Source organism: Oryctolagus cuniculus, chromosome 11 (genome assembly GCF_964237555.1).
Source record: "Oryctolagus cuniculus chromosome 11, mOryCun1.1, whole genome shotgun sequence".
NCBI lineage: Eukaryota > Metazoa > Chordata > Mammalia > Lagomorpha > Leporidae > Oryctolagus > Oryctolagus cuniculus.
In genome coordinates, this window is record NC_091442.1 from 90,651,760 (window position 1) to 90,940,117 (window position 288,358).

At 37.1% G+C, this 288,358-nt stretch overlaps 4 protein-coding genes, 1 long non-coding RNA gene and 1 pseudogene across 19 annotated transcripts; 4 read left to right on the forward strand and 2 right to left on the reverse strand.

Annotated features, from left to right (window-relative positions):
- Window positions 1-7,405: 7,405 nt before the first annotated feature.
- Window positions 7,406-47,251, reverse strand: C11H12orf50 (chromosome 11 C12orf50 homolog). 8 transcript variants are annotated; one of them, XM_070052683.1, is made up of 14 exons: window positions 46,769-47,251; window positions 45,445-46,383; window positions 41,853-41,972; window positions 41,385-41,505; window positions 27,264-27,422; window positions 25,818-25,895; window positions 25,623-25,736; window positions 22,940-23,050; window positions 16,155-16,262; window positions 14,766-14,882; window positions 12,962-13,066; window positions 12,535-12,735; window positions 10,811-10,903; window positions 7,406-7,646 (listed from the first exon to the last, which is right to left on the reverse strand). In XM_070052683.1, the coding sequence occupies exons 3-14, from the start codon at window positions 41,862-41,864 to the stop codon at window positions 7,621-7,623; spliced, it is 1,245 nt and encodes a 414-aa protein (XP_069908784.1). In that variant the 5' UTR covers window positions 41,865-41,972; window positions 45,445-46,383; window positions 46,769-47,251; the 3' UTR covers window positions 7,406-7,620. The 8 variants fall into 8 exon arrangements, with proteins under 8 accessions (XP_069908784.1, XP_069908783.1, XP_051702485.2 ...); XM_070052682.1 differs by having other exon boundaries at window positions 12,535-12,738; XM_051846525.2 differs by lacking the exon at window positions 46,769-47,251 and having other exon boundaries at window positions 12,535-12,738; window positions 25,818-25,943; window positions 45,445-45,583.
- Window positions 47,252-47,280: 29 nt separating this feature from the next.
- On the forward strand, window positions 47,281-65,639 carry RLIG1 (RNA 5'-phosphate and 3'-OH ligase 1). Of its 2 annotated transcripts, none has more exons than XM_002711377.5 (7): window positions 47,281-47,552; window positions 52,985-53,102; window positions 56,107-56,202; window positions 57,203-57,319; window positions 59,650-59,847; window positions 62,303-62,472; window positions 63,852-65,639. In XM_002711377.5, the coding sequence occupies exons 1-7, from the start codon at window positions 47,463-47,465 to the stop codon at window positions 64,038-64,040; spliced, it is 978 nt and encodes a 325-aa protein (XP_002711423.2). In that variant the 5' UTR covers window positions 47,281-47,462; the 3' UTR covers window positions 64,041-65,639. The 2 variants fall into 2 exon arrangements, with proteins under 2 accessions (XP_002711423.2, XP_051702489.2); XM_051846529.2 differs by lacking the exon at window positions 47,281-47,552 and adding an exon at window positions 47,975-48,087.
- On the reverse strand, window positions 64,179-155,286 carry CEP290 (centrosomal protein 290). Of its 6 annotated transcripts, XM_070052675.1 has the most exons (56): window positions 154,913-155,249; window positions 154,497-154,626; window positions 154,272-154,349; window positions 153,210-153,279; window positions 152,886-152,932; window positions 150,943-151,086; window positions 146,320-146,373; window positions 145,725-145,745; window positions 145,447-145,599; window positions 144,867-145,049; window positions 144,188-144,277; window positions 142,838-142,960; window positions 141,797-141,920; window positions 137,235-137,407; window positions 136,435-136,597; window positions 134,885-134,985; window positions 134,729-134,816; window positions 132,943-133,055; window positions 131,983-132,750; window positions 131,707-131,799; window positions 131,328-131,412; window positions 130,676-130,818; window positions 127,069-127,233; window positions 126,553-126,702; window positions 124,760-124,875; window positions 121,801-121,903; window positions 121,476-121,706; window positions 119,585-119,758; window positions 117,938-118,049; window positions 115,026-115,231; window positions 113,879-114,030; window positions 109,188-109,299; window positions 108,146-108,601; window positions 106,875-107,039; window positions 105,717-105,824; window positions 105,379-105,513; window positions 103,638-103,904; window positions 101,636-101,743; window positions 100,793-100,992; window positions 99,126-99,339; window positions 97,991-98,128; window positions 95,718-95,939; window positions 95,279-95,401; window positions 93,738-93,883; window positions 92,882-93,037; window positions 87,786-87,909; window positions 79,756-79,884; window positions 76,797-76,883; window positions 75,004-75,168; window positions 74,321-74,443; window positions 73,125-73,297; window positions 69,659-69,800; window positions 68,463-68,536; window positions 67,776-67,870; window positions 65,861-65,940; window positions 64,179-64,914 (listed from the first exon to the last, which is right to left on the reverse strand). In XM_070052675.1, exons 2-56 carry the CDS (start codon window positions 154,596-154,598, stop codon window positions 64,684-64,686), a joined length of 8,298 nt encoding a protein of 2,765 aa, XP_069908776.1. In that variant the 5' UTR covers window positions 154,599-154,626; window positions 154,913-155,249; the 3' UTR covers window positions 64,179-64,683. The 6 variants fall into 6 exon arrangements, with proteins under 6 accessions (XP_069908776.1, XP_069908777.1, XP_069908779.1 ...); XM_070052676.1 differs by lacking the exon at window positions 145,725-145,745 and having other exon boundaries at window positions 155,018-155,286; XM_070052678.1 differs by lacking the exon at window positions 131,983-132,750 and having other exon boundaries at window positions 155,018-155,286.
- Window positions 129,860-129,942, forward strand: LOC127491266 (U2 spliceosomal RNA; annotated as a pseudogene).
- A 147-nt stretch (window positions 155,287-155,433) lies between the features above and the next one.
- TMTC3 (transmembrane O-mannosyltransferase targeting cadherins 3) lies at window positions 155,434-205,364 on the forward strand. Of its 2 annotated transcripts, none has more exons than XM_008256872.4 (14): window positions 155,434-155,651; window positions 165,877-166,093; window positions 169,633-169,851; window positions 171,424-171,523; window positions 173,473-173,588; window positions 174,007-174,179; window positions 179,011-179,263; window positions 180,589-180,737; window positions 183,406-183,526; window positions 186,032-186,143; window positions 195,168-195,271; window positions 196,245-196,414; window positions 198,653-198,879; window positions 201,590-205,364. In XM_008256872.4, exons 2-14 carry the CDS (start codon window positions 165,896-165,898, stop codon window positions 202,405-202,407), a joined length of 2,760 nt encoding a protein of 919 aa, XP_008255094.1. In that variant the 5' UTR covers window positions 155,434-155,651; window positions 165,877-165,895; the 3' UTR covers window positions 202,408-205,364. The 2 variants fall into 2 exon arrangements, with proteins under 2 accessions (XP_008255094.1, XP_002711424.2); XM_002711378.5 differs by having other exon boundaries at window positions 155,441-155,559.
- Window positions 205,365-206,282: 918 nt separating this feature from the next.
- Window positions 206,283-231,800, forward strand: LOC138844405 (uncharacterized). Its single transcript, XR_011380186.1, has 3 exons — window positions 206,283-206,419; window positions 228,069-228,154; window positions 231,674-231,800. It is a non-coding gene; the product is annotated as an uncharacterized lncRNA (long non-coding RNA).
- Window positions 231,801-288,358: the final 56,558 nt, after the last annotated feature.

Genomic DNA, 288,358 nt, shown 5'->3' on the forward strand with positions numbered 1-288,358 from the left:
TCAGAACAATCGAAAAGAGGGAATCCTCCCAAATTCTTTCTATGAAGTCAGCATCACCTTAATTACTAAGCCGGAAAAAGATGCAGCACTGAAAGAGAATTACAGACCAATATCCCTGATGAACATAGATGCAAAAATCCTCAATAAAATTCTCGCCAATAGAATGCAACAACACATCAGAAATTCATCCACCCAGACCAAGTGGGATTTATCCCTGGTATGCAGGGATGGTTTAATGTGCGCAAAACAATCAATGTGATACACCACATTAACAGACTGCAGAAGAAAAACCATATGATTATCTCAATAGACACAGAGAAAGCATTTGATAAAATACAATACCCTTTCATGATGAAAACTCTAAGCAAACTGGGTATGGAAGGAACATTCCTCAATACAATCAAAGCAATTTATGAAAAATCCACAGCCAACATCGTATTGAGTGGGGAAAAGTTGGAAGCATTTCCACTGAGATCTGGTACCAGACAGGGATGCCCACTCTCACCACTGCTATTCAATATAGTTCTGGAAGTTCTAGCCAGAGCTATTAGGCAAGAAAAAGAAATTAAAGGGATACAAATTGGGAAGGAAGAACTCAAACTATCCCTCTTTGCAGATGATATGATTCTTTATTTAGGGGACCCAAAGAATTCTACTAAGAGACTATTGGAACTCATAGAAGAGTTTGGCAAAGTGGCAGGATATAAAATCAATGCACAAAAATCAACAGCCTTTGTATACACAGGCAATGCCATGGCTGAGGAAGAACTTCTAAGATCAATCCCATTCACAATAGCTACAAAAACAATCAAATACCTTGGAATAAACTTATCCAGGGACGTTAAAGATCTCTACGATGAAAATTACAAAACCTTAAAGAAAGAAATAGAAGAGGATACCAAAAAATGGAAAAATCTTCCATGCTCATGGATTGGAAGAATCAATATCATCAAAATGTCCATTCTCCCAAAAGCAATTTATAGATACAATGTGATACCAATCAAAATACCCAAGACCTTCTTTTCAGATCTGGAAAAAATGATGCTGAAATTCATATGGAGACACAGGAGACCTCGAATAGCTAAAGCAATCTTGTACAACAAAAACAAAGCTGGAGGCATCACAATACCAAATTTCAGGACATACTACACGGCAGTCGTTATCAAAACAGCATGGTTCTGGTACAGAAACAGATGGATAGACCAATGGAACAGAATTGAAACACCAGAAATCAATCCAAACATCTACAGCCAACTCATATTTGATCAAGGATCCAAAGCCAATCCCTGCAGTAAGGACAGTCTATTCAATAAATGGTGCTGGGAAAATTGGATTTCCACGTGCAGAAGCATGAAGCAAGACCCCTACCTTCACCTTACACAAAAATTCACTCAACATGGATTAAAGACCTAAATCTATGACCTGACACCATCAAGTTATTAGAGAACTTTGGAGAAACCCTGCAAGATATAGGTACTGGCAAAGACTTCTTGGAAAACACCCCATAAGCACAGGCAATCAAAGCCAAAATTAACATTTGGGATTGCATCAAATTGAGAAGTTTCTGTACTTCAAAAGAAACAGTCAGGAAGGTGAAGAGGCAACCAACAGAATGGGAAAAATATTTGCAAACTATGCAACAGACAAAAGGTTGATAACCAGAATCTACAAAGAAATCAAGAAACTCCATAACATCAAAACAAACAACCCACCTAAGAGATGGGCCAAGGACCTCAATAGACATTTTTCAAAAGAGGAAATCCAAATGGCCAACAGGCACATGAAAAAATGTTCAAGATCACTAGCAATCAGGGAAATGCAAATCAAAACCACAATGAGGTTCCACCTCACCCCGGTTAGAATGGCTCACATTCAGAAATCTACAAACAATAGATGCTGGAGAAGATGTGGGGGAAAAGGGACACTAACCCACTGTTGGTGGGAATGCAAACTGGTTAAGCCACTATGGAAGTCAGTCTGGAGATTCCTCAGAAAACTGAAGATAACCCTACCATTCAACCCAGCCATCCCACTCCTTGTAATTCATCCAAAGGAAATCAAATTGGCAAACAAAAAAGCTGTCTGCACCTTAATGTTTGTTGCAGCTCCATTCACAATAGCTAAGACCTGGAATCAATCCAAATGCCCATCAACAGTAGAATGGATAAAGAAATTATGGGACATGTACTCTATAGAATACTACACAGCAGTGAAAAACAATGAAATCCGGTTACTTGCAACAAAATGGAGGAATCTGGAAAACATTATGCTGAGTGAATTAAGCCAGTCCCAAAGGGACAAATATCATATGTTCTCCCTGATCGGCAACAACTAACTGAGAACCAAAGGGGAAATCTGTTGAAGTGAAATGGACACTATGAGAAACAGTGACTTGATCAGCTCTTGTCCTGACTGTTGATGTACAACTTAATACTTTATCCCTTTTAGTATTTTTTGTTCTAGTACTATTGGTTGAACTCTGTAATTAACACACAATAATTCTTAGGTGTTTAAATTTTAACTGAAAAGTGATCCCTGTTAAATATAAGAGTGGGAATAAGAGAGGGAGGAGATGTACAATTTGGGACATGCTCAATCGGACTTGCCCCAAATGGTGGAGTTAGAAACGTGCCAGGGGATTCCAATTCAATCCCATCAAGGTGGCATGTACCAATGCCATCTCACTACTCCAAGTGATCAATTTCAGTTCGCAATTGATCACACTGATAGCTCTAAGAGGCAAAGGGATCACACAAATAAGACTAGTGTCTGCTAATACTAACTGAAAGAAAAAAAAAGGGAGAGAACGATCCAACCTGGGATGCGGGATACACAGCAGACTCAAAGAATGGCAGATGTCCTAAATAGCACTCTGGCCTCAGAATCAGCCCTTAAGTCATTCAGATCTGGCTGAAGAGCCCATGAGAGTATTTTAGGCATGGAAAGCCAAGACACTCTGGAAAGAAAAAAAAGAAGACCACCTAAATGAAAGATCTTTGCGAGTGAGATCCCAGTGGAAAGAACAGGGCCATCAAAGAAGGAGGTACTTTTCTCTGAAGGGTGGAGAGAACTTCCACTTTGGCTATGACCCTGTCTGAATAAGATCGAAGTCGGCGAACTCAAAAGGCTTCCATAGCCTTGGCAACTCATGACTAGAGCCTAGGGAGATTACTGTTGCCATAAACAAGAGTGTCAAATTGTTAAGTCAATAACAGGAGTCACTGTGCACTTACTCCTCATGTGGGATCTATCCTTAATGTGTTGTCCAATGTGAAGTAATGCTATAACTAGTACTGAAACAGTATTTTACACTTTGTGTTTCTGTGTGGGTGCAAACTGATGAAATCTTTACTTAATATATACTAAATCGATCTTCTGTATATAAAGAGAATTGAAAATGAATCTTGATGTGAATGGAATGGGAGAGGGAGCGGGACATGGGAGGGGTGCAAGTGGGAGGGAAGTCAAGGGGTGGGGAGCCATTGTAATCCATAAACTGTACTTTGAAAATTTATATTTACTAAATAAAAGTTAAAAAAAAAAAACAGAAAGAAAAGAAATTCTAAAAAAAAAACCCCATATTTTAGTAACACAGTTTTTGTTTACATCTGTTATGTTTATAAAAAAAATGGCTATATCCTCATGTTCGTGAATGTGAGTACACAGAGTACCATTAAAACCAAACTTTAGGCCAGCGCCACAGCTCACTAGGCTACTCCTCTGCCTGTGGCACCGGCACACCAGTTTCTAGTCCTGGTCAGGGTGCCGGATTCTGTCCTGGTTGCTCCTCTTCCAGGCCAGCACTCTGCTGTGACCCGGGAGTGCAGTGGAGGATGGCCCACGTGCTTGGGCCATGCACCCCATGGGAGACCAGGAGAAGCACCTGGCTCCTGCCTTCGGATCAGCGTGGTGCGCCGGCTGCAGCACACTGGCCGCGGCGTCATTGGAGGGTGAACCAATGGCAAAGGAAGACCTTTCTCTCCGTCTCTCTCTCTCACTGTCCACTCTGCCTGTCAAAAAAAAAAAAACAAAACAAACAAACAAACAAAAAACGAATTCCAATTCTTCTCAAGCTATTCAAAACAATTGAAAGGTGGGGGTATTCTCCCAAACTCCTTCTATGAAGCCAGAATCACCTTAACTCCTAAACCAAAAAAAGATAAAACAAAGAAAAAGAACAATAGACCAATATCCCTGGTGAATACAGACACAGAAATATTCAACAAAATACTAACCAATTGAATCCAACAACACATCAGAAAGATCATTCACCCAGACCAAGTGGGATTTATGTTTGGTATACAATGATGGTTCAACATTCACAAATCAATAAATGTGAAACATCACATTAAGAAACTGAAGAACAAAAGCCATATGATTATCTCAATAGATGCAGTGATAAAATAAGGATAAAATAAAGCATCCTTTCATGATGAAAATCAAGCAAATTGGGTATAGAAGGAACATTCCTCAACACAATGAAGGAAATTTATGACAAACCCATGGCCAACATCTTACTGAATGGGGAAAAGCTGGAAGCATTCTCATTATGATCATACAAGGATACTCACTCTCACCATTACTATTCAATATGCTCCTGGAGATTTTAACTAGAGCCATTAGGAAAGGAAAAGAAATCAAAGGGATACAAATTGGGAAGAAAGAAGTCAAACTATCCCTATTTTCAGATGACATGATTCTACACATAGGGGATCCAAAAGACTCCACTGAGAGAATATTGGAACTCAGAGAAGAGTTTGGTAAAGTTGCAGAATATAAAATTAACATACACAAAAATAATCAATAGCCTTTGTATACACAGCTAATGCCATGCTGAGAAAGAATTTCTAATATCAATCCCATTCATAATAGCTACAAAAAAATCAAATACCTTGGAATAAATTTAACCAAGGATGTCAAAGATCTCATGATGAAAATTATAAAACATTAAAGAAAGAAATATAAAAGGACACAAAAAAAGGGAAATATCCCATATTCATAGATTGGAAGAAACAACATCATCAAAATGTCCATAGTCCATACTAACAAAAGCAAATATACAGATACAACATGATTCCAATCAAAATACCAAAGAAACTCTTCTCATATCTAGAAAAAACAATGCTGAAATTCATATGGATATTCAAGAGACCCCAAATAGCTAAAGCAACCTTATACAGCAAAAACAATGCTGGATGCATCATAATATCAGGTTTCAAGACATACTACAGGCAATTATAATTAAAACAAGCCTGGTACTCACACAAAAACAGATGGGTAGACCAATGGAACCGAATAGAAACTCCAGAAATCAATCTATGCATCTATAACCAACTTATCTTTGACAAAGGAGCGCAAATCAATCCCTGGAACAAGGACAGTCCCTTCAACAAATTCTGCTGGGAAAACTGGATCTTCACATGCAGAATTATGAATGAAGACACCTACCTTACACCTTACATAAAAATCCACTCAAAACTGATCAAAGACCTAAATCTATGATCCAATGCCATCAAATTATTAGAGAACATTGAGGAAATGCTGTAAGACACTGGCATAGGCAAAGACTTCTTGCAAAAGACCCCAGAAGCACAGGCAATCAAAGCCAAAATTGACAAATGGGATCACATCAAATTGAGAAGTTTCTACACTCAAAAGAAACATTCAGCAAAGTGAAGAGGCAACCAATAAAATGGTAGAAAATACTTTTAAACTATGCAACTGTTAAAGGATTAATATCCAGAATCTGTAAAGAGCTCAAGAAAGTCAACAATAACAAAACAATCAAGTTAAGGACTTGAACTGACATTTTTCAAAAGAGGAAATTCAAATGGCCAACAGACACATGAAAAATGCTCAGGATCAGGAGTAATCAAGGAAATGCAAATCAAAACCACAATGAGATTTCACTTCACCCCAGTCAGAATGGCTTTCATACAGAAACCACAAAGAACAAATGCTAGTGAGGATGGGGGGGTGGGGTGGGGGGTGGAATGTACCCTAATCCACTGTTGGTAGGAATGTAAACTGGCCCAGCCACTGTGGAAGAGAGTACCTCAGAAATCTGAATATAGACCTACCATATAAGCCGGCTATTTCACTATTGGGAATTTACCAAAAGGAAATGAAAGCAGTTTACGAAGGAGTTTTCTGCACACCCATGATTGTTGCAGCTCAAATTACAATAGCTAAGATATGAAATCAACCTAGATATCCATCAACTAAAGACTAGATAAATAAATAATGGAATACTACACAGAGCTAAAAAAAAAAAAGAAATCTTGTTGCTTGCAACAAAACGGATGCAACTGGAAGCCATTATACTTAGAGAAATAAGCTAGTCCCCAAAAGACAAATACCACATGTTTTCCTAAAAGGTGATCTATAGAAGTGAAACTGACACTTTAAATAAGTCCCCAAAAGACAAATACCATATGTTTTCCTAAAAGGTGATCTATAGAAGTGAAATTGACACTTTAAATATTGAACAGCTCTTGTCTCAACTGCTGAGGAACAGTTTTTATTTTTTATTTTTTTGCATACTATTTGTTGAACTCTTTCCTTACTGTAGGAAATCTATATATTAATCATATGTGTATAAAGTTAATTGAAAAAGATCTTTGTAAAACACAAATAATAATGAGAATAGGAGAGAGAGGAGAAAGAAGGGTCAGAGTGCGGGCAGAAGGAGGGTAGGATGGGAAGAATCATTATTTTCCTAAATTAGTTTATATTAAATGCATCAAGTTTGTATACCTTAAATAAACGGTTTCTAGTTTAAAAAAAAAAAAAAAAGAAAGAAGCTTTCAGTTGATCTCTCTTTTGTTAGCATTTATACTGCTGGAGTTACTAAAGTCTTAAAACTTCATCAAGACCTTTTGGGTTACCATGTTATTAATTCACTCTTTTTTGGTTAAACATGTCATTTTCTCCAATATGATCCTATAACTTCATTTTTCATGGCAAGCAAATGTTTATTTTTTATTTGAATATAGCATATCTCAGCAGATCTTGTACTTGCCAATTAAAAAGACACTGCCTTGCATAATGAACCAACCTCTGTCTCTTTCTGCCACACATCAAAGTCTATTTCTGTGCAAATATCTCTAACATACTCATCATCAAACTGTAACCCTGGGACTGCACTGAATTTGTTTACACTTGTTATGTCTTATATTGCTGAAGGCCCAACTTAAAAGCTAAGTAAAGAAAGAAAAACATGAGGTTTCTTCCATAAAGAATATTGTAAAACAGAGATTAAGGGCACAATTTTATGACTCAATCTGTGCAATCTAACTTGGTTCACAATTAAAGAATGATTTTAATTGTCAAACTTTTAAATTTTATTAAATGTTTGAAGCAATGCATTGAATGAATTCCAGACCTACATAAATACACAGGCAGCTGTTTGTAATTTGCATATTTATCAGTTTTGAAAGAGCACAATGTACTTCCTGCATCTTATTTTCAGAATTTGCATTTTATCATCTTTGGCTATCCCGTATATGGTATGGAGTACTTGAATATCTCATTCTTTGAATTTTCATTTTCGATTGTAAATCAGATGATGTCTGACACTTTTCTCTTTTCTCATTTTTCCTCTTCTCTCAACCTCCAAGTTTACTTACTCCCATTTCTTCGTGGCTCTAATAATAAAATATACAAAATGTTGATTATTTTCTATTTCAATTTTCAGGGCACTGATAGTTCATATTTCTTTTGCTAACTGCCATGAAATTCAAAGACAAAACAAAAACTAAGCTTATTACTTTCATTCATAAATATTCAAAATCAATTCAGGTCTTTTTGCTGCTTAATATGTAGTGCACTTGGATGGAGGAGTGGAAAGTAATGGAAATGATACTATCTATAAGGCTGTGCAATGGGACACTTAGAATGAACTCAGTCAGTCACCTCCATTGCATCAACTACATTCCTATCAGAAAGGACACATGGCCTCTAGGGAAAGCCAACAATGAGAATGACATCTTCAGGTCTCTGCAGCTCCTGCCCCTGCCTCTCACAAGGCACTCACATTTTCCTTTCCTATTGCATTATCATCACAGTATCCAACACCATTTTCCCAAAAGGCTCCTCTCACTCATTTACACTTCTATGGCCTTGGCTGTCAGAGCCTTAGAGAAACAGACTAGAGGCAGCTTGTGTTTTCTGCCTCCTTCCTTCCAGCAGTCCATCTGTCCACTGGGAAATGTTGAAACTGCTGCCCTGTACCCTAGCAGAAATATGTGGAGAAAGAAACATAGCTCATCTTTCTCTTCCTGCTCTGCTGATGACAACAACAATCCAAAAGGGTAAGAGTTTTGGAGTCAGAAATTTATGAGTGAAAAGCAAATAAGAAAATACATTATATACGATAAAATTTTATAAAAGGTATTTAATTTCTTGACTTCAGGTCCCTAGTCTTCCTGATGTAAAAAACTGACCTAGATCTAGATCTTTCACATCTAGTTCTCAGTCCAACACAGTGATTTCTTAGTCACTTCACTTTTGCATTTCAATCAAATTCAGACTTAATTTTTTCCTCAGGGTTTTATTCCTAAAAAGTATACTAACGTAGATCCTAATTTCTGGGTAGGGAGAGGGGAGAAAGGTTACTTCTCTGTGGCAGCTAGGAAGAGAATATCATTTCAGATCTTGTCAAGTATGGTTCTGTGCTATACTCTTATTTCCCTTGAAGGTGGTCCAGATAATGTAGTCAAGGGTTTATCAAACTTTAATGTGTATGCTAAACATGGAGGCATGCTTTCAAATTTAGATTCTGATTTAGTGAGTCTGGGATGGGGACTCTGCTTTTTTTCACAAATTCTTAGATGGTATCATTGCAGCTGGTCTTCAGATCATACTTTAAACAATATTTGGTCAGTGGATGCTGCTTTGGTTTCTATTTGGCTCTTTATTAGAGGCAACCCATTGACACTGCTAAGTACCCCTCACACACCTCAAGAGGGCTGAACAACAAACATTTTTCCAATGCTTCAGTTCCAGCCAGTAGACCTTGTATAAATCAATTAATCCGTTCTCAGGACCTCTCTCCTGCTTGAGGTCCCCAGGAACATCGGATGGCCTGGCACCTGCAAATCTCGAGAAGCTATATTTAGCCCTGATGTGTCAGACATGGTCTGACTTCCCCCCAACTCAGATGACACTGAAAAGCTCTCCCCAAAGCTTTTCACCCCCTGTAACATCTAGGAAAGGCAACACAGTCACAGATGGATGCATAGATCCTGTGCTACAAGTGGAAGGTACACTTCCCATACACACGTAGATGCACAGACTCTGCAATGCACATAGATGGTGTTTCCTGTTCATACCTGGATGTGCAGATCCTATCTATACATAAATGACACACACGGATATGTAGATTGTGTACTACACAGGGATGGTACATGTTTCCTGTTCACACACAGATGCAGATTCTGTGTTACACATACATGCTACATTTTTCTTGTTCACACAGACGTGTAGATTCTGCACTACACTTGGAAGGTACATGTTTCCTCTTCACACATGGACACACAGATTCTGCACTACACACAGATGGAAGATGTTTCCTGTTTGGAAGTGATCCTTCTTTCCCCAATCCTTCTTGGGAAAACAGGGAGAAGACTATTGGAACACAAGAGCAGTCAAAGGGATCAATGGGATAAGGAGAGAGGGAGGAGCACATCCTTCATTACTCCAAATATCATCCTGTCCTTAAGGAAACCATAGAAGAAATGGCTGTAGCTCAATGATTTCTAATTTCATCCATAAATCTGATCAACTTTTCTCCTCTGTATCCGCTAAAATTAAGTGCAATTACATGTGATAGACCAACCAAAATTAAGTGAAAATATAGGCAATTAAGTAACACTGCATTAGAGTTATCTCACAGTACAACGCGATTTGAGAAAAGACAGGAGAAAAAGCTGTCGTTTTTGTGTAAATATATACACAAGCTACTTCTGCACTGAGTCACAGTGCAGTTAGAACTATTTCAAGAAGCGTCATGCCAACTCTTCATTTTGGCAAGGGGAAGGTTTCTAGTCTGGACATATTCTGGTTCGTTCTGGGAGGCTCTGGAATAAGAATTTATGGATTTTAGGTTATTTAGAAAGTTTTAGGCTATGTCTGTAGGTAAGATAGCCCTTTCTGGAGCTTTTTCTGACAGGTTCAGTTATATGAGAAGTAACTGAATCCACTGTATCCTGTGTGGTTTTCCAAACTTACATAGTCAGCCCAGGGTAGGTTGGGAGGAGACACTAACCTGTTTAGCAGGACAGTCTGAGGTCAGGGCTATTACGAACTTCAAACCCAAGAGATTCCCAGGATCCCTTCACCCTCCGAGAGCACAAGGTACAACAAACATGGGAGCATGGACACTTAGAACCTCCTGGACAAGAAAACTCATCTTGTGTTCTCTGTTAGCCTTTACCAGCCAGTGTTTGTCTATTGTAAATATAGCAAGGCTTTAATATGTTACTTGTGTCAAAATACATTTTATATATTTACTTTGTAGTAAAATGTGTCTTAACATATTACATAATCACTGCAATTACTATGCTTATTGTCAAGGAAAGAACTGTATCAGAATGTTTTCTAGTAACAGAAAAATAGGCAAAGCGGAAAACAGTAAAACAAAATTAAGTTGGTAGTACATACCATACTACCAACTCCATGAATAAAATGTGCATCTATGCCATGGAAATTTTATTCATTTTAATGTTTTCTGAAATACATTCCTTGAACTTAACAACTTGTTCATTTTCAGAATTGCACAATATCATGAAAATCACCAGTAAATGTTTACCTGGATAAATCTTTTCAGTTTTTGAATATGTTTTTGGAAAAGGAATTCTTTTTCTCCAGGCTGAACTATTATATGATGTTGACATATATTTGTCTGAGAAAAAAAGACCAGAATTAAATATAAATTTTATAATTTGAAAATCACATTCCAAGGGTGTTTCAAAGTTATAAACAACTCAGGGGTGAAGGTACTCTCTAAGTATTTCATTTTACCATTTAAAAGCTAAGATATCAGGGATATAAGTGAATTTATTAAGACTATTTAAGTTATCAGCAAACATAGTTGCAGATCTCTTAATTGGCTGTCCAATTCCTCAACTAAAGCTCTCTCCCATGAGGATAAGCTAGAGCGTCTAATGTTGAGATGTAATAAAAATATTCACTGCCTCGCTTAACCATGATTTTGCATATAATTTTATAATTTTGTAGACCTTTAAAAAACATCTATGAGATACAGCGCAAGTTCTATTTCCATCTCCAGTCACAGTGACCAGTCTACAATACAGCACTCCTTGCCCCAGTAAGTCAGAACATTTATATATTGGCCTGCTCCTTAAATACACACTTTTCTCTGACATCGCTACATTTCAACTATTGTCTAACAAGGTTATAAGTGTGTTTTCAAGAATTACTTTGCAGCTGAGAATCTCAAAACCTGGTGCATAACAATACCAAGGATTTGTTACTTTTCTTGTGCTGACATGTTCGCTAACAGTACAAAACAATACAGAGTGCTACTGATGGCATATTCACCCAATCTAGATACTGGCAACAAACTATTCTAGTACTTATTGTATTTTTCAAAGCCATATACTTGCAGTAAAATAATAGTAATAAATATAATAATAGTAATAGTAATGAATAAAATTGAAAGCTAATTTCATCTAAGAATATCCTTCTTTACAAATCTATCTATAAATTATTATTTAAAAGAGACAAATAATTTCAGTAAAACATATTTAAATAAAGAAATAACCTAAGAAATACACAGTGTCTTTACTTATGTTTCCCAAAATATATATCCTTCAGACTCCACTAACCAGGACTGTGAACACGGAAAACTAGAAACATGAAATTTAGAGAAACAAGTAGCATTTTGTTAAGTTGAGGGAACTGAAACTCAACTTCAAAGGAGCAAAATTTATCTGAGACACACCAAGAAAAAGATATTTGGCTCTGTTCTCCCCTGTGGCTTTGTACTTCCTGACATATAGTATGCCTTTGACTATTACATGATGAAATGATTTAGAAGCAATCTGTGCATGGTGTGAGAGATGAGAGGTTGTCAAAAATATTACAGTTAACCTCCAAACTAACCCTTTCAGAAAGTAATCATGAAGGGCCTAAAGAAAAACCAAGGCACTAGTCTGACAGTGATAATTGAACAATGCAGTTAGTGGAACAAGAAAATGTCAACCATTTAAAAACAATCCTCCAGAGTGAAAGAAAGCTGTGCAGGGAGAACAAAGCGCAGTGCTCTGACCCAAAACTCTAGGGAAGAACAGTATCAAATCATCTGCACCCAACATCAGTTTTCTTTGATATCTTTTAAATCAGATACACTCCAGTCGAGGAAAAAAAATCCTCTCACTAGGTGTTAAGGTGATGATGGCCTAGGAAAAGAAGAGGGGAGAGAGTAGCAGCAACCATCAGCCAAGTCACCAGGCAGTTCCATGGGAAGGCAAACCACAGACAAGAGTAAACCACAGTGGTAAAGAGCCTCACCTGGATAGAGGTTGAGTTTGGGTTCCTTGTTAACATCAACTTTATTGTAGGACCCATTTGTGGGCCGGCTGCGGGGCTGTGCATTCAATGAGACATTTCTGACGGCATCTCTTTGAACATGGATATAGGACGCATTCTCGGCATTTCGGCTTTTATTGTTGCGATGGTAATTCATTTTATTTTTGGGATTTGGGGCCTGTACTGCTGTTACAGAAAAAGGACAGTGAGTGAGGGTGAAAACAAACTTCTTTTGCATTCATATGCACACTATTACAATATAAGGATTGGACAGCACAATGAAAGCTGACAGGAACTGGGCTGATAATCCCAACAGTGATTTGATTTTCAGGTGGAAAATATTTTGATCAATGTTATTGATCTCTTTTAAAATTTTAATATGGAAATTTCAAACATATGGACACTTTACCTCGCCGCATTCCAGGACCAGGAAAGTTCTTTGGTTCATCATAAATCCATTTTCTTTTTTTCACACCTTTCAAATGAGGCTTCCTCACTGGCTGGACATCATTCACTTAGAAAAGATATAAATTTTTACAGTTTTTTAAGATATGCTATCAACTAAAAATTACTGTAGGTAATAATTACATAGCTGTGCATTCACATGTCAAGCAAGAGAAAAAAATAACTGTACCATTCTTATGTTTTACTTTCTAGAACAAAGGGTGATTTATTTTTAAATGCCAAAAATATCTATCTTGGAAATAGATTGATGAGAAAATCTTTTTTTTTTTTTTTTTTTTTTTTTTTTGACAGGCAGAGTGGACAGTGAGAGAGAGACAGAGAGAGAAAGGTCTTCCTTTGCCGCTGGTTCACCCTCCAATGGCCGCCGCTGCAGCCGGCGCACCGCGCTGATCCTGGCAGGAGCCAGGAGCCAGGTGCTTTTTCCTGGTCTCCCATGGGGTGCAGGGCCCAAGCACCTGGGCCATCCTCCACTGCACTCCCTGGCCATAGCAGAGAGCTGGCCTGGAAGAGGGGCAACCGGGACAGAATCCGGCACCCCAACCGGGACTAGAACCCGGTGTGCCGGCGCCGCAAGGTGGAGGATTAGCCTATTGAGCCACGGCGCCGGCTGAGAAAATCTTTAATAAGTATCTTTCCTCTTATAAAAATCCTTATCTCCAAGCAAATGTTTGGATGCTTTTAAAAGAACATAAAATTGCATTTCAAATTCAATTATATGAGTCATTATGATGTTATTATTAAGTAGTTTTAGAATTATTATTTTCAACACAAATCATTTTGTACTTTAGCCAAAACTACTATATTTCAATGTTAAATTAATATAAAATACTTTCAGTGAATTTTCCTTTAAAGGTCTTGAGAAGTTGGATGTATAGTTAATATACTCAAAAAAAGACTGATCAGAATTTGTAAGTGCTAAAATCATTACAATTTTCACTTTTTATCTGCATATTTTTACATCAAAAAATATTCATTCTCAATTTTCCAGGAATTCTCAAGGTACATTTCTCCATAAAATAGTTTCTTTAAAAAACTGATACTCACAAGTGTTATTCAACGAATTCTTATTCACAAGTGACTGGTACACAGAGAAAATGAACATCAAGTGCCCTGCGTAGACTACACTAGCTTTCTACAGCCAATTGCTAAATCTGCCTTTGTCCTAGATTTCATCCTCAGTTTAAGCTTAAGTCCTCAGTGCAACTCTAATTTACTGTCTCCTCCACAAACATCATGCCCAACCTCCATTCCTAAATGCCCAATCCTCTGACTGGGGAAAGCCATCTTGTTCTCCTTGCTGAGATCTAAGAATGCTATAGGGATCCACCAAATGAAATAAATACAGAAGGATGGACGGAAGGAATCAGGAAGATTCAGAAGTCTCAATGTGTCAAGAGAAGTAGTTCAGCATACTGAAGGCCAAGGAAAAGACAACTCAAGAAAAATAATCCAAAACATAATAAAAACCTGTCAACATATGGCACTGTGGATGAAATTCAAAATCTGAGGAGACAGTATGCTAGTAACTTTAATACCTAAATCTAACAAGTAGGAAAGCATGTCATTTACTAGAACCTGCATCAAAATTCATGGTCAGAATTAGGGAAAAATTTTTTCTTTAATTCTTACTACTGAAAAATTTTCAAACTATCCTTTTTCTCTTTTCAAAAATTATATTTCAAATAAGCAAAACAAATCCATGATAAGAAATACAGTAATCCCAAAAAGTGATGGAGCCAAGGTCTCACTTAAAGAGGGGTCCTCTCTGCACTTCACACTGATGTTTTCAGTAGCATTTAACACGTGCGTTGTAGGTGCTGGCCGGGTAGTTAGGGAACGCTTTGGATGAGGATTGTCCTTGTTATCTTTTAAACGATAATAAGACAATAAAATGTCAGTATTAGCAAATGAAGCATTTCAGTTGCCATTTCACTTTTCAAACATGACACAATAGACACATCTGTTTAAAATATAAACGTATATGAATTTTTAGAAAGAATTATTAAAATTCTTCAGTTGCTACATTGACCCCCAAAACTCAAAAATCCAAATCTGCAGCCTAATCTTCAAAATGTAAATAACATAATCATGGCAATACAAAAGAATTAAAAAGTGATCAATTTTACATCATGTGGCTCCACTTAAACCAAGGGTTCTGAAAATATTTTATATATAACAGCTTTACTTGTTCCATGCTCTGGGGCAAGAATTATCCAATAGGCTTTCCACAACAATAGAAATGTTATTAATCTGTGCTGTAGTACTTGGGAGCCACTAGACATATGTGGTTATTGAACACTTGGAACATGGTTAGGGCAGCTAAAAGACTTCAAAAATTTTATTGAACTTGAATTGAATTTAAATAGCCACACATGGCTGCTGGCTACCGCAATTAGTATTGCTTTAAGAAGTTTTTTGATGGGTTGAGCAAAATAGTTCCATATCTAAGATTCACTTATAATTTTCCATTAAAATGGTTTAGTTTGTTGACATGCACCTTTCTCTATACTTGAGATTATTTAATGATGGAGGAAACAGTACATGAGATGGGTTACATTTTGCTGGAAACAATGTGAAGTCCTCTAATTACAGAACTGCTGCACTTTTTGTCTGGGATTGAAAGAGGCACACAGCCAAGGGGCAGCAGCTAGGGGATTCTAAGCACAGTAAAGGCAGTGGAGGACTGTAGAGGATATATTCGATCACATTTCTTGATACTTATAAAATGGGGAATTCATCACAAGATTGTTGCTCTTCATAGCATTCACAAAGAATATTTTCTAACATAATCCTGTCTTTTGACACTATAAATTGAAAAAAGAAAGATGAAAAGGTCTTGTGGTGCTGCTATATAAGACAGCCAATAACTTTAGAGCTAGCAAGATTCTTAGCAAATATGCAGTCCCACAGGCTAACTTTTCAGACAAGGAAACCAAGGCTAAAAAAAGATGAAGTCCCATAGCCAAATAATTAGGGACAGTACCAGGCCTGGAACCCTAGGACTCTTTACTCCTGTTCAGTGTATACCTTGATTTATTACTTTCCCTTTCACATAGCATTTTACAACAAAGCTTTGTTGTTTAACTTACTGATAAAAATAATCACAAACTGATCAGAATTACAGAATGATTCATTACCTTTAGTATTTGAACATTTTGACATGGTGATTTCCTTTTCTTCAGGTAAAGCTTCACTTTCATCTACTCCAAGAAATATGATCCTCTGTGGAACATAACAGTCCCCTCCTACAATAAAACCTTACTGTCAGTGGCAATGCAGGAGGTTCTACAAAACTAACTTTTAAGACAGCAATATCTTCTACAAATCCCCTTTTTACCACTTGTGTTTAAACATTTACCAGAGATACTGTCTTCATCTTTATATATATCATAAATGCTTAGATAAATGCATGTACATTAATATATGAACACTAAATATGTAAACATAGATAATCATAAGAAAATTTACATATTCAACAAAATCAATTTTAACTTATAACAATCTTTAGTTGTACTTTTTATAAGGCAGAATAAATAAACATTTTCTTTATATTGTATCTTCAGATACATGAAAATAGTTTTCAGTGATCTTTGAGGGTCTTGTATTTTCCAGGACAAATTTCCATAACTATTTTAAATACCACTTATATACAATATCTCCAGATCATTCACTGTACTAGTTACCGAGTCCTAACATGAAATACTTTTTTTTTTCAAAAAATGACATGTCAATATGGACTAAACTATAGAGAAATCAGTGGAACTAATATAATAGCAGCTGATATTTATAGAGCATTTTGCTATGGGCTGAACACACCTCTGAAAAATTACAATGACTTATTACATTTAATTTTGTGTCCTATATTACTCTTAATAATTTGATATAAGTTTTCCTTAGCTATTTTTTAATGGAAACACATTTGGCCAACAAAAAGCACTATTTTTAATCTTCCAAACTATGTCATGTCAGATTTTTCCCAATTTGAAGAAAAGCCATTAATGTCCTGAACCTAAACAGAAGACTTCATGTTTATCACTGTTTGCATTTACCTTGTTATCTTATTAACTTTCATTTATTTGTACATTTTCGAAACATATATCCAGTCCCACAATCATTCAGCACAAACATATAATCCTTTATTCTACAAGTATTTGTTTAGTGCACATGATGTGCCAAAGTTCTACCACAGAGTTTATCTACAGTAATTACTTACATAAAATGGCTGGCCTGAGGGCACTTACATAAAACCAGTGATAAAAGCATCAAAAAGAATTTTGGTGTCAGTCATGATGAAATAGCTTGTATCAGAAGAACTATCCTGCAAAAAACTAACACAAAATATCCAAAACAAACCAATTGGAAAACAACCCAATGTACAGAAAAGTAGATGTCTGACAGTGGAGGCTCACAAAGCAAATTTCCTGGATTTTCTCTTTGAATGAATTAAACTCTTTATTTACTGCACATTTTTCCTTGAGAGCATGTCTTATTCACCATGAAGAGAGAATGTAACCACTCAGCTAAGCCAGAAAGAGAGAGCCCAAAGTTTGGAACAGCCTAGGTGGCTTGAACTTGGGAGGAAAATCTGAGAGTGGAATAAACATCAAAGAAGTTCCCCTGAAATTAAATCTCTGTTAAGTTGTTGCTTGACTTCCATACCTTCCATGTGCAAAGTGGGAGTCAAGAAACCAGAATAAACAGTATCGGAGATTTTAATAGTGGCATACTGCTTGTGAGGCAAAATTTGGAATTCAAGCCCAACCAAGTTGGAGAGATCCTGGCAAACATTCCAAGCTCTCAACTGATAAATATAAAGGCAATGTTTTAGGTGCAAGGTCCTTACACGAGGAAAAAGAACCATATCTCCAAAGGAAGAGCAAATAATACATCAGCTACTACATCATTACTAATAAAGCTTAAGGCCAATCCACGACAGAATCAGGGTGACCTGTTAATAGTCCAGCTAGTGACAAAAGGAAATTTTCCCTGTGGTAAAACAACATCATTAATATACCAAGGCCAGCGCCATGGCTCACTTGGCTAATCCTCCCCCATGCAGCACCGGCACCCTGGGTTCTAGTCCTGGTTGCTCCTCTTCCAGTCTAGCTCTCTGCTGTGGCCCGGGAGGGCAGAGGAGGATGGCCCAAGTGCTTGGGCCCTGCACCCGCATGGGAGACCGGGAGGAAGTACCCAGCTCCAGGATCAGCGGTAGCACCGGCTGTGGCGGCCATTAGGGGAATGAACCAACAGAAGGAAGACCTTTCTCTCTGTCTCTCTCTCTCACTGTCTGTAACTCTCTCTGTCTCTCTTTCTCTCACTGTCTAACTCTGCCTGGCAAAAAATAAAAAATTAAAATTAAATAAAAAATATACCACATGATTTTTTAATCCATAATGTTTGCCTCTAATAAAAAATTAAAAAGGCTACAAAGAAACAAAACAGTTGATAAAAAAACAGGAAAATGATAAAGATTCAAGCATTATCAAATATGAAAACTAAAAAAATTAACATGACTCACAAACTGGAGGACTGATGGAGAATTTTAGTAGAAGATCCATAAAGAAGTCAAACAGAAGCTTATGATTATAAAATAAACTGAAAGTACATCATCGTAAAAATTAAGAGAAAGAATAAGGAAGGGAGGAGGAGGGAGGGCAGGATAGGAAGTATCACTATGCTCTTAAATCTGTATATATGAAATACATAAAATTTGTTCAGCTTCTATAAATAAAAAATTATAAAAAATAAATTAAAAATTTTTTAAATAGAAATTAGGGACTTCACACATGATTCTAAGATCTGAGAAGATGGGGATCAGTGAACAGGACAGAAGCTTGGCAGAAAGTATCCAGATACATTCTAAGTAATCAGCACGGAAAAGATCATTTTAAATGGGCTAGAACCTCTAAAGTATACTTGACAAAAGAGGATGGCAGAATCCATGTGCAAAAATGGCTAAAATTTAAAGGACTTAAGGCTACAGAGCAAGTTTACCCTGAAGAAAATGAGAGTGTATGTCCCTTAGAAGAATGTTCAAGAATGTTCATAATAGCCCTGCTATGGTCTGAATGTGTCCCATGAAAGTTCATGTATTGGAAACTTAATCCCCCAAATCATATGTTAAGTATCTTTGGGAGGTAATTATGATTAGATGGCTCATGAGGTGAGGCCTCCAAGATGGCATTAAAGGCTTTACTAGAAAAGGAAGAGACTTGAGCTGGCACAATTGCTCTGTACGATGCCCTCTGTCATATTATGCTGTACAAGGAAGATCCCACCAGGTGCCATGCCCTTGGAACTCCCAGCCTGCAGAACTCTGAGCCAAACAAACTTTATTCTTTATAAATTACCCAGTCTGTTTTATTTAGTTGTAGCAACAACAATAAAAGTGAATTAAAACAAACACCAAACTGGAAACAATGTCTGTCAAAGATATTATCAATACTCATGATGCTTTTGTAGTTTTCACAAACAAATGAAGAGCGGTGGAAAACTTGAGTTGCTCAGCACATTCCTAGCTGAGTTCAAAAAAGGCAATGCTCTGCATTTTGTTTCAGTGTTTACTCAGAGAGGGCCTCAGGACAGAGACAGTAGTGGGTAATGCAGCCAGAAACTCTCTCGGGGCCAGGTTGGGTTTGAATCCCAGCTCTGACACTTGTTGGATGGGCAATCTCAGAAGGGTCACTTAACACTTCTGAACCTTGTTTCTCTTTTGTAAAATAAAGAAAATAGAATCTACCAGGATGACTAATTTTCTTGGACTTAAGGCTATAATATATGTGATATATGCATATGTATATAAATGTATTTATGTACATATTCCCCTAGGAACAACAGCTCAGTTATTGCTAACTCATTGATCATATCAACTTCATAAAACATAACTACTAGGAATAATGAAAATCAATTGTGTGTTCATACACGTGTGTGGGTATATATATATAGATATTCATAGATACATATATATAGCTATAGCCATACATATATAGACAGAGTTAGAAAGAGAGAAATACACAGCAATGTAAAAGGGCCCTTGTTACAATCAACAACATGGATCATATAAAATGTGTTAAGGAAAAAAATGCAAAGTAGAAGAGTGCAAACTGTATTTTCATTTACATAAAGGTCAATATAACAGAGATCAGAGTCATAGTTAGCATTGGGAGGGGACTACTGACTTGGACAGAGTCTTTGGTAGTACAATAATTATGGTTATACTGATGCATATGCATGTAAATTTTATTCAGCCATTTATTTTATCCTCATATTTTATTAAAGGCAAAGTTCAGTAAAGTATTACAAGTATTAAAACTAAAGACAATGCTTCAAGTGTTCTCTTTCAAATTGAATATTGACTCCTTCATAAGATTTCTAATATCTGATCATCTTCCTTTCAAAGATGTCTTATAGCACAGGGGTCAAAGGGACAGCATTGTGGTGCAGAGGGTTAAGCTGATAACCTGCAATACCAGCATCCCATATGAGCAACAGTTTGAGTTCTGGCTGATCCACTTCTGATTAAGCAACCTGCTAATGTGCATGGGAAGGCAGCAGAATATAGTTCAAGTAATTGGGAACTTGCCACCCACATGGAAGACCTGGATGGGGATCCAGGCTCCTGGTTCCTGCCTGGCCCAGCCCTGGCTGTTGTAGCCATTGGGGAGTGAACCAGTAGACTGAAAGGCCTAACTCTCACTCTCTCCCTCTCTCTCTCTCCCACTCTCTATCTTTCTGTAACTCTTTCAAGTAAATTTTAAAATAAATCTCAAAAAAATACAGGGGTATAAATATATTTATGTTATTCTATATACATCCCCCAAGAGATTCTTCAATTTAGAGACAGAGAACATTATGATATCTGGAAAACTGAAAAACTTGACTAGGCAGAAGTCCAGTAACCCAGAAGATGGAAAATTTTAACATTCTCTTGATATGGCTTCTCAGCCAGTTTATTCCTCTAATAGTATCAGTACATATACTAATGAAAGTGACAGGACATTCTTGCATTTTATAAGCCCCCCAAAATTAGAGGACAGATTACTGATGTTATAACATTAAGGAAAGTTTTTTATATGAAAATGTAAGTTTATCAGTGATTGAAAATGACCTTTTATTCATCAATAAGGTGATATGATTTAACAATATTTCACCAAAATGCACGGTTAGAACTGGTCAGGTTAAGTAGATCCCAGTTTTGTTCTCTGCTAGATTGTGTAGATGGTGTAAGCTCCATTGGAGAAACCGTCAATGTTTCTGACTTACAGCTAAAAGTTATTGCTTGTGGAAAGCTAAGACATAGTGGCAAAAACTGTTCTGCATGAAGGATCTCTGGGAGTGAGACCCCAGTGGAAAGAAAGGGCCAACAAAGAAGGATGTACTTTTCTCTGAAGGGAGGAGAGATTTTCCACTTTGCATACGGCCCTGTCTAAATACCAACGAAGTTTGTGGACTCAAAAGGCTTCTATAGCCTTGGAAGCTCAAGTCAAGAGCCTCAGGTGGTCACTGATGTCAAAAATAAGAGTGCTAATTGTTAAATCAACAACAGGAGTCACTGTGCACTTGCTCCTCATGTAGTCCTTAATGAGTTGTACTATGAGAATTTACAGTAAAGCTTATCTTCAAATAGTACTTTATACTTTGTGTGGTTGCAAACTGTTGAAATCTCTTAGTATAGAGTTGGTCTTCTGTATATAAAGTCAATTAAAAACAAATCTTAATGAGGAATGGAATGGGAGAGGGAGTAGGGGTAAAATGGGAGTGGTGTGGGAGGGCAGGAATTAGGGGAAGAACCACTATATTCCTAAAAGCTGTACATGTGAAATTTGTATTCATTAAATAAAAGCCTTCTAAGGAAGTTATTGCTTGAAAGCAGCAAAACGATGACAGCTAGTCTAAAACCACTTCAGACATAAGAAAGGAGAGAAAAGGATCTAATTAGTACTAGGCAATAATAGAAGAAAAATGGATGGAAACAGGCACTGTGAAAGCATGACCGAGCCTCAAACCTACTGGCAAAATGGCAACTGCTCTCAACTTTCTTCTCTCTCCTCACAAGCATTCTTCCCATCAGCACACTTTCTCCTTCTCCAAACTGTCCCTATGTTAGGTTTCGGAGTGGGTGCTTAGCTTAGTGCTTCACACATAGGATAAGATACCAGTGTCCCACATCTGATTGCCTGGGTTCAATAATGGACTCCAGCTCCTAATTCCAGCCTTCATGCTAATGCAAACCCTGGAAGGCAACAAGGGCTCAAGTTCCTGCCACCCACTAGAGAGATGTGAATTGAATTTCCATCTCTTGGTTTCAGCCCTGATCCATCCTTGCCTGTCACTGGTATTCAGGCAGTAGACCAGCAGATGACAGTTCTGTCTCTGCTTGACAATTAGGCTTGAATATTCTATCAAAGGATGGATTTTCCTAAAATGTTTATGTTCAAAATCAGTTCTGAATATTTTAAGGCAGAACACACAATTGGGATGTGATGGCTTGGCAAAAATTATATATATATATGTGCATATATATATACATATATATATATATTTGAATACAGCAGCCTCAAGGTAGACTTATTATATACCTTCTCTGTTCACAGCTCTAGGATAGTAAACTACAAACATGCTTGACAGATGAATTCATTATATCCTGGAGTTCAGCCTACACACACACACACACACACACACACACATGATCTCTCACAAAAATATGTAAAATAGATTATCTTATGCATTCACAAATTCTCACAAGAAATTTGGTAGGGATATTAGCCCCTGAAAGCATTTGATTTTGTGTTGCACTACCACCCCTTTGTATAATACGTGAAATAGAAAAGAAATGATAAAATATAACCAGTTATAGAGGAGAAAATTCAGATTCAGTTATGTGGCAATATATTCAGAGTTGATCAGGAATACATTAGCTCACCTCCATTTTCAAAAGCGGCAATGTCAGTCCTTGGTTTCCTATCCAACGATGTTTTTATCTCACCTTGCCTTTCAATTATACTAAATTTTGTTGGAACTGTAAGTCCATCCCCTAGAAATGAAGAAGAAAAAAAGTAAGCACAAGAACCATTAAACAGAAGTTTGTGACAGAATTGATGATGAAAGTAAAAAATTCTAAATTTTATAAAGGGTGGGCATTTGGGCTAGTGGTGACCATGGCGATTAAGATACTCATGTCCCACAACTGAATTCTGGGTTTAATATCTGGCTCTGCTCCTGACTCCAACTTCCTGCTTCCTGCAAACTGGGCCTCTATGAGGCAGCAGAGATGGTCTATGTGATTGGGTTCCTGCCTCCACTGTGGAAAACTTGGATTGAAGTCTACTGATTTCAGTCCTAGCCAGGGACACTGCTGGCATTTGGGGAGTGAACAAACAGATAGGAGCTCTTTCTCTCTCTCTCTACCTCTCAAATAAATTTTAAAAAGTTTTTTTAGTTCAAACTCTCTAATAAATAAATAAATGAATAAGGTTTTAGAAAGCTATGTCAGGCTTGTTTGCAAAATAATCTGGTGAACAATATATAAATAAATGAGTTTTAAGCGAATTTTAAAATTAAAAACAAAAGAGCAAGGATTTTATCAAGAGACAATTTAATAAATTAAACTATGGGCTAGGGCTGTGACATAGCAGGTAAATCTGCCGCCTGCAGTGCCAGCATCCTATATAGGTGCTGGTTCGAGTCCTGGCTGCTCCACGTTCAACCCAGCTCTCTGCTATGGCTTGGGAAAGCAGTGGAAGATGGCCCAAGTCCTTGGGCTTCTGCACCCACGTGGGAGACCTAGAAGAATCTCCTAGCTCCTGGCTTTGGATTGGTGCAACTCAGCCATTTGCAGCCAATTGGGGAGTGAACCAGCAGATGGAAGACCTCTCTCTCTCTCTCTGCCTCTTTTTCTCTCTCTGTGTAACTCTGATTTTCAAATAAATAAATCTTTTTTTAAAAAATAATTAGACCAATCTAACAGTATTGTGTGTATATAATATATTTAGTTTGTTTGATGTGTTTTACATAGAACAAATTTTATAATCCTTCTTTTGCTTTTATATATTCACCATGAACAATCAAATTCTAAGTATTAGAACCACTTTTGACTAAAAAATGCTAATTATACTGTGATAAATTATTCTGTTTCCCTTATACATCTGTGAATAATTTCTTCTAAATTAAGCTGTTAAAAGCAAAATGAAAGAGACCTGACAAACCAATGAATAAAATGTGTGATTCTGGAATGGATCTTAGCTCAGTCAAAAAAAAACAAATTTTCTGAAAAGAACATTGATGGCATAAGTGGTGAAATATGAGGTGGGGGTGAAGCTGTAAATAGCACTGTTCTATCAGTGGTAATATCTTGATTGTAATGTTTATACTTCAGAACAGAAGAGCAAAGGGAAATCATGTCTGCAACTTACACTCTAATAGTTCAGAAAATAATAACAATGTGTATATTTAGAGACAGAATGGAAGTTCAAATCTGGTAAAATGCTATCATTTGAGAGAAATCTGGATGAAGGGTGTCCAATAATTAACTGAAACAATTTAAAATAAGTTTTTAAAGGCATAATACAAAGCAAAATTGCATATAATTGTCTTTATAATCTTCTATTTTTAATATTTGTTGCTAACTTGGTTTCCATTTGTGTGTACTTTGTTTTTTGATTTTTTTGTGTGTGAGTAGCACAAAATTGGAATCTGTTCTTCCCTAGATGGGTCCCAATAAATCTGTCCAGACTGTTCTACCATCTGAAGTGTGTTGCTGCCACCTATAGTCATATGTTGAAATAGCTTGTTACACAGGGATTTGCAACAAGATTTTAGATGTTCTCTCTGTTCTGTACTTTACCCTGTACTGGTCTTGATCCTGAGAGACTTTCTTTCTCTCCCCCTCCCTCGTCCCCTTCCTCTCTCTCTTTATCCCCCCTGGAGGAGAAGGGAGGGATTTAAATCTCTTCTACTGCTGCAAAATACAAGTTCATCCTAAGGACAAGAAAACAAGGTCAACTTTGGCATTCCTGGAGTTTTTCTTAGCTCCTGGTTTAATATCCATAATAAACACTCTTAACTTGCTTTCATGGACAAAACATCTGACCAACAGCAAAATCAGATTCACCAAAGGAAAATGTCCCATAAAAGAGAAGACACTTATACACTCATATAATCAACAAATATACTCTTGTTCTGCCTTTAATGTGACTTAGATTCTGTGACCTCCCTTTTGTCCTTCTTGAGATAGGTTATCTTTTCTAATCAGAAACAAAAAATTGGACCTATTTCACAAGAGGGATTTATTTTATATAGAAAACAAAAACAGCAAGTTATTTTAGGGATTCCTGTTTCAGGTAGGTGGTATCACCAAGTGTTTATGAAATCTACTTATTTTCTGGCTCCTCTAAGAAAGTAAAATTACATTAACAACAGCAGCTTTCCTTAGAAAATTTGGGTCATCCAAAAAAAAAAAAAAAACACTTCCTTCTTACTCTCAACTCTCAATTCTGATGTATTTATCATTTAATCCTATTCTAGTGTCTATCACACTAAAGAATTCACATTTCATCACATCAAACATCTTAAAATATAAGTAATAAGTCAGCCTTTTCATTTCTCACCTTCTTGCAATTCACTGCCATTTTCCAAAGGCTTTTCTAACTCCTTTTCTACTGTAGAAGTTATGCTTTTTGATGATGAAACATCTGGAGGAGTATGAAATCTGTAGTATTCACCTAATCTCCCATAAGAAAAGTAATGGTTAGTATATTTATCACATCAAGTACTTGAAAATCTACAAATGTTTGATGTCTTACCAGATTTATTACACATCTCCTTTATTGCTCTTTTTTCTTCAATTTCTTCAGCAGTCTTTGTCCATAAACAAGAAGCATCTATGAGATATATTTGTTTTAAATTAAATTTTCCCAAATCCAAATAATCTGAAAATTTATAAACCAGAAAGAAAAATCCCAAATACTGGTTTTTGGTGTTTTTGTTTTTGTTTTTGTTTTGTTTTGTTTTGTTTTGTTGACAGGCAGAGTGGACAGTGAGAAATAGAGACAGAGAGAAAGGTCTTCCTTTGCCGTTGGTTCACCCTCCAATGGCCACTGCGGCCGGTGCGCTGTGACCGGCACACCGCGCTGATCTGATCAGATCAGTTGCCTCTCCTGGTCTCCCATGTGGGTGCAGGGCCCAAGCACTTGGGCCATCCTCCACTGAACTCCCGGGCCACAGCAGAAAGCTGGCCTGGAAGAGGGGCAACCGGGACAGAATCCAGCGCCCCGACCGGTACTAGAACCCGGTGTGCTGGCGCCGCAGACAGAGGATTAGCCTATTGAGCTGCAGCGCCAGCCCAGATACTATTCTCATATATCAGGTTGGTCTTTTTTATTTAATTCTTAAATTCAAGAATTTTGCATATTGGCAAATGTTTCCAATTGCTGCTACATTTTAAATATTAGTCAAGAGAAAAGAAATGACAAAGTATACATTTGGTTATCTTGAAATGAGAAGTTGGAGGCACAGACTTATGAATTAGGGTGGTGTTTGGAGGAGGATGTAGGCATGAGACATCTAGCCACAGAAGACAAAAAAGAAAACTAAATGTCCTGTGTATTCCTAACTACAGAAATTATGGTGGCCTGTAGCCCACAGAAGGACACACTCAGGGCAAAGCAGAGTGAATATTTTTTTTTGCATGCTTATCTTGTATGTACAGACTGACTAGAACCACTGTGCTGTGATATACAGGAGAAAAATTATGGAGTAAGAGACAAGACTTAGATTCTAGCTCTGTTCATCCTCTAACTGGGGACTACCCAGGTAACCCACATTACAGGGCTTTATAAATCATCAATTTCAGTTGAAATCTCTTTAACTTCAAGGATTAATGTGAGGCAGATAGATGATTAATGGATAGGTAGATAAATAAGATGGACACATGTACACTTATGTATTTGATAGTTGTTATAAATAAGGGTGATTATTATTAGCTTCTCTACAAGCACTTGTACATATTTAACAAAAGATTTGTCTCCCAGCCATCAAACAACAAAAACCTTCCATTCCAAATGATAAGCATATTTAGACAAAAACAAATGAATACATAATGAATTAAACTTATTTAATAAAGTTAGAGTTACCTTCTGATAAATCTCTGCCTTATATAGTACATTATAAATCCCTAATAGTTAAAAAATTTTGTGAAATACTGTGGGTGCTTGAAAGCAAACTGTAAATCTGAGAAAAGTTTCACTAACCATTTTGCTCCTCTCCTTCCTCCTCTTCTTCCTCAAAGTTAGTTTTTAAAACTAAAGGATGGTGAATTGGTCGAGATATATTCTCTTGAGGTTTCAGAGGTTCCTGACTCTGAGTCGGGGTTGGAATTCCTTCCTGACTTTCTTTCTGTAGTGTGACATCTACAGAGAAAATGCATCTTGAATATATATATACACACACACACACACATATATATATATATATATGATGAGTATATTCAATAACCAACCGTTGATTTTCTAACTAATGGTATATTTTGTTAAAAGGCATCTCTTATTTTTGGAAACACAGTTAAAGTTTAAGCACAGTTAAAGCAACTTACAGTACCTGCAAATCATGGAAAAATATGTTAGTTCACAGACTGTGGATAGCAATTATAATCATGACTTGGGATTTCACAACTTTTGGTATATAGGCAGTCTCTGATTTAATGATCATTTGAATTTATGATGGGACATAAGCAATACCCATTCAATGGAAAGCATTTGTTGAATTTTAATCTCTTCCCATGCTAGTGACAAGCAGTAGATACTCTTGTAATGCTGGACTGCAGCAATGAGGCAGCTCCAAGTCAGCCACATGATTACCAGGGTAAACAGCCAAGACTCTACCATTTTCAGGGTTGCTAAGCTATGATGCTGAGGTGTTTAGCATAGTAAATGCATTTTTTTGACAGGCAGAGTGGACAGTGAGAGAGAGAGAGACAGAGAGAAAGGTCTTCCTTTTGCCGTTGGTTCACCCTCCAATGGCCACCATGGCCAGTGCGCTGTGGCTGGCGCATCGTGCTGATCCGAAGCCAGGAGCCAGGTACTTATCCTGGTCTCCCACAAAGGTACAGGGCCCAAGCACTTAGGCCATCCTCCACTGCACTCCCTGGCCACAGCAGAGAGCTGGCTTGGAAGAGGGGCAACCGGGACAGAATCTGGCACCCCGAATGGGACTAGAACCCGGTGTGCCGGCACCACAGGCAGAGGATTAGCCTATTGAGCCATGGCGCCGGCCAGTAAATGCATTTTCAGCTTACAATATTTTCAACTTAAAATGGATTTATTGGTATGTAACCCATGATAAGTCAAGGAGCATCTGTATATGCAGGCACAACTATTCTTATATTGGATCTGTGAGTTAAGAATGATGGTACTGGGGCTGAAACCGTGGGATATCAGGATAAGCCACCACTTGTGATCACAGCATCCCATACTGCAGTACCAGTTCAAGGCTCAGCTGCTCCATATCCTATCCAGCTCCCTGCCGATGTGCCTAGGAAGGCAGTGGTAGATGGCCCAAATACTTGGGCCCCCACCACCTATGTTGGAGACCAGGATGGAGTTCATGACTCCTGGCTTCAGCTTACTCCAGACTTCACTGTTGTGGACACTGGGGGAGTGAGCTAGTGGATGGAAGATCTCTCCCCACCTCCATCCTTACACCTTTAAAACAAATAGATAAATCTTAAACAAACAATCAAAAAAACCAGTAATTGTAGTAATCACATCACAATGATGAACAGGTAAAATCACATAAGGCAAGCCTTATAATGACAAAGTATGTATGTTCAAAGGAAGAAAAGAGCCAATGACTTCAATTATCTGTAGCCAAGGGGGATTCCTTAGAAGTCAGAAGCATGGTGCTCTCATATTTGTCTACTGGCCATGCACTGGTCAGACTGGCTAAAACTCTTAAGACATATTTAAATGCCCTTTATCCTGAAAAACTAGCAAATAATCTTTATTGGCTTCTATTATTGTTTTAATCTTCTATCATTACTAAAGGGGAGAGTGATCCAACATGGGAAGTGAGATACTCAGCAGACTCATAGAATGGCAGATGTCCTAAATAGCACTCTGGCCTCAGAATCAGCCCTAAAGCCATTCGGATCTGGCTGAAAAGCCCATGAGAGTATTTCAGGCATGGAAAGCCAAGACACTCTGGCAAAAAGATCTCTGTGAGTGAGATCCCAGTGGAAAGAACAGGTCTTCAAAGAAGGAGGTACCTTTCTCTGAAGGGAGGAGAGAACCTCCACTTTGACTATGACCTTGTCTAAACAAAATAAGAGTCGGAGAACTCAGAGGGCTTCCATAGCCTTGGAAACTCATGACTGGAGCATAGGGAGATTACTGATGCCATAGACAGGAGTGTCAATTGGTAAAGTCAACAACAGGAGTCACTGTGCACTTACTCCTCATGTAGGATCTCTGTCCTTAATGTGCTGTGTATTGAGATTTAATGCTATAACGAGTACTCAAACAGTATATTTCACTTTGTGTTTCTATGGGGGTGCAAACTGTTGAAATCTTTACTTAATGCATACTAAACTGATCTTCTGTAAAAAAAAAAAAAAAAAGAAAAAGAAATTATCAACTCCCAACTTGACTCTCACTGGGAATAAACATGACAATAGGTCTGATCTGATTTCATCATCATTTAAAAAATCATCTATTATTTTTCACTTTATGTTTCTGTGTGGGAGCAAACTGTTGAAATCCTTACTTAATGTAGACTAAGCTGATCTTCTGTATATTAAGATAATCGAAAATGAATCTTGATGTGAATGGAAGGGGAGAGGGAGTGGGAAAGGGGAGGGTTGCGGGTGGGAGGGACGGTATGGGGGGGAAGCCATTGTAATCCATAAGCTGTACTTTGGAAATTTATATTCATTAAATAAAAATTAAAAAAAATGTCAAAAAAAATCTTCTATCATTACTAATCTAACTCCTTTTGTTCTCTAAGCCCATGATTATCACATCTGGCTAATTATCAGAATTTCTTAGCTTCTGATTCACCAAGTAGAGATTAAAGGCTAGAAATCTGATACTTTTTAAAAAATATTTTTCTTTTAATACATTTTATTTATGTATTTATATTCATTTTGTTTGTTTTTATTTATTATTTTTATTTTTAATTATTTTATTTATTTGAAAGAGGTACAGAGAGAGGTAGAGCCAGAGAGAGAGGTCTTCCATTCTACTGGTTCACTCCCCAAATGACCGCAACGACCAGAGCTAGTTGATCCAAAGCCAGGAGCCAGGAGTTTCCTCCAGGTCTCCCACGTGGGTGCAGGGGCCCAAGGACTTGGGCCATCTTATACTGCTTTCCCAGGTCAGGTCATAGCAGAGAGTTGGATCAGAAGAGGAGCAGCCAGGACTTGAACCGGCACCCATTTGGGATGCTGGTGCTAGAGGCTGGGGCCACCCCGATACTATTTTTGAAATGTCTTGGTAATTATGCAATCAGCCAAGTTTAGAAACCAATGACTTGGGGCTGGCACTGTGGCACAGTGGGTGGTGCTGGCATTCCATGTGGGCACTGGTTCTAGTCCCAGCTATTCTTCTTCTGACCTACTCTCTGATATGTCCTGAGAAAGCAGTAGAGGATGGCCTAAGTATTTGGGCCCCTGCAACCATGTGGGAGACCCAGAGGAAGCTCCTGGCTCCTGGTTTTATATCAACACAGCTCCAGCCATTGCAGCCATTTGGGGAATGAACCAGCAGATAGAAGGCCTTTCTCTCTGTCTCTCCTTCTTATTCTATTTAGCTTTACCTCTCAGATAAATAAATAAAGCCTTTAAACAAAAAAGAAACCAATGACTTAATTCAAGGATCATCTAAGTGGGATACTGGGTTATGGGAAGCTTTTTGGTGGGTACAACATTCCACTATTTTGAAAGCATTCAATCCATTCTAGATCCTCAACATCCATATGTATTCCAACCCCTGCCCCTTCACCTACGCCTCAAAATTGGCTTACCTGAGAACAGAACCAAGTCCATGACAGCCTTGTCTATTGTTTACAAAACAAAGCCCAATCCTTAACAATGCCAAAATTTACCACATACCATATTCCCCCCAAATAAATTCTCCCTTACTGATCAATCAAATTATCAGGAACCCTTTCCCCATTACCTTAATTTACACACATTTCTGCCAGGAGAAAATCAGGTATGGTAGAATAAGGCTTCTCCATCCCAGGAGGACATTCCCTAATCCCCACAGACTGTGGACATGCTGTGTTTCCCATATAACATGTGAGAAAGGGAAGTGAAGGCTTCAAATGGAATTAAATTTTCTAATCAGCTCAGTTTAAAATTGCAGATCATCCTAGATTTTCCATGTAGACTGAAGATAACCAAAGGTTTTTTTTTTTTTTTTTTTTTTTAAAGTGGGGGAGAAACACAAATGAGTCCGTTGAAAGAGATGTGAGAATGAAGAGAATGAAATTGATGTCACAAGAATTCAACTGGCTGTTACTGACTTTGAAAATGGAGGAAAGGAGACATGAACTAAGCAAGACAGATGGCTTCATAGAACTGGAAAAGGCAAGAAAATAGATTCTCTCCCAGAGGCTCCAGAAAGAAATAGCCCTAACAATCCTTTAACTTTAATCCAGAGAGATCTGTGTCAAATTTGTAACCTACAGAACTACAAGCTAATGAACTTTAATTGTTGCTTTGTGGTAATTTGTTCTGGCAGTAACAGAAAATGAATACATAGAGCATTAGAAAAAGTGTCACTAGGGTCGGTCCATGTTGGATCGTTCTGAATTCAAATGTGTAGTAGTGCATAGCAGTAATTAATATTTAATAAGCTTTCCTTTATTCCACTTATGGATTATTGTTAAAGTATCCACCACTTTTGAGGGAAAATCTTTTGGCATCAATGAAAAAAGAACCCTAGTATGAAACTGAAGGAAAAACATAGCTTTAAGCACAAAGCTTTTTAGTTATTCTGTGTACAAATATATTCCCAAGACTTGTTATTATCTGGAAAGAAAATCTTCACTAAACATTCAAAACACTACATGTTTTAAAAACTTTATTCCTAAGACTTGTTTTAAAAACATATATTCCTAAGACTTGTTATTATCTGGAAAGAAAATCTTCACTAAACATTCAAAAAACTAAATGTTTTAAAAACTTTAATGAAAATGACTCACGTACTATACAATTCGCCCATTTAAGTTTGCAATTTGATGGTCTTTAATATATTCAAGAGTTGTGCAATCATCACTATGATTAATTTTAGAACATTTAATCGATTTGAAAAAGGAACCCCGCAACCCCACATTCATTAGCATTTACTCCTCAATTCTTCTCAACTCCCTTATCCTATAGAAAAATTCATGCTTTTTTCCAGACTGACCTATTTTGAATATTTCATATAAATGGAGTCATACATTATGTAATCTTTTGTAAGTGACTTCTTCCTCTTATCATATTTTCTTTTTTTAAAAAAGATGTATTTATTTATTTGAAAGAGTTACACAGAGAGAGGCGAGGCAGAGAGAGAGGTTTTCCATCCAATGGTTCACTCCCTAGTTGGCCACAACTGCACCAATCCGAAGCTAGGAGCCAGGGCCCAAGGACTTGGGCCATCTTCCACTGCTTTCCCAGGCAATAGCAGAGAACTTAATCGAAAGAGGAGCAGCCGGGACTAGAACCGGCTCCCATATGGGATGCCGGCGCTTCAGGCCAGGGCGTTAACCCACTGAGCCACAGCGCTGGGCCCCATACTTACCATATTTTCAAGGTTCACCCCCACTGTTGCATGTAACAGTGCTATATTCTTTTTTATAGCTAAACAGAATTCCATTGTATTAAATACCACATTTTATGTACCCATTTATTGGAGGATAGACAGTTTTTTCCACATTCTGCTTACAATGTTGAAGTAAACATTTACCTACAAATGATGTAAACATTTGTGTATATATTTTTACATCTCTCGGATTTATATCTAAAATGGAATTACTGGGATCTATAAAGACTCCATGTGTAACCTTTTAAGGAATAGCCAAAACATTTTTCAAAGTGGCTGCACCATTTTACACTGCCAACTATTGTGTGTGAAAATTCTAAGTTTCCTATATCTTTGACAAAATTTATCCTTTAACTTTAAAAAAAAGTAATCAAATAATTTTGCTGGATGTGAAACAGTATCTCTCTTAGTTTTAATTTACATTTCTCTAATACCTAATGAATGATAATTGGCTTTTCACATGCTTATTGGCTATTTTATATCTTCTTTAATAAATATTCAGGTACCTTGATCACATTGTAATGGGGTTGTCTTTACATTAAGTTGTAAGAGTTCTTAAAATATTTTTGATACAGGTCATTTGTCAGATATATGATTTGCAAATATTTTCTCCCATTCTGTGGGTGGATTTTATCTTTCTTGATGGGAATTCTTTGAAACACACGTTTCTAATTTTGAAGTCCAAGCCATTTTTTCTTTTGCTGTTTATCATTTAGGTGTCATTTCTAAGAAAGTTTTGTATAAACTAAGGTTTCTTTTAAGTGTATTATAATTTGGGTTTTTATTTCATTATTTGATACATTTTGAGTTAATTTTTGTACATGACATTAGGAAGAAGTTTATCTTAATTACTTTGTTCTGTCAATCTGGTTTTTACATAATTATTTGTTGAAAATACTATTATTTCCCTTATTGAATGGTCTATGCAATTTTATTGAAAACTAATGGAGCAAAAATTAATTATACCAAGGTTTATATCTGAGCTCTCAACTCTATAAAAATGATCTATATATTTATTATTATTCTAGTATCAGGTAGTTTTGTTTCCTATAGATTTATAATAATTGATAGATTTTCTCATCAATAAGCATGAGTCACTACTATGATTCTTCTGAATTTACATATAAATTTTAGAATCTGTCAATTTCTTCAAATCTCAGTTGAGATTTTGCTGTGGATAGCACTGAAGAGTCTGTCATATGAAAAATTTTAACGTCAATTCAAAAACAAGGATATATTTCTATAATTTCTTTGGACATTCACTCATAGCTTTCAGTGTGTAAGTTCTGCACTTTTTTTAATTATTTTTTTTTTATTTTTGACAAGCAGAGTGGACAGTGAGAGAGAGACAGAAAGGTCTTCCTTTGCCGTTGGTTCACCCTCCAATGGCCGCCATGGCCGGTGCACTGTGATGATCTGATTGCAGGAGCCAGGTACTTATCCTGGTCTCCCATGGGGTGCAGGGCTCAAGCACTTGGGCCATCCTCCACTGCACTCCTGGGCCACAGCAGAGAGCTGGCCTGGAAGAGGGGCAACTGGGACAGAATCTGGCTCCCCGACTGGGACTAGAACCCGGTGTGCCGGCGCTGCAAGGCGGAGGATTAGCCTAGTGAGCCACGGCGCTGGCCGTCTGCACTTATTTTGTTAAATAAATTTCTAAGTATTTCATCCTTTTGTATGCTATTATGTTAAATTTTTAAAATTTAATTTTCAAATTGTTCATTGTTTGTGTACAGAAATACAATCAATCATTGTACATTGATCTTGCACCTTGCAACTTTGCAGCACTTAGTTGTTATAAATAGATTTTAGTGGAGACTGACCATAAAGGGAATATTTGCTTCATGGCAAATGCAAATGCTACAAACCAGGGCTGGCTAATTGTTCCCCTGTTTGCTTTCTGGAGGTCTGTGTGAGAGATATAAAGGGCAGCCAGTTTTTAACAGTACAACACAGCTTACGACCAAATGAGTCTCTAGATATATCATTTAGCTGTTTTTTAAATTTTGAGAGGCAGACACACATATATACACGCACACACAGAAAAAGAGAGAGGGAGAGAGGAAGAGAAGATAGAAACACTGAGTGACCTCCCATCTACTGTTTCACACCCAAATGTTAAACAAACATTAAACCTAGAGAATTAGTATTTGAGCACTTGCCTTCTTTGTTTTGCTTTGTTTTGTTTTGTACTTTTGTGTGCACTATGAACCTTGGTTGAGAATAGACACAGTGTCCATACGGAGAAAGTCTCCTAACCAAACATAAATTTTTCCAAGGGTCACTATTCATTGATTATAGCATTTACTCAACCCCTCTCTTCCTTCCTCAAAGGGAAAAGAACTGAGATACTTTCCCTCTTAGAACCATTGCTAATTGTCCTACTGTGTGTCTTTACCCTTTACACAAAAAATTGGTCTGTGTTGCAGAGACTCAAATATGTAAGTCTAAGTGTTTAACGACTGAAAAATCATTTACTAAAAACTGAAATTCTAGAAATTTACTAGAAAATGGCTTTTTAAGATCTAGAATTAAAAGCAGGTAAAGCACACATACTCTTTTAGGCTAGATATTCTAAAGAGAGAGCTGATCAAAGATTGACATAGAGTGGCTATATAATCGATGGTTCAAGGTATTACTAAAACAATGATTCAGCATGAATAAAAATCAAAGCATCTCATATACAGAATAATATGGCAACTACTCAAGAAGAGAAGAGTGGTTGATTCAACTACTGAACTACTGTTTTTTGGAACAATGTTTCCCATAGCAAAATTCAAGTAGTTTAAAAAAAAAAAAAAAAACTACCAGAGTACACTAACCTTTAATATATACTATGGGAGGAAGAATAAATATTTACTACACATGCTTACAAAGAAAATACAAAATGTACTCAGAAATGCCTAGGGAGTCTTTAATTTATAGTAAATATCAACTGAATTATGTTTTTCATCATTCTCAATTGGTTTGCCAGGTATTTGCTTTTAAACTTACAGATGATAACCACAGGAATTAGTCTGCCTTAGAAATCTATGATGTAGCAACCTTTAAATCTCTTTCAAGAGTCCAAAGCCTTTTTTGAAATTCATAGCAGGTTAAAGTTTAAATTGCAAAAGTCTAACTGGCAGTTCCATACTCCCAGACAAAAAATGCAGGACTACTGATAATTGCACTTACTGCTTAAAAATAACATACAATGACAAGTGAAAGTTTGCTTTTGGCAAGCACCTCATACAGGAAGAACACAGCTGATGATTTAGAGAGTGTTGCTGTGGCTCCAATTCACAAAATTAATGTGGAATATGGACTATGTGGAAGGGTCTTATTTAGTCAAGCAGGACTCTACTTTTACAGGTTGTACATTTAAATATCTAAATTTTATCTTATTTTAGCCCAAGAGACAACATTACACACATATTGCTCAAAGTTCTGGATGAACTGACACTTAGCTAGCTATAGCAAAATAACTGCAATAATCCTATATGGAATTTATCAGTGAATCATGTGTACTTGAACATAAAAAAGTGGTTTTACACTAAGGTACAACTCTACAACTTAATCTTTGCCTAAAAAGTGAAAAACTTTGGGGTTCCCGTCTTGATTATTATTATTATGATTATTATTCTTGTTGAATAGATGTTTCTGGTAGTATTGTAAGAAATATTAGGGTTTACTAAGGATCAAACTATTCTGAGGTACTGAAATATACATTCAAACTGAGTTTAGTAGCTGCTATCATTTGTCTTCCTCCAAAAGATTCATATATTAAATGCTTGGTCCTCAGTGCAACAATATTGAGGTGGTGGCACTTTTAAGAGATGGGGTCTATTGGAAGGTAATTAGGTCATGGGGCTTCACTGTCATGAATGGATTATTGCTGTCTCATGAGAGTAGATAATGTCTTTTGGATTGGGAATGGATTAGTGACCATGTTAGATGCTTAGGGATTCTTGTTTACAGAATAAATCACTTTTGCTTTTAAGGGGTTTTCATTCAATACAGAAGAGTCAGGCAACACACAAAGGATATACAAAAGAAATAAATAGTGCTAGATTTCAGAAAATGACAGATGATATAGAAAAAAATGTAGAGCAAAGCAAGCATGATTCTAAGAGGAAAAGTGAGGAGGTAAGAAGGCTGACTACATTTCAAACACAGTGCTCAGGATTGACTTTATTAAAAGGTGATATTTCAATAAGGTTTTGAAGAGGTAAAGGAGTCAGCCATACAAGAGAAAATTTTGTGCAAAGCTTCAAAAGCTAACATTCTAACCTACTATAGGAAAAGCAAGGAGACTTATTGGTTGGAATAGAGCAAATGTCAGAAATTCAAGGAGTTTCCAGAGCCTCAGATTCAGTAGAGTCTCGTTTTTCATTCCTTTTTAGGACTCTGACTTCTCTAAATGAAATGAAAAGTTACTGAAGGATTTCGAGTGGCAAGATGACATTTATGTATAAAGAGTATCACTCTGTTTACTGTGATTTGAATAGACATAGAAGGACAATAAATGAAGTAGGGTAATCAGTTAGAAGGTTACTGTACTAATCCTGTGGTGAGTTGACAATGGTGGCTTGGCCCATGTAGTTATAGAAATGATGAGAAAAGTCAGATTCTAGATATATTAGGATTGTAGAGTTAACAAGACTCCTGCAGTACTTGAGAGAAATAGAGAATCTGAAGAGAATTCAGATGACCTGAGCAGCTGGAATTACCATCAAAATAAGAAAGGAGGAGTAGCAGCTGGCTTCAGTTAAGCTGCTAGTTGGGAAACCCATGTCCTGTGTTGGTGTATCTGGGTTCACTTTCTGCTCCAGCTTCTGATTCCAGCTTCCTGCTAATACAAGCTTAGGAAACAGAAGTAACAGCTAAAATGGTTGAGTTCCTGCTACTCATGTGGGAGACCTGGACTGAGTTCCAGTCTCCTAGCTTCAGGACCCTAGTCATTGCTGGCATTTGGGCTGTATACCAGTGGATGTGGATGCTCTTTCTCTCAAATAAATAAAATACTTTTTAAAAAATGAAACAGAAAGTGCTATGATGCAGGAAGTTTAAGAATATGGGGGTAAAATCATGAGTTCCATTTTAACCATGTTAGATGTGAAACATCTATTAGTCAAATTAAGAGTTCAATTCAGAAGTTAAATGTAGGGGTCTGAAGTTTAAGAGAGATAAGTCTGGAATGGATATATAAATTTGAGTGTCAATGACATATGATAATATTCAAAACCACAGGGTGTTTGAGATTACCAAGGAAGCAGACAGAGAAAAAGAGAATCAAATCCAACTCTTAGAAGAACATTATGTATCTAAGAGGTCGGTAGAAACAGAAAAACTCAGCAAGAGAGAGTGGTAGGAAGGCAGGAGGAAAATGAAGAGTATGTTGACCTGGAAGCTAGGTAAGTAAATTACATCAAGAAGGGAGGGATGATCAATGTGTCAAGTCCTATCAATAGCTGAAGTCATTATCAAGACTGAGAATTGATCATTGGATTTTACAATTTTCATATTATTGGTGGAAGGGTCTAAAAAGCCAGATATTCATGGAATTCAGAAAGACTAGGCAGGGTTGGCACCGTGGTGAAGCCAACTAAGCTGCCGCCTGTAGGGCCAGCATACCATATAGGCATTGGTTCATGTCCCAGCTGCTCCATTTCCAAACCAGCTCCCTGCTAATGTGTCTGGGAAAGCAGCAGCAGATGACCCATGTACCCCTGTAACCATGTGAGAAACCCAGAAGCAGCTCCCAGCTTCTGGCTTTGGCCTGGACCAGCTCCAGCCATTAGGGCCATTTGGGGAGTGAACTAGTAGATGGAAGATCTCTCTTTGCCTCTCCTCTCTCTCTTTCTAACTCTGCCTTTCACATAAATAAATAAATCTTAAAAAAAACTAAATCAAAGACTGAGAAAGGAGCATTTGGTGACAGCAAGAAAAAATAACCATTTTGAGGATTGTTACTGCCCATGGGGAAAAAAATAGAGTGGTAGCTCATGAGAGAATAAATCAAGAGAAGAAGGTAAGAATGTTTTTTAGCAATTTGACAGGTAAATGCATGTTTATATGCTGAAACAGATGATTTGAGTGAAACATGTAGGAGAAAAAGCAAAAAAAGTATTGAATCAATATCCTTGAATACACAATAAAGGATAATATCTGGTTACCAAGTGGAAGAGTTAAGCTTTAGATAGGAGTATACTTTCAACTTCAAGAAGAGTGGAGAAGATACTAATATAGTTAACTGCTAGTAGGTTGGTAGGTGAAATGATAGAATTATGCAAGTTTTCATTAAATGTGCCTCAGTAAAATACATGGTCATCATTCTCAGTGGAGCAAAGGAGATGTTACAAGTTTAAAGAGAGGAAGAAGATATAATATTCTAGGAGAACAGGGATGAACTGGTGGAGTTTCATGTAGTATCATTGGCAGTCAATATTAAAGGCCCATTTGAGGTTTGTCAGTCATGAATTTTATCCATTCAGCATAGTTGTGTATCTTTCTGCAGTTATGTTCAACTGTAATGAACATGTAAGCACAAAGTAAAGAGTTGTGCTTGAGGCCGGTGCTGTGGTATAGTGGGTAAAGCCACCACTTGCAATACTGGCATCCCATATGGGTGCCAGTTCGAGTCCTGGCTGCTTCATTTCCAATCCAGCTCTGCTATGGCCTGGGAAAGTAATAGAAAATGATCCAAGTCCTTGGGCCCCTGCACTTGCATGGGGGACCCAGAAAAAGCTCCTGGTTCTTGGCTTCAGATGGGTGCAGTTCCAGTTGTTGCGACCATCTAGGGAGTGACCCAGAGAATGGAAGATCTCTCTTTCTCTCTCTCTGCCTCTGCCTCTCTGTAATTCTGCCTTTCAAATAAATAAATCTTAAAAAAAAGAGTTGTGCCTAACCACTATGATGGTTACATAAATACATTGAAGCCAGAGTGGAGAGAAAGTAAAGTGTGTGTGTGTGTGTGTGTGTGTGAAAGAGAAAGAGAGAGAGAGAGAGAGAGAGAAAGTAAGTGACAGATCAACTAATAAAGGTGGAAACAAGACATCAAAGGGGTGAGGGATTGTGGAAATATTGTAGAACCAATGGATTGGAGGGTTCAATGGGTTTGAAGCATTAGGTGAGGATTATAGATTCAATGAAATAGGAAAATAGGCCATAAAATGAAATAAAATGAAACTGAAGTAATGCATAAGGGATGATAACTACCATTCAGAGCATGACTACAAGTGAATGATAGAAATGGGGGAAGTGTAAAATCAATGGAAGAATTGAGTTCAGGAAAATGAAAAGCTGGGGTCGGCACTGTGACACAGTGGGTTAATGCCCTGGCCTGAAGTGCCAGCATCTCATATGGGCACTGGTTGGAGAACTGGCTGCTCCACTTCTGATCCAGCTCTTTGCTATGGCCTGGGAAGTAGAAGAAGATGGCCCAAGTCCTCGGGCCTCTGCACCTGAGTGGGAGACCTGGAAGAAGCTCCTGGTTCCTGGCTCCTGGCTTTGGATCAGCACAACTCCAGCTGTTGTAGCCAACTGGGGAGTGAATCATTGGATAGAAGACTTCTCTCTCTCTCTCTCTCTCTCTCTGCCTCTCCTCTCTCTGTGTAACTCTGACTTTCAAATAAATAAATAAATCTCAAAAAAAAGAAAATTAGAAACTAAGATAAAAAGCTAGCTTTATATTTATATATTGAAATTACCAAGAATTGTCACAGGAGTACTGCTATAGGGATGATGAGCCAGGAGATTACAGTATTAAAAAACAAGGAGAAAGGACCTAAAGATGGATATAGACAAAAGCAAATAAAAAAGAAGAAAAAAAAACACAGATTAAAAAAAAAAAGCTAAAAAACTAAGAGGTGAAAATGATGCAATATGTTGATATTACAGTTAAGCTGGATGACTTTACTAGAAGTACCAAAGAACAGTCTGAAATTGGCAGTGAGGATCAAGGAAATCCCTCATCTCACCTGCAGACCGAAGACGGGAGAAAAACAGCCATCACATGAGAGACCTGCAGAAAGTATGGCGTCTTTCACACATTAGAGTCTCGGTATCATTGGATTGAATTATGCCAAAGCTTCTGTAGCAAAGACACTGCATTTTCTCCACATTTGGAGTCAAACACAACAAATTCCCTCTCTATCAGAAGCAGAAGTATGTAATCCAGAGTATGACCTAGCTTTCTCCAACCATGAGACAGGTGTTGGAATAGTCAGACAGCAGCAGTGAAGCTGCGACCTCTGAGCTTGACCACAGTTGTGTAATGCTTTGTTGAGAGAGTCTCCCACTTAATGAAGTCAGTAGTCATCTCACTTTTCAGATGAATAAAATACATTTTAGACACACACAGTCACAGCAATTTAACTTGTTCCTGTTCATTTAATCTTGTTAGCTACTTAACAATTAATTCTGAGCTTCATTTGTATTCTTGATAAAAATTACCCCAAATCATCCACTGTCTATCAAACTGTAATAGTCCTCTTGTCATACTTTACTTACTATGTGATTCTATGCTGCTATTCCAAAATCAGTTGCTGATATGATGTATTCATGTTATTTTAAAAATATACTTACTGCTACTTGGTGGTAAAAACAATCCATTGATATTTCGAGGTTTGCTGTGATAAAAGATGCAACTGATCTTCACACAACCAAGAGGCTGAGTTTCCCAGAAGCATGAAATGCTACAGTTTTGCTAGACAAAGAAGGTGGAGAAAAACATCATGATTAGATGGCATATTCACAATAAATACAATGTGTACAACATGTACAATAAAACACAATGTGACAAAAGCAATTGCAATTACAGATTTAGGATCATGTGTGTCCTCTGGTTTTCAATTTTCTAAGCTACACTATTTAAAAGATGTAACAGATATTTATAAATTATATTCCTTCATTTAAAAAAATAAAAACTAGAATAAAGTGAAGAATGTCTAAAATTAAATAATGGGAGAAAGAATAATTTCCTATGGTTTTGTGAAAGAAATTCAATACTATTGAAGAGGGATGCTTTTAAATAATGATGCTGAATAATTCTACCTGCATCTCCATGTGTCTAAATCTGCAAAGCGGATCTAAACATTTTTTCTCTCTCCATAATGAGCACACAGTATCACTGCCAAGAGCCTTTTCACAGTGTCGGAATCGGCACTGGGAGCCCTAAAAGAAAAGAGTAAAAAGTGTACAAAACTCAATATATTACATTAGTGTTCAATAACAATAAACTGATAATTAGAGAAAATATTAGCAGATAAAATTATAATCACAAAATATACCCTACTAATCTAAGATTATAAGTCTATACTTTGGCAATTAGTCTAATTTTGGTGAGAAAGTGGCAACATAATGTAATGATTAAATAGTATTACATACCACAAGTTACTGATAAAATGATACTTTTTGTTATCAGTTAACCCATGTGCTTCTTTAAGAAAATACAAGAAATCAATAATGTCCTTGATCACAATCCAATGTCAGAATAATCTAATTTCTCCTTCTTAAGAAAGTCAGACAAACTTGTTATGACTCACTAACCATATTCTAACTATGGAGATGATCTTTATTAATCATTTTTGATTTTAATTTAATTTTATTATTATTTTTTTGACAGGCAGAGTTAGACAGTGAGAGAGAGAGACAGAGAGAAAGGTCTTCCTTCCATTGGTTCACCCCTCAAATGGCTGCTATGGCCTGCGCGCTGCGGCCGGCGCGCCATGCCATGCCAATCCAAAGCCAGGAGCCAGGTGCTTCTCCTGGTCTCCCATGAGGGTGCAGGGCCCAAGCACTTGGGTCATCCTCCACTGCCCTCCCAGGCCACAGCAGAGAGCTGGACTGGAAGAGGAGCAACTGGGACAGAATCCGGCACCCTACCGGGACTAGAACCCACTGTGCCGGCACTGCAGGCAGAGGATTAGCCAAGTGAGCTGCGGCACCGGCCATCTATTAATCATTTTTTAAAAGATAATTTGCTTTCTTAGTCTATGGAGATACTCAGTATTTTTATATTATGAAAGTGATTAGAGTTTAATTTTATGTTATTGTAAAATATTAAGTAATTATCACATTATACTACATTAAAAATATGTCATGCCCTTGGCCTACAAAGATAAACATCTGTACAAAAAACACATGGGCATCTTTAAATACTAACAAAAACAGATGCAGATTATTTCAACTGGCTCCTAATGCTTTTGGTTAACTCCATGTTCTTTCACTTACAGATTCCTAGATAAAAAATCTACAGGCTACCTTTAACTATGCAATGAAAATGCCATTAAATTCTTCCCTCTTTTGAAACATGTTCCATGTTCCTTCATCTCCTGCCTAATTCCGTCATTACTCTCTCCCCCTTTTAAAGGTGCATCTCTGTATTCTCACACTACACAGGAGTAGGAAGAGCCTTGAAGTCAGGTAAATCAGTATTTGAATCCTAGTTCCACTACTAGTTCATAGCAACAAAGTTAGTGATCAGTTCATCCTCCTCTTTGCTTCATTTTCCTTATTTGTGAAAAAGGAATAAAACACAGTATTCACATTCAGTATGTGAATCCTGGGTCTACTACCTGTCCATAGTAACAAGGTTAATAATTAGCTCATCTTCTCTGTGCCAGTTTCTTTATCTGTAAAAGGGAGTAAAACAACACCCTTCTCATAGAATAGTTGCAAAAACTACATGAAATAAAGTACTATGATAGCTATTATTTTTATTCACTTAATTGCTTATTGAGAAATTTCTTCCCAATAGTCACTGCCCTAAGTAGTTGATGATACAACGGTGAAACAGACAAAACTGTTCGCCTGGAACATAAATTATACTATTATTTTTCATTCCTGAGTTTAATCAAAAGGTTAAAAAAAAAAAAAGGAAGTGGATATAATTGTGTGTTCAAAGAGGTTGAGTCCATTCAAGATTCCTGGCAGAGAATTGACCCAGACACATAATATCCTTCACTGAGTTCTTCTGGCATGGCCATGAAGCTCCAAACATCTAGTTTCTACACTTATTTGGCTTATTGAAACCCATGAGTCCTAATCCTTGGATTAAACGTTTTCCCATTTAACTTTACCAAATTTAATTCATTTTTGGCTGATTTGGATTTATTTTTTGCTTTCTTTTTTCCATGATATTAAATATTTTCTGTTACTTAGATTTTTGATGGGAAAAAATCAGTAATTCAGTTCATCAATATCTAATACAGAAACAATTACATTACACTGTTTACTAATGAGTTGAATTCAATTATTTAAATTTATGTCTGGAATCACATTAACCAAGAATATGATATATCATATAATTATTCAATGTTAGAAATTTGATGCTCAAGGAGCCATAATACAGGCAAAAGTACTACTTAAAGATTAAACAAGCAAAGGCTTGTTATAATATATAAGGGTGTTTCAAACAAAACATAAATTTAAATAGTCTCAGAGAAGTTCAATATATCAAAAATATATGATAAGCCTTTACCTCAGAGTTTAAGAATGTAAAAAATCTTGTAGGAAAATAGTAAATTTTGATTCAGCAATACAAATTACTGCCATATCTTTCTTCATTCTACTAAAAACTTAAGCATGTGAAGTACTGTAAATTGTACAATATTTACCTTTATGCATGTGGAATTAAAAAAGTAATAGCAGTCATTCCCAACTTCTGCCATTTTCAACTCTCTTGTTGCTAATCCAATGATTTTTTTAAGTATAAGAATTGCAGGAATGCAAATATAAGAACTATCAGTGAGTAAAGGGGAAAAGGATTTCTTTTCCACAGTCTTTCAGGCTATCCGTAGTATTCCTTTAAAACTGACCTCTTGTTGACAGTATATTATAAAATAGATAATCTTAAATAAAGTTAAATTAGAAGATACCTTCTCTAGCTTTGCAGAAATGTTGAAAGTGGTTGCTAGTAAGCACACAAACTCAAACTTCCAGAATTTTCCTCACTCTTACCTAATCCATTGTTAGCTCATCATAAATGACCTCACATCTAACTGTAGGTTAGTTTACCTCAGTGATTACTGCATTTTCCTGCTTAATTCTAATATATTAACAAAAGACTGATAAAAATAATATATTTTATCGTATTATGCATCAAAATATATATATTTTAAACTGTTCTTTTAATTGAAAATTTTTTTAAAAATCAAAACAAATATGGATCTCCACTTTAAGTAGAACAGGCTGTTGGTATAATTTTTTAATACCATGTTTCAGGATAAAAATCCACAATATAGAATAGAAACAAATTCAGAAAATGTTTACCGATAACTGTACATAAGAAGAAAAATAACTAGGTAGTACCAACAGCAAATAAAGAAGCAGAGGATAAGGGTTTGACTAGACTCTTGAAAATATCCGCAAGGATATATAGAAAAATATCTTTGTTTTTCTCTACTTCATAACTGCAGAACAGTAAAGTACCCATCTTAGGTACACAGGCTACTGAAACATTTCTAAGATATATCTTTGTTTTTTCCTCTAAAGATAAATGCCTGCTACACCTGTGAACGTGTAGCTTCACTGAGACTGACCACAACCCAACACCATTACTGCATGATTACACGTACCATCATGATTAAAATCACTGTAAGAATCCATGTTTTACTAATAGGAAAGATTGAACAAATATTTTTACCTTTTGCAGATAAGGTGTAAACAGCTATATTCCACTAGACATAGTAAAGACAGGTCATATCCATGAGAGGTTTTGCTGTTATTTCAGAATCTGTACATTTTGGTAGTCTTTAGAATGCTGGGAGCTCTACTTTCTTCTGCTTTTAAAATTATTTTCTATTATTTTTTCTTGTTCTTCTCACTGCTATTTCTTCCTGTTGTGAATGTCATGTTAGTATTTTTCCAGAAAAGCATGATCCTACCCATGATGATTCTTCCTCTTTAACAAAAGAGTGATGAGAAATTCCTCTCTATAACCAGGATAAGCCTGAAAATTTTGTAAATATTTTGTGTCAGCCAAAGCAGAATTGCACTGAGTGTCTCTGGTGCATGCTACAAACTAACACATCAGTCAGAGAATCAAGTTTTTTCTTCCAGTTTGTATCCTGTGACATGATTTTAAATACATTAGCGTAGTAGCAGCTTTAGGATCAGGACAATCAGGCAAAGTGCTGCTGGCTCCCATCAGAGTAAGAGACCCGTTTATTATGAATTGATCCTGTGGCTCTCCCCTTAGACTCTTGTGTTTTTGCTGGAGGTTTTCTCCTCCGGGGACCTATGACACCAGTTTTGGAAAACAGTGCTTCCCAAGAGCTGAGGAGCCTTGAGGCTACTATTCAGAGAGCAGGTGGAATGTTTTGGAAGATGATCCTTCTAAGAAATGACAGAATGCTGGACCTAGAAAATTCTGTGGCAGTTTGGGAAATGACAGTTGATAGTGGTGAAGGTTAGTTGTCCGTGAGACTTATGAGAGAAGCTGCCTTTTTAGGATTCCTCTAGAAAACTAGGAAGTCGCTTGTGCTTGCCCATAAAATGTTAAGAAGTTTCTGGTTCCATCACACAGCCGGTTCCAGGTTTTTTCCCTTTCTTGTAAATTGGAAGAGGTTGGTTTTGTATTTACCTGCAAGAAAATTGGCAGAAAAAGTAAACACTTTGAAATAGCAAATCTTTCTCTCCCTCTCAACCCCTCCAAATCTGGCAAACAGTGGACTTTTTTTAAAGGGATATTTTATTCCTTGGAACGCCTTTACCTCTTCCCCCAATAATATCCAAGTGAAATATAGTTAAGTATTTCTAAGGGCTAAATCACTAAAATTGTACAGCTGGATACGTGAAGATAAGGCAGTTATACAAAGGAGAACTAGGCCTTGTCCAAGCACATAAAAGATGAAAGTAAACCCAAACTTTCTGTCCGGCTTCAGGCTGGGGCTCGGAGCTGAAATGAAATAAAGGCTACTGCTGGCTGCTAAATATTGAACATTTACTCAATCATTGTCACTACTTACCAGCTGTTATTCTTTTGATCAATAAGCTAAATAAAGCTGTTATAGCTCTGCTGTTGACTACAAATACTCAAACTAGTCAGACTCCGTTGGAGTCTACCTTTAATTAAAATAACATTCCTATGAAAAACCTGAGAACGAACCCTGGTTTTTGGCATTCGTGTGGTTTTGGATAAGTCTAAGGTGGTATTTCGTACTCATTACGGGAAGAGTATCAAAATAAATTTCGACACTTCGCAGCATAATGAAGCTCATAAACTTATTAAACAGAACAGACAAAACAGGCTTCATAGAACAACGGTAAAAGGCCACCTGAAATGATTCCTTACAACTAGTATCCTTTAATTTTCCAAAACATCACCGAGGGTGTGGAAAGCACACACACACATTCGGAAAACGGATATTTGTTTTTTCCCTCTCTTCAAAACTCTGCGGAGCCCCGCGGAGGACGTAGGCGCGCATGTCTGGGCGCCTCAGTTCCGCACTACAACTCCCAGAAGACGGCGCGGCCAGGCGGCTGCTTCCGGGCGTGCGTCCCCCCCCCCCCTTGCCTTGGGCTGGACGTCGGGGGCAGCTCACTGGGCGCTGAGCCTGAGTAGGCTGAAGCTGGTGGCTGACGGCTGCGGGGCATCTGCCCGCCGGAACCCGGAGCTGTTGGAAAGCGCGCTCTCCGCTTGCATCGCCTCCTCGGCCCACCATGAGGCGCCTGGGCTCCGTGCAGCGGAAAATGCCCTGTGTGTTTGTGACGGAGGTGAAAGAGGAGCCCTCCACCAAAAGGGAGCATCAGGTACCGAGGAGCGCTGGCGAGGGCGGCGGGGCGCGGAGCAAGTGCCCGACAGGCCGGCAGATTCCTGTGGGCTTCCTTAGGGAGGTCTGGGGTGCGAGTCCTGTACGCCTTGAGCTTCTCCAGGTTCTTGTACCTTAGATGCAGGGGAGGGAACCTGCGAGAGAAGGTTGGTGATGAGGGGGTTCAAACTTACCTTGGCAGGGAAATCGAAACCTCACATCCTAAAAAAATGTTCCTTTCTTTCAGAGGAATCCCCTAAGTATTCAGATAATCACCGCAGCCCAGGGTTTACTACTTTCCAAGAGGGGTGAGAAAGTGGAGATGCTAGAAGACTCCCTTTACCTGTGGTAACCTGGGAGCCCATGGCAGTTCTGACAGCTAGCCCAATTAGGTCACCGAAGATCAGATCGCATTTATTGTTAGCAGCAATTACCTACGTGATTCTAACTGTTGTATTACTTTCGGAAGGTTTTCTATTTGCCTAGCAACGTGTTTCACACATAGTGGGTCTTTAGTGTATGCTAGTGAATGAATGGTAAGTAACCGGTATTCGGATGATTCTTTAATATGGGGCCAGGTCGTTGTCAGTATCATAGCCAGTTATCAGCTGGGTGCTTCTAACTCACAGAAAATCAACATGCCCATTTAACATTGCCTCCTTGCCCCATTTCATCATTGTTACCAGGCCTGCTAGGGTTACAGACTAAGAGGCCTTGAAGGCAGAGACAGTCACCCCACCGCACTATCTTTTTTCACAGCTTCTAAGAACTGCTCCTGGGAACACATGATGGGCACTAGGTGAATATTTGTTGAATTAAAAACTGAACCCTGGAGTCATTTCATGCTTGTTGCTTTTTACCTCATTACTTCTCATCTTTCCATATTCTTTTCTACTAATGTCACTTAGATAGTTCTTAATATTTTGTGGCCTGCTTTGTGCACTGCCTCTTTCATCATGGCATCCAGAATGATCATCACCATGTTCTTTCCTAGTCAAAACCCTGCACTTAACATTAACTGTAGCAGTAGTTGTCAGCCTTTTATTTTTTTATTTTTATTTTTTTAATTTTTTTGACAGGCAGAGTGGACAGAGAGAGAGAGACAGAGAGAAAGGTCTTCCTTTGCCGTTGGTTCACCCTCCAATGGCCACCGCAGCCGGCGCGCTGCCGCCGGCGCAAAGTGCTGATCCGATGGCAGGAGCCAGGTGCCTCTCCTGGTCTCCCATGGGGTGCAGGGCCCAAGCACTTGGGCCATCCTCCACTGCACTTCCGGGCCATAGCAGAGAGCTGGCCTGGAAGAGGGGCAACCGGGACAGAATCCGGTGCCCCGACCGAGACTAGAACCTGGTGTGCCAGCACCACAAGGCGGAGGATTAGCCTATTGAGCCACGGCACTGGCTAGCCTTTTATTTTTAATCCTTGACAAACCAAATTCATATGAAACCTTGTCATCTGGGGAGTGGTTCAGTCTAGCTGTGACTGCCGATTATGTGTGTTAGGAGATAGTAGTTTGTGAAAGTATCATCTCTCTGCAGTTGAGAATAGGTCACAGTGATGTTTATAGCATAATGTCTAGCTTTTTAATTAGAATTCAGGGCCTCCCATGCATCAGGCCCAATCTCTCTAACCTTTTTCAAATGGGGCCTCTGTGTTATCAAAGTCTGTTTGATTCTATGTATATACCAAGCATAATGCTGTCTACACATTGCTGCACAGGCTTTTTATTCTGCCTGGATCACCTCCACAGTGTTTTTAATTTTTCAAGTAGGACCTTCTTCATAAAAAATATTTGATCAATTTAATCATCCCAGTGATTTCTCTTATCCAGAAATTATAATGGATGGCCCAGTTGATACTCACTTATTTATTTTTTATTGACACATGCCTTTTTTTTCTAGTAATCTAAAGTCTTTGATGACAGATGGAGAAGATCCTTGTGTACCTCTTAAAGTCTTGTGCTGTACTTTGTACATGTCAATACTGAGGAGCAGTAGATAATTGATTCTTATGGAAGAAGCATTTACATAGAGCTCCATGATCATGGAAATCTGCTCTGCAGTGAAAGAGAGAGAGAGAGTTATAGACAGTGAGAGAGAGAAAGGTCTTCCTTCCGTTGGTTCACTCCCCTAATGGCCGCTAAGGCCAGCGCTGCGCCGATCTGAAGCCAGGAGCAGGGTACTTTCCTCCCGGTCTCCCATGTGGGTGCAGGGACCCAAGCATTTGGGCCATCCTCCGCTGCCTTCTAGGGCCACAGCAGAGAGCTGGACTGGAAGAGGAGCAACTGGGACTAGTACCCAGTGCCCCAACTGGGACTAGAACCCGGGGTGCCGGTGCCGCAGGTGGACAATTAGCCAAGTGAGCCATGGCGCCGGCCTTCCATAGGATCTTGAGTTTTTTTTGTTTTTTTTTTTGTTTTTTTGTTTTTTTGTTTTTTTTTTTTGACAGGCAGAGTGGACAGTGAGAGAGAGAGACAGAGAGAGAAAGGTCTTCCTTTGCCGTTGGTTCACCCTCCAATGGCCGCCGCTGCAGCCGGCGCACCGCGCTGATCCGATGGGAGGAGCCAGGAGCCAGGTGCTTTTCCTGGTCTCCCATGGGGTGCAGGGCCCAAGCACCTGGGCCATCCTCCACTGCACTCCCTGGCCATAGCAGAGAGCTGGCCTGGAAGAGGGGCAACCGGGACAGAATCCGGCGCCCCGACCGGGACTAGAACCCGGTGTGCCGGCGCCGCAAGGTGGAGGATTAGCCTATTGAGCCACGGCGCCGGCCCTTCCATAGGATCTTTGATAAAGGTAATATGCACATACAAGCATACACACACAAAACTCAAACACTGCTATTGGGTCAGACTTTCTGTAGGTTAAATTGATATTCTCTGATACCAATGTCATAAGTTAATGACAAATTTTCATTCAGTGTCTCTTAAAAAGCCCTGAATCAGTACCTGAATGGGGCTATTTTGTAGTTTACCTGACTCTATTTGAAATAGTGCTTCCACATTATTATTCTTGAGTTCATATACACCAGTATATTTATATTTTGCAGTGGTTTTTCACATGGTAAGATTAAAAGTTAAGATTTAGACTATAAAGCAATGTATATGTCTCTCTCATAAATGAAACTGCAGATCAAAAAGTTGGTAGGAAACATAGAAACTGCCTTTCCTCCATCTTTGATGCTCTCTTGATGTGCCTTTTTGACAATAGAAAAACTGTAAATATCAACCATTAACCTCTGGTAAAATTGAAAGGAATAAGAAGTGAGTACTCTCAAAACAAAATCTAAGGAAAAATAAAAGGCAACTGATTCATAGTAGTTTTAACAGTGAAAGCTTAAGGGAAAAACAAGAATGAATCAAAACCAGCCTCAAATGTTGAATACTCATTTTGCAAAGAATTGGAACTGAAATAGTACTTAGGTGTGCAATATAACATGTATGAGATGACATAGTGAATCAGCTTCAGTCATCAAGGCGCTGTATTGACTGGAGTACTCATTTGAGGTCTCAACAAGAAATTGTGCTAGTGAATCTTATTATTTATACACAGTCTGCATGGTCTAGGGCAATTCCTTTCATACTCAAACTTTGTTGGATGAGTACCCACAGAAACTTCTGTATTTATATTATAATGAGACTTGTAAATACAACATTCAAAGCAAAAGATTCATGAACCTACCTGGGGAAATCAGGTAACTAAAGAAAACTGTTGTCAATCTGAAGCCTAATTCAGAATCAAGAAAAAGATTTCTTTTATGGAGGCAGTTTCTGTTCTGCCTTCTTGAACATTTTATAAGTAAAGAAGTTAATGCAAAAGGCTATAATTGATATAGCTTAAAAATTTAAGTTTATTCGAACATAATGTCTAGTTAATATGAGAAGTCTCTGTAAGAAGCCATCGGGGTTGTTTCCTTTCAAGTGGATCATGTATTTTCTAAATGAATATTTGTTGAATTTTATAACATATCTTAATTTCTGTAGGTATAAAGCTGAATAAAGGAAAAAATTGTTCTGGAAATTAAGATGCTTTTAGTCGATGATCTGAAATTTTTCAGATAGAGATGCAGTAGCCATCACATTGGAGATACACTAATAAAAATCACTTTAGGAAAAGATGCATATAATTAATTTAGGCAACCTAACTTATGATGGCAGTGGACAGTTTTCAGAGATGAAATATTAAGGAAAGAAAAAGGCATTGTTTTATGTTATCATGCAGTTGATAAGGAAAAGCATGTAAAACAAATAAATCCAGAACATACATCTTTAGCTTTTTTTAGAAACTGTGCTGTACAAAATAGAAATTGATGTCAGTTATATTAAGAAGAAAAATGCACTGAAAAAGAGCTGGAATTATACTGGAAGTTTATTGGTGATTACATCTGGTTGGGGAGATTGTATATGATTTCTGGTTTATGCCTTTGTGTATTTTTACAGATTTTCTGTAATGCGCATGTGAGCATTAACTTTGCTAAAAAAGGCAAAGAAGAACCAAAACCAAAGTATGAACCATCTTCTGTACATCTCTTGCTGCTCTCTGAGCATGTGGCTCGAAGCAAGAGGACATCTCCAGATCCTTGCTAAGATTTACGAAGAACCGCATCTTAATTGAAAAATAAATTCTGTTTATAAAAGAGGGGGGAATTCTCAGTTGTTGAGAAGTAGGTTTATTCTTGGAAAACTGAAAATTATGATTGGCAAGTATTTGTACTGAGCCACCAGGTACACCCAGTGGAATTATTTAAGTTATTTAAACAGGTGACTTGGTTTTAGCTGCACTCAGCTTCAGACATAATGGTTTGTCCTCTGTTGTTCAAACGTGTCAGGAAATTTCCTGACTTGGTGCCCTTCTTTCTCTACATTTACATGGACATTCCTTCCCTTCAGATCTGCTCATTTGTTGCTTCCTCAGAGACCTCCTGTCTACCACATGTAACCTAGCACCTCAAACCTCTTTTTGTCTATTTGTTTTTCTCTTTAGCATGTAACAGACCTAACATTGTTTTATACATTTTGTTTCTCTTCCTCCTTTAAACTCAAGTTTCATCAAAGATGGCAGGTACCTTTTTGTTTACTTCTGTATTTTCAGTGCAAATTTTGCATTTTTGCACATAATTCTCAAGTATATGACTGAACATACTAAACACCAGTGTTAGGGATGCAGTGCTGTCTAGGATGTGGTTCCTGGCTTGGGTCATTGTGGTAGGTGAAGAAACATGTAAAGAACACAAATCGGTGTGGATAATCAGGTATTGCTCTGGTAGCATATAATGAAAGAGTTAATTCAGGAAAACTTCACAGAAATATTGGTAAATTGATTTGAAGGATACTTAGGAGATCATCTCTTGGAACTAAAAAAATTAAGAGCATTTCAGGTAAAAGTGTATGGAGACATAGAGGCTTTTTATCTTAAACCAGTTTTCTCTTTCTCTTTTAAGCCATTTAAAGTTTTGGCAACTGAAACTGTAAGTCACAAGGCATTAGATGCAGATATATACAGTGCAATTCCAACAGAAAAAGTGGATGGAACATGTTGTTATGTTACTACTTACAAAGGTAAAATATAATGTTCATTACAAGTTTTTCTTATTTTTCTTAATCACTTTACAGACTAAAATCTGAAATAAGGCATTTGATCTTCATAAACCTTTAGCAAAAGAAGAGTAGCAAAATAAAAAGGTCACAGTTGTAAAATTATTCGAAATGTTTTATATCACTGTATTTTTCTCTAGGGGGAGGGAAGGAGAGTAATGTTTACTTAATACCTAGTAAGGACCAGGCAATATGATACCTGCTTCATAGGTGTCATCTCTAATTTGCACAAAAAGCCTTTCACTTCTTTCAGATAAGGAATCTGAGACTCAGCCAACTCAATGATTTCTTTTAAGACCATATAGTTAATGAGTGGTTTAACTGGTGATGGAACCTAGGTTTGTCTGACCCTAAAGCTCATTATCTTTGCACTGATCCCAGTGTTGTTTCCCTTGGTTTTAGTAGTATTGACATTATCTCCAAATTCACTTAAATGTACTTTAAAAGAGGTAGACATTCAGATGGAAATTATCAGCTGTGTTAATAAAGATGCATTGAAAAGAAAAAATATTAATTGTGATTATTTCTGGGTAATAAGATTACTTCTCAATTCCAGCAAAGAAATAGAACACTTGGATTGCTCCCACTTTTTGGCTGTTGTGAATAATGTTGCTATGGGTGCACTATTCAGTGGTGTTAAGTATATTCATATTGTGTGACTATCACCAGCATCCATCTTCAGAAGTCTATAAACAGTTCCTTTCCCCATGGCCCCCAAAACTAGCAATCCTGTCCTTGTCTCCATAAATTTGACTATTATAGAGACTTCATATATGTGGAATCTTTATATTATTTGTCTTTTTGTGACTGACTTGTTTCACTTAGCATAATGTCCTCAAGGTTTGTCTATGATGTTAGCATGTATCAGGCTGAATAGACTCAATTGTATGTATCTAGTACATTTCCTTTATCCATTCAGCCTTCAATATACACTCTGGTTGCTCCCACCTTTAGGCTGTTGTGAATAATGGCACTGTCAACAGGGGTAGGTAAATATTTATTTGAGGCCCTACTTCTGATTCATGTAGATATGTATCCAGAAGTAGAACTGCTACATCAAATGCTAATTATAATTTTAATCTTTTTAAATTATTTGTTTATTAGACAGAGAGTGACAGAAGGAGAGACAGAGTGAGGGTTTTGTTTTTTTTTAATATTTACTTAATTTATTTGAAAGGCAGAGTTAACATAGAGGAAAGAGAGGCCTTCTATCTGCTGGTCAATCCCCAAATGGCCATAACAACTGGGGCTGGATTAGGCTTGAGCCAGGAGCTTCTTCCAGGTCTCCCCTGTGGGTGCAGGGACCTAAGCATTTGGGCCATCCTCCATTGCTTTCCCAAGCACAGTAGTAGGGAGCTGGATCAGAAGTGGAGCAGCCAGGACTTGAACCAGAGCCCAAATGGGATGCTGGTGCTGCAGGCAGTGGCTTAACCAGCTACACCATAGTGCCAACCCCATGAGAGAGATTTTTCCATCCAATGGTTCACTCTCCAACTAGCTGTAATGGTCATGGCTGGGCCAGGCCAAAGCCAGGAGCTCTGCATTCCATCTGTTTCTCTCACATGGTGGCAGGAAAACAAGCACTTGGGCCATCATTTGCTGCCTTCCCAGGTGCAGTAGCAGGAAGCTGGATAGTAAGCAAAGCAGCTGGGACTTGAATGGCTACTCTGATGTCTTACGCATGCTGAAGTCACAAGCAATGGCTTAACTCACTCTACCACAATGCTGGCTACCTAATTTCAATTTTTTGAGGTGTGACTGTACTGTTCTTCATAGTGGTTGCATATACTGCATTCCCCTCAGTAGTGCACAAAGGCTCCGATTTTTCCATATGCTCGTTAGCACTTTTGGTTTATTTATTTTACTTATTTATCTTTGTGATAGTGGGCATGGATGTGAGTGAAGTGCATTTTTTGAATTTATTGGTAAAAAGAACAAATGACTCATTGAACCCAAAATGACATAATTTTAATCTGGTTCTTTATATTATTTATCTGGAACTAATAAGTAATATATCTGAAACAAGGTCTAAGAATGTTTTATAAACCTGATTATATATTTGAAGGAACTATAAATGATTTTGGGTATTATATATAGTAAGAAATGTTAATGTGCATCATTACGTGTGATTTTGTATGATGGTAACAGTTAAGGTTGGAATTTAACTGTAAAAGAAGACTCAAAGAACCTAAAGTCACATTGCCTGCAAATCTGCATTACTGGTAAAATAAACATAATATAGCAAATATATTAACAAGTAAGCATGTATATCACAGGCAACAACTGTCCAGGTTAAGGGATCTGGAGAGATGAGGCAAAAGCTATATTGTTCCCTGCTTCACGGTCCTAGCAGGACACACTTCCTCAGGTCGGGAACCATTGATGTGTGCGGGCAGCACCCAAGAACCAGGGAATCCAGCTGGGGGATTTTTGGTGATCATAAAGGCACCTCCCTGCTAGGTAACTAGCCCCAATGGCACAGCCCTTTTGGCGTCTCACTGCAATCAGGTGCAACTCATCAGTCTCACCTGTAGCAGCAGGGAATGCTGGCCCAGTGCCCTGGAACTCCTCAGAGCCTTGATTAGGAAGCAGCCCTATTGAGCCAGGAACTTCTTCCAGGTCTCCCCTGTGGGCCTTTCCATTTTGTATAAAGGTAACCCTTAGTTTCTCACAATGCTAGTTACTAATAAAATAACTGTGGAATGTCTTTATAATAAATGGATCATATATTTTTTTTCATCATGTTTTAAATTTCATTTCACATCAATCTTTAGCCAGATAAGTGTTCTCATAACATAAATTGCTAGGTGGAAAGTGTCTTAGACTACGTTTCTCTTAGTTTTGTAGGCTTGCTTTTTCTATTAGAGTGATGACCCTACCATTTATTGAAAAAATTCTAATCTGAAATGCTTTCAAGGTAAGTTTGTTTGCCACTTGTATGTCTCATTTTTTATTACATTTTTTTTAGGTCAGCCATACCTTTGGGCTCGACTTGATAGAAAACCCAACAAGCAAGCTGACAAAAGATTTAAAAATTTTCTACATTCAAAAGACAATTCAAAAGGTTAGTGTTTTAGCATTTCATGACTTAAATAACTGAAATTTATTGCTTCTTTATTTCTTTGGTATTTCTATACTTCTATATAATTTAAACAGTTAGCAAAAAATTATAATTGAATATTTTATATATAGAATATTTTCAAACAATATTTTAAAATATTTTCCTGTTGTTTCCATGACTGTTCAGTACAGTGTGAGTCTGTTTTATTAAAGCATACAAATTTTACATTATAGTGACACATTTTGATTTTGTCTGCATAGGGGAAATATGTAATTTTATAAATCAGATACAAATCTCAACTACTATTTTTAGCTACATTGAAGTGCCTTTTTTTTTTAAAACAAGTTGGACTTCTTTTATGTATTTATTTATTTATTTGGAAGGCAGAGTTACAGAGAGTCAGAGAGAGAAAGAGATCTTCCATCTGCTGGTTCACTCCCCAAATGGTCGCAACAGCTGAAGCTGAGCGGATCTGAAGCCAGGAGCCAGGAGCTTCCTCTGGGTCTCCCATGTTGGTGCAGGGGTCCAAGGACTTGGGCCATCCTTCACTGCTTTCTCAGGCCATAGCAGAGAGCTGGATACAATGTGACACAGCCAGGTCTTGAACCAGCGCCCACATGGGATGAGCAGTGGCTTTACCTGCTATGCCTCAGTGCCAGCCTCTCTAAATATTATATGTAGTAGATACACATATCCCTGTATATCTGTATGTATTCATGAGTGTAATTTGTTTATATTAATAGTACATTACAATTCATCATAAATGTACATATAATAGAATACTGGCTAGTTTAGTTAGACTCTTAAGCTCTATATAAAAATGGCAGTATATTCAAAATTGAAGATTTAAAGTGCTAGAACTCTAATGGTAAGAGGTATACTGTTGTGAAAATAAAGAGTTTTTTCATATCTGGTATTACAAGCTTTTATTAGCTATTCTCATTTTGAATCTGTTCTGTATATTTTTTAAATTGTCACCACATAGAAGATTATCTTTTTTTAGAATTTTTTTGGAATATTGAAGAGGACTTCAAACCTGTTCCAGAGTGCTGGATACCAGCGAAGGAAATAGAACAGTTAAATGGGAACCCAGTGCCTGATGAAAATGGACACATTCCTGGTATCATGAAATCTCTTCCTAAATGCAATGTGGTTGTTGTGTGTGTGTGTGTGTGTGTGTGTATGTTTTAAGATTGATTTATTTGAAACAGTTACTAAGGGAGAGAGAGAGAGACCTTCCATCTGCTGGTTTATTCCTCAAATGGCCACAACAGCTTGGGCCACATTGAAGCCAGGAGTCTGGAATTTCATTGGGTCTCCGACATGGGTACAGGGATTGGGCCATCTTCCACTGCATTCCCTGTCATTAACAGGGAGATAGATTGGAAGTGGAGCAGCCAGAGTCTGAACTGATACCCGTATGGGATACTGGCATTGCAGGCAGAGGCTTAATCCCCTGCACCACAATGCCAGCTGTCACCCAATTTTGTGTTTATTAATGTAAAGAACAAAAGGTCTATGCAATCTGAAATTACAGAATTTAATTTTAATCAGGCCCTTTTTTTATACTTTAGAGCAAAATCTGAATTTTTATCTAAAGTCTAAAAATTTATATCAAAGGTATTTTATATCAGTGTCCTCACAGCTTTAGAATAATTTCTTTTTATTTTATTTTATTTTTATTTTTTGACAGGCAGAGTGGACAGTGAGAGAGAGAGACAGAGAGAAAGGTCTTCCTTTGCCGTGGTTCACCCTCCAATGGCCGCCGCAGCCGGCGCGCTGCGGCCGGCGCACTGCGCTGATCCGATGGCAGGAGCCAGGTACTTCTCCTGGTCTCCCATGGGGTGCAGGGCCCAAGCACTTGGGCCATCCTCCACTGCACTCCCTGGCCACAGCAGAGGGCTGGTCTGGAAGAGGGGCAACCGGGACAGAATCCGGCGCCCTGACCGGGACTAGAACCCGGTGTGCCGGCGCCGCAAGGTGGAGGATTAGCCTAGTGAGCTGCGGCGCCGGCCTAGAATGATTTCTAAGATGGACCCATTGCTAGCTGTATTCTATGAAAATTAATTAAGCTTTCAATGAGAATAGCTCTGAAGTTCTTATTAGGAGAGATAACATGATTGATCTAGTCTGAAATGCTATTTCAGTAAGACTTTACCTTTAGATTAAGGATAACCTAGGGTAGATGTGTATATTTTTTGTGAGGACCCAAGAGTGTTTCAATGAAAGTGGTTTTAAACAAGTATCTCACAAGTAGTTTTCCTGGAGATGAGTAAATTTTTCAGAGGTATGCTACATTGTTATGGGCCCTATAGGCATGTCCTGAGTGCCTATTTTATGTGCTATTTTATACTCTTAGCTTCTAGCAATATTAAAATGAAGGTCTGAAAATCTGTCCTCAGTGATCCTTTACTAGGTGTTGGGAGAAATCAACTATGACTTAAAGACCAACATGAGTGAATACACAGGGTGCAAGTGAAGATGAGAGGAGGAATTCCTATAGCAACTTGGGATTAAAAGAGGCTTTTAAGAGGAGTTGACATCTGTTCTGCATAGGAACCTGGAAATTAGCTGGGAGGGGAAAGGTCAGTTTAGGAAAATTCCCTGAAAATGGGAGAGCATGGACTATTTTGGACATTTTATGTAACACTTCATTGCAACTGGAATGTTTAGAGTATATGACATCTTGAGGAGCTTATGAAGTTGAGGCTGGAGGTGTGTGTGGAATGGACCCAGATCTGAAAGGCCTTGTATTTCATCTAAGGAGTTAGAAATTTATCCTGTAATGATTTCGCAGGGTACAGCAGAACTAAATTTAAATTTTAGAAATATAACTGTGGTCAAAGTGAGGTGGGTTTCACTGTAAGCCAACAGACCAGCAAAGATGTTATTATAGTATTCTGTGGTAAATGACAGCCAAAAATATAGTTGGTCACAGCGGCATATACTTATATGTCGTCGTTTCTCTTTCTAATGAATTTTCTATAGTGAGGAGGTTTATTCTGGTAAAAGTGAGAAGGGGAATAGCATTAACAGTCAATAAAAATGGAATCAATAAACTCAGCATATAGTGTGGAGCAATTTAATACATTGAAGAACACTTACTGCAAATACTCTGTCCCTGAAATTGGAAAGAAGGTAGAAAGAAAATGTTTAAAAAGTTTCAAGGCTGTATCTTACAACAGATGTCAGTCCTTGCAGAAGTAGGGTGAACTTCAAAGGAGGAGAATGCTGGGTGCTCTATAGTGGAATAGTCAAATGGGTTAGTACTTCAATAGAATTAAAAAATCAGCTCTTATGATTTAAAAAGGGAATTAAGACTTAACTTTCCCACTGATTTCCATAGTGGGTATGATAGAACACCTAGAAAATTTTCAATGAAAATAAAAATTATCAGTATCAAACTAAGAAAACCAATATAACAAAACTATTTTTTTCTTTAAATGATAGGCTGGGTACCAGTAGAAAAAAACAACAAACAGTATTGCTGGCATTCCTCTGTGGTTAATTATGAATTTGAAATTGCCTTGGTATTAAAGCATCACCCTGATGATCCTGGACTCTTGGAAATTAGTGCGGTGCCACTAGCAGATCTCTTAGAACAAACATTGGAGCTTATAGGAACAAATATCAATGGAAATCCATATGGTGAGTGAAGCCTCTAGTTGAGTTTTAATAATTTGTTACTGTAATAACCACTTATCAAGAGAACTGTGGTCAACTTGAAAAATAAACACTGTAGAAGTTTCCCTTTCAACATTTGTTATTTTGTCTTATTTTAAATTTATATAAATAAAAATTTTATGTATTTCATATATACAGTTTTAAGAGCATAATGATACTTCCCACCCAACACTCCCTCCATTCTAACTAGGATGAGAAACTTCATTGTGGTTTTTATTTGCATTTGATTGGCAACCATTTGCATCACCAATGTCTAGTGCAGTTTTCCATATGATTGTTGCCTATTTGTATGTCTTTGAGAAATGTCTATTCACATCATTTGCCCATTTTTAAATTGGATTATTAGGGGTTTTTGGCTCTTGAATTGAGATCCTGACTTATTCTGCATATTAATCCCTGTCCAGTGGGTCCTATGTAAATATTTTCCTCTGCCCTACTGGTTGTCTCTTCACTGTTTGTTTTGATATGCAGAAGCTTCTTTGTATGACATAATCTCACTTGTCTAACTTTTGTTGCCTGTGCTTTTGGGATCTTCTCCAGAAAAAAAATTTGTGTATAATAATGTCTTGAAGTGTTTCCTTATATTTTTAACAATAACCTATGAGAAGATCTTGAAGGTTCCAAAACATGATGACAAAGAGTGGGAAATGTTAATAACCCTGATTTGATCAGCATGTTTTGTACACTTATTGAAATATCACACTGTACATTATTTATATTACATATAATATCCATTATATAATAGATATTAATATAATTATTATATATTCTATATTACTATAATTATTAGTATATCTATTATATTATTATATATGTTAATCAAAAGATTAAAAAATTTAAGGAGATTGAAAGCTAACTGACTTGTATTTCACATATCAAATGTACTTATCGAATTATACTGTATCCCTAAATATTTACAATTCTTTTAAAAACCACACACTAAAGAAAAGATTAGTTAAAAATAGTTTCTTAACATTATATCCATTTGTTAATGTTATGTTCATAAAGAAATTTACACAAATAACCATTTTCATTTATTGATCCAAAAGGTTGATTTTTTTCCCCCTCATTCTCTTCTGTAAGAACCTTATACAACTATGTATGAAAAGTAATTTCTCAGGTATAATTTTTCATTGCTTTTTAAAAGTAAGGTGAGATGCTTGAAAATGCACTTACCATGGCTACCTAATCATTTTAGTATTAATTAAAATAGTCAAGAATAAAGAATTTTGGTAATGCAGTGTTGACAATAGCTAAGATAGAGTCAACCTAGATGTCCAATGACTGATGAATGGATAAAGAAAATGGTACATGTATATGCAATGGAATATTTAGCCATGAAACAGTGAAAGCCTGACAATTGCAGCAAAGTGTATGGAACAAGAAGTCATGGTAAATCAAATAAGCCAGACATAGACAAATACTGCATGTTCTTTCTCATATATTGAAATTAAAAAAAAAAAAAAAGGTTGATCTAAACTTATAGTAGTTCTAGAGGCTAGGAAGTTTAGAGGGAGGGAAGAAAAAGAGGGGCTGGACAATCAGTACTAAAACACAGAAGTGGTAGTTTCAAGTGTTCCACAGCACAGGGGGAAACTGCAATTCAAAATAATATATGCTGTATGAAGAACTAGAAGATAGGAGCTGCTAACAGCAAACATAAAAAGAAACAGAAATGCTAACTGCATGACTTCATCAGTTTAAGCATCTATATGTGTTAAAATATTATGTGGTATGCCATAAAAATTGTACAAGTATTATTTGTTAATAAAATTTAAAAGTAAAAAATGTAAGAAAGGAATTGACAGTGAATACCATATCAAGAATCAGAATATATATGATGATGAATTGAATACTCTGAGAACATTATGGAGTATTGATAGGGGAATGAAAGATGGACATAAGGTCATTAAAGCTATAACAGCTAAATCCTATATAAAGATGAAAGGAGATTGATTAGCAGATGTACAGAAGCTAAGATAGTAATTATACAAGGTATCAGATAGAACATGGCTGTTTGGCAAACACTGAGTGATAGTTGATTGTGACTAATGGGGCAGAATGGGGATTGGCAGACTTTCTCTGTAGAATGTTAAATAATAGTTATTTAAGCTATGTGGGCAGTACTTAAATGAATGGGTGTGGCAGAGTTCCTTTGAAACTATTTTCAAAACTTGTCCTGCAGGTTTGCTACCACAGCACAGAGTACCCAGAGGTGGAATTTAGATGTTTTGGAGTACAGGTCTACATTTGAACGAGAACAGTACCTAACACACTTGGATTATACTCTCTTCAAGGAAACCAAATGAACTTTTTTATTCCTAAATGTTTAAAAGACACTGGATTTGAAAGAGTAAAACTTTTCATTCTTTCTGAGATCCTTTGAATGAAATGGCTAATGGCAAATTTTACCATTTAGGGTTAGGAAGCAAGAAGCATCCATTACATCTTCTTATACCACATGGAGCATTTCAAATAAGAAATCTTCCTACATTGAAACACAATGATCTGTTGTCCTGGTTTGAAGGATGCAGAGAGGGTAAAATTGAAGGAATAGTATGGCATTGCAGTGATGGCTGTTTAATTAAGGTAATAGCAAAAAGTAAACTGTGTATGGGGGTGTTAATGTCATCTTACACCAAAGAAGAGATGACACTAAAATTCTCTACAAATTGCAGCAATTCTGATTTGCAATAAAGAAACTAAATGTCCTCATCTCACATGCCACCATGTTTATATGCTAAAACGGTGTTTCCCAATGTATGTAATATCAGCTGTGCTTCAAAATAAAAGTGCTATTACATGTCCCTTCATGGAAATTCATGCTATACAGTAGTGCTCTTTGAAATATCCTGTACTTAGTTTTAACTCAGCATCTGCCACACTTATTTGGTAGAATATGTTGAATAAAAAGAGTGCCAATGTGAAATGGCATATACAAGCCAATTATCCCTGACCCAGAATGTTTTAGAAGCACAGATATTTCTGATTTTGGAATGTTTTGGGTTTTAGAATTTTATAAAGAGTTTACCAGTTGAGTATTCCTAATAAAAAAATTTGAAATCTAAAAAGTTTTAAAATCTAAAACTCTTTGAGACCAGATGCTCAACTTTTAAATTTCTGATGTTAGAGCATTTCAGATTTTGGATTTCTAGATTCGGGATGCTCAACCTAATCTGTCCCTGGGGCTTGTCTCTTTAGTTTCTCACACATACCCGAAATTCATCATGTTCAAAACTGAACCCAGTCTTAATGACCTGACTCCACAAAATTTAATGAAGTAAAAAAGCTGAGTAGTATTTTAAATCCCTCCTTCTATTACTTTATATATATGTATCAGTTCTTAAAGATTCTAGTCTGTTCAATCTGTGAACTTCTCCTGTACCACTTGGCTGTTTAGTCCAAGATTCATGCTTGAATTATTTGATCACCCTCCTTCATAATATCTTTCTGTCTTATTCTCTATTCTTCACAAATAATGAGAATATCTTCCCTGTATAAAACTGTCGAGTGTACTTTTACAACAGAACTGCTGTATACTCCTATGTCCCAAACACACTCATATTTTGTTATTTATAACCATATTTAACTACTTACAGTTAAAGCAAAACCCACCATTCTATCACATAATATTCCATTTGATTAGAGTGCTTCTCTTTCTGCTAGCTTCTATACTCAGTAACAGACTCCTCACTAAATTTTTATGGAGCCCCTGATTATTTTCCTGGTAGGTTTCCAGGTACTGGAAATATTGTGCCAAAAAAACAATGTCTCTGCTTTCATGAAGCTCACATTCTAATGGGGGAGATAGATAATAAACAAGTAAATATGTAACATGTCAGAAGAACAACTATGAAAAATAAAACAGGATAAGATAAAGTGGAGCAGACAGTAGGCACTCCAAATATTTTAAGTCAATGAAGACAATATCTACAGGCTAAAGCTAATATCCTTTTTTCTCTTTACAGGTCCATCGCCATCATCTTGGTTTATGCTGGCCAATTCCAGATCCATATATGAATTCAAAACCAGTTATTATTAACATGAACTTGAACAAATATGACTGTGCCTTTGATGCTAAATGTTTGTTTAATCACTTTTCAAAAATAGATAATCAAAAATTTGGTAGGCTTAAAGATATAATACTTGATGTATAAATTGAAATGCAATTAAAATTAGCTTTATTATTATTGTATTTGAATCCTAAATATTCTGTAGTATTCAAGAAGGTAAAAATATCATGAAACATCAGTGTGTCTCCTAATATTTGAAGAAAAGAATTTTCCAGATGGAAATACTTATTCAAAATTTTATTTGGCATCAATAAATTTTAACCCTGGACATAAAAATATAAATAACAGTAAACTCCTAAGCTTGTACAAAGAATAAATTCTGTCCACTGTAGCTGGGTGATAATTTAAGGACAAAACTAACAGGATTTGAGAATCTTTACATATATATATATATTATATATATTTATATTTAAGTATATACAAAACCCCAGTTTTAAATGTTAAAATTATTCATCTTCATACTCTTTAAAAAACTTAATCGAAACAATATGAACATAGAGAAACTATTTTACCATAGCTTATTTTCTACTTGAAATAACCTAAAAGTGTTCAAAATATACTTTTATAATAAGTTAAAGATTCCATAGAATTTTATTTACTAAAAATTCTATTTTACCTTTGTAAAGGTACAGTGTAGAGAGGAGGAAATATTTCAGTTGAGATTTGCTTAATTTCCAGAATTTTAACTTGTAAAGTTAATAAATAAAACTATAGTTACTGATGGTCCTTAATAAATAGGGAAATTATCAGGACTTCCATCTTCACTTTCAAACTGTTCAGAACAAGTAACAGGGCTAGTTAATTCAACGCCAAATTGCTCAGAAAGTTTTTTTAACTTTTCTTCTAAGAGAATATTTTTTTTCACTTCTTCCTTGTAATTATACTTTAGATCTTCAATTTCTTCAAAAAATGAAGGATCAAAATTTTCCAGTTCTTTCTTCAGTTTTTTTATTTCCTCCTAATAGAAACATATTATCTTTAAAAGTCATATACATGAATACAGTTTTTGGTTTGAACTAAATACATTTAATTATAAACCTGAAAGCCAATGTAACCTGAATAGTCAATTATAGTTATATAGGCAGAGGTATTTTCTTAAGATTGTTAATAAGGTTTCACTGTATAATACAAATAAAATAACTTATTAACTGTCAAATGATCTATAAGTTATGCTAGTCTTTGACTAACAATTTTTCAGCTTTTAGATTATGGTGGTATTTAATCTTTCACATTACTTTCAGATACTCAATGAGGAGATGAAAAAACTAAACATTCACAACATGGATATTGTTCTGGTTGAGAGTTTTTAGTTTAGGTTTCATGTGTATTTCCTTTAAAGTATCTAATTTTTAATGAGTATTGATCAACTGTTTGTAAATATATTTATGATCAGGGAAATCCTGGGACTTATGACTGGCCAAGTTAGGCATCTGCTGAAGACAGATAATTTGAGCTTTAATCATTATTTAGAATACCCAGTCATTACTTGCTATTCTATTACCATATCCATATTGTTTTGTTCACTTACATTGCCCTAAAAGATATAAAACATAGTAAAAATTTTCAAGGAAACTATGACCTTAAGAGAAGATACCTAAGAAGGAAGTTGAAGACACTGTTCCCAAAACTTAAATTAAGAAAGTACAAGGTATATTTGCTACAATTAAAAAATATACTCTTCAATCCTTTGTTATGTGTGTTTTTTAGCTCTTGTTTAATATTTTGAACACAGATGAACATAATGAACTTTGCAGTAGCAAAGTCAGATACTGTAAGTATAAAATATAGTTCCAGTTTTTAGGATGCATCCTTAAAAAAGCTCAAAGATGATAATCATGAAAAATAGTTTCCTACAGCTATTTTCATAAAACATTACAAAAAATTAGATATAACTGAACAATTACCTTTAAATGCTGCTTTTCTAGATTTGCTGTTTTAAGCTGTACCTCTAGGTCTTTTACTGTTTCCTTTAGTTGATCAGGATCTGCCAAAAAATTATGAAAATTAACCCCAGCTTTTTCCCACATGGAGTAAGTTCATGATAAAGGATTTGTTGCAGACAATAAGCAGAAAACTTATAGAACCTAGAAAAATATGACATCTTATGGTTGAAATCCTTTTCAGGCTGTAAATACCATATGCTATAAAGTATTTAATTCCATAAGAAGTTCCTGGCTTTGGCCCTGGCCCTGTCCTTGACATTGTGGGCACCTGGCGGATGAACCAGTGAATAAGAACTCTGTCTACCTCATTCTCTGCTTTTCAAATTAAGCAAAAAAAGTTTACTCATAAAATTAAAGGAAGCTATAAGAGGAAATGTTTGGCACAAATAATAACCAAAGGATTAATGCTGTTATTATATTAATAAATTATGCATATTGATGAGAACATAAATTTGACAACTGAATGAATGTTAAATCAATCAAGAAATGTGGATATTCAGCAGCCAGTGTTACAGTGGGACAAGCCACAGCCTATGACACCAGTATCCTATACGAGCACCAGTTTGAGTCCCAGCTGCTCCACTTTGGATCCAACTCCCTGCTAGTATGCGTGGGAAAGCAGTGGAAGACAACCCAAGGAGCTGAGCCCTTGCCACCATGTGGGAGACCTGTTGTAGCCATTTGGGGAATGTACCAGCAAAGAGAAGATTCCCTCTGTAACTCTGCCTTTCAAATAAATTTTTTTTCTATATAAACATCTTTTCTGTTTCAACAGCAAGGTCTTTAAAAATTATTTATTTGAAAGAGATTTACAGAGAGAGGCAGAGGCAAAGAGAGAGAGAGAGAGAGGGGTCTTCCATCTGCTGGTTCACTTCCCCCAAATAGATGGAACAGCTGGAGCTGCACTGATCCGAAGCCAGGAGCCAGGAGCTTCTTCCTGGTCTCCCATGTGGGTGCAGGGGCCCACACACTTGGGCCATCTTGTACTGCTTTCCCAGGCTATAGCATAGAGCTGGATTGGAAGTGGAGCAGCTGAGACTCAAACCACTGCCATATGAGATGCGGCACCGCAAGCGGCAGCTTTACTTACTATGCCACAGCAGTAACCAGTGTCTGGTGGGATGTGCCAGGACAAGACCCCTGAGAGCCCCAACTGTCCTTACTTCTGAAAGGAAAAGGAGTAGGAAGTCCTATTTGGCCACAAAGCTAAGCCTGTTCCTCCAATACAGCTTTTACTTTAAATTCTGTGTTAGGGACAGTTCCTGAGAATTTGCCAAGAACAATAAAGTTGGTGCTTTGCTTCTCAAAAAAAGGTACTGATTCTGGGGTTATACATACATTTTTAGTGAGTATAGGAATCTATGAATAATGAAGATCAATTATACATTGAACCTACTTACACACATTTTATATGCATGTATGTGTTAATGTGCACACATGCACATAGGAATGTGGAAATGATTATAATCACTTGTGAATGAATGGAAGAGGATAGACTACTTTGTTAAAGGGAAAAAGAATCTAAGTAGTATTTATTTGTTAAGAAAAAAGTTTTAAATGTAACAATTAGTAAAGAGGAATTAAAAGGAACAATATTTAGCAACTGGAAGCAACCGTCCTAATCATTGCTTAGCATTATATTGGGATTAATCTATAATACAAGGAGAAAAACCCTTGAGTACTTGCTACTCTTATAGTCTAAATAATTCAAAGGGCTTAATGGGGATATTTTTATAGCATGGTTATAATGGCTCTCAAACTTCCTACCAGGGATCTAATTTCATAGGGAAACATAATTCATAATTCTGAATAAACAAATAAAGGCAAACCCTAATTCAAAAACTTGGGGTAGCTAATGTTTTGGAAGACATGTTACCAGATACAGCACTTTCTGCTCCACTTTGGTCCTTGTTAGCTTCTATCTGTTGGATTAATTCTGCTTTTTCTTTATCCAGTTGGCTATTAGCTAATCTGCAATATAATGATAAATAATATGATGAACAAAAACACATTGCTCCACAAAATACATGGGCATTTCTTATGATTTAATATTATACAGTACTCAGAATGTGTTAGCATTTATCCAAATAAACGTTCATTTACTCTGAATGCTGCATTCTCAAACAGCATGTAATCAAAAGTCTTCATGTTTACTCAGTTACTGATGCTATTTCATTTTCAAGAGTAGTGTTCTTGTAAGAGAAGCAGAATGAAGTAGGCTGCAGAGACTCCTGGCAGTAAAGAATTACTCGCTCTGTCTTTCATTAGTATTTGCCTTTTGGAAGCTAAGGTTTAATTCACGCTATACGGTTAGAAAAGTTTCAACTAAATTACAAACTAGAAACTCAGATTGGATTTACCCTTTTTCCCTAGTACCTATTAATGTAAAAGACAGACTGTTAGATTGACAATAGAAGGACAGAATAAGGACCTGGTGAACTTATTAAGCAACAAAAGTGAAAAAGTCTAGTCTCTCATTAGCAGCAAATCTGGTTATACAAAAATGGTTTTAAAAGAAGAAGAAAAAAATAAACCAAAGTAACCATATGAGCTTATAATGTACCTAAGAACTTGAAGCTCCCGTTTAAGGTCTTGCTCTGTCATGACACCATCAGGAACTTGTTTGAGAATCTCAATCTTTGGACACAATGAAAAAATAGAATATACAGTTTTGACAGGGAAATAAGAGGTTTTATAAAAATATACATTTTTAATATAGTATTAAAAGTTAAAAGTTGGGTTTTCAAAAGCATACATAAATCTATTTCTATGTTCACTTCAGATGAGCCTTCATTTAGGAAGAGACATGAAGTGTGGGAGTGCCTATCAGATTTTGGGGTGAAAAGTGTTGTAAACAATAGAAATAAGCAAGCACTTGAAATCTGAACTGTTTTGTTCAAAGGACTGAAGGAAGGTTAATGTGGCTAAATAATATGAATGAGGGTAAAAGCAGAAGATGAGACTAGAGAGAAAACTAGGTACCAGATTATAGATGTCCATATAGGTTATGAAAAGAACTTTAAGTTTTACTAAGGTAATGGAGAACCACTAGAAGATTCTGAGGATGAGACTGATAGGATTTGGCATGAAATCGTATCAGGGCATTATTGTAATTGTTCAGGTATGAGACAATAGCCTGCACAAGGCTGTTAGTGATGGGGGCCAGTGTTGTGGTTTCAGCACCCATACGGGTGCCAGTTAGAGTCCCAGCTGCTCTACTTCCAACCCAACTCCCTGCTAATGGCTTGGGAAAATCAGCAGAAGATGGCTCAAGTGCCTGGGCCCCTGCTACCCACATGAAAGACCCACGTGGGAGAATTCCTGGCTTTGGACTGGCCCAACTCTAGCCATTGAGGCCATCTGGGGAGTGAACAAGAAGATGGAAGATCTCTCATTTCTGTCTCTCCCTCTCTCTCTGTAACTCGGACTTTCAAATAAATAAAAAAATCTTAATAAGAAAGATTATTAGTGATTAGACATGCTGAAAAGTGGTCAGATTTGGGATATATTTTGAAAATAGCACTAACACGAGTTGATGAAAAATGTGAAGAATGAGAGAAACAGTGAAGTCAAGGATGATCCAAAGTTTCTGGCTAAAACAAATAGGAGTGGTATCACTGAGTTAAATTGTGCCATCCAGTTAGATGGCTTCTATGGGAATGATTAATCAGGAATTCATTTTTATCTGCAGAAGACAATGCAAGAAAATTCTTGAGATATGAATTATTTTATCATGTAAAGAAAAATCACATTACTTGCCTGTCGTTCGAGATCTTCAGTGTATCTCTTAACTTTCTGTTCTCTCTCTGTTGCTTCTTTTACAAGTTGCTTAAGATCACTAATACTTTGATTTTTTTTGGCAATATCAGTTTCCAATTCTTTCAACTTAGTTTCATACATCCTAAAAGTATAAAGAAATATAAATAGCACAGACATGACAAATGATTTTTTTCACTGATTTAAAGGTCAGTTCAAATTACTGCACTAAAGAATCCTAATTATAGTGTTTCTTCTAGTCAAATCTTTAGCTGGATATTTATGTATCATTAAAAGGAGATAGCAAGTGATAAATATCCCTAGTTAATAAATTATACAATTAAAATAAAGGCTTTAGGTGTTTTCTGTGATTCTAAACAAGGATAGAGACAATCTGGTCATTGTAAGTTTAAATCTAAGACCTTGTTTTCAGTCATAAAAATAAGAAAATACATAGTAAAATTCACTAGAACATCAAATTTATATTAGTAGATAAAAAGGATACAACAGAATGGGAGAAAAAGTTTTGCAAAAGCACAATTGAGAGAGGCAGTATATGAATGAAGCTTATAAACATCTAAATAGATTTATACTCACTTAAGAAATGATTAAAAGTTTAAAAAAATCCAGATTCCAAAATAAATTTTTTAAAAACTGATTCAAACAATTTTACAAGCACATCATACCTATAGCAGGACAATGCATACAATATTCAAATTTTTCCAGAGAAAGAAAAAGAAGGAACATCTTCTGGCTACGTTAAAAAGGCTAGTACAACTTTGGGAACAAAATCTGGGATAGACAAGACACAAAAAGAAAATTAGATTGTCTAAATACGCTCAAACAGATTTTGCTACATCTTAGAAAGTTAGATTAGAAGACGTTTTTAAACTAACAAAGATTATCTACCAGAGCTTAGTGGTGAAATATCAGAAGCTCGCTCCTTCCCTTCATCCAGTTCTGTGTTCAAAAGTGACTCAAGCAGAAGGTTTCTCTGATTGTCTTATCTAAAACAGCCCCAGATCATCCTGGCTGCCCTAGCAGTCAGCTTAAGACCTGACACAAAATATGTATCAATAAGTTTCTTGAGTAAAGAATAGAGCAATTATAAAGAATTTAGCATGAACAAGACCTGTTTCATGGGTCCCCAAATAGATAACTGAACTGCTTTTCTGAATGAGTTACACAAATCTAAGCTCTAGACCTTAGCAAGAAAAAAAAAAAAAAAATGGTGGACTTAGGGAACCTGGAGGTCCAGATCAGAAAGAGCCTTCTCTCAGTCAAGAGGGTTCTACATGGACTTCTGTCTTCTTCAAAATGGTTTAAAGTCCTATTCTATGTTCAGTAAACCTGAATAGTTCTCAGATTAAAAGCACACAAACTAAAATACATTCATCTTCAATTATGATTACCACCATCATTTCAGCCAACTGCTCATAAACCTTATAAATGCTTTTCATACTAACAATCTCTCCTACAGCCTCACAGAGCCCTTTTAGAAGAGGAAGGACATCGATCCCACAGAAGGGATATAATTTACTTGAAGTCCTAGTCAGAATTCTGTCTTTCTAAACCAAGGCAGCTACCTGGCTCTCTGCAGGAACTTCGGCAGGATAGGCCTTTTAGAGATAACATCCAACGTGAAGCTTATAGCCTAGCAGTAGCATGTACTTTGTAAATATCTGTTGAATAAATAAAACTCATAGTGATTCTAAATTTTTTATGGATTCATATGTGATTGAAGAAGAAAATAAATGAATAACCAACAAATCAACTGATAGGTCTGCTGGCTGACAGCCACTTCCAGGGTCCAACAAGAACAAAGAAACCCCTTTCTCCCTCAGTCTATCACACTTCATTCATTTAACCCTGTTGCCAGTTCTAACAGAGAAACTGACTGTTCCTAGTTTGCAGATAGGAAAAGTGAGGGTTAGGAGGTAGCAGAGTAGATTCTGGTCTTAGGACAGGAGCTATGGACTTCTCCAGGACTGCACATCTACTATCTGGCTAACCCCTAAGATACCTGTTTCACCTGTTTTTTTCCTCCTTAGACTTGGCTGACAAGGGCAAGTGGAATGTAGCAGCCCCACTTTGGGACTTGCTTCAGGCTGTCTGTGCTAAGATACTCATCTTAGTTACATTGATGGTAGTTGCTATCTCACCTCTGATCAAGACCATTCCAAATAGTAGGTAGTGTGCATGTAGTTCTCAAAGACACACATGGAGATAGTAGATAAGGATGAGGGAAGCAGCAGGTACCCTAGACAGACAGTAAAGAATACAATTTCATAGAGGACAACTTTATATAAAAAAGGACATGGGCAGGATCCCACTAATCACTATCAGGCTCCTGGACATAACCGTTTAAAATTAGAAATAGGGGCTGGAGCTGTTGTGTAGCAGGTAAAGCCACAGCCTACAGTGCCATCATACCATATGGGTGCCGGTTCGAGTCCTGGCTGCTCCACTTCCAATCCAGCTTTCTGCTATGGCCTAGGAAAGCAGGGGAAAATGGTCCAAGCCCTTGGATCGCTATACCCACTTGGGAGACCTGGAAGAAGCTCCAGGCTCCTGACTTTGAAAGGGCCCAGTTCTAGCCGTTGCAGCCATTTGGGGAGTGAACCAGAGGATGGAAGATCAATCTTTCTCTCTCTCAATCTCTCTCTCTCTGCCTCTACCTTTCAAATAAATTAATAAATCTTTACAAAATAAAATAAAATTAGAAATAGGAATGACATCAGAGCCTTCTACTGACTCAACAGTCATGACAAACCTCCTGTGGTTACAGTGGCAATGGGCATCCCAATATTTATTAGTGAACTCCCATCACCTCTATAGCTGCAAAGATTAGTCTCACACAGAATAACCCCATATACTTGTAGATAGAGGTAAGCAGAGTTGGAGAAAATCAAGTACCAGAAAGCAGAGGACAATAAGACACCAAAGTTGCTGCTGAATTCATCTACTGGGGCTATCTGAAGAGAAAGTTGCTCGGGGCTATAACTCCAAAACCACTGGTGAGATCCTGCATGCCACACATTATGACAAGAGTTCAACTGTTCCTGGCTCATATGAACTTGAAGTAGAAAGTGAACATAGCCAAGAAGAGGAGGCTGAAGGTGGAAGAAAACAGCAAGAGAAGCTGGACAACGTCAGCTCAGGCCCATGGTTGACAGCAGCTTCATTATGCAAACCCAGCCCTAAGACCTTGGCCCAGCCTCAGTTCTGCTCTGTTCCATGGCTTGCCCCATGGTCAGTGCTACTAGTCAAGCATTTTAAGGAAGAAAAACAAACTCTCCGGCAATTCAAGGACAGGAGAAAAAGTGAATCCTATGTTAAGTAACAGAACTGTTTATGAAAAAAAAAAAAAAAAAAACTAGATTATTCTGAATAATGTCATCTTTGAAAGCATGATGTCAAAATTAAAACTAATAAAACTTCATATAAATTTTAAACTATTTGTCCCTACCTTGTAATGACAATTGATTTCCAGCTCTTCCTGTCAGCACCTTCAAGCTGTGGCCCTCTACTTTCTGCAAACTGTAATTTCTTTGCAGTCTCTTCTAGTTGAGCTGTCATCTTCTCATTTAAAATCTCTAAATTATTCTTCGCTATCCGTAATTTCTCTGCAGCTTCAGTTTCCTATCATTACAAGCTAATTAGTGTGTTATGGCACAATGTAATACTACTCTTATAGATGCAATATATTAAAAAATTACCATTACAAACCAGAAAAGAAAAAATAACATGGAGTTCCAAATAAATGCTGGTTCAAACTTGAATAAAAATACAATCTTCCCTTTCCTCTAAAATAGCAAACCAATATGATTATAATTAGGACAAACTGATCATGTAAATGAGGTTGCAAAATACATTCATAAGTATTGTACTCTAGTGGTTCGTTTAAATTAGTCATTTTAAAATATTGGGATATTGGATACTTCATGTCTTTACACATTTAAAAGATGCCTTATTTTGACTTTATAATACTTAAAAACCTACGTAGGTATAAATGATGCATAAGCAACATAGATAAATTCTACCATTAGACATCCACATTCAAGACCCAGTATCATTCTGGCCTCACAAAGCATTCAGATACCATACTAACTAATTTAAAATATTAGCTTCAATGTATTCACCAGATCATCCACATAACTAATATCTATTTGTCTGCAGTAAGGAATATATTTTGCTTTTTAAATAGTAAGGAATACTACTGTTTAACAAAAATTGTTTCATATGCTCTATTTTGTAATATCAGGCATTGTTTTAAGTCATGTACATAAACATTAACTCATCTAATGAACTAATGGCATGTCTTTAAGATAGGTGTACTTATTTATTCCCAATTTTACAGATCGGAAAATGGAGAAATAGAAACTGTTAGTAGCTTGCTCTGATTCCTGTGGATAAAAAGTAACAGATCTAGGAACTGAATCCAGGACAAGTAGCTTCCACATTATACTACCTCTAAACTTATTTATTTTTATTATCAATGTCCATTATGATGAAAGGATATAATGATGGTAGGTATAAAAACACAACTCCTAAATTTATTAGTGTGTAGTAAGAATAGACATTCTCATCAAGGATCTACTTTGCTTTTCCAAGATTTACTACATGATAAAAATAAAAATTAACTCTCAGTCATACAAGTCATACCTTTTTAAGTTCTTTACGAAGCCTTTCATTTTCAGCAACAATTTTCTCTGTGCCTTTTGTCTTGGATTCATAGTGCAAACTCAACTGACGCCCAAGATGAGCTTTAAGTTTTTCTAATTCAGTCTAGCAAAAATAATAATTAAAAAACTAATAAGAAAAAAAACACATTATCAAAACAAGGAAGTAAAATATCATCTTTTAAACTCATAAAACAATTCAATGTAGTTTTAGAGCCCATATATGATAGAATCAAAGTTTTTCCTTGGATATCCATTGATAATCTATGACAAAATTTTCCAACTTTGATTGAATATCAGAAAAAACTGATGATTTCAAAAGCAAACAACTCCTCCACATAACATCTGTGTTAGGACTCACCCTGAAACAACGAAATCAGTCTCAGGGAGAGGGTTTCTGTATCTCACTTTAAAAAATAGCCTCATGTAATTCAATCAGAGTTAAAAACACTGGTCCTGAAATAATTAGGAAAATCAAATGGAGCTAACCTGTGACCATCATTAGCCAGTATTACAGTAAGGATTTTTGTTTTTCCTTTTGTATGTATAAAACATATGCTACTTTCATTAAAGCCATTTGTAGCACAGTATTTGGAATTTTCCTTAAAGAGTAATAAAATTTAAATAGTAAAACATTTTTACAAAAATGAACACATTAAAAATTACCTTCAATTTTTCATTTTCCATTTCAATATTTGCCATTTTTTCATTGGTGAGTATTCCTGATGCCTTTTTCAACTGTTCATTCTCTCTTTGGACTTTTTCAACTACTTTTTTCATTAAACCAATGGTTTTCTCTAGTTCTGGGATTGTCTTTCCACTTCTTCCAGACTACAAAAGAATAATTATTAATTTAATCAAGTAGTTTTACAGTGTATGGTACAAGGTACCAACAACATAAAAGGCTTATTGTTACTTATTAATAATGCTGATATTTGATGCCATCCTTAAAATAACTGCATGTAATGAGATAGAAGTTCTTACTTTACATATCAGAAAACCAAGACATAAAGAATCTGATATTCTTAAAATCATACAGTTAATAAGTAACTAAAATAGTCTACCTTTGATGTCTGATACAGGAGAAAAAATTTAAATATTCTGTTTGTTTAGTGTTCTCTCCAATATATTCAAATTTTCCTTATATGGAATAAAACCACAAAAGAGAAATTATATCTTTAAGAAGCTCATGAGTAGTCAAATTTTAACTGTGGTATATTATAAGCAATTTTTTGTAAGAATAGCCATTGCCTAGAAATTTAGTTTTTACCCAACGTAAGAGACATCTGAAATAAAAAACCTTGTATAAAGATATTTAAAAAGACAGATCATCAAGTAGTAAGTTTAACTGTTCATAGTTTAAGACAAAATGTTCTAATAGCCTGATAAAATAGTGTGATTTTTTTGTAATTTAGTACTCTTCATACTATGCAATGAATATCACTGAAATATAAGCTTATACTATGCAATGAATACCCCTAAATTATAACTTATATATAATCTCAATATAAAAATAGTGTGCTTTTTTTGCAGTTTACTCTTCATACTACGCAATGAATACCTCTGAAATATAAACATATAATCTCAATATATACTTTCATAATTACATTAGTTAGAAAAGATCAAATTAATACATGTATTTTCTTTTTAAAAAATTATTTTTTAGTTAGATAAAATAGTATTACAGGAGATTTCAAAGAAATTTAATAGAAAATGAAATTAAAATGTTTATATTAGTGTAAAATTTTTCATAGATATTTTCCATGAACTTTTTGAAGATCTCTTGTGTTTATCATGTGCATATATATTTTCACTTGAGAAACAAATGTTGCTGTTAGCAAGACATGTTCTCAACAGCTTCCAGACAATACTCAATATTTTCAAAGATTTTATCACATGTTAATATTAGTACCTGAGTGAGTTTTCACACGATTGCTTTCATTTATTACACTCACCAGCATGAAATCAACAGTGGCTTAAATCTTTGTTTTGCCCTACTAAGCAAAATTTATTCATTATATAAAGTGAATACAAAATTGAATGGGAGGTAAAATATAATACAAAAAATGGGAAACACATTTATAGAACATTATAACAAGAAGTTGCTGTAGATAAAAGTTTTAAAATATTAGAAGCAGACCAAAAAGCATGTGGTTAACGAGAAGAAAATTCCTGAAACTTACATGCTATCAAGGTATGGAGGACGTGATCAAGGACAGGAGAGATGATTTGGAATGTAAGTGAAATAAAAAGCATGTAGGATGTAATAGATGATAAACACATCAACTTGAAACACAGAAGAAAGCTTAATGATGCTTTACATTTTAGATATAATAGAAGAAAAACTAAAACTACAGGCACTAGAAAAGATGCCAATACTACCGCGATACCTAAACTTTTCACTTCTGGAAATCACTTCTGAAATGTAAACAAATTATCACATATTCTCATATACTCACCCCTCTAACATGGCCAAGTTTCCGTTCAACTTCCATTTTTCCTTTTTTAAGAAATTCACACATTTCTTTCAAATCTCTTACTTGATTCTAAAAGATAAAACAATTAACATAGCTATAACTTTTAAAAATAAATGGCTAACAATTTATCTAAACAACTGATTGCAGCCGGCGCCACGGCTCACTAGGCTAATCCTCCGCCTTGCGGTGCTGGCACACCGGGTTCTAGTCCTGGTCGGGGTGCCGGATTCTGTCCCAGTTGCCCCTCTTCCAGGCCAGCTCTCTGCTGTGGCCAGGGAGTGCAGTGGAGGATGGCCCAAGTGCTTGGGCCCTGCACCCCATGGGAGACCAGGATAAGTACCTGGCTCCTGCCTTCGGATAGGCGCAGTGCGCCGGCCAGGGTGCGCAGCGCGCCGGCCGCGGCGGCCATTGGAGGGTGAACCAACGGCAAAGGAAGACCTTTCTCTCTGTCTCTCTCTCTCTCTCACTGTCCACTCTGCCTGTCAAAAAAAAAACAAAAAACAAAAAACAAAAACAAAAACAAAAAACCTGATCGCTTCAAGCAGCCAAACTAAACACATAGGTCTCTACTCCAACAAGGAAAATTTTTAATGAAGACGTATGTTGAATGATACCAGAGTCTTTTGTATATGAATGCCAAGAAATATTTTCCATATTACTATCTTAGTGTACAATATAAATCTGAGTGCAGAAGTATAATATTAATTGTCCCATAAGTTAAACAGGTAGATTCTTATTCATGTGTTACACAGAAAGAGAATGGAACTTGTAACATGGGTTCCAACTGTGTAAAAATTAGAATGAAAAACAGGACGTAACTTCATTATATCATCACACTGCTACTATTCTAGATTAGAAAACAGAACTGAAACAATTGGCTAGCCAAGAGAAAAGATTCCTATAAATTAAGTAATATCTGGAAAACCAAAAATAAAGAAAGTTAATAATATCAGAATAAATAATATAAAATGTCTAAAAAAACTATCGTTAAAGTGTGGCAATTGATAAAATATATCAAGCAGGGCAGTTATTTGATGCAGTGGTAATGATGCCACCTAGGACACCAGCCTCCCATATCAGAATGCCTGGGATCAAGTCTTGGCTCCACTTAGGTCCTTGCTACCGTGTGGGAGACTTGGATAGTTCTAGGCTCCTAGCTTTTGCCTGTCCCAGACCTGACTCTTGCATGCATTTGGGGAGTGAATGAGCAGATGGAAGATTTCATCTCTGTCTCTCTCTGCTGTACAAATAAAGTGAAAGTAAATGAAAAATTTGAAAAATGTTATCACGAATCCTCCTACCCCAGAACATTTAAACTTGCTGATTCTGTTGTCTGGAACCCTGCAGCACCTGCACACCTTACTCTTTACCTTCCCCCTAGCTGTCTATAATTATTTTATTAAGGAAGCCTTCCTTTACTACCCTATTTTAAATTGGACCCCTCGCTTCCATTCACTCTTCAACCCGGTCATGTTTTATTCTTTCTTAGCACTTAACATCAGCTGACATACCAAATTGTTTGTTTACTGCCAATGTGCCCCAAGAGAAAGTAAGTTCTGTCCTTGCATGGATTTGTTTTATTATCATTATTTGTTAGCAAAACTTATACATGAAAGCACAGTTCATTTACTTGCTCTCATTTACAATAATGGGAAACTTGAAATGTAGGTTGTATAAGAGAGAAAAGAATTTCTGAAGAACAGGTAACCAGTCTTGGTCACAAAGTATTCTTCTATCGTGTGAAGTGCCTAATACTTGCTGAGGTGTGATTCCACCAAAGAATTCTTCCAGACACATTACATTTTCAGAGATTTTTCTCTGTAATTTTGCTAAGGTTTGTGGAAGTTTGCCTTACAGTAAAGGTTTATCCAATTTTTTTAACATTTACTTATTTTCATCTACTTGAAAGGCAGAGTTAACAGAGGGAGGAGAGGGAGAAGGAGGCGGGGAGCATAGAAAGAGAGGTAGTGAGGCAGAGGTGGTTAGGGAGAGGGAGAGGTGGTGAGGGAGATAGGAGAAGAGATGTGGAAGGGACGAGATAGAAGCAGGAGAGAGGCAGAGACTTGGAGCTGGAGAAAGAGAGAGAGAATGAGATCAAGATCTTTCATTAGCTGGTTCACACCCCAAATGCCTGCAACAGCTAGGGCTGGGTCAGGCCAAAACCAAGAGACTAAAACTCCATCCAGGTCTCTCATCTTTATGGCAGTGGTCCAGACACTTGAGCCATCTCCTGCTGACTCCCAGAATGCATTAGCAGGAAGCTGGATTTGAAGCAGAGAAGCCCGAACTAGAACCAGAACTCAGATATGGGATGCACACATTCCAAGCACTGCCTTAACCCACTGTGCCACCATGCCTGCTCCTGTTTTTTATTTTGTTCTTGTTTTTTACTGCCAGTTCCCAGCTCCTAGAAGAGTATGTGATACAAAGTAGGCCATCTCAATAGGCAATTAGCATTGTGGCACAGCAGGTAAAGCAGCTGCCTATAACACTGCCATCCCATATGGTGCTGCTTTGTGTCCTGGCTGCTCCCATTCCAATCCAGCTCCCGGCTCGTAGCCTGGGAAAGCAGTGGGAGAGGCCCAAGTGCTTGGGCCCCTGCTCCTATGAGGGAGACCTGGAAGGAGCTCTGGCTTCTGGCTTCGGCCTGGCCCAGCCCTGGACGTTTGCGACCTTCGGGGGGAGTGAAGTAGTGTAAAGATACCTCTCTCTGTCTCTCCCTCTCTGTCTGTAACTCCTTCAAATAAATAAAGCTTTAGAAAATTAAAGAACTGGGAAATCCACAAATTACTGCAAATGTATAAAGTATGCTACTGATATGACACTTAATCAATATAGTTTTTCACTTTTCTTCATAAGCTACTATAAGTGAACATAATAGCTATGGGGGTGGATTTCAGGCATTAGATTTCCTAGTTATAATAAGTAATATTAAAATTACCTTTAATCTTGGCAAATCTTTATTTGCTTGTTCAAGCTGAAATCTCAGTTCAATATTTTCGGTTGACAACTTCAAGTTTTCCTTCTGAAGCTCCTGTTCTCTCTCAGAGTGCTCAGACTCTACTGAAGTCTTCAAGAAAATGATATTAGGAATATGTTAAAACTTCAGTAAATAAAAGTGGCACAAGATATACTGAATAGATAACATTATGCCAAAGGGAACTTCCTTCCTCAAAGGAATATAAGAAAATTGGAGAGTTCTAAAAAAATTAAATAATAATTAAGTTGGAATATGAAACTTGCAGGAGAAAAGGTAATATCACTTGCTCTAATGAAAACAGAAAGCAAAATCAAACATTTCTTAATAACATCTATATACATAATGCCTTAGTATATACTCTCACAGTGGTTTAACTAATTTATGGAGGTTTTGTTAGCCCATAATAAAGTATGATTATTATCATTATGAATGGTTCACCCCCTCCTCCCAAATCCATATATCCAAACCATAATTCCTCAGAATAAATGTGACTTTATTTGAAGTACAGTCTTCACAGAGGTAAGAAATTTAAAATAAAGTTGATAGGGTGGACCCTAATCCAATATGGCTGGTATCCTGACCAAAAAGGGAAACTTTGTATTTGGGTACTAAGACATCCATGAGGAGAGACAATATGATGAGACGGGAGAAGATGGCCATCTATAAGCTACAAGAGAGGCTCCAGATAGATCATTCCCTCACTGCTTTCAGAAGGACAAATTCTGCCAACTCCTTGACTTTGTAACTTCTAGCCTCCAGAAGTGTGGGATCATAAGTGTTTGTTACTTAAGCCATCACATCTTTCACTCTCTTACAGCAGCTACTAAACTAATAAACTAGGCTACATAAAGAACTGCCTCAATTCCTTCCTCCTTCACAAAGTTCTTCCCACCTCTGAAATCCATCAACATGATTTTGTATTTTTCTTGGCATGAATCTACCTAGGGTTCATATATTATGTTTATTTTTACTTTTCATTCCAAATCATAAAATTATTTGAAACATAAAATATGCTTTATTATATGTTTTTATAAATTAGGTATAATACCACCTGCTTCACAGGATTATGGTAAGCATTAGATGATATAATTATGTGAAAGTACTAAGCACAGTTTTAGTTTTTTCTCCATCTTCCTCTTCTCTACTGACTTGATGGGCTATAAAGTCAATACTCCACGGATATTATAATTCTCAAAATACATAAATATGTTATGCCTGGCTTGATTACATCTTTTTACTAAACAGTAGGTCAAATACTTTACATTATTGTTCTGATGTATTCATGCTCAAGTTTTTTTTTTAAAGATTTATTTATTTATTAATTTGAAAGTCAGAGTTACATACAGAGAGACGGAGAGGTAGAAAGAGAGAGAGAGAGAGAGAGAGATCTTCCATCCACTGTTTCACCCCCTAGATGGCTGCAACGGCTGGATCTGAGCCAATCCGAGCCAGGACCCAGGAGCTTCTTCCGGGTCTCCCACATGGGTGCAGGGGCCCAAACTCTTGGGCCATCTTCTACTGCTTTCCCAGGCTATAGCAGAGAGCTGGATCAGAAGTGGAGCATCCGGTACGCGAACTGGCGCCCATATGGGATGCCAGCACTGCAGGCGGTGGCATTACCTGCTATGCCATAGCGCGGGCCCCTCAAGTTTTAAAAAAATAAAGAAATACACACTACACACATACACACACACTTTTCTTAGTAAAACATAGTAAAAGTGAAGAAATAGTCAAAAGGTTATAGATGAGTACAAATACTCCAGGCAGATGTCTGATTCTGATTAAGGCATATCACAAAAGCACTGGCAGAATGACAGTACGTGTCCACCCGATTTCTGTTGGAGGGAATGTTGTGCACATGCACTTACATAGTAGAAAGAAAACAAGTTGAAGTCTGTTAATCACAGGAATACATTCTGACTTATAAAGTTCAAATATACATTCTGATTCTGCTACTTGGGAGTTTGAGATGACTATTTACAGTCCTTGTCCCGATTGTTGAGGAACAGTGTCTTTTTGTTCATACTATTTGTTGGACTCTTTATTTAGTGTGGGGTTCATCTTGTGAGTATAAAGTAAACTGAAAAGTCAATCTTTGAAAAATTAAGAATGGGCATAGGAGGGGGAGGAGGAAGAAGGACGGGAGCTTGGGTGGGAGGGAGGGTGAGGTGGAAGTATCACTTCGTTACTGAATCTGTATATAGGAAATTCATGAAATTTGTATACCCTAAACAAAATTTAAAAATAAATTTTAAAAAAGTTAACACTAAGGCCAATCCTGTCACTTGACTGTCCGTTCCTGCACTTGTGAATGAAAGCACTAGACAAGCTGACATTTAAAACCTCTGTCATCATGGAAATCTGGATTCCTTGATACCTGAGTTCTTCCACTCCCTTTCTTCTGGTAGCTACTTGATTCAACAAGTGCTAGTCCCCTATGGGGACCATGGATTAACAGATATAAAATATACTGACTATCACTTAAGAGGAGGATATATATACTGCTTATTACTTAAGAAGAGGACAATTATTTATAATAAATATCTCACATGGGAAGAATTTTAATATACTTCTTACTAAAATGTGAGTGTGATTATTATGTAAATGAAGGTGGATCATTTTTTCTCCTCTGTTTTCAGGTAATAAAACTATACATATTAGTTGAAAATGTCTAAATTTCTGAGAAATATCTAATGAAACACTATTCTATGATAATATAAACAGAATTACTTTATAACAAACTTCATGGGACTTCCAAATTCTCTTTACAGGAGAGGATCTTGTTAAAAAGCATTAACTGGGACAGCATTGTGCTGCAACAGATTAGGCCCTGCTTGGGATGCCTGCATCCCGCATCAGAGTGAGTGGGATACAGTCCTCTCTACTTCCCATCTAGCTTCCTGCTAATGTTCTTGGGAGGCAGCAGATGACAGCTCAAGCACTTGAGTCGCTGTCAGCCACATGAAAGACCCAAATGGAGTTCCTGGCTCCTCTCTTCAACTTGAGCCAGCCCTGGCTACTGAAGGCATTTGGGAAATAACCCAGCAAATGGAAGATCTCTCTCTCTCTCTCTCTGCCTTTCAAATAAAAAAAATGAATAAATAAACATATAAAAATGTATAAATGAAAACAAATTTTTAGTGAATGGGAGTCAGAGATAACACACAGCGGAAATCCCAAATTCTCATTTATTTATTTTCAAGAAAAAAAAAAAGCATTGTAAACCCGGTTTAAGAAATGAAATTAAGAATTAAATTACTGGGACTTCCATTGTGGTATAGGGCAAAGTCACTTCCTGTGATGTCAGCATCCCATATGGCACTGGTGTGTGTCCCAGCTGCTCCACTTCCCATCCAGCTCCTGGCTAATGGCCTGGGAAAGCAGCAGAAATGGCTCAAGTGCTTTGGCCTCTGCCATCCACAGGGAAGACCAGATGAAGCTCCTAGCTCCTGGCCTTGGCCTGATTCAGCTCTGGCCATTGTGGCTACTTGGAGAGTAAACCAGTAGATGGAAACTATTTCTCCCTGCTCTGTGTCTCTCTGCTTCTCCCTCTCTGTCTAAACTCTGACTTTCAAATAAATAAATAAATTTTAAAAACAAAAGAATTAGGGGCCAGTGTTGCAGCCTAATGGGTTAAGGTGCTGTTTGCAACGCCAGCATCCGATACGGGTGCTGATTTGTATCCCAGCAGCTCCACTTCTGATCCAACTCCCTACTAATACACCTGGGAAAACAGCAGAAGATGGTCCAGGTCCTTGGGCCCCCACACCCAGGATGAAGCTCCTGGTTCCTGGCTTTGGCCTGACCCAGCTCTCGCCATGTGGCCTCTGGGGAGTGATCCAGCAGATAGAAGATCTCTCTCTCTCCTTCTTTCTCTCTGTAACTCTGCCTTTCAAATAATAAATAAATCTTTTTTTTTTTTTATTTTTTTATTTTTTGACAGGCAGAGTGGACAGTGAGAGAGACAGAGAGAAAGGTCTTCCTTTGCCGTTGGTTCACCCTCCAATGGCCGCCGCGGACAGAGCACTGCGGCCGGCGCACCGCGCTGATCCGATGGCAGGAGCCAGGAGCCAGGTGCTTTTCCTGGTCTCCCATGGGGTGCAGGGCCCAAGCACCTGGGCCATCCTCCACTGCACTCCCTGGCCACAGCAGAGAGCTGGCCTGGAAGAGGGACAACCGGGACAGAATCCGGCGCCCCGACCGGGACTAGAACCCGGTGTGCCGGCGCCGCTAGGCGGAGGATTAGCCTAGTGAGCCGCAGCGCCGGCCATAAATAAATCTTTTTTAAAAATAATTAAATTACTTTCATGCACTTAACTTTTGACATTTAGATATCTGATTGTAGGTGATATTTTGAGGACTTACTTACATGACTAAAATATACGAGGTGGAAGAGTTAAACAAAACAAAAATAAATGTTGTCTAATATCAATTGGGAACAGGCTGCTCTTATTCTGTTCCTCAGGGTAAAGTGACAAAAATAGTACAGACACAAGAATGTTCTAACTTGTATTGTTGCACCTTGACGTATATCCAGGTTCGGCATCTTCATGATCACTAGAGATGTACTTATTCTACTACATAAAATATCAATCCTATTCTGAAAAGTACAGTGATCAACACACACTAACACAACACAGATATCAATACATGTAAGCTCCCTTTTCTCATTATACAAAAAAGAAAAAAAATCTGTTAAAATACCTGGCCAAAAAGACCGCTAAAGGAACTCACTATGTATCTCAGGTTGCTGCAATGCATCACAAAAATCGTTTACTGATATTACTCACCATAGTGAGGTCTTGCAAATAGCAGAATTAAAAATTTCTAAGGCGGGGCTGGCGCTGTGGCACAGCGGGTAAAGCTGCTGCCTGCAGTGCCAGCATCCCATATGGGTACCGGTTCAAGTCCTGGCTTCTCCACTTCTAATCCAGTTCTCTGCTATGGCCTGGGGAAGCAGTACAAGATGGCCAAGTCCTTGGGCCCCTGCACCCACATGGGAGACCAAGAAGAAGATTCTGGCTCCTGGCTTCGGATCAGCACAGCTCCAACTGCTGTGGCCATTTGGGGAATGAACCAGCAGATGGAAGACCTCTCTCTCTCTCTCTCTCTCTGCCTCTCCTTCTCTCTCTGTATAACTGTCTTTCTAATAAATAAATAAATCTTTAAAAAAATTTCTAAGGCAAAACCAAAACCTCTTAAGTGCTCTATTTTTGTTATTCATCTAATATAGTGCTTTTTAGGTATATACCAATGGTTTTAAAAAAGTACTAAACTAGTAAAAGGATAATCACTAATTTTTGTATGAACTAGTTAAAAATAGGGCTAGCATAGTTTATTAATAGTTAATATTTCTTACAAATTCTACATTCTATTTTCGTATTTGCAACATATCTGCATACTGCTTTCTAAAAGAAAACTCAATAAAGAAACAAAAGATTGCTGTGTATCCAAATCAGAGACATTTTATTTCTTGGCTGGACTCATACATCAGTTTTGTAATTTGTGTATTATTTTCAGCACACTGATTCCCAGCATCTGCAATTGTGGCATAACCACGGCCCTCCACAGCAGAATCTTTGGGATTGAGTAGTTATGAATCACATCCTCAGCTCTGTGATCCTCTCTTTTTCAATCTTTTTTTTTTTCAAGATTTACTTATTTATTTGAAAGGCAGAGTTACAGATTACACAGAGAGATGGGGAGACCAAGAGTGAGAGAGTGAGAGCGAGAGAGAGAGAGATATCTTCCATCCTCCAATTCACTCCTAAAATGGCTGCAAGGGTTGGGGAAGGTCTGGTTCAGGCCAAAGCCAGGAGCCTAGAGCTTGATCCAGGTCTCCAGTGTGGTGGGAAGGACCCAAGTACCTGGGCCATCTTCTGCTGCCTTTCCAGGAACATTAGCAGGGAGCACTATGGCGTAGCGGGTAAAGCCCTGGCCTGCAGTGCCAGCATCCCATATGAACTCCAGTTTGAGACCCCGCTGCTCCACTTCCAATCCAATTCTCTGTTATGGCCTGGGAAAGCAGTAGAAGATGTCCTAAGTCCTTGGGCCCCTGCACCCACGTGGGAGACCCAGAAGAAGCTCCTGGCTTCAGATTGGTGCAGCTCCGGCCATTGCGGCCAATAGGGAAGTGAACCAGCGAATGGAAGAGCTCTCTCTCTCTCTTTCTGCCTCTCCTATGTGTAACTCTGACTTTCAAATAAATAAATAAATATTTTTTTAAAAAAGTAAAGTAGCTAGGACTCAAACCATCGCTAATATGAGATGCCAGTGTCACAGGCAATGGCTTAACCAGCTGCACCACAACGCCAACACCTCCTTTATGATTCTGATTTACCTTATTCTCCTCCTCATTTTCTTTTTCTTTTTTTTTTTTTTTTTTTTTGACAAGCAGAGTGGACAGAGAGAGAGACAGAGAGAAAGATCTTCCTTTTTCTGTTGGTTCACTCCCAATGGCCGCTGCAGCCGGGGTGCTGTGGCCGGCGCACCGCGCTGATCCAATGGCAGGTTCCAGGTGCTTCTCCTGGTCTCCCATGGGGTGCAGGGCCCAAGGACTTGGGCCATCCTCCACTGCCCTCCCAGGCCACAGCAGAAAGCTGGACTGGAAGAGGAGCAACCGGGACAGAATCCAGCGCCCCAACCGGGATTAGAACCTGGTGTGCCGGTGCCGCAGGCGGAGGATTAGCCTATTGAGCTGCAGCGCCGGCCCCTCCTCATTTTCATGTCCCCATTTATCATTTTCACAGCACTCTTGATTAATTTTCTCAATATTAGGACATGGCTCATATTCAAAACTTGGAGATAAATTCTGCCAAGTTATCACTAGCTAAGCTAAATTAACTTATTGTTTATCCTTTTTGCTTTTTTGTTTGTTTGCTTGAGATTTAAAAGTATTTATTAGAATCAAGGACCTCCAGCCAGAGTGGTGTGGAGAGGGGCTTCCAAGAGAGGAAAACCCAAAAAGGACTGGTGGTAGTTGGCTTTAAGTTCAATATCAAAGGAAAAAAAAAAATTAACAATCAGACTGGCAATGGATTACCAGGCAGGGACAAAAAAACATCAAAAGACCCCATTCACAGTTCTCCATCCTATCTGGCAGCTTGTTTTCACAATAAGCTGTGAGCTCTGGAGGAGCTCCCTTGCTATTCTCAAGGTAAATTTGTGAAGGAAGGAGAGTGGCCCCTTAGCTCCAGTTAAGGATGACATGTTGGAGAAGGAAGTAAATATTTTACACCCGAAGTTCCACTAGCATCCCCTGTTATTTATTCTTGACGCAGATTGATTGAACTCAGTAGGATCTCCGATATCTGCTTGGTTTCTCTCTATTACAGTAATAACCATATTACTAGGTACTCAGTGATAAAAGCTTTTACCAATATTTATTCTGTTCCCATTCTAAATTGTGTACATAATATGGATTTGTTTGTTCCCAATAAAGTGTCATTTTGTGAAAAATACTAAGTGTGTATTTATTAACACTGCTAACAGGGTAGAAAGCACAGTTGTGTCACATACCAGATTTGCCTGAATTAGAAGACGAGGCAGACAACCAAGAATAAGAAAGAGGGAAAATAAAGACATAGATACACTATTTAAAATAGGATCCAAAAAATAATTGTATATTATCATCAGTGAATCTTTAGAAACTTGAAACATATACATACATCTGAATGGAAATAGTACTGCCACATATTTTCCTATTTTATTTAACTATATGCTCCTGGCACCAGAAAATTCATAACATTAACTACATTTAAAGCTTGTAGAAAACATTTGTTTTCTATAAAGCTTAAGAAACTTGAGTTTATTGTTATTAAACTAGAAAGGATTACATAAGTTATTATACGTCATTGTATAGGAAAAATAAAAGATGAATTTACTCTATTAATATTAATGAGAGCAGTCGAATGCTTTTGGCCAGATAAGGGGAAGTTGGTTTCACTTTTATGTGTTTAAAAACAGAAGAAAAAACCAAGATGTACACTTACTGAAGGCCCAGAATACGCATCCTTTGAAAGCTGCTTTTCTAGAGCGTGAAGTTTTTCCTGGAGGTATCTGTTTTGTAAACGCAGATCTTCTATAACAGCATCTCGAGGAAGAGCTTGCTGTGTCCTGCGGACAACAACCACACATTCTTACTATTCAGGCCTCAAGTTAACCCTGTTTTACTATAATGAAATATAGGAAAGAAGGAAGGAAGACAGGCAGGCAGGTAGAGACAGTGAGCAAGGTAAAGGGAGGAAGAAAGAAGAGAGAAAGGAAGGAAGGAAGAAAAACACATGTTTACTAACACTATACTAAATTTCTCAAAACTTCCAAACATTGTACAAAATAAAGTAGGATATCAAATTGATCTTATAAAACAATCCTCTTCAGAGAATTCACTGAAGGCTCCTTTAAACTATGAGTTAAAGGTGTGTTTTGATTTATACAAATAACATTAACATTTTAAGAGAACATGCACTTATTTATATGGAATTATGCAGAATGCTCTCTAATTTTAAAACACTGAATAATAATTACATATTATCTAGGCCCATCTTAAGAAGTTAAGTATCTACAAAAACTCTTAATGATTTCAGAAAATCATCTGTCACTTAAAGACTAAACTCATCTAACCTGGCCTAGAAGATCCTCCATAATCAGGCACAACCATATCTAACCAACCCTTACTGTCTATGAATCTACCTTTGTTACCGGTGAACGCTAGGGTTCTTGTCTTCACGCAAGAAAGAATTCAGGCATGAGACAGAGAGTAAGTGGAAAGCAAATAGCAAGGTTTATTAGGGTAGAGACATCCGTAAGAACAGATGGACACCTCTCCAGACAGAACCTGAGAGAGAGTTCCCAGTCGCTCAGACTGGGGGAGAGTGGGGTTACATGGTTGAGTGGAGAGAGTACACCTGGGCAGGCCAGGCGGGCGGCTCAGCATAAAGGCAGAGGGCTGAGCACAGTCTGGTTGAGGCCAGGGGTTTTTAAGGGGATGGGTCTTTGTCTTCTCACATCTCCTCCTGAAATAAAAGACTTTATGGATGTAAATACTAAAAACTGCTATCTGAATTTTCCCCCTGAAGTTATCAGACAGGGGGAAGCCTGGCTGGCATCGACCTGCTTAGAGGAAGGATGGGCAGGACCCCCTGGAGGATCAGGATCAGGATCCAGAGCAGGATATTTGAAATGCAGATATCAGGCAGAAGGGGCAGTGACCCCCACCTGGCAGGTTATCCAGAAGAAGGGGCAGGGCAGGATGCAAATACTGCAATGACTTTGAGATGCATATGCTGGACCTAAATGTCTCCTTAGGCCTTTGTCACATGCACATAAGCTCATATCTGACTTCCTACTTAACACCTTTACTTGGGCAAACATCTCCCCACCTTTAAAAATAATTTGTTTATTTATTTATTTGAAAGTCACAGTTACAGAGAGAGAGGGAGAGAGATAAAGAGATCTTTCATCTGTTGATTCACTACCCAGATGGCCACAATGGCCGGACTTGGTAGGGACTGAAGCCAGCAGCCAGGAGACTCTCCCAGGTCTCCCACATGGGTAGCAGGGGTCCAAGCTCCTGGACCATCCTCCACTTGCTTTCCCAAGCTGTTAGTGGGGAGCTGGATCAGAAGTGAGCAGCCAGGACGTGAACCAGAGCCCATATAGGATGTGGGCATTGCAGGCTGTGGCTTTACCCTCTACTCAATGCTGGTCCCACTAAACCCACTCTTTTATTTTTATTTATTTATTTATTTTTGACAGGCAGAGTGGACACAGAGAGAGACAGAGAGAAAGGTCTTCCTTTGCCGTTGGTTCACCCTCCAATGGCCGCCGCGGCTGGTGCGCTGCGGGCAGCACACCGCGCTGATCCGATGGCAGGAGCCAGGTGCTTCTCCTGGTCTCCCATGGGGTGCAGGGCCCAAGCACTTGGGCCATCCTCCACTGCACTCCTGGGCCACAGCAGAGAGCTGGCCTGGAAGAGGGGCAACCGGGACAGAATCCGACGCCCCGACTGGGACTAGAACCCGGTGTGCCGGCGCTGCAAGGCAGAGGATTAGCCTAGTGAGCCGCGGCGCCGGCTAAACCCACTCTTACACATGAACATTCACTTTGGTCTCTGTTTCTGTTAAGGTTTTCATTTCTTGAATTGTCCTCTTTCCCTTTATTTATTTTATTTACATAAGGTGAACAAATTTCAAGTATTTCATATATACAGATTTCAGAGCATGATAATACTTTCCACCCTACCCTCCTTCAAACCCATGCTCCCACCCTCCCTCCTCCCCTTTCTTTTATTTTTTTTTAATTTTTAAAATGGCATACTGTGGTATTTATACACTATGGAATATTACTCAACCATAGAAAATAATCAAATCCTGTTTTTTGCAATAAAATGGATGCAATTGAAACCATATGCTTAGTGAAATAAGTTAGTCCCCAAAAGACAAATATAATGTTTTCACTGATTTGTGGTAACTAATATAGAGAGTACATAAATATGTAATGTATATGAGAGAAATTGACATATTGCTACAGCCTTTGTCTATACTTTTTTAAAAGATTGATTTATTTATTTGAAAGTCAGAGTTACACAGAGAGAGGAGAGGCAGAGAGAGAGAGTCTTCCGTCGCTGGTTCACTCCCTAATTGGCCACAACAGCTGGAACTGCACTGATACGAAGCCAGGAGCCAGGATCTTCTTCTAGTCTCCCACGCGAGTGTAGGGGCCCAAGGACTTGGGCAATCTTCTACTGTTTTCCCAGGCCACAGCAGAGAGCTGGATCAGAGGTGGAGCAGCCAGGTCTCTGGAATCCAGCACCCATATGGGATGCTGGCGCTTCAGGCCAGGGCGTTAACCCACTGCGCCATAGCGCCGGCCCCTTGTCTATACTCTTAAAGAATAGTGATTTTTCTACTTACTACTTGTTGAATTTTTACTTAGTGCAGGGTTATGCTTGTGATTATAAAGTAAACTGTGGGGCCGGCGCTGTGGCTCAGCGGGTTAACGTCCTGGCGTGAAGTGCTGGCATCCCATTTGGGCACCGGTTCTAGTCCTGGCTGTTCCCCTTCTGATCCAGATCTCTACTAAGGTCTGGGAAAGCAGTAGAAGATGACCCAAATCCTTGGGTCCCTGTACCTACATGGGAGACCCAGAAGAAGCTCCTGGTTCCTGGCTTCAGATCGGCACAGCTCTGGCTGTTGCGGTCATCTGGGGAGTGAACCAGCAGATGGAAGACCTCTGTCACTTCCTCTCTCTGTAACTCTGTTTTAAATAAATAAATATATATATATATATTTTTTTTGACAGGCAGAGTGGACAGAGAGAGAGACAGAGAGAAAGGTCTTCCTTTGCCGTTGGTTCACCCTCCAATGGCCGCCGCGGCCGGCACGCTGCGGCGGGTGCATTGCGCTGATCCGAAGCCAGGAGCCAGGTGCTTCTCCTGGTCTCCCATGCGGGTGCAGGGCCCAAGGACTTGGCCCATCCTCCACTGCCTTCCCGGGCCACAGCAGAGAGCTGGCCTGGAAGAGGGGCAACCAGGACAGAATCCGGCGCCCCAAGCGAGACTAGAACCCGGTGTGCCGGCGCTGCAAGGCGGAGGATTAGCCTACTGAGCCACGGCGCCGGCCTAATAAATAAATCTTTTAAAAAATAAAGTAAATTATAAGTATGTCATTTTCTTTCCATTTAATATTTGGATTTGAAATCCAGATATTTAAACTTATTGTATTTGGAGAGAAGAAAATTTTAATCTGTTATACAAAATCTCCAGTTACAAAGCCCACTAGTTTCACACTATCAGGAAAAAAAAGTCTCTACAATATTAGAAGGCTTCAAAACTAATTATTTGATCATTGTAAAAGCTACAAAGGAGAATAAAAGCATTTTGTTTTGAACATATTTGAGACCCCTTCCTCCAAAACAAGGAGAGGAATGATTCATTTCTGGGACTACGAGACATTAACTTTAAAGAGATATCAAAAGAATTCCTCAATCATTATTTTCTTTCTTATAAAGGAAAATTCTGAAGGATTTAAAAGACAATAACAGGGATGCATGTTTGTCCTCATGTGTGAAACTCCAGATAGACATCCACATCCCATAATAGAGTGCCAAGGTTTGGTTCCTGGCTCTGGCTCTCGATTGCAGCAGCCTGCCAGTATAGGTCCTGGGAAGCAGCAAATGATTCAAGTAGTTGGATCTCTGCCACCCACATGAGAGACCTGGATTGAGAGACCAGGATTGAGTTCCTGGCTCCTGGGTTTAGCTACGGCTCAGTCCTGACTATTGAAGGCAACTGGGGAGTGAAGGAGCAGATAGGATCTCTCTCTCCCTCTCTCTCTCTCTCTCTCTCCTTAAATGAGCAAGCACACACATACACAAAGAAAGAAAGAGGCACACATACAAACACACATACTAACAAAGAAGAAAAGAACACAGGATATGGGTTAGAAGCTCTTGAGAGTCTGCTTTTGAAGTTCTCATTGATATGTGCACAGAACATTCGTACTGACATTAATAGTAGACATTAATACAGAAGCACTAGTGTTAGCCCTTTGAAGAGAAAACGTCTGGTACATTTACGAAGGGTACAAATCTTCATATCCAAACATTACTTTTGTGCTGCTCATGTATGGATCTGATCCCAATTAGAATACCAGTGATTCTGAGCAATGAATATGAATAGTCTATTGACACAGTCTATCAAATTTGACTATTAAATGGGAGATGTACAGGTAGGACAGATGTTAATAGAAACATAAAGACTTTGAAAACAGAATTGATGTTGAAACCACCGCAGAGAGAAAGGAGGCTGGAACTTGTGGACAGACATAACCAGACTGACTGCATGCTAAACAAAAATATCTACAATTTCCATAGTATTTAAATAAGAACCAAAGTTTTATAATGTAGTATTAAAAAGTTCAGGAATACAATCCAAAATTACATAACATACAAAGACCCAGAAACAGCTCACCTTATGAGGGAAAGACAAAAAAATGCAAGCTTCCAACAACATACATGATTTCCAAGTCTGTAAATCAACCAGTTTTCCTTCATTATAATGGTACCATATTTCCATATAATAGCCCACCTTATATGCAATATGTCATTTTCTAAGTCAAGATTTCTCTTTCTTAATTCCTCCAGTTCTTTTTCTGACTCCAAAGCTCGTATTCCCATAACTTGATCAACAGTTACACCAGTTGATTTCAGTTTCTTCTGCAAAGTAAGTTTTTCTTTATCAGCTCTGTGGAATTTAATGTACAATCATGAAAATATGTCATTCACTGCTTGGCTTGTTAAATTTATAAAACTGCAATCTACTTATCAGACAAATGTATGACAATTATGTACCATTTTACATTTGGTATAAACTAATATATTTTAAACACAACAGGAAGCTCAATTTGTAATTGCTAAAATACATTTAAAATGTATTTTACAGAAAGTAAAGTAAGTCTGGCACTGCGGCTCACTAGGCTAATCCTCCGCCTTGTGGCGCCAGCACACCGGGTTCTAGTCCCGGTCAGGGGCGCCGGATTCTGTCCCGGTTGCCCCTCTTCCAGGCCAGCTCTCTGCTGTGGCCCGGGAGTGCAGTGGAGGATGGCCCAAGTGCTTGGGCCCTGCACCCCATGGGAGACCAGGATAAGTACTTGGCTCCTGCCATCGGATCAGCGCGGCGCACCGGCCACGGCGGCCATTGGAGGGTGAACCAACGGCAAAGGAAGACCTTTCTCTCTGTCTCCCTCTCTCTGTCCACTCTGCCTGTCAAAAAAAAAAAAAAAAAAAAGAGAGAGAGAGAGAGAGAGAGTAAAGTGTGACCTATTACTAATAAATGATAATTTAAACCAGAAAATTTCTCATATTTCCAACTAAATTAAAACTATATAAACTACCAGGTCAATACAAAATTTTATACATGGTTATACAATGAAATTCAAACTCACTTGGCAAAAAGATCCTTTAAAGTGTTTAGCTGCTTTGTTAGAGTATAGACTTCCCCCTCTTTCTCTTTTAACTTGTTTCGAATTCCCTCAATTTTGGTTTGCCATTTTTTACCTTCTTCCCACCTAATCAATTCTTCTTTAGCACTCTATAAATAATAACAAATGAGTTAGAAAATTACCAATATTATTTTTTTAATTTGATTTTAAAATTTATCAATAACAATTTACCTAGAAAACTCATAAACCACTACTTCTTGAGAACTTGGAGCATGACAACTCATAAGCAAAACAAATGTCCTTCAGTCTGCACATGCTGTATTCTATCATTTGACAGACAGAAATCGGGGGATAGGTTTGACTAATGGCAACACTCTTAAGGAATCTTTAAATGAACATACTACTACAGATGATCATGAGTAAAGTTGTCTAATTAAAAAAATCTCATACTAAATGACCAAAGTAACCTTGTTACTTTGTGACATTGTTATCCCATGAGAGTCCCAGCATCAGAGTCCCTACAAGTCATCAAGAACATTTTTTCACTTATTCAACAGGTATTTATTTAGTGTTAAGTGTAGGACAGGGACTATTTCAGGAACCAGAAATAGAAGCAATGAATAAATTAGGGAAAAACTAAAAACCTCTATTTATGCTCATTAATCTTACAATTTAGTTTATGTTGGTTGAATCGGTGGACTGGGAGGAAGGGAACCAAAAATCGATAATGAAATGAGAAAAAAATCATTTCTTGCTATGGAAATTATTTCACAGGTACTGAATATTTTCCGGATAAATTTTATAATAAAAATTTGTGTTAACCATAGCTCCTTCATAGTATCCTTCTTTAGTGTCAAATACTACCGTTAATACCAATATTCCCTACATCACTTTTGGTATTTTCAATATAATCAACAAATTATCTCTAGTTCATTGTTCATACAAATTTAATTACATGCATTCTGGCCAATTTTAGATTTTTTTTGGCTTATTTCTATTTGTGAATTTTATTACAAAACAATTTACAGGTTAACCTCTAAAAAAAAAGTAAACAATTTATCTCACATAATAGACTCCATCTGCAAGAAGACTGGATATTGATTGCTATTGCATATATTGGGTATATTCTAAATCACATGATTAATTCTGAAGTAATATTTCAGTCTATCAAAGCACATAAAAGTCATATTGGGTCAAAGTAGAGGTCTTAAAATGCTCATCTTTCTGTGCCAAAAGTCAAAAGCAGCAATTGTGTCAATGATTACTTTTGGGAAAAATGATAAATATAGTCTATTGGATATGTAGGGTGTGTAGAGACTTTAGAGGTGTTACAATGTCATCAGGAAGATGACACAGCAAATTCTACATAAAAGTTACACTACAGGCGTCCCCTCAAGTAAGCTCTACACTATCCAGTACCAGTAACACTTGTAGTAGGTATAAGGTCTTCAAATTATCACAGAACACTATCTGTTCATCAACTATATATTTAACTTAGCCCATAACTATTTTAAACTTATTAATCAATGTATTTCTTTACATACCTTTTCTTTCATAGGTTTTATTTCTACTTCATCTACCTTTTTTTCCAGTTGGCTTTCTAGTTTTTTAACTTTCTTTTGAAGTTCTTCAATTAAACTTTGTTTATTATCTATCAGGGCCTTGCTCTGAAAAAAAATAAGATACATTACATTCTACAAATGAATATCCAACAAAAACACAATAAATATTCCCACTATAGCAACTTTTTAAATTTATCACTACTCTTACTATGTAAAATAACATGACAGCTCCTCCTGTATTTTATAAGATATGCTCTAAATCTAAAAATACAATAGAATTGACTAAAGGAATTCATTATAATAATTAAAATTATCTGAAAGCAAGTTTTACCAAATATTATAGATAAAATTAAAAAGTATACATACACTGCTATCTATATATTAGAATCAAAGACATTATCTGGTTTAAATATAAAATTACCTGTAATCCACTGGTTAATCTTTTAATTTGCCTTTTGAGTTCACCATTCTCTTGATCCATTTCATCTTTCTCTCTAAGTATTTTATTATAGGCTTTTTGTTTTTTTTGTAGTTCATTGTTTAAATCATTCAAATTATCAGTTAGTGAATTTTCTCTGTTTTTACTTGTTTTAAGAACTTCTTTCAACTTTGAAAGATTTTCATTTAAATCTTCAATTTGTGACTAATGAGAGATTAAAAAAAAGTTCTTATTCCCAAATCTTCTTCAAGTATCAATGACAAAAGCTACACAAAACAGAAATCATACCATAGAAGGAAGAGGGCCGGCGCCGCGGCTCACTAGGCTAATCCTCCACCTAGAGGCGCCGGCACACCGGGTTCTAGTCCCGGTCGGGGCGCCGGATTCTGTCCCGGTTGCCCCTCTTCCAGGCCAGCTCTCTGCTGTGGCCCGGGAGTGCAGTGGAGGATGGGCCAAGTCCTTGGGCCCAGCACCCGCATGGGAGACCAGGATAAGTACCTGGCTCCTGCCGTCGGATCAGCGCGGTGCGCTGGCCGCAACGCGCCAGCTGCGGCGGCCATTGGAGGGTGAACCAACGGCAAAAGGAAGACCTTTCTCTCTGTCTCTCTCTCTCACTGTCCACTCTGCCTGTCAAAAAAAAAAAAAAAAAAGAAGGAGGAGGGAAAGTGGAAATGAGGTGGAGGTGGGGGTGGGGGTGGGGGCGGTAGGGTGGGAAGTATAATTATGCTCTTAAAACTATGCATATGAAATATATGAAATCTGTTACATTTATATAAATAAAAGCAAAAAAAAAGAAAAAATTCAATCTTAGTATACAGGAAAAAAAACTACATATATTTTTCTATGTTCATCTAAATGAACCAAGATTATTTTGAAGCAAAAAATAAATAAATAAACAAGTAATCGATCTTCAACACCTAAATGCAAAACTTATCAAACAAATGCTCCATTATGGATGAATTAATTAAAGAAACACATACCCGGCAATGTCTATGGCAATGTTTTAAACACTGTGAAGCAGAAGAGTAATATAAAAAAATCTGAGTAGTTTCTAATCTTTGTAGGATAAGACATGAAAGGATAACTTGCGATACTAAGACAGTAGATGCGAATAAACATATGTTTTATTGAATAAACTATTACAAGACATCGTATTTCTAATAATACTAATGAGAAATCAGAATTATTATAACATTCTTAGAAGAAAAACACAGCTGTCCCAGAGGAGTCAGACAAGGCTTTGAGAAAAAGGACTAGAAAATTATGCAGAATTCCTAGGAGATGATATTTTAGTCCAACAGAAATGTATTGAAACAGAGACCAACAAAAGCTATTTCTCTTCATAAATTTATTTATTTAATGAATTTTTACTGTCAACCATGACCATAATCTCAAAAGGTACAACAGGAGATTTAAAAAATTTGAGGAGCTGATGCTGTGGCACAGCAGGTTAGGCCACTGCTTGCAGGGCCTGCATCCCATACTGGAATGATATATCTAGATAATGGAATATTATTTAGAGGTAAAAATAAATACATTACTAAGTGAAAATGTCAATCTGAAAAGGATATTCTTTGATTCCAACTATAAGACAGTCTAGAAAAAATAGAACTGTGGATACAGAATCCCAGGGTTGGCAGTGGGTAGAGAGGAATAAACAAGAGGAGAATACAGGATCTGTATGCCAGAGAAAATACTGTGTATGGTAGATAAAATGATAGATACCTGTCATTATGCATTTTCTAAACCCACAGAACATTCAGCACTATGAGCAAATCCTAATGTAAATCAAGACTTAGGGCAATCCCAATGTATTAGTGCTGATTCATCAGTTGAAATTCAAGTTGAAACAAAGTCCCACCTTGATGGAGGATGTGAGGAAAAAGCTATTACATATAGGATTGCAGGGGACACACAGGAGATCTCTGTACCTTCATCTCAATTTACTGTAAACTTAAAATTGCTCTAAAAAAAGTCTAAAAGAAAAAATCTTAAGTAAAATGCTTCTTAATCTAATTCTACTATTAAAAAGAATATTTCATAATGGCCTAGACTTTTCTAATTCTCAAGATGATAATCAATATGAGTACCATAAAGATACTTTTTGTTTCAAGTGGCTTTGTGTGTATATGTCCATTATATTTATTATAAATTTTCTATTATCAAAATTACTATATATCGAAGTGGATTTTCTCCCAGTTGGAATTAAAAATTTTTTTTACATTTGTTATATTAATGACTGTTTTGTTGTTCACCTTTAGCTCTCTGGTCTGCCGATCGACAACTTGTTGAACATTGAGGTTTGCCTCTTTCTGAGAAGTTATAGAAATGATACGTTCTTCAGCTGCTGCTGTCATTTCTGCCCGGAGTTCTAAAAGAGCTCGACTAAGTGCCTAAAAAGTTGACATCATACATAAGTTTTAAAATGAAAATTGATATTTTATATAAACAATATAAAACAAAAAAATAAACAAGGTTAACTTCTTTCCACTATTTTCTTAAAATGCCATGTACTAAAACACAATTCACATACAACTAAAATTTTTCAAATGAATTTCCTTCAGTAATTATACTCAATTCTTTACAAATTGAGTTGGAGAGTTCAAGGTCTGAGCAATGCTTCTGAGAACCCAGAATTAAATGAAGCAATTTGCATCACAAAACCCAAGCATGTTTTGTTTTCAAATATCCAAGGTTAGTTATTTATCTTAACTATTCACTTAGTACATCCTTCCATGTGAAATTAATTGAATATAGGTAGGCAAGGAAAGTTACAGGAGTAGAAATGTCTTAAATTTGCCAATAACTTTTATTAGTTAACACAGTACAATAGTCACACCTTCTAAAACATTTTCAGTACATTTAATCTAAGCTAAATGACCAAAACAAACCTAACAAACCAGACAATCCACTGACCAAATGCCTCTCCACAAAACCATCTCTGTGGCCCTATCTTTAATTTCTCCTTCTTTCTAAATCCCTCAAATTGTTTTCTTCTGAATCCCTCAAATCATTCAACATGGCTTAATTGTTCAAAACAGCTTCAGTAACATAAAATATAATTAAGAACTCCCCTTATTTCTTACAGAAAATCTATACATCAATGATGACACAAAAAGATAAGTTGGAATATATTTGCATTTAGAAATAGCACTCAGTAAGGCTATTTAAAAGAATTGCCTTGAAAAAAATTGCCTAAAAATAGCATAAGTTCATATATTTTATTACAATATACATATATATAACTTTTACAAGTTTATTTTTACATATTTATAGATCTATATATACAATACAATATACATATATAACTTTTACAAGTATATTTTTACATATTTATAGATCTACTCTACCACCTTTCCTAAATGTTAGCAATTTTCTCTTTTCACTTACTTTTTGTTGTTTCTCTTTCAAAGCTAGTTGGCTCTTTAGTCGTTCTACTAGATTTCTCATTGTAGTTGTTGGAGCTCTTGCATTTGCTTCCTTCTGAGCTTGAAGTTCAGACTTTAAACTCTGTGACTCCTTTTGTGACTTGGCCAGGAGACACCTTAAATCCTCTACTTCTGCTTTCACTTTTTTCACTTCATCTGCATGGTTTTCTTGAAGCCTGAATTAAATAAGATTGTATTTAATAGAGTGGTTGCTGGAATTAATACTTCAATTGCTACACATTTTACAGAGGTACAAAACAGCTACTTCAAATATTTCATCTGACAAAAAATTAAACATACAAAGTGTCAAAAGATGATTATTTGGGGGGCTGGCACTGCGGTGTAGTGGGTGAAGCCGCTGCCTGCAGTGCCAGCATCCTATACGGGCACCAATTCAAGTACTGGCTGCTCCACTTCCGATCCAGCTCTCTGCTATGGCGTGGGAAAGCAGTAGAAGATGGTCCAAGTCTTTGGGCCCCTGCACCAGCGTGGGAGACCTGCAGGAAGCTCCCGGCTCCTGGCTTCAGATAGGACCAGCTCCAGCTGGTTCACTTGGGGAGTGAACCAGCCGATGGAAGACCTCTCTCTCTCTTTCTCTGCCTCTGCCTCTCTGTTACTCTGCCTTTCAAATAAATAATATTTTTTTAAAAGATGATTATTTCCTATACCTAGGAATCAGATGCACAAGTAATTTTATCCTCCAAAGTAGCATATAAAATTACTATACTAGCTCATGGGGAAGACTTGACTGGGAAAGTAGATTAAAAATATACCACATGCTGCTGTTAATTCAATTTTCTTTTGTGAAAAAGTGGTAATTCCTTATGTGTTAACCAATACACGTTAATTTTGTCAGAGGCATCTCGGATAAATGAGTAAACAACCAAAGGGTCTAATAAGGCTCAGCACTGAAATACAATTACATATCAAGCAGGTTAACTTTCTCATTTTTTCAGAAAAGAGAATAGAGACTCAGAGAAATAGCTGTACAGTGATTAGAAACTGTATAAGTAGAAGCCTATTTTAGATTTAAAATCTATGTTCTAATACATTGCTTGAAGAAAGTTTAGAATCACTAACACAGAGGATCTAGAAACATTCTACTGTCACTACAATTAATAAGAAACAAATATTTATGGAGTATTATGTGCCCATACTATCATAAATGCAAAATTAAAGTTCTGTATTTATATATGATTAGTACAGTTTTCAAATTACTTCACACAACCACACAATTGTTTTCACACAACCACCTTCAAAGAGTCAAGATTAGTACTGTCATTTCCATTTTAAAGATGGCATCACTGACACCCAAGAGATAAAAACCAAGACTCTGGAGAAGAATCTGGATAGGTTTTTGAATCAGACTGATGACTATCACACTGTGTCTCTCCTACTCCTCTTGAGCACGTTACTGAGCATTCCTGAGGTCTAGTTTCCTATCTGAACAATGAGGAAAATGATAACATGTCATCAGTAGTCCTGAGGAAAAACAGGAGATACCACATTTAAAGGTGTTAGAAAAGTGCCTAGCACAGCAAACATATATATATATATATATATATATATATATATATCTTCATTATAACATTATCCCATTTGTTTTCAAAATAAATTTTTAAGACTTACTGTAATTTGATATTTTCAAATTCTTTGATTTTTAATTCAGTTATTTCTCTTTGTCTCTCTAACTCTTGTGATACTTTCTTTAGTTTGGCCAAAAGTGAAGACAGTGAATCATCTTGTTCTGCTACTGTCTGTTCCATCTCAGCCAGACGAATAAAGTGGTTCTTGGTAGGAACTGGAGTAGGAGACTGTTTTATTAAATCCTATGAAATATGAACATTTTAGCTATAGACACGTATAATCCAATCTCAGACATACTCCATAATCTTATTCAGCTTCTTAAATGATAAAAACATAGTATCTAATGCAAATTTTAATACTTTAATAGGCAATGAAGGCTTAAAGATAGGAAACAGATATTGATGTATTCCAGCATTTGGCAAAGTGTCTGCATGTAGGAAAAGGTGAATACATGTTGACTGAATTAATGAGGTAAGGCTCCAGGATGATAAGGTTGCATGTCAAGAGATATGTCGTTTCATATGTACAAAATGATCAAAAGAGTCAAGGATGAGTGAAATTTGGAAGATGGAAAGCAGTTAGGTAGGTTACATTATAACGAGTAGAATATGTGAAAAAAGACTCAGGTCAGATCATTGAAGATTTCAGTCCACGGCTAAGGAGTATAAGCATGATTTTGTGAGCAGCAATGAGTTATTGGAAGACTTGGATGTAGAAAGAGGACTATTTAGTTGTGTTTCCAGGTTACTCTGGCAATAAAAAAATGAGGAAACTTTTACTCTGAAAAAAAAAAAGAGCTAAATTTCAAATTATATATTTCAAATTATATAGTTCATATAATAGAACTAATAGAATAGTCTAAGAACAAAGTTCTTAGACTCTTACCCAAGCTGTTTGTTTGAATTTATTGAGGGAACTATCAGCCTGTACTTCTAGTTTATGATGAAGAATATGAAGATCTTCCTCATGTTTCTTAACAAGTTCTCTTTGCTCCTGTTTTACAAGAAATCAAAACCAAATCTTAAATTGTGATTCAAACAAATTCACATTCCAAAGATCTTAAATATTTTATTATCTTCAATCTTCTACAATCCCTATGAAGCAGAGAAGTAACAATTTCAGCATGTATGCATTTATACCGGTATGCATATCCTCTACATGTTCAAGTTGACAAGCTTAGCCTTAGATTATCTTAACATTGGAAAAACATGTAGTTTGGGCTAGCATTATGGTACAGCATTTTAAGCTGCCACTCACAATGCCATTTTCCCATATTGGAGTGCCAGTCCCAGTCCAGGCTTCCTACTCAACTTCCTACTAATGTACCTGGGAAGAGAGCAGATGATGGCCCAAAAAACTGCATTCCTGACACCCACATGGGAGACTCAATTGTAAATTCTGGATCCTGGCTTCAGCCTGGGCTAGTCTTGGCTTCTGTCAGCATTTGCAGAATGAACTAGTGAATAATCTCCCCTTTTCTGTCACTCTGCCTTTAGAATGAATGAATGAATGACTAAATCTTTAAAAAAGAATAACATGTATCTATCATCTTTTAACTTGTTTCCAGAAAATTTTTTAAAGGTTAGATTTTTCTGCCAAAGTTCTAGTAAATATAATTTTAACTGAATTTTAAAAATGTTTTGATGGTTCTAACAAGACAGATTTATGTGATGTCCTCAATCCTTACCTATTAACATAACTGATCTTTTTTTCAAAATCATATGGTTTCACCAAGATACCTATTCCTGATTTAGTTACTCCTTAAAGAGAAATTCAAGAAACTCCACAACAAAACAAAAACCCAGTTAAGAGTTGGGCAAAGGACTTAAACAGACATTTTTCAAAAGAGGGAATCCAAATGAGCAACAGACACATGAAAAAATGCTCAGGATCATTAGCGATCAGGGAAATGCAAATCAAAACTGCAATGACGATTCACCTCACCTCAGTTAGAATGGCTTTCATATAGAAATCAACAAACAATACATGCTGGTGAGGGTGTGGGGAAAAAAGGTACCCTATTCCACTCTTGGTGGGAATGTAAACTAGTAAAACCACTATGGAAATCAGTTTGGAGATACCTCAGAAATCTGAATATAGTCCTACCATATGACCCAGCCATCCCACTCTTGGGAAAATCAGCAAGTAAAAGTTATCTGCACCCCCATGTTTATTGTAGCTCAGTTCACAATAGCGAAGACATGGAATCAACCTAAATGCTCATCAACTGAAGACTGGATAAAGAAATTATGGGCTATGTACTCTATGGAATACTATATAGCAGTAAAAAATGAAATCTGGTCATTTGCAACCAAATGGATGAATCTGGAAAACATCATACTTAGTGAAATAAGCCAGTCCCAAAGAAACAAATATTGTATGTTCTCCTTGATCTGTGATAACTAACAGAGCACCTAAAAGGCAATCTGTAGAAGCAAAATTGACACTTTGAGCAGAAATGACTTGAACAGCCCTTGTCTTACTACTAAGGACAGTTTTTTTGTTTTTGTTTTTCAATTGTTCTTGTTATTGTTGTTTTTTCATAATGGAGAATGGGACTGGGAATGGGAGAGGGAGGAGGTGGGGTGGGAATGGGGGTGGGAGAGCAGGTATGATGCGACAAATCACTATATTCCTAAAGTTGTACTTATGAAATTCGTACTTATTAAATAAAGTTTCCTTTGGGGGAAAAAAAGAGAAAAAATATACATCTATACAAACTGCCAGTTCTTCTGGTAGATCTGTAACCCAATCAAGTGAAAGTTATAATTCCTAAATAGAATCATTTGAAAACAACAGATGAACTCCCACTTAAGGCAGAATAATAATTGGCATTTGACTAAAAAACAAGATAATAAATAAAATAGCATAACATAATATAAAATACCTCTCTGGCTTTTTCTAGAAGATTTTGGTATTTCTTTAATACTTCCTCCTTTTGATTTAACCTTGCTTGCATATTTGCAATGGTTTGGTGTGCAATTTTCAACGTGTAATGAGATTTTGGTTCCACCTCTTTCCTGCTTAGCTCAGCAATAAGTTTTTCTCGTTCTGCAGTAGCAGGCAATCGAAGCCTCAGTTCATTGATTACTTTATCTCTTGACAGAATATTTTGCTCTGCTAACCGTAAAGCAGATTCTTTTTCTTTAAGCTTCTGTAATCAAATCATAGTAAATTATTAATTTATGTTATTTCCTTTAAAACACATTATCTGAATTTCAGTTAGTTACAAACAAAAAAAAGAATTTCACTTATTTTTTGCATATTTAGCAGCCATCTGATTTTAGTAATATGAAACTGACTATTTGAAGGTGATAATACAATTACTTGCATGTACATTTTAATATGTGTTAAAAACCACTTTTAGGATGATGATAGAATTAAATTTGGATACTTTAGATCCTATAGCTGTGTAGTGGTACAAGATTGAGAAAGAAATATAATAAATAATCTCTTATTTTGGCCTGCTATCTGGGCACTAGAATAATCCGTTAAGAGTCAGCTGAGTAGGGCTGGTACTATGGTATAGCGGGTTAAGCTGCAGCCTGCAGCGCTGGCATCCCATATGGCACCAGTTTGAGTCCTGGCTACTCCAGTTCTGATCCATCTCCCTGCTAATAGCATGGGAAAGTAGCAAAAGGTGGCCCAAGTTCCTGATCCTTGCCACCCTTGTGGGAGACTCAGAAGGAGCTCATGGCTCCTGGCTTTGGTTGGCCTAGCCCTGGTCACTGTGGCCATTTGGAGAGTGAACCAGCTTATGAAAGATCTCTATCTCGCCCTCTCTCTCTGTAAGTCTGTCTCTCCAATAAATAAATAAATCATAAAAAAAGTCAGCTGAATACAAAATTAGAATTTTAGAGGACCAGGTCCATGAATCACTACTATGAAATCTAGTTAAAATGAAGCAGAAAAAAGTTTTACTTTTCAGTATGATTAAGACAGACATTTGAAATCAAGGAACTCAGCAATAATTCACATACATGACAAGTCTGATAATTATTGAAGAAAAACTAAGTTTTCTGAATTTATTAAAATGTACAATACACTTGAAAGATTGCTTTAAAATGTTTTTATAACTAGCATGTTTAGATAGAAACTAAAACGAAACACTCAGTTTATATTATTTTATGAATAGTTTAATAAAGACATATTTGATCATTTACTAATCAAATTCAAGACCTAGATTAAAATATCAAGTAATTTCTACTTTACTTTCAATCCTTATATCCCTCATAGAAATGAATGAACTGAAAATTCATCCATAGAGAATGCAATACACACTTCAAAAGAAAACTTAAAATAAGGATGAAAAGATCATCTAGCAGAAGGTAATATACAGCTCATAAAGCTAAAAATCAAATGTTCATTTTGCTTCCTTTTATTCTCATTGTTACTGAACATATGCCCCAAAATAACAAGTAGTAATTAAATGAGTAGTGAATTCAAATTAACTATATCTGGTGTCCACTGTCAGCTATTAGAAACTTAATAGTAGAAAAGTAAAACAGTAGAATTAGAAACAGATTCAATTTTCTATGCCTTATCATTAGTATTAATAAATATTAATTAGAAAAGTCAACAAGCATACCCAATAATACACTAATCAAAATGCAAATTCTTATAATTACCTCTTCTAGTGATTTGCATGTTGCCTGTGTTTCTAGAATTATCCGAACATTCTCCTTAATTTTTCTTAGAGCAATCTCCAATTGATTTGGAAGGGGCAGACTGGGGTCTGGCATCGATCCTGTAGCTGCTTCAAACTATTAGGAAAAATAATATTTTTAAAAAAGATTTTTAATAACAATATTCTTACAACTATACAGTAAAATATACATTAAACTTGACTTATATTTTAAATATAAAAAGATGACATCAATTAAAATTTCATCTGATTTAGAAAATATTTCAGTTAATACTCCTTAGACCAGGCTACAGAGTAGGAAACAGCATTAATCATTTATACCTTTTGTGCTGCATTGAGTATTTCATTTTGCTGATGGTCAAAAATGTCTAATTGACGTTCCAGTTCAACTTCTCTTTGATCCCAGGCCATTTGTCTTTCTTCATGAAACTGAAAAAGTACAGTTTGTATGTTTGTGTGTGTGTGTGCATGTCTCTCGCATATTCACTCTTTCTCTCTCTCTCTCTCTCTCTCTCTCTCTCTCACACACACACACACACACACACACACAAACTCCAAGGAATTTTACATACATATTCTTATTTCATCCTCACAACAACATTTTATAGTCACTGATATCATTCTCATTTTATGGAAAAGGATACAAACTCAGAGAAGTGAAGTAACTTGCCTGCGATAATAGAAATAGGCAAGTATGAATTCAGGATTTCAATCTGTTCACCCATTCATTCATCCCTCCAAAAGATAACTAGTGACAAATAAGCAAATTGTATGCTAAGGACTATTCTAGGCAATACACACACGGCAATGAAAAAAACCAAGTCCTTTTCACCACAGAACTTAGATTCTGGTGAGGGGAAGAGAGACAATGATAAGCAGGTGATATATATAATAAGTGCCAAGAAGAAAAATGAATAGAAGTAATCTTTATTAGGGAAACTCAACAGGAGTTTGTAACACAAGTTTGTTGTTATCTAAGGAGGTGAGTGATAAAGTGCACCTGATAGAGCCCCAGAGGCTGCACTGAGAAGGTAAGATACTTAAGGTCAGATCTGAAGGCAGTAGAAGCACAAACACCACAGGCATCTGGGTAAGAACATTCAAAGCAAGGGAACAACAAATCTATAAAGCAAGCATGTGCTTGATGAATCTGGTCTGTCTCTAAAAAAACATGCTTTACTCTATACCACAATACCTTCTTCTCCATCAGTGAGTTAAACTTGCAATTGTGAAAACTCAAATAACAAGTATCAATTTGAAAATTAACTTTCCAAATAAGTTCACTTATGAATTGCTCCATTTTAGTTGAAAACTACTGTTATGACAACTATACAGATGTGCATTTTTAAAACAGATTATTTTATAATCTATTACTAATCAGTGATACATTCAACTGGGAGAATAAGCTAGTCATTCATGCAATGTTCTTATGTATAAAATTTTAGCAAAAAAAACCCAGTAAAGTAAATTAAATAAAACCTTGTTCTGCTGCACGATTTCTTCCTCCAAACTGCTGATTGTTTGTTCATATTCAGATATTATATTATTCAAGTATTTTATTTCTTCTTTATCCTTGACTAACTCTCGATTTAGCTTAAGTTCTTGAAGACGAAGTTCTTCTATTTTCATATGCCAATTAATTACCTAATGTTTATAAGTTAAGATATAAATGTAAATTTTATATAAATATTCTTCAATAAATCATAATTTCAATTGAAATTAATGGACATTCTGTAATAAAACATGATATAAAGTCATCCTTGATTGAGCTACATTGCAGTTTATTTATGATTTCTATAGACTCTCCCAAGAATATGTGGAAAATTACATTAAGCATTCTTTCAATTATGGTGGAATGAATACTACCAACATTCACTTTGAGTTATTCATTCACTATATTAATTGATCACTTATGGTAAGCATATAGCAGAAATAATGGTATTACATTCAAAAATGGAAATCGTAAATGTTTATAGCTTATAGAACAGCATTCAGCTGCAAGACAATTATTTTAAACTTAATTCCTGCCTGTAGGGGTAAAAGTTAAATCAAATTTAAAAATATAGGCCAGTGTTGTGGCAAAACAGGTAAATCTGCTGCCTGAGATTCTGGCATCCCCACTGGTCTGAACCCCGGCTGCTCCACTTCTGATCTAGTCCCTGATAATGTGCCTGGGAAAGCAAATACTTAGGCCCCTACCACTCATGTGGTAGGCCCAGAAGAAGCTCCTGGTTCCTGACTTAGACTAGCCCAGATGTGGCCGTTAAGGCCATTTGGGAAGTGAACCAGCAGATGGAATATCTCTCTCTCTGTCTTTTCTTCTCTTTCTGCAAACTCTGCCTTTCATATACATAAAAAAAATCTTAAAAAAAATTAACAATAACAAAAAATACAGACCTACTATAGTATACAATTTTAAATAATTATGAAAAACAGAAACTGATAACCACATAAAACATTCAATATTATAATCAATATTTAATTAATTTATATGAACTTTTCTACAATGCTTAAATTTCTTTGCAATTATATGAACTAAAGGTTTCTACTAAAATTCTTGCTTAGAAAAGTCTCACTTTATTTTTATGAACAATATTCAATTATCCTAAACTCCTAATATGCAAAATCTAGATTAATGTGCTACAGTTGGAATTTTTATTATATATTTTGGAGTATTTTCATATAGGCACATATTAAGAACTTAAAATTATTATTCAACTCTTTTGGAAATTTGAAAAATCAATGTTTACCTTTTGGGCTCCCCTGGCATCCTTTAAAGTGCTTATTAATTCTTCTAGACCCTTTAACTTTAATTCCATCTCCAGTGTTTTGTTCTCCATATTTCTACGTTCTTGTTGAGAATTCTTCATCTCTTGCATTATCTTAAGTTTGTCATTTTGTAGTTGAATCATTGTTTTAGAGAACTTTTCCTGTTGTGCCAATGGTAAAGCTCCACTAAACTGGCGTCGCAGGGACTGAATAGTTTGGCGCAGATGTTTTGCTCTGTTTCTCCCCTCCAAACGGGCATAATAGAGAGCCTGTTCTTTTTCATCAAGTTTCTGCTCCAACCGCAAATTGTAGGCCTGCATCTTCTGCAATTTAGATGTAACTGACTCCAACTTACCAAGAGCAGTAGCCTCACTAATTTGAAGAGAAACAATACTTTGGTGCAACTTGGCAATTAGTGCTTTTTCATCAGATTGTGCCTAATAATAAAAAATACATATTTGTAGTATGTTTCAAATTTGTCCAATGGAACTTACAGATTTAAAATAAAACTTTACTAAATAAGCTGTTAACAGTATGGTACATGAGATGTTCAAAAAACCAACTTCTCTTTTATAGAAATTTTACCAAAGAATCATAAGAGAAAAAATACTTAAAATCTAACTCTTACAAAATAACAGTTGATTTATTACTTTTTTGAAACTTCTGCATGTAAATAATCTTACTGGTATAATACTGATGCAGGTGATGTGTGTATATTTTTTAATGTCAGATTATGTGAAAAGCTACATATAAATACAAGACAAAATACTGTTATTAAAGATTTACTAGCTACTCCTCCTTAGGATCTTGATTCATCACCAGTAAGGATGGCACATTTGTAAGCAATAAATGCTTTTCTGGATTATGAATGGTATTTCAAATAAAAGAGTTAGGTTTCAACTAACAAAACAAAAGCCTTTATTTGGCATATCTTCTGACTAAATCTATACTATCATACCAATATCTCATGTAAATTTATCAAAAAAAGCTGATTCTACACAGAAGAGACCATACTGCACATACCTGATAGTCTACTAGTTGCATTCTGAGAGAATCCACTTCCTTTTCCCTGGACTGTTGTTGTATATTCAGAATTTCAACTTGCCTTCTGGCAATATCAGAAATCTCTCTTAATCTAAAAAAGTAGTAAGATATTTCAGGAATGAGTGACGTCATTTTCTAGGTAGCACCAAAAATCCAAATTCCTATACTCTTTTCTAGGAAGGCCATTGGTTTCCAGCATCCCTTCTTTATATAAAATACAAACAACTCAGGGTTTTCTGAACTGTTTCAGGAAAGATAATTCCATGAGAGATTAACAGGCACTTCATTTCCTACATCTCTCCCTCTTGAAACTATGGAACACAGTATCATATTAAATGTTCTCAGAGAGGCACCAAATTGGCGGAACAGGGAGGGAGCTTACTGCTCTAGTCCAGAGGAAGATAGACAGGGAGAGAGTGCAGTCTTAGGGAAGAGTTAGGGAGAAAACAGCAGAGGAAACTACATACAAATTAGGAGGTCAATGTAGATGTATGTGGAAGGTGTGGATACACACAATTCAGGACCCAAGCAGCCAAGGGCTTCACCACCAGCTTTGAAGAGTGAGGTAAAACCAGACTGCTGCAGCCCAAGGCACTGGTGGTAAAGCTGCTCTAAATGTCTGGCATGAGTCTGGCTTTGAGCCCTGTAGGGGTCAGTATACCTGTCAACCTAGAGGAAAAAAAAGGGGGCATGCTTTTCTTTTCCCAACCACCCAGCACCAGTGTCTCATGACTACTGAGAGCTGACAGGTGCCATTTTGGACATACATAACAGCTGTGCCAGTTTGTGCCTGTGCACCCAGCAACCAGCCGAGAGGAGCTGTCTGAGGCTGGCTGGCAGAACTGACAGGGGACTGGGTGCTCATGACTGTGGGAGCCTTGTTTACTGGGACTGTGGAAACACTGGCTGGGTGGGAGGGTGCAGGGAGTGGCAGTGTATTTGGGCAGTCACTGTAGGTGGCTCCATATGCTCAGGGCTCCCTAATTCCTTGGTGAGGGTCATTGCTGCAGGATCTATGCTCACACCAAGGACTGCACAGATTCTTTGTGTGGTTCTTGTGGCAGCACAGGAGAATGTTGTACCCACTGGGGCTAGCACTCAGGTCTCCCTGGAGAAGAGGTGAGCATGAGACTAGGCCAACAGAGCTGAGCAAACTGAATGAAGGTGAAATAAAGACCTTCTATAACAAACAGAAATTGAAAGAATTTGTTGACACTCATCCAGACTTAAGGATGTGCTACACAAAGAAACAAAGAACATGGTCATCACTATGAAAGAAGGTAAAGGCAGAAAATCTCCCAGTAAAGGTACAAAGGAAATCCAAAGTAAACAATATTTATGGAAAAGTGGCAGGACCAAGTCATTACTTATCAATAGTCATCTTGAATGTAAATGGCCTCAACTCTCCAGTTAAAAGATAGACTGGCTGGATGGAAAAAAAAAAGGCATCTAAAGGGTGCCTATAAAAAACACATCTCACCAAAAATAATACAAGCAGACTGAAAGTGAAAGGATGGAAGGTATTCTATGCTAACAGAAATCAAAAGAGCTGGTGCAGCCATCTTAGTATCAGACAAAATAGATTTTAACACAAAAACTGTTAAAAGAGACAAAGAAGGGAGCTGGGAAATGATTAAGGGATTGATTCAATAGGAAGATGTGACTATAATAAATGTATATGCACCTAATTACAGGACACCTGGCCATTCAAAAGTAATGTTGATGGATCTAAAGGGAGACATAGACTCCCATTCAATGGTAATCAGAGATTTCAATACCCCATTTTTATCATGGACAGAAAATCAGCAAGGAATCAACAGAATTAATCAACACTATAGATCTAATGGACCCAATGGCTATCTACAGAACTTTTCCTCCTACAGTTGCAGAAAACACATTCCTCTCACCAGTGCATGGAACTTTCTCCAGGATAAACCACAGACCAGGCCATAAAGCAAGTCTCAGCAAATTCAAAAAAATTGAAATCATACCATGCATCTTCTCTGACCATAATGGAATGAAGCTGGAAATCAACAACTCAAGAATCTCTAAAACATATGCAAACATGGAGACTGGACTACATGCTCCTGAATGAACAGTGGGTCATAGATGAAATCGAAAAACTGTTGAAGAACAGTTTTTTTTTTTTTCATACTATTTGTTGAAATCTTTACTTATCATAGAGTTAACCTTCTGTGTATAAAGTTAATTGAAAATTATTTTAGGCCGGCGCCGTGGCTCACTAGGCTAATCCTCCGCCTAGCGGCGCCGGCACACCAGGTTCTAGTCCCGGTCGGGGCGCCGGATTCTGTCCCGGTTGCCCCTCTTCCAGGCCAGCTCTCTGCTGTGGCCAGGGAGTGCAGTGGAGGATGGCCCGGGTGCTTGGCCCTGCACCCCATGGGAGACCAGGAAAAGCACCTGGCTCCTGGCTCCTGCCATCGGATCAGCGCGGTGCTCCGGCCGCAGCGCGCTGGCCGCGGCGGCCATTGGAGGGTGAACCAACGGCAAAGGAAGACCTTTCTCTCTGTCTCTCCCTCTCACTGTCCACTCTGCCTGTCAAAAAAAAAAAAAAAAAAAAGAAAATTATTTTAGTAAAAAATAAGAATGAGAATAAGAGAGAGAGGAGGAAAAAGGATGGGAGCGGGGGTGAGAGGGTGGATACAGTGGGAAGAATCGCTGTTCTTAAAGTTATATTTATGAAATGTGTGAAGTTTGTATACCTTAAATAAAAGGTTTCTAGGAAAAAATGTTCTCAGGAATTATATTGTAAATAATAATCTCAAATTGTACTTCATATACCAAGGTATTTCAAGTAGCTCAGGTGCAACAGAATCAAAGTTATGAGATTATTTTTATGCAAAAAATGGAAAATGCATGTTATCAAAAACTACGTGTGGATTTCAAAATCACTTTTCTATTAAAAGAAGCTCTATTCCTAGTTCTATTTTTCCATGAATGTTTTGAAGAATCTTCGCATTGTATCTTCCAAATGTAAGTGGACAAACAACACCTGTTCCCCCACCTTTTTCATATTGGCTTGATTTGGGAGATGCCCGTATAAGGTATTTTTGTTTTTAAGTTTTTATCTGATACTACCACACACTTAAGAATACAGAAACTTGAAATCCCTGTTTCCTAGAGGGTTAATGTACGCTTTGCTTTATTTTAATTTACAAGATATCTGACATCTGAAAAGAAAGTATGTATTTCAGAACATTAAAATAAAACAAGCAGAGCTTAATGGCAATAATGCTTCAACTTCTCTTATGACAAGTATGATAAATATTAGAGGCAAAGTAAAAGTTGCTTTGCTTTGCACTAGACTAATTTTAGCTCAGTGTGACAGATAAACCAAACTTCTTCATATTAATCAGAAACCCCTACTGCCAGTAATGTTTTAATTATTAAATATGATAAAATGAATAATTATAGCTTATTTCAAAAGATGAGATCCATGAGAAAAGATGAGATCCATAGCAAAAAAGGCTGGCAATGACTGATACCCCCAAAAGGACCATCAAGCTCCAAAGAATGGCTTTTAATTTTTTTAAAGAAAGTTCCTGTATTAAAATATTCATACTTTAGAAGGTAAATGGACATACAAATAAAGATATATGGGTTGTACTAGGGAGATATTCAAGACACCATAAGACCTAAAAGAGAGAGTTCCTAACTTCTAGGTGGAAGGAGAGAAGGGAATTCAGGGAGCACTTTCCCTATGAGTGCACACTAAAGAAAATGGAAGGATGACCTGAATTTTGCTGAGTTGCACACATTAGGATGTCACGATCTTTCTGAAGGATGCAGTTCTGGATTACACAGCCTGGACAAATGTTCCCAGGAACACAGAGACAATCACATGAGAGGAGTCTTACAGAAGTAGGGGAAGATGGGGTGTGAGGGTGGTAGATACATTAGGCATTCCAGTAAAGGATACTTGGAACTCAGCTTTATGAGAATGACTTTTACTTAATGATGAAACCATAAACATATCCTTACTAATTACTTGAGCTTGACAACCTTTTCTACTAAAGTAGCATCTAATACAAAAGAGAAGGAGGACACGGTCTCTACCCTTCACACATTTACTCCCGATGTATATTTTGTATCCTAAATTAGCTGGGCCTGTTTCCTCAAGTAAAATAAAAACTACCTCAGGGCTATTAAATATAATTATACAAGTTAATACATGTTTAATACCTTGCACAGTGCCTGGTACACAGTAGATGACAAATGAACGTAAATTAAATAGAAATCTGAATTTTTCATTATATTTTTACAGCAACTTTATGAATCAGCAGAGTTACTATTAGTCCCTTATTACAGTGAAGAAATCTAAGTTTAAAGACATTAAATAATCATTCCTGCTCCCTCCCTCTCACTTCTCCCCTCCTCCAAAATAAGTATGAAGAAGCAGACCTCATTAAGGTCTTGGTTCCAAAAGCAGTACTTATTCCTCAACTCTAAAAAATGCCAATTTTCAGAGGTAATTTCCTCTTCAAAATTATAATTTAACCCTGTTAAAAATCAACACTGGCAATATTATTAAACTTTTTCTCACAAAAAGAAATCAGTATCAAATTCCACTAAGAATATACTGCATGTTTATAATTTTCTTAAAAACAAATTAAAACATCTAATCACGTGTCTAAAATGTTATAAGCACTTACTTTGACACTTCAACTTTTAGTTCCATTTCGTTCTTCTCTAACTCTAGAATCCGTTGTCTATCAGCATCACTTACTGCCTTGCTCACACTGTCAGCTAATTCATCTCTTAACATCTGTTCCACCTTCTGTGCATCTAAGTTGATTTTGGTAAGCTAAGAAAAAGTAACAAAAATAGTTCAAATACATCAGTTTTGGTGAAGTTTTCCTGAAAATTTAGTTTTCAAATACTGTGATCCTCTTTACTTTGCCTTAATCCAGATCAAGGTATGAAGTGTTAACAGATTAAAGAAGATATGACAGGAAAGAGGAACAAATTATGGAAAGTCTGGCTATATAGTCCATTGATCAAAAGCCATTTAAATTAGGGAACTTATTATCTCATAATTCCAAGATAAGCAAACATTGTAAGAGCTGTTTAATCATAAATTATTGAATACTTGCCGACTATATTTATTGTCAAGCAGCTTAAAGATTCTGATCACATTCAAAAAAAAAATCTAAAACTTCCTATTAGTATTGTAGCCTCTGAAAGCAGAGGAACTGTCTCTTTTGTTTCTTGCTGTAGTCCCAGGCCTCAAACATGGTCTGATAAGTAATAGGCAATGAAAGAATAGTTGTTAAATACAGAGCAGAAGGCAATTCTATCATTATGTAAATAACATCTGCCTGGGAAAGCAGTGGAGGATGGGTCAAATACTTGGGGCCCTGCACCCAGGTGGGAGACTTGAATGAAGCTCCTGGCTGCTGACTTTGGCCTGGCTCAAAACAGATTGTGGCTATTTGGGGAATGAACTAGAAGATGAAGGATCTCTCTGGATCTCTCTCTCTCTCTCTTTCTCTACCTCTCCCCCCCCCACCTCCCTCTCTCTTCCTATGTCTGTAACTCTGTCTGTCAAATAAATCAATAAATCTTTTTAAGAAACCTAATAATGTAACATGCTAGTAAACAAGAACTCACTCACAGAAATAACCTGCTTTAGTTTTAAACAATTCAGATTTTAAAGTAACTCTTATTTATCATTACATGAAACACAAACACTATATTAATATTCAATTTCAAAGATACAAACAAATCTTTTAACAATAATACAATGTCTACCAAGACAATCTTTTACTCTCCAATTATACTTTAAAAATAATATCAAACCTCAGAAAATTTGGTTTCCAATTCAAAATTACGTTCTTCCATTTGTTTCAATGAAGTCCTTAAGTGTTCATACATTTTTTGACAGTGTTCAGCCCGCTGCCTCTCATTTAACTCCTTCATCTCCAACATAGTGATTTTTTTTGAAATAGAAACAATTTCACTGTTGGTTATTGATTTTTTTGCTTTGTCCATGTTAGATTCATTTCCTACATGCAATAATATTTCAGTTAATCTTATATTGTTTATAATAAAATTGTATCTCAGATATTTTAGATGTTGTATATATGGAAGCAATAGAGTTGAATGACAGACCTGGATTAAATCCTCTCAGCTCTGTAATTTCCTGCCTATCTGATGTCTATCCCATTTACTCTCCCTGGAACTTACGTTAAGTAGGTCTTAGGATCCCATCAATCAAATGATAACGAAAAACTATTCCTAGTGGTGTGGAGGTGTCACAATAGAGAAATTAAAAAATGGTAAATAAATACATTTTACTGAGAGGTGATGAACTGTATGAGGAGCAACTCAATAAAGCAACACTACCTTGTGAATTTAAGTGCATTGACTTGCTTTGTAAAGTCTCACAAAGCCAAGCTGTAAAAAAATAAATAAATAAAATCCAGCACTGTTTGAGACATTTTATCAAGTGTGATTCCAAATCATGGGCACTATTTGAACTTTATATACATTTAATATCAAATATTTCATATTTTTACTAGTTGTTATACCCTAATGTTATTCATATTAGTTTTTTGGCTCATCGTTGAATAAAAAAAAATCTGTTGTTAAATAAAAAAAAAGGAACCAAAAGCCCTGATTTACTAGAAAAAATAACACAAAGAACGCCATTACTTACTCTTTTTTTGAGAGGAGGGAAAAAGCTTACACTTTTGATTTGCATACCAGGCATATTCCAGAAAAAAAGCAAAATATGGTAGTGTCTTGTCTTTTACAGACACAATTAAAATGGTGAAATTAAAACATGTTTATTTTTGAAATCCATGCATATGAGGAGGTCACCAAAAATTTAAAAGAAATGTATATTATGAAAATACTATTCACAGGGCAGGCATTTGAGGGAGTGGTTAAGGCATTGTTTGAGAGGTCCACATCTCATACTGGAGTGTCTGAGTTCAAGGCCTACATCCACTTATAATTCCAGTTTCCTGCTAATGTGCAGTTCGGAAGGTAGCAGGTGATAGCTCAAATAATTGGGTCTCTGTTACCCAGTGGGAGACCCAGCTTTGGCCTGGCCTAGTCCTGGCAGTTGAGGCATTAGGGGAGTAAACCAGCAGATGAAGATCTGTCTGTCTCTGTCTCTCTACCTTTCACAGAAATGAAAATAAGTATATTTTTATATTTTTAAAAATAAAAATACTATTTATGGATTTCAAAAATTTGTGTACCAAAACAAACTTTTCTTTTGGTTCTATTTTCCCACAAACTTTTTACATATAAACAACTAAAACCCATTCTCTATTCTGTATTGTGCTAAACTCTGAAAAAGAATTGAAGCATGCCAGAGGGGCTGAAGCAAATTAGCCATCTGATTTTGTCAGGTTGGGAGTTTTCTTAAACAGAGATGAGCACAACAGGCTACCATCAACAAATTCCTGGATGAAAAAACGCTAATGAACTGACACATAAACAAATATATAAAGGCAACAGGAAATAAGGAAAAGCTCTTAACCTGCAGTGATATAAAGCCACTTCGGGAAGAAATTAAGATGTCTTAAAATTATGCACTTATTACTGTTAGTAAGGGGGAAATCTTGAAGAGCGTTAGATCTCAAAGGTCCAGGAAACAAACAAAAAGGCCTCATCCAGAGCAGCTGTAAAGTACAATCCTATCAGATAAAATTACTGGATGCCATAAACTAGATATTCATTTAAAAATTAATGTGGAAAACCCTAGCCGGAGCCTAAAAGTTTTAATACTTCCTGAGACAGTACTATCTCTATTAGATATACATGAAGATGTTCATTATAGCACTGTAAACAGAGAAACTAAGAAAAGCAAGTGATGGAATCCTAATCATTCACAGTAGGATATTGCCTGAATATTTACATTTAGAAGTATGATTTAAAAAGCAGGGTAATATTTTGATATCTACTAAATAAAAACAGAAAATAAAAATATATATACTATATTTTGAGGTGAATAAAATATGTAAGCTTATACATGAAAAATATAATGTAGTAGTAGAATTATGGGCAATACAAATACCTTTCAAATTTAGTGTGATGTATTATGGTAATATTTTAAAATAAAAATATTTAACAGGTTGGTACTGTGGTATAGCAGATAAAGCCACCACCTGCAGTGCCGGAATTCCATATGGACACCGGTTCTAGTCTTGGCTGCTCCACTTCCAATCCAGCTCTCTGCTATGGCCTGGGAAAGCAGTACAAGATGGCTCAAGTTCTTGGGCCCCTGCATCCGCATGGGAGACCCAGAAGAAACTCCTGGCTCCTGGCTTTGGATGGGTACAGCTCAGCCATTGCAGCCAATTCGGGAGTGAACCAGCGGATGGAAGACCTCTCTCTCTCTCTCTGCCTCTCCTCTCTCTGTGTAACTCTGACTTTCAAATACATAAATAAATATTTTTTAAAAATATATTTAATGATACATAACTAGTATAACTTTATAATCCATGAAAGAACTCATATTACTATTATTAGAATGTAAGTATTTTGAAATAAACATTCAAGTTTAAGAACTGAAAACCAAATTTTGGCAGGGATTAGTACAGGATATTATTCAACAAATTCTTGTCAACTATTAGGCTGGGAGTTCATTTTTTCAATCAATACTTCCTTTTCATCTGGTTTACAAATAGAACTTCAAATGAAGAATATTCATTATTAGATCCTAATCATTTTAATATTATTAGAGTCCTAAGACCTACTTAATTTAGTTTCTTGTTCCCAGGCTTGTTCAATAGTGTGAAGTTTTTCCTTGGTAATCTCCAGTTCTTTATTTAGAGACTCCATTTGTTCTTTTAAAGATGCGTTTTCACACTGAATAAAAGAGAAACATCACTGAGAAACTACATTGTAATTTAAACCAATAATGCAAAAAATTACATTATCTTAACTTTATGAAGTATCTCTTAAATCTCACAATCTAGCATTCTACAAAATTAGAACCCTCTTCATAAAGTACATAAATAAATATATAATATAAATTATTTTTAAGCAATTAAGTCCTATGTATCTAATATGTGGCCCTAAATTTCTGAGTTCAGCTCCTGCCAATGAAACTGTAGGTTCATTTTGGTCAAACTGGAATATTCAAGAATTTCACAACCTTCACAGACCAGTGCTTACCTCCATCATTCACACAAACACTGTTGAATATCCCTAGCATGTCATCAGTGACAGGTGTGGGATGTTTATGGTGGAAAGACAGACAAAATTCTGTCCTGCCTAAACCTCATCATGTAGTATCTGTGTGCACATGTGTGTGAAAAGAGGTAAAGAGTGCTTGCAAGGCAGCATATAAGAAATAGATAAACAAACAATCCATTAAAATGTCAAGATTCAGAAGCAAAAAAACAGGGTACCTGTCCCTGAGGCAGAGATTAATAAAAGGAAGTATATTTAGACAAAGTAGTTGAAGAAGGTCTTCACCACCAAAAAGGTGGACTTAAGTTGACACCTAAGAAATGAGAAGAAGCTAATCTTGACAGGAAATCATACAGGGAGAAGAGTATGCTTTGGTAAACTCAGATGCTATAAAGCAAGAATGAGTCTGGAGGATTAGAAGACATGAGAGGGTCCAGTGGCTATAACAGAACTATATGTAAGAGAGGCATATTCACAGAATGAATGAAACTTAGAATACTTTACTCTTCTATCTCCACAAAAAGAAAAGATGGGAACTTATGGGGCTTATGTGTTCCATGCTTTTACTTTAAGAACTTGGTTGAAGAAGATTTGAGGGGTCAGTCTTATGGCACAGCAGGTTAAGCTAGCTCCTGTGACACCAGCATCCCAAATGGGTGTCGGCTCAAATCCCAGCTGAGCCACTTCCAATCTAGCTTCCTGCTAATGTGCCAGGAAAGCAGTGGAAGATTACCCAAATGTGGGAGATCCAGATGGAGTTCCAGGCTACTGGCTTCAGTCTAGTGGAAACCTGGCTGTTGCAATTGAGAAGTGAACCAGCGAATGGAAAATCCCTCCTCCTTCTCTCTGTACCTCTGTTTTGCAAATAAAATAACTAATTTAAAAAAGGCAAAATAATTTCTTCATCTATGAAATCAAACCATTCATATTTATCTTTAAAAAAAAAAAGAGATCTGACTCAGTTAAATTATGCAAGTAGGTTAGGAGGATGACCTAGATGAAGTCATCCTATTCTGAAATGATGAACAGACTTTATCATATTGATATTCAAAACCAAAATGTTTTAGAAATATAATCATAAATTATACCTGTTAAATTTACATAAACAGAGGCAAACTTTAATCAATTAAAATCTGTAAAAATCTTCCCACATAATCACTGAAGAAAAATTACTAACATTCCAAGGGTCAGCAATTACACAAACTTACCTCTAGGTGTTCCAAGTTATTTGTTCTTTGAACGAGCATATTATCCTTTTGTAAGATGTCCCTGTACTTAGCAGTCAGTTCATTGTATTGTTTATTGGCCAATTCTAGTTCAGATAAAGCAACACTGTTGTCTATAACTTTTTGGAGAGCTGCAATCTTGAAAATGGCCATTTCCTATGTGAATAAGGATACACTGAATTACACTGGCGTATTTTTTTCAGGTGAAGCACTAGCCATTTCTGAGAAGCCTAAAACAAGATAATGCAGCTGAGGGGCCAGCGTCGTGGCACACTAGGTTAATCCTCCACCTGCGGAGATGGCATCCCATATGGCTCCTGGCTTCGGAATACTGTTAATAAGTATAAAGATTTTGCAATTCCTAATGAAAAACTTGAGTCAGGCAACAATCATCAGTGGATGCTAAAACCATTAGGAGGATGTTTGAAGAATTAGTCATTTACATAATATTATCAAATTATCAGTTATTAAGTCCCTTAATAATGAAAGAATGTTTGTCCTCCATTTAAAATAGTAATCTAATGCAATGTTCCATCTCTTGAAGTGATGCTATATAAAGTATAGCACATTGCTTACTAAGTATTTTTTCCAAAATGTTCACCCAGAATCTAACCAAGGCTTCAGAGTTAACTTTTAGTAAATACAAAGGATAGAGGAAAAAGTAAAATGGCACAAATTATGTCAGATTAATCTTCAAAAATGTTCAGAGTAAAAGGGGGATTCTAGATTAAAATGATTTATGACATGTAAAATCCAAATTCAATAAATGCATGATGCTTTAATGGAACCTGGAACAACTTAGGAATGATGAATATAGTTTGGCCGTTAGGGAATTATCAATTTTATTATGCTTAATAAAGTTATTGTTAGTATGTAAATTTTAAAAAGGTATTATTTATTTGTAAAATATTTAGAGGAAAAATGTCCACAATTTAAATATTACTACAAAAAATAAAAGAAGCAATCATGGCAACATGTTAATAAATACTAACTACTGGCTATAGCAATAGTTAATAGGTGGTAGTGTAGACAAGGCCAAGTACAAGAATCACACCACACACAACCAGTCTCAAAAATGGCACAGAAATAGCATCAAAAAATCACAATCACAAAGATAAAAATCTTTTATGGAGGTGGAACCTAGGTTCCTGAGGAACATGTGTTTTGCCAACAGTATAAGATGAGCCTGAAGAAGATACAGGCCAGCAACACCAAGATAATGAGTGTATGTGCCGAAGTTATCAAGACTCTTGTCAAGCCTAAGGAAGTTAAGGCCATGATCCCAAAGAGTGTCATCTGCAAGCTTGATTGATGTGCTTACATCCCCCACCCCAAACTTGGGAAGCATCCTTGTGCCAGAATTGCCAAGGGTCTTTGGCTGTTCCAGTCAAAGATCAAAGTAAAGGCCTAGACTGAGCCTCCAATTAAAGCTAAGATCAGGGCTCCGTCAAGGCCTTGACCCAAACTCAAATAAAGGCAAAGACCCAGGCTCAATCTAAGCCCAAGGCCGAGGTCAAAACCAAGCCCATGGCCCAGGTTCAAACCAAGGTACAGGAAGCACCTGGTACCTACAGCCCCAGTTCCAGTTCAGGCTCTTCCCAGAGGTGCTCAGTCCACCAGGAAGGCTTCAGAGTAACAGGCTTTGTCTGGCAATGTAAGGACAGAAGGCCTGGTGTGATCCCTGGGCTGTTGTCTACATGGAGCTAGTATCTTTCTGTGCTGTTTGCACAAATAAACCTGAGATAGGATCTCTGAAATATTTATATTTCAGTTAAATATTTATATTTATTAATCTGTGATGAGTATTTATAATGCTATATCTTTTGCATATTTGAAAATTTTTTGTTGAAAACAAAATAAATATCAGATATACCTTAAATCTTTGCAAACATCCAATTTTTTCACAAACTTCAGCTTCCATTGACATCAATTCATTCTTCTGTTTGCCATTTTCTTTTCTAAGTTGTCGTTCCATTTCTACTAAGGTTGTATACTGCCTTATGAGTGACTTTTCATTTACTTGCAAGACAGTGATTCTTCTACTATTTTCTGAAAGTGTTTTCTTCATTTCATCTGAATCCATTTGAAGAGCACTGAGCAAATTCTACACACAGACAAAAAATATTGATATTATCCTTATTAAATCTAACTATCTTAATTTGTACAGTAGATATTAATGTTGAAAGTGCTATACCCACATTATATTCTTTTACTTTTATAGCATCTTGTTGGATTTGATCCTCGAGTTTTCTCTTTTCCTCTTTAATTGCTTCAGATTCTGTTTTCCAGGTCTCCTTTTCACTAAAAATCAAAACAAAACCAAGCAAATGCCAATACAATAAATCTAATAAAATGCCTAACCAACAGAAAATTTTAGATTACAAAAGTTTAAAGTTTTTGTGGGGCTGCTGTTGTGGCACAGAGGGTAAAGCTGTAGCCTGCAATGCCAGCATTCCATATGGGTGTTGGTTCGAGTCCTGGCTGCTCCACTTCCTATCCAGCTTCCCTATAATGGCCTGGAAAAAAGCAATGGGACACCTGGAAGAAGCTCCTGGGTCCTGGCTTTGGCCTGGTCCCAACCTTGTGGCCATCTGGAGAGTGAACCAGCAGACAGAAGGTCTCCCTGTCTCTCTCTCTCCCTCTTTCTGTCTCTCCTCTATAATTCTATGAAATCAATACATTTTTAAAAAAATTTAAAGATTTCTTAAAGTTTCTGTATCTGAAAACACAAGAAGTTATATTTTTCATCATTTCATTTGTTTTTAATAAATGCAAGCTAACAGATATTTTACCAATTTATTTTCAGCCATCCATGATTCATCCTCTAAAAAAAATTATAAATACATCTGAAGCTAAGTATTGTAAACATGTTACTGAAAATAGGAAAGGGGGTGAGTGTTTGACAACAGTGAGTGAGAGACTGATCAGGAAACCTGCATTCAATATTGGAGTGCCTGGGTTCAAGCACCAGCTGCAATTCTGATTCCGAGTCCCTATGAGTATACTCGCTTAGAAGCAGCAGTGATGATTCAAGTACTTGGGTACCTGCCTTCTGCATAGGAGCCTGGCTTAGCACTAGCTGAAGGGGCATCTGGTAAGTGAACCAGTGGGCACAAGATCATTCTCTCTCTGCTCTTCAAAAAAAAAAAAAAAAAAAGAGCTCACTAGGCTAATCCTCTGCCTGTGGGGCTGGTACTCCGGGTTCTAGTCCCGGTTGGGGTGCTGGTTCTGTCCCAGTTGCTCCTCTTCCTGTCCAGCTCTCTGCTGTGGCCTGGGAGGGCAGAGGAGGATGGTCCAAGACCCTGGGCCCTGCACCCGCATGGGAGACCAGGAGGAAGCACCTGGCTCCTGGCTTCGGATCGGCACAGCGCGCCGGTAGCGGCCATTTGTGGGGTGAACCAATGAAGGGAAGACCTTTCTGTCTGTCTCTCTCACTGTCTAACTCTGCCTGTCCAAAAAAAAAAGAGGACACAGTAAAATAATCAATATCCTAAACTAAATCAAGAAATCAAGTCTCAATATTTTGAAATTATTCTTAAATTTGAGTGTTAAATATTTACAAAATATTTAGAATGCAAAAAGCAATGTAAATCATTACATTTAAAAGAAAGCTTGTAAAGGACACAGGATTTCAGTCAGGAAGAATAAGTTCAAGAGATTGTTGTAAATCATGGTGTTTAGCGTTAGTAACAGTATATTATATACTTGAAAATTGCTGAGAATAGATTTTAAGTTGTTCCCACCACACACACACACACACGATATGTGAAGCAATGCATGTGATACACAGCATGACTTAGTCACTCTACAAAGTACACATATATGAAACCATTATGTTGAGGACTTCCAGTAAGACTGTAGCTAAGATCCCCACAGAGACTCTTGTAACAGTTATTCATGCACCAATTTACCTACAAGAGCTGGAGAAGTCAGACAAGAGACGACAGTGCCTGATTTTGATGAAAGAAAGAATGAACTAAAGAAGGCAAGAAGAGTCACCTGTGTCAACTTTACCTCAATTCTGAGCTGTACAGCTTGGAAAGAGATACCTCCCTCTTGAGGGCTGGAGGGAGAGGAAATAACTCCAGATCTAGTACCAAGACCAGTATCAAGCCTACCATAATGAAACTCAGTGCCATACAGAACTCCATGGCTCATACCTGCAAGACATCTCTGCACACTGAGCCTCTGGATTTGCATCAGCCATGTGGCTAAGGAAGTTGCTCAAGCCCTCTTTCCACTGGACAGTGGGCAGGAAAGTGAACAAATGACATTTGCATTCACTGAGATAATGATGGCCTTATAAAGAAGGGAACTAGACATAGCATCTGCCATTGCATGTCTCAAGATCAACCCTGAACCAAGAGAAACTCCACCTGGCAGGAAAAGGCTATGCATAAAGAGTCCCAGCAGTCCTCACTCTTGGCAAAGACACCTGAGGTATTTACTGCTGTAAAACCCTGGGGCCCTAGCAGACCCTGAAGCAATTTGGAAGCTGCTGGGATACCATACCACTGCATTGTCCCAGAGAGAGAGCCTAGCCAACCTTGTACCCTATTACACCCAGTCTCTTGCAGTATGGGGCCAGCCTGAAGCCCCACCCAACTAAGGTCTTATGAAGCAACCACTCCCAGCAGCTCCACAGCAGGGTCCCTGTAAGCCAGCCAGGAGCCCTGCCTGCTCACCCATAAACCTGGGTGGTACACCCTGAGGGTCTTGGCCTATAGAAGCTCTCCAAAAATGGTTGAAGGGCCAGTATTGTGCCAAAGTAGTTTTGAGCCCCAGCTGCCCAATTTTTGATCCAGCTCCCTGCCGATGCACCTGGGAAAGCAGCAGAAGCTTGCCCAATTTTTTGGGCCCTTGACACCCACATGGGAGACTTGGATGAAGCCCCTGGCTTCTGGCTTTTGCTGGCTAGTGCTAACTGTTGCAACTATCTGGAGAGTGAATTAGTAGATGGAAGATCTCTCTTGCTCTGTCTTTCCCTCTCTCTCCATAATGCTTTCAAAATAAATAAATAAATTTTTAGGTTAAAAAAAGAGGGAAAGAATCAGGGACAAGGCTAAAGTATATGAATTTTGCTTGTTATTTTCATTATGATCAAGAATATACTGCAATTATATTCATAAAGTTTTGCTAACACCCATGCCTTAGTACCTTAGATAATCTTTATATAATAAGCTTTGTTGATGACGAATTACTGCAAATTTTCTGTTATAGTCTTCAAGAGAATCTTCTAAATTCTTCAACTTACATTCTTTATTTTCCAGTTCCTAAAAAACATTTTAGATACAAGAATTAAAAAAAATCATCAGCATATACTTTGAATTTGAACATATAAATTCATATTCTGGCAAGATTATAGAATACATATAAAAAAGAAAAGCCATAAAGTTCATAAGCAGCACAGATATGTTGATACTGTGATATGTTGAGCATTCTAGTTTTAGGCACATAGAATAAGACCATATACATTAAAAAGGAGTACTATGCAAAAGGTAAACTTCCATATTCTATCACAGTCACAGTAAACACACAAATCATCAAATACAACAGTTACCATAAGCACAACCCTTTATGAGATAGATCAAAGACTTACAAACTTACCATCAATTACTCAGCCACATACTCATTGTGAATATATACATTCATACCTCCACTCAAATTATCCCTTCAGGTTATTTAAAGATGAAAAAATTGAGACTTAAAAATGATTAAACAACTTAATCAGCATTTAAAAGAATTCACTAATACACCTTTGGCAACCCTTTACCAAGTATATATGTCAGTTTTGGGTCCTGGGTGCCTTTCATATAGGCAGATCCAACATTTGAGGTATACTCTGAACTCTGCCACCTCCCTCCCTCTGTGCTGCCTTAGGATAGAGTCCAAGTACCTGTTTGCCACTGTGGACAAGGTTTCAGAATACCAAGGAGTACACTCTAATCTATCATGATACTTCTCATTTTTTACATAAAGGTGGAAAAACATGAATCATCTCAAATGATACAGCAATGTGAAACTGCCATTACTTGTTAACAAAGTCCCTCTATTGTAATTTTAGAGTGCTAAAATTAGAAATTTAAAAGTAGTGCTATAACAATATACATTATAATGTTCTGATACATAATTAAAAGTTGTCCCTACCTTACTTGGATTACATACAAATTCAAATATTCAGAAAAAGATAATTAATGTAATTTCCAAATACAAAACAGCATTTTTTTCATAATCAGAGCTCAAATACCAATGGATTCACCAATGGGTCATCTAGCAGAGGAAAACAGTGGTACTTAGAGCCAAAAACATTTTCAATGCTTCTGAGTACATTTTTACAATTATTCTAGTAGTGTGTGTGACACTGTAAATATTCCAACTTTAAATGAAATAATAAAAAGCATCTCTAATTAGGCCATTCATAATGGCCACGACATAGACAGCAAAACAGAGACACAAACACAAAGCAAGAAGTAGAGCACACTTTATAATTTACTGATGGATTAATTAACATTTTACAACATAAATGAAAGAAAAAATAGCAGGCCATTTGACTTGAGATTTTTTTTGTTCTTGCAGTTAACACAAAAAAGAAGACAAGTCCACTAATGATGCAAAAAATTTTGTAAGCATTGTTCTCTTGGATTGCTGTTCCAACCAGCAATAAATAGAAGTGCTCATCTTATTTATATATCACTATTTCATAGTAGCTGCTTGTTGTTCTACATGTCAGACACATTTCATACAAATGATATGCATATGAACAAAATATGTGAACCTGCCTCTAGCGCAGATGAATGGTATAAATTGTGTCTATAGTATCCCCTCTAATATAAAAATCTAATAATATATTTCACCATTAATATTATGAGAACTAAAAGGACTATATGAAGAATAAATTAAGAAATATACTATCCATGATTTTTGTTATTCACATGCATAACTTTCAGTACCTGTAAAAGATGTATTAAATATTCATTCTGAGAATTAATAATATTGGCACTAGATGGTGTTATCCCATCAGGTAAGTCTATTCCTTTAAAAACCACATTGGATCCTTCTGATTTTCGTAAAAGACTGGTTTCTTTTTCAAGATGATCTATCTGGAAACAAACAATCTGGTATGAGACTCACATCTCTTAAATCCAAAAAAAGACAAACAAAAACACAGTAATTCATACTTAAAACTTTTCCTACTGAATATTTTTTAAAATTAGATACATGGATGACTTGCCAAGAATTAATTACACTTTAATTTCTACTTAGAAATTCCTTAGAATTTCTGTATCCTTTCTTATATTACAAGTCATTTATTTTCCACTTAATTTCACAAGGAAAATCCAGTTTTCTTAATGTTGAAACAATTAACTCCAAAGATATTTTCTCATAGGACAGTCTTTAAAAAAATATTAAAAGTTTCCTATTACTGTTCTTATGGTTAGCATTTTCTTTTATTTCACAAAATTCACCTTTAAATTTGCTTTTGCCAACTGTTGGGAATAATTTATAGCCTCCTTCCGGGATTCCCTGAGTTCTTGTCTTAACTCTTCATTCCTTCCAGTAAGTTGATCAACTTGAGCTTTCAAATGCAAACTGGCATCAAAGATTCCTTCTGCGTTCTTTGATTCAATAGCCTAGTATTTTTATATTAGAAATATGAGGAAAACAGTAAAATGGTATTTTAAAAAATCTACCTTAAATTAAAATTAACATTAAAATTTTTCATTCCCATTGAGAGGTATACAACATATGCCAATTATATTTCACATAAATAATTTTGTTTACAAAATTTTAGCTTATATTACCAAGCATAGTAATTATTTCATTATAACAAGTAACCTCTATGTTTAATCTTCAAAAACTAGTAGACTAGAAAAACAACCAGGCAACAATAAGATGACTAGAATTCAAATTTTAACCAGCCTCTTACTAGCTAAGCAAGTAACTTAAGAAGTTTATAATTTAGTTTCTTTGTCTCTAAAGAAGAAATAATGTTAGATCTGCACATTTCACTAGATTTTTGTAGTCAAAATGAGGTAATAAGTGGATATGCTGAAACTATGCAACATCTAACATCCATAAGCAAAAGAATAAAATACCTTTACACTCAGGTAAGTGGATTTTTCATTGCAACTTCACGTATACATAATTTAAGTATACATGATATTAAAATTGCTTACACAGTATTATCCTAGAACAGAGGTGGGAACATCCAGTCCACAAGCCACATAATACCTATGAAATCATTTGTTCTGGCCCTGCCATGGCAACCACAGCAGGAGTTGAGGTCTAATAAATCCATAGCTGGCTAATTTTTAAGTTGGTAATTTTGTATGGCCTTCAATGATGCTATAAATATGCCAATGGATCTTGGCAGAAAAAAGGTTCCCCACTCCTGTACTAGAGAAATGAATAAGCAAAGTATGATAATATACTATCTAGCAGTAATGATTAAGCAAAGCATAACACAATCTTATCAGAGAGTAATTAATAAGAAAAATAATATGACGTAATATCAGAGATGCTTCATTACCTCAAAATCTCCAATAATGGCATATATAAATATACATTTACCACACATATATCTATGTACTACATACACATATAGTTATACTTTATAAGAAATATATAGAACAAACTGTTAAGTGCAAAATAAACCTTCAGAAATGAAGACAGAAGATAAATAAGGTAATGTGAGTAAAAACAAATATAATCTACTCAGGAGGGTGATCTGGATTTATCTCTAGGCAGTAGATTCACAATAGTAAGCTTTACCAGAAGCACATGCAGGACACCTTGCCAAGTAAGAAGCTATACTAAACAAAAGGAGAGCCAAGAATATAGGAGTAGGCAAAAGGGGATACTCTGACAACAAAGTAGTCTAGTTAGTTGTCTTATTGAGGAACAGTGCCTATCTACTTGGACTTTTGGTAAAAAGAGATGGAATTAGATGGTATTTGGGGGAACTTAAAAATATCCTATAGTGACAGAAAGCAAACCAAGGCACATACTCCAGAATTATCGTGCCTGAAGAGCCGTGGATTCTGCAAATTTTTTAGAGGAAGTATTGTGGGTGATTTGTGATGATCAGACAAGGGCACACAGATAAGAAAAAACAACGACAACACAGGCTAAAAATAAATGAACTCTGTGGAAGCAATGGTCCAGGGAAGGCCCAGAGAATGTCAAAAGAAATAGAAAGTAGGATTTTATGAGCTATTCATGTGTTTGTATTTGGTTACCAAGTAGAGGCTTCCTTGGAAAATCAAGTGTGAACTGGAACACATTACCAGTATTGGACAGCATCATAGACAAAAGATATTCACAGAGAAAACCATGAAGAATCATTTTAGACATTCAAAATGACAGAAGTAACAAAGTCACCAACCAAAGAAGGAAAGTATGAATAATAAAGACATTGAAGGAATCAAATGGTTCTCATAAATGTCATCAAATGATTTTTTTTTTTTTTTTTTTGCTTCAGGAAGTCTGAAGATACCAGTATCACTGTCACTATCTGCTATCAATTAGAGCGCTACTAAGGAATTCAATTGCTGATTAACCATGTATTAAAAAAGCAATTTATGAAGAACAAGAACATTTTTCTATTCAAGTACAAATTTGAAACACAATATAATAATGTATGCTAGACAGGTTTGGATAATATAAGTGATATACAATTAAATATTAAGAATTTAAAATGTATATTGTATTCAAGTTTCTGTAACACACAATCATTTAATACCATAGGACTCTTAAGTCCTCATATGGTAAACATAAATAGCATATTTATTAAAAGATTTATTTATTTATTTGAAAGGCATAGATACAGAGAGGCAGAGGCAGAGACAGAGAGAAAAGTCTTCATTGTTAATTCACTCCCCAAATGGCTGCAACAGCAGAGTTGGGCTGATCTGAAGTGAGGAGCCAGGAGCTTCCTCAGAGTCTCCTAAGTTGATACAGCGACCCAAGCACTTGGCCATTCTCCACTGCTTTCCCAGCCACAGCAGAGAGCTGGATCAGAAGTGGAGCAGCCGGGACTTGAACTGGCATCCATATGGATGCCAGCACTGCAGGTGGAGGCTTTACCCACTATGCCACAGTGCCAGCCCCATAAATAGCATATTATCTGACAACTAAGGTCTCTCCTGTAGCAGTAAATAGGGTTTTAAATATTTAAAATAAAGCTATTCTATTTTACTGAGTTCCATCACCTAAGTTCCTAACAGACTTAACACTCCACATACAACAAAGGAATACATCGCTTCTCAGCCTTTTGGCTAAGATCAAGTGTAGTATAACAAAGGAATACAAAAAACTCCTAAAGGTTTTTGAAAATCAATAAAAGTAAGCAGATGTTGGAGGGGCAGCTGAAACCTGGTAGACAGAATCAGAAAGATGTCACTTTGACATCATAAGGCTTTATGCTGAGGACAGACCACAATTGCTGTGTCCTATATTGTCTTTCTGGTCCAGAAAACCAGAATGTAGAGCCAAAGCCACAGGAAAGTGAGTGAGGAATCCTAACAATGACAGCTAAGTAAAAGGAGCTCAAAATTCTGTGTAAAAACTCTTGTCAGATCTCAGGCTGAACTTTGAAACAACAGAATGGAGTGACAGCACAACATAACAGTAAATTTGAAGACAGATTAATAACAATTATCCACTATTAGAAATAAAGATGATAAAAGATTAAGGGGAAAGTGAACAGAGCCTCAGCACCTGTATTGACAGTATCAAAAGACCTAAGACACCTATCTCTGTAGTCCCAGAGTGAGGCTTAAAACATAACTGAAGAAATAACGGTAGAAAACTTCTCAACTTTGGTGAATAGTGAAAGTGAAGATTCAGGATACTCAGCAATCCTGAAAGGTACAGACACACACACAAACACACCCACACACACACAAGCAAAATAAGGTAAAAATCAAATATAAAGTACTGTAGCAACCTGACAAAAATTATACATTTCTTACAGGACAACAACTATTCAAATGACTGCAAATACTTTATCAGAAGCAATGGAGAACAATATATAGTGCTGAGAGAGGGGACATTAACATAAAAAAAACTTACATTAACTAGTCTTTCCAGACTAGGGATAATTAAAGATGTTTCTCCACCTTTAACATCAGGATCTTTCTGTATTTCCTTAATTGCTTGCAATATTTCTTTCATACCTTCTTCAAGTTGCTTATTCTCTTCAAGTAATTCTTTCACTGTGATAACATATTTTTCTCATTGAATGACTAGATCTTTTTCATAATTTACACTATACCACACAGATGATGAACATTTTAGAGAAAAAAAATTACTGGGAAAATGCAAATGTGAATAAAGAAAGCAATTCATCTATAAAGCTAAATGCTGGTTCAGTTAAGTGACAGACCTAGTTACATACTTCTCACAGCTGAAATAAATTGTTAGCATACTTTTGCCTTACCTTAAACCATGCTTTATGTTAAAAATCTTTTGACGTTTTCTAGCTCCAGAGATCGAAAAATAAAAACTACACACAGAACTTCAAAAAAATTCAAATTAACACCATTCTCTGACAATGAAATAGCAACAAAAATCAACCGGATGAGTGAAATATTTAAGTATAATGATTACAGAGAAAATTAAGACAAATTAAAAAACAAAAAATGTATTAAACATTTTCAGGTCCATAATGATAAATACAGGAATTCAAAGAGGTATAGAATAATAAGAGACAAGAGTAACTTACATTTATTCTGAAATTTGGCTATTACTGTCCTACATCTTTCCAAGTCTCTTTCCTTTTCAATTAGTTCTCTTGAAAGAAATTCATTCTGAACAAAACATGGAGAACAAAATTGATTTTTTAAATAAATATGACCACAGTCTGTAATTTTCAGGTTTAGAAAAGTTTGATCAAGTAAAGTATAATACAACAATAATTTTTAAAAGCTATAGACACAGTCGTAACCACAAAAATAAAATTTAAAAAGCAAAATGTGTGGTGATCTTCCTCCCACAAACTCCCTCCCCCAACCTCTATTGCGAAGGCAAAGAAAAGAAATACAAGCCAAGTTTTCGCATTCAGTATGACAATCATCTCTTTTAATGGTGTGCCTTTACACTACCTGTTCTGCCTGGCTTCTATGACGTTCAAGCTCTATTTCTGCATTCCTACTCTCTGCTTCTTTGATTAATAAATCCTGTGCTATGATTTCATTCTAAAGAAATATTCAATAAATTAGGCAAATCAGTAAGTTCATATCAATTGTATTGCATTTTTAGATTTTTTAAAAAACAGAACGTGTATAAAAGTATTAGTATTCAAAAAAATTTCTTTATAAACATTTGTTAGAGAAGTCTCAAAAATGGAATCCCACAAAATAATTAGGAGGAAAGCTCACCTGAGATCTAAGAAATACTACTTCTCTTCGTAGCTGTTCTATAAGATTTTCAAGTGGATCTATCTGAGATAATTTTGACTGTGTAGTAATTGGCATAGAATCCAGAAGATTAACTTCAAGTTCACTTTTTAAAATTCCTGTTTGTTTGGGTATTTCACTTTTTCTTATATCCTTTTTCAAACTGACATCAACATACTTTTTTTGGGTATGAACCTGTTCATCTTCTGATGTTGCTACTTGTGATTTATCTATGATTGCTCCTTTATCATTAAATTGTTGACAAAATACTGCAGATTTTTGCCTAAGTGATAACTTCCTCATTAAGTCTGAAGCTGTTGATATAGCTTGAAAAGATGAATCACTTTTCTGTTTGCAACTAGTCTTCTCTAGTGCTTGGTGCCTTCTTGACTCTTTCTTCATACATTCATCAGAAGGAGAATATAAATAGTCATCTTCACGGCTCTCCCTACTAGAGGTACTAACTAGTGATTCTAGATTTCTCACAGACTGTAGACATGGTGCTTTAAGAATCTCTCTTATTGTAATAGTTTCTGGAGTTGAATTAGTATCTTTTACTTGCATGGATGAAGAATGTCTAGTTAAAGAGACAAAACGATCCACTCTACTTTCTATTCTATGCTGAATTTCAGATAACCTTCTTGATAATGATCTTAGGGTCACATTGTCTTCTGGCTCATCCTGACTTGATTGTGGAATACTGAATGATGGCCTCCTATGCAGCATCTCTATTTTATCTGAACTCCTAATCTGTATTCAGAGTAAATAATGTTTCATTAATCAATCTGTGAATCAACAGGTCATTTAAATAAGAAGACATTTTCTCCTGCTTATTTAACAACTACAAAAAGTGTTCAAAATAAGATAATGGAGATAAAAATAGAAGCACTGAAAAAACATTTTTATTCATTCTCTTTGCCACAGCAATATTTTATTGTTTACCTTTGATTGTGTTTCGCTCATACTTTTGAGGCTCATGAAATCCAGTTTTCTTTCTCCTATTCTGTATTCTTGGGGAAAGTTTTCAGATAGGTTCAGGTCCTCAGTGGTTAATCCTGTATTGAGAAAAATGTAGCAATAAAAGATTAAAAGTTATTCTTCTATTAAAATCTAGTTTTTAATTGTTAAAAACTAGAATCAACTTTTAACCCAAGCATAAGGTGGAATAACTATTTCCTAAATCCTTTATCTATGTTTAGTCAACACAACCTTCTGATTTACCTCACTTTTAAGAAACTATTAACAATATGAAAAGTTAAATTATAAGGGATCGTAGCAGGTAAAGGCTCTGCTTGTGGTGCCGACATCCCACATGGGTGCCAGTTCGAATCCTAGCTGTTCCACTTCTGATTCGGCTCTCTGCTATGGCCTGGGAAAGCAGTGGAAGATAGCCTAAGTCCTTGGGCCTTGCACCCATGTGGGAAGACCTGGAGGAAGCCCCTGGCTCCTGGCTTCAGATCAACATAGCTCTGGTCATTGCGGCCAATTGGGGAGTGAACCAGCAGATGGAAGACCTCTCTCTCTCTCTCTCTGCCTCTCCTTCTCTCTCTGTGTAACTCTGACTTTCAAATAAAAAAATATATCTTTAAAAAAAAAGTTAAATTTTGAATTTTATCTTCTCTTATCGTTCTTTGTCCATTCTATATTAAAAGGACTAATCAATAATACTAAGATTGTCAAAGGAAACATATAAACAAAGTAAATGCAAAGCATGAATAGTAAGTAAACTGGTTACTACACTAAAAAATTTCACTTTTCTCTAAAAATATCTATCTGCTATTATTCATATATGTATGTGCTTGAGGACTTGGACCATGTTAAAAAAAATCTTTCTCTTGGACCTCTTACAAAATAAGTAATGAATGGCTACTATAAAGCTTAAGCAACTGTTTTCTTTACATTAAGTAAGATAACCTTTTTAAAAGATAACCTTTTTTAAAAATTGGGGCCAGCACCCTGGGCACAGTGGGTAAAATCGCTGCCTGCAGTGCTGGCATCCCATATAGGTGCCCGTTCAAGTCCTGGCTGCTTGACTTCCGATCCAGCTCTCTGCTATGGCCTGGAAAAACAGTAGAGGATGGCCCAAGTCCTTGGGCCCCAACCATGTAGAAGACCTGGAGGGAGCTCCTGGCTTTGGTTCAGCTCAGCTCCAGCCATTGTGGCCATTTGGGGAGTGAACCAGCAGATGGAAGACTTCTTTCTCTCTCTCTCTCTCTGCCTCTGCCTCTCTATAACTCTGTCTTTCAAATAAATAAATAAATCTTTTTAAAAAGTCACATTAAAAAAAAGAGTAATGGATATTCAATAAATTACTTTCATTTAGGATAATTTATCAAGAATGTTTTTGATATCTAAAGACAAAGGAAAACATCAAAAGTAAATTTTATTAACATCAAAGTTGTAAGGTTTTACTATTAGTCACAATGTAACAATGCTATCTATAAACTATGAACTATGGCACTATGAACTTTTTCAAAAGTCTTTGATTCTAAGGCTTGCTGTTCTGTTCACTTGCTTTTTTCCTTTGTTTCTTTTTTTAAGCCTGTTTCATACTCAGGACTGAACAAATAACACTCATTTATCTCTTCTTTAGGCTATTATTTTCATTAATTGAACTTGTAAAAGACTTTCAATAATATAGAAGAAATATCTCTAACATAGAAATTTCAGATTCAGACAACTCATTTCATAGTGATTTTTTTTAAAGGTTTGGAACAACTGAGTATACCTGAAGTTGCACTTCTTTTTCCTCTTTCTTGAGCCATTTGACGAATTTTTCTTTTCAAATCAAGTCGTTCTTCCTCTAGACTTTCAATCTGTGAAGTATGAATCATTAGTATTTCTCTTTAATTCAACCAAGAACACAGTCAAACACAACACTTGCCTCTTTCAAAAGAATCTGGTTTTCAGCTCTGTATTGCTGCTGTTTCAATCGCTTGCTGTTTCTAAATTCGGTTAAATCAATCATTGTTTTTGATTCAAGGCCTAAAATAGAAAGCAACACAATTAAAAGCTTAAAAACTTTCAAATGAAATACAAAAATGTCATATACCACTAAGCAACTGGTTATCATTCATCCAGCCATTAAGACTGAAGAACACAGACAGTATTTTTTGTGTGCAAGAATTTTTAAGATTTGAAGTATAACCCAAGTTAATATATTACTATAATTATTAATGGAATTCCTGACAAGAACATATCGGGATCTTTTTTCTCCATGTCATGCTGTTACAGAGATTCTATAATGTATTACAGAAGAGAAGCTTAGGAACAAATCAGAGTTGGGTGGCTTAATTCCTATTTTTAACTAGTACCTAAGTTGTAAGCATAATACTGTATTTATTTTTTGGCTTGTTATCAGGGGAATGAAATTATTTCAAATATTGTTCAGTATATTGCCTTGCACATAGCAATAAGTATTAATTTTAATATCAATTTTATTATCATTATTAGTTTTTTAGTGTGCTCATCTCCTAACTTGCTATCACTATGCATCTATACTCTAAAAAATATATATTAAAATGGTCTAATAAATATAGTTATAAACCAAGACTTGGAGACTTTAAAAAACAGATTTCTGGCGTTTGTGACAGCTACTTTTCAGAAGTCATCTTTAAGAACTGCCAGATTCCTGGCTATGATCTGATAGGTCAAGTTGATGAGAAGTCTAACTTGGGGTCCTAATATAAATCTGGGTTCTAATTAGATACTTTCCACAAATAATCTATATATAAAATATTTTCCTTTCCTTCCTTCACAGAAAAGTTTTTATAAATGGTCAATATAACTCTAAGAAAGCATTAACTGATATTTAGCAGGTATAATAAATTTAATATTTAGATTTTTATTTTTTTAAAGAAGCAACTTAGATTGGGCTGCAGTAATTTAACATTCACTGATGAATTTTATGAAATTAATATGTAAACTTTCATGCCATAATTATGAATTACTTCCTAGTGAATTGAAACCTCGTACTTAACTAAAATAAAACTTAAAGCATCCTAAAATCCGTAAAAGTCTTTAAAAGTCTTAAAAGGTTTATATAGTACTTCTCAAGGTTCTCATAATTCATCTGAAACAATAACATTCTGCAGACTAACATGGGTCATACAATCCCTACTTTTGTTGAAAAAATGCTAACTTCTGATATATTGTATTAATACAACTGACTTTCATTCTTAACTAAGCAGTAATTACTGAGGAGATATTAGACTGAATAAAAAAATTATTTATCTGCCCACCTATCATACCTACCCCATGAAATCCCCAATCCCATTTCAATCAGAGAGGCTCCATTTCATTCATTTTAAATGTTTTTCTAGAAATATATACTTGGAAAAAAAATCAACAATTTGAAAATAATAATAAGCAAAAAGCAAACCAAAAAAGACTTGAAAGAGTTGAGAAAACTATGTATCTTAAAAAAAAGCTTACCCATACGCTCTCTAAGTGCCTCATTTTCATCCAGGAAATCATTGATCTTCAATTCAAGTTTATTGATTTCCTTTGTCAATTCTTCAATCTCTTGATCTCTTATTTTAATTTGGTTTTTACAATTCTTTATCTCAACAACTGCATCTTCTAAACCATATACACCCTGAAAAATATCCAAACTAATATAAAGCATAATTTGAATAAATGTACCAAATTTGTGAATTTATTAGTAAGTCTAATGAGAAATGTACAATATCTATGATTTATATCACTACACGGTTTTTTTGGGGGGTGCTTTATAAATCCAGTAATAATAATGAAGGCATATAGAACAGCTGGAACTTCCAAGTACAACGTGCTAATGGCAAAGTGATTCAGAATGTTCTATATAAAACTCTTAACAAAATACTGGGAAAAAATCACATTAACAATACTAACAGAATATGTAAATCAATAGCTTCCTTATTTCATTGATAATCAGATCAATAAATATAAAAAATACAAAGCAGCTCATGTTGACATGGCAGGCAACAAAACTGTCCGTCTCATAAATTTTGTCAAAATAGCAAGTGATGTCACATCTACATGGTGGCACAACGGACACAGATAACAAAGAATCTAATCCTACTGCCTCACCAAAGCTGATGATCTGGGCAAACTCTTTTATCAAATTAATTAGGATAACCCTTATTAAAAGACGCTTATGTAATGTTTCTTAAATGGTATGCAGTAAATGGCACCAAACTGTGCGCAGCAAGAATAATTCTAAGCTCCTTGATTGACAAGATAAAAATACATACCGATTCATAATCTTTTAACCGCTTCAGAGCCTCAACTAATTCTTTATCCTTTTCCCTAGCATCAGCCTCAGCCAGCTCAGCTGTTCTCTCAGCCTCTTTAGTTTTCTCTTCTAAAATTTGTAGCTTTGACTGAATTTTCATATAATGAGTCTGTTGAGAAAGGGTAGAAGCACCTACAGGGTAAAACAAACATCATTTATTAATTTAGTTGACTATTCATTCTTTTAAATAACTCCTCAGTATTATACTACTAACAAAGCATCCTTAATGTTATAATTTTATATTTGTAACATGAAAGTTTGTTTTGGTTTTATTAAGAAAATTAACTAAAAAGCAAAGCTCAGTAAAACTGTCTTAGCTGAAAGGGTATGGATGATAGAAGGTTGTGGAACACTGTTTTATGAGGATTGATCATTGTGGAAGATAGCAGTTGTAATATTCAATGTCCCTTTTTTCCATTATAACAGAGGTATGGATGTTTGATAGGATACATGGTCATCCAAAACAAAGGCTAAATTTCCACTTACACTCCAGCAGCTAAGTGTGGTAATGTCATTCATCAGATATAAATACAAAATTCATGTGCAAATTTAGGAAATTTTTTTAATGTTTTCTTTTTTTTAAGATTTATTTATTTATTTATTGGAAAGGCAGAGTAACACAGAGAGAAGGAGAAATAGAGATAGAGATCTTCCATCCATCGGTTCACTCCCCAAACAGCAGCAATAGCTGGGAATGGATCAGGCTGAAGCCAGGAGCCAGGAACTATATCCTGGTCTCCTGTGTGCTTGGTAAGGCATCTTCTGTTGTTTTCCCAGGCTCATTACACAGGGAGCTGGATCAGAAGGAAAGCAGTTGGGACTCAACCAGCACTGCCAGTTCCCTCAGCAGTGGCTTAATCTGCTGTACCACAATGTCAGTCCCAGAAAATATTTTTTTAAAAATTTGCTTATTTTATTTTAAAGGCAGAGTTACAAAGAGAGATGGAGACAGGAACAGAGAGAGAGAGAGGGAAAGAGAGAGAGAGAGAAATCTTACATCCACTGTTAATACTCCCTAAATGGCCACAATAGCCAGGGCTGGGCCAGGCTGAAGCCAGGAACCATGAGCTTCATCAAGGTTTCCCACATGCGTGGGCCCAAATATTTGGGCCATCTTCTGCTGCTTTCCCAGGTGCATTAGCATGGAGCTGGATCAGAAGTGGAGCAGCTGATACTTAAACTGGTACCTACATGGGATGGCGGCAGCTTAGCCTACTGTACCATAATGCTGGCCCCAAGAAAATATTTTTTAAGAACAGTGAATACTTATTTCTCTTTCTTCCTTCCTGCTTGCTAGAATATGGATATGAAAGCTGGAATTCAATCTTTTTAGAACATGAGATGGAAACCACATTGTTGAAGTAGGTAGAGATATAACATGTAGAGTCCCTGATACTCAATAATTGTGCAGCTGTCACACCAATCCTCAACTAGTTGCTTCAATTTTGCTTTGTTTTTCTGTCATTTACAGGTAAATGTAATCATGAACTTTAAAAAAAAGCATCTAAATCTTCTTTTGTTTTCTATAACTAAATTGTTGCCCAACTAAAATATAATATTTTTATCATTCTGAAATGTTTTAATAAAGATTATTCTCCAATTCACCCATAACAAACATGTAAAATTATATAGGGCATATATGTACATTGGACTTATATTAAGCATTGGACTAAAAATGGGAGATCACACAACTTTTCTAAGAAATGAACCCTGCTCTCTGGAGCTAACAGCCTAGCTGTGACAGAGGCTGAGTAGTCCCCCAGTTTTGATTTTCCCTTACCTATAGCCCTCCACAACAAATACTTTATTTATTTGCTACATGCTCTTTGCCTCTTACCCACTCTTCATCTATCTTGCTGTTTAGATATAGATATGATGGTAAAGTTGTATTTTGGATGGGAAAGATCTAGACTGCCTAATTCTAGAGAATTACACAAATCTTTATTTCTCTACTATTCTTCAGATCTCTGCTTCTGATATCTAAACCTAATCTGAATGAGCTAACAAGTTAAATTCAGGCTATAGAGTTATAGAATATAGTCTATGACACATAGAGTCTATGGCTCTATGTGAGCTTTAGGGTTTAAATGATTACAGACAGTCTAAAGTGTCAATGGATGAGACCTCTTATTTGATAGCAGAGATTAACTGGCACTTTTTCTTCTAGTGACTGGAATGTGAGAAATTTTAATCAGCCTTATAAAACAGTTTAAACTGTCAAAGTATTCTAACAAACATAATATACAAACATAGAGAAATATTTAGAACTAGTGGGCCCTAATGCTGCTCATTATATATATTTCGTAAGTCTTCATTCTGATCATTCTCTATCTTCTCTTTCATCTAAGTTGTATCCTCACTTTCAGCTGGGAACCTTGCTTCCTTATTCACAAAAACAAACAAACAAACAAACAAACAAAAAAAAGAACAAACAATCCACAGAGAACTTCTACAAGCTACTACTAACACAACTTCTACCCAGAATCCCAAATCTTCATCTATACACTCTACCTTCTTTCCTGTCATTATGGAATAACTCTGTGTTTCCAGTGAAGGCCAAATTCTTCACTGGTACGCTAAATTCCACCCTACTGCCTTCTAAGGTACTGCTTCAAAAGTTCTTCTTTCCCTCTGGAGTCTGCTTCATTCAATTATCAATTGATTTTTTTAAATGGAGCAATCCTATTAACCTAGATGCATGAGTTATTTCTTACATCTTAAAGAGCAAAACATTTTCTTACTATCTCTTTCCTTTCAGGAAGGTCATTTCCCCCTTTCATTTATGGAAACAGTCCTGAAAAGAGTCCTACATTTCTTCTCTCCATTTCATCTCTACCCAACTTCTCTTGAACCAAAAACAACTACTGCTAAGCCCAACAATCAATTTTCAGTACTCATCTACATCAATCCACAGCAATAACCACAGCTCTGAACAGCTGCTAATTCTTCCTTGCTGAAATTTCTTGGGTGATTTTTCAGGACTCTTCATGCCCCTGTTTTCCTCTCATGTCTGTGACCATTCCTTTTCAGTCTCCTTTGACAGCTCTTTATTATCTCCCTAACCTCCAAAATAGAAGTATTCTAGGCTTCACTCTCTAGATTTTTCTTATATTCATTTCCTTGATGATCTTACCCAACTTCATGACTTCAAATACCACTTTGATGGAGATGGTTCCCAAATTTTATCTTTAGCTTAGATTGTTCTCTTGAACTTCAGACTTTATATATAAATGCCTATTCAACATCTTCATTTAGATGTCTAATAATCATCTCAAACTTAACGTGTCTAAATCTGCTCATCTTACGACCCTCTCTAGTGTTTATAGCACTCAAAAGTCCTGATAAGTCTTTCATATCGAACAAAGCAAATTCACTTTTGACCACCTTCCAAATGTATCCAGAACTGGCAACTAACCTTATAATTCCACTGCTACCATCATGCTCCAAATCACCTTCACCTCTCTCCAGATTATTACAATAGTTGTATAAGTCTCCCCATTTCTGTTCTTACTACTACCACAGCATACTGCAGAAACAGCCTAAGTCAAATTATATCCCGCCTATCTTCAGAAAATTTCTCTGATGCTCCCTCTTATAAACCAAAGGCCTTAAAAGGAACTAATAGGTCCCGCATTATATGGCCTCGGGTTATGTCTTTGATCTTATTTCCTATTACTGCCCTGTTTGCTCACTACATTCTAGCCAAAAAGATTTCTTTATTTTTCATTACACATGGTTGGTACACTCCTGCTTCAGTTTCTTTGAATTTATTCCCACTGCTTAGAGCTATCTACATGATTCACTCCCTATTTCCTTTAAGTCCTTGTTCAATTATCTCCTCAGTCAGGCCTTTGCCTCATTATCTAAATACTCTATCTCCAAACACAACTACCACAACAACACTTAAACATACACACAAATACATCCTATATCCCCTTCATATTTTATTTTTTCATCTTCAGCAATTATAATAAACTGTCCAAGAATTTACCAAGAATCATTTAGCATGTTCTGATGTAACTACAATAGGCAGTGCTAAGGAAACATAACATGTGAGGGTTATATTCAGAATGTTTGATAGGCAAGGTATTATGACTCAGGATAAGGAGAATACAGGAAGGCATTAATTCGGGTAAAATTAATTCAAGTGCTTATACTTACAGATCAAATTTCTTCTGAAAACTATCTGTAATATTGCTACATAATCAAAATTTTATTCTCCATTTTTTGCAAGTTATAAAAAGAAAATTAAATTAAGATACTCAAGTATATCACTATTCATCATTTCTTTCATATAACCACTCATTTAATAAAGGATAATGTGATTCTCAACAAAGGAGATAAATGATACAAAACACACTCAAATATATGGTAATTAAAATATTATGTACAATTTTTAAGCACAATAGAACTGAAATTTGAAACTGAATAATATATTTGTTGACATGAGATGATCTCAATTTAATAAAAGTTTTAAAACAATGATATGTAATTTTATATACTTATAAAGTATTGAATTACCTTTGTTTCTTTGGAGTTCATTTTTCAAATCTTCAATGATAAAAGTATTTTTTTCCATTTCTTTCGTATATTGCTCTACTTGTTCAGTTAGCATCTTAATTTGACTATCTCGTTCCTGTATACCCTATAAGATATTTTTAAAATATTATATCTCCCTTCATGAATATTAACATATAGAGTTAAAAAAAAAAAAAAGGGGGTAAGTCCTGTTTTTTTCCAACAAGTCTGTAGAGCATACTTTCTTTTGGGTAAAACTATTTTACTATTTTGTACATATCTACTGAACTACATAATGTCAGGTACACTGCTGTCACTCTACTACTTAAAGATGGATATAATGGTCAACACTGTGGCGAACAGGAATGCCAGACTTTCCTAATGTTTGTGGCATTTTGTAACTCCTTATTTTACTTTCATCATCTATTCAATTCTGTATTTTTTTACCATCTTGTATGTTTGTGTTTTGCCCTGTGATTTCTCTTTTACTCAACTTAGCTTTTTTCCCTTTAGTATTTCAATCAAAACTACTCTCCCCTATAATTGATTTTCTTCCTCAAGTAATTTTCAGATTTCCTTCTTTCTTTTGCATTATGCTTCAGACACAGATGATCAGAGTGTGACTTCTTTTGATACAGTACAATTTTACCAAAAATAAAATTTGTAGGTAGTATAAATTATAATACTTTTAGATTATGTCATATTATTTATGGTATGTCAGTACAAGATATAATCAAATGAACTTTAATAAATAGAATACTGTGATTCCAAAATTTCTATTTTTAATGTTTTCTTATTAAATAAGTACTAACCACAAAAATGTATTACCCAAAGAAAATAATTATATCCCCAACTCTAACCTTAACTTTAAACTTATTTCTGTTTTCTTGGGTCTAAATGGTATAAGAAATTTCAAAAGACTTTGTTATGTACCGAGGAATATATAACTTGAAATCAGGTAAGGTGAAGCAATAAATAAGACACAGGTCAGAGTTTCAACTTTAATAAAATTAGCTGATAAACAAAATTCTGTATATATTTTACCTGTTGTAGAGCCATAACATTACTTTTATCAGCATCAAGCTGGGCATTTTTAAGTTTCTCCCTGAGATTATGTAACATTTGCTGATATTCAATAATCTCATCATCTTTAGAAGATAAAATTGACTAGAAGCAGAGAAAACAAAAATTTAGATGTAAAAGACAACAAAAAAGAGACTCTTTAATTATGACACAAAGGCAAAAAACCATGAAAATAATAAATTTAACTACCTAATAAAAAGAGAAATACATCATATAAAGAGAAAAACACTATAAAGCCAAAAGACAAGTGACAAATCAGAGGAATATATTTTCAACTTATATAAAACTATACTTGAGGCAATTTATTCTACTGTTACATTTCCAAAACAACATATATGCAAAGAAATTCATTAAAGCAGTGTATTTATTTTATTTTATTCTATTTATTTATTTATTTGACAATCAGAGTTAGACAGTGAGAGTGAGAGAGAGAGAGAGAGAGAGAGAGAGAAAGGTCTTCCTTCCGTTGGTTTACCCCCCAAATGGCTGCTGTATTAACATAAAAATTTGGAAACATCCCAATTCATTTATGTACTATGTATGGCTAACTTTCATGCTATGTACCAGCAGAGTTGAACAGTTATACCAGAGACCAGAGGGCTTAAAATATTTACTTTGTTACTGTTTACATAAAATTTACTGACCTCTGATTGACTCTATAGGCTTCATTCCCATTGCTACTGCTTTTTTTTTAAATGTAGTTTATCTGAGTGCTTCATGTGATAATTGCCAAGAAAATATAATATGAAATTTGTCAAAGAATGATTCTGGAGTGGATGGCTTTTAAAATTAGAATTATTTATCCAGAATCATCTCAGATTTTTTTTAATATACAACCATCAGAAACCCAGCTTCTGATATGGAAATACGGGAAATTTGGCTGAGGTTGGAGACGGGTAAAGAAGAGAGATCATTTTGATAAGGCTTCCCAAGTGATTGTGATCAATCTCCTCCCTTACTCTTTCTCACACGTTACTCTGACATGGAAAACAAAGATGCAAAAAGTAAGTAAACCTGGAACAACATAACTTGGAAGACACGGTAACTATGAGTGATGTGAAAAAAATTAAAGTTTACTTAGAATCATATTTTAATTAACAAATATATGGATTTGGAAGAGTTATTCAAGAACAACTTATCCAGAGGACCCCTTAGGACAGCTTTAGACATTTTCTAGCTAAGACATATAACAAACTTTAAAATAAAACCCTAAGAAGTGTTATTAACTAGTATAAGAACTTTAAACAAAAAACTGCCACTTCAATCTAAAATAGGGAATGAAAAAGTTACAGTATGAATTGAGAAAAGTACCTTCCATTCTTCTACTTTTGCATTGACAGCTATCATGATTGGATCATCTTCTTCATTTTTTGCTTTCAGAAGATCTGTAAGCTCTTGCACCTAAAAAGCAATAATGATTTCAAGAATTGTTGCAAATTGGCATAATATAAATACATTACTCTTGTATACATGTAAGAAGAATATTACTGAAGTAGTCCTATAATTAAAGGTGACATTTAATAGTTTATTCAACTTCATACTTACATAGTTACCTTTATTTACCAGAAAGTTGTATTTTTAAACAGTATGCTACTTTAAAATAAGATTATTCCCACAGAAATACTGAACAATGTAATTGTTTCTAACTTTGTAACATATTTACTTGAAGATATAAAATTAAGCCTTTATGATCCATAAGAGCTTTATGAATCTTTAACAGAAAATCTCCATAAATATGAGCTTTGCAGAACTGCTGTATACACATTCATCCAGTTATCATTTAAATAAATCCTAGACAGCTAGAACACAAGGTGTTTATGAGGTGACTACAGAAACACATGTGGACACATATATCAACCAGGCAATATATTATAGCATTAAAATAACAGACAAAAACTCACATCCCAGAAAACTACTTTCCAGTTTCAAATAAACAGTATGAGACAATATAAAGCCTGTGTAAATAAGTCATTTTAACAATCATTCTTACTTGAAGTCGATAATGTTCATTTTCTTTTTTTAACTGGTCCATTATAGTATCTGTCTGATGCACAATGGATTTCATCCTATTATATTCATCAGTCATCTTCTCCATTTCCTGTACAGACTCTTCTAGATTTTTTCTCATTTCTTCATTCTGAACTTCAATTTTCTCATTAGCTTCTGTTAAAGTCTAAAAAAGTTAAAGATACCATATTTAAAAAACAATTTTAAGGAACTAAAATTTAAACTCCATCACTGAAATTAAATGGAGATATAAATGTCCACTGGAGAACAGCGAATTCTTTATAGACCTTTAGTGTGAATTGACACTGACCACTTAAGTCAAATTAAATATCAAGCAATTTATATTTATGGATTCTAATTATTATTAATATTTAAGATAAGCACATATAAAAAGAATAAATCAAGAACTGTTATTTCCAGGAGAAGTTAACAAGTTTTACAAGTATATAGTTGCAAGTTTATACTACAGAATTTACATGTAGGGCTAAATACTAGAGCGGCAGTATAATAAAATTAAAGTTTTTACAAGGCCATTTCCCTGAAGTGACTTCTACCCACTTTACCTGAATTTCATCCAGATACTGGACAAGTTCATAGTTCTTTTTAGACAACTGAGATCGATAATCACTGTCTTCTCCTCTTCTTGATAACAGTGTTTCTTTTTGTGAATCTATTTGTTTTTGGTAGTCGATAATATCCTGACGCAGCTGTTCATTCTGAAGGTACACCAAGTGCAACGTTGAATTAAGAAACTACCCAGGACAACAAATTGCATTCTCTAACTAATGTTCTGAGAATATACCTTTACATTCCCAAAGTTTCACTACCCTTAGTGTCTCACCTTTTTCTTTAGACGTTTGTTCTCCAGAAAAGAACAGGAAAAAAAGTAATTAGAAATGAGAGAAGCAATAAATAACTAAAAGTAATAAGGGAATTAAAGGAAAAAAGAGAAATTTAAGAGAATGAAATATATTATTTTAGATAACCAAAAGTGTAAGACTATTAATTATCATCCAAAACAAAGAACATTTTGTTTATGTTAAAATTATAAGAATGCCTATAAGAGTAAACAATGTACAAATAATATCAGGCTCAGAAGAACCAAATAATAAATTTTTAAAGATCTCATGAAAAAGCAAAAATTGTTAAACAATACTAGATAAAATGAGAGAAATAAGAACAGAAAATCAGTCATATTCAGTTAGCAAACAGGCAAAGAATGTTTATAGATCAGAAAGAAAGCTTTGCTCATACAGATTTAAAAGATAAATATGGTACTGAATAGTCTCATGTTTTATTTACTAATTCCTTGAGATGAAGTTATATCACAAAATCACTCATTTTGAAAATATCACTTAGAAGACTCCAGTTCTGGTCACCATGTAAACTTTTTTTTTTAAGAAATATCAGTGGAATCACTACAATTTTTTACCAACCTCTCTTCTTAATTTGCTGTTTTCATTTTCTGCCTCCTCATTGCGAAGAGCCAACTAAAATAGTAAAAAAAAAGTGAATAAGAAAAATTCAGCAATAATTCAACATAAAGTCAGGTTTTCAGCCAGTTAGTTTATATTCTAAACCCTCTCCAATAAAGTAAAAAAAACATTTAACTTCTAAGGACTTCTATCAACATAAAACATAAATAATAAGTCAATATTTTTGAAAACTAAGGATTAGGAAGGATAAACACAGAAAGAAAATTACACACAAAGAAATTGTAGGGGCTAGTGTTGTGGTGTAGTGAGTGAAGCAGCTGCCTGCCACGCTGGCATCCTATATGTAAGTTGGTCCCTGTCTCAATTCCTCCACTTCTGATGAGGCTCCCTACCAACCACCTGGGAAAAGCAGCAGAGGATGGCCCAGGAGCTTGGGCCCCTGCTATCCACATGGGAGACAAGGAGGAAGCACCTGGCTCTTGGCTTCAGCCTGGCCCAGTCCTGGCCATTGAAGCCTGATGAGGGAGTCAGCAGATAGAAGATCTCTCTTTTTTCTCCTTTCTGACTCTTCCTTCTCTCACTGTAATTCTGACTTTCAAATAAATAAATAAATCTTTTATTTGAAAAAAGAATGAATTTTAACTAAAAAATATAGAAGTAAACAAATCATTGTCCCCAAAGCACCTCAAAACTAAAATGAGTGGTTGTCTGTAAAGATCTTTATATTTTGTTGTTCTTGTCTCATGGCTAGAATACTCTTGCTCTCAGTGAATATTAAATCAGAAATACGAAGTAATCCAACATAATCATTAATAGAAGTCATCTGAAATCAGATTGCACTAGGTTTATATCCCTGGTCAATCAATTTCTAGTAAAACATGAACAAGTCACTTCATCTATTAAATCCACTTTTCCTATCTCATCTCAGATCAGCACAGCTCCGGCTGTTGCGGCCAACTGGGGAGTGAACCATTGGATAGAAGACCTCTCTCTTTCTCTCTCTCTGCCTCTCCTCGCTCTGTGTAACTCTGACTTTCAAATAAATAAATAAATCTTAAGAAAAAAAGAAGAAACCAATGCTGCCAACATCTGCACTTCACACCCTCAGTTTTCAGAACTGTGACAGTAGATTTCTGTTATTAAACCACACAGTTTATGCTAAAAAAAGTTAAAATTATAATTATGAAATAAATGCAATGTAAGACTTGGAGTATATTTTCTAAGCTCCTTTGATTGTCCAAGAATATTATAGAGATCTTGATTAACATAAAATTTTAAGTTGAGCAAGCATATAAAAATTATGAGTAAATAATTTTTATGAGCATATAAGAATTATGGGGAATGAACCAGCAGGTGGAAGACCTCCCTCTCTTTCTTTCCTCTGCCTCTACTTCTCTCTTTCTCTGTATAACTCTAACTTTCAAATAAATAAATAAAATCTTTAAAAAAATAATTAAATAAGAAGTATATAAATTTTTTAGCATAATGCTCAATGAATGTAACAGCAAAAACTTAGTGTGTTGTTTTCCACACAAAATTGATTTCACCATATCCATCCTTTAAAAAAGGTATTGTTTCATAACCATAATATAACTAATATGCCAAAAATTTTAAAATTGATTGAATAATCTTGTCCATTATCAATTTTCCTCTGTTGTCTCAATAATTTCCTTTGTAGACTCTTAATAATAACCAAGCTTCCGCAAGGCTCACATACTGATGATTCTTCATCATAGACTTTAAAATACAGTTTCATGGCCGGCGCCGCGGCTCACTAGGCTAATCCTCCGCCTAGCAGCGCCGGCACACCAGGTTCTAGTCCCGGTCGGGGCGCCGGAATCTGTCCCGGTTGCCCCTCTTCCAGGCCAGCCCTCTGCTGTGGCCAGGGAGTGCAGTGGAGGATGGCCCAGGTGCTTGGGCCCTGCACCCCATGGGAGACCAGGAAAAGCACCTGGCTCCTGGCTCCTGCCATCGGATCAGCGCGGTGCGCCGGCGGCAGCGCGCAGGCCGCGGCGGCCATTGGAGGGTGAACCAACGGCAAAGGAAGACCTTTCTCTCTGTCTCTCTCTCTTACTGTCCACTCCGCCTGTAAAAAAAAAAAAAAAAAAAAAAAAAAATACAGTTTCATACCATAATTATCTTATATTCTTTTTAAATAAAGGATAAAATAAGAAAAAAGAAAGGTTGTAAAGGAAATTGGTTTTAGTGCATAGATTTTAAAAATCTAAATTATTGTACTTGTGTACTGGAGAAACAACTAGAACAACAACTTGTGGAACAACTGTGCATTCTTAGAATCTTCTGCAAAATCAAAAATAAATATTAATGAGATCTTTTATGAAATAGTGCAGCAAATTTAAAGAGAAACCCCAGTGCCTGGGAAGGCCTACCAAAAGTCATCATGTCAGCTGCTTTAATATACTAAATGTGTTGTAGCTCTGAGTCAGGTCTGAAGAACTGTCACCCAACTCAACAGCGCCAGAATTCCAACTTTGTTAAACCTACCAACATCTTAAATGGACTTTCCTGGGATGATACACTTTAAGAGGCAGATGAAAGCTATTGTATCAGTTTGCACATTCTAATCACTTTCCAGTATCACAAGAGAGGTTCTTACTTATAAATAGCCCTAGAGTATACAGCTGGTAAACCAGAGGCTACATTCAGTATTATAGCTAAGAGACATTCTTCATTCACCAATATTGTACATGTATGAAAATGGTGTGTTGTATATTTTAACACACCCATACTTTGTATTGGAGTACAATAATGTAAACCCTAAAAGCACCACTATTTTAGCATAACAAAACAAAGCCCAAGGAGCTCTTATATAGACTACTCTAGATAGCTTTGCTTGATACTTGTAACTTATTGTAATTTTTTGAAGAAATTCAAGATCATTATCATCATATTGTACAAAATAAGCACTTTAATTAACACAGTCATATAGTTTTTTAAAACTTTTAAAAAAGCCTGTGGTGACAAAGATCTTGTCTTTAAAATATGACAGTCCTTTCACTATAATGTCTTGAAGACACTACCTTTACTATCCATTGAGAAAGAAATGCTCAGACTTTTCAATTCTCTTGGTAGGGGTTTCTTTTTTTGTTTACATAGGGAATGATTTTTAATGTTGTGCATACAGTGGGGGTCTACAACAAGTTGCAAACAACTTTTTAATCATTTAACAGTTTTTGTCAATCATTTTCAGGCTTCTGAAGCTGTAGATTCTCACTGTGAATCCCTTGTTTGCTCATGCATAGGTGTATCTGCGATATCAAATATACAGGGTTTAGCACTTTTGCCTGTTATATTGTTTCATATGTGCGATATTTTGGTTGAGATGTTAAATGGTGGGCCAGTCCTGTGGATGTGAAAGTGGGAAGTAATTGTAATCATGTGTAATTGGTCAGAAGGCGTAATTAATTATTAATTATTATATGCAGTAATTATTGATATTGTATTTAACAATGCCCTGTTGCTTTGTATGCATTAACATTTGGGTGTAAAGATTGTGTGTCTATTCAACAGGAAGCCACAGTATTTAAATTGACAAACCTAACGTTACAACTACTTTAAGGTAGACAAATGTAAACTATAAGCCTTAATTAAAGTGGTGCAATTTTGTGTAACTTTACATCAGTATTTCAATAAATTTGGATTGTCACGCAAGGGCTTTCATTATTTAAAAAAAAAAAAAGAAGAAGAAAAAGAAGAAGAATGGGAATACTTTTCCTTACAAACTAATTCATGATATAGTGTCTTACACAGCAATATTATCTGACAATCATTGTGGTTTACTTAAAATTTTTAACTCCATTTCTCGGAGCATAACAAATAAAGATTATGAGAATATGCCACAAAAAAGCTTCTAGGCATGAGGGCTGGGACAGTGTCCACCATGAGGGACCACAGCAGCATGGTGCCTATTCAAAGTTTATGGTCAGTTGAGGCAAAATAAGAAACAACTTATTTTCACACAGAAAATACAAATTTATCTGCAAAGATTATGTTATTTTCCCTAAAATTAAATTTAGGTAAATATTGCATGATTTTTAACAAAAAAATAACATGAGATAAAAAATTATGTTGCAAAATGATTATAATATGAATTGATTTATAAAATGTTAGTGTTAACACAAATTGTCAAGAACCTATATATTACATAAAACAAAGAAATTAATTAACCATATGGAAAGCATAAATTAAAGATTCATTTCCAAATCAACTACTAACACAGGCACATTAAACAGATGTAACTTTGTAACCAAAATAAACTACGGCAGCAAGAAAATCACCTGTTTTTTAATACTTACTAATGTTATCATACCAATATTCAAAACTATCAATTTGATGTATGTGATTTCAATGTCCTGAGAAAAACATTCTTCCAAATATAAAGAATTAATCTCCAAGCCACACTAGAAGTACTGAGCCCCTATATTTTAAAGATGTAATGACAACAGTGATATACAACCTTAGACAGTGAACAAATTTCTATAAACATAACATATATTATAGAAACTGATAATATAACCAATAATTATAAGAAGCAAAATCAGTTATTCTACAAAGATAACATGAACAGTTAAGATTCACTGAAAAAAAAAAAATGTGCCTTACTTGTTCATTGACTTTCTTCTCTTTGTCCAACTCTTTCTCCATATCCTCTAATTCTCTGTCTTTTTGTTCCAACTGCTTTTCAAGTTGGCGAATTTCATCACGTAAAAACCGAGTGTCCCGTCCACCAGCAGACTGCTGAGCCATCTTAAATAAAGCAAAAGTATCAATCATCCCATTATATGTGGAAGTTCGAATGAATTAACAACAAGCAAACAATTCTCTTGTCTTTCAATTTTCATTATCCTTCAGCACCAGATGTTTAAAAGCTTACTAGCTAAAGGACGATTTTTTAAAGGATTTGGCTTATTTAAGCTTTAGTTCACAGGCTGACAACTGCTTAAGCTTTTCTTAAGCCATCCAGAGCTACAAACAATTGACTATTAACCACTCAGGGTCTGTTATAACTACTGAGTCACAGTTTTAGTTTTATGGACTCTACTGCAAAGACACAAAATGTATTTGATGAACTACCAAGATTTCTCCTGAGCCTTTCAAAACCAGGCTCCAAACTACAAGGGCTTCTACCCTAGTCACTGATCCCTGATGCTCTTAACCGGCTCTTTCTCTCACATTATGGACCATTTAGACCACTATTATCCAACAGGACATCCTAGAATATGGAAATGTTCTCTACACTGTCTAAAGCAGTAGCTACCATTCACATACAGATACTGAGTACTTGAAATGTGGCTAGTACAACTGAAGAACTGAATTTTTGATTTTACTTTTGAGCTAATATAAATGCAAATGACAAGCAGTTAGTGCTACCATATTGAACAGCCCAAATTTAGATCATCTGTAAAATCTGATAGTCAACCCATTTTGTTCCATATTTCTATTAATAAAGACCATGGCTCAAAACATCAAATTGGGGCTGGCATTGTGACACAGTGGGTAAAGCCGCCACTGTTATGCAGACATCGCTTATGGGCACAGGTTTGCGTCCCTGCTGCTCCACCTCCGATCCAGCTCCCTACTAATGGCCTGGGAAAAAGCATCAAAAGATGGCCCAAAGGTTTGGGCCCCTGAACCTAGCTGGAAGACACGGAAGAAGCTCTGGCTTCCCCTCAATCTTGACTTCCTTACCTTTTCAGCTAAGATTTGACAACCACTTTCCTACCAGTATCTTCAACTGCCCTAACTTTCTATTTCATAGTAGTTGTCTGTCTAAACACATTAAAATCAATCCATAATTCATTTATTTAATAAATACTTATTGAAAATGCTTGACATTTTCCTGGAGCTAGATATAAAATAGGAAATCAGAAATAACTCACCCATTTTTACAAAGTTAACAGATAAAAGAAATAGGACTAGAACTTAATCTGTCTGATTCCAGAGCCCTACTTTCTAATCCTTTCTTCAGTACTGAAGTATTTCCAACTTTATCTGGCTTCTTTAGCATATGACCTCATCTCCAACTTCTCATCTTATACTTACTTAACCTACACATATAACAATCTGTACACAATCACTCTTCCTTCCTTCCCAATACAATGAAAAGGGGTCTCCCTGCATTCAAAGGCTAAGCGCTTTGTATCACGTTAATTCCTTCCTTCTCCAGAATCTTCATATATTTACCTCTTCCAACAGTGTTCATATTTTAACCCCTGGATTTGCAAAAACTATGTTTTCTACCATATCCTTCTATCACTATTCCTCAAATCTCCACTCTTCCCCACTCTACCTTAAATACAAACTTCTCTTTCTCTAGATTGTAAACTATCCAGCTATTAACTGTTTTTATTTTGTTCCCAATTAGTTCCCTAATCCTTACAAGAATTTATGGCACATAAAAGGCACACAGAATATGTATTACACAGAAATGAGAACAAAGTTATCCTTGTAATTTTTCCAGTCAAAAGTAATTAAAATAGCTGAAAATAACTCAAAATAATAAAAAGTAATGACAATTACACCCCAGGGAATACAAAAGGACATACCTCCAATTCATTTTCCAGTTTCATTACTTTAGTTTTTAATTGATTTTCTATTAAAAAAAAAAAGAGAAGTGTTTTAATTAATTATGGTGACCTCAAACAAACTAATAAATAAATCAATTCTTTGAAAAGATCCCACCATGATTTCAAGGTGACATAAGAGAAAGTGACTATTATATAACAGATCCAAACTAGAACTTTTAGAAATGTCTTTCTCAATAGATTAAATATAAACATTTTATACAATATATTAAATTTATCTTTATACTCTTTAATGAATAAATGGAGTTATTTAACACTACAATAAACTTTTTACAAGGCACTTACCAAATTTTGCTTGTTCTTCTCCAGCTTTTTCAACTTCTTCCAAAGCTAGCTCTACTTCCTGAGCTTTCATCTAAACAAAATAATCATTTCAATATGCCTTTATGCTATAGGTAAACATTGAGAACAAAGGTTTTGTTTAATTTGCTGTCTTCATCCCTAATGCCTACAATAATTTATATATGAAGACATGCAGTAAATATTTGTTGAATGAACAAATGAATGATTCTCTTACTTAAGGCTACAATTTCTAAATTTTTAAGTTGGAAATACCTTTGATTCTTCCGTTTCCCACAAGTTTTATAGCCAGTGTGACTTTTCCACCCTTTTTGCTATTCCAATAACTATTTTTCTAGCCCATAATTTTATGTATAAAGCTCCTTCATAATGTTACATCTAAATAGCCCCAATTACTTTCAGTCTCCCTCGTGTAACATACCCAGTTTCACATTCCAAAGGTATATTTTTACATCAATCATGGCTCAAAAATTTAATTTACTCCCCAACTGCTGATAACATAAAATAAATCTTTAAGGCTGTCCAAAGCCCAACCCAAACTATCGACCCAATTTGTTTTATTCTATAATCTGCTACAAACCTTCTACACCTGTGTCTTCAAGTGTGAAGCGTAAGTTATTTGTGGAAAGCACTCCAGCTCTAGAACTCCCTTACCATATCTTACCACTGCCTTCCACTTACCTAAAACTCTTCCTCAGTTTTTGTCCTCCATGAAGTCGTCTTACTCCCATCTTAAACCATTTCTACCCTTGACAAAATTTCTGTAGCAGTTAATGTCCGCATGTTTTCATTTGTGCCTCAGAATATGTGCCTCTATGTTATTTTTAAACATACCATTTCTGTTTTCCATACATATTCTTTTAGGAATTGTAGAGTAAACACCATCAATGTTTTACACTCTATTTGTATTCCATTCTTATTTGAAGATACCTCATCCTTGAGCACTGATCCCAACATTACCACATGCTTTCACAGAGATTATTTTAGAAAAGATTCTTAAATTTCCTCTAATGGTCAAGGTACTATTAAGATCTACTGCATACAAACCTTCATTAGTGACTGAGTAATCCTGAAAAGATGAACCACATTTTCTTGACTTTCATTTCTTAGCTCATTTACTTCCACCTAAATGCACAGAAAATCAACCATTTTATAAGTTTTCAGAAACAAGAACTCTTCCAGTTGTACAATTCAATGATTTTAGGGACAACTTAAATTAATCGAAGTTGCATGTATACTCATATATCTATGTATTATTTATCAATTAAGCACCTTGGACAAGGAAACCAATAAATTATCTGCCAGTTCTTCTTGCCGAGGCAGGTCATCTGGGTCAACTTTCATTATTTCTTTCCAGTTTATATTAGGTGGCATCTTGAATTCTTTCACTGTGTTCCACCTTCTGTAACAAAACAGGCGGTTATTAGCATTTCATTGTAAACAGCATTATTGCAGTCGCCACAAAGCGTCAGATATTGTACTGGCTAAATAAAATACGACAGCTTCCTTGCTGAAACTAATCCAGGTCAGGACTGATTTGGGCCCCCTCTTCCAAGCCCTTTACCGACAATGCAGACAGAACAAAGCTGTTTGGTTTGCAAAACTGAAAATGACCCCTAATTCTGAGTGGTAGAAACTGGGAGTTAAAAAAATGCAGAAATAAACGACCGAAACAAGTAAAGCTGTACCAGGGAAACCGGGACTAGAGCAGAGAAGGCAGAAGGATTGCGGACTAGAGATGAGGAGGGGCGGGGTAGCTTGGGTGTTGCATATGGGCCCTGAGGCTAAAGAACCTGCTAGTGAAGAGACGCTGTTCCGTCTGCAATGATCCATCCACCTAGACCAATCCTGACAGCCAGCGGTGGTCCCTCATCTATCGAACCACCTAGCGGAACCCCACCCGGCTCCCGATTGCTGCCTAGCGCGGTTCCACGCGAACTCTTAGTCCCGCCAACTAGCTCCCAGCAGGCAAAGGCGGCGTCGGCTACTAGGCGACACCATTCCCCACCCAGCCCAGACTGAAACAAAGCCCCGGATGCAAGAAAGCCTACATTTCACGACTGTGGTTGATGCTTTACGTCTAGATTTCCCCGCCAAACTCCCTGAACACAGGGTTAAGGACCAAGACAAGGCTTGAGACAAAGACTTCAACTCCCAGGATGCAATTCTGCCTTGAGACTTTTGCATGCTGGGAATTGAAGTCTCTGAGGAAGGGAGGCGGGGCATTCCCGGTGTGCAGTGCGGCAGGCTGCGACCCTACCCGGGAGGCGGAGGAAGAGCCGGGAGGCGGGAGGCGCCGTGGCTGAGGTGTGCCGGCGCTGGTGGCCTGAACGAGGTAAACCATGACTGTGGCTTCGGTGGCGTCACTCTTTGGGCCTCCCTTCCTGAGGTTTCCTTGAGCCATCTCCCTGGTGGAAACGCTCCTGGGTAAGGTCGGGCTGTAGGGCACAGACTGGGGAGGGAAGGAGGGGAGCGGTCCCGGTTTAAACAAGCTCCTACCCTTGGGGCCGAAGGGCTGGACCAGGGTCTAAAGAGGTGGGAAAGCCCCATCTCCTCCTTGGGCCTTGGCAGGCGGCACCCAGCAGCTTGCCTTCCGCTAGAAGGAAAGCTTGTGTTAGCCTTGTTTGGTGTTAGCATTGTGTTGGTACGCGGGGCGCAGACCGCGCAGCCCAGATCACGGTTTGGGGGCGAGGGGAGACTTGAGGAGGGGACAGCACCTTCCCGATCCCGCTGGCCTCAGGCAGCACCCTTGCATTGCCGCCGCGGATTGGAGATGCGTGAGCGTAGAGACAGGGCTCTAGAGAGAGCAGGTTAGTACTTGCCCGGACCGCTGCTGGGGTGGAGAGAAGGCGTCCTGCCGCGGTCGCTTGCTTGGTCACTGAGGGTGGTCTTCTGTGAACCCGCTTGGCAGGTGTTTGCCGCTCTGATTCGTGCAAGCTGTGCTCTTCTTGCTGTTCTGAGCCGTTCTGGTTAGGATACAGCGTTGGTCAACTCTAGCCGTAGACTGAAAATCTACATGACGTTTCCAGCTAACTGGACCACTGCCTCTCATCTTCGTCTTTTGTTCTTTAAACTCCTGTGTGGTTTTGATTTTTTTGTTTGTTTGCTATCATAGACAGTAAATTTTCCATTTAAAAATAAGTACGATTTCTTTCTTCATCTTTTGGGCGGGGGAAGGGGTGGTTTTTTTCTCCCTCCAGACTTAGATTTCTTTTTAAACCACGTGTTTGGGTGAAAAAAGAATAACTCCTTAGGAAGTAAAAACATACTCATTTTGTGGGATACATTTAAAGACGTTTATTAGATTTATGGGAGTGATAATTTTGTTTTCTCTTTTTAGGAAGGATTTTATGTCAAATATCATTTACCATTTCAGTTAATCTTCACAACTGTCCAATAAAATATGTGCATATTGTTCTCATTTTCCATACAAGTTTAGAGACTGGCTGGGAGAGGTTAAGTCCTGTGCTCCGACTTAAATGCTGGAGTGTGATTAAACACAGATGGAGGACATATTCTTAACTACCATACTGCCACCCCAGGCATTCTGAGAACCGGTCTGTGAAATGCTTGTTCTTCGTTCTAGCTATTTTAACTCAGTCTCATCATATTCTAATCCTATAACTTGGTTTACTCACAGATTTGCAATATTCTTCATGTTCAGTATTTTTCATTCATAATTTAAGAGAATAGCATAGAAATTTAATATTTATTGAACACATAGGAGTCTTCAAAAAGAACATGGAAAAAATGTTAGAAAAAAACTAGGGATGAATATTTTGTACCAAAATAAACTGATTCTACTTGTCATGAACTTTTTGAACTCTCCTCATGTATCACACAGTACTTATACTACTACAAGTTTATTTTCATGATGGGAATCTGTTATTTTCTCTGCTGCACCTTGTGTTTGCATTGACTGTAACTGCTATTTCCTATTCATTTACGTTTTTTGTTCTTGAGAAAAGTTTCAGAGAAATTAAGTGATTTCCAAATAATTGAAGCTAAGATTGAAACCAAGATTTCAATGACAATCTTGATTAAAGGCAAAATCTTGCTTAAATATTATTACCCACCATTACTTTTCATTAAATTTTCTACATCAGTTCTCATCAATGGAGAAGGTTCTGTGACAGTGCTATAAATGGCCTTATTCACAGAAACACTTGCCTAGACCTGCCTTCTCTCCTCCCTGGGATTCTATGAACAGTTTTATCTGAGCAACATCACTTAAGAAGAAAGCCTTGCCTTATATAATCATACCTCTCTTATCTGTACTCGTCAATATATAGTCCTTAGATGTTAGTTCCATTCTTTTTCGGGGAAATTAATGCTAACTTTACTTTCCCCAGGTCTAAAGGAGAGCAGAATCATGAGACATTTAGTATCCACAATGAATAGTAAGGTTTGCTTTGCCTTCCTCTCATGACAAGAAACAGGTGTGCAACACGCAGGTACTTGCCTTCTTTCCACACGAGGAGACTGGAAACATAAGTAGGAGTCAGTGTTAATACAGATGGTGCAAACTTTGCAGGCCAAACCAAGTTTTACAGACTTTAGGATGATAATAAAATATAATAGATTACTCTTATTATATAAGATAGTGTAATGAAATTAGGAGGACTTTGCCGATTTCCCTGGAAATTGAATTGAGAGAACTTTCCAGGTTAAATATTCCCAAAGTCAAATAGAATTTTCCTATAGGTTCATCTTTTCCACAGTTGTATTGTTAGATTGTTACAAAAAGTAAGCACTCAATACAGTTCTTTTAAAGGAATATATTTTGTAACTCTTTAATGTAGCTTATGAGTGATTTTGATTGTAATTGAGTTTTTGTGCATATATGTAGTATCATTTTTTTTTTGAGCAAACATAAATCGCTGCTTGCATCCACTTGAACTATATGCATCAATGAGTATGTTTGTATGCCTAGGAAAAAACTGTAAGATTCTACAACAAATAGCAGTGTATGTTACCATAATGGCCTTCAGTGACTCATGTCTGCTTCCCTCTTTATCCTGGTATCATCTTCTATCGTCCCAGCTCCCAGCCTCTGGCACAAGGATGAGTCTTTTGGATAGAGTTTAAAATGGCTCTTTAACTGAGCTTGTGGCATTCAACAGAACCACATTGCTCTCTCCTTTTCTCTCATATTACATTCCCCTGGGAAATTTTTAAAAATTCTTTTTTCTTGGGGCCAGTATTTTGGCACAGAGTGTTAAGCTGCCACCTGCATCACAGGCATCCTAAATGGGTGCTGGTTCAAGTTCTGGCTGCTCCACTTCCAATCCAGCTCCCTGTTAGTGCACCTGGAAAGCAACTGAAGATGGCCCAAGTACTTGGTACCTGCGTGAAAGACTTGGATGGAGCTCCAGGCTCCTGTCGTTGGCCTGGCCCAGCCCTGGCCATTGTAGCCATTAGGGTAGTGAACTAGCAGAAGGAATATCTCTTTCTCCCTCAGTTAGTCTCTCCCTCTCTCTGTAATTCTGCCTTTCAAGTAAATAAATAAATCTTTTAAAAAGTTCTTTTTTTTCTTGGCCATTTTTTAATCTTTTCCATATTCTGCATTCTTTCTCACATTTCGTGATAGATGATTTTTAAAAAAAATATGCTGTATACTGAGGCTTTAAAAGAACATGTACATTGGGATTTTCTCTCTTACTGTCCTGAGATCACCATTTACAGAAATCTGGGCTACTGTAGTGACCGTAAGTATCAGGAATTGGCTTTTAAAGCTAACTGCTGCTCTTTTTTACTCTCCAGCCCCAAGCACAACCAGCAGAACACGCATTCACAGAAGTACTTCAGAAAGGTTCTGGAGCAGTGGAATAAAAAAATGAATTTATTTGGTACTAAAAATATGGAAATTCCATACATTAAGGGCCTAATAAAGGTCATGAAAAATGCATATTATGAAAAAGTACAGGCTGGCGCCGCTGCTCACTAGGCTAATCCTCTGCCTGCGGCGCCGGCTCCTGGGTTCTAGTCCCGGTCAGGGCGCCGATTCTGTCCCGGTTGTTCCTCTTCCAGTCCAGCTCTCTGCTGTGGCCCGGGAGGGCAGTGGAGGAAGGCCCAAGTCCTTGGGCCCTGCACCCGCATGGGAGACCAGAAGGAAGCACCTGGCTCCTGGCTTCGGATCAGCGCAGCACGCGGGCCATAGCAGCCATTTGGGGGGTAAACCAATGGAAGGAAGATCTTTCTGTCTCTGCCTGTCAAAAAAAAAAAAAGAAAAACTACATGCAGATTTTAACATCTTTTCATTCCATTTTTGCTATATTTTGAAGTCACATATGCTTGTGAAAGTAATATCAGATGAAGATATTTATATCAAAGAATTGATGTCAAGAACCCCGAGCTTGACAAGTCCAAATCTGTAAAGACTGGCAGGTTACAAGCTGTCCAGCAAGACCTGATATCGCTGTTTTGTTTTGTTTTTTAAGATTTACTTATTTATTTGAAAGGCATGTATTTTTTTTTTTTTTTCCATTCCCCAAATGGCTGCAGGAGCCAGGAGCTTCAACTGGAGCTCCCACATGGGTTCAGGGGTGCAAGTACTAGGGCCATCTTCCACTTCTTTCCCAGTCACATTTGCAGGGAGCTGGATAGGAAGTGGAGCACCTGGGACTCAAACTAGTGCCCATATTGGATGCTGGCACTGCACGCGGAGGCTTAACCTTCTATCCACAGTGCTAGCCTCCATAGTGTGCTTTTGAGACAGAATTTCCTCTCAGTGAAACCTCAGATCTGCTTTTAAAGTGATTGAAATGATTCCATGAGGTCCATCCACATTATGAAGGCTAATCTTCAAGTGAGCTGGTTGCAAATGCCAAGTGCCTCTGCCGGATATAGCTTCATAGCTTAATTGAATACGGTAGCCTAGCCAAGTCGACACATGAAGCTGCCCTGAATAACAAACACTGTGCAATGTCATGCACTCAGTGAAGTTTAACACCTCATTGATAAACTCACTTGATGCTTCTTAAACTCCTTCGTAAACCAGAGTTTATAAAGGGGCAAAGGAGCTTAATATGAGAGACAGGGAGAGTGCACTAGTTCTGGTGCATGCTCAGGAGCTCAAGTAGTACAGTCAACTGTAGTTCTCCCCAGGAGAGCCACCTGGGAGTAAGGTTCAGAGATGGGTGATGGTGACACCCAGACCTCAGCAATGAAAAGTTGAATGCCCTGTTCCAAGGAAGGAATACAGATGGAATCAAGATAAAGAGTGCTTCAGCTGACAGTCCCTCAAGACATATTTTTGTCTGTTTTCCCCCAGAAAACCCTGAAACATCCATGAGAATATAGTAGTCAAGTCAGCAGTTTTTTCTCTCTTTCTTCCCTCTTCATTCTGTTCTAGCATAATAGTGTTCAAAAACCATGACGAGAACTTCATGTACTGCCTCTTGAAGAAAGAGAACAGATCAATTCCCCATTCCAATACAAGACGTTTCTCATTTACAGTGAGTTCAAGCCAGGGAGAGAGGACATTCCACAAACTTAAATCAAGCTTTGATTACTACATTAGAACTGAGCACTTCAGTTACCAAATGAAACTGTTTGCAACTCGAAGTGACTATAATTTTTTATGACCTGTCTTAGACCATTTTCTGTTGCAGTAATGAACTAACCTCAGTCTGGATACTTTATATAAAGAAAAAAAAAATGTTTACTTAGCTCACAATTTGGGAAGCTGAAGGATCACTGAGCCCCCTTTGTTCATCTGTGGTGAGGACCTCATGTTAGATGGCTTCATACTGGCAGAAGTGTGTGTAGGACATTGTACAGTGAGACAGGAAACCAGAGGGGACCAGCCTTGCTCTTTTTAGCTTACTGTATTTAATAATTTGCTCTCATGAACTAACTGGGCTCCACTTCCCAGTATCCTATCTTCCACTGGTCCTCAATTCCTGGAGTTTAATCCCTTTTACACCTCCATAAAGAGGACCAGGTTTCTAGCACATGATTTTATGGGGAACATAACCTAAACCATACCCAATTAATAGCATTAACCATAATTAGAAATTATTGGATCCATGAGAGTTTATTAAGTTAATATTTTGTAGTCTTATATTCTTTCAACCTTTAACATTTGCCTGAAAATCTTTTTCTGTTTATAAAGTAGCATACTTTTTTTCTTGATTACAATTCAAATTGAAATCAGCTACATTTATAATTTGTTTAAATTGCATTTTTTTTAAAAACAAAGATATTTATTTATTTATTTGAAAGGCAGAATAAAAAAACAGGGAGAGACAGAAAAAGAGATCTTCCATCTGCTGATCACTCCCCAAGTAAGTGACTCCAATGCTGGTACTGGGCCAGGCCAGAGCCAGGAGCTCAGAACTCCATCTGGGTCTCCCACATGGGTTGTAGGAACGCAACTATTTGAACCATTATCTGCTGCCTTCCCAGGCCCATTAGCAGGGAGTGGAGCAGGTGAGATTCCAACCTCCTTCTGTTATGAGATGCTGGCATTCCAAATGGCAGCACTTGCCACAATGCTGCCCCCCAAATTACCCTTGACTTGAAACTGCAGTCATTTTAGTACTTCAGATACCTGACCTAACAAACCATTCCTAGTACTTAACTTTTATAAAGCTGGTAAGTTAAAATTATAGCAACTCCAAATTCTTACAAAAATTCCAGTACTGTTTGTAAACCTAGCTAAAGTCTTACACATTTAAACTAAAAATCCCAAATCCAGAAGTTGTGTAGTCAGTAATTTACTATTGTGTGTATCTAAAATATTATAGTTATGAAGCAAATGTATCAGTGTCTCCAATACATCAGATTCTTCTGTGAAGTTTAAACTTATCTGTGGGTAGAGCAGTTAACCAAATAACAGTTTGTCAGCCTAACTGAATTGGCATTACCAGGCCAGGCAACTGAGGTTATTTATGGGAAGAAGATTTCCAACCCATTCAATACTTGACTTTTTTTTTTTTTACCTACCTAATGATAGATGCCCTCACTTGCCTTGTTTTTCTGAATTACAGCGTGTGTGTGCATGTGTGTGGATGCATGTGTGGATGCATGTATGTATATAGATATATGTGTATATGTATTTCAACAGTTTAACAGTATAATAGTTCTCAGCATGTTTAAACACATCAGGTATGCTTTTGGTTCTATCTTCTTGGGACCATTGTTCAGGAAATTCTGACCTGCTCCAAAATAGATCGATTGGCAGGCCTGCTTACATGGCTGTCATTCCTTTGTCTGTCTTGTGCTGAATTCCATTCCCTGATTTCCTTATCTGTCTGTTTCTTAATACACTCCTTTTTTTTTTTTTTTTGCAGTATCTCTTTTCCTAGATTTCTGAAACGGGACATTGGAGATAAATATTTTAAGACCTTGAATGATTGTCAATTTTTGTATTTTTTCCCACTCAGGAAATTTGGATTTATTAATATAGAATTGTAGGTTGGAAATTACTGTCCCTCAGAAATTAGAAACATTTATTCTCTTTTTTTTTTTTTTTCCCAGTTTCCAGCATTTCTTGGTTGAAAAAAAAAAGTTTTGATGTCTGATTTTTGGTATAAAAGCTGCTTTATTTTAGGAAGCTTTTAGAATCTTGTCCCTGTTTATTGTGTTGTAATTTAAAAAAATTACTTAAGATAAACAAATTTCCTGTATTTTGTATATCCAGATTTAGGAGCACAGTGATACTTCCCACCCTACCCTCCGTCCTGCCCACACTCCCACTCTTCCTCCTTCTTCCTCTGTTATTCCCTCTTAATTTTTACAGTGATCTACTTTGAGTTTACTTTATACTGATAAGACTAACTGTACACTAAGTAGAGTTCGGTGCCTTGTTGTGGAAGAGAACTGAAGTCTCAACATAAAGCGTAAGCAGGCTGTTATTTCCCCTGGTGCCTCCATGTCAGACATACCCTTTTTTAAGTACTCCAGAGAAGAAATCTGCAGTTTTGTGTCTTCCTGTAAAAGGGGTGATTATTTGGCTGTATCCAGTGAGAAAAAGATCTAAATTTTAACATTCCATCTACTCCTACCTCTGTTTCCTACACTTGTTGGCACCAAGTTTTGGAATTGATTCTGGCAGAGGTAGTGGGAATCAAAAACTTTTGTGCTTTCTTTGTTGGCTTAGGATTTACTTTCCTAGGCTCCTTTAAGCTACTCTTACTTTTCCCCAAATTTGCAATGTTCTGTTCTCCAAATGTTCTTGTCTTTGTGAAATCTGTACTTTCCCCATGTTAATCTTGTCTGGGGGCCCGTATTGGGGCTTAGCGAGTAAAAGCCTCTGCCTGTAATGCAGGCATCCCACATGGGCACCAGTTCATGTCCCAGCGGCTCTACTTCCCATCCAGTTCCCTGTTGATGGCCTGGGAAAAGCAGCAAAGGATGGCCGAAGTGCTTGGGCCCTTGCTACCCATGTGTGAGACTTGGAGGAAGCTTCTGGTTCCTGGCTTCAACCTGGCTGGGCTCTGGCCATTGCAGCCATCTGGGGAGTGTACCAGAGGGTGGAGGATTCATTCTCTCTCTCTCTCTCTCTCTCTCCACCCCCCTCTTTCCCCCTCTATCCCTTTCTCCCTCTCCCCTCCCCTCTCTCTGTCTCTGTCTCGCCCTCTCCCTCCCTCTCTCTCTCTCCTTCCCCCTCCCTCCCTCTCTGTAAATCTGACTTTCAAATAAAAATGTTAAAGTTAAAAAAAAAAATCTTGTCTGTTGTTTTAGCATGGGATTGGGCAGTAGTCAAGCCAAGTGCATATTTAGTCTCTCCATTCTTTTTTTTTTTTTTTTTTTTAATGAAAGACCGAGAGGTTAGGAAAGTTGTCAGAAGTCATACAGGAATGGAATCACGAAGTATTCTTTTTTTTATTTTTATTTTTATTTTTATTTTTGACAGGCAGAATGGACAGTGAGAGAGAGAGAGAGACAGAGAGAAAGGTCTTCCTTTGTCATTGGTTCACCCTCCAGTGGCCGCCGTGGCCGGCGCACCGTGCTGATCAGATGGCAGGAGCCAGGTGCTTCTCCTGGTCTCCCATGGGGTGCAGGGCCCAAGCACTTGGGCCATCCTCCACTGCACTCCCTGGCCACAGCAGAGAGCTGGCCTGGAAGAGGGGCAACCGGGACAGAATCCGACGCCCCAACCGGGACTAGAACCCGGTGTGTTGGCGCCGCAAGGCGGAGGATTAGCCTAGTGAGCCGCAGCGCCGGCCTAGTCTCTCCATTCTTTAAACAGAAGCACCACCAGCCGTTGTATCTGTTATGAAGTATACATGTCTATTAGAGATGACCAGTCACTTCTGGACTCAAGATAAGCCCTTACATAATTTTTCTTTTAGTTATAAACTGAATTTCTCAAAGGGTAAACTGATTTCCCTTCCTGTTTTGTTGAGTTGAGTTTTGCATTTCTTTAATATATCCGGAGGTCTTCCTGTCTTAAAAGATACATTAATGCTTTCCCATGTATTACATAACCTTTGTATGGATACTCTTATCTAAATTTTGCATCTGATTTTAATATAAACCCACCCTCCCTACACAGGTAGGACTTTTCACTGCTGCACAGAATGTTGATATTAATAAATATTCTTCCTCTTTTATCTGACTAGAGCTCCTATAGACTCATTTCTGATCTCAGATCTTCTGACTTATGACTTAATAATAACTTATGACTAATAACTAATGACTTATTAGTTTCTTGTTACTCCTGAAACAAATAACAACAAAAATAGTAGATTAAAATAACAGATTTCTTATCACACAGTTCTATAGCTGTACAAAATTTGGAAAGTACTCTGAAAAAAAAAGCTTGAGTAGTGTCATTAGTATTAGCCACACCATGTTTTTTCGCAGTATTTTCCAAGTTTTGTAAGGTTGATTTTTTTTCAACATTCTCCAGTTACTATAATTCTCATCTAAATCTTTCCCTCACTAAATCCTTTCTAAAGCTGTCTTCACTAAATTGTCAATTGTCATTTATAAAACCCATTCTTTTTGTTGTAATAAGTAAAAGGAAAATCATGGTTTAGATCTGCATCATAAATTCATGCCCCTAAGGCCCAAGCAGATAATAAAAATCAAACCAATCTGGGTGAAAGTGAGGATTAATGGAACTATAGTTAACTAGCTAGGTGTACAGCTAGTCAAAAGGCATTCAAGAAATATATTTTTACAAGGCTTTTGACCAAACTCAGCGAAGCTACAGGCTTTAAATTTAGACCCTCAAATTGATTTTTATATTTTGTTTAATAAAATATAAGCTCCACATATATTTTGGAAAAACCATGCTCACTGTCAAGGATTTGTTTTTCCACAAAGATTTATTTAGATACTCTCAGAGCCCATATACAAAGAATTGTATTCTATATGTGCACTTTCCAGGTAGCCTGACCTGTGACATTTGATAAAGAGTTTACTGTCTGTTTAGGTAGAGACCTAGGACCAAAGATTAATTGGTGAAATAAAGCATTGTATTAGAGGTAGGAAAATGTGCATGAGAAGCAGTTCTGCCTTGAGTTAGGAATGTGGAGAGGTAGTCAGCTCTTGCTTCTTAAAGGTGTATGGCACTGGAGCTGAGCTTTTCTCTGGCAGAATTAACGTACAGTCTTTGTTTTATTATCCATCTACTAAAATTGTACTTGGAAAAAATGTGTTGCTTAGTTTGTCAATCTTCTGTGATTTTTTTTTCCAGTTTTTCTCCACAAGTACTTATGAAAAACATGGCTGACATTAACCTCAAAGAAATAACCTTAATAGTTGGTGTGGTTACTGCCTGCTATTGGAACAGCCTCTTTTGTGGTTTTGTTTTTGATGATGTTTCAGCAATCCTGGATAATAAAGACCTACATCCATCTACACCCCTAAAAACGTTATTTCAGAATGATTTCTGGGGAACCCCCATGTCTGAGGTAAGTACTTATATATTATTTGTGTGTATATCAGATTTTAAAATATTGAGGTAGTTTGTTACTCCTAATTTTTTATCAATATTGTCATAGCAATTAGGGAGTCCCCCCAATTTAAATAATGCATAATTTGTTGGACAAGAAGTTGAAGATGTGATTATCTTCCTTGAGGAATACTTGAGTCTTCCCTTGGCTGTGTACCTTGGCTTTCTTTTATTAAAAATAATATATTTGTGTAAGAACCAAATGTGTACGGAGAGCAATAGGTATAATAAAGTCTATTTCTTGCTCATTGACTATTTTTCTTTTTTCTATTTTGTGAGTCAGACAAAGGAAATGACTGTGATATATTTAACCATTTTAAATGTGGTAGCTTCAGTATAAATAGATTTTAGCAGTTAAAATGAAAAATACACATATTGTCAATTTCTCTGCAGGAACAAAAGCTTATAAAAAGTTGAAATTCTTTTTTCATTTTATTTACCTAATAGTTATTTAGGTTTTATATTTAGAATCCAAAAGTTTTGTTTGTTTTCAGGAGGGTATTTTTTACTCTGGCAATAGCTATTTTAAGGACAGTGTTAAATTGTTTAGAGGTAAACCCTTGTCAACCTGGGTCCATTCAAATAAAGTTTTAATTTTAATTCTTTCATTTATTAGCTGTGTGATACAGGTAGAAATATAGCTTTTAGATGACAGTCATTTTCTTGATGTATAAAAGAGAATAATACCCTGAGAATAAATATACAAATTAACTTTCCATCTATAATACCTACTGCACAGACGTTCAATAAATTGTTATTGAAACATAATGTATAATACTCTGTAATAGTTTGCCTCTCAATCATTTATGACCTGTTTCCCCATTCCCCAAATTTGGAAAGTTTGCAAGGGCAGGGAGGGAATTATTCACCAGCACCAAGTAATTTTTTCTTACTAAATAAGCAAGCCTTAACTTTTCTGTAGCCTTCCTAGGCTTATCCAAAAATGCACAACTATTGCATTTTTATATATTATTTCCTGACAGTTTTGTTTCTGCTACACCTGACCCCAACCCCCAGAGAACTTTAGAAACATGTATCTGTTCTCCTGTACTAGTTAGTATCTGTGGTGATATATTTTACTCATATTGGGATTTTGAACTGAAAATTTAGCTGGCCAGATTAAAAGACCTCATAAAAGTAAACATACTATGATATCAGTGGTCTGTTTTGTGATTTTTCTCTGCTTTGTAGATTAAAAATTTAATTTTATTCAGAGCATCCATAACAACCCGGCTAAAAAGACTCATAAGAGTATACTCAGAATGGAGAAAGACACATTTTGGGCTTCAAACATTTTTCTAAAATGAATTAACATTACCATTTGGGTCTTTGGGCTCTCAAGAGCCTTTCAGTGTTTCCATTTACTGTTGGTTCCGTGGGTCACAGCTCTGACTTCTCAGTAGAGTTGACCCAGGACATTTTTTAAAAATGTATTACTGTTCTACCCAAGCCTATTATTTCAAATAATCTCTCAGATGCAATGTGGAACATCGATATTTTTTGCTTGTTTTGCTTTTCTTGTTTGTTGTTTGGGTGGGAGGAGAGGTTAAAGAGAAGAGATTCGATGGTACAGTCATGCTGAGAACCACTGTGCTATAGTCAACCATACTGTTCTCACATTTGGCCTGTAAAGTCTCTTGTGTTAAGGTAACTTCCCACAGATATCTTACTTTGTTTGTTTGTTTGTGGTTTTTTTTTTTTTTTTTTTTTTTGCCATCCCTGTGTTAAGGAGCAGAGAATGTTAGCTAATCAGTTTATTATATTCATACTTGTATCTTCTGTTGCCAGCTAATATTATGAGTAATTGTTTTCTATTTTACTGTATTTTCACAAAATAACTCAATATTTAATAAGCTACGATTATCACAGTGAAGTCTTAAGTAGATTTCTAATGAATTATGCAAATAATTACATAACTATAGTCATTACCTATGGCATATGCCGTATCAAATGGGCCTAATCAAGCGATTATATATAGTATAATTAAAAATTCACATTTCCTTTCATTTTCTGACTTCATCCTTTCACCTGACAAATATATTCCAGTGGAGCCACATTAATACTTCAGCCATTCTGAAGGATTTTAGCATCATTTTCTACTTCGTGGTACAAATTATGTCAGTTCAGGACAGTACCTTAAAAATAATTTTGTATAGAAATTAGTCAGGAAAGAACATTCTAAATAGAGGGCTTACCATGGTGTATATAGTCAATACAAATAGAAATATTAAGATACTCCTAATTTCGAAGTGGGAAATGTTTGTTCCTGTGTTTCCTAATGTTCCCTAGTAGATGAAGTAAGTTAATTCTGTACCTTTGTGCCAGAGAGTTACAGCATAATATGGTAAGAGTTAGAAAAGCAAAGAAGCTGAATATGAATGGTTTTTATGTAAGACTACAAAAAGTAACTAGTGGCCGGCGCCGCGGCTCACTAGGCTAATCCTCCGCCTAGCGGCGCCGGCACACCGGGTTCTAGTCCCGGTCGGGGCGCCGGATTCTGTCCAGGTTGCCCCTCTTCCAGGCCAGCTCTCTGCTGTGGCCAGGGAGTGCAGTGGAGGATGGCCCAGGTGCTTGGGCCCTGCACCCCGTGGGAGACCAGGAGAAGCACCTGGCTCCTGCCTTCGGATCAGCGCGGTGCGCTGGCTGCAGCACGTCAGCCGTGGTGGCCATTGGAGGGTGAACCAACGGCAAAGGAAGACCTTTCTCTCTGTCTCTCTCTCTCTCACTGTCCACTCTGCCTGTCAAAAAAAAAAAAAGTAACTAGTATATTATCTGTATTTTTGAACTGTGTGTTTTATTCATAAATCTGGTTTGAATTTTGTCTTGGTAAAAACTTTTAGTACTTTAGCTAAGTATAACTTCTAATTTATAAGGAACTTCAGTATTTCACATAAAATTCATTTTATTGCCAACAGAAGATAGAATAGAAGTGTATAGTCTCATATTCTAAGAATTTTTTTTTTTTAGTTCTGTGTAAGATTTGGGGAACTTTAATTTAATATATTCACACTTACTACATTATGAAGTTTTTCATAAGACAGCCATGCTTAAACCAAACTGATAAACATTCTGTTTTTATGTTTGCTTTTGAAAAATCTATTCACAGGTTACATACACTTTTGCCTTAATGTATTAGATAGAAAGGCAAGCCTTGGAGAGAATCCTATGCTGCTCATACTTGAGCAATACCACCATTGTCCTAATCTTTTTTTTTTTAATCTGTACTGAAGATAAATTAATAGTCAGATATTCTTCCTCTGCTATTAATTCTCTGTCCATTATACTCATATACCAGGGAAGAAATTACTTTGTTTTAGGACTCAGGAAGTAGAAAACAATATTATAAAGCTTTCTTTTATGTTTGTAATTCCTGGACGATTTATTTATTTTACTGTAGTTAGCCAAATGTAAGTATCTTTGATATAAAATACAGTGATTATTTTATTTACTCCGAAGGACCGAGATACTTTAATAATTATTGATTATGTTTCCTTTTAGGAGAGAAGCCACAAGTCTTACCGTCCCTTAACAGTGTTGACATTTCGCTTAAATTATCTGTTTAGTGAACTAAAACCAATGTCATATCATCTCCTAAATATGATTTTTCATGCTATGGTCAGTGTGATATTTCTTAAAGTCTGTAAGCTTTTTCTGGACAACAGGAGTAGTGTGGTTGCTGCTCTACTTTTTACAGTGCACCCAATACACACAGAAGCAGTAAGTAAAACTTTAGATTTATTTTACTTTTTTATAAATCCTACTCAGTGACTATAATTATATATATTTCAAGAAAAAAGCTTTAACATGACTTTAATGCAACTATTTGGAGACTCTTACAATGATATAATAAATCTTAATTCTCTGATACCACAGTCTCATCTACTGCATAAAATTTTTTAATTTACGTTTTTGAAACCTAAATGTTTATTCATTCAAGAACATAAGGTATAAGTAATCTCTTAAAGTTAGCCATATAAAATATAAATAAATACAGTTCCTTTTTTGTTCAATACAGATTTTAAATATTATTTGCCAATCTGCCAATACTTGCATTGGCAGGCAACGATAACCAATCAGGCAAATTTAAGAATGAAAATATATCAAAATATATACAAATATAAGCAGACATATTATTAAGTGATGAGACTCTAGTTCATTACCAGGTATGTCAGAATTCTGAGTTATCTCCACCATTGCTGTTATATGTCCACCAACCCCTTCCCAACAAGACATCTCAAGCTATTATTTTATTTTTCTTGATAAGCTTGAAACTCCAAAACTCCCAACCAGAGCATAGACTTGCTTAGTTGTAAGCTGTTAAGTTATAAGTAAAAGGTATGTATAGGTGTTTTTATTGGAGGCGGATTGTGTATTTCTTCAACAAACTATCTTGAATGTTTTGGAGTGTAGTTTAGCAGACATTTTCCATACATTTAAAAAAAATGGTAGGAATTTAAAAAAATTTTACCAGGACTGGCATTGTAGCATAGTGGGTAAGTCTGCTGCCAGCCACGCCAGCTTCCCATATGAGCACTGGTTCAAATGCTGATTGCCCAACTTCTGATCCAGCTCCCTGCTAATGGCCTGGGAAAAGCAGCGGAGGATGGCCTAGGATCTTGGGTCCCTGCATCTGTGTGGGAGACTCAGATGAGGCTCTTGGCTCCTGGCTGCAGCCTGGCTCAGCCCTGGCCATTTTGGCCATTTGGGGAGTGAACCAGTGGATGGAAGATTCTCTGTGTATGTGTCTGTCTCTCTCTCTCTGTGACTCTGACTTTCAAATAAATAAATCTTAAAAAAAATAAAAATAAAACATTTTACCACAAAATCAAAACACTTTGGAAATGTTAGGTTTGAAAGTTACATACATATATAGATACATATATGTATCTTACTGAGTATAAATACTTTTAAGAGTACTTGTCTTTTTAGAAAAATAGGCTACAAGTACCTTTTGTAAGTTCAGAACTATTGTAGATATTGTATTATAATTATGTAAAACATTATCATTGGGAGAAACTGGTAAAGAATACACAGGAATTCTTTGTACATGTTCGTGGTCTCCTGTGAGTCTACATTATTTCAACATAACTTAAAAACTGTTATAAATTTCTTTGTGGAAATACACAAATTCACCACCTGAGGGCACCCAAAGAATGTTTAATATCCTTGAAATGCGCCTTGAAAGTTAAAGAATTTAGTTGCTAATTGAATTGCTTTGCTATTATAATAATTTTTCAAGATTCTTTTCATTAACATGAACTTAATCTCCCACCTGGTTTCCCTTTCTAGGTAACAGGTGTTGTAGGAAGAGCAGAACTTTTGTCATCTATCTTTTTTCTAGCTGCATTTTTGTCATATACCAAATCAAAAGGACCGGATAATTCCATAGGTAAATGTCTAACATCTGATATGTTTTGATAGCTATAAAAATAAATTTCAAAAAATTTGATCAACTTTTATTTACCCCATGTGCTTCTTGTAAAATATTATGTGCTACACTTACGGTTTATATAGTGTTCTTCAGCATGCATGGAAATATGAAGTAATATGTCAGTATTTTTAGAAGTTATATGTAGTTTATATTTTAAATGCATGTTATGAAAAAATATATGTGGATTTCAGCTACTTTTTGCACCAAAATAAACATCTTTTAATTCAATTTTCAGGGAGTTTTTGAAGTTCCCTCATACATGATCTAATTTGAAAAATCAAACAAGCCTAGAATATAAGTATTTTAGAGTTAATCCCGGTTCCATCGACTGTTAATCTCTAAGAAATGATACAAGATCTAGTACTTCAATTGTCTTTCAATAAATAACGCTAGTAGGCTGTGCTACTGTTTGGGCAAAGTTAAAATTCTGCTGGAGTGTAACTTTTTTTATATGTGTTGATCAGAGTTCAGCTATTTATTGAGCTCCTACCTTGTGTCCAGCCCTGAAAAGTGCTTTGAATGCATAAGCTCATTAATCCTAACGATGCCTGGGTTTGCCAGAAACCAATTCCAGGCAAAAAAAAAATTTTTTTTTTAGTGTGTGGGCATAGTAGTTATGAAAAGGACTCCACATAATGACCTTAACCTTAGTTTGGTTAATTCTAATGTTTAGCTCTGAATTGTTTGTTTTTATTGTCTTGTGATAAGTAGCTTAATTTTGTATGTATGTAACCTAAAGTTTAAAAAATAAATGATTGAGGCAGGTGCTGTGGCATAGAGTTTAAAGCCACAGCCTGTCACACAGTGCTGGCGATCCACATGAGTCCCTGCTACTCCACTTCCAATCCAGCTCCCTGCTGATGTTCATGGGACGGCAGCAGAGAATGGTCCAAGTATTTGGGCCCCGGCACACCTATGTGGGAGCCCTGGAGGAAGCTCCTGGCTCCTAACTTTCTAGATTAGCCCAGCGCCACTAGCAAATGGAAGCCTCCTCACCCTCACCCCCCGGCGTGTAATTCTGCCTTTCAAATAAACAAGTAAGTCTTAAAAAAAAAAAAGTGACTGAGCCAAATATTCTAATATTTTTTGGTGGTAATAAGAATAGGCTTGCCTTTTGTTGCTGTGCATTATGCCTTAAGACAGTTGAGTGGCAGCATGTCATAGTGGTTAAGAGCTTGGACTCAAAGTATCTAGTTTCAAATTCCAGCTCTACTCCTTACTTACTAGTTCCATTTGCTACCTTGGACAAAGTACTTAACCTCTCTGTGCTTTAGTTTATCTATATAAAATGTGGGTATTCATAGTCCCTACCTACCCAGTTTATCATGTGGTAAGAGGTTAGTCAGTAACTAATAAGGAATGACAACCCAGTAGCCTCTTTACATACCATCCTAAACAAGGCAAAAATGATAAATCAGAAAATAATGTGACCTGCAGTACGCTATTCAGGTTCACATCTACTTCTCTAACCATATCCCTTGCCATTGGTCTCATAGCTTGTTGGACTATAGCCAGATAACCAAACCTTCTTGCTATTTTCAAACAAGTGAAGTGCTTGCCTTTACTTTTTTTTCTCTGACTATTCTTCCCCTACATCATCACATAGTTGTCCCATTTATATACTTCTTTGAATCACCAAATTCACCACCTACCGTTGTTTTTAAAGTTAATATTTGGTTAGATAATTTTTGTCTACACAAAAGTTTTGTTTGAAATATATATCTTAGTGTTTTACCTAGAAAAAAAAATATTACATGCGAAATATAAATGTATTTTAAAGTAGAAAGAATGAGCCAATAGGGAATAACACATATGGATATGGAATTACAAGTAAGATTTAACTTATCTTTTTTAATATTATAAGGTTGTTTAATATAGTTTTATTTGTCTCTGTCCTTAAATTGCAGTGTGGACTCCAATTGCACTGACAGTGTTTTTAGTGGCTGTTGCAACACTGTGTAAAGAACAAGGAATAACAGTGGTGGGAATTTGCTGTGTGTATGAGGTGTTCGTTGCCCAGGGGGTAAGGAAAAACAGACATTTCCTTGTCTCTCTCTTTTGTCCTAGTTGGGTCGGATTTTCATAACAGTTTGCTTACCAATAAAGATGCCAAAGATTTTCATTTAACAAGTATATTTTGCTCATACCCACTGAGAATTCTTTACTCAGCATTTTAAGACATCTTTAGTAATTTAAGAATTGCTTTTCAAATTTTGATAGTGAAATTGTTAGCCAATTTGGAGAAGTACGCAATAATGTTAGATTGTAATTCCTTATTGGATAAGATTACTGAGTTTTATTTGTTATCAGTTCCGTAAATCATTCCATATTGATCTTGTGATTATACTCATTTTGTATTTGTTCTTGTATTAAAAATTTTTACATTACTCAAAATATTTTATAATGTATTACTTGTTTAAAACGTTTTTTTTTCTTTTCAGTATACTTTGCCATTATTATGTACTACTGCTGGACAGTTTATCCGTGGAAAGGGTAGTATTCCCTTTTCTATGCTGCAGACACTAATAAAACTCATTGTCTTGATGTTCAGTACACTGTTACTTGTTGTGATTAGAGTCCAGGTTATTCAGTCCCAGCTTCCAGTATTCACAAGGTAGGAAATTCTGATTCTTTTTGTTTTTTCTGTTCTGTGTTTTTAACTTTGAATTTTAAATAATCACAAGTATTCCAGAGAGCATTTGATTTACACTGTTTTCAATGGACTTATTAAGGTACAGTCGATATATTTTTTAAGTGCATAGGTTTAAAATATATGAATTGATAAATTTTGGCAGACATGGTATGAGAGTACTTCAAAAAGTCCATGGGAAGGGGCCAGTGCTGTGGCATAGCGGGTTGGGCCACTGCCTGCGGTGCTGGCATCCCACAAGGGCACCAGTTTGAGTCCTGGCTTCTTCACTTCTGATCCAGCTCTCTGCTATGGCCTGGGAAAGCAGTAGAAGATAGCCCAAGTCTTGGGCCTTTGCACCCACATAGGAGACCTGGAATAAGCTCCTGGCTCCTACCTTCGGGTCAGCACAGCCCCAGCCATTGTGGTCATCTAGGGAATGAACTAGCGGATGGAAGATATCTCTCCCTCTCTCTGCTTCTCCTTCTGTGTAACTCTGACTTCAAATAAATAAATCTTTAAAAAAAAAGTTCATGGGAAATACATATTACAAAAAACCTATGCATGGATTTTAAAATTTTTTACACCAAATTAACTTAACCTTTTTTTTTTAACTTTTATTTAATGAATATAAATTTCCAAAGTACAGCTTATGGATTACAATGGCTTGCCCCTCATAATGTCCCTCCCACCCGCAACCTTCCCCTTTCCCACTCCCTCTCCCCTTCCATTCACATCAAGATTCATTTTCGATTCTCTTTATATACAGAAGATCAGTTTAGCATACATTAAGAAAAGATTTCAACAGTTTGCTCCCACACAGAAACATAAAGTGAAAAATACTGTTTGCAGCCGGCGCCGTGGCTCAATAGGCTAATCCTCCACCTTGCGGCGCCGGCACACCGGGTTCTAGTCCCGGTTGGGGCGCCGGATTCTGTCCCGGTTGCCCCTCTTCCAGGCCAGCTCTCTGCTATGGCCAGGGAGTGCAGTGGAGGATGGCCCAGGTGCTTGGGCCCTGCACCCCATGGGAGACCAGGAAAAGCACCTGGCTCCTGGCTCCTGCCAGGATCAGCGCGGTGCGCCGGCTGCAGCGGCGGCCATTGGAGGGTGAACCAACGGCAAAGGAAGACCTTTCTCTCTCTGTCTCTCTCTCTCACTGTCCACTCTGCCTGTCAAAAAAAAAAAAAAAAAAAAAAAAAAAAAAAAAAATACTGTTTGAGTACTAGTTATAGCATTAGATCTCAATGTACAGCACACTAAGGACAAAGATCCTACATGAGGAGTAAGTGTACAGTGACTCCTGTTGTTGACTTAACAAATTGACACTCTTGTTTATGGCCTCAGTAATCACCCTAGGCTCTTGTCATGAGCTGCCAAGGCTATGGAAGCCCCCTGAGTTCACTGACTATGATAATTTTTAGACAAGGGAATGGTCAAAGTGGAAGTTCTCTCCTCCCTTCAGAGAAAGGTACCTCCTTCTTTGATGACCCGTTCTTTCCACTGGGATCTCACTCGTGGAGATCTTTCATTTAGGTTTTTTTTTTTTTTTCCCCAGAGTGTCTTGGCTTTCCATGCCTGAAATACTCTCATGGGCTTTTCAGCCGGATCCGCATGCCTTAAGGGCTGATTCTGAGGCCAGAGTGCTGTTTAGGACATCTGCCATTCTATGGGTCTGCTGTGTATCTCACTTCCCATGTTGGATCATTCTCTCCCTTTTTTATTCTATCAGCTAGAAAAGTGATCACTGTTAAATATAAGAGTGGGAATAAGAGAGGGAAGAGATGTGCAATTTGGGACATGCTCAAGCTGACTTACCTCAAACAGTAGAGTTAGAAACATACCAGGGGATTCCAATTCAATCCCATCAAGGTGGCATGTACCAATGCCATCTCACTAGTCCCAGTGATCAATTTCTGTTCACAATTGATCATAATGATAGGACTAAGAACCAAAGGGATCACATAAACAAGAATAGTGTCTGCAAATACTAGCTGATAGAATAACTTAACCTTTTAATTCAGTTTTTCTACAGACTTTTTGAAGTATCCTTGTACACCCACGAACTGCCACAACAAAAATAATGATCTGCAAATTGGTTAGGTTTTAAAGTTAGCATTATGTCTTCTATATCCTTAGTGATTTTTGTTGACTTCTTCTATCAGATAATAAGAAAGGGATATTGAAGTCTCTAATTATAATTGTAGATTTCTGTATTTCTCCTTGCAATTATCTCAATTTTGGTTCACGTGTTTTGATGTTGTCTTGTAAGTATATAAACATGTAGCATTGTCATATCATTGTGATCAGTTCGTCCCTTGCTATTTGTAACCATTTTTTCTGAGCATACATTTTAAGTCACACAATATATTTTTTACTACTTTCTGCTTTAAACAATTATCTTTTAGAATTGAAACACTAGAAAGGTGTTTTATATTAGCCAATGAAGTTATTTCAAATGCTTTTCATTCCTTTGTTTGATCAAGATTTTTGTGGTGCTACTTTTACTTGTACTTGAAGAGTTTTCTTTAATATTTCTCGATAGTCCAGTCTGCTGTTGATGAATTCTTGTAGCATTCATGCCTGTAATATTTTCATTTTACCTTTTTCTTGGGTGGAGAATTCTACATTGACTGTTTTTCATTCACTCTAAAATTTTGCTCTACCATCTTGCTTGCTTTGTTTTCAATGAGAATTTCTTTGTCAACCTTTATGCTTCAAAAAGTGTCTTTCCTTCTATGCCTGCCTTTAATATTTTCTCTTCATTGTTTCATATATTACCACGTTTCTTCTGTTTAGGTTAATTGGGCTTCTTGGAATTTGCTGTATGAATTTTGGAAATTTTTTAGCTGGTTTTCAAATATTTGTACTATCACCTCTCTTTCTGGAACTTGGATTTTGTATAATTGGACTTTTTGAAGCTACTGCGCTAATGCTGTTTATCCCTACCTCCTCCCCCACCCCCAGTCTCTTTATTCCCCACTCTTATTTTGGATAGTTTCTTATACTGTATCTTCAAGTTCACTAATCTTTTTCAGAAATGTTAACCCATCCTTTTATCTCCCATGCTTGCATGGTCTACTGTTTTATTGTCCTTGTCCACAAATTGGATCATCTACATCATTGATTTCTTCTCTTTAAGAATTATGCTTCTCTATTTATTTACATGTCCAGTAATTTTTGAATGGATGTCACACATATATGAATTACACTTTAATATTTTTCTATCAATATTTTTGAGCTTTGTTATGGAATACATTTAAGTTATTTGGAAAATATTTCTTCTAGTCTTTTAAACTTTTTGTGGAACCACTTTGTAGGATTTATGATAAAGCTGATTTTACTCCACTAGTGACATGAGACTATTCTGACTTCTCTACCCAAAGGACTGTGAATTATGAGGATTTGCACTTCAGCTGCTAATGAACTATTCTTTCTATCATATATGGGGATCTTTCTCTCAATCCTTCCAGAAGGTTCTTTCCTGGCCGTTAGTATTTGTAAGATTGCTGTAACAAGTAGCCACAAACTGAATGGCTTTAAACAACAGAAATCGATTTATTCATAGTTCAGGAGGCCAGAATCCAAAGATGTTGGCACAATTCGTTCCCTTTCGAGGCTCTGGGGAAGAATCTGTTCCATACCTCTCAGTATTCCTTGGCTTATAGGTAAAACACTGCAATCTGTTCTATCTTGATATTGCTACTTTTGTGTCCCAGTATTTATCCTGTTCTTGGGCATAATAAAGACACCAGTCAGGAACAGGAATTTGGCACCTAAAATCAAATGAAGGGAGCCTCCTTGAAGAGAGTTCAGTACCTAGGTGAAGTGTTTTTAGTAAGTGGAACACCAAGTGGCTACCCAGACTGACCCCAGCAGTATAACTGGATTGAGAAGTAGAGCTGGGATGCTTAGGAACTCTGAAGCAGAATAGGGTTAGAGTTAGTGGGATTTAACACTAGAAGAAGAAAACTGAGAAAAAGAATTTGAATGATCTTCAGAGGGTCTCTCTCAGTTTTCAATACTAAGAATTTCTTATAACATATATTCATATGTGAGGACATACCCAAGGTCAGTGTAACAAGTTGTCGTGTTTCCCCAGAATGCGTATCTGCTCAGAACTTAGAATCTTTTTTACCCACTTAGTTAATTAACATGAGATTATAGTAGATTGGGGTGGGCTCTCTAAATCTAATCAATGATTGGTACCTTTTAAAATAACTTTAATTATTTGAAAGGCAGAGCAAGAGAGACATTCCACCCACTGGTTTACTCACGGATGCCTGCAGCAGGTGGGGCTGGGATAGGCCAAAGCTAAGAGCTCTTAACCTCATCCACACGTTGGTAGCAGGAACTCAGGTATTGGGCCATCATCTGCTGCCTTCCAGGATGCACATTAGAAGGAGGATGGATCAGAAGCAAAGGCAGAGCTCCATCTCAAGCACTCTGGGATGTGGATGTCCCAAGTGGGAGCTTAAGAACCCACTGCGCCACATTGCCCCCCCTGCTTTATAGAGTTTTTTAAAAATTTTAATCAGAAGTTCATAATTTAATGAAAGCATTCTACCATTTTATTGTAGTATGTGTTCTGAATTTGTCTCATTATATACTAGAAATAGATCATCTGCTTGCACATCAAACAGTTCTTCATAAATGGCATCATTTTGTACCATAGGTAAACTCTAAAGTATCCATAATTTATATTTGATCTTAGTTTAATGAGATACATATATTATTTTTAATATTGTTCAGTATTATATGGGTTGCATCCGTTTCGTGTTTAAAAAATGTTTAAAATTCTTTTTCATTTTCTGTACAGGTTTGATAACCCAGCTGCTGTAAGCCCAACTCCTACAAGGCAGCTAACTTTTAACTACCTCCTTCCAGTGAATGCTTGGCTTCTGTTAAATCCTTCAGAGCTTTGCTGTGATTGGACTATGGGGACAATACCACTTATAGAGTCATTTCTAGATATTCGAAATCTTGCCACATTTATATTCTTTTGTCTTCTGGGAACTCTGGGAGTATTCAGTCTCCGATACCCTGGTGATTCTTCTAAGACTGTTTTAATGGTATGAAACTTTAGGTTTTTAGACTCTGTTACATTTGGTTGATTAAATAAGTGGCTAGCTTTAATTCATCCAAAGAATTTCTTTAAAGATTTATTTTATTTATTTGAAAGACAGTTACAGAGAGAGGTAGAGACAGAGAGAGAGGTCTTCCATCTGCTGGTTCACTCCTCAAATGGCTGCAATGGCCAGAGCTGAGCCAATCTGAAGCTTCTTTATTTCTCCCTTGTGGATATAGGGGCCCAAGGACTTGAGTCTTTCTCCACTGTTTTCTCAGACGCACTAGCAGAGTGCTGGATCAGAAGTGGAGCAGTTTGGACCCGAAACAGTGCTCATATGGGATGCCTACACTTCAGGCCAGGGCTTTAACCTGCTGTTCCATAGTGCTGGCCCTCAAAGAGTCTTTCTTAAAAGAAGTATGCTTTGGGGCAGGTGCTGTAGCATCGCAGGTGGGGCCACGGCCTGCAGTCCCAAAATCCCATGTGGGCGCCAGTTCAAGTCCCAGCTGCTCCACTTCCGATCCTGCTCTCTGCTATGGCCTGGGAAAGCAGTGGAAGATGGCCCAAGTCCTTAGGCCCCTGTACCTGCAGGGCAGACCCAAAAGAAGCTCCAGGCTCCTGGCTTCAGGTCAGTGCCGCTCTGGCCGTTGCGGCCACTTTAGGATTGAACCAGCAGATGGAGGCCCCCCCCACCCCCAAATCTCTCTCTGCCTCTCTGTAACTCTGCCTTTCAAACAAAGAAATAAATCTATAAAAAAAAAGTATGCTTCATTCAAAAGCATCCCAATTCTTAAACTTACTTAGTTAATCATAAAATTATATAGCAGAATTTAATTTGCAGGTGTAAGTTGATGTATACATTCTACATGTAAGATGAAAATGTAATTACGAATTTCCCTAATTTGGTAGGAACTCTGAAATCATGAAGCATCTCTCTTGTCTTCGTTTTCTTTTAAACTTTTAGAATAAATGGATAATATTGTGTTCTTACTTGTTTTTCTGCCACAGAGAGTAGTATCATATAGTTCTCATTAACAAAGTTGTCAGCTCTTACTGTGGTCAGAGACCTCTGCACACATGAAAAGCCATTTTTTTGTTGTCATTTTCTGAACTGTTTCTTGGTAATTTTTTACTCTGCCTCCACTCATAGTTCTCTTAGTTGTTATTATCATCCTGCAGCAGCCTTCTTTATGTTTAAATTACTATTCTTCGTAGTGTTAAAAATGTTTCATCAGTACATTGTCTAAATAAAATGATAAAGGTATTTGGATTTGAGTGTTGAATGTCCTTACATTTTTTTAACTTAGTAAACTATCTTTTTCTTTCTAGGCACTTTCTTTAATGGCATTACCATTTATTCCTGCATCGAACCTTTTTTTTCCAGTTGGATTTGTTGTTGCTGAGCGAGTATTATATGTCCCTAGCATGGGATTCTGTATTTTGGTAGCACATGGATGGCAGAAAATTTCAAACAAAAGGTGAATCTTTATATTAGTTTGTTTACTGCTTACTAACAATAAAATGAACTGTGACCCTAAAGTTTTAAATCCATATTTAGTTCAGTTTTATAAATCATACTTTTATGTCTTTTGGTTTTCATCTAGATAGTTTTCTGCCTCTAATTCAGATTAAGAAAGCTCCATAGCACCTACTCATCCTGTGTTCTTTATCCTATTAATATAATTTTATTTTACAACCTGAGATGGAACAAACTTTGAGTCAGACCCAGATGAAAATAGTATATTTTTAAGGCTGGAGTCACAAATGACAATTACTATTTCCTTATGCAGTGAAATGCTAGTCATCCTACATAAGTGAGTCATATGGAATAAATACATGAAAAGTGTGTATTGTAAGCAGTTTATAATTTCTTGCTAGCAAAATTATCTTCATAATATTTGTATCCTAGTTGCCTTAAATTAGTAGTTATGGAGCAGTATACTTAGAAACTCAAATTGTAGCATGTATTTTCTCATTGTACACAATGCTGTACTGCTAAAATTGTCAAATCAAATTTTTAGTGGTCAATTAATACTAATGTAAAAATAGTAATTTGGATTAGCAACTTGAAAAAGAAGTGATAACATTTCTCACTTTTTTATTTTTCCAGTCATTCTTCAATCCACAGGATTCTGACTTGTGTCCACATTATTATGTTAAAACATGTAACAAATCACCTTCTGGTAGATACATCCAATTAGCAGTTTTATTTAAAACTTATTTCCCTGATGTCACATAAAGTATCTCTTCTGATTCTGTTCTATTTCTGTTCATTTCTGCTCTGATTCTGCTTGCTGTACCCTTACCTTGAATATTTGTATTTCTCAGGTTTACTCATAGCTTCATTTGTCACACTGCATATGCTTCATAGATGATCTCTTTCATGTCTACAGTTTTCAGTACCATGTCTCAAACCTCTTTTCTTAGCTCTACCCATATATCCAATTATAATCACTACTAATTCTTTGTACTTTTAGATTTGTTTTCCCATTAAATTTTCCTACTCCTTAACTGCCTTTTGCAGATGTGAGAGTTGAAATTCATACAGGTCACCTGAGTTACCCAAGGTCACAAAGCTAGTAAACAGCAGATTGAAATGTGTACTTAACTGCTTCTAATGACCATGTTCTTTCTGATCCATACTCCCTTGTTATGTTGAAGTGCATCTATCAAAATGAAAGAAATTGAACCTTGTTAACTGGGGCAGAAACTCAGATCATTTAGTATTAATTCATAGATCATGAGAGAATAACAATTTGCCTGAAGTTTTATAAGTAATTTGCATCTATTTTATAAGGAGTTAATTTTACTTTGAGTAGATAGGCAATTCTAGCATTAAAGTATAAGATTATTCTAAGAGTGTCATGATAGTTCATTGTAAAACTTGTAAGCAAAAACCATTTCAAAATACAGCTAATGTTAAGATTGGAGCTTTGGAAACTCAATTAAGAATACTTAAGAGCTGGCTATTTGGCCCCACAATTAAGGCACCTGTGTTGCCTGTGCTGGATGCCTGACTCTGCCTCCTGACTCCAGCTTTCTGCTGATGCAGACTCTGGGAGGCAGTGGTGATTCAGTTCCTGTCTCCAGGCTTTTATCCTACGTTAGCTGTGACCATTGTAGGCATCTGAGGAGTGAAGTAACAGATGGTAGCTATGTCTGTATTTTTTGCCTCTCAAATGAATTTTTTTTTGACAGACAGAGTTAGACGATAAGAGACAAAGGTCTTCCTTCCGTTGGTTCACCCCTCAAAAGGCCGCTATGGCCCGCACGCTGCGCCGATCCGAAGCCAGGAGCCAGGTGCTTCCTCCTGGTCTCCCATGCGGGTGCAGGGCCCAAGCACTTAGGCCATCCTCCACTGCCTTCCTTCCCGGGCCACAGCCGAGAGCTGGACTGGAAGAGGAGCAACCGGGACAGAACCGGCGCTCCAACCAGGACTAGAACCTGGAGTGCCGGCACTGCAGGCAGAGAATTAGCCTAGTGAGCCGCTGCACCGGCTCAAATAAAAAAAAAAAAAAAAAAATCTAAAATTACTAAAGTTGTAGGTTTTGGCACAAAGTATTCTTAAGTATTAAAAGTCATCTTGTCATTTAATCTACTATTAGAATATATGGTTGGCCCTCCATATCCATGGGTTCTGCTCCTGTGGATTCAACTCAGGGTATATCAGAAATACTCAGGGAATAAAAGAATGTGCTGAACATATACAGACTTTCTTTTTCTTGTTCTGTACACAGTGTAGTATAACAGTCATTTACATAAAATTTACCTTGTATGAGGTATTATAAATAATACCTTGTCATGCTTTTAACATAAAGCAAAATATTCATAGGTTACATAAAAATACTACACCATTTTATATAAGATACTTGTGCATCTGCAGATTTCGGTATCCACAGGGAGCCCTGGAACCAGTCCCCCACAGATACCAAGGGACTGCTCTATAATGTAATGGAAGTCTGCATTGGAAGGTCATATTTAATTTTTTTTTATTTTCATCTAAAGTTGGATGCTTATTGGAATGAATTAGAATAAAATCAGGCATGATATTTAGGAACACTTAATATATTTCTTATCTTTGAGAACAAAGGTAAAATGTCTTTGGTAAAATAGATAATGTTTTGTTTTGCTTTTTCTTTTAAACAGTGTATTTAAAAAACTGTCTTGGGTTTGTCTGTCTATGGTGATATTCACTCATGCCTTAAAAACCCTTCACAGAAATTGGGATTGGGAGTCTGAATATACATTGTTTATGTCAGCCTTGAAGGTAAAGTATTGTTCAGGATAAAGCAAAGTATACCACAGTAATTTCTTGTAGCTGTTTTAAGTTATCTTACTGCATTTGCAATTAGATACTTAAATATTAAAACTGTTACTGAAACATTAATGAAAATAATTTTTATTTTATTTAATGTATAACCAAAAGTTCTAAATAATACTTAACTGTATGTCCAAAGCATATGAGTAATTCTCTAAAAACTCATGGAAAATGGAATTATATGTGTTATATATATAATTATATATATTATAATGTTTATTATAGTACAAAAGAACTTTTTTTGTTTTCTCATAATATACACTTTTCATGAACTTTTAGAAGACTCCCTCAGGCAGTTATTAGAATGTATAAAATGATAAAAATGTTCAAATCAAAATAGTAGATTCCATTGGTTCTTTTTATTTTTCTTAAAATTTATTTATGTGAAAGTCAGAGTTAATGCAGAGAGAGAAGGAGAGGCAGAGAGGTCTTCCATCTGCTGGTCCACTCCCTTCACAGCCACAACAGCCAGAGCTGCACCAATCCAAAGCCAGGAGCTGGGAGCTTCTTCTACGTCTCCCACTCAGGTGCGGGGGCCCAAGGACTTAGGCTATCTTCTACTGCTTTCCCAGGCCAGAACAGAGAGCTGGATTGGTAGTGGAGCAGCCAGGACTTGAACTGGCACCCATATGGGATGCCAGCACTGCAGGCAGCAGCTTTACCCACTGTGCCACAGTGCTGGTTCCTCCATTGGTTCTTAAGATGGGCATTTTTACTTTTTAATATTTATGAAACAGGATAACTCTTACAGTGAAAAATCTTACAGTTAAAATAGTATCCTTTTTTTTTTCTTGGTGGTATGTAAAGTCATCGTGAGTCTTATAATTGAGAGCAACTTAAATTCAGTATAAAATCCATAGTGAAAAATGGCACCCTACTGTTAGGAGGGTAATAAATGGTTACAATACTATAGGAAACAGGAAAAACAGAAAGCAGTAACATTTCTGTAGAATATATAAATCAGAAGAAGAACTTTTGAAGAAAACACAAATTTGGATGGACTTTGGCCTATTGGTTAAGACTCACATCCCCTATCAGTGTACCTAGATTTAGTTCCTGGCTTTAGCTCCTAACTCTAGCCTCCTGCTAATGCAGAACATTGGATCAGCAGTGGTGGCTCAAGTAGTTGAGTTCCTGCCATCCATATAAGAGAACTGGATCGTTTCCCTGGCTTCAGGCTGAGCCAGCACTAACCATTTTGAGCATTTGGAGAGCAAAACAGCTGATGTCACTTTTGTCTCTCTGCCTCTTAAATGAATTAAACACACTCACACAAATTTGATTCTTGTAATGATGATCAGCCAAGATTTTTTCAGGTTCTCCTTTACCAGTGATTCTATTCAAATCACTAAATATTTAATTCCTTTGGCTTTTTTTTTTTTTTACTTTCCTTGGCCTAGCTTTATTAAATTCCTGCCTCATTCCAACAGTCTGTGTGGCTTCTTGATTTGACAGCTACTTAAAATCAGATGTACTTACTTAGTAGCTCCATTCCTTCTCTAGCACAGAAATCTTCAAATAAGTGTGAACTGTTTATCATGCTTGTTAATACACACTCCAAGGATACCAGTGAGCTCCATAATTTTCAGGAATTTTGCATATCATTCCCATGATAGTGATTGAAACATACAACCCTATCCACTGCTAGTTCTTTGTTGAGTATCATGCTTTAGCATGCCTGAACTCTGAAAGCACAAAATAAACATTAGTACCAGGGATTGCATTACCATATTAGATAATGTAAATAGCTTTAAATATCAAGTTTATAATTTCCTAAAAATAAAACATTAATGCAATGTTTAAATATATTTTTATATTCTAATACATTTTCTCCTAAAAGAATAGAAATAGACCCAGGCTTTCAAACAGCATGAAACACTAATCGTTCAAATCCTAATGTAAATAATGGTGTTTGGCAGAGTGGTTAAGCCACTTGGGGTGTCCACATCCCATATCAGAGTGCTGGGTTTCAAGTCCCCATTCTGCTTTCTAGTCCAGCTTCCTGCTAACATGCACCTTGGAGGCAGCAAGTGATGGCTCAGGTACTTGGGTTCCTGCTACCCACAGGGGAGACATAATCTCAGTTTCAGGTTCTTGGCTTCAGTGTGCTTTAGCCCTGGCTGTTGTGGGCATATGGAGAGTAAAAATAGAGGATCTCTTTCTGTTTTTGTGTATCTTTTCATCTCCCTACCTTTCAAATAAAATGAAATTGAAGCCTACACTGTAGCAAAAGAAAACATGTATAAATTAGACTGCTGTGATTTTAGTATGTTGATTTCAAAAGGGAGGGGAGGGTAAATTTGATGAAATAGTCTTTATTTGGCTCCTTCCTAACTACTAGAGACATCTCCATGGAATATTCTATTCCTAATAGTGTACCAAATAAATATCTGTGTGAACTGCAGCCAGGTAAGTTTTAGTTGTAACTCATTTTTATTTGTACTTGTATTTAAGGTAAATAAAAATAATGCCAAATTATGGAATAATGTAGGACATGCACTGGAAAATGAAAAAAACTTTGAAAGAGCTTTGAAATACTTCTTACAGGCCACCCATGTTCAGCCAGGTAAGCATTGTTAATTAATAAATTAATGGATAGTTTCTTTTCTTTTAAAAACTTGATTATGTTTGGGGATAATAAGGTAGAGTTTGTGACTTGAATACTAGTGTTTTATAACTTTGTTCATTTTGAAATGCACTCTGTATGTAAGAGTTACTTCTATCAGACGTATGAGGAATTTTTTAGCATAGTTTTTGGGTGGCATAACTAAGCATTTTTGCTGAAGTAATGGTACTAGTATGAAGTGGTAGTGGTGTGAATAAAGAGATCAAGAGAAAATAAGGTAATAGGGTTATGGTTTTTGTTTTTAGGTGGGAAAGAAACAAAAGCATGGGTGAGACTAACAGATGAGAAAAGTAGACTTTGAAGGTGGCTGAACAAATTAATCATTGTCCTTGAACAGATAGAATCTGTTCTATAGGATTAGGATTTCATTCAGTCTTCACAGCTGGTATTTAACCTGTGGTAACAGGGAAAATGTATTTTTATGGACATGAATATAGGCAGGTGTTTAGATGGCATAAAACAAGCTACTGAAGTTGTCTTCTGTTGGCTTGTTTTCTTAGTGAAATGGAAAGCAAAATCATCAGTAGGAGGGTATGGGGGAGGAAGTGTTGGAGATCCAAGAGTAGAGAATGTGAAGGATTCTTAAAAAACAATACTTTGCAAACTTTAATGTTTATAGTAATGCATGTTCTGATGTAGATTTAGAGCAAGTCCTGAAAATATGCATCTATAATAAACTCCCGAATGGTGCTTAAACCACAGTTGGAGAAGCAAAGATCTGGGAAATTAGAAGAGTGTATAGACTGGGAAGATGTAGTATAATTGCCAGGCAACTCTATTATTCTATTTGAAATAAGTAATACTTAATTTAAAACTAAACCAGTTGATGTAGTTACATGTTTTCTCCTGCTGTTGGTCATCCACGATAGTGATGTGCAGGCCTGGTGAACTTGGTTATATAGGTTGAGAATTTTTCCAGATGACTATTGCCAAGTAAGAAAGAGCTAAGGGAGTGAATATGTTGATATATAGAATCTGAACTGGTTAAGTAGGAATGTGAGGCAGGATGAGGAATGGAGGAAATTGTTGTTGGAGTATGTTGTAATTACAGCAGCAGTAATTTTCTGTAGGAGTGTAATTGGCATTTGAAATATGCAGAACTATATGACAGGATACGTGCCAAATAGGACCCCTACCCTCCAAATGCCATCTTTACTTTAAATTCAGAGTGACAAAACCAAGAATTAGCCCTGACACATTACTAGATGTCCTTGGAGGGATGTAAAGTGGTAGACACTGCCCCATTTTTTCTCATAGATATGACTATGACCACTTAATTAGTTAAGATAGAAAGGAGATTAGAGTCATCAGGATAAAGCACATCAATACAACAGTATTAGAGGGCTAGTGGGATTGGTAACGAACCAAGCAAGGGTACTGGATAATAGACTTTAATGGCCTGAGATTAGAGACACATTATTTTAGAAGAATTGATAATTATCTGAAAGTGACAATAAAGATCAAGGTGGACATCTACTCTTCTTCTAGACCCAGTGTTATGAAGGATTAGGCGAAGAACAATGTCACCATATAGAAGAAGTACAGGGTAGTCAGGTCTCCAGAACAAACCCAAAGTTCAGTTAGAGAAAGGTGTAGAGAGAAGGTTGTAGAAATAACAACTCTTGGTCTCACCTTCCTGTTTTACCTCCCACAGCCCTTTGTATAGTTTAATTTTTCTTGGCGTATGGGATACATATCCTGTACTTCTTACCCTTTGCCTTTGTGTTCTTCCTTGAATCTAAAATTTCTCTGTTTTCACTTCTTCTGAAACACTTGTCACCATCTTTTACAACCCATCTACAGGGCTTCTCTTCCAAAAAAGATCCCCTTTCATTCTGGCTAACAGCATGTATTTCTCATTTGTAAAGTCCATTACAACTTCCTCTCTAACTTTTTATGATTTTTGGCAATTTCTTATTTATTGCTTTCCTATATTTACTTAAATGTTAATTTATTAAAAGCAGTCATTTAAACTATGATGTACTTTTGGGGTAGCATGAGCATCTGTTTTATCTTTTACCCCATATCATCTAATAGAACCTTAATGTCACTAGTATGATAGTTTTAATTTTGAAAGTTTAGACTCATTTTAGGAGCTTTCAGAGAAGCAAAATCATCTTTGATATCAGACAGTTGGGAGCTTTGAGACTTAGAAGATGGAGCTGGCTTCTCCAGCCTCATCGTTGTCCTCTAAATTGTGATAGTAATTTTCTTTCTCACATCATTGTTGTAAAGACTAAATTGGATGTGTGTATATGCATATTCAGTTTTGTCTGGTGAGTAGTGTCCCTATCTCAGGATGTTGCAATTATAGGCATTTCATTCTTAAATGATTTCCCTTCATTGTTAACGGTTACTACTTGCTGAACCTGTTTCCTTCAATATGATTTCATTTTCACACTTTCAAATTTGCTGATTTTGTTAACCATGGGCTAGGAAAACAGTGCACCAGTTTATTAGAATTTATTATGAATAAAACAGGTCAACAGGAACACTGTGCCATTTAGATATACTTTGGCTTTTTTTTTTAAGCTATGTTCTTCAAAGATTTGGCAGGTGAACTGATGTGTTATTTGTTATTTTACTGCATTAGGACTAGATAATGAGAGGGGGTCAGACAGAAGTGACCAGGATAGGACTAAAATGGGACAGTTAGTGTGGAGACTCACTGAAAGCTCAGACTCTGGTGTCCTGCACACTTTTTGTCAAAATCAGTTCAGTCATCTTGAATTTTTCCATGCATACTATGTGATGTTTTGGTACATGTATGTTATCTAAATTTAGAATATTAACAGTATCTCTTGTTTTATATGGATTAAATTAAATATTGCTTAGAAAGGACTAAGGCCAGTTTCTAGCCCATATTGTATACTCAGTAATATGTACACTGGTTAATATTGATGGCATTATTTTCATTGAATCTGAGGAAGGAGGAGGCAAAGTGAAAAAAAGAGTGAATAGCAAATAGTTCTGTAGGTTTATTCATTCATTGAGCATAGATTTCAGAATTTACCATTTGTCACCCACTGTTTTAAGTGCTGTGGATCCAGCAGTGAGTGAAGCAAATTCCTTGCCCTCTCAAGAGTTCCCATTTTAAATAAAAAAGACAATAAATAGGTATATACAAATACATGAGGAGGAAGTGGTACCCAATAAACATACACAAATGTGCATGTACATACATATGCACATGTATTTATGAGGAAGTGACAAAACTATGAGAATAATAAAAGAGTATAGATTAAAAACTGGTCAGATAAAGGGTTTTTGGAGAAGTAGCATTCAATAGAAATGAGACTAAAATGAGGTGACAAACCATAGAAATATACTTTGATGAGGTAATTTTAGGATAACCAGCTTTGCAAATAGTGAAGAACAAGAATTTATAAACATTTTGCAGTAACCAAGACATTATTGAATTGCAGTTTTTAATAGCTGTCTTGAGTCATAATTGACATACAATAAGCTGTCAGTGTTGAAAGTTTATAACCTGATAAATTTTGGCATATATAAGAGCATCATCAAATCAAAATAATGAAAATATCCATTAGCTCCCCAAATTGCATGTGTCCTTTTTTAGTGCCTCCTCCTTAATGCACTAGACTCCAAGCCAAATTGAACTACTACATATCACTATAGAGCACGTTACTTTTTAAAAATTTTATATGAATGAAATCATGGTCAGTAGACTTCTTTTTCCCCCCTGACTTTTTCACTCTGCATAATTACTTTGGTACTCATTCATGTATGAGTCAGAAAACCATATCTTTATATGGCCAGATAATATTCTTTTCTGTAGATGTGCCACAGTTTATCAGTTTACCTGATATTCAGATCATTTTCAATTTGGCGTTGTTACAAATAAAGCTATTGCGAACATTCATACACCAATCTGTATGGATATTGGTTTTCATTTCTCTTGGATCAATAACTAGAAGATAAGTATGTTATATAATTTATGTATATTTAACTTTTTAAAGACTTACCAAATTGTTTTCCATGGAATGTATTTTATTTACATTTCTAGCAGCAGTATAGGAACATTCCATGTGTTTCTGGTTCTTCACTTGCTGAGAATATTTATTGTAAAAGGATATTAGATTTTGTCAAATTTTTTCTCCATCTATTAAGTTTTTTTAAATGCCTTTTTTCCATCTATTGATAATTTTTTTAGTCTGTTAAGATAGTGCATTAACAATAATTCTGGCCGGCGCCGCGGCTCACTAGGCTAATCCTCCGCCTTGCGGTGCCGGCACACCGGGTTCTAGTCCTGGTCGGGGCGCCAGATTCTGTCCCGGTTGCCCCTCTTCCAGGCCAGCTCTCTACTGTGGCCAGGGAGTGTAGTGGAGGATTTGGGCCCTGCACCCCATGGGAGACCAGGAGGAAGTGCCTGGCTCCTGGCTTCGGATCAGCATGGTGCGCCGGCCGCAGCGCGCCGGCCGTGGCGGCCATTGGAGGGTGAACCAATGGCAAAGGAAGACCTTTCTCTCTGTCTCTCTCTCTCACTGTCCTCTGCCTGTCAAAAAATAAAATAAAATAAAATAAAATAAAATAAAATAAAATAAAATAAAATAAAAAAACAATGATTCTATAAAGTTAAAATAACCACTTGATCATGACATATTGCTCTTTTTATATATTGTTGTATTTGATTTGCTAAAAACTTTTAGGTTTACTTCTCTATTAATGAGGGATTGACTTTATTTTTTTGTAATGTCTTTCTCTGGTTTTAGCATCAACTGATGGTAACCTTGTACTACTGCTTGAGAAGTATTCCCTCCTCTTCAATTTCTAAAAGGATTTATTTAGATCTAGTGTAATTTGTGCCATCAGGTTTGATGGACATCACTAGAGTTTACTTATATCTGTTTTACCATTAATCCCATCCGTTATTTTTCTAATCCTAGATTTTGTTTTCATTAGAAGATCTGGTTCTATGTCGTTGACAGGGTGTGTGTGTGTATGTATAAAAAGGCTCTTCAAAATGTTTATGGAAAATGCATTTTGTGAAAAAATTGTGCATGGATTTCAAAATTTTTACACCTAAATAAGCTGACCTTTATATCCTGTTTTCCTACAAAATTTTTGAAGTGCCCTCATGTACCAATGAATTTGATGTAGGTTATAAGAGGAAGTGAGACCTGAAAGATGACTCTTAGATTTATGTCCTGAAAAATTGTAACAGTACTATTTATGTTCTATCTTGCTTGGTGGTAGAGTATCAAAAGAGGGAAATCAAGAATCCTCTTTAGTTCCTGCTAGAAATATAGATGAAGATAGATAACTTGAAAGATAAAAGGTCAGGGTTAGATAGAAAAATTTGGAGTAATAAGATGATATTTGACACTTACAACAGCATAGAATTACATACAGTAGGATTTGTAACATTTTAAATTATATTGAAAATAATCGTGTGAAGGCTTTTGTTGCTTAGTCAGAATAAGTATATAAACTACATAGTGTTCTTTGACCAGGCGGAGTGCATATAGATGACCAATTGATTTTGATTATTTTGTTTTGATGATTATATGAGTTTTTAAAAATACCAGTCACAAAAGTTATAATTTCTCAAATGAAATTACACTTTCCACAGGCACTTTTAAAAGTCACATGTAGAGTTTTCTCAACAAACACCAAAATTCCCCAAGGATTTTTTTCTTGTTTTATTATTTTTCCTTGTTTTTTTTTTTTCTTCAATTTTTTCTTGAGATCAGTTGTTTCATTTTTATCTAAGTTTTAAAATCCTTGAAATTGTTCATATCCATAAACGATTGTGGACATCAACTTCAATTCTAATGCCATCAAGATGGGAATAATTTTTAAAGCATTCTTAGGAGTTCCCATGCATTTATAAATTTTTGCTTTTAGATAGACACAGTTATGTGAATAGAAAATATTGGAAAGCAACACAAATGACTGGACCATCAGTGTAAGAATGCTTAACTTTAGATTTTGGCAGCAGACACATTATTGGGCATAAACAGTTGCCTGATACTTGGCGGCCACATTTAGTGCATCTGTAGACAGGATGAGTAAGATCACTTGTGACCCAGTCATGTGTCTGATAACTAAAGTTGTTTCAAAGAAATAACTGTCAGGGATAGGATTGTGGTCATAGGTTACCGCTGGCTCCAGTGCCCTCATCCCATATGCATGCTGCTTCCTGTCCTGTCTGCTCCACTTCCAATCCAGTCCCTGATAATGCACCTAAGAAGGCAGTGGAAGGCGATTACAAGTGCTTGTGCCCCTGACACCTGCATGGGAGACCTGGATGGAGTTCCAGGATCCTGACTTTGGCCTGGCCCAGTCATGGCCACTGTGGCTCTTTGAGGGTTCAGCCAGTGGATCAAAGATCTCTTTCTCTCTCTGTGTCTTTCCAATAAATAAACTTTGAAAGAGAGAGAAAAGAAAAAGAAAAAAGGAAGGAAGGAAAGGAAGTCCTCAAACAAATGGTGAGTATGTTTCAAGATACATACAGCAGTTAGAATATGATATGGAAAAATCTGTGATTTCTTTTCATGATAAAGTCAGGGGACTACAGAGATTTGGTGCCAGTGTTTCTAATTAAATGAAATTCTAACTTTTTGGTAGAGGTTAGTGAAAATTAAAATGCAATTGTTCTCCTTGCCAGCTTTAGGGATCTGCATTCTCTCTCTGAATCACTTGGAAATGAGGAAGAAGAAACTATGTAAACAACTCTTTCAAAGAGATTTGCTAAGTAGAAGCTCAGAGATTTTAGCAATAGGATAAGCAGGATAACAGCTTGAACAAAGTCCTTAAGTAGGGAAAAGCAAAGGGATTCATTGCATAAGTACATTGATTATCCTTCAAGCAGTTAAGAAGTATAGGAGGGAAAGCAGACTGTATGTGTTATGCACACAGGTCTGTCTTAGTATTAAACATTCATACAGGTTAAGTTAACAGCTTTAACAGTGGAATGATAAGCAAGTTCCCTTCTGATTTCATTTCCCTGTTGAAAATAAGAAAATAATAGATTTTTTAGAAGAGAAAAGGAATGGAATTTTAGAAAAGTGAGTTGATTGAGGTAACCTAGTGTTGACATACTAGGGTACATTTGAGATTGTGAAGTTCTCATTCACCTTGAACTATAGACAGATTCCTTTATTCATGCTGCTTGTTTTTTAGTGTGCCAGAAAAGCAAGCTTATTCTTTAAAATTCTCTGAAACTCTTTATTCATTTGAATATCATGGATTTTGGCATTTTGCCTTTTCTTTCCCTTTTTCAAATTCAAGTTTATCTTAAAAGTATTAGTATTTCCCCTTCTGGAATTTAAAAACTTTTTAACTTACAGAAATATTTAGAAATTAGGCCATTCCTAAAAGATATCAAACTTCTGTCTTTGTTCTTTGAGCAAGTAGGGCTGCTTTACTCTAATGTCTGAAGTCTTCATTGATGACAGTATCACCTCTCTGTAATTCTAAGAACTTGATTCCAATGAGTGAAGTTTGTGTTATCTTTTATCTAAGTAGATAATCTCTTTCTTTCCTAAGTTTTTTATAAGCTGACTTCAGTAGTATTTTAAATACTCAGTTAACATAATTCTGTGATTTTATTTATCTAAACTTCATGTTTGTTTCTTCTTATATTTAGTAATGCAATGATTTTCACCTCTGACTTTATATCAAAATTGCTTAGAAACTTCTTAAAAACATGTTTTTGCAGATTCCATTCTTGAAGATTGTTTGATAAATAGAATTGGATGGGGCTAAGGTTCCTGAATATTTTTAAACTATGTATTCTGATTTTTAGCAGGAGCAGAAATGGCTTAGCTTAAACATTTTGTTTTGTTTTGTTTTGCTTGAGCCCCTCCTGACTCAATGGGACACAGCAGTGGATCTAAAAAAATAATAATTAGCTCTCTTGCCCTCAATCTTGTCCTTCCCCAGTTCTCTGACCAAACCTGTGCTGCATTTCCCAGATTTTGTGCAGTGCACACAATTGCCAGTCTGAAACATAATGTAGCAAGATCTTAGGACTGTTACTCTCCTCCTAGGGTAATGCCCAAGACATATATACTTGGCCCCTATGTGTCCTGGGAATTGCAGGCAGAGAACTATTCCACAATTGCAAAATCATCGATGTCACAGGCAAGTAGTAATCATAATTTGAAACTTGTCATGTCTGTTAGATATTCATGTTGAGTAAAATTGTCTGATTTAAGATCTTCTCCTTTCATTCTATCTGTATTCCAAACCTTTGAAATACTTATTAGTGTACAGTGAGTCCTCATATCTTTTTTATTTAAATATATTCTTTTCCATCACTAAATGAATTTGCTGGGGATTTTATTTTCCAGTACAGAAAATAACATTACTGTAGCCTTTTAAAATTTTAAATAAGTTAAACAGGAATTAATCAATATTTAAGAGAGATGGGCCACTGCTCGTACATAATATTATTGTTCTGAGAGTCTGTTATACTCTCATTATGCTCACTTTCACAAGAATTTTTTAAAACAACAAAGTTTTTCACAGTCTCTGTTCCCCTATGATGATGTGTGCTTGTTAGTTTTACTTAAAGTAATTCTGGGAATCATGACGCTCTTTTTCACTTACAGAGGTGAACCATCCATTTTTGAGTGGATTCCAATCTGTGAGATTAAAGAAATGCAAGCAAGCCTTAGTATAGGATAGTAAAATATACTGAAGAAAGGTGATATAAATTTCTTCATTATCTCTTTCTTCCCTTATGTCTTAACCATTCAAAGATCCATTCAGGTAGTTTTTTGTGTGTATTTTCTGTCCGTACAGTGCTTTAAGTAATTTTATAGTATACCATTGGTCATAAATTACACAAGTTATGTTAGAAGAACTTAAGGAAGCAGATCCTGTTTCCTGCTTTTGCATTTTCGCCTACTGTGTTCCTAAGAACATGTCTTTTCAGTAGTTGGCATTGAATATTATCTAGGATATTTGCCATCAGATGATTTTTTTAAATTTCAGATGATATTGGTGCCCACATGAATGTAGGAAGAACTTATAAAAATTTAAATAGAACCAAAGAAGCTGAAGAATCTTACATGATGGCTAAATCACTGATGCCTCAAGTGAGTTGTGATAATTTATCTATTGTGTCATGTCTATTAGAATGCATTATTTCAATCCAAAAAAAATACGATGAAATTATTTGATACATCTCTTGCTCTGTTTTTTCCATCGGTTGTTGTACAATGAATGATACAGGCACAAGATTCATTGGAAGATCTTATGCCCTTGACCAGTTAGCTATGTTATCAGTAAAGACAGTTTAATCTGGTTGCATTTTTTCAGTTTTAATAATAGTGAATAATAGTAATATTGCTAATGATTGGTAGATTAACACATAGTCCAGAAACATAGTTTGACCATATGATATCCTGAAGAATTGATTCAGTCCTAGAATATTGCAATTAAGTTGTATTCATTACAAGTTTATATGATATATAATTTTATCATATATAATTTATGATGTATATGGCAAATCTGGATCCTTATATATCATGTATAATAACATTCCCTTGACTGAGTCATTTAGTTAATTAGAGCATTTTATTTCACAGCTTAACCAGACAAGTGAGTTTTTAGTATTAATCTGAAATAAAATTAACAACTTTTTTGTCAAAGGAATGATCTTGCTTGATAATGTGAGTTGACAAAGTATACAAAATACACTAGACTGAGCGACAGGAGATCTGAGCTTTATTCTTGTTATGACATATAGTTAATAGATACTTTGACCTTTGAAAGTTTCATTTATCAGCCTTCATAAAATTATGAGTATTAATAAAAAGCTAACAGCAATCCATTGAGCTGGAATGAATGAACAACTATGTCCTTCAATGTCGTTATATTTTTGGTACTTTTTGTGAATACTACAGATGCTTTCTTATTCATTTTTATGATTTAATATAGTAATAAAACTGTTATTGTGATCTTCTTATATTTTCTGTCATTTTTAAATAAGACTAGGCATACTGACTTTTGACTTTTTTAATACCAAAATACCATGCATGTTATGAAAATACCTTTTCATCTAAACAGATTATTCCTGGTAAAAAATATGCAGCCAGAATTGCCCCTAACCACCTAAATGTGTATATCAATCTGGCCAACCTGATCCGAGCAAATGAGTCCCGACTGGAAGAAGCAGATCAGCTATACCGACAGGCAATAAGCATGAGACCTGACTTCAAGCAGGCATATGTTAGCAGGTATCAGTTACTTTTTATTTAATTTTAAAGCTGTCATTATGGAAGATTAAAGTTGGATCTGCATGTACATTTTGACCATTTTGACTGAATTGGCCTGTTTTTGTTTTAGTAGTCTTCCTTGGCAGCCAAGTTCCTAGAGGGACATAGTTTATTTTAAACTAATAGTCAGTAACTTGAAATTCACAAGAGACTCTAAATTAAAATAGCCAGCTTTGGTTTAAAGTGTAAGAAAGGATAGAGGAAGCTTCCCTTTCTCTGTTTCATTTTCTTCTCATCACCAGAAGCATTTTTTTTCTCTATTTACAGTACCTGATACTTATGTTTTATAATAGTTATTTGTATTATTTAACTCTCAGGACTTTTTAAAATAGATTTTCAGAACTGACTGGTTTTTCATGCTGTTGCTTCAAAGAAAACTTCTTTGTTGTTAGAAAAAGTTTTTTGGCCTCTAAGTGTTACCATTTGTATTATACCTGAGAAATAACAAAATTGTGTTTTGTAGCCTGATCCAGAAATCTAATCATAATTTATGCCATTGTTTTTTGTAGAAAATTGCATTCAAAATTTAAGCTTGTCAAATGAAATCTGTTTTTAAGTTTGGTTTTACCTTTGTTCAGGCTTACTTGTAATCCACTAAGTTTAGCAGGGTTGCATCTATAAATAAAATGTGTGAGGTTTAATACATGAAGATTTGTTAAATAATTTGTGCATTTAAAAATCACATTATGGACATTCATTCTGTAAGTTTTATATTCCTTTGCTTTCACTCCTGTGCTGAGTCCTATAGGAAAAGTAGTAATATAATAAAAACAACTTTGCTTGTATAACTACTTAAATGTGATGTCTACATATGTAACTTTTTTAAACAAAATGACTAAGTTCTATAAGAGAGAACAGAACCGTATTAAAAAGATTTTTCACACTGATTTTCATTCAATCTTCAGTTCTGATGTGTTTCACAAAGCTGTCTGTAGGTGACACTAGTGCTCTCCCACCTGACTGTATCAGCTTTTGAAATTTGAAGGATCATCTTATAAGAATCTATTAAAAAGGACTAACACATGAAGGGATTTCAAGTTTCAAATACTCTGCTTTTTTGCACAGTGAGAATTTTATCATAGAATGTAAGGTGAATTTCCCTCTTCTTATTGTATATATTTTTCTTCTTCAAATGCTGCTTACTTTATCACCTGACAAATTCATTGATCTCCCACTGTGGTTAGTTGTCATTTTACTCATGCGGTCAAATTTTAAGATGTATATTTGAACTGCAAATATACTTTCTACCTCCCCACATCTTACCTTCTACAATCAAGCATGCTTTTTTTTATCTTTTTTTTTAAAGATGTATTTATTTCTTTGAAAGTCAGAGTTGCACAGAAAGAGAAGGAGAGGCACAGAAAGAGAGGTCTTCCATCCACTGGTTCACTCCCTAGATGGCCACAACGGAACTGCGCCAATCCGGATCCAGGAGCCAGGAGCTTCTTCCGGGTCTACCACACGGGCGCAGGGACCCAAGGACTTGGGCCATCTTCCACTGCTTTCCCAGGCCATAGCAGAGGGCTGGATTGGAAGTGGAGCAGCCAAGTCTCGAACTGGATTCCATCACTGCAGGCAGTGGCTTTACCCACTACATCATAGCGCCAGCCCCAGCTTTTTTCTCTTTTAATAGCAGTGAAAAAATATATCAAATCGAATTTGCTGAACTAAGGATTTCGGAGTTGAGGACAGTTTTGAAAAGTTATTTCTGAGGCCAGCGCCACGGCTCACTAGGCTCACTGCACCGCGGCTCACTCCACCTGCGGCACCAGCACACCGGGTTCTAGTCCCAGTCGGGGCACCGGATTCTGTCCTGGTTGCTCCTCTTCCAGTCCGGCTCTCTGCTGTGGCCTCGGGAGTGCAGTGGAGGATGACCCAAGTGCTTGGGTCCTGCACCCGCATGGGAGACCAGTAGAAGCTCCTGGATCCTGGCTTCGGATTGGCGCAGCGTGCCAGCCATAGTGGCCATTTGGGGAGTGAACCAACGGAGGGAAGACCTTTCTCTCTGTCTCTCTCTCACTGTCTAACTCTGCCTATCAAAAAAAAAAAAAAAAAAAAAAGTTATTTCTGAAAAAAAAAATTTTAGGAGTCTATGTTAAAAGGGTAAAACAAGTCATGTAGAAAGTCTTAAAATTTGTCAAAAATTATGTTTACAACTGATATGGTAATAAGTAAAGGTTGTGTTTGATTTTTCCACAGAGGAGAATTGCTTTTAAAAATGAATAAACCACTGAAAGCAAAGGAAGCATACCTTAAAGCACTAGAGCTGGACAGAAATAATGCAGATCTTTGGTACAACTTGGCGATCGTATACATTGAACTTAAAGAACCAAATGAAGCTTTAAAAAACTTTAATCATGCTTTAGAACTAAATCCAAAACATAAGCTAGCATTATTCAATTCTGCTATATTAATGCAAGAATCAGGTATGTTTTCTCAAAATATTTCCATATTTAAACAAATTATAGTTTTGAATATGGTAAAATTTCAGCTTCAACTCTTACCCATTTTATGAATGGATAGTTTATAACACAACTGTGCATAAATGACTTATTGGAAAGATATTTTAAATACATAACTTTTTTCAGGTGACATGAACTAACACTGGCAATACTACTTATTCATTCTTCTGGTGTATATTAAGACTACTTTTTCAGACAATTAGCAATACCTACTTAATAAATCTCTATAATTATATGGATATAAACATAAAATAACATAAATATACTGTCTAAAAATATGAACTTGTGAATTTTTTTTACATAATTAGCTCTAAGGAGCCAAGAAAATTTGTATTCCAAAAAATAGTATTCTGCAAATTTTTTTCCTTTGATTTATAATGTCAGGTATTTCCAGCACCATTTTATATCCAGTTTACTAATTTTTCTGAGATTATTATGATTTTTCTATAGTTCCTATAACTTAGCTAAATTACTAATCAGAGTAAGTTTGGATCTCTTATGCATAGCTTATTTTTTTTTTAAAGATTTTATTTTATTTATTTGAAAGAGTTACAGAAAGAGGTAGAGACAGAGAGAGAGAGAGAGGTCTTCGATCCGCTGGTTCACTCCCCAGATGGCCGCAACAGCCAGAGCTGTGCCATTTCAAAGCCAGGAGACAGGATCCAGGAGCCTCCTCTGTGTCTCCTACATGGGTGCAGGGGCCCAAGGACTTGGGCCATCCTCCACTGCCTTCCCGGGCCACAGCAGAGAGCTGGATAGGAAGAAGAGCAGCTGGGACTCGAACCTGTGCCAATATGGGATTCTGGTGCTCCAGGCCAGGGCTTTAACCCTCTGTGCCAAAGCGCCATCCCCTTATGCATAGTTTATATAGGAATTTTAGTTCTCCCTCCTAAGGCAGTGTGTGTGATTTATAATCTTTTAAATATCTGTTGGATAAATAGTTTTTATTTAGCATTTTTAATTATTCCTTAGTTGTATTTCTTAAAACTTAAAAATGAACAAATCATAAAATCATAATATTTTTGAGCTGAAGAGAGCCTTTTAATTTATTTTTTAGTTTGTTTGGTAGATTAGAGAATGAGAACCAAATAAACGATCTAATGATGACCCAACTTGAGGTTGAGTAGCTAGTCTAAGAACTTTATTTTTTATGCTGTCAAAAAGATAAGAAAAATCTTTAGATCCTGTGTTCAAAACAGTATAACTTATAGAAAATTTATTTGTATTTTATATAGTTATAAAACCTTAATCATGAAAGATGCTCATTATCTAACCAAAAATTCCATCCTAAAATTCATAGTTGGAGAACATGAGAGTTTTGTTTCCTAAATCCTAATATCTCTTATCATGATATATTCTTGCCTTTGAAACAACCTAAATCTTTGAGCTAACATATAAAAATATCTGACTTAGAGGTAAACATTTAGCTTAGCAGTTAAGATGCCTGTGTCTCATATTGGAGTACTTGTTTTCAATATCCCATTCCTGACTCCAATTTCCTTCTAATACAGACCCTGAAAGGTGCCCTGTGTAGGAGGTGCCAATAAGTAATTGAGTTCCTACCACCTGGGGGAGACTTGAATTGAGTTACCAGCTCCTAGTCTTGGCCCTGCTGTTTTGTTTTGTTTTGTTTTGTTTTAAAGATGTATTTATTTATTTGAAAGGCAGAGTTACAGAAAGGCAGAGGGGAGGGGAAGAGAGAGAGAGTGGTTTTTCCCCCAAATAGCTATGACAGCCAAGAGGGCCATCTTCTGCTGCTTTCCCAGGCTCATTAGAAGGGAGCTGGATTGGAAGTGGAGCAGCTGAGACTTGAACCAGTGCCCATATGGGATGCTGGTGCTGCAGACAATGGCTTTATCCGCTATGTCATGGCACTGACCCCTTGGCCCAGCTGTTGTAAGCATTTAGAATGAACCAATAATGGCAGGGCAAGCTTACTCACTCTCACTCGCTCTCTCACTCTCTGTCCACCCCCTCCCTCCCTCTCTTACTGCCTCTCAAAAAAAAAAATTCTGATTTAATAATTTTGAACATTTTCTTTACCTAGGAATAGTTACTACTTGTTGAGCATTTCTCCATATATATCATGTAATTTTAGAAATTTCAGTAATTAACCCAGAGAAGTTACATTACTTGTTCAGTGTATAAAATTAACAGAATCAAGATTAAGTACACGTCTTTGTTAGTAAATCCCAAGCCTCTTCTCAAAAAAAAAAAAATAATAATTTATTTGTTTATTTTATTTGAGAGACAGAGAACTCCCCTCCCTCTGATGTCATTCCCCAAATGTCCACAATGGCCAAGCCTGGGGCAGGCTAGTGTCCGGAGCCAGGAATCAGGAACTCAGCCCAGGTCTTTAGCCTCTCCTTAGTTTTTATCTATTCTCTGATACTTCCAATTGGATTCTAAACTGTAATGAGATATTTCTTCCCTTTTAGTTTCTGAACTACTCTTACTACTTTAAAGGAAAAGAAATGAGCTATCATTTCAGTGTCGCAGTCACATCATCTTTTTCATGAAGACTGAGATTTTTGCTCCTTAGGTGCAGAAATTAATTGCTGTAATGCCTTCTTTTTGTAATCGAACTGAATCATTGAAAATGGTTTTATTCCTCAGACCTAATTCATTGGCTGACAATATAATTTTATTTTTCTTAAAAACAAAATTTTCTTAGGTGAGGTTAAACTCAGACCTGAAGCTAGGAAACGACTGCTAAGCTATATAAATGAAGAACCACAAGATGCCAATGGCTATTTCAATTTGGGAATGCTTGCCATGGATGACAAAAAGGACAGTGAAGCAGAGATTTGGATGAAGAAAGCCATAAAATTACAAGCCGACTTCAGAAGTGCTTTGTTTAATCTGGCTCTCCTGTATTCTCAGACTGCAAAGGAATTACAGGCTTTACCAATTTTAGAAGAGTTACTGAGATACTACCCTGATCATATCAAGGGTCTTATTTTAAAAGGAGACATTCTGATGAATCAAAAGAAGGATATACTTGGAGCAAAAAAATGTTTTGAAAAGATTTTAGAGATGGATCCAGGTAATGTGCAAGGAAAGCACAATCTTTGTGTTGTTTATTTTGAAGAGAAGGACTTACTAAAAGCTGAAAAATGCCTGGTTGAAACATTGGCATTAGCACCACATGAAGAATATATTCAGCGCCATTTGAGTATAGTCAGGGATAAAATTTCCTCATCTAGTTTTATCGAACAACCAGTATCCCCAGCTGGTAAGATGTCAGGTGTAGAAGAAGGAAACAAAATTCCACCTGAAAATGTGAAAGAAATCAGTAGTGAATCCAGACCAACACAGATAAAAAAATCAAATGATAACAAAAGTCAATCTAAATCAGATAAACAATTAGGAAAAAATGCAGACAAAGAGACTCCCCAGAAAACAACAAAAGATATCAAAGAAATTGAGAAGAAAAGAGTTGCTGCTTTAAAAAGACTAGAAGAAATTGAACGTATTTTAAATGGAGAATAGTATTCTTTATCATGTGAGAGTGGTATCAAAGAACTTTAAATCTTGGAATTCCTTGTACTGGCAGCTTTCAAAAATATCGAGGATATAGAACAGTTTATCATTAGCCGCCTCATTGTAGATTCAAGGTAAAATTTTCATTAAAGGCCTGTCCTACCCCAGGATATACATATTAAGTAAGATATGGCAAAAATTTACAGTTTTGGTGAATATAGCAGAAATGCTAAGTTACAGGTGACAAATTTTCAACTTCTATTATAGAAGGAAATTTTTCCTGATAGAATAATCTGTACTACCCTCAAAAATAATTTGAGGCTTGAATGATAATCTTTGAGGGCAAATCTAACATGTGCTATTTTATTCTGTGAATTCCATGTTATTACTCTACTTCATTTTTCCTTTACCTCTTGAAATTTCTGGCTTTGGATTCAAAACACTTATTGAACACATTCTTTTTCTAAAATAGTTCTTATGTTAACCAAGGGACTTAGCACTACAGAAAAATTCTAGCTTTCTTTTTGTTGTTTACTTTGGTTGACTTTTAGAAGGAATGCTGGGTGAAACACATGTTAAAATTCATGTGACATGTTAGCTTAAGAATGTATTTTCATAGTTTCATGCTTATTCTTTACTCTAAAATGCAGTTTTTAGGTAACATTTTACACACACATGCATACATATATACACATTTCTAATGGTGCTCATGTATGATTATTTTTAACACATTGAGAGTATCACATGAACCACATAATCATGACTATATTTTGACTTTTACTCCCCAAACTATTCATGTTAGGGTCATAGTTATATTGAGAAGTCCCAATAACTGTCTTAAGAACTTTTGAGTTATAACATAGTAAATTTCTTTTTCATGTTAGTGTTAGTTCTGTGATCATATGTGAATTTTAGTTTTATGTTTCCAGAGTCACACCTTAATCCCTCTTTCATATCTTAAGCCACTAAATTCAGTTCTGTTTAACAAAAGGCAAAATAATGTGATAAAATTTATTTTTAAACACTAAATTCCTGAAATCTTGTTATGGTATATATTTTTATTAAATATTTATTTTGACTACTGAGCTTTCATAAATTTTAAGCTGTTTTAATTCCATCAATTGTGGAAAACAAATTGCTATTGCATTCCCCTATGTATGCATCATTTTTCACTGACTATCTAGTTATAAAAATAATTAGCCTAGTATAGGGTCAATAAACTTGTCAGTTGATTTTGGCAGATTTAAACTGGAATGATATAGTAAGTTGAAAAGTAGAATCAACTCAAAGTTATAATTTAAATTTTTTTTGGAGTTAGAATGCATTTTAAATGCATTTTATAGTACTTACTAAAGTTGGTTTTAATTTAAACTGTTAAAACTAGCTATCATTGTGGGATAATAGCTGATTTCTAATTATGTAGTAATTCAGAAACTATTTTTTGGTTCCTTTGAGATAGCTACTTTCTAATTATGTATGTTTCAAAAATCATATCCCAGTAATCCTTTTAAGAAATGTTTTATAAATAGGTCACAAATGTTTCACATGGTCTGTATTAAAGACCTACTGTTACTAGATTCCTTGAGGATCTGTCATAGATTTTTAGGCAATTAAAAGCAAGCACTGATAATAGTGGGAGATAATTCTTAGCCCAGGAGATTGTGTTAAGCATCAAAGCAATACTTAATTTCAGTTCTTAGATTATGGCTTTATGACTCTAGATATAAGGTGGAGAATACCTCATATAATATGACTTGAAAAAATGAAGCTATGTGTTTCTTATGTTCTTTCCATGTTTTGAGAAGTTGCTTCTGAGAGTGATTTCTCTGCTATACTATAAAGAGAGGATAGTTTAGAAAAGTACAAGGAAATCTTTAATGATAGCAGACAAAATAAAAGTTTGAGTAGTATTTTAATAAAGTTATATAACTATTCAATGATAAAAGGTATATATTAATGTGTATCCAGTGATTTTTCTAGAAAAAATTATCTTAGCACATGGAACAGTGCCTATCATATAGGAAATGCTCCTGTATCTTCAATGACTTAATTAAATCAAATTCACCCTGATATAATTAATAGTTTAATAGTGATAATGGATTCTTAATCCATTTCGTACTAGAATCCTGGTGGGGGTGCCTTTTAGTATGGACATTATCCTATAACAAATCTCAATTTCTGGGGCCATGCTTCAGTTTTCTAAAAGGTGTCTGAGTGGTTCTAATTTGAAGTCATGTTAGAGCACTGTGATAAATTAATTCTGGAAAATCCTTTTGTCTGTCTTGTGCTATTTTTTAAATTTAAAGTAGAATCCAGTTAAGTTTTGATGTTTAAATTCCATTAAGAAATAATTTTCTTCTGGAAATCAGTATGTATTCCTTGAAATTTGAGATCTTACATTCCATGAAGCTTGCTTATATGTAAGATTATTATTTCTCTATAAATTCAAAATAGAAAATTTATTTAAATTGTTAAGTAAAAATAATGGATTATTTTTCTCTCTCTCTGGAGCTGCCTTTTTGAGGAAATGGTGTAGAAGGCTTATTTCATCCTAGATTACTAACCAACGGTTAAGTTGTGAGCATCTGTAAGCTTGGAAAAGAAAACCTATCACCGGTTTGTATGTTATTGATGAATGGGCACAGTTTTACAATACAATCTGTTCCCTAAGAGTTCAAGAAAAGCTTTGACAATCTCCAAGGGGCAATGGTATGTTACTCCTTCACTGCTTCTCAGAAGGTGCAATTTAAGTTTCTAGAGTTGTTCCTGTGTGGATTTATTATTATTATTAACATTCAGAATTGGGAATTTTGTCTGATAATTATTCCAGTGAGTAGTTTTCTGGGGTCGATGACTAGGAGAATAAGACAAATATGTATTTTGTTTGGCAATTTTCTGTTTACTTTTATGTAAATATTTTGTATGTGAATTGCACAATTCTAATAAACCTCATCCCTTTTATTACATCTGATTTGAACTCAACTTCATGTTTTAGAATGTTTCTTCAAATATGCTTTAATGAAATTAAGAAAATATATAGATTTGTATGTCAGTTTATACTTCAGAATTGCATATATTTATCATATTTATTTTTTTAAAACCTTCTAATTGCATAACTAAATGACTTAAAAATAAACTCCCCAAAAGCTATGGTAACTTTGTCCAAAAGTTTACATGTTGGAAACTATCAGCCATCCATGGTAAGGGTTCATAAGAAAATAGTTTCAAATTGTATACATTTTACATTTAATGTGTTTACCGTATTTCTAAATATTCAGTTTTAAATTGGTACTTTTTCAAGACTTAACCTGATTTGCCTTTTAGTGTTAAAATGAAAAAAAAAATACAATTCTGTATATGAAGAGATTTCTACTCCTACCAAGAGCAGCTGGCATGTAGTATAGTAGCATTTATCTGTGAAAGGTGTCCATTAAATTAATTCCTAAAGATATATTATGAGTGGCAAACTACATTAAGAAAATGAACAGTTAAACTTGAAATTTTATACAAATTCAATTTCTGCATCTACCTAGGTTCAAATTCTGTTGTCACCTATGATATAACTTAAGGAAATTGTTTAACCTATGTGTCTCCAGTTTCTTCATCTGCCAGTTGGGGAAAACACTTTCCTCTTAAAGTCCTTAGAGAATCAGTATGTTATTTATTACTTAATATGTTGAAATTGTTTAGAAGAATCCTTTAAAAAAAAAAGATGTATTATTTTAAAGAGTTACAAAGAGAGAGATTGGGAGAGACTGTTATATGCTCTTTCACTCTTCACTCAGCTGCAATGGCCAGGACTGGGCCAAGCTGAAGCCAGGAGCTTCATCCAGGTTTCCTACATGGGTACAAGAACCCAAGGATTTGGGCCATCTTCTGCTTTCCCAGATGCATTAGCAGGGAGCTGGATCAAAAGTGTAGCAGCTGGGACTTGAACTGGCACCCATATGGAATGCTGGTATCGCAAGGGATAACTTTACCCACTAAGCCACAATGCCAGCCCCCTAGAAGAATCCTTATAGTAAGTAAATTATCTACTAATAAAGTTAAGCTCTTTTGATGCAAATGATTTGATTTATTTGTATGCTGGCAGAGATATCAATAATGGTGATGAAAGCAAGTGATTGATTAGAAATTAATGATAATTCTCGTTTCTTAGCTATCTATGCTGACAGGTACATAGGTAGCATAAAATACAAATAGTTTTAGAAAATTTCATAGAAAGTGAATATTCTTTTTTAAAAAGTGTTTAGATTTCAAAAATGTTTTGCCAAAATATGATTCTACTGCAGCTAGTTAAGTCCTAAGGTAAAATTCAGGATAAACCTTCAAAAATTTCAGATATAATTTGGTATCCTAATTCCTGTGTTCCTCCCTTGGGAATCTTGAAAAGAAGATGTGCATAAAAGAGCAAAATTAGGCAGTACTACTTTAATAATGACAAAACCCAAAACCAAAAAGCTCCATTTTCATTTGATGAGGGTCAGACAAAATCATTTTGGCCGAGATGTGCATGTGGACAGCTAATAGGGTGAGGTGCTTAGAAGACAAAGAAAACTAAGTAATGGAGGTGAGAAGCAGCTTCATTTTCCTGGCTTGACTGATCCTTTGGCTGATAGTTTGTTCAGCAGAAATCTTCTGCCTAAGCAACAGCATCTACCTAATGGGGAGTATTACCATAATTAAATGTGATAGTAAAAGTGAGAAATGCACTGGCTTTTTGCTGAATATTGAGCAGTGGATTACCTAGTTGCCAGACCTGCCTCCTAATATTTGCAAGGCCTGTGAAAAAGGAAAAGAACAGACCAACGTACCATATGTCTAAACTTTTAGAGATTATACATCAAAGTAATACATTATGCTTGCTACAGCTGACAGATTCATACAAGAAGTGAAAATGTATAAAAATGTGATTCTTTCAAAAGCAAAATAAAGGCAGATGAATTGTTATTGAACATGTATAGTGTTTTATTAAAAGGCTGACTGATCATATTGACTTCTAAAATCCACAGTGAGCTAAAACTAAATTCACTGGAATTTAAAAACATCATGTGTACATGTGTAGGAACTAACTCCCATACATAACTGGTAGAGACAAAATGGTGTGACTACCTTAATCTTTTAAGTTTCTTCTTAGTTTAACATAGCATGGAGCTTAAATTTGTATATGTAAATTATATGCATTCATGGAAATTGCATATTCATATAGAGATTTTATATAATTATATAAAATATGATTATATAAACCTTACATATTTGTATATGAATTGTGTCCACACGAGGATAGTGTAAGTGTTCTTCCAAAAGTTCCTAGAAATAGAATTAAAAGGTAGGTTTATTTTGGTACAAAAAAATTTTAAGTCAGTGAATAGTTTAAAATTTTTATTTTATTTTTTAAAGATTTTATTTATTTATTTGAGAGGTAGAGTTACAGAGAATGAGCGGCAAAGAGAAAGGTCTTCCATCCGCTGGTTCACTCCCTAAATGGCTGCAACAGCTGGAGCTGAGCCAATCTGAAGCCAGGAGCCAGGAGTTCCTTCTGGGTCTCCCACGTGGGTTCAGGGGCCCAAGCACTTGGGCCATCTTCTGCTCTCCCAGGTCGTAGCTGAGAGCTGGATTGGAAGAGGCGCAGCCAGGACTAGAATCTGTACCTCAGGTTTAACCTTTTATACCACAGCACCAGCCCCTTGTAGTTTTTAAGCAATAAGCACTTTCCATCAACCTTTTGAGGGAGTTGCTGTAGTATCCCCACTCATTGTTCTGTGTTTCTACTGTCTACTCTGCTTCATGGTGTTTTTCTTCTTTCTGTAGAATTTCCACTGCAAATTTCTCTCCAACTCTTCCCTAGGAGTGCAGTTACTCCACTTTTTTTCTGTTATCTTCCTGTGATCAAAAGCAGCATGTCTTTCCCCTGTTCAGCCATCTTGGATCTGTTCTGATCCTTTATACTTATGTTTTACTAGTTACAATGTCTCCTTTTCATTTCTGATCTTACTTGAGTCTTTTTTTTTTTCATTACTTATTCTAAGTTAAGATTTTTCAATCTTGTTTACTTTTTCAAAAAGCCAAGTCAATTTCATCTTTTTCTAGTGTCTATTTCATTTATTTCTGTTCTGACGTTAGTTATTTTTTTGGTATGTGTTTTTAAAGATTTTATTTATTTTACTTATTTCAAAAGTCATGGAGTCATTTGTATTTTTAAAAGATTTATTTATTTGCTTGAAAGGCAAAGTTATATAAAGAGAGGGAGGGACAAAGATCTTCCATGCGCTGGGTCACTCCCCCAAATCCCTCCTGCTACTTTTAGGCTTAGTTTGTCTTTGTTCTTATTCCTTTTGTGGAATATTAAGTTGTTTATTTAAGCCCTTTTTTAATTTTTGATGTAGCCATGTATTGCCATAAAATTGATACGATTTGTATAGGTTATATCTCCAAACTCATGGCTGCTGTTTAATGTTTGAACCCCAACATCTCATGTTAATGTATGTAGAGTCCAGTATTTAGAATTCAGGCTCAAATAAAAGACCTTTGTCATTGGGGGTGTGTCCTTAAAATGTAGTTCTCAAGATAAGAATCTTTATAAAAGCTAGAGTTGGAGGTTAAGCATTTGGCCTAGTGATAAGACACTCATTAAGACACCAGCATCCTATATCAGAGTCCCTTGGTTTGATAACCAACTCCAGCTCCTGACTCAAATTTCCTGCTAAAGCAGATTCTGGAAGGCAACAGTGATAGCAATAACTCAAGTATTTGGATTCCCAATCCATGTAGGACACCTGGATTGGGTTCCTGCCTTTCCAGTTTCAGCTTTGGTTCCAGTCCAGCCTGGAGCTAAAGTGGGCATTTGGAAAATGAACAAGCGAATAGGAGTCCTTGTTCTTCCTATCTGCCTCTCATATACGTAAAATTTTTGAAAGCTGGAGTTGTATCTAGTTGCTGTCTCTCCTTCATGGTTCACCATGTGATTGTTTAATGACTTGCTGTGCCACTGACATCTTGTGGCCTCACCAGATGGCTGAACCAATGATGACATAGTCTTGGACTGTGAACCTCTAAAAGTATAAGCCAAAATAAACCACTTTTATTTATAAATAACTTCTCTCAGGTATTTTGTTACAGTGATTAAAAAAAGAAAGAAAAAGAGTGACACAGCTTTCCTCTTAAACTGCTTTTTTTTTTTCCTGTGGGTTTTGGTATAGTGTCTTTTCAATTTTTTTGTTTTTGTTTAAAGACTTTTTTTAAGTTTCTTTATTGACCCCTGCATTGTTTAGGAGCATGTTGTTTAATTCACATGTGCTTGTGAATTGCTCAGAATTTCTCCCATTATGACTTCTAATTTTATATTATTGTGGCCATAAAAGTTACTGGTCAAAATGATAGTGTCCTCAGATTTGTTAAGACTTGTTTCATGGTGTAACATATGATCTATTTGCTGATCTTTTGTATTTTTTGTTTCAATTTTGTTGATTTCTTCTCTAAGTTTAATTTTTTCTCCTACTAGTTTTGGGTTTGGTTTGCTGTTGTTTTTCTAGATCCTTGAGATGCATAGATAACTCACTTATTTACTTCCAATTTCTTGATGTAAGGCACCAGTTGCTATAAACTTGCCTCTTAAAACTGCTTTTTCTATATCCCATAAGTTTTGCTATGTTATATCATCATCTTTGTTTTCAGAAATTTTTTTATTTCTCTATTGATTTCTTCTATGACCCACTGTTCATTCAGGAGCATGTTGTTTAGTCTCCATGTGTTTGCGTATTTTCTAGTGATTCCTGAGTTGCTGATTTCCAGCTTCATTTCATTGTGGTCCGAGAAGATGCATGGTATATTTTCAGTTTTTTGAAATTGCTTAGAGTTACTCAATGGCCTAGCATGTGGTCTGTCCTAGAGAATGTTCCATGCACTGCTGGGAAGAATGTGTATTCTGTGGCTGTAGTATGAAGAAAATTCTATAGATACCTGTTTGGTCCATTTGGACTATAGTGTCAATTAAATCTGTTGTTTCCTTGCTGATTTTCTGTCTGGTTTATCTGTCCATTGCTAAAAGTGGGATATTGAAATCCCCCATTACTTTTGTATTTGAGTCTGTGTCTCTCTGTAGATCCTTTAACATTTCTTTTAAATAGCCAGGTACCCTGTAATGAGGTGCATAAATGTTTATAATAGTCACATCTTCCTATTGAATTGATCTCTTCATCATTACATAGAGCCCTTCTTTGTCTTAGCAGTTTTTGTGTGAAACTAGGTTGGCTACACCAGCTCTTTTCTGGTTTCTGTTGGCGTGGAATACCTTTTTCCATCTTTTCACTTTTAGTCTACATGCATCTTTGTTGATGAAATGTGTTTGTTGTAGGCAGCAAATCAATGAGTTTTGTTTTTTAATCCATTCAGCCAGTCTGTGTCTTTTAACTGGAGAGTTGGGGCCATTTACATTCAAGGTGACTATTGATAAGTAATGACTTTGCCCTGCCATTTTTAAAAAAAAATTCCCATTTTTTACTTTGGATTTCTTTGTACTTTTCCTGGGAGATTTCTTTCCTTTACCTTCTTCCATAGTGAAGACCATGTTTCTGTGTTTCTGTGTGCAGCACATCCTTAAGAATCTTTTGAAGGGCTGGATGGGTGGTGACAAATTCTTTCAATTTCTGTTTGTCATAGAAGAGCTTGCCTTTTTTTTTTTTTTTTTGAAGATGTTATTTATTTTATTTGAGAGAGTTACAGACAGTGAGAGGGAGAGACAGAGAGAGAACTTCCTTCCATTGGTTCACTCCCCAATTGGCCACAAGGGTCGGAGCTTGGCCGATCCAAAGCCAGGAGCCTGGAGCTTTCTCCAGGTCTCCCACATGGGTGCAGGGGCCCAAGAACTTGGGCCATCTTCTACTGCTTTCCCAGGTCACAGTAGAGAGCTGTATTGGAAGTGGAGCAGCTGGGACTAGAACCAGCACCCATATGGGATGCTGGTGCCACAGGCGGAGAATTAACCTACTGTGCCACGGCACCGGCAGAAGATCTTTATTTCAGTTTCGTTCATTAATGAGTGATTTGCAAGGTATAATGTTATGGGTTGACAGTTATTCTCTCTTTAACACTTGGGATATATCTCACCATTATCTCCTAGCCTGTAGTGTTTCTAATGAGAAGTCTACTCTGAGTCTAATTGGAGATCCTCTGAAAATAATTGGTATTTCTCATGGGCACATTTTAGAATCTTTTCTTTATATTTTACTGTGGTGAGGTTTGAGGTTCATTTGGGGGTGTTATGTTTTCCTTATTCTTGTTTCTTGAATTGTTATTCAGTGTTTGTGGGGATACTGGTTGGTTTCTTTGTTTTTTTTGCTGTGTTGCCTTTTATCTTTGGCCTAAGTCTATGTGGATTAGTGGAGTGTCTGCTTTCAGGCAATACTTAAGAGGCATGTGGGCAGATAGCTCTGTTTTGTGCTCCAGGGTGAAGGACATGTCTGAGGTTACCCACCCAGGTTTGACATGGTAAATCTTTTTTTTTTTTTTTTTTTTTTTCAATCAGAGGGCAGGTTTGTTCTTGTCTGTTGGCATAGACTCAGGTGAGCTCCTCTCCTCAATGGAGAGTAGTGCCTGGGTGCTAGCCCCAGAAGGTATATTATTAACAAAGGATATTTGAAGTCCTCAGTGTAAGCTCAGATTTCCCAGCATGTCCCTCACCAGGTAACCAGGGAGCCCTGATCCTGTAGAGCCTCCCACAGTGACTACTCAAAAGTCCCACCCACATCCTGAGTCCTCCCATGCAGTCTCAGTGTTTTCACAGTCTTAGCAAACAAGCTTCCCACAGTCGTGAGCACCCAGCCGCCTGTCTGTTCTCCCCCACCAAGAGGGCTTTCCAGTTCTCAGAAAGTTAGTGTTCTCTAAGCTTTACTTCCACAGTATATGAATGGGCTTCAAAAAATTCATGAGAAAGCAGGATTTAAAGGTAATCAACATTTTTCATGAACTTTTTGAAGGCTGCTTGTATTTCCAAATGACTTGGTCATTGTCTTCCTACCTCCTCCATGAACCAATCACATTCTTGCATTTACTCCAGGAAAACATGAGTAACAGAAAACAGCAATGCTTTCCCTATTTCTAAGGAATCAAAGGATTTGTCCCTAGAAATTGCAGGTTACATAGAATAAAGCTAATATGAGATCATCACAAGTGCAATTGTGTGTTTTTTGCAGGTAATTAGAATTTGAACAAAATTCAGAATAACAATTTAAGGCTCTTCCTAAATCAGTAGCTTACAGGAGCCTGTGATAGATGGAAACATAACAAAAAATGTGTGGATAGATAGATGAATGAGTTGATGGATGGATGGACAAGAAGATGGATGGATTTATAGATTGATGATGTTAGATCATAATATGTCATTCTCCTGCATTATGGACTCATGGAACTATAGTCATCTTCCGTTCTCACAATTCTTTAAAATACTCTCAAAATGTTTTTCTTGACACCTTTTGAATGTATTGGGATGGAAGTTTGTTTTCAAAAGCATGCTAACTTGAATTGACTGGTAGTGATTGCTTGCAGTCCTATAGCAGATCAACCGACTATAATCAATTGACAGTGGGCAATGAATAAGGATGTGGCAGTACACGCTATCCCTTTGCCTATTGATCTGTGAAGCACTATTGAGATAATGGGAATTTAAGAGTCTTGAAACTGTATAAACTTTCTTGTTTTACTTTTTCATTCTTTGATTCCTATCTCTTCATGAAGGGTCTATATTCTTTGATAGCTTCCTCAAATGATATCTTTCTTCATAGTCAAGTTCTGTATAAACTCATGTTGATATATTAAGACACATTTAGCCTTCAGCTACTCCAACATAAATAAGATTATTGTGGCAAAATCCCTTAAAGCAACTATAATTTTTCTATTGACTAAGCAGTGTTTCTTGGTTAATTATTATTGTTTGGCTACCAGCTTGCACTTAGGAACCATTTTGAGAGTAAGAAATCTGGGGAGTTATTTGGCTGGGGGTATGCTAAAACAAGATGTCATGCTACGGTTTGTTAAAAGTTCCTCTGTGACACATTCAAACATATGCAATATTATTAACTGTGTCTTGGCAGCTCATTTTCTTCTTTTTATAAACAGTCAAAAAAGCAGCTCTGGTTTATTTAATTCCTAGAAAAGAAAAATTGGAGCCATTTAGCCTGCTTAATATCAAAACCTACCTGACCCAGAGGAGAATCAGAAAGAATGTCACAGAGCATTTTTTTGAATTGCACCACCCCATATGAAATCCGTTTAACAGCAAATAGAATGGATACCGTCAAAAACCTTTATTAAAATTTAAAACATTTCTTCTTTTATTTCCCTATTTTATGCTCTTTCTCTGAATTCATTCCATACCTCTGTTGAGGAATTTCCAGGAAATTATTTCTTGTTCTTTGCTCCTTTTCTTTAATATTTATTGTCGCTCCCCGTCTTCGTGGAGGAACGACACAGGACCCTGCACTGTTCTTTTGTCTGCTCGGCCCTCCCTGGGTTTGCTGCTGGTTCTTCCCGGGTTGGCTACCGTCCCTTCCACCTCCGTGGAAGGGCGGTTCCCCCTGCCACATTCCCCACTTCCGCGGGGGAGCAGCACACCGCCGGCCGGCTCTCTCGGGGGCTGCACAGGTGTTCCCCTTAGATGTTCCTGGTGCATGTTGTCTCTCTCTTCCTTTATAGTCCTCCTCTGCCAATCCCAACTCGGCTGCCCACACGCCGAGTACGCTGCTCTCCTCCAATCAGGAGCAGGATCAGCTCCTGGAGGTCATCACTCAAGTTGGCAAGAGGCAGCTGCGTAGAAGCTGTTTTCTCCTCTCCCAGCGCCATATTGTGGGGGAGCAGATGCATAGAATAAGTCTTAATTCCAGTAACTCAGTCCAGTCCGGGTTGCTCCCCACAATTTATCTTTATCAGAAGCTCTTCCATCCTTATAATATGAATTTGCCAACTCTGTATGGGTTGCTTACTAAACATCTGTTTTAAGTTCTGCATTCTATAATTGTCTGTAGTTCAGTCATACACACATCAAACATTGAACTCTTATCTTTCTTCCCAGAGAAGGATATGATCTGAAAATAAATTCATCCACTCCATCGTATTATCATCAATGATCTCTCCTTTGTGTCTTCTTATCACAGCCTATACACCCTTTAAACATGATCAAGCTCTAGCCATTTCCTGAAGAGCACTCCACAACTTTTCCTCATTTCACCTCACCTGGTGCTTTGTTTATTTGTTCTTTTTTAGAGCTCTGAATAATTGAGTCACTGGACAGGCAGGTTCTTATTGGTGAATAGTAAATAGTAAAAGATGATGAGAATTATGACTTTTTAAAGATTTCTGTGCCAATTTTGTGATGCGAACATGATAACCACTACACTGGAAGCGTGATTCCTGTGCCAATTTGTATAAAATGGTAATTGGGAAGCAACTAAGGGCTACTGTAATTTTTTAGTGGAATTAGGGATGAAAAAGAGGAAGGTGTCTTTCATAATTACACGTTACCATTTGGTAATGATTACTTAGGTTAATTTTTCCAAAGAAGGTTCATTTCAAATGTCCCCAAATTGTCACTGATGCAACTTGGTATGTGGTACTTAACAAATATTTTCTGGTTAAATGAACAGTTGATGAGTTAGATTGATGGTGGAAATTTAAGTCATCTTACAGGACTGGTAAGAGACATACTTTTTTTTCTCTAAAAGTGACTTTCTCAGCATTTCTCAATTTGTATCATGTACTTGGCAGCTATATTTCTGGATATGTATCATCTACTTGAAAGGCAGAGCTACATAGAACAGAGAGAGTGAGCTTCTGCCCACTAGTTCACTACCCAAATACCTGGAACAAAGTGAGAAAGAGCGAGTGAGCGAGCAAGTTCACTCTTCCATCCACGAGTTCACTACCCAAATACTTGGAACAGCCCAGGCTGGGCAGGCCAAAGCCAAGAATCAAGAATTTGATTTGGGTATCCCATGTTGGTGGCAGATGCTCAAGTACTGGAGCCCTAATCTGCTGCCTCCCAGGCACATTACCACAAAGGTGGATCAGAAGCAATGCAGCCAGAACTGGAACCAGCACTCTGATAGGATGAGGATGTCCCACAGAGTACAGTGTCCCGCTGCAGTACATGCCCACTCCTTGCTTCCAAAAATCTTTAAACTCCTTTCCATCAGAGGTAAGGTTTTCTAAAATATCTTTTAATATTTAACAATGCTGCATAGAACATATTTGATATCCTGTTCCTGAATTCTAATTAAACATGCTGATGAATGTTATGTTGTCATAGAAAATACTCAGTTCATATGATGTCCTAGGGGTTTCATTTTGAGTACATTAGGGTGTCTCATTTCATTTTTTTTTAAATTCAATTCACATTTCTCACTTCATAAGAAACTGCCTTTGCCTTTGCATTTGTTTTTGCTTGCAGAAAGTCAACACTGCCCGAAGATCAATTATTACTTTTTCTATTTCCTTTATTAAACTACTTTTTCCTATGATATAAGTTCCAGATATTGATGTGTTTTCTTTGATATCTGCTTGTAAATCTTAAGTTTGGGTTTATTCACACAGCAAAATCTTAGAATTCGAATACATTGAGTACACATGACAAATAGCTTTAATGCAATCACTTCTTACAGTCTTAGAATATTTTATCATTGGACTGTAAGTAGTATTGACTCTAAAACTGAGTAAAAGAACTGATGTGGTTTCATTGTGACAAGAGTTATTGTGTAAATCCTTCAAAAGACCTACAAGATTATTCTTTGATGTTATAAATTACTTTCTTTTGTATCATAGGATTTTCATCTCATGTAGATCTAGCTGTCTTTTTGTGAGTGAAGATTTTTTATGTATAATATTACTGTTATGAAATGTTGAAACTTTTAGTTAGCCTTCTATTTTGGAAAATATTCTCTTAAATATAATTTCTATTTTACCAAAGTTGGAATGTTAAAGAAATAAATAGATTGTAAAGTTATTAAATTTTTTGTGTTTTTTTTTTTTTTTTGCTGCTATAACAAATTACCATTAAATGTCATAAAACTATGCAAATGTGTTATATTACAGTTCTGTGGGTCCAAGGTTCAACGTATATCTCACTGAACTAGAAATCAAAGTGTCAGCAGGGCTATGTTCCTGTCTGTAGATTCTGGGGAGGAATATTTTTCCTTTCTGTTTCTGCTTTTTCTTTTTTTAAAGAGATACAAAGAAAGTTTTTTTGTTAGTGTTTAAGCTATAATCTTTTTTTTTTTTTTTAATTTGACAGGTAGAGTTTCAGACCGTGAGAGACAGAGAGAAAGTTCTTCCTTCCGTTGGTTCACTCCCCTAATGGCCGCCACAGCAGGCGCTGAAGCTAGGAGCCAGGTGCCTCCTCCCAGTCTCCCATGTGAGTGCAGGGACCCAAGCATTTGGGCCATCCTCTGCTGCCCTCCCGGGCCATAGCAGAGAGCTGGACTGGAAGAGGAGCAACCAGGACTAGTACCCGGCACCCCAACTGGGACTAGAACCTGGGGTGCTGGTGCCACAGGTGGAGGATTAGCCAAGTGAGCCATGGCGCCGGCCTCTCTTTCTGCTTTTAGAAGACACCGACATTTTTTGGTTTGTGATACCCTAGCTTCCTCCAGCTCCAATCCAGCAATGGTGGATTGTGTGAATATATTGGGTCCCCAAATCTACAGGTCAATAATAATCTAGTCTTTGATCTCAAGAAATTTAATTTCCACATATGAAATTTTAAAAGTTATGATATAGTTTACCACAAAGCCTCTGAAACCAGTATGATCCTTCTCATCAAAGACTTAAAGAATCCTTTATCTATAACTGCCTTTTGATCATTTTCTCCTTGAAGATGAGAAGAAAAAAACATATTACTAAAGATAATAATGTTTCCCACTCTTTGAATAGGAAAAAGTATTTCTCAATGGCCAAAGGAAATTTTCATTCTATAAATTTGGACAGTAATTGAAGGTGTCAAAAGAAATGTGGGTGAAGTGAACTGCTGAAAGTAGTTAAAATAACTATAAAATCTGTTTGTATTTACATGCAGCATTGTTTATTTAGGTAGCTTCATTCATGTACAGATCTCTTCCTCCCACCAAAATTTTCCATATGAATTACTTTAAAAAATTATTCTAGGGACTGGCGCTACGACGCAGTGGGTTAAAGCCTTGGCATGAAGCACCAGCATCCCGGCTGCTCCTCTTCCCATACAGCTCTCTGCTATAGCCTGGGAATGCAGTAGAAGATGATCCAAGTCCTTGGGCCCCTGCACCCACGTGGGAGACCCGGAGGAAGCTCCTGCTTCCTGATTTCGGATTGGCTCAGCTCTGGCCATTGCAGCCATTTGGGAAGTGAACCAGTGGTTGGAAGACCTCTCTCTCTCTCTTTCTCTCTCTGCCTCTCTCTTTCAAATAAATAAAAATAAATCTTTAAAAAAAAATTATTCTAACACTTAATTCTGTCACCATGCTCAGTCTCCCCCCACCCCCGCCCTGTCTCTGTGTGTGTGTGTGTGTGTGTGTGTGTGTGTATCCACATATACTAGAGGCAGGGTAAAGGAGTTTGACTAGTAACTTAGATAATGATTGAAAGCTGGTTTTATTTTCATTTTACTTGAAAGAGAGACACAGAGAGATCTTCTGTCTGCAGTTTTACTTCCCAAATGCCGCAATAGCCAGAACTGGGCCAAGTCGAAGACAGGATCTCAGAACTCCCTCCAGCTCTTCCATATGGGTGGAAGTACCCAAGCACTTGATCCATCATCTGCTGTCTCCCTGGGTGCACATTAGTAGGAAGCATTCCAGCAACTCTGATAGGACATTCCAAGTGGTGATTTGACTACTGTACCAAATGTCTGCCTTGAAAGATGGTTTAAATATTTATAATTTTTCTTTTTCTGTTCAAGTTTCAGATTTAGAGCTTCAGCATATATAATGTAAATTAAAACCAGTGCCTTCATTTTCCAGGGATTCACTGCAAGGTTTGAGAGTCTTTGGGATCTCAACAAACACAAAACCAGCATATTGTACATTTATCCCTGGTCAAGGACTTTTTGGTGGAGATCTCATTATTTTTAAAATACATATATATTTATTTAAGGGACAGAGACAGAAAAAAGGAGAGGGAGAGAGGGTTCCCATCTCCTGGGTCACTTCCCAAATGCCCACAGTTGCCATGTCTGGGCCAGACTGAAGCTAGGAGCTGGGAACTCAATTTGGCTTTCTTATATGGGTGAGTGGAAGCTAATTACTTGAGCTATCCCATGTTGTTTGTCAGGTCTGCATTAACAGGAAAGGAATTGGGAGCTAAATATGGCACAGAATCCAGGTACTACAATGAGAGACATGGTGTCTCCACTGGTGTCTTAACTATTATACCAAATGCTCACCACTAGTCTTTCTTTTTTATGTTTCTTACAGCTCTCTCTTCTTCCAGTTTTCCTTCACATTTCTCATTCCTGCTATATTCTACATAATACACTCATACTACATACTGCATATGCACGTATATAGTACATAAAAATGATAGTACTTTGAAATTCTTCATAAACAAAAATGTTATGATGACTGAACCAAATTTATTAGAATAACTACCATGGGCATTATGGTTCTGTGAACCATAATTCAATTTTTTTTTTTTTTTTTTTTTTGCTTAAGCAATTGAAAAAAAATGACATAAAGGTCATACCAAGGAGTGAGATTTTGAACCGTGCCAATGTCTTAATGCTAAAATAGAAGTTAGAAAACTATGAAACAATTATAATGAAATTCTGAAGACAACAAAGTATTCTAAAGAGTATGTGATTCAGATGGAAATGTTTGCCTGAAAAGTGATTAACTAATTCTTCACTCTGTTTTGAAGAATTGCTTCCTGGCGCTATCACCCACTATTAAGGCTACCCACCTTTTGGCAAGTCAAGCAAATGCTTGTAATATTACATTCTCCATTGAAACTATGTATTTGAGATTTTTGTTTTATTTATATAAACATTTTTCTTTTTTTTTTTTTTTGAGGATATTCAGGGCTTTATTTTGTAATGCAGAGGCCATACCATGGTCCCAACCCCACTTTCCACCCTGTACTTCTTATAAACATTTTTCTTGATATACTTTTTGGCCTATGATATCATTTTCATATTCTGGGTTAGGAATACATCATAGTTTTCCCCCATTAAAATTAATAGAACCATTTTTCTTTTTTTAAAAAGTACTTTAATTTATTTTCATTTCTATTTGAAAGGCAGACACAGATCTTCCATCTGTTAATTTATTCCACCAATGTTGAACAGCCAGGCTAAGCTGAAGCCAGGAGACAGGAACTCAAGCTAGGTCTTCCACCTTGGTAGCAGAGACAAGTACTTGAGCCATCACCTGCTGTCTCAAAAGTTGCACATTGGAAGCTGGATGAGAGGTGGGGCCAGGACTCAAAACAGGCACTCCCAATATGGGATGTTGGTATCCCAATTGGCATGTTAACTTCTTCACCAAACACCTATGCACCCCTCCTCCCCCCATCTCTTCCTTCTGCCACTGAGTAACAAATAGTAAGTTTGTCTTGTTTTTTTTTTTTTTTTTTTTTTTTTTTTTTTAAAAAAAAAAAAGCTTGTAATGGGTAAAGAAGTAGTTCTGTACCGTAGGAGATATAGCTGGAGGTGAGCTCGGTCCTCCAAGACCTCGATATTTTAATGGAGGTAATGAAGCAATCTGATCATCCTTCTTTCTTAACTTGCTCTCTGAACTGTAGCCCTGCTTCTTGACTACTTCATAATCTTATTTTGTATGTTAATAGCAGAATCTGACCTCTTTACTCCCTCTGTTTCTCTAGTAACAAGTTCTAATCTTCCTCTAAATGGGTACCTCAGACTTGAACAAAGAAAAGCAAAAAAACCCATTAATAATTTAAAAATTGGGGGCTGGCGCTGTGGCACAGTGGGTTGGCGCCCTGGCCTGAAGCACTGGCATCCCATATGGGCGCTGGTTCATAACCTGGCTGCTCTGCTTCCTGTCCAACTCTGCTATGGCCCGGGAAAGCAGTAGAGGATGGCCCAAGTCCTTGGGCCTCTGCACCCACGTGGGAGACCCAGAAGAAGCTCCTGGCTCCTGGCTTTGGATCGGCACAGTTGGAGCCATAAGGGAATGAATCATCGGATGGAAGTTCTCCCTCTCTCTCTCCCTCTCTCTCTCTCTCTCTCTCTCTGTCTCTCCTCTCTCTGTATAACTCTGAATTTCAAATAAATAAATAAATCTTTAAAACAAAAACATAATTTCTGAGGGCAGGTCCTGAATTTCATTATTTTATTGATGATTCTCATGGACATTCAGAAAGGAGAGTGTTTAACTGAAATGAATAGTTGCAATTCTAATGAAAACCACACAACATTTGTTGAGCTGTTTTTCTATGTCTGATATTGTGCTAGGTATCTAACATAAATTCTGCAACTTAGTCTGTACAGTTAAAAAAAAAAAAGTGTTAATTTATATATAAGAAAGTTTAGGTGCTCAGCCCTCTGCCTCTATGCTGAGCTGCCCGCCTGGCCTGCCCAGGTGTACTCTTTCCACTCAACCATGTAACCCCGCTCTCCCCCAGTCTGAGCGACTGGGCACTCTCTCAGGTTCTGTCTGGAGAGGTGCCTAACCGCTCTTATGGATGTCCCTTCTCTAACAAACCCTGCTATTTTACTTTCCACTAAAAAAAAAAAAAAAAAAAAAAGTTTATTCAGAGCCCCCACTCATAAGTAGCAGCACCAAGACTCAGAATTCAAGCATTTTTTTTCTTTTTATTTTTTACCTAGAAACATTTAAGTATACAAACTTCATACAATTCATAACTATAACTGTAAGAACATAATGATTCTTCCTACCCTTCCTTTCTTCCCACCCACACTCCCACCCTTCTTCCTCCTCCCTTTCATATTTCCATTCTTATTTTTTAATAAGGTCTGTTTTCAGTAATTTTATAGACATAAGATTATCTCTACACTAAGAAAAGAGCTCAGCATAAAGTTAAAAAAAAAAAAAACAACTGTTCCCCAACAGTTGAGACAAGGTCTATTCAAGGTCATCACATCTCAAAGTGTCAATTTCACTTCTATAGATTACCTTTCAGGTACTCTACTCATTACCATAGATCAGGAAAAACATGTGGTATTTGTCCCTTTGGGGCTGGCTTATTTCACTAAATATAATGTTTTCCAGTTGCATCCATTTTGTGGCAAATGACAGTATTTTTATTTTTTTGCCACTATGTAGTATTCTGTGCTGTACATATTCCATAATTTTTAATCCACTTTTCAGTTAATGGACATTTGGGTTGATTCCATATCTTAGATATTCTAAACTGAGCTGGAATAAACATGAGAGTACAGATAACTTTCATATGCTGATTTCATTTCCCTTGGGTAAATTCCCCAAGGGAATGGGAATGGCTGGGTCATATGGTAAATCTATTTTCAGGTTTATGAGGTATCACCATACTGTCTTCCACAGCGGCTGCACCAGTTTACATTCCCACCAACAGTGGATGAGGGTAGCCTTTCCCCAACATCCTCGCCAACATGTATTGTTTGTTGATTTCTGTATGAAAGCCATTCTAACTGGGATGAGGCGAAACCTCACTGTGTTCTTCATTTTCATTTCCCTGACAGCTAGTAATCCTGAGCATGTTTTCATGTGTTTGTTGGCCATTTGGATTTCCTGATTTCCTCTTGTGAAAAATGCCTGTTCAAGTACTTTGTCCATTTCTTAAATGTAATGTTTGTTTTGTTGCTGTTGAGTTTCTTGAGCTCTTTATAAATTCTGGATATTAATCCTTTATCAGTTGCATAGTTTGCAAATATTTTCTCCCATTCTGTTGGTTGCCTCTTGTTGCTCCCCGTCTTCGTGGGGGAACGACACAAGACCCTGCGCTGTTCTTTTGTCTGCTCGGCCCTCCCCGGGTTTGCTGCTGGTTCTTCCCGGGTTGGCTACTATCCCTTCCACCTCCGTGGAAGGGCAGTTCCCCCTGGCCACATTCCCCACTTCCGCAGGGGAGCGGCACACCGCCGGCCAGCTCTCTCGGGGGGCTGCACAGGTGTTCCTTCAGATAGATGTTCCCCTTAGATGTTCCCCTTAGATGTTCCTGGTGCATGCCGTCTCTCTCCTCCTTTATAGTCCTCCTCCGCCAATCCCAACTCGGCTGCCCACACGCCGAGTACGCTGCTCTCCAATCAGGAGCAAGTCCTACAGTTTATTGGTTGAACTGGAGGCAGCTGTGCGGAAGCTGTTTACTTCTCTCCCAGCGCCATATTGTGGGAGAGCAGATGCATAGAATAAGTCCTAATTCCAGTAACTCAGTCCAGTCCGGGCTGCTCCCCACACCTCTTCACATTGCTGATTGTTTCTTTTGCAGTTCAGAAGCTTCTATTTGATGTAATCACATTTGTCAATTTTGGCTTTGATTGCCTCTGATTCTGGGGTCATTTCCGAGAAGTCTTTGGCTATGCCAATGTCTTGCAGGGTTTCCTCAATGTTTTATAATAATTTGATGGTATCAGGTCATAGATTTAGCTTGTTGATCCATTTTGAATGAATTTTTTATGTAAAGTTTAAGGAAGAGGTCTTGTTTCATAGTTCTGCACATGGAGATCGAGTTTTGCCAGCACCATTTGTTGAAGAGACTATCCTTGCTCCAGGAATTGTATTTAGCACCTTTGTCAAAAATAAGTTGGTTGTATATACATTAATTGATTTCTGGATTTTCCATGTTATTCCATTTATTTATCCATTTATTTTTGTACCAGTACCAGGCTGTGTTGATTATAACTGCCCAGTATTATGTCTTGAAATCTGGTATTGTGATGCCTCTGGCTTTGTTTTTGTTGTGTAAGATTGCTTTATTTGGGGGTTTCTTGTGTTTCCATATGAATTTTAACATTTTTTTCTAGATCTGCAAAGAATGTCCTTGGCATTTTGATTGGGATTGCATTAAATATGTAAATTGCTCTTGGTAGTATGGACATTTTGATGATGTCTAGTTTTCCAATCCAAGAAAGTGGAAGATTTTTTCCATTTTGTAATGTCTATTTCTTTCTTTAATTTTTTTTTTAACTTTTATTTAGTAAATATAAATTTCCAAACTACAGTTTATGGATTACAATGGCTCCCCCCCCCCCATAACTTCCCTCCCACTCACACCCCTCCCAGCTCTCGCTCTCTCTCCCATTCTATTCACATCAAGATTCATTTTCGATTATCTTTATATACAGAAGATCAATTTAGTATATATTAAGTAAAGATTTCACCCACACAGAAACACAAAGTGTAAAATGCTGTTTGAGTACTAGTTATAGCATTCCTTCACATTGGACAACACAATAAGGACAGATCCCACATGAGAAGTAAGTACACAGTGACTCCTGTTGTTGACTTAACAATTTGACACTCTTGTTTATGGCATCAGTAATCTCCCTAGGATCTAGTCATGAGTTGCCAAGGCTATGGAAGCCTTTTGAGTTCGCCGACTTTGATCTTATTCCGACAGGGTCATAGTCAAAGTGGAAGTTCTCTCCTCCCTTCAGAGAAAGGTACCTCTTTCTTTGATGGCCCCGTTCTTTCCACTGGGATGTCACTCACAGAGATCTTTCATTTAGGTCTTCTTTTTTTCTTTTCTTTCCAGAGTGTCTTGGCTTTCCATGCCTAAAATATTCTCATGGGCTCTTCAGCCAGATCTGAATGCCTTTAGGGCTGATTCTGAGGCCAGAGTGCTGTTTAGGACATCTGCCATTCTATGAGTGTGCTGTGTATCCCCCTTCCCATGTTGGATCTTCTCTCCCTTTTTGATTCTATCAGTTAGTATTAGCAGACACTAGTCTTGTTTGTGTGATCCCTTTGACTCTTAGACCTATCAGTGTGATCAATTGTGAACTGAAATTGATCACTTGGACTAGTGAGATGGCACTGGTACATGCCACCTTGATGGGATTGTATTGGAATCCCCTGGCACATTTCTAACTCCACCATTTGAGACAAGTCTGATTGAGCATGTCCCAAACTGTACATCTCCTCCCTCTCTTATTCCCATTCATATATTTAACAGAGATCACTTTTCAGTTAAAATTTAAACACCTAAGAATAATTGTGTGTTAATTACAGAGTTCAACCAATAGTACTAGAACAACAACAAAAAAATATTAAAAGGGATAAAGTATTAAATTGTACATCAACAGCCAGGACAAGGGCTGATCAAGTCACTGTTTCTCATAGTGTCCATTTCACTTCAACAGGTTTCCCCTTTGGTGCTCAGTTGTCGCCAATCAGGGAGAACATATGATATTTGTCTCTTTGGGACTGGCTTAATTCACTCAGCATAATGTTTTCCAGATTCCTCCATCTTGTTGCAAATGACCAGATTTCATTGTTTTTGACTGCTGTATAGTATTCTATAGAGTACATGTCCCATAATTTCTTTATCCACTCTACTGTTGATGGGCATTTCGGTTGGTTCCAGGTCTTAGCTGTTGTGAATTGAGCTGCAATAAACATTAATGTGCAGACAGCTTTTGTGTTTGCCGATTTAATTTCCTTTGGGTAAATTCCAAGGAGTGGGATGGCTGGATTGTATGGTAGGGTTATATTCAGGTTTCTGAGTAATCTCCAAACTGACTTCCATAGTGGCTTAACCAGTTTGCATTCCCACCAACAGTGGGTTAGTGTCCCCTTTTCTTTAATATTTTATAATTCTCATCGTGGAGATCTTTGACATCTTGGTTAAATTTATTCCTTTTTGGAATTAAATGCTGTGACATTTTCTGTGTACACAAAGGCTGTTGATTTTTCTATATTGATTTTATATCCTGCTACTTTACCAAACTCTTTTATGAGTTCCAAAAGTCTCTCAGTGGAGTCTTTTGGATCTCCTACCTATAGAATCATGTCATCTGAATAAGGATAGTTTGACTTCCTCCTTTGATTTCTTTTACATGTCTGTTGGCTCTGGTTAAAACTTCTAGGACTATATTGAACAGCAATGGTGAGAGAGGGTATCCTTCTCCGGTTCTGGATCTTAGTGGGAATTCTTCCAACATTTCCCTATTCAGTAAGATGCTGACCATGGGTTTTTCATAAAGTGCCTTGAATGTGTTGAGAAATTTTCCTTCTATACCCAGTTTGCTTAAGGTTTTCATCATGCAAGGATGTTATATTTTATCAAATGGTTTCTCTGCATCTATTGAAATAAGCATATGATTTTTTTGTTCTTAAGTTTGTTAATGTGATGTATCACATTTATTCATTCGTGAATGTTGAGTCAAACCTGCATGCCATGGATAGATCCCACTTGTTCTTGGTGAATGAGCTTTCTGATATGTTCTTAGATTCAATTGGCTAGTATTTTTTTGAGGATTTTTGCATCTTTGTTCATCAGACAAATTGGTCTGTAGTTCTTGTTCTTTGTTGTATCTTGTTAAAGTTTAGGAATTAAGCTGATGCTGGCTTCAAAGAAAGAGTTTTGGAGGATTCCTCCTCTTTCAATTGTTTTGAATAGCTTGAGAAAAATTGGAGTTCTTCTTTAAATGTCTGGTAGAATTCAGCAGTGAAGCCACCAGGTCCTGGACTTTTATTTTTCTTTTTTTCCTCAACTGTTAAGGAAGTTTATTTTTTTATATATATATTTGTTGAACTCCTTACTTAGTATAGAGTTAATTGTATGTGTTATAAAGTTAATTGAAAATAGATCTTAGTAAAAAAAAATAAGAATGAGAATAGGGTGGGAGGAGGAAGAGGGGTAGGAGGGTGCTTACAGTGAAGAAGAGAATTACAATGTTCCTAAAGTTGTATTTATGAAATGCATGAAGCTTGTGTTTCTTAAGTAAAAGGCTTCTAGGAAAAAAAAAAACACTACTATATCCCATTAGTTCTGATATGTTGGATTGTCATCTTCATTTATTTCCAGAATTTTTTTTGATTTCTCTTTTGGTATTTTTCTGTAACCAAGTATTCTTTGAGTAGCATGTTGATCAGTCTCCATGTGTGTGCATATGTTCACAGATTCTTGAGTTGTTGATTTCCAGCTTCAATCTGTTGTGGTCAGAGAATATGCATGGTATGATTTTGATTTTTTTGAATTTGCTGAAACTTGCTTTATATATGGCCTAACATGTGGTCTGTCCTAGAGAAAATTCTATGCACTGATGAGAAGAATGTGTATTCTGTAGCTATAAGATGGAAAGTTCTGTGGATATCTGTTAGGTCCATTTGGTCTATAGTGTCAATTAAATCTGTTGTTTGCCGATTTTCTGTCTTGTTGATCTGTTCATTGCTGAAAGTAGGGTGTTGACATCTCCCATTACTATTGTATTTGAGTCTATGTCTCCCTTTAGATCCCCTAATGTTTCTTTTAAATAACCAGGTGCCCTGTAATTAGGTTCATGTACATTTATAACAGTTACATCTTCTTGTTGAACTTATCCCTTAATCATTACATAGTGCCCTTCTTTGTCTCTTTCACAGTTTTTGTGATAAAGTCTATTTTGTCTGAAACTAAGATGGCTACACCAGCTCTTTTTGGTTTATGTTAACATGGAATATATTTTTCCACCTTTCACTTTCAGTCTATGTGCATCTTTGTTGCTGAGATGTGTTTCTTGTGGACAGCAAATAGGTGGGTTTTGTTTTTGAATCCATTTTGCCAGTCTGTGTCTTTTATCTGGAGAGTTGAGGCCTTTTACATTCAAAGTGACTCTTGGTAAGTAACAACTTTGCCCTCCCATTTTTCCAAAGATATTCCTATTTTTTACTTTGGATTTCCTTTGTACTTTTACTGGGACATTTTCTTCCTTTTCATTCTTCCATGTTCTGTGTGCAGTATACCCTTAAGCATCTTCTGCAGGGCTGGACAGGTGGTAACAAATTCTTTCAATTTCTGTTTGTCATAGAAGGACTTTATTTCACCTTTGTTTAGTGTACTGGGTTGACTGTTCCTTTCTCTTAAGACTTGGAATATATCTCACCATTCTTTCCTAGCCTGTAGTGTTTCTGATGAGAAGTCCACTCTGAGTCTAATTGTATATATTCTGAAAGTCATCTGGCATGTCTCTCATGCACATTTTAGAAACTTTTCTTTATGTTTTACTATGGAAAGGTTGACTACAATGTGTTGTGTTGAAGATCTTTTTTGGTCATGTCTATTGGGAGTTCTGTGTTCTTCCTGTACTTGGACATCCCTTTCTCCAAATTATGGAACTTTTCTGTAATTATTTCACTAAAAGGGCTTTCTAATTCATTCTCTCTTCCCACACCTTCAGGAACTCCTAAGATCCATATCTTGGATTTTTACACTGTTTTTAATTTTTCTTGTTTTTTTTTTTTTTTTTTTTTTTGTCTGAGTGCAAAATTTCCAGAGATTTTTCTTCTAACTTGGATATTCTTTCTTCTGCCTCACTGAGTCTGTTGTGAAGGCTTTCCACTACTTTTTTCATTTGAGCTATTTAATTCTTCATCTCTAATATTTCACTTTGTTTAAAATCTCATGGAAAAATTGTAGTACCATAATCAATTTTTTGAATTCCATTTCCAGCATTTCTTCAATTTCTTCATCTTTACATTCTAGTATTAAAGTGCTGTTTTCCTTTGGGAGCATCATGTTGTGTTCCTTATTGTTTCTTGAATTTCTACATTTATTTTCAGGCATTTGTGGAGATACTTGTTCATTTCCTCCAACCCATGGCTTTATCTTTGGACTATGTCTCTGTGGCTTACTGGAGTAATATAAGGTAATATAATCTTCCTTCTCAGGAATATGTTGAATAGTCTAGGTTCTCCACATTTCCATATATACCTCAAAATTAGTTTATCACTTTCAATACAAAAAACCTGCTTGGATTAAGGGATTGATGCTATATCCTTAATGTGTTGCTGGTGGACCAGGAGTTCCCTGACTTTCCTAACAGGAAAAGCTATTTAATTACTGAGCTTTACAGAATTTTTAAAATTAAGTTCAGTGCTATTTATGTATATCCTGTGGGCTGTCAAACTTCGCAGTTGCTGAGGATATTGCTGCAGTGTTGCCTTCTATGTATGGCCCAGGCTGAAACAATCACTGAATTCTAGAGTAATTCTTTATCTCCTGCACCTGGCCAAAAATTTCAGTTTTCCATCTGTACAAACATAAGGGAAAACACTACATGAAAGAAATTACAATAAATGTGATAGAAACAAATGTTTATACGGTGACTTGGTCAGCCCTTGCCCTGACTGTTGATGAACAACTTAATACGTTATCCCTCTTAGTATTTTTTTGTTTGTTTGTTCTACTTAATACTTTTGGTTGAATACTGTAATCAATACACAGTTATTCTCAAGTGTTGAAACTTAACTGAAAAGTGATCGCTGTTAAATATAAGAGAGGGAATAAGAGAGGGAAGAGATGTGCAATTTGGGACATGCTCAAGCTGACTTACCTCAAACGGTAGAGTTAGAAACATACCAGGGGATTCCAATTCAATCCCATCAAGGTGGCATGTACCAATGCCATCTCACTAGTCCAAGTAATCAATTTAAGTTCACAATTGATCATAATGATAGGACTAAGAGCCAAAGGGAGCACATAAACAAGACTAGTGTCTGCAAATACTAGCTGATAGAATAAAAAAGGGAGAGAATGATCCAACATGGGAAGTGAGATACACAGCAGACCCATAGAATGGCAGATGTCCTAAACAGCACTCTGGCCTCAGAATCAGCCCTTAAGGCATGCGGATCCAGCTGAAAAGCCCATGAGAGTATTTCAGGCATGGAAAGCCAAGACACTCTGGGGGAAAAAAAACCTAAATGAAAGATCTCCACGAGTGAGATCCCAGTGGAAAGAATGGGTCATCAAAGAAGGAGGTACCTTTCTCTGAAGGGAGGAGAGAACTTCCACTTTGACCATGGCCTTGTCTAAATATGATCAGAGTCAGTGAACTCAGGGGGCTTCCATAGCCTTGGCAGCTCATGACAAGAGCCTAGGGTGATTACTGATGCCATAAACAAGAGTGTCAAATTGTTAAGTCAACAACAGGAGTCACTGTGCACTTACTCCTCATGTAGGATCTTTGTCCTTAGTGTGCTGTACATTGTGAAGTAATGCTATAACTAGTACTCAAACAGTATTTTTCACTTTGTGTTTCTATGTGGGTGCAAACTGTTGAAATCTTTACTTAATGTATGCTAAACTGATCTTCTGTATATGAAGAGAATTGAAAATGAATCTTGATGTGAATGGAAGGGGGGAGGGAGAGGGAAAGGGGAGGGTTGGGGGTGGGAGGGAAGTTATGGGGGGGGAGCCATTGTAATCCATAAGCTGTACTGTGGAAATTTATATTCATTAATAAAAGTTAAAAAAAAAAAGAAACAAATGTTTGTAAACATAAAACAGAAGGATCTTGATTTTCAACAGTCTAATGATCACTGGGTGCTCATGACTATTGGCATTTGCCTCTAAGTTAGCTGGATTTTAGTGAGCAACTTTAATTGGAGTACTTCACAATGGAGTCACATCTGTAGATGACTTCAGGATTTCCTTTTAGGCTGATGCTATTTAATCACAATATTTTTTTAAAAATATATGAGATGAAATGATGAACTCTTGGTAATTTGATCATTTACCTTTGAAATACTTTATCGGGTACTCACAAGAATCCAATCTACTCTGTAATCTTCAATAGCTGCTTACAGCTTTTTGTTTCTTAGTAGTTGATGTGTTTCCTAATGAATCATACACAATGCATTTAAGTATAGTTGAAAAACCTTGATCCACACATATAATCTCTCCCATAATACATTTATAATTTATTACCAAAGCTGTAAAAAAAAAAAAAAAATACTTCGACTTCTGAGAATTGCTTTAAAATCCCTTCCAGATGGGAAGTGTGTTTAATTGAAGTCAGTGGATATTAAAAATTTTTTTTTGGCTGAACATAGTCCACAGAGGGCTTTAAAAAGAAGACACTCATGAAGCATGATCTAAGAGACTCAAATAAACTAAACAGAGAATTTTTATGGCTAAAAAAATGGTGTCTGTGGCGGCTGTTCTATCTGTAGTCACTTGACAGTGGAACTGACTAGATATCCATCATTCCACCAAATCCTTATTTTAATGGGAACTCTTGGTTTGTATTAAACCCTGGGAACGAACATACTAATAGAGTACTACCCATACTTTAGATAATGTCATAATCTAATAAATAATAGGTAATAACAACTAATAATAACATAATGGTAGAATTATGTACAAAATGTTCTGAAAACTCACATGAGGAACAATAAGTACTGTGAGAGAGGATGTGTGCATTTGCAGAGAGGTCAAAGAGCACTTCACCAAAGAGTTGGTTATTTGAAACAAGCCTTAAAGAATTAAATAGGAGTGTCTAGTAAGTCTGAAATAGGCAAAAACATATGCACCTTAAGTATAAAATAAATTCTAGGGTGTTCAGATTTTCAATTCTATCACTGACTTAATTTACTAAAATTTAAATAATCTGGGTTCTGAATTTTTTTTATTTTTATTATTTTTTTTTTTTGACAGGTAGAGTGGACAGTGAGAGAGAGACAGAGAGAAAGCTCTTCCTTTTGCCGTTGGTTCACCCTCCAATGGCTGCCATGGCCGGCGCATCGTGCTGATCCGAAGGCAGGAGCCAGGAGCTTCTCCTGGTCTCCCATGTGGGTGCAGGGCCCAAGCACTTGGGCCATCCTCCACTGCAATTCCAGGCCACAGCAGAGAGCTGGCCTGGAAGAGGGGCAACCGGGACAGAATCCGGCGCCCCGACCGGGACTAGAACCTGGTGTGCTGGTGCCGCAAGTTGGAGGATTAGCCTATTGAGCCACAGCGCCAGCTCTGGGTTCTGAATCTATCTTTTAGAATCATATTAAGTTGTAATTTTTATTGATACATTATTTCTTCTAATACACTTGAGATTAGGAAACCATAAATTCTCTCACCAGTGGAGAGACATAGATGTTTTAACTCATGGGGAATCCAAGTTGTTGTGATCTATTTTTTCCTATCCATCAAATGGTGATAGGAACTATGAAAGGGTTGCTGTCCACCTCAATAGGGATCAGTTATAATAAAGCACCATTCTTGGAGGATTCTGCTTTTCTATCCAGTCTATACATCTGAATGATATTAGAAATTCCAATTCCTTTGCATCTACTGGGTCATCTAATTGCCCTTAATGCAAGCTTAGAATTATTTGAGTTGTGACTTTATAAAATAATGTAAGAATATCTTTTTTTTTTTTTTTTTTTGACAGGTGGAGTGGACAGTGAGAGAGAGACAGAGAGAAAGGTCTTCTTTTTTCCGTTGGTTCACCCTCCAATGGCCACCGCGGCCGGCGCGCTGCGACCGGCGCACTGTGCTGATCTGAAGCTAGGAGCCAGCTGCTTCTCCTGGTCTCCCATGTTGGTGCAGGGCCCAAGCACTTGGGCCATCCTCCACTGCACTCCCTGACCACAGCAGAGAGCTAGCCTGAAGAGGGGCAACCGGGACAGAATCCGGCGCCCCGACCGGGACTGGAACCTGGTGTGCCAGCGCCGCAAGGTGGAGGATTAGCCTACTGAGCCTCAGCGCCGGCCCATAAGAATATCTTGATAACAGCTACTTTCTAAGACTTGAATATACACACACACACGTATAATTACCTTAAAAATAATGATAAATAGGACTTGCTCTCTAAATGTGGTCCTTAAGAGCATTCATTCTGGATTCTCTAGTTTAACTCTTAGACATACGTGGCCAAGGAAAATCTCTAAAGAGATTAATCCACTTTAGTTTTTCTTCTTACCCACTTAATTCTCTTCTTTCTTTCTTTCTAGTCTGAGTCAATCCTTTCTGAAATGGAATAGTCCGTTCCCTAATAGCAACTGTAGGGCTTTAAATACAGTTGACTGGTACTCTGAATGCTTCTATCAAGAATTGTTCAGCACTCAGACTTTAAATCAGAGAGTCATCATTTGTTCTTCAGAAATATTTATGTCAAAGAAATGGATAAGGACTGAACTAAGCTGCTCTATTTTCTCTGAAACCTCAACAGTAGCTTTTTATTACATAAAAATTTTTTCAACAATATGCCTTGTCTCTTTTTTCCTTTAGTTCCACAATGCATAGGTAAGATTTTTCACAAACTTTGGACTTCCCATTAGTTTTTAAGCAAGGACAACTTCTCACACTTCATCAGAGAAAGATTAAATATATAAAGTGCATGCTTCATGGCCACACGAGTTGGGGTTGTCAGGGAGGAAAAAAAAAGATATCACAGTTTCTTTTCTCCTTGTGATTTCTCTTCCCTGATGTTACGTTGTGATTGGATGGGCAGTGTCTCTTTGGGTAAGGCCATAGGGAGGACACGGACCTCTGATTAGAGTTGTAAAACAGTCTGTGAGGTCTTCAGCTTTGGATGGCCATTTGAAGTCAAAATAAGATGAGAGAAAAGAGAATTAAGAGGAGATAGACCAGCCACAGACTAAAAATTGGTATTAAAGGGAGAGGGATCTTCATAGTTTATAATTTTTCCAGCCAAATTTTTTATGATAGGGATTTGGCAAAGGAGCCCTAACATGAAATACTGTACATTTTGCTGAAGTATAACTAGTGTCATATGTCTCAGTCATCTTTAGTAGCAAACCACACAGGGTATAGATACAAAGAATTAAGCCCTAAATAGCTTGGAATGTCACTAACAAAGGCACGTAGTTCAATAGGTAAAATGAGATTTCATACAGAATCTCAAAGATGTGATTCTTCATCAGCTTGTTTATATAAATTATTTCCCTCTATCCCTGGGCCCCCAACCATGTTGCAGACAGTGAATACATTGTCTGTATGCTCTGACCATATTGTAAATATAGTGAATTCCTCCTCAGAACAAGCTGAGACTACCACCTCTGTATTTTCCACTAGCATCCTTTCTTCTGAAATTGTAAATCTATCAGCATGTTTTGGAGCTGCCTTAATCATTAAAACAGATAAGTTAACTTACAAATTGATGTTTTCTGAAGACACTACAGTATGAAGATATTTTAAGACTCGTGAACATAATGAGAATGTCCTCTAGTGTACTTCTGTGTTTCAGTGTTTAATATAATGTCTGTTGAGGGGCGGCACTGTGGAGCAGTGAGTTAAAGCCTTGACCTGAAATGCCAGTATCCAGTATGGGTGCCGGTTCTAGTCCTGGCTGCTCCGCTTCCAATCCAGCTCTCTGCTATGGCCTGGGATAGCAGTAGAAGATGGCCCAAGGCCTTGGGCCCCTGTACCCGAGTAGGACACCAAGAAGAAGTTTCTGGCTCCTGGCTTTGGATCAGCGCAGCTCTAGCTGTTGCGACCATCTAGGGAGTGAACCAGTGGATGGAAGACCTCCCTCTCTGTCTCTACCTCTCTAACTCTTTCAAATAAATAAAATAAAATTTTTTTTTTAAATACAATGTCTGTTGAATGACTGAATGAAGTTTGGAAGTTTGGACAGTGCTTTTTTAATTCAACAACATTTTAAGCTAACAATTCTTATTTTACTAGAAAAAAAGATAGCTGTATTAACCTCCAGAAGTTCCTCCCAGTTTGTTGCTGAGTTAGAAACTGGGGAATCTCTCTTCTTGATAACCTTCGTCCCTTACCTGATGTTGGCAGTCTTCTGACCAAAATCCAAGAATGCAGTTTCGATGAAGATGCATAATTACTGAATCCATGTGTTTTGTAATTATTTTAGTAAATTCAAAATCTTCAATCGGCTGTTAAGTTTATCATTTACATAAAAATATGCTTAACTTACTAAAAATTAATTTGGATACTGAATTAAATCATGTGAGTGTTTTATGAAGATGTGAGCACAAAGAAAGACTAATGACAGAGATCTTCCAATAAGACACAGGTAAAACCATTTTTTTCAACTCAGGAATTGAAATGACGTCGAAGTTGGAAAACATGGCTATTCCTTATTTGATGAAGTACTGAACAATAAAATAATTTAAGAAATCCTATTTCTAGCACAGAGGTACAGAGTACAGAGGGAAAGCTTGGTGGGATTTTAATGATGATTCTATGGAGATAGAAGCAAACTATTCATTAGATTAAGGCTTTAGTTTAATAAAAATGCAAGGATCAGGGAACATGTATTCTACCTGATTCTGATCATTTTTCAGTTCTGAGAAAAAGAAACTAAAAATTTTGAATTTCACATTTGTTGTTCAATGACATTGATCAGAGAACTGTGATATTTTTACCATAATTTTGGTAAACTTGATTACTTTTGTATAGCATCTGTCCCTAAATTATAATATTAAGGGAATTCTTTGCTATTTTAAGTGTAAAAGTAGGAAATTAAAAAACACTGAAAATTTTTAGGCTATACTTGAATGGCAAAAGGGGGAAGATAGAGAGGATTATAAAATAGGAATCAAGAATTTAACTTTTGCATAGTTATTGATACTTATAGAACATAACACTCTTAAAATTTTTCAATCAAATCTTTTACACTATATATAGAATGTCCATAATTTATATTTGGATTACACTCTTTATTTTTATTGTATATGCAACAGTAATTAATTTTATTCTAGTAATAAATTTCCGGTAATAGCTTGCCACAAAGCAGCAAATGTTCACCAGAGCATTTAGATATGATAGAGAAAAAGAAACAAAAGATAAAATAAAAAGTTCATGAAATACGACCTACAGAGGTATTTCTGTTATAATTTATTAGAGATCTTTGTTAACAATGCTATTTGAAAAGTCAGTGTGATAACATTTGAAAGTTTTCATGACCTGGCTGGCGCCGCAGATCAATAGGTTAATCCTCTGTCTGCGGTGCTGGCACCCTGGGTTCTAGTCACAGTCAGGGCGCTGGTTCTGTCCCAGTTGCTCCTCTTCCAGTCCAGCTCTCTGCTGTGGCACGGGAGTGCAGTGGAGGATGGCCCAAGTCCTTGGGCCCTGCACCCGCATGGGAGACCAGGAGGAAGCACCTGGCTCCTGGCTTCAGATTGACACAGCTCCGGCTTTAGTGGCCATTTGGGGGTGAACCAACGGAAGGAACCAACCTTTGTCTCTGTCTCTCTCTCACTGTCTAACTCTGCCTATAAAAAAAAAGTATTCATGATGTATGAAGTGATAATCATATTTTTTAAAGATTTATTTATTTATTTTAAAGTCAGAGTTACAGAGAGAGAGGTCTTCAATCTGATGGTTCACTCCCCAGTTGGCTGCAATAGCCGGAGCTGTGCAGATTCGAACCAGGAGCCAGGAGCTTCTACCAGGGCTCCCAAGTGGGTGCAGAGGCCCAAGGCCTTGGGCCATCTTCTACTGCTTTCCCAGGCCATAGCAGAAAGCTGGATAGGAACTGGAGCAGCTGGGACTAGAACCGGTGCCTATATGGGATGCCAGTGCTTCAGGTCAGGGCATTAACCCACTGCACCACAGCACCGGCCAGATAATCATATTTTTTTAAATATTCTAAATCAAGTAGACACTTACCTGTATTTCTCCTGCTAAACTTACAACCAAGTATAACAACCTCCTCCTCTTTTCCAGCCAAAGTACCAAGAAAAGGGAAGTTTAGGAAATAGAAGACTTTTAGACAATAACCACGTATTTTAATGAAACACTATAGAATAAAAACATTGCTCTAATCCCATCCCAGTCAAGCTTAATGGGAAGAGTAGAGTTCCTCCCTTACCTAAGAATGATCAGTTGCTCTCTAGTTTCTACCAGGATGGTGCTAGAGAAAGCACCATTCCCACTGTGTGATAACCAGGCACCTTCTCCTACCATCTCACTGGTGATTATATGAGGCTATTGGATTGTCTTCTGTTTGGGCTGTTGTAGGGTGGAGTATAAATGGCAAACATTTATTTCTCCCAGTTTTGAGGCTCTGGAAGAGGCCATGTCTGGTGAGAGCCTTTTAGACAGAGGCTTCTTCATCTGTGATAGAAAATGCAAACTAGCTCTCTTAAAGCCTCTTTCTTTTGGACACTAATAACATTTTTTTTTGGTCTTTTTAAAATTTTTTATTATTTAGTAAATATAAATTTCCAAAGTACAGTTTATGGATTATAATGGCTACCCCCCCCCAATAATTTCCCTCCTACTCGGACCCCTCACATCTCCCACTCCCTCTCCCATTCTATTCACATCAAGATTCATTTTCAATTATCTTTATATACAGAAGATCAACTTAGTATATATTAAGTAAAGATTTCATCAGTTTGCATCCACACAGAAACACAAAGTGTAAAATACTGTTTCAGTACTAGTTATAGCATTACTTCACATTGGACAACACAATAAGGACAGATCACACATGAGAAGTAAGTACATAGTGACTCCTGTTGTTGACTTAACAATTTGACACTCTTGTTTATGGCATCAGTAATCTCCCTAGGCTCTAATCATGAGTTGCCAAGGCTATGGAAGCCTTTTGAGTTCGCCGACTTTGATCTTATTCTGACAGGGTCATAGTCAAAGTGGAAGTTCTCTCCTCCCTTCAGAGAAAGGTACTTCCTTCTTTGATGGCTCAATTCTTTCCACTGGGATCTCACTCGCAGAGATCTTTCATTTATTTCTTCTTTTTTTTTTTTTTCTTTCCAGAGTGTCTTGGCTTTCCATGCCTAAAATATTCTCATGGGCTCTTCAGCCAGATCTGAATGCCTTAAGGGCTGATTCTGAGGCCAGAGTGCTGTTTAGGACATCTGCCATTCTATAAGTCTGCTGTGTATCCCCCTTCCCATGTTGGATCTTCTCTCCCTTTTTGATTCTATCAGTTATTATTAGCAGACACTAGTCTTGCTTGTGTGATCCCTTTGACTCTTAGACCTATCAGTGTGATCAATTGTGAACTGAAATTGATCACTTGGACTAGTGAGATGGCACTGGTACATGCCACCTTGATGGGATTGTATTGGAATCCCCTGGCAGGTTTCTAACTCCACCATTTGGGGCAAGTCCAATTGAGCATGTCCCAAATTGTACATTCTAATCACTTTCTGAAGTCTGCACCTTTAATGCCATCACCTTAGGGTTAGGTTTTAAGACATGAAGTTTGAAGGAACATAAACATCCAGATGCAGCATGAACTTCCATCCCCATCTAGCCACACAAGATGCCCTTCTCCTTCCCAACAGAGTCCAAGAGACTGCATGGGAAGCCAGAGCTTTTGCTTTATTTCAGTGGTAAAGAGCTCTCTCCGACTGTGGTCAGTAGAAGTCATGTATGAGGCAGTAATGAGGTGCTTTCTCCTCTCCGTGTTAGGGCTGTTTCACAAGATTCCAAATGATGGGCATGAAAATACACCACTGTCCAGCAATAAGGTACTCCTGCTTGTCAAGGTGTTAAAAAGGCAAAATGGAAAACTTGGAATTTCAGCACCATGTATCACAGGGGATATAAGAAAGCAGAGATTTAGGCCAGCGCTGTGGCTCACTTGGCTAATCCTCAGCCTGCGGCACCGGTACTCTGGGTTCTAGTCCCGGTTGCTCCTCTTCCAGTCCAGCTTTCTGCTGTGGCCTGGGAAGGCAGTGGAGGATGGCCCAAGTGCTTGGGCCCTACACCCGCATGGGAGACCAGGATCAAGCACCTGGCTCCTGGCTATAGATTGGTGCAGTGCGTCCACCCTAGTGGCCATTAGGGGAGTGAACTAACAGAAGGAAGACCTTTCTGTCTCTTTTTTTCTCTCTCTAACTCTGCCTGTCAAAAAAAAAAAAAAAAAAAAAAAAGAAAAAGCAGAGATTTAAATCATGTCCAGGGTTTCATAATATAGTCCACAAAATAAGAAAGATATTATTAAAAAACCACCAAATAAAAAATAAAAAAATTTCATGTTGAATGTGAAAAGACAATAGGTAGAATCTTGAACTATCACAAACGTTTGAATTAACTGATTAAGGAACTATCACAAGAATGCTTCGGTGCTTGAAACAAATGAAAAAATAGAAAGTCTCTAAGAAACTGAATGTATGTGTCACACAGCAGATCAGAAAGGACAGAGGGAAGAATTAGTGAACTTGAAAACAGAAGAATAGAAATTACCTAATCTGAGAAACAGTGGAAGTAAACTGGAAAACAAAAATGCACAGAAACCCAGAGACTTGTGGGACTATAATAAAAGATCTAAGATTTGTGTTATAGCAGTCTTAGGAAGAGAAGAAAATTAAGGTGTTGATGAAAAGGTGAAGAAATGCCCCAAATTTTGGAAAAGACATAAACCTACAGATTGAATTCCAAATAGGCTTAAATTCCACAAAAGAGTTGCAAAGATATGTCTCAGCCTTAAATATTATAGCATTCCTTCTTTTGCTGGATGCTTTTTTTAAAGATTTATTTATTTGAAAGGTAGAGTTACAGAGAGGCAGAGGCAGAGAAAGAAGAGAGATCTTCCATCTACTGGTTCACTCCCCAAATGGCAACAACGGCCAGAGCTGCGCTGATCCAAACCTCAGAGCCAGGAGCTTCCTTCTTGGTCTCACACAGGTGCAGGGGCACAAGCACTTGGGCCATCTTCTACTGTTTTCCCAGAACATAGCAGAGAGCTGGGTCAGAAGTGGAGCAACCAGCCAGGACTCGAACCAGTGCCCATATGGCAGCTTTACCCACTACACTATAGCGCTGACCCCATTGGATCCTTTTAATAGAGATAATTTCTAATTTTGACTAAGTTATGGTACATATAAAAGAAAAATTGTGTAGCTATTCAAGTGGATTAAATTTCTCATTTTCCTGGTAAGGGACAGAGTCCTTTTTTTCCACTACCAAGTTAACACATGACTAATTATTCCAGTAGACTGCAAAGGAAGTATAGGTGTGCCAATTCTTGCTCTAGCCTTTAAGACTAATAGCAGCTTGTGTTTCCTTTCTCTTGGAATGTTCACTATTAGAATACTGTTTCTCAGAACCAAGTCACTCTGACGTGAGAAGCTTGGGCTCAATGGAGATGTCACAGGTCCCAGCTAACAAGCATCACATGGCATATACTGCCAGCATGCACGCACTTGGTCTTTCTAGCCCAGTCGAGCCCTCAGATGACTAAAATCCCAGTTGACATGATGTGGTCTGGCAGAACTGCCCATGTGATCCAGTTAACACAGGATAATGAGGTTTAATAAGTTAATTGTTTTGAGCCAAAGTTAGGAGTCCTCTCTTAGTAGAATAAAAACTTTTCCCTTGGGGCCAGCGCTGTGGCGCAGCAGGTTAAAGCCTTGGCCTGAAGCACCGGCATCCCATATGGGCACCTGTTCAAGACCCGGCTGCTCCACTTCAGATCCAGCTCTCTGCTATGGCATGGGAACACATTAGAAGATAGCTCAAGTCCTTGGGCCCCAGAACTCGCATGGGAGACCTGGAAAAAGCTCCTGGCTCCTGGCTTCAGATCGGCACAGCTCCAGCTGTTGCAGCCAACTGGGGAATGAACCATCAGATGGAAGCTCCCCCTCCCCCCCGCCTCTCCTCTCTCTGTGTAATTCTTTCAAATACATAAATAAATCTGTAAAAAAAAAAAAAACTAAAACTTTCCCCTGATTTGTGGTAATTAATATACAGAGTACAAAAAAAGTATATGAGTGACATTGACATTTTCAGATTTGATTATTGTTCATAGCCCTTGTCTATATGCCTGAGGAACAATGATTTTTCTATTTGTTAAAATCTTTATTTAGTGGAAGGTTAAACTTGTGATTATAAAGTAAATTGAAACTATGCCATTAATAAAATTAGAAGAAAAATAAAAAAGGAAAGAGGAGGGAAGCGAAGGTGAGAAGTATCACTGTGTTTTTCAAACTATATATGAAATACATGAAATTTATTCCCTTTATATAAATAAAAAGTTTTTTAAATTGTTTCCTAAGCTTTATTTATTACAACTAGCAGGTAATGCTACTTTTAAGAAAACACATTGTGAATATTTACCTTACCGTTCGTAATAGATGAAATAAATTTGGTAGTCTGAAAGTAAACAATATATATAATGTTTATATGTGTATGTATGTGTCTATATATGTATACATATATATAATTAATTGCCAGTTTGGAAGAAAATTATGAGTACTGGATTATTTTGGGATAATATGATTTAGAAAAATAAGAATTGTTAGAAATGTCAGCCCATGTAAGCAAGTAACTAAGTAATTATTTAATTTTGAAAGTGCCTGTAATCAATGACCATTGGTTTTTAATTGCAAATCATATTTCTGTATTTAATCCATGATCAAATGGCTTCTGTTTTAAAGTGAAAATTGTTTTCAGAAACAGATGTTTTAAATAAAAAGTTTTGAAATGTGTTTTTCCTCTGATATACTACTCAAAATTTCCAAGCAATGTATCACATGGAATCATGTAGAGTTAGACTGTGAAGAGACTTTTGTGTTTATCTAATTAAAATTTTACTTAATAGAATAATGTTATCCAAAAAGTAAGTCTGATCCATACTTCATACAACATGGCATGTGGAATGAGGATGACAAGAAAGATTAAATCTGATAGTTCAAGTTGGGTTATGGGACGCTCTCCAGACTTCCTGAGGTCTTAAACTGGTGTCAGAAGCTGAAAGGCAGTTTGAGGCCATTGAAGATAATTCCATTAAGAAGGAAGCTCAGTTTTGTTATGCATTTATTATAGTACCTCACTTCATTTTGATTTTTGCTCAAACCTAAACATCTTATAAAGGCGTCCAAAATCATTCTGCTTAAAAAGGTTCCCTTTCCTTATTTTTGTCTTTAGCATTTATCACTACATAATATTTTATTATGTACTTATTTGTTTGTTTATCTTTTTCCCTTCCTAGAATATAAATTCTGTTAGAGTAGGGACTATGCTTTATGCAGTGGTATATCCTGGAACCTATTAAAGTGACTGGAACATAAAAATGTTCAGTTAAAAAAAATTGTTGACTAAATAAATGAATTATTGTTTATCTTTCCTAGTGAAAGTTGTTGAGGACCAGAATATTGTCAGTCTCCAACAAAATATTGTGCCTTGGGCATGACAGACTTAAAGTAGAGAACTAATTAATTTCATTTTAATGCTTGGAGTATTCAGGAAGATAATGCAACATATGGCCGGCGCCGCGGCTCACTAGGCTAATCCTCCGCCTTGTGGCGCCGGCACACCGGGTTCTAGTCCCGGTCGGGGCACTGAATTCTGTCCCAGTTGACCCTCTTCCAGGCCAGCACTCTGCTGTGGCCAGGGAGTGCAGTGGAGGATGGCCCAAGTACTTGGGCCCTGCGCCCCATGGGAGACCAGGAAAAGCACCTGGCTCCTGGCTCCTGCCATCAGATCAGCGTGGTGCGCCGGCCGCAGCGCGCCGGCCGCGGCGGCCATTGGAGGGTGAACCAACGGCAAAAGGAAGACCTTTCTCTCTGCCTCTCTCTCTCACTATCCACTCTGCCTGTCAAAAAATAAAAAAAAAATATGTGGAAAATATAGAATTCTCATCCTCTAGATAGCTACACAAATTATTTTCTGTTGTATGAACTAGTATAATGTGCAAAATTCTCCTCCAAAGTTAGATAAAGTGGTTTTCCAAGTGTTGACATACTGTGAATCCAACTATACATGTTACTATGTCCTCAGTATTTCCTTGAGTAGATCTTTCATTGCCTAATATGAATTTATGCAGCATGTTGTATATAATTTACTATGTCTAATCTTCATTTTTAGTTTTCTCTGATTGAATTAAATCAGCTCAACTTTTCTTTAACTTGTTGTAAATGGCTGATATTTTCTAAAATCGTCATGGATATAGTTTAGAAAATTCATATTATTAATAGTTCTTCTCCACAACTTTTTTTTCCTTTTGTGTTGTATGATAATCTCAATTTGATCATATTATTTGTTTTTCCTTTTCATTTGCTTATTGTATGTGTAGATTTGATCTTCTAGAATACTGTTTTTGGAGATTACACCCACGTACACATTATTAAAGACAAAATATGTTTTTACTGCTGCTCTCCTTCTGCCATAAGCCTAAGTGTGATGCTTAACTTCACCAAGATCCAATCAGAGAGTTTCCAGATATGAATGAATGTATTAATGGCTTCATTATATCCAATTATATCCTCTTTTCCTCTCTCTTCTCATACTCTTCCTTTCTCCCTTTCTCTCTGCCTCCTCCCCTCCTCCTTTTTATTTGCAACGAGGATGCTTTCATCAATGGCATATATGTAATAATAATAGCATTGGAAGAAATGTCCAAAAGTCATATAATCCCACAGAAATACTCCCTGGATATACAAATTGCATGGCCACTTATTTGACTTAAGTATAAATTTATGTTCTCCCAGTAACTTGTTCTAGTCAACCTCAGTAATTTATGCTAATGTTAATCCTATTTCAGTAGAGAAAATCTTCCTGTATAAAATTTAGCTGATTTTTTATCTCGCCCAAATCCCACAGCAGTTGGGGCTAGGCCAGAATGAAGTCAGGAGCCCAGATTCCATGTCTACCAGGTGAGTAACAGAGACCCAATTACTTGAGCCATTTCAGTTGCCTTCCAGTCTACACAATGGCAAGAAGCTGGAATCAGAAACGAAACTGGTACTTGAACCCAGTCACTACAATAAAGGAAGTGGTCATCCCAATGGAATCTTAATTAGTGCATCAAATGTTTAGCCCTTTCATTCCTCTTGATTCTTTTTAGTTTATTCTTCTCCAGTTGTGAATTTTCAAGCATCCTGTTACTGAGATCACAGATTCTTCCATTTGATATATTTTGGTATTTATGCCTTCTATCACATTTTAAATTTTGCTTAGAGTACTTTTCAGTTGAAGGACTTCTGCTATATTTAATTATCTTCATCTCTGTGTCTTTCAGAGTATTAAATCATTTCTGTGTTCTCTTGATGTCATTGAATTTCCTACAAATGCTTATTCTGAAATCTTAATTCATGCATTTAAAAATTTCAATTCCAAGACAGTTGATTTTCAGAACTTATTTTGTTCGTTAAGTGAAGGCATGGTTATCTGGAAGTTCTTTTTTAAATGATGTACTATTTATTTGAAAGGCAGTACAACGCAAAGAAAGGGAGCAAGCGAGAAAGCTCAAGATCTTCCATTCACTGGTTTACTAGCCAAATGGCTACAACATCTAGGGCTTGGCCAGGCCAAGGGAGGAAAAAAGAACTACATGTGGATCTCCCATGTGGGTAGCAGGAGTCTGAGTAGTTGGGCCATCATCTGCTACCTTCCCAGATGTATTGGCAGGAAGCTAGAACAAAAACTGAGGAGCTGGGACTTGGACCAGCACTTTGACATGGAAAGTGGGCATCCCACATAGCAGCTTAACTTTAACCTTAATCTTAACAACAACATCTACTCCTCCTTGGAATTTCTTGTCGAAAATACTTATTGGTGTTCAACATACTCTGTGCATTGAAGAACTAGTAATGTTCTGTCTTTTGTGGTTGTCCTTCCAGAAATTCCAAGCAGTTTGTTTCTCTGACACTGTGGATACTTCTTCTAATTTGTTGCTAGATGGCGCTGTAAGTCAAGGTTTACTACAGGTCTAATGTTGGTGCATTTTTACTGTTTTGCTCCTACAGTACTCCTCAAGCTTAGATTTTTCCCAAGTTTACAGCTGGTGTGTTGTTCACAATGAACTAGAGAAGTGCCTAGGTGGGATTTTATGACCAACAGCACTGAGGTAGAACCAAATGCCTCTTCCTGTGGTCACCACTGCCATGAGCCAGATTATACCCAGTCCATAGTCCACTGAGATTAGCTCATCCTGTAGGTAGAACCATTTCCCAATATTCTTTTTTTTTAAAAAAAAAGATTTATTTATTTATTTGAAAGGCACAGATACAGAGAGGCAGAGGTAAAGAGAGAGAGAGAGAGAGAGAGATCTTCCATCTGCTGGTTCACTCCCCAGATGGCCACAACAGTCGGAGCTGCACTGATCCAACGTCAGGAGCCGGGAGCTTTTTCTGGGCCACCCATGTGGGTGCAGGGGCCCAAGGCCTTGGGCCATCTTCTACTGTTTTCCCAGGGCATAGCAGAGAGCTGGATCAGAAGTGGAGCAGCCGGCACATGAACTATGCCCATATGGTATGCCAGCACTGCAGATGGTGGCTTTACCAGCTACACCACAGCACCAGCCCCCATTGCCCATTATTCTATGGTCTATATACTGATATGGATGACTCACTACTTGCAGCCACTCCTACAAGATATTGGTGATTCTGGATGGGGTATAAGATTGATCACCTGAGGCCACAGAATTCCACTTGATATCCAAGCAAGTTCAAAGGCTCTTTCTACAGGAACTGCTCTGGTGACAGGAACCATTAGGATCTGTTCATCTTTGTGCTTTATCAAAGATGCTGATTCTCAAAATAGTCCCATGCCTCCTTAATGTCTGCCAACATTGTAGGACAAGTGACAGAGATAGCTCCTCAACTGTGCAAGCAGGCACTGGGAAAATTATACTTGGGTCTCAGTCATCAATCAAGCCCTGTGAAATCTTGGGGATGTACACCAGGCCCATGAGAGTCTGATATATATGTGTCAAAGCAAGTCCATCTCATCAGGGCACAGGTCTTCAGCTGGTACTGGGGCAACTTGAGAAAGTCTGTTCTCAGGCACTGGCCTAGAGACTATCACCAACAGAATTAGTCCACTGTTGGACTTTACCAGTGCAGCGTAAGTCCCAAGACACAGTCCTATGGTCCCTGGCTGGCTGCCCAAGGTTAGATGAGAGGTGATGAAGGAAGTCCCTGCCCAGACTGGCACTAGGCTGGGTCATCTCATAGTTGCCATGCCTTTCAGGGGTGCATTTCAGGCCCATTTGAGGCCAGTGGTGCTACATGGCAAAATGAATCCACATTCTACTGGAGTTCAGGTCTCTGAACCAAACTATTTTATGAGTTCCAACAGTCTCTTAGTGGATGGAGTCTTTTGGATCCCCTGTATATAGAATTATGTCATTTGAAAATAGGGATAGTCTGACTTCCTCCTTTCCAGTTTGTATCCCTTTTACTTCTTTTATTTGCCTAATGGCTCTGGCTAAAGCTTCCAGGACTATATTGAACAGCAATGGTGAGAGAGGGCATTCTTTTCTGATTCTGGATCTTAATGGGAATGCTTTCAACATTTCCCCATTCACTAGGATGCTGGCTGTGGGTTTGTCATAAATTGCCTTGAAGTTGTTGAGGAATGTTCCTTCTATACTCAATTTGCTTAAGGTTTTCATCATGAAAGGATGTTGTATTTGTCAAATGCTTTCTCTGCATCTATTGAAATATTCATATGGGTTTTGTCCCTCAGTTTGTTAATGTTATATACCACATTTATTGATCTGTGAATGTTGAACCATCCTTGCATACCAGGGATAAATCCCACTTGGTCCAGGTGAATGATCTTTCGGATGTGTTGTTGGATTCAATCTGCTAGAATTTTGTTGAGGATTTTTGCGTCTATGTTCATGAAGGACATTGGTCTGTAATTCTCTTTCTCTGCTGCATATTTTTCAGGTTTAGGAATTAAGCTGCTGCTGGCTTCATAGAAGGAATTTGGGAGGGTTCCCTCCTTTTCAATTGTTTTGAATAGCTTGAGGAGAATTGTAATTAGTTCTTTCAAAGTCTTGTAGAATTCAGCAGTGAAGCTCTCTGGTCCTGGGCTTTTCTTTGGTGTTAGGGTCTTTATTACTTATTAAATTTCTGTCTTGGTTATTGGTCTTTTAGGTATTTTATGCCTTTATGACTCAATTTAGGTAAACTGTATGTGTCCAGGAATTTATTCATTTCTTGTAAATTTTCCAATTTGTTGGCATAATTCCTGCTGATACTTTTTGTTTCTGTGAAATCTGTTATTACATTTACTTTTTCATCTCTGTTTTTTTTTTTTTTAATTTCAGTCTTCTTCTTTTTTTGGTTAGTTGGGCCAATAATGTATCCATTTTGTTTATTTCTTCAAAAACCAGCTCTTCATTTCTCTGAAGTTTTGTATTTTTTGGTTTCAATTTTTTTATTTCTTCTCTAATTTTAATTATTTATTTTCTCCTACTAATTTTGGGTTTGGTTTGTTGTTTTTCTAGGTCCTTGAGATGCACTGATAGCTTATTCATTTGGTGCCTTTCAAATTTCTTGAGGTAGGCACCAACTGCTATAAGATTCCCTCTTAACACTGCTCTTGCTTTATCCCATAAGTTTTGATATGTTGTATATTCATCTTCATTTATTTCCAGAAATTTTTATTTCCTTTTTGATTTCTTTAATTAGTTCTTGAGAGGAGAGGAGCATATTATTTAGTCTCCATGTATCTATAATTCTCTTGCACCTCATTGAGTTTGCTTACAATCATTATTTTGAATTCTGTATCTGGCATTTCATAGATTTCCTTCAGTTCAAGATCTACTTCTGGAAGATTATTGTGTTATTTTGGAGGGGTCATGATACCTTGCTTCTTCATGTTTCCTGTGTCCCTATGTTCACATCTTCACATCTAGTGTAATCTTCCCTTCTTCTTTATGGAGTTTGTTTTATGGAAAATATTTTACAGTTTAACTAGAATGCAGAGTATCACTTTGCTTATTGCTTTGGCTTTGGCGTTTGTGAGTGCAGGTGCATAGTCTCTGAGTGATTGCTTTTGTCTTAATCAATTTCAGTTGTGTCTCATCTGTTGCGGCTTGTACAGATAGAAGGGTGGCTTTGAAATGAGCATGGGGTTCTAGGGTGTGTATCTGCATCTTCTGTCAACAGAGTTCAGTTTCAGCATTCCAGGAGATTGTGCTAGCCAGGGCATTGTTCTCGGCACTGTGACAGAAAAAGGCAGCTGTCCCCTTGTCCCACTAGCAAGCCTGAGTCATGCTGGGGCTTGTGCACCAGTTGTTATTGCTCTAGGACTGTATGACGCAGATGGGCCCTTTGTCACACCCTGCTAGGAGAGACCAATTGGTGCTGTGCCTTATAACACCAACAGTCCTAGCCCTGGGCCTGGGGGATGTGAACGGCATCATGCTTCAGCCCTACAGGGTGATTACAGCATATACAGAGATTTTGCTCTGGCAGGCGTTGAGTATAGAAAAGTGAAAGATAGGCTCTTCCCTATTTCCATGTAGATTCCCAGTGTGATTGGGAAGTTTAGAACTAATTGTTACCCTGGTGTTGCAGGGTATAGTGACTCATTACCCAGATATCCCAGGATGGGAGTGGATTTTTTATGTGCTACCCCTCAGAAGCTAAGGGAAATCTCCCTGGCTTGTGTAGGGCATGTGAGTGTAGCTCTGGGGCTAATGCCCCAAATCTCCCCCAGTTGCAGGATGCAGGAACCCTGTGCTTTGCTGCACAGGTTGCCCTGACTCTCACTCTGATTGTTCCTGCTAACAGCAGAACAGAGGCCGGCTGCTTCACTTTTTGCGGCTGAGTCTGGTGCTCTGTGGAGTTGGGGGAGGAGAGGCAAGCAGTGTGGCTTCCTTTCTCCAAGCCTAACAGTTGCTCAGACACCAGTCAGCTCCCCGTCCTGGAGTAAAAGTCGGTGGGTGACTGTTGAGTTCCCTCTCAGCTAAAACTGCCAGTGGCGGAGCGTGCGGCAGTTTCTTCCTACCTCAACTAGGTAAGATGGCGGCGCATGGCCAGTGGCTGTCTGCACCGCGCTTGCCGGCTGCAGCAGTGTCTTTGTCTACTGTTGTCCCAGAGTCTTCGTTGTTTTGTCACTTCTCTGCTGAAAATTTCCATCAGTCAGTCCCCCAGAGATGTGATTTATTTCTTTGTTCTGTTCGTGTTCCAGAATGGCTGAAGTCAGCGTGGCTATACCCTATTCAGTTATCTTGGATCTTTTCAAAAGCCAATTCATTTCACTGATCTTTCATAATTATTTTTTTTAAGTTTCTACTTCATTTATTTCTGATCAAATCTTTTCATTTGTTTCTTTTGACTCACTCTGAGTTTCGTATGTTCCTATTTTTTTTCTTAGTCTTTGAGATGCATTGTTAGGTTGCTTCTTTGATATCTGTCTTTTGATGTAGGCAATTATTACTATAAACTTCCCTGTTAGTGCTGCTTTTGCTGTGTCTTGATACATTTTTGCTGTGTTTTAATACATTGTATTTCCATTTTAATTAGTTTCCAGGACTTTTTTAAATTTTGCTTTGATATCTTCAATGACCTATCGTTCATTTAGGAACAGGTTGTTTAGGCTCCATGTATTTGTATAATTTCTTTCTTCTTTTTAAGATTTGTATTATTTGTAGAGTTTCTTTTGATGTGGATTTTCAGTTTTATTGTGTTTTATCCAGAAAAGACATTGTGCTATGATTTTGGGTTTTTTGGAACTTGTTTTGTGGAGTTGTATATGATCTATGCTTGAGAATGTTCAGTGCCCTCATGAAAATAGCATATATTATGTAGCTGTTGGATGGAATTTTCTGTAAATATCTTTAGGTCCTTGCGTCTGACTTTGTCCCAGTGTCAGTCAGGTCTTCCTCCAGTGTTAGTGCTGTCCTCAAAGCTCTGGCTCCTTGCTTGGATGATGGCTGACATAGTTTGCATGCCTAGCCTGCTTGCAGTGTCATGAAGGCCTGTGCCCAGCACCAGGGTAGCTCTTGTGACTGATCCCTCTCTTGGGATGCAGCTGGGGGCTGTTTGACATGGGCCTGAGTAGGCCCTGGTATGGACCTCCATACCAGTCTCCAATTCCAGAACTCTAGTAGCAGCACTGGTGCTAAGGTGGGCCTGAAAATGGACCATTATCACCTGAAGGAGGGACTGGAGACCTGATAGGGTGCTAGGATGGGTGGGGCATGCAAATTGGGCCACTGCCTGTGGCAAGGGTCAAAGTCGTGGGAACGATGCTGGCACTGGGGTTGGTTCAGATGCATGCACAGTTCTGAGTGCATACACTTCTGAGTGTGGAAACCCCACAGTCCCAGTTTGCCTAGGCCCTATTGCCAGCATGTAATATCCACTGTGGTCAGAAGGAGGAAGTGGGAGAGAGGGATGGGCCCAAGACTGTGGTGGCTGGCATTCCTACAGCAGGGGTGTTAGGGGAAGAATTTCTCTTCTGTTCTGGCCCCCTTACCCCTCCCAGAGAACTGATGAGTGCTGTAGGATTCTAGGGTCACTATTGCTCAGCTGGGTCTAGTTGGATACATGAGCTTGCAGCCTTTTGTGCTGTTGTGGTGGCTTGTCTGTGGGACTCCTGGGATGGGGCCATGCAGAGAATTTTGTTTCCCAGGACAGTGACTCCTTTCTCAAGATGGTGCCACATTGCCACAGCCTATTCGCTGGGTATCAGGGTGGTGATGGTGGTGAAGACAATATGAGTTCCTTCTCTGAAGCAAAGATACCATGTATACTCCATGCAGTGCATCTTACTGGGCTCCTAATCTGTGGTGACTTGGGATTCCTCCCATATCTGGGGTAACCTGTGTAAGGTGTAATGCAGATGAGCTCGGCTGGGCTTTCCTGATTATCCTTTCCCCTGTAACATGGATTCCCTGGCCATGATGTTGGGATCCAATTGCTGGATGACTTTGTTCCTTTCTCTATGCTACCATCCCTGATCTATGTATCCTACTGGGCTCCCCTTATTTCTTCACTTACTTCTGCCCCAAGCACTGACATCAAAATGCAAGGATTTACCTGTGTCGGAATTGATGAACACTGGGCACCTCCATTTGTTCTTTTTGTCTATTTCCTCATATTTGTGATGACAGCCATTATGGCAGGGATGAGGTGATACTTCACTGTGTTTTTAATTTGCATTTCATGATTAGTGACGTGAAACAGTTAAAAAATATACTTGATAGTCATTGGTATATGTTCGTTGAGAATGTTTGTTTAGATCTTTTGCTCATTTTTAACTGAGTTATTTTCTTACTATTGAGTTGAGTTCCTTATATACTGTGGATATCAACCTTTTATATGCTATATGATTGGAAAATATTTTATCCCACTCCATAGGATGTCTCTTCACTCTGTTAATGAACTCCTTTGCTGTGCAGAAATTTTTAGTTAAATATGACCCCATTTATCTATTTTTAGTTAGATATAGTTCTACTTATCTATTTTGTTTTTAAGTATCCCACCTTATTGACCCAAAATTGAAATTCATCCTTGGTTTCAGAATCGTAAATCTAATAAGATTCCATAGAATACAGAGGGCATGTTTAAATCTAAACCTGGGAGTGTTTTTAATGTCAGAAGAATTATAAAATTTTTCTAATTTATATGAATCCATATATCTTGAAAGCATCCAGGACTAAACTCCAAGAGTGATTAAGTGAGGAGAGGAACACACTGCTTTAGATCAGACTGAATTCATAAGGATGCAAGATTCAACCTCCTAATTGTAGCAACTTTGAGCAGTTCCAGAGCACAGTGTTTGATTGAAACGTGAACTCAGTATGATTGATGCTAAATGATGCTGAGATGCTAGAAATGCCTTGATATAATAAAGCAGAAGAAATTAAATATATTTTGGTGGAGAAATACTAGGCTGGGTTTACTGCATTAAGTCTCTTTCCCCTTCCACTTATGTAACCTCTGAGGGTTTAGAGAACCTAGTATTCATCAAAGGTTAAGGGATTATATCTGTACCATGCACATACCTGGGAATCAAGGACTTTCTGTAGTCTGAGGATAAAGCTGAGAAATGCCACTGCTCCCTGACTGCAGTGAGAATGCAGTCAGCTAGTATATCACTTAATCAGCAGATGCAAATTAGGTGTGACTTTTATCATAAGCATTGTGGCCAGAAGAGTAATCAAAATGGTTTCACCCACAGGGGTCTTAGCAGGTGGGTAATAGATCAAAATCTTCCAGCACTGAAATGGACAGTCAGCCTTCCAGATGTAGTCAGTAGAGTCCTGATTTGAATCACTTAAAGAGATTCCTGGCCCCTGGTGGAATTTCACTATCAGAAACCCGTAGGAATAAAGGAAAAACTGGGTACTCTTGAGGCAGAATTCTCTCATTATTCCAACATGTTTGTTGTAAATCTGCTAGCCAACACCAAGTAGATCTGTGGTCAGTTACTGGGGTAACTGCCCTTTAGAAAAAACACCCAAATAGTGAATTGATTATTTCAGAAACAGAGAGAAGGCCATTGTGGAAGTTTGGATATTCAAAGTCCAGTAACAAATTATTCATTGATACAAAGCCCTGAAGAGTATTTCTATGTGAAGAATTGCTACACAACCTTAGATGGAAGGTAGGCCTTGATGAACAATAGCTAGGTTGAAAATATTGTTAGATGTTAGAAAACCAGAGAAAAGTACTCAGTCTTCATGTTTAGGCTACAAGAAAAAAACAACTACAGATCAAATCCTGATAGTGATTGTGTGATTCAGACATGAAAAAGTTTATAAGAACTGTTGTATAATACAGGATATCGTTGACACTCAGACAGCCCCTAAAGTCGAATGAGAAGTTGACCAAGGATGTGGGGGAGGGGAAGCAATTTCTTTAGTGGGCCAGGAAAAACAAAATCCATTAAGGAAATCTAGGACTTAGACCCCACGTAGCCAGAAAAGTGAAGGTACACGCTAGCTTCTTTGGAACTGGGCCCACAATAATTGAGATCCCAGATTGAGAACAAGAGTTTTTAAAATCCTCGTCAGTTCCACACTGTTCAAGATTCAGGTTGGAGTTTGCAAAGATTAGAATGTTTCAGAAATTTGCAGTAGATTACGAATAGGTTCCCCATGAATTTTCCTCAAGATACAAATACACAATTTGTAGGTGTTTTTTTTTCTGGTTAGATTTGGCTTTATACCTATTTTTAATGGAGATTTCTACTGTATAAACCACTAGTTAGTTTCCTGTACAATGGTGAAAATCCAAAAAAAAAAAAGTCCATAAATGCCTAACAATGTAGCTTCACAAATTACACTTAAAAATTGAAACATACAGCCTCCATATGTCAGTTTTCCCCATGACTACATAACCATACTGGAAATGAGTATGATACAATGAGTAGGTAAAAGAAAGACAGAAACCATATATTTACTCTGAACACTATTTTTAAAACATCTATAAATAGAAGAAAACTGGAAAAATAAATTAACTAGTTAATACTGTTTACCTGGAGTAATATAACTACAGATGATTTTCCCCTTATTTTTAATTATTATCTGTTGTTAAAATTATATCCAATGAGCATGCATTTTTTTGTTACATAAAATAGCAATAAAACAAAAATAACTTCAGTGGTTGAAGTTGTCCAAATTTTTCTTCATACATGTTTCTGTGCTGGGGTACCCTGAACACCAAGCAAGCCTGACACTGGAAGAGAGTCCTAAAGTTCCAAAACCAAGGAAAGGCATCCTGTATGAGACATTCTAAAGGGGACAACAGTCTGGAAGGACCGAGTATATGCCAAAATCAGAGACAGGGCCAAGAATCAAAAACAGGTAAAAAATAAAGGATGAGGCTAGGAGGAAGTTAGGAAGAAACTGGTGGGCCCTTAATGAACTCCCAAAAGCAACCTGGGGCTCATTTTTATTTGTTTACTGGTTCTTGGGAGATCAGAATAACTTGAATACAGTCTCACCCATCTCTCTAGTCCTGTTATTTCTGCTGCATCCTCATATGTCAAGATTCTTGATGGTTTAGTTCAAGTTTGACTTCCCTCTGAAACCTTCTTCAATTCCACAATTGGATACAATTTCCCATTCTTAAAGTCCTGCAAGTTTCATTTATACCATGTGCAAAGTTTATAAATTTGTCAGCACAGTGAAATATCAAACTGGCCTTTTATATTTGAAAACTTACAGAAGCTTGGCTTGACATATATTGTGCTGCTTTATGTAACACATTGTGTAACTTCTAGTGAACTGACTCAATGACAAAGTAGTACAGACATGCACTTAATTATTCAGAGAAAATTGATAAGGAAAGTTGCTACCTACTGCAAATACACTCCTTTTGGAAGCTATATTTTATCTTGGTAGCTAATATTTTCACATATCTGCTAGGTCCCTTCCTGCTTTCTTCCAAGTCATAAATTATTCTTTAAAAGTAGCCATACTTCCCACTGTCAGAGTTTACACATTAAGTTATAATCTAGAATATTTCCTTTACGTAGCTGGGTAAGATTTAGTTCAGACTTTTGAGCCACTTACATTATCCAGTTAATCATGTAACAGAAAGGCCTTTGAGACTGTAGCAGAGGAGAGAGAAGGGATAAATTATCAGTTTCATTTTAAAGAAATAGATAACAAGTTGTTGGCTTTGCTGTTTTTTTCACACTATAAATATGGTTTTAAATAAATCAATTACCTCAAGCTTTCTGATTCCAAAAATTTTTTCCCACTGAAATGTAATGGTCTTTAATGAGCACCTAATTATGCTATGTGGCTTCTGTTCATCTGCAGCCCACCTTCCTTACTGATTTGTACTCACCATGTGCTCTGAAATGACTACTTTTGGCATCTTCAGTAACAAAAGCTGTAACTCTTTTTATAACACTTCAATTGACTTCTCCATCAGGAAACCCCTTACATTCAAATGAACAGAATCATTGTTTTGTCTCATTCTGCTACTCTATAAAGCTTTTTCTAGAAGCTGTTTCTTTTTCCTATTCCATCTCCCACATACAGCCAATCACTGTGTCTTCTGTTGTCACCCCTCTCCATTCAAGAAACAAAATTACTAACAGGATACAAATGACAGAGATTTTAGGCAGTCAATACATAGCATCCTGTTTTACCTGTGCAGTTCAAAATTGAGAAATAAGGTGTCAGAGAAAGAAGACTATAACACTATTTAATTTCTGCTAAACAGAAGGAAGCTTCAAGATGGTGGAATAGGGAGGGAGTGCACTGATAGTCCGGGAAAAGATAGTTTAATAAAAGTGGAGATACTGTAGTCTCAGGGAAGAGTTAGGAAAAAACTGCAGAGGAAATTCTTTCAGAAGTAGTGGGACATGGTGGACCTATGTGTAGGGCATGGGCGCCCACGGCTCGGGACCCCAGCCGCCAAGTCTATTCACCAGTGCTGGAAAGAGAGGTGAGGAGAAACCGCAGTAGTCTGAGACAGTGGCAGAGAAGCAGCAGGAAGAGCCTAGAGGGAACAAGGCTTGAAGCCCTATGGGGGAAAGTACACCAGCCTAACTAGAGGAGAGAAAAAAATAAATAAAAGAGACCGATGTGGACACAATTCTCTCTCTCCACTCACCACGGCGCCGGCACACTGGGTTCTAGTCCCAGTCAGGGTGCCGGATTCTGTCCCGGTTGCTCCTCTTCCAGTCCAGCTCTCTGCTGTGGCCCGGGAGTGCAGTGGAGGATGGCCCAAGTCCTTGGGCCCTGCGCCCACATGGGAGACTGGGGGAGGCACCTAGCTTCTGGCTTTGGATCAGCGCGGTACACTGGCTGCAGTGCGCCGGCTTTAGCGGCCATTGGGGGTGGACCAACAGAAAAGGAGGACCTTTCTCTCTGTCTCTCTCTCTCTCACTGTCCACTCTGCCTGTCAAAAAAAAAAAAAAAGTGAGCAAGACAAAGAGCAGGCGCCATTTTGGACATACGTAACAGCTGCACAAGCTCAGGGCTGCACCGCCCTCAGCCAAGCAGAAAAACTGACCTGGTGGGGAGAAATAACAGAAGAATAAGACCTAGTGAATGTGTGGAGCTTATGAACCAGGACTGTGAAAAAAAAAAAAAAAACAACTGAGGATGTGTGGGAGAACTCACTGTGTGGCTGAGATGTGAGTAGTCTTCGTGGGAGAAGCTACAAACTTGGTAACCTTGGCAACCTGGTGAGAGACAGTGCAGGGGAATCTGAGTTTACACTGAGGACTGCACAGATCCTTTGTGTGGTCCTTGGGACAGTGCAGACAAATATTATACCCAATGGGGCTAGCACTCAGGCACTGACTGCCATCAAGGAAAAGAGCTCAGCTGAATGGAATTACTTCCCTTCTGAATAAAAAAAAAGAGAGAGAGAGAAGATTTACCATGGCAAACCTGGGTGTGTCACCTTTGGTACACCCTTAACCCTGAAGAACTGAACAGAGCTCTCTGGCCACACTCATCACAAGCCTCTAGAGATTCACCGAAAGCAGACTGTCCACTTAATCTAAAGTCGTATAAAGAGAAAAGCCACCACAGCGAGAAAAAAAAAAGAAGAAACTGAAGAATATCTTCACAGTGCCAAACAACAAACGCAGAAACCAAGGAAACAAGAACAAGGAAGACATTATGATGCTCCCAAATGAACATGACACCCAATACAAGATTATGAAGATGATGAGATAGCAGAAATGCAAGATACAGATTTCAAAAAATTTATGATAAGAACATTTAGAAGTTATCAAAAACAAATGCATAAACTACAGAAATCTATACAGGACAGGACAGAAAATCTCTCTTGTGAAAATGAAATCTTAAGGAGGACTCGAAATGAGGAAATTAGTAGAACATGAAATTGAAATATTGAAGAGAAATCAAAATAAAATGAAGAATTCAATAGAACAAATGACAAACACATTTGAGAGCCTTAAAAACAGAATCAGTGAGATAGAAGAGAGAATATTGGACTTAGAAAACAGAGCACAGGAAAGTATACAGTCAAACCAAAGAAAAGAAGAGGAAATTAGACATCTAAAAACTTTTGCAGGGAATCTCCAAGATACAATTAAAAACCCAACATTCGGGTTCTAGGAGTTCCTGAAGGCATGGAGAGAGAGAAAGGATTAGAAGGCCTTTTTAGTGACATACTAGCAGAAAACTTCCCGGGTTTGGAGAAGGAAAGAGATATCCAAGTACAGGAAGCTCATAGAGCCCCAATAAACATGGCCAAAAGAGATCCTCACCACGACACATTGTAATCAAACTCACCACAGTGAAACATAAAAGATTCCAAAATGTGCAAGAGAGAAACCTCAGATTATTCTCAGAGGATCTCCAATTAGACTCATAGCAGACTTCTCATCAGAAACCCTACAGGCTAGGATGGAATGGCAAGATATAGTCCAGGTACTAAGAGAAAACAACTGCCAGCCCAGAATATTATATCTTGCAAAGCTCTCATTTGTGAATGAAGGTGTAATAAAGACATTTCATAGCAAACAGAAATTGAAAGAATTTGTCGCCACTCATCCAGCCCTGCAAAAGATGCTTAAAGATGTGTTACACACAGAAACACAGAAACACGGTCATCAAGATGAAAGAAGGTAAAAGAAGGAACCCTCATAGCAAAAGATCACAGGAAGTTCAAAGCATATATCTTTGGACAAAGTCGCGCCTCAATAGGCTAATCCTCTGCCTGCGGTGCTAGCACAGTCCTGGTCGGTGTGCTGGATTCTGTCCTGGTCACTCCTCTTCCTGTCCAGCTCTCTGCTATGGCCTGGGAGTGCAGTGGAGGATGGCCCAAGTCCTTGGGCCCTGCACCCCATGGGAGACCAGGAGAAGCACCTGGCTCCTGCCATCGGATCAGCGCGGTGCACTGGCCACAGCGCGCTGGCCGCAGCGGCCATTGGAGGGTGAACCCACGGCGAAAGGAAGACCTTTCTCTCTGTCTCTCTCTCTCACTGTCCACTCTGCCTGTCAAAAAAAAAAAAAAAAAAAAAAAAAAAAGAAAGAAAGAAATATCTTTGGAAAATGGCAAGCAAATCACTACTTATCAATAGTCACATTGAATGTTAATGGCCTCAACTCTCCAGTTAAAAGACACAGACTGGCTGAATGGATTAAGGAACAAAACCCATCTATATGCTGCTTACAAGAAACACAGCTTTCCAACAAAGATGCATGCAGACTGAAAGTGAAAGGTTGGAAAAAGATATTCCATGCCAACAGAAACCAAAAAAGAGCAGGTGTAGCCATCTTAATATCAGACAAAATAAACTTTAACACAACAACCATTAAGAGAGACAAAGAGGGACACTATATAATGATTAAGGGATCAATTCAACAGGAAGATGTAACTATTATAAATGTATATGCACCTAATGATGGGGTACCGGTTTATTTAAAAGATATGTTAAGGGACGTAAAGGGAGACTTAGACTCCAATACAGTAGTATTGGGGGACTTCAAAACTCCACTTTGAGAAATAGATCAACTGGACAGAAGATCAACAAGGAAACAGCAGATTTAATTGACACTATAGCCCAAATGGATCTAACAGATATCTACAGAACTTTTCATCCTACACTTAAAGAATTTATATTCTTCTCAGCAGTACATGGAACGTACTCTAGGATTAATCACATACTAGGTCATAAAGCAAGTCTCAACAAATTCAAAAGTATTAGAATCATACCATGCAGCTTCTCAGACCACAGTGAAATGAAGCTGGAAATTAGCAACTCAGGAATCTCTAGAGAATATGCAAACACATGGAGACTGAACAACATGCTCCTGAATGAATAATGGGTCATAGAAGAAATTAAAAGAGAAATCAAAAATTTTCTGGAAGTAAATGAGGATAACAGTTCAACATATCAATCCTTATGGGACGCAGCAAAAGCAGTGTTAAGAGGAAAGTTTATAGCAATAGGTGCCTACATCAAGAAATTGGAAAGGCACCAAATAAATGAACTTTCAATGCATCTAAAGGATCTAGAAAAAGTGCAGCAAACCAGACCCAAAACTAGTAGAAGAGAAATAATTAAAATTAGAGAAGAAATCAACAAAATTGAATCAAAAAACATTACAAAAGATCAGCCAAATAAAGAGCTGTTTTTTTTTGAAAAAATAAGCAAAATTGACCCCCCCTTGGCCCAACTAGCTAAAAAACAAAGAGAAAAGACCCAAATCAAGAAAATCAGAGATGAAAAAGGGAATGTAACAACAGACACCACAGAAACAAAGAGTCATCAGAAATTACTACAAGGACTTGTATGCCAGCAAACAGGAAATCTATCAGAAATGGATAGATTCCTGGACACATGCAACCTACCTAAATTGAACCAGGAAGTCACAGAAAACCTAAACAGACCCATAACTGAGACAGAAATTGAATCAGTGATAAAGGTCCTCCCAACAAAGAAAAGCCCAGGACTGGATGGATTCACTGTTGAATTCTACCAGACATTGAAAGAAGAACTAACTCCAATTCTTTTCAAACTATTCAGAACAATCAAAAAAGAGGGAATCCTCCCAAATTCTTTCTATGAAGCCAGCATCACCTTAATTCCTAAGCCGGAAAAAGATGCAGTGGAGAAAGAGAATTACAGACCAATATCCCTGATGAACACAGAAGCAAAAATCCTCAATAAAATTCTCGCCAATAGAATGCAACAACACATCAGAAAGATCATCCACCCAGACCAGGTGGGATTTGGTCCCTGGTATGCAGGTATGGTTCAACATTCGCAAATCAATCAATGTGATACACCACATTAACAAACTGCAGAAGAAAAACCATATGATTATCTCAATAGATGCCGAGAAAGCATTTGATAAAATTCAACACCCTTTCATGATGAAAACCCTAAGCAAATTGGGTATAGAAGGAACATTCCTTAATACAATCAAAGCAATTTATGAAAAACCCACGGCCAGCATCCTATTGAATGGGGAAAAGTTGGAAGTATTTCCACTGAGATCTGGTACCAGACAGGGATGCCCACTCTCACCACTGCTATTCAACATAGTTCTGGAAGTTTTAGCCAGAGCCATCAGGCAAGAAAAAGAAATTAAAGGGATACAAATTGGGAAGGAAGAACTCAAACTATCCCTCTTTGCAGATGATATGATTCTTTACTTAGGGGACCCAAAGAACTCTGCTAAGAGACTATTGGAACTCATAGAAGAGTTTGGCGAAGTAGCAGGATATAAAATCAATGCACAAAAATCAATAGCCTTTGTATATACAGGCAATGCCATGGCTGAGAAAGAACTTCTAAGATCAATCCCATTCACAATAGCTACAAAAACAATCAAATACCTTGGAATAAACTTAACCAAGAATGTTAAAGATCTCTATGATGAGAATTACAAAATCTTAAAGAAAGAAATAGAAGAGGATACCAAAAAATGGAAAAATCTTCCATGCTCATGGATTGGAAGAATCAATATCATCAAAATGTCCATTTTCCCAAAAGCAATTTATAGATTCAATGCAATACCAATCAAAATACCAAAGACGACATTCTCAGATCTGGAAAAAATGATGCTGAAATTCATATGGAGGCACAGGAGACCTCGAATAGCTAAAGCAATCTTGTACAACAAAAACAAAGCCAGAGGCATCACAATACCAGATTTCAGGGCATACTACAGGGCAGTTATAATCAAAACAGCATGGTACTGGTACAGCAACAGATGGATAGACCAATGGAACAGAATAGAAACACCAGAAATCAACCCAAACATCTACAGCCAACTTATATTTGATCAAGGATCTAAAACCAGTTCCTAGAGCAAGGACAGTCTATTCAACAAATGCTGCGGGGAAAACTGGATTTCCATGTGCAGAAAATATAAATCTACAACCGGACACCATCAGATTATTAGAGAACATCAGAGAAACCCTGCAAGATATAGGCACAGGCAAAGACTTCTTGAAAAAGACCCCAGAGGCACAGGCAGTCAAAGCCAAAATTAACAGTTGGGATTGCATTAAATTGAGAAGTTTCTGTACTGCAAAAGAAACAGTCAGGAAAGTGAAGAGGCAACCGACAGAATGGGAAAAATATTTGTAAACTATGTAACAGATAAAGGATTAATAACCAGAATCTACAAAGAGAGCAAGAAACTCCACAACAACAAAACAAACAACCCACTTAAGAGATGGGCCAAGGACCTCAATAGACATTTTTCAAAAGAGGAAATCCAAATGGCCAACAGGCACATGGGAAAATGTTCAGGATCACTAGCCATCAGGAAAATGCAAATCAAAACCACAATGAGGTTTCACATCACCCTGGTTAGAATGGCTCACATACAGAAATCTACGAAGAACAGATGCTGGCAAGGATGTGGGGAAAAAGGAACACTAACCCACTGTTGGTGGGAATGCAAACTGGTAAAGCCACTATGGAAGTCAGTCTTGAGGTTCCTCAGTCAATTGTTAAATCAACAACGGAAGTCACTGTGTACTTACTCCCCATGTAGGATCTCTATCGTTAATGTGTTGTACTATGTGAAGTAATGGTATAACTAGTACTCAAATAGTACTTTATACTTTGTGTTTCTGTGTGGGTGCAAACTGTTGAAATCTTTACTTAGTATATACTAAATTGATCTTCTGTATGTAAAGATAATTGAAAATGATTCTTGATGTGAATGGGATGGGAGAGGGAGTGGGAGATGGGATGGTTGCAGGTGGAAGGGAGGTTATGGGGGAAAAAGCCTCTATAATCCAAAAGTTGTACTTTGGAAGTTTATATTTATTAAATAAATGTTAAAAAATTTCTGCTAAACAGTTGCAGTACTGTGAAAGCTAAATGAACTAATTAGAATATCCTAGTAGCTTGTGTCCTTTTATGTTTTAGAAAAATTCTCCTATGGGTAAATTCAATATCCAATAGTTAACCTATGGTCTTTGCCTCCTAGTAATCTGGTGGAAAAAGAAGCAAAGGAGATAGGCAGGAATAATGGGGAAAGGTCGATTGAATGGTGCTAAAATAGTTAGATAGGAGAAAGAAATGCAGGGGTTCTTTTGCACAACAGGATGACTAGAGATAATGCTAATATATATTTTTTCCTAAAAAAAAAACCCTAAAATGTAGAATTTTGAATGTTATCACCATCAAGAAATAGTAAATATTTGAGGAGATATATTTATTGTGATTAGATATTACACAATATATACATGTATCATGTATGGTACCCGATAAATGTATCGTTTTTTGTATTTATTAAAAACATTTAGTCCAGGGCTAGTGCTGTGGTATAGCAGGTTAAGCTGATGGTTGCATCCCACATGGGTGCTGGTTCAAGCCCCAGCTGCTCCACATCCAAGCCAACTCTCTGCTAAAGGCCTGGGAAAGTGGCAGAAGATGAATCAAGAGTTTAGGCCCTTGCCATTCATGTGGCAGACCCAGATGAAGCTCTTGGCTTCTGCCTGGACCAGCTCTGGCTATGGTAGCCATTTGGGGAGTGGACCAACTGATGGAAGATCTATCTTTCCCCTCTCTTTATGTAACTCTGCCTTTCAAATAAATAAAATCTTTAAAAAAAATTTAGTCCAAACTTAGAAGAAAAGATATTCAAATCCTCAGTGATAGAATATTATTGAAACTAAATTAAAGTATTATTAGAATATTATATTACATGAAATATGGAGCAATGCCTTGCATCCATCAATAGAATCTGGCAGCTTCTCCATGGGGGAACGTGATTAGGGAGCCACGCAAGAGATGAGAGATGCATGTTTGAGAAGACCCATTGGAAACAGGATAAACTGGAAATAGTGTGCCCTACCTTTAAAAGAGATAGGAGGAGGCCGGCACCGCGGCTCACTAGGCTAATCCTCCGCCTCGCAGCGCCGGCACACCAGGTTCTAGTCCCGGTCGGGGCGCCAGATTCTGTCCTGGTTGCCCCTCTTCCAGGCCAGCTCTCTGCTGTGGCCCGGGAGTGCAGTGGAGGATGGCCCAGGTCCTTGGGCCCTGCACCCCATGGGAGACCAGGATAAGTACCTGGCTCCTGCCATCGGATCAGCGCGGTGCGCCGGCTGCAGCGTGCCGGCCGCAGCGGCCATTGGAGGGTGAACCAACAGCCAAGGAAGACCTTTCTCTCTCTCTCTCTCTCTCACTGTCCACTCTGCCTGTCAAAAAAAAAAAAAAAAAAAAAAAAAAGAGATAGGAGGAAAGCAGGACAAGTATGGAGGCATGGAAATCAAGAGAGGAAAGTCTTTTAAGAAGAAAATGGTTAAACAGAATGCAATTGCCACCCTTGCACATGGTATACTCTGCATGAATTCTTGGTGTTCATCGTCTTTCTGACATACTTATATTTCTCTTTGATGTTTCTGGACGGTGACATCCCTTTGACACCTCTGATTTATGAAGACAAAAGACAGTTCTTCATCACCTATGCTTACATTTGTGATAAATACATATCTTCTAGAAGTATCACATTTCAATGTAAGCATCAAAATCTTTTTTTTCTACTGCATTAGGAATTTTTGAAAGCAGGGATTACATGCTATATTATAAATAACCAGGACTTTTTTTTAGAATGTTTCTTATGTGAACAGTAAAAATACACAAAATATATATTTAGATTGAAAACAAATTTAGTGATGGGATATAATCACAAATGGAATAGTAAATAACTTCAAAAAGGTTTTAAAAGGATATTTAGTAATATGAAAAAAGGCAACTCATAACATGGTTGGGAAAAATTAATTTTCAAAATAGTTTGTACATGTTTATAGCAATATTTTACATTTTCATACACATATGTAATTCAATATTCAAGAGGGAATTGAAAAGTTCCTGCAAATTTCCATGAATTTTGGAAGCTTTCTTGTATATTCTCCATGACTGAGATATAGTTGACAAATAAAATGATATGTATTTAAGGTATATAATGTGATATTTTAGTATATGTTCATATGTTATGAAATGATTCCAGAACAAGGCAACATAGTTATCATCTCATGTAGTTACTGATTTTTGAAGTGACAATGTTTAATGTCTACTGTGTTTGCAAACTATAGGTACATAATGCATTATTATTATTAACTATCATCACTATGCTGGGAATTTGATTTCCAGAAGTTACTTATCTTGTAATTGGAAGTTTGTACCCTTGGCCTTATTTAATTATTGTCAGAGGGGTCAAACACATATTTTTGAATAGAAAATATATAAAAATAAAATATATAATAAAATATATAAAAATATATAAAAATAAAGCATCCCATATGGGTGTCGGCTTCTAGTCCCAGTTGTTCCTCTTCCAGTCCAGCTCTCTGCTGTGGCCCAGGAAGGCAGTGGAGGATGGCCCAAGTGCTTGGGCTTCTGTACCCGCGTGGGACACCAGGAAGAAGCACCTGGCTCCTGGCTTCATATTGGTGTAGCTCTGGCCGTAGCTCCTGGCTTCATAATGGTGTAGCTCTGGCCGTAGCTCCCCCTCTTCGTGGAGGAACGACACTGGACCCTGCGTTGTTCTTTTGTCTGCTCGGCCCTCCCCGGGTTGGCTACTGTCCCTTCCACCTCCGTGGAAGGGCGGTTCCCCCTGCCATTTTCCCCACTTCCGCGGGGGAGTGGCACACTGCCAGCCGGCTCTCTTGGGGGCTGCTCAGGTGTTATTCGGATAGATGTTCCTGGTGCTTGTTGTCTCTCTCCTCCTTTATAGTCCTCTTCCACCAATCCCAACTCTGCTACCCACACGCTGAGTACGCTGCTCTCCTCCAATCAGGAGCAGGATCAGCTCCTGCAGGTCATCACTCAGGTTGGCGAGAGGCAGCTGCGTAGAAGTTGTTACTCCCTTCTCAGTGCCATATTGTGGGAGAGCAGATGCATAGAATAAGTCTTAATTCCAGTAACAGTCTAGTCCGAGTTGCTCCCCACAATCTGTAATTTTCTTTTTCTATGTTTATTTCTCAGCTACTCCATGTATCACATACAGCCTTTATTATGGGTATCTGTACTAGAATAATAGATAATGAAGATTAACATAGGTAAATATATTAGGTTCAGTTTCTTCTTTTATGGAATTTGGTGTCTTTTTCTCTTATGTGAAGAATAATCACTTTCCTAGGGAGCTGAAAGTTCATTAGCTGTTGAAGTGCTTTGCCTCAAAACATTTTTGTATTCATGTAAATTGTTAAAGCTGTTGTATTTTTTTCTTAGTGTAGATCCTTCCTTTTTTTAAAAATTTATTTGACAGGTAGAGTTACAGACACACAGAGAGAGACAGAGAGAAAGGTTTTCCTTCCCTTTGTTCACCCCCCAAATGACCAGGAGCCAGGTGCTTCTCCTGGTCTCCCATGCGGGTGCAGGGCCCAAGCACTTGGGCCATCCTCCACTGCCTTCCCAGGCCACAGCAGAGAGCTGGACTGGAAGAGGAGCAACCTGGACTAGAACCTGGTGCCCATATGGGATGCTGGCGCCACAGGCGGAGGATTAACCAAGTGAGCCACGGTGCAGGGCCCAGTATAGATCTTTCTTACAAGCTTACTTTGCTGCAATTATTTAATTTCTCAAAGCTTTTCTACATTGCTGGTGACTTTATTTAACTCTTTGTATTGATAATCACAAGTCACACTGGACAGCTACCTATTATAGAGGTAACAGGGCACACTTTTAAAACTCATACAAAAATCTATGGACTAGAAATATTTTATGTAAATGTATAATTGCTTATGTCTGCCAATGAAAGTTTGTCTTAACAATCAAATTATCTTTCTTCTTGATTTATAGAATCATAAAATTTTCCCAGTCTTTTCATTTTTCTCAACTATTTTTTTAAAGATTTATTTACTTATTTGAAAGGCAGAGTTACACAGGTAGGGGTAGGTGTAGGGGTAGGGATACAGGTGTGGGTAGGGGTAGAGGTAGAGGTAAAGAGAAAGAAAGTCTTCCATCTGCTGGTTCACTCCCCAAATGGCTTCAATGGCCGGAGCTGCACTGATCCAAAGCCAGGAGCCTGGAGCTTCTTCTGGTCTCCCATGTGGGTGCAGGGGCCCGAGCACTTGAGCCATCTTCTAGTGCATTCCCAGGCCATAGCAGAGAGCTGGCTCAGAAGTGGAGCAGCTGGGACTTGAAACGGTGCCCATATGGAATGCCTGCATTGCAGGCGGCAGCTTTACCGGCTACACTACAGTGCCAGCCCCATTTTTCTCAACTTGAATGTTGCTACTTTGTTGTACTTTATCCTATGACTTTCTTCTGTTTCCTAAAATGTCAGAATATACCTGTAATTCCGCTATTAATGAAAGCACAGATCCGTTTTGCTCTGGTGTGATTGATAGCCTCGATAGGTCTCCCATTGACTTCTGTTTCCTGAATGCCCTTGTTTAACTCCTCCTCCAACTGTGGGTTGAATCTTATTAATGACTCACTTCTCAAGAACAGAAAGAGGCAGAGGTGATGTGATGTCACTTACAAAATAGGTTACAAAGAGGTCATGACTTCTGTCTTGGCACTGTCTCTCAGCTTTTCACTTGCTCGCTCTGAGGGAAGCCACCTGGCGGGTGTAAGTTGCCCTGTGGAAATCCTCCTGTGACAGGGGACAGAGGGAGGCCTCCAGCAACAGGCAGCAAAAAACGACTATCACGACAACAGCCCATGAGGAAATGGAAACCTGCCAATACCACCCGAGGGAGCTTAGAAGCACTTGCTCCTCCCGTGAAGGTTCCAAATGAGAACACAATCTCAGGTGATACCCTAGCACAGATATGAGTAATCTCAAGCCAAGTGCATTTGGATTCCTGACCAACAGAAAAAGGGAGATAATAAGTGTTTCTTGAACCACAGTTTGGAATAATACAACATGAAGCTGTTAAAATTATATATGGACTAGGTAACTCAAACTCCGCACCACATGTATTTTCTAGTATTCCTATATAAGGACAGTTTTGCCAGTATGTTTTTACAATTTGCAACCATATAAAAGGGGAAACCTGAGAGTTAAAAGATGTTGGGACATGTTTAAGTTCGTAATATACTATTTTGAGTAAGGGAAATTGGTAGCTTTGGGATCCACAAGGAGGGAAGGCCTACACTTCCAGGAATGAAGAGTTCCTACCTGTACTTCCAGGGAAGAAAAGTCCTTGTCAAGGTCCCTGCGGGTGCCTAAAGGTCAACCAATGAGGATCAGACCCGCCTCAACCTTTAACCCCATGCCCTGAATCTATAAAAGGAGCCCTCCCAATCTCTGACACGCAACTTCCCCAGCCCCTGCTCTGTTGCTCTGTTGGGACCGGGGAACCTCGCCCGGGAGCAGAACCCCAATAAAAGCCTGTGAATTAATTGATTCGTCTGCCTGGGAAGATTTGTTATGCGCTGGACACTTTGCAGAAATAAATATAATTTTGCATTTTCCAGCAACCAATCACTGATTTCTATGGAAGTAACAGGCCCACAAGAGGCAGACCTCCCACATCTAAAGAACTAAACATGAAACTGATTAGTCAACAAGAAATCAGCTTTCAGTTCTTATGAAGCATTGTTGAGAAAGATGAAGGAAATAAAATGTGCTCCCTTAGGGCTGGCATTGTGCAGCAGATTAAGCCACTGCCTGCAATGCCAGCATCCTATATTGCAAGGTCAAGTTCCAGTTGCTCTGCTTCTAATCCAGCTTGCTGCTTATTTGCCTGGAAAAGCAACAGAAGGTGACACAAGTGTTTGGGCCCCTGCCACCTGCTTGGGATACTCAGATGGAGTTCCTGGGTTCAGCACGTCACATCCCCCGGCATTGCAGACATTTGGGGAGTGGACCAACATTTGGAAGGTCTCTCTGTCTCTCCCTTTCTCCCTCTCTCTCTCTGTAACTGCCTTTCAAATAAATAAAATAAATATTTTTTTTTAAAAAAGTGGTCTCTGTTTCTTTCAATGAAAACTGGAGGAAGGAGAGAGGACAGAACTCTAATACTAAAACCGTATTATACAATGCTGCAGGATTTGGCACATTACCACGTGGTCTATTCAAATGAGATACTGCTCTATTTCTTGGTTATGTCATAGAGGCAACCCAGGAGTGGTTAAGCCACATTTGGAAAGGAATTTGTCACTAACCACTTCTACCTCAAGAGACTGCTCTGCTCATTTGGGTAAGCCACTGCAGCCACACAAGTCAGGGCAGTGGCTCAGCTCTCAGCCTCTGCCCTGCCGCTGTATCTGTGTCATCTTTCCTGGCCCTAAACACCTGCTGCTTCAATTAATCAAGGATTGAGAGCAACAAATATCAGTTGGGTAAACCATTCCCCTATAAATATGACACTAGAAGAGAGATGTAGGGAGAATAAAGATTGCTGGGGCTGGGTGTCTATTATTAATACTGGAAAGAAGGCCTGACAGCTTCTGATGCTGAAGGCAAAGCAACCTTTGTCCCCGGGCTTTGCCAAGGCAGGGTGGGAGTTCAAGGTTCTATACTTCTGGGTTCTGTTTAAGTAATCAAATGCATTTAACTTTTCTTAAGTTAGTCTAAATAATTTTCAGTTAGTCAAAAGCTGTGCCTACAGCTACCTTATTTATCTACTACAGTCCAACTAACTAGACTTCTGCTTCATAGTCTTGGCTGGTACAAATCTGTAATTTAGACTTCTCACATGGGTAACTTAAGAAAAAGAAGATGAAAAAGAGGAATAGGGGTATTGCTTAGTGGTTAAGATGCCTGCATCCTAAATTGTAGTGCCTGCATTTGATTCCTAGCTCCAGCTCCTGACTCCAGCTTCCTGCCAATGCAGATGCTGGGAGGCAATGATGATGGCTTAAATAATTGGGTTCCTGCTACCCTGGGAGACCTGGATTGCATTACCAGCTCCTGGCTGTGACCCCTGCTCAGCCTCAGACATTGTGGGCATTTGGGGAGTGAAATAGTGGATGGGAGCTCTTTCTGTCTGCCTGTTTCTCTCTGTCGTTCTCTTTTTCTCTGCCTCTCAAATAAAAAAAAAAGACAAATGTACTCTTTTTATTGCTAAGTCAGTATGACTTTGATGAGTTTGTGTTTTGACGACAACTATAGAATCCAAGATACGAAAAAATATTCAGAAAAGGCAAAAACCATAGAATCTCAAATTCATTCTAAAACCCAGTGGGATCCTGTGATCTCTGAAAGCATAAGGCACAGTTGGGACCACATCTGGGTAAAACTGCACACTGAATAATTGATTATCTCAAGTAGCATTCATGCAGTCTCTTAGGAGGTGGGCTGTATCACCACATCTTTGATTGAAACGTGTGACCTTTGCATCACTAATGTTATATTACTGCTCTAATTTGTAGCTATCTGTAAGAGCAAAATTATTTTAGTCAAATGTTACTTACACCAAGAATGTTTTGTAATTTATTCATTGGGAAGATTACTTACATCCTCCTCAGACAAAGATGCAGTCCAATACAATGATTAAAACCATGGGCTTTTGAGTTCTTTTAAATCATAAGTCTCTTGGCTTTTGTCTGCTCCTTTGTTTTAGAGAGATTGGTTTGGTTCATCCTGGCAGGTTTCCATATCAGTGTTACACTTTAAGGCTCACAGAATTTTTCCTTGATGGATGAATATTTATTTATGTCTGTTTGGTTAACTTCGCTCTGTGATGGAGCAGCTGTTTCCTCCTGGTTATGAAACTAGGTTGGGTTAAATTAAAATGACATGGCCATTTTGTTCCTCTTCTACCCCGAGCATTATGTGACAGGGAAAACAACTTTAGGCATTTCTTCAACAAATATTTATCCAGCCTTTAATATATGCCAGAAAGTGGGGATAAAGTTTTTAACGAAAACATTATGGTTCCTGACCTCACGGAACTTGTGGTCTGGGAAATCCAAAATGGTGACCTACATTTTTCCTGAAACCTATTCAAATTGCAAGAGATCCTATCCCCAAGTAAAGGAGTTTTATGGGTACTCCTTACTTTCTTCCCCAAAGCATCCAGTTCTTGCTGAGGGGAGATCAACTTCCAAGTTGAACATTTTCCTTTTATTTTGATGAATTATTCTTGTAATCAGCAAATACCGTTTAGATTATGGTGAGAGGTTTTGGTAATTTACCAATTTTCCTACAAATGGATCTTCCATCTTTTTTTTTTTTTTTTCTGTCATGCCTCTTGTTCGCTAAGTGTGCTGTGCAAGTAGGTAGACATACCATTATCTTTTCTGGTCTAATTTGATTGAAGTTTGCACATTTAAAATGTACAAACTCATTTCCCTAATCTTTCCCTCCTATCTTGGTCACTTATTCTTTCAGTTTCAAGAATGGTTCATATGAATTCAGAAATGGATTTTACCTTCTGAGTAATTTTAACATTTTCAATAAAATTTTTTTTTATGTGGAAATTTCCTTATGGCTTCTCTCCCCTTCAAAATCGTAATAAACATATTTATAAAATATCAGATAAGAATAATTGGCTAATTTTTAAAAGATCATTGTTAATATTATCACATGAAAATAATTAGTTTTTTTTTTAAAGATTTATTTTATTTATTTGAAAGGCAGAGTTACACAGAGAGGTAGAGACGGAGTGAGAGAGAGGGAGGGAGGGAGAGAGGCCTTCCATCCCCAAATGGCTGCAACAGCTGGAGCTGAGCTGATCCAAAGCCAGGAGCCAGGAGCCAGGAGTTTCTTCCAGGTCTCCCATGTGGGTGCAGGGGCCCAAGGACTTGGGCCATCTTCTACTGCTTTCCCAGGCCATAGCAGAGAGCTGGCTCAGAAGTGGAGCAGCCAGGACTTGAATTGGTGCCCATATGGGGTGCCAGCGCTGCAGGCTGGGGCTTTAACTTGCTGTCCCATAGAGTTAGCCCCCAAAATAACTAATATTAACATATTTAAACTTCTCAGAATACTTAGTAGATACACATGCATGATCTGCACATTCTTACATTCTCTTTTTAATTTAAATAGTTAAAATTATTGAATTCTGTAAACTACTTTATAATATACTTTTATCAAGGAAATTTGTACCATGCACATATTTGGAATTCAAAAAATATAATTTTTATTTATTTGAGAGGTAGAGTTACATACATTGAGAGGGAGAGACAAAGAAAGATCTTCCATCTGCTGGTTCACTCCCTGAATGGCTTCAATGGTAAGAGCTGGGCTGATCCAAAGCCAGGAGCCAGGAGCTTCTTCTGAATCTCCCACATGGGTGCAGGGGCCCAAGCAGTTGGGCCATCTTCTACTGCTTTCCCAGGCCGTAGCAGAGAGTTGGATCAGAAGTGGAGCAGCTGGGACTAGAACCGGCACCCAGATGGGATGCCGGCACTGTAGATAGCAGCTTTGCCTGGCATGCCACAGCACCGGCCCCCTAGAAATGTAGATTTACAGCAGCATTTTAGTGGCCGCATCATACTCCTTTTTATGCCATAATTTATGTAGTCAATTCTCTTGACATTTAATTTTCCTCCAACTTTTTATTCTTAGAAACATTTATTCAGGTACTCCCTAGTCCCTTTCAGGATTTGTTCTCTGTTAAAAATTTTTCACTTATTTATGCTCCATGAGTATTTGATTAAGTATGCGTAAAGTTAGAAATAATTTCACATCCTTATTGTATCACAAAGTGACTAAACATGAAAGTTATTAGTCAACAAGATTTCCTACTTTTTCTTTTCTCTCTGTAGCAAACATTGGTAATTTGGATATTGCATTTTTCTCTGGTAACTTTCCACTGGTTTCAAACTGCTGCCCTTCCAAATTTAGTAATGTTTATTTCAGAATGAATGTATTAAATCTGAACTGTTTCATGAGTGTAGTCAACCCCTAGAGTCAGAATAAAAGAAAGGCAAACATACCACCCATCAAGGAGCCAGGGCGTTGCCAAGGTAATTCTATCATCTATCTCTTTCTCACACAATGCGAGATTAAGCGTTCTTGTCTTCTTGTTTCCCAGGCTGTATCCAGGAGAAGGAAAGAGAAGAAGTATCCTCATCAACTCCTACACACACTCCTGCAAGCACATACAAAAGCAAAAGTATTGATGATTTATCACTGAGACACATCTAGTCCTCTGTCCTTCTCTTCAACTCTTGGTACTTGGTTTAGGGGACAGGGAAGAAAAAAGAGTGCACTCTCAAACACTCTCCTTGATAAAGCAGGTAATAAAAATAATAGTACCTATTTGAATTGGTGTAAATCTTTATGTGGGTCAATAATTTAATCATCAGACAAACTGCTTTGGGAAGTCACCATTATTATTTCAAGTTTAGAGGTAAGAAAATTGAGCACAGAGAAATTTAGCAGCTAAGGCTAAACAGCTAGTGAATGCAGAACAGGATTCCAACCCGTGTAATCTGATTTTAAAGCCTGCCTACCCAACCAATTTGCCATGTCTGTTTAGCTTTATCAGCTTAATTAGGTGAAATGAATGCTTGCAGTCTAGACATTTAAATTTATTACAGGATTTATCTACATACCTCAGATTAGAATTAGTTGTTAGAATCAAGCAGCATAAAACAAATTAATTATTGTCAGCCCCCATAGACCCTACTCTAGCTCCACGGCCTCAAATTACATTGTTAATGCTATAGTGCACTGTTCAAGGGTATCCTTCTAGACCTTGATAATCCTGATCTTTCAAAATGTATAGCTGTTGGTGCTGGTACTGATAATTCCATTTGACACTGTCGTGGATCCTCAACAGTTGCTGTTTTATTCCATTGATGTAAATGTCATCACCCCTACCATATCTCACCATGAGTTCCAGGCACCAGGCACCAGGGTATACTAAGTAAGTCTAGAATCTCACATACTTCCTGGGATGAAAATTTCTCTTTCATTGGAGCTGGTGTTCCATGCTGAAGCCACTTTTCCAAATTCCCCTTGAATGTTCTTGATACTGTCTTCCCTTGAAGAGGATTTCATTTTCACCCATAAAAGCTCTGTTTTCCTCCCCCAATCTTAGTTCCTAAAAGTTAACCTCATTTTTCTCTCTGAAGTCCCACCAATAACCTTTCAGCTGCTGCTTTGATATTTGCTTTTGCTAATTAGCTATTTTTGTAATGATGCTTTCTGGCAAAGCAATCTCAAAATCTCAGTGATTTTTTTAATGACACATATATCTCACTCATGAATCTATTAGTCAGTTGAATCTTAGTTTATCTGGGCTTTAGATATACTGCACATGTATTCTCTTTGGACCATAGTCCTCTTGGAGTTGTGCCCTTCTCCTAACAAAGGCAGAAGTAAAAGTATTAAGCCCATGGTAGTTAATTTTATATGTCAAGTTGAACAGGTTAAGGGATACCCAGATGGATAATAAGACATTATTTCTGGGTGTATCTGCGAGGGTGTTTCTGGAAGAGATTAGCTTTTGAATAAGTAGCTTTGGTAAAGCAAAAGCCCTTGCCATCATGCAATGTGTTGAGCAGCCTAATAGGACAAAAAGGTAAAGGAAGGGCATTTGCTCTCTTCTCTTCTTGAATTGGTATATCCACTTTTTCCTGCCTTGGATGTCTGAGCTCCCAGTTCTCAGGACTTTAATCTCTGGGACTTTCACCATTTCTTCTCTTACACCCTCTCCTATTTCCCAGACTTTTGTCTTCAGAGTGAGTGTTATACCATCAGCTTTCCTTGATTCTCCAGTTTACAGATAGCCTGGGACTTCATGGCCTCCTGAATTGTGTGAACCAATTACAATAAATCTCCTCTGACATATCTCTATATATCCCGTTAGTTTTCTTTTTTTTTTTTTATCAGAGAACCCTGACCAATTAAAAAGCAAACCATGCAAACTCATCTAAAACTTCTGTTCATGTTATGTCCACTACCATGTCACTGGCAAAAACAAATTGTTTGCCTTGCTTTTTAAAATAAAAACAGAATATATATTGAGGTTGTCTTAATGGGAGTATTCCAATATCATATGGCAGTTACACATGCATATATTTTATCACAGGAGAGGATAAAGAATTGGAGGAAATGCCAAATTTACCTATAGAAGAAATTTAATTAAAATCTTCTAAAGTTCTAGAATTATCAGAGAACTATATTTTTGTTGTTAAATAAGTCCAAGTCACATGTTATAATCTCTAGAATAGTTAAGGAAAGAATACCACAAGAATATATATGGCATTAAAGCTCAAACATTGCTCCTTTAAAAATATTTAGATCCTGGGGCTGGCACTGTGGCATAGCGGGTAAAGCTGCTGCCTGTAGTGCCAGCATCCCATATGGGCTCTAGTTGGAGTCCCAGCTGCTCCACTTCTGATCCAGCTCTCTGCTATGGCCTGGGAAAGCAGCAGAAGATGGCCCAAGTCCTTGGGCCCCTGCACCCACATGGGAGAACCGGAAGAAGCTCCTGGCTCCTGGCTTCAGATCGGCACAGCTCTGGTTATTGCAGCCAACTGGGGGTTGAACCAGTGAATGAAGACCTCTCTCTTTCTCTCTCTCCCCCTCTCTTTCTCTCTGCCTCCTCTTCTCTCTCTGTGTAACTCTGACTTTCAAATAAATCAATCAATCTTATAAAAAAAACTTTAGATCCTCTATATACACACATATGCATATGTATAGATTGAATTAAGATTGAGTTTATAATCAGGAGAGAGAGGCTCTGGAAACCAAGACGTTTCAAGCAGAGAGATTCAGTTAAATTGAATCTAATATGGTATCCAGGTTATGCAATTCCAGTTCAGGTTTCTAGATTTGGGCATAATTATGGACTTTCCTTGTTGACAAAAAAGCCATTCATTTGATAAAGGAGCTAATCCACTTTCAAAAGAAAAAATAGATATAATTTTCCATTATAGAAGGAGATCTGTGTGCTAACACAAAGTTGAGCATGAATATTTTGCCTTCATGTCTTAAGCAATTCTTTTTGTTTCATTCAGAAAAAGGTCAGACATACCCAACAAGATAACCCTATGCATATCAAACAGTGAAAATTTGTGCTTTGCTGCATTTCTGTTGGCAATGATCTCAGCTTAAAGAGTGAAAGTTCAAAGGAATAAAATAGCTGCCTTTGAGTTCCATTATTCATTACAGATTCTTTATGTTTATATAATATTCATTAGAATCAGGTCAGCAGAGAGAACAAAGATACATCGGTATGCATCATATCATCAAATACTCAGGATACTATCCAAGGACAAGAGTAACAAACCAAAGTTTTGGCTATATTCATTCAGAAGTTATAATATGGATAGGTGTTTGGCACAGTGGTGCAGATGCCAGCTGGGACACCTACATGCCAGTTAGAGTACCTGAATTCACGTTCCAGTTTCACTCCCAATTCCAGCATCCTGCTAATGTGCACCCTGGAAGACAACAGTTGGTGGCTCCAGTAGTTGGTTTCCTGCCACCAACATGGGAGACCTGGTTTGAGTTCTAGATTTCTGACTTCAGCCTGGTCCAGCTCCAAATGGTGGGGGCATTTGGCAAGTGAACCAGCTGATGGGAGAGTTCAGTCTGTCTTTATCTATCTGTGTCTTTCAAACAAATAGAAAATAAATTTAAATAAGGAGTCATAATACAAATGTGTTTTTATTTAAAGAGTAAAACAAAATGCTCTTTTTTTTTTTTTTTTGGACAGGCAGAGTGGACAGTGAGAGAGAGAGAGAGACAGAGAGAAAGGTCTTCCTTTGCCGTTGGTTCACCCTCCAATGGCCGCGGTGGCCGGTGAGCTGTGGCCTGCACACTGCGCTGATCCGATGGCAGGAGCCAGGCGCTTCTCCTGGTCTCCCATGGCGCGCAGAGCCCAAGCACTTGGGCCATCCTCCACTGCACTCCCTGGCCACAGCAGAGAGCTGGCCTGGAAGAGGAGCAACCGGGACAGAATCCGGCGCCCCGACCAGGACTAGAACCTGGTGTGCCGGCGCCACAAGGCGGAGGATTAGCCTAGTGAGCCACGGCGCCGGCACAAAGTGCTCTTTAAAGATGACATTGCAATTGAAAAGTCAACAATAGTTAAAAAATAAAGAATGAGTTAAACAATTGATTTTTTTATTTAAGCTATGTATTGAAGTTAACTTTGCCTTTCCATACAGCTTAAAACAGCACTAGCTGGTCTAGTGTAAGAGTTTGCTACCATTAATAATATTTTAATGCCCACTCAAGCTTATTTAGTCTGATTCCTTCCAGTCAAGCACACACCAATTACTTCTCAGATAATTAATGAAATCAAACACATTTCCAAGTCCCAGACATGGCAACACTTATGTTATCAGCTTATACCAAAACTTTATGAAATTTCTCTTCAACTTTGGCTTTCTTTTTTAATTTAATTTTACTTTTTAAGGATTTATTTATTTACTTTAAAGTCAGAGTTACACACAGAGATAAGAAGAGGTAGAGAGGGAGAGAGATAGAGAAAAATAGAGAGAGAGAGAGAGAGAGAGAGGTTTTCCATAGTCTGATTTACTTCCCAGATGGCAGCAACAGCCAGAGCTGCGCCGATCTGAAGCCAAGAGCCAGGAGTCCCCTCTGGGTCCCCCACATGGGTGCAGGTGCCCAAGGACTTGGGCCATCTTCCGCTGCTTTTCCAGGCCATAGCAGAGAGCTGGATCGGAAGTGGAGCAGCCTGGACATGAACTAGCGCCCATATGGGATGCTGGCACTGCAGGTGGCGGTTTTTACCTGCTATGCCACAGTGCCAGCCCCCAACTTTGGCTTTCAATCAGGGCACCGAGAACAATCTAACCATTTGTTTCCTCCTGTCTTGCTTTTAGACTGCAGAATACTATGAAATTATAAATTTAGGGTTCCTGTTCTCATCTTTAGTTCCAATGAAACTCTTTCACTTGTATTTGGTAAATTTTTCTTCTCATTCCCCAAATTCAACTGGTCTCTCCAATCCCTATTCATTTTTCTTAGCCTCAGCCTGACCTCATCTGAACTCAGCAGGTACCAATTTCTCTCCTTATCAGAGGAAAGAGAACTCAATAGTGATAAAGTACTACCACTCCTCACTCTCCTCTAGGCTTACCACTTTCATTTTTAGGACAAGAGGAACTTCTCTCTGTGTACCATATCATGCACTGGAAATTAACCACATACAATGTCCTCCTTGTGGGGAGCAACCTGAACTAGACTAAGTTACTGGAATTAAGACTTATTCTATGCATCTGCTCTCCCACAATATGGTGCTGAGAAGGGAGAAACAACTTCTACGCAGCTGCCTCTCGCCAATTTGATTGACTGAGCTGCAGGAGCTGATCTTGCTCCTGATTGGAGGAGAGCAGCGTACTCGGCGTGTGGGTAGCAGAGTTGGGATTGGTGGAGGAGGACTATAAAGGAGGAGAGAGACAACATGCACCAGGAACATCTGAAGGAACACCTGTGCAGCCCCCGAGAGAGCCGGCCGGCAGTGTGCCGCTCCCCTGCGGAAGTGGGGAAAGTGGCAGGGGGAACTGCCCTTCCACGGAGGTGGAAGGGACAGTAGCCAACCCGGGGAGGGCCGAGCAGACGAAAGAACAGCGCAGGGTCCTGTGTCGTTCCTCCACGAAGAGGGGGAGCGACATAATGGTGCCGTGACTCGGATATGAAGCCTAGGCAGGGTTCTGTGTCGTTCCTCCACGAAGAGGGGGAGCGACACTCCTGAATTTCCTCAATGTCGCCCAAAGTTTCTAGAATTTACATTTTCAAGGTAGATCTCTTTTTCTTGTCCCTAACACTACTCTCTCTCCCGAATTGCCCATCTATGGTCGTGATGGCACTTAGGCCTTCATGATCCCACATCTCATTCTTTGCTGCTGTTATTCCTCCCTTGCTATAATCTCATTGACTAACTATACCATATAGATTCTAGCGAAGAATTGCTTTTCGAATTCTCCTCGTCTTTTCATTAGCACTGTCACTGCTGTTTTTTCCCTCCAGGTTTCTGTGCTGCTCATTGCAACTTCCACATACGTGGATTTTCTCCCATCAGTATCTCTTTTACTCCAGGTTGCTTGTACATCATTGTATAAGCCCCATTGATAGGAAAGAGAGAGGGAAGGGGAGTGGGATGGAGGAATGGAGAGACAAAGTGTGTTATATTTTCCCTTACTCAAGAAATTGTTTTGGCTCCATGCCTATGAGAAAAAGTTTTGCCTTACCCCAAATTGCCTTTATATTCTGCAGCGAATATTCCATTCTGGTGCATTTCCCTATGGATGTGTACCCTATGGTTCCTCTCAAGAAAGCTCTCCGTGTTTCCTGTCCAAGCCAGGCTTGCTGACATAGTTTCACTTTTGATATATTCCCTCTGCCACTCTACACTGAACTTTTTCACTTTTTCTCAGCACCCCAGCTCACGTGTCACCTTCTCAGGGAGGCTTTCTCCAAAGTCTTCAGGTGGTGTTCTGAAAGTCTTTATGTTCCCACACCTTTACTGTGTCTAATCTTGAACTGCAAATTGTGTTCATTAATCAACCATTTTTCTTGGTGCATTATTTGTTCCTGTCCCTGAGTATCAGTTAAGCCATCCTTGTAGTCAGTTCTTCATACTCTGAATTCCTGCTAGACTGTGAGCTTCTTTTGGCAGTGTCTGGGTATGCCTTTTTCATTTCCTTATTTCCCCAGCCTATCATCAGTTTAGCACATAGTAAGTGTCCATGTGTCTGTTAAATAAAAGAAGCCATCAGTTCTTCTCTATTCTTCATTAGAGAGAGAAAGGATCATTTCTTGTTGTTTTTTCTAGCATCCAATATTATGCTTCCCAAGTACGATGCATTCAACATACTTATTGAGCTACTTAATTTCTTGTGGTTGCATTCTAAATCTATTTCTTGGAGCTGCTTTTCAGAGAAAGAATGAAAATTTAGCAGCTAAGGACATTATAAATTTTTTTTTCATTGATGAGACCTGGTCAGTTATTCCTTATTTACACATCTGAATTTTTCTGAAATTTCTTCCAGGAACAATCTCTTGATTTTAAAGTCATTGAGATATTACTTTACTCAGATAGATTCTGAGTATATAGACTAGAATTCTATGCACGATTCCATTTTTTAATCAATTTTGAGCACCATAAATTCTCTGAGCACTGGATTTTGAATATAATGCAGGGAAAAACAATTGTTATGCCTAGATGAGGCTAAACCTCAGTGGAAAAGGAAAGGAGAATACTCTGACTTACTAATGCTACGGTATTCCTTTTATCATTTGTTGTGTCTCTTGGGGGGGGTCTCCTCTTAGTAGTCTGATCAACAAGGTGCCTGAGCATGGCAGAGTAACAGTGGACCAATTCATGTACATCTCATAAGAAAAGAAAAGTAGAATTTCCTTCTGCAGTACAGCTTGAACAACTACGTGAGAAATAACTTTTTAAATTCATAGTTTGAATGTTTGTTTTTTTCTTCTTCTTCTTTGGCTTGGTTCCTCTAAAAGAAAACAATAACTATCCCATATATTTTGTATATTTTCTGCATATTTTTTAAAAATTTTGTTTATTTAGTAGAGAGAGAGAGAGACATATTGACAGAGAGAACAAGTTCCCATCTACTGGTTCACCACCAAATGCCTTCAATGGCCTCAAGCTAGGGCAGAAACTGGGCTGGAAACTTGGTCTAGGTCTCCCATATGGGTGGCAGGAACCTATCTACTTGAGGCATTACTGATTGCCTCCCAGTGTCTGCATCAGCACTCCAATACAGAACACAGGCACGTTAACATCTTGGCCAAATGCCTGTAAGGCTAATTATTTCTAATAACTAACATGTATTTGTTGAATCTTACTACATGCCCACTGCTGTATATGATGCAAAAGTAATTCTGTATAAAACTGTTTCTCACCTCCAGGAGCTGGCATTTCTGTTGAAACAAATCAGTCCAGTAAAGAAATGGGCAAAGGACATGAGCAGGCATTTTTCAAAGGATAAACTGCAAATGCCAACAGACACTGAATAAATGCTCAGAATCACTAGCCATCAGGGAAATGCAAATATAAACCACAATGAGATTTTACCTCACTCTAGCGGGAACACTACCATCCAAAAATTGAAAATTAATAAATGCTAGTAAGGATGTGGAAGAAAAGGTATCCTAATCCACTGTAGTTGGGAATGTAAACTAGTATAACCATTATGAAAGACAGCATGGAGATTCCTCAGAAATCTGAAAATAAACCTACCAATTGGCTCAGCCATCCTACTCCTGTGAATTTACCCAAGTGAAATGAAATCAGCATGTGAAAGAGTTATTTGTAGCCCTATGTTTATAGCAGCTCTGTTCACAATAGCTAAGAAATGGAAGCAACCCATATGTCCATCAGCTGATGACGAGATAAAGAAAATATGGTATATGTACACCATGGAATACTACTAGCCAAAACAAAACAAAACAAAAGAATGAAATCCTTTCTTTTACAACAAAATGGATACAACTGGAAACCATTTTTCTTAGTGAAATAAATCACGCCCCCAAAAAAGCAAATATGTTTTCTCTGATATGTGGTAGTTAATATAGTATACAAAAAATGTAGAGGAACTAAATGGACATCTTGTGATTTGATTGTGTTTTTAGCACTTGTTTATACTCCTGTGGAAATGCGGTCTTTCTACTTTTTACTTGTTGAACAGATTCGTTAGTAGTGCAGTTGTTTCTGAAATTATGTTTTTGCAAAAATTAGGAAAAAAAAGGAAGAAAAGAGGATTGAGGGAAGGAGAAAAGGAGAGAAGGCATTATGGTTACCTTCTTAGAGCTATACTTATGAAATACATTAAATCTGTTCTCTTTATAGTTACACAAATTTTAAGAAGAAGAATATTGGATGGTTAAGAAAAGACAGGACATCTTGACATAGAATTTCCCTTCCTTTCCCCCTGTGTTCCTTCCTCCATCTCCACCTCTCTTCCTTTTGTCCATCTTCCACCCCCTCTCTTCCCTTCCTTTCTTTTTCTCATCCTGCTCCATTCTTTTCCTTCCTTTTTCCCTGCTTCTCTCTATCCTTTTCTTCCTCCTCCTCCCCTTCCTTCTCTTTATTACTTTCTGGTTAAGAGAATTCTATTTGTGTATTAGGATATATTTATCTTTGGGACATTTTAGTATAATATTTACTTTAACTCCTCAATCATTATATAACCCTCTTCTTTTTATGATTTCCACAGAAGAAAATGAATCATCATCTGGGGAAATCAATTTCCTTCCCACAGCCTAGAGCTAAACTAGAATCATCAGTCTCAGTAATATTGACTATCACTACATTAGAGATACAGGCAAAGCAAATAAATGTAAAGAGACAAAAGTGTGCATTCACTTTGCATGGAGCTCCTCGTATTGCAACTTAATCATTATAAACGAAAAATGTTTTTAAACAAGTTTCTATCTCCTAGAAGAGAGTGGTTGTAATTTTTGCATTAGAGTGAATTGGCCTGATCAGAATAAGTTCCTCTTATTTACCATTCTTAATTATGTTGCCTTTAAACAGTGATGCGCCATAGTGTTGAGAAGTATGTCACAACATTTATTACTAGTGATATCGTTACAACTACTACTAATGGTATACTTTAAAATCTTATGAGGATTCATTTTTTCCTTAGACCAATATCTCTTTCCGTCCCCTGCATCTGAAATTTTCTTGAGAGGAGGGAAGTGATGTAGTTCGCATGTTCAGAATGCCCTGTAGAGTGTGAGAAAGACGTGAACCTCAACTCTTACATGTGTCACAGCTGACAATGTTGTTAAGTCATCAGCAAAACCTTAAACTTTGAAAAGAAAGTTTGAAAGAAATGTTGGAGCGTGGGGTCATGCCTGAATGAGACAAACTTGAGAAATAAGAGCAAAGAGATTATTAGGATCGATGTCTGGAAAAAGAACAGAGTGGAGAACCCAAAGAAGGAAAAAAAAATCTTTAGAAACAAACCTAATCCACTTAATAATTTTGATCAAAACAGTGCTTGCCATTTGTTTTGAAAATGATGTTAGGTTATTTTCATTTTTTAAATTATTGTTGAGCTATTCATGTGTACTGCTTTTACTGGGATCAATTTTGATCATTTAAATTTTTCCCAACATTTTTCTTTGTTTTAGTGTACAAGTACCATGAAGCAGGTGGGGAGACTATTGTAGAAATGGCATCTCTGCATATCCTGACCGAATAGCTGTAGAGAAAATTCATAGCATCCTGGAGCTACCCGTATCTTTGTTAGTCTAGAAAGCAGAGCCTATTCAACATTCAAAACAGAACTTTGGTGTGCTACAGGGCTCCAGTAGAGACCGTGCTGGACTGTGGGATATCAAATCCTGATAAGCTGTTTGTAATCTAACCTACGAAATCATGAGATTGGGTAGATGCAGCAGTGATTCACTGAACTATGGAAATGGTCTATTTGGGTAAGGGCCTGAGCAAACAGATGGCCAGGACATTCACAACACCTTTATCAGAGTGATGTGTCTTTCTCAGGTCACTCTTGTGGATTTCCTGACAGCCAAGCAAAGGAGGAACTATTCTGGACTTTTATCTTTTCCTTGGTTTCATGACAATGATTTTAGAATTTTAGTATTAAATGACTTTATTTTGATATGTAACCAAGTATAAAGTCAAGAATATATTCTAGATTTATCATAATAAGATTTAGAAAAAACAGTAATCAATGATGGATATATCAAATACTTTTTAAAAAATATTTATTTGAGAGACAGAGAAAAAGCACTCATTTGGTGGTTCACTCTCCATATTCCTACCAACAGCCAGTGCTGGACTGGGGCCAAAGCTAGGAGCTGCGAATGTAATTTCCATGTGGGTGTTAGGAACCCAATTATTTGAGCCTTCACCACTGCCACCTAGGGTCTGCATTAGTAGAAAGATGGAGTCAGGAACTGGAGCCAGGAATTAAGCATAGGCACTCGACATAAAACTTGGGCGTCTTAACTGCTAGGCTGTGTGCCTGCTCCTGAAATTTCTTTCTGATCTGCATGAAGATAATTAAAGTTTTTTTCTTTTGACCTGTTATTAAGGAAGTGATATTACCAGACTTTGTGGAATTATATCTTTGCTTTGATTTCCTATTATTATACAGTATCATTTTGTAATAGCTGCGCTCTATTTGGTATTATGTTATTTGAAAGTTTTGAAATGGTACTATGAACTATGGTTTTTCTCTTTTTGTATTCTTCGTTATGCAGACGTTAGCATATTTTCTTTCTTTATCTATCAACTGAAATATTCTAAATAGTTCAGACATCTCTGTTCCTTAGAATTTCAACAGAATTTGCTAGTGATAAGTTGAATGTTTGCATTTTTACTATTTATAAACTTTCTGAATGCATTAAGTACATCTCTTCAATATAACAAATAATTTTATTAGAAACATCATTAGTTTTTCTAGGACTTTAAATAAAGTGTTAAATAAAATCTTTACTTCCTTAAACACCTACTTTTATAATAAAGGTATAAAGCCTGAAATTAAATAAAATGCATCCTACTAAACTTGGAAAATTCCTAAAAATCAGAATTCCAACACCAAAGATGGTTCTATAGTCCAGCATGGTTTGTATATTGAGTTGCACCAGACTGAAAAAAAAAAAAAAAACCTAAAATTTTCCAAATGTAGGAAGGAGCTATCTGCAGAATATATTTTTTTTCCATGATGGAGATTTATGAATGAAGTAGTTCTGCTCAGATAAAATCATTTTCTGGTCTCTCAGGTAATCTGTGTTTAACCATAAAACTCAGGTTAACTTTGAGAATTACCTTTGAAAAATGGAAAATATTATAGCTAATATGGCATGGGTAATTTAGCATAGAAACACAGAGTTTACTACTCACTTCTCTGTTTTGTAAATGTGTATTCCTGAGCACATAATTCACCTATTTTATGACTTTCTCCATAAAAATGGGAATACTAGCCAAATTAGTTCATATTTTTGTGAGTAATGTGAACTAGAAATGAAAAAATATTATTTCATTTTGATCTGTTAATTTAAACAATACTAGAATAATTTAGGAATAATTAGAGCAATAAATTCAATAATAAAATGTTTACCAAAATCCACAATAGTTTAGCCAGCCATGACCAGAAGAGAAAAATGAAATAAAAAAAAGAAAAATAGACTCATAAAAGGAACAAGATATACTATCTCTGACTCTTCCCAGAAGAGATTGAGGCTGAATGTATGGGGAAGGGATTATATGGGTTTCATATCTTTATTTATACCCTTATACTGTTTAGGTAAGTATATGTTTGATCATTGATTATTGAGTGATTGTGCTTTTATAGCTTGGTGAGAAACTTTATCATATCCGCTTGCTTAGATGTTAAAGAAAAATGAGTATTTAAAGATAGAGAAATCACTTCAAAAGTAGTTGCCATACTTGAGTGAGAAAGCAATGCCACATGAAAGTTCATAACAATTTTGTCTTGGTGATAAATAACAGTTTTCATTTTATAAACTGGTTAGCTTGGTTATATTTAATTACTTGTACATTGAAATTTTGATGTTGACTTTACCACCTCTGCTTATTTTTTACTTTATCAGGCATCATTGCTCTTTCCTTTGTAACATTTGGGATTGTTATAGTAAATGTAGTCAGAAGAGTCTAGCTGGATTTTATTTTAAACTTAAGTACAACAAATTTACAAATCATCTGGGGTTTTATCATGTTTACCTATTTTAGGACAACTAACTTTCATATATTTTAATCACTCTTTCTTTTACTTTCATTTCTTAAAGGTGTTCATGCTGTATCTTTCCAATTCTGCTTTTACTATATAACTTACAAGTTTCTGTGTTCAATGTTTTTGTCATTATCGCTGTTTTACAAGGCTTTTGATATCGAATTTTTTCACTATTAAAAATTTTTAAAGGTACTCATTATATTTATCCAATTATCTAGATTAATCATAGGCCAGTTTAAAATGTGTATTATGTTTCCAAACACACACGAAAGTAGAGTGTATAGGTAATTCCCATATACCTAGTTCTCAGTATCAACAGTTGATAGTATTGCCATGTTGCTTTTATCTATTTTCCCTTGCTTTGAGTAATTTCAATCAAATTGCATTTATCATGATATCTCTCAGTCTTCAATTGTTCAATGTATGTATGGCCCTAGAAGACATTTTCTTATATGGCTGTTACTCATTGACAATGTTTAAGTATCATTAAATCCTGAATAAATAATTAAATTCCCCCCAATTATCTAAATGAAAATGTTTTCAATTGACTTGCCCTGTCCTTTGTTTCTTTTACATATCTTTAAACCTAGAGCATCCAACTTCTGCACACCTATGCCTTTCTCAGGCCAAAGACTTGTTAAAGACACTGTTTCCATTCCCCTGTGGAGTATTTTATATTCTTGGGTGCCTTGAATGTTTTTTAAAATTTGTATGGCATTATCCAAGTTCTCTTTCATACTTCCATATTTCCAGAGAAGTTAAACTTAAGGCTTGATTTGATTTACACTTATGTAGCTTTACTCTTCTCAGAGAATGTATATTTAAGGCTTGATTAGGTTTAGACGTCTACTTTCTGGTTTGTGTTTTGAATGCGTGAGGCTGGAGAAAGTCCCTCTGCGTTAGTCACCCTGCCTTGCTCCGCAGCAGGAAGTGCTTCCTTCCTCCTGTCAGTGACACTGCGCTTGCTCGTGCAGTCCAAATGGTGAAAGCTTGATCTCCTCACTTTAAATTTCCCCATCAGCTTTTCATCTATTAATATTTCTTAAGTTGTCCATTGGTGACCCTTGCATGAGTCACTTACCGACAGATTGCAGAACCATAATTTTCGGATGACACTATTTTGCTTGCTTGTATTAGCTGGAATTTTTCTGTGGAACAACATTGCCTTCACCTAATAGGTCTGTTTGGTGCTTTATCACATCATTTCACATAGAGGACAGGCAGGATAAAAGGCCAGCATGCTTTGTAAATAACCTATTAATAAAGAAATGAGTCTGTGTACCAGCTACCTCCAAGGGTAGGACAATGATTTTTAAGTTCTGTTCATGGGAGGTAAATATATAGGAATATTTGCTTCTCTGCTTTGCATTTTAATAATCAGTTTTTAGGAGGTGACATCAAACTTCTTGGTTCTAGCTTTTGAAAACCTGTTTGGAACATTGTTTACATGTATATTTGTGTTTCATTGATTTCAGTGTGCACTGTTAATCATACTTTAATAAAGCTGAGCAAAAAAAAAAAACAAAAACACAAACAATGTAGAATTTGGGAATAGGACAATTTCACAATTTCACAACCACCAGGACTCCTGACTTCTCATTTTATAGTTTGGAACCAAGAATTGTATTGATGATGAAGAGACTGGTACATTAGAAATGGGAGAGAACCACAATTTAAAGTTTTTGGCATTACCAGAAAAAGAAAAAAAAATATATATATATATATATTCAAGGGTATTAAAAGCATTAAAGTTGAAATACTTAATTGTTAAAAAAGAGAATGTGAATGGAATGGGAGAGGGAGCAGAAGATGGGAGGGGTGCAAGTGGGAGGGAAGTTATGGGGGGGAGGAAGCCATTGTAATCCATAAACTGTACTTTGGAAATTTATATTTACTAAATAAAAGTAAAAAAAAAAAAAGAATGATTTCAAGTCATGACTTCCACAAAGCTGATTTTTTAATTTGGCTTTACCTGTTTTGCTTGAACACTAATGATATTAGTATCTATATTTTGTGTCCCTGTACGCACACACAAGTGAGTTCACATTCATATATCCACCCTGCAGCTTCAGTCTCACTTCTCATAAAGTCCTCACTTGAGAATTTTTTCCTATCCATCTGTTTCTCCACACCCCCACTTATTTTCTTCCATCAAGAAGATCTTTTAAATTTTGAAATGAATGGTGCATAATTCATGTGAACTGTTTAAAGACTGATAATAATGTGAATATCCATGTGAATAATATGAATATTAACAAGTAGGATGCTGTTATCATTATGGAAGTTCCAGTGTGTTCCTCCCCATCATATTTTCCTTTCTCCTTTGCCAGAGGTAACCAACAAGTTAAGTTTTGTGACTTTTGTGTTGTTTTTTTTTTCACAGATTTATTATTGTGTAGGTAGTCTCAAAAGAATACATTATTTGAGTTGACCTATTTTAAACTTTATATTAAAATTATATTGCATATATTCCTTAATCCTTTTATTGTGTGAAAGTGTATGTTTTTAAAAATATTTTATTTATTTAAGAGACAAAGAGACAGATAGATGGACAAACAGAATTCTCATCCTGTGGCTCACAATCCAAATGCCTGCAGTGATGGAGTTGGGTCTGGGCTTAGCCAGGAAATGTGAGTGCAATCTGCTCTTCCTTATGGGTTGTAGTAACCCAGGAGCCATCGCTGTTTTCTGCCAGAGTCAGCTTTGGCAGAAACTGGAGGCAGTATCCAGGACGGGGAATCAAACCCTGACACGCAGTGTGAGTCTGTTTTGGGATACTTTGTTTCTGTTCTATTGATCAAATTTCTGTCTCTATGCCCCTGCCATCTTAATTCTCATCATTTTAAAATAAAAAATTTCACTTTCTGTTGTGTGTTGCTAGTGTGTAAACATTTAGTTGCATTTGTATATTGATTTTGTGTATGAAAGCATGAATAAATTCTCCTATTAATTTGACCATTTTTCTGTCAGTTCTTTAGAGCCTTACTTTCATAGAATGAAATAATTTATTTTTTAAAAATGTATTTATTTATTTGAAAGGCAGACTTACGGAGAGGCAGAGGTAGAGAGAGAGAGAGGTCTTCCATCTGCTGGATCACTCCCTAGATGGCTATGAGGGCCAGAGCTGGGCGGATCCAAAGCCAGGAGCCAGGAGCTTCTTCCAGGTCTCCCACATGGGTGAAGGGGCCCAAGGGCTTGGTCCATCTTCTATTGCTTTCCCAGGCCATAGCAGAGAGCTGGGTCAGAAGTGGAGCAGCTGGGTCTCGAACCGGCGTGCATATGGGATGCAGGCACTGCAGGCAGTGGCTTTACCCGCTATGCCACAGTGCCAGCCCCTGGAAATCATTTTCAATGAATGTTGTTTTTATCTTAATTGCATATATTTCCTCTATTTTTAAGGCAAGTGAAATTATAGGCTTCGTGTGAACAATTAGTTCCTGGGTTCAAAACTGAAAAGCAGATTTCCAAATATTTAACTCAAAACTCTCATGCTCAAAGTCCATTTTAAAAACTTTATTTTCATTACTTGAAATAAACATCTTTATGTGCTTTAATATGTGTGGCTACTAATCAGTGCTTTTTCTTGCTTTATGGTTGCAGGATCCTTGCCCTAGGCCATGTTCTAGGAGAGACACTGATAACTTGCTTTGATCTCTGCAATAAAACACTTGGGCATGAGCAGGGTTCTGTACTTCATATGACAATAATCCAACCATCCATTAGTGTATTCTCACCTTGTGAACCGGGATTCTGACAGAAAGACTTCCGTCCTCAGGAAGCCTCTAGGTGAGCGAACTGTGGCTGATAACCATGTCCTCAGAACATCTCAGAGCTGCACTGACTCTAGATCTGTTTTTAAGTTCCTCTTTACTGAAGGGATTTCTATGCCAAGTAGATGCTATAAATATGTACTTGCAGAAATTGCTCAGAAAATTTCTTCCTCACAGTCCAACCAGAAATAAGCTTATCAGGAACAGCCAGGAATTCTTGTCTCTTCTCTGAACAAGAGGGTAGATTTTTCTGAGTCACTCCTGTTTTGAATAATCCTTTGCCTAGCACAGACTTTATGTGGTATTTTGGGTTCTATGTGAAGTATGAAAATATCAGTCCTTAGATAATTTCTTTCATGTATAACATGCCCCAAGAAATCACCAACAAAATATCAAAAACAAGCAAGGGGTACCAACAAATTGATCAGAGAAAAAAATAGTTATAAAAGCTTCATAAATGCACAAAAAGATGCTAATTGGGGCACATAACAAGATGAGTGCAAATTTGAAATGTGACATGTGAGATGCCATTTCTGATCTACAATTTTGAAAAAAATTCAAAAGTTCATAAGCACTTTGTGTGATTATGCAGAGGAAGGGAAATTTCCTTAAAATGTTTATCAAACTCTAATGGTGTGTCTTCCAAGGAAGACGGTCTGGCAGTAGATCTTAAAATAAAAGATGAATTTACTCTATGGTCTAATGACTCCACTTCTAAGAAATGTTCCAGTATTTACATGTGCAAGCATACGTGATTACGTAGTAACAAGTTTATAAGCTGCAACAATGTTTGTTTACTAATAAATCATTACTTTATACCAAAGGAATACCATCCAGCTGTTAAAGAGAATAAGGAAGTCTCCCTTTACCTATATATGTGAGAATATCTCCAAGATATAACTCAACTGAAAAAAAGAATGTACCATGTAAGTTAAAATTTTTTGTACGAAAAGAAGAGACAGTTTACATTGGCATGTGCTTATTGTTGACTACAAAACACTGGAACACAATAAACTAATATGTTGTTTCTAGAAAAGAGGGATTGTTGGATGGGTATAGTGATTGAAGTGAAATATATAATTTTTAAAATGTATGCTTTTGAGTGTTGAAGAGAGAGCTAGAGAGAGGGGGAAGAGATCCCATCTATAGTTCACTCCCTGAATACCCATGAC

What these genes read in the sequence shown, in the direction of transcription:
- C11H12orf50 (XM_051846517.2), bottom strand. Translation starts at nt 44,470, where the DNA reads ATGGCAGAAGTTGGGAATGACTGCTATTACTTTTTTAATTCCACATGC. An exon ending in TTAGACACATGGAGATGCAG is followed by an intron (nt 41,506 to 41,852) that starts GTAGAATTATTC and finishes TTCTTTGTCTAG; the next exon opens with CAAAACTGTAGCATTTCATG. An exon ending in GTTTTTACCACCAAGTAGCA is followed by an intron (nt 27,423 to 41,384) that starts GTAAGTATATTT and finishes TTTTCTCTGTAG; the next exon opens with ATGTCACACTACAGAAAGAA.
- RLIG1 (XM_002711377.5), top strand. Translation starts at nt 47,463, where the DNA reads ATGAGGCGCCTGGGCTCCGTGCAGCGGAAAATGCCCTGTGTGTTTGTG. An exon ending in TTCAAAAGACAATTCAAAAG is followed by an intron (nt 56,203 to 57,202) that starts GTTAGTGTTTTA and finishes ATCTTTTTTTAG; the next exon opens with AATTTTTTTGGAATATTGAA. An exon ending in GTGATGGCTGTTTAATTAAG is followed by an intron (nt 62,473 to 63,851) that starts GTAATAGCAAAA and finishes TTCTCTTTACAG; the next exon opens with GTCCATCGCCATCATCTTGG.
- CEP290 (XM_070052675.1), bottom strand. Translation starts at nt 154,598, where the DNA reads ATGCCACCTAATATAAACTGGAAAGAAATAATGAAAGTTGACCCAGAT. An exon ending in TGGAAACCAAATTTTCTGAG is followed by an intron (nt 114,031 to 115,025) that starts GTTTGATATTAT and finishes ACTTTTTCTTAG; the next exon opens with CTTACCAAAATCAACTTAGA. An exon ending in AAATCGTGCAGCAGAACAAG is followed by an intron (nt 105,825 to 106,874) that starts GTTTTATTTAAT and finishes GTACTTTTTCAG; the next exon opens with TTTCATGAAGAAAGACAAAT.
- TMTC3 (XM_008256872.4), top strand. Translation starts at nt 165,896, where the DNA reads ATGAAAAACATGGCTGACATTAACCTCAAAGAAATAACCTTAATAGTT. An exon ending in GGCCACCCATGTTCAGCCAG is followed by an intron (nt 186,144 to 195,167) that starts GTAAGCATTGTT and finishes TTTAAATTTCAG; the next exon opens with ATGATATTGGTGCCCACATG. An exon ending in CTAAATCACTGATGCCTCAA is followed by an intron (nt 195,272 to 196,244) that starts GTGAGTTGTGAT and finishes TCATCTAAACAG; the next exon opens with ATTATTCCTGGTAAAAAATA.